The sequence below is a fragment of the Lagenorhynchus albirostris genome, chromosome 1 (genome assembly GCF_949774975.1).
Source record: "Lagenorhynchus albirostris chromosome 1, mLagAlb1.1, whole genome shotgun sequence".
In the NCBI taxonomy this organism is placed as follows: Eukaryota; Metazoa; Chordata; class Mammalia; order Artiodactyla; family Delphinidae; genus Lagenorhynchus; species Lagenorhynchus albirostris.
Genome location: NC_083095.1, coordinates 135,084,066 through 135,315,368, shown reverse-complemented (window position 1 = coordinate 135,315,368; position 231,303 = coordinate 135,084,066). Strand labels below are relative to the sequence as shown.

Sequence of the window (231,303 nt, the reverse complement as noted above, 5' to 3'; positions counted from 1 at the left end):
CTTATATAACAAAGGGAGGAAAATAAGAATATACATATTTACTTGAATATGCATAAAGAAACCCAGGAAGAACATTCAAGAAATGAATAACAGCGGTTCCTTGTGGGAAAGAGATGGAACTGGGTAGATGGGGGTTAATGCCTAGAAGGAGAACACTTTTACTTATACCTTTTTTACACTTTTTATTTTTAAAAACCATGTGGATGTATCACGAATTTGAATGACAATTTAAAATATACCAGGACTTCCCTGGTGGTCCAGTGGTTAGAACTCCACCTTCCAGTGCAGGGTACCAGTTCGATCCCTGGTCGGGGATCTAAGATCCCACATGCCTCACGACCAAAAAACCAAAACATAAAACAGAAGCAATATTGTAACAAATTCAATAAAGACTAACAAAAAATGGTCCACATCAAAAAAATAAAATAAAATAAAATATACCTATTGAGCATCTAACTGTGCCAAGCACTATTCTAGGGACAGAATACAGTGGAGAATAAGGCAGACAATCTGAGAAAAAAGAAATAGGATCATTCATTCTCCACTCACTACTATTGTGGAACAAATTCTAATGGAATAACTAACTAAGGGGCACGAAAATGCAATGTTCATAAACTAAAATGAACATATGACTAGAATTTACTGAAAAGCCCACTTTGGCATTCTACCCAGGAGGCTGGCTGCCAGCAGCACTTGGCCGTGTACTATGTTCCCACTGCACAGGCTCAAGAAAGAAGGAATGGCAGCGTTAGTGCTGGGGTTCTGGCCATACTCAGTGGGTTTCCATCAAAACAGCTGGAAAGACACTGACCCTGAGCATCTTTCTGGAGAAATCTGAGTGCTCTCCTCCTGAGAAGGTATGCCAGACTGAGCATCCTCGGGAGAGAGTAATTTAATGGATAATCCATTACCATCTATTGGTCCTACAGGAGAAGCATGACCTTGATGGAGAACCTAGGACAAGGAAATTTCGATGAGACAGACAGAGACTTAGAATTCTGGGGACTTCCCAGCAGGGGGATTGACTTGGAGCTGGGGCTGATGTTTATTGCATGTGCACCATGCCTCCCCACCGCTCCCTTGCATCGGATCAGCTCACTGGATCCCCAAACCCTACCAGGTGCACACTTTTTCTCCCTTTCATTTTTACAGATGAGAAATTGAGACACAGCAAAGTGAAGTACCTCCTCCAAACTCACAAAGCTGGCAAAGGGGGAGCCAGTATTCTTAAGTCGCTTAGTCTGACTGCAGAGCCTGAAACCTCTTAGTTCCTCTCTGGACACCTCTGGGCACCCAGGGTTGGAGAAGGAGGACGGGGCTGCTCCAGGGTCCTCTCTCTGTCCCAAGACCCAGCCCTTAGTAGTTGAGCACAGGTGATGAACTGAACAGTGGGATGTGGAACACTGTCAGAGAAAACCCATCCCCAGTCTTTCACAGAGTTCTCTTGATGCCTGCAAAGCTGACTTCAACCCCTCCTCACCCCCATTTCCTCTGAGTATAAATATAGACTCTCCTTTATTTGCCTGACCTTGGAATCTTCACATCTGTCCTGCAGCCATCCTGGGCTCCCCGTTCCAGTACACAAAACCTTTGTCTTCTTATGCAAATGGCCAGGTTCTGCTCATAAAAGTGCCCCACCTAAAAAGGAGGTGGAGAGAGAACACCTCATGGAAAATTGTAGAAACACATTTCTTTGTATTTGGATACCTCCACGACCTCATGTTGGCAGCAAACCAACTCTCGGTCAGACCCCAGCTTCCTTGGCCTTTTTTGGGCCATGGACCTCTTTGGTATCTGGTAAGGCTCATGAACTTTTTCTCAGAATAATATTTTTAAATGCACGAAATAAAGTACATAGAATTACTGTGGAAATCAATCATATTGAAATAAGGTTATCTAAATATCTGTGACGTAGTAATACGATGTGCTTCTTGATTAGCATGTTAAATATCAAGATCCAGCTTTGGGTCTAATTATTATAATTTTGGGGTAATGAGCAAAATCAATATCTCAGGATGTCTGCAGCAGCTGTAATGTGATATGAAAATATCTGTGATTTCCTTTGGTGACAAAGTCACAGGTGTTACGAACACTAATAAGATTTGTTCTCTGCACTCGCCATGGAAGGAAATGCTGAATTTCAGTTAGAGATTGGGGAAGATAAAGATGTAATCCACTCCTACGCCTCCCCCACCCCATATTAGGAAATTCCAGTCCTTTCTAGTTTGGCCCTGGGATTTCCATTATGACCCCAGTATATCCCTGGCTTACATCTGTGACAGGAAGACCATTTCGCAAGTATGTGAATCCTTCTCGGTGTCCCCTGGCTGGAGTTGATTCCTCTCTGTCAAGGCTGGAAATTTTTATAAAAGTGATGTTCCCGGTAGCTGACCCTCGGGAACACTTGCTATGTGCCCGTGGGCCTGTCCTGTAGTATTTCACTCCATCGACAGGTGAGGCAAGTGGATGCCCTGCAATCCTTTTTACAGAGGTGGAAAATGAGTCTCAAAGACAGGGAATGAGCTGTCCAGGTTGAGGTTGCAGGTATGCCTCATGCCCTGACCTTTCCTCTAAATCATATGTATCACACATTTGCCATTGGTATTTTGATTTTGATTTGAGAATGACCATGATGAAATTATAATAATAATAGTAATAACAAAAATAGTTACCAATAGGGGAGGACCCACTGTATTTCAGAGTCATTACATCATCATCATCATCATCATAAGTAATAGCTAATGCTGATAGCTTACGTTCCAAACTCTGTTCTGAAAACTTAACGCATTTTACCTTCCAAACAACAGATCGTGTTCTTCCTCCCTGTTTCAAAGATGATGACACTGAAGACCAGAAAAATTAAGCCATTTGCTCAAGGTCCCATAGCTGGTGAGCTGGAACTGGAACCAAAGAAATATGTCTGTAGCATCCTCATTTTTTACAAATGAGCTGTTTTGTTGAAGTAGAACATATACATAGAAAAATGCATAGATCATGAGCACAGAGCTCATTGAATTTTCACAAAGTGAACACACTCATCAACACACCACCCAGATCAGGAAATAGAACATGATCAGCACCTAGCAGCTCCTCACCCTTTCCTGGTCGTCATACACTCCCCAAGGTAAACACTGTCCTAACTGCTATTGGTATTGGTCAGTTCTGCCTGTTTTGGAATTTATATATATGTTCCCTCATTCTTAACCATTATGCTGTCTCGTTTACTTGTCACAATGACCCTAGAGTCTAGAAAGTAGCTTTTTAAAAATTATTCCCATTCTACAGATGAAGAAATTGAGCTATCTGCAACCACTTAGAAACCGCCTTGAGGCCTGTGTCAGTGTGATGGAAGCGGAATTCTAACCCAGATCCTTGGGGTTGACTGTTTGCAACATCCCCTGCCTCACTGTCAACCGAGCCTGGATTTCTGCTGTGAAACTCGGGAACACATTAGAGATTCAGGGATGTTTGCATGAACAAATATCCTGGGCCCTCACTGGTGCAGTGCTTCCTCTCAAAAGCCTTATGGCAGCCCTTCTAGGGGACCCGTCTACTCCAGAGGGCTCTTCCTCCAGCCACATGAGCTTCTGGGTTGCTTTTCAGGATCTCCAGCAGAGTCCCACCTCATAGGCTTTGTACTTGCTCTTCTCTCTGCTGGGAGCAGCATCTCTTCCCCCAGGTACCTGCCTGGCATTCTCTTTCACTGTTCCAGTGGCACCTCCTGAGCAAGGCTTCCCCCACCCCTGACTCCCTACCTGACCCCCTATCTAAATAACACAATCCGTGCTCTCTTCTTCCACTCCCTTTTCCTTGGAGTGCTTATCACCCTTGACCCCATATTCTATATATGTATTTGTCTATTATCCGTCTCCTTCCACTAGAACATACGTGCCATGAGGCAAAATGCCGTTTTGGTTGCTGCTTTTTTCCCAGGGCCCAGATGTACGTGGCACACAGTAGACAATAAATCTTGAGTGGAAAGAGGAATTAATCAGCACGGAACTTCACCAAGATACAAGTGGCCGCCATGAAGGAAGGATAAGTAGAATTTAAATTCACACTTTGCTAACAGTGGCAGTGCCTGGACTTTAGCCAGAGTCTGGTCTTTAGCTGAGACAAAGACCGGAGGTTGGGCGAAGGGGCCAAACCCAGTGGGGCAGCTCATCTGTTAGCCAGGAAGTCAGGGATCCCTCTCCTGCCCCTCTCTGACTGCTAATGTGACCCTCCCCCAATGTCCCCAGACAGCCAAGGTGCCCCGCCTCAGAGCATCAGAGAGGAGAACCAGCCGCATATTGTCAGAGGTGACAATAGGGCTCCTGTGTGCCGCGGGTGGTTGGAGAGGGCATGGACTCAGGCAAATGAGCCGGGGTGCCCACAGATATAGAGGCATACGGGTGGTCGGGGCTCTGCTTCCACATCAGTGCTCGCTAGAATGGAGGGCCACCTGAGGCAGTTCAGCCTGGTCAGGGGGCCCGAGGGGGCCGGGGACAGCCAGGCCCTGGCTAAGCTGCAGGAGCTGGCCCTGATGTGGTTCACGGAGACGCAGGCCCCCCTCATTTTGCAGAATGGAGCCCTGCCCCCCTGGTTTCACGGATTCATCACCCGCAAGTAAGGCTGCCCCTATCCATGTGCCCAGCGTGGCTCCTAGCCCCCCAGGGCCGAGGGGCTAGCCCCTTTCCCTGGGCTAGGCGGGGACCCCAGAAAGCAGTGGGTGGGGGAACAGACTGAGGAATGCCGAGTTCTCTGACAGCCGCTTCTGTGGGCAAGGTGGGCGAAGGCACTGGCCCCAGCTCTGAGTGTAGGGCTGGGATGGCTGGGGCTGTCAGGCAGCCAGAGAAACAGAGAGGAGCGGGCTGGAGAAGGATGCATTCAGAACAGCTCCGGATAACCCGATGAATTACTAGGGGGACTGTTTCATTCATCATCCAAACCAGAGCACTGTTAGTAAGAGGACTTAACTAGGAGAACTGTTCTAAGTGGGGACTCTCCCAGGCGAACCTGGATATACAGTTACTCTAGGAATACGGGCCAAGATGTGGAGGCTGGCTTTCTGATTGGGCTGGATCTCCAAGCTGCCAAAGCACTAGCTGAAGGAATGACAAATGCAGCCACTCATTAGGTCCTCCTGGCCCAGCACCTGGCATTGAAGCAGGCAGATTCATGGGCGTTGACGTGTACTGTAACACAGGGCCCTCTGCTCTGTTGAAATTCTTACTTTTTGAGTAAGGGGCTCCAGGTTTTCATGTAGTACTGACCCCTGCAAAATTTGTAGCTGGTCCCGCATAGAGCAGGCACTCAGCAAGTATTTGGTGAATAAGTGGGTGAGGAAATATCTGGTCTATGTACTGCCAAATCAGAAGAAAGCTGGAATTTCCACCATGCCTCCAAAATCCATGGCATCATTTAGAACTATCCGTAGCTGCCTGAGGCTGAAGGGGACATGCCAGGGAAGGGGATGAGAACCTATGAGTTGCCATTGTGGTCAGGCTCCAGACATACCAACGCCTTCTCCCTGCAGAAACTACTGTGTAGTACACATCCTGCACAACTGTACACAGCAGTCCTGAGGCAAGGATCCCACAAACCTAAAAATCTCCAGCTCTATGGATTCCTTCTTGCTGCAGGGACATTCAGGTGGGGAGGGTCAGTGGCTGCTGTGCCTGATGGCGAGGCAGTAGTGGCGGGGGTGTGTGTATGTGACCTCGGGCTTCCAACCCAGCCAGCCCCAGACTGAGTCTTCCACAGAACCAGACGAAAGTCTGAGGGAGTCCTCTATAAAGGGTTGGAGATCGGTGCACTGGGTCTGGGGCATGGCTGGCAGGGACTCTGAGGCTGGTCTAAGTCAGGCTGCTCCTGCTGTTGTGGGGACCCAGCCCCAGCTAATGGCATGTCCTCTGCCCAGGCAGACAGAGCAGCTGCTCAGGGACAAAGCTCTTGGCTCCTTCCTCATCCGCCTCAGCGACCGGGCCACCGGCTACATCTTGTCCTACAGGTAAGAAAGGAAGCCCTCTGCAAAGGGCAGGCGGGCTCTGGCTCCACAAGCCAGACTTGCAGATAAGCTTGGAATCTCCACCAGCCCACACTGCTGGGCTTTCCCTGGGCCCTGACTCCCTCACTCCCTCAGTCATCCGTCCGTGTCCATCAGACATTTTCTAACCAGCAGCAGCCATACACTAGGATGAAGCACCCACCTTCAAGGGGGTGAGTTGGTGGGGGGCAGGGGAGAACCTCCTCCTGATGGGAGGCTGGGGAAGGCTTCACAGAGGTGGATTTTGAGTACAGGATAGAAGGAAGAACAGCAACTTGCTGGGCAGAAAAAGAGGTGTGATTGGGGTTTAGGAAGGCCTTTCCAGTAGATTGAACTGCATATGCAAAAGAACAGAGACAGGGCAGACTAAGGTGTTGGGAGCCACAAGTTGCCAGGTGCAGAAGGACACATGGTTCCAGTGGAGCAATACCTGGAGAGGAAGGCCGGGGGCAGCTCAGGACGGCCTTGGATGTCTGGCTATGTCTGTAGACAATGAAGGGTCATCTGGTCAGACTTAGGTTTTGCAAGGATACTTCAGGCAGCCTATGGAAGGAGGACTCAAGACAGGTGCTGGAGGTGTGGGGGCAGTGGGGACCACTGAGGGGTGAGGTCTGGGCTAGATGAGGAAGCTTGGGCTAGGGTAAGGCAGTGGGCATGGAGAAGAGGAGACAAGATGGCCAGGATGAAGTCAGAGGTGGCGACGTCAGAGCCTGTAGGTTGGGTGGGGGGAGGCAGAAAAAGGAAGAAGTTCCCTCCCCCACCCCTAGTTAGGGAGGGAGGGAGGCTGGGGCTCCAGGGCAAATCTCAAGGGCCTCAGATTCAGATTCAAAATTATCATCTGTTCAGATTGCCCCAGTTCTAATTCTGATCTTGAGCATGTCACTTTGCCTCTCCGCACCTACATTTCCTCATCTCTAAAATGGGTATATTGCATAGGATTGTTGAATGGGTTTGATGAGTTTATACCTTTAAAAGTGCTTGGTACGGTGTCCGGAACATAGTAAATAAATAAATGTTAGTCATTATTAAAATAGTTATTGTTATTCTATGTGCCAGGTATGGTCCTCAGCACTTTGAAATACACAAACTCAGCAGTTTTCAAATGTCTTTTCAGCATCAGGGCTTTTTTTTTTCAAACATGATCTTAGGTGGAGTGCCAGCTTATTAAAGAGATCAAAGTGGGGCTGCACAAAGATATACAAATAGCCCAGTGGAATCCAGAAACAGTCCCCCACATTTGGTTACCTGATTTGCAACAGAGGTGCCACTGCAATTCAGCGAGGGGGAGGGCGGGGGTCGCGGCGGGGGGAGGAGTATGGGGAGGCTGGTTTTTTCAATAAGTGGTACAGGAGCAATTGGATATCCAAATGGAAAAAAATGACCCCCACCTCACACCATACATAAAAATTAATTCTAGATGGTTCACAGACCCAAGTGAGAAAAGCACAAGAAAACATAGGAAAAGAAAACATAGGAAATATTCTTCATGACTTCGAGACAGGCAAAGATTTCTTAAACGAGACACAAGAGTACTGACCATAAAAGAGAAGGTTAACAAATTGGATTTCTTTAAAATTAAGAACTTTTGTGAATCAGAAGATACCATTCAGTGAATAAAAGGACAAGCCGCAGTGCTGGAGAGGTTTTGTATTGTAATACATACACCTAATAAAAGACTCATGTCCAGACTATATGAAGAACTCCTGCAAATCAGCAAGACAAAGATGACACAGGCAAAATAAAGGCACTTCCTAAAAGAGGGTCCAAAAGGACAGTGAGCTGGTGTTCAGCAGCGTTAGCAATTCGGGAAATAGAAACTAAAACCACAATGAATGGCTACAGTGGAAAGACAGAGGCCACCTAATAGTTGGTGAAGATGCAGAGCAGCTGTAACTCTCATACTTGGCAATGATTTTAGAAAACAATTCGGCATAATCTACTAAAGCTAAACATACATGTATCCCTCACCCAGTTCTCCTTCCTGGGATATTCTCAATAGCAATGAATACATATATTCAGCAAAAGCCATGTACGAGAATGTCCAGAGCAGCTTTATTTATCATTGCCCAGATGTGGCTATAATCTAAATGTCCATCAGCAGAATGGATAAATTGTGGATTTAATTAAATGGAATACTACCTATCAATGGGGGGAAAAAAGGAAGCTAATTCTACATAGACATGAATCAATCTCAAAGATATAATGTTGCGTGAAAGAAGCCAGACACAGAGAAGAAATACTGTATGATTCCATTTAGGTGAAATTCCATAACAAGCAAAACTGATCTATGGTGATGGGGGTCAGAGTGGTGGCTACGTTTGACTGGAAGGGGCCACGAAGGAGTCTTCTGGGGAGCCGGAAAATGTTTTGTTCTGCTCTAAGCGGTGGTTACCTGGGAATGTTCATATGTGGAAGTTCATCGAGCTGCACACTTACGACGTGTGCACTTCACTGTGTTTACGTTACCCTTCCATAAAAAAGGAAAATGAAGAGGGTGGGACTTTACAGGCTGGAGTGGAGATGGGAGCTGGAACTCCATCTTTTCGGCCTGGGTGGGATTTGGGTGAGATGAGGAAGGCTGAGTTGTGCAAGCGTGGGCTCGGACCTCATCTTTTAAGCCTTAGATATTTTGCTCATCATGGATATTTTGGTATTAATTTTGATTTTCTAAAATATTGCATTATTAGTTATCTTGATTACTGAGTTTTGTGGCATCCCTTTAAATTTGCATCCATGCTCCAAGCTGAGTGCCTCACTCCCCCTTAACCCCGGCCCTGGCCCTTTCCTCCCTGACTGACATGCGGGGGTGGGGGTAGGGTGCGCGTTGAAAAACCGCTCCCTATCACCTGCAAGGCTGTGTTTGCTGGATGTCAACTTCCACTTTATAGAGGAGCACGTCAAGGCCCAAGTGGGCAGCATGGCCCCGGGTCAGCTCCGGCCCTGGGCCAAGGCAGGGCTGCCAGTTGTCAGCAGCCCCAGGCCACAAGTGCTTGTGTTGCAGGGGCAGTGACTGCTGCCGGCATTTTGTCATCAACCAGCTCCAAAACCGGCGCTACCTCATCTCAGGGGGCACCCAGAGCCACGGCACCCTGGCTGAGCTCGTGCGCCATTACCAGGAGGTACAGTTTGAGCCCTTCGGGGAGACCCTGGCTGCTGCCTGCCCCCGGGTAGGTACCTCTCTTCCCCGGGGGGCGTGGGGTGGGGCAGGGTGCCCGGGCCAGGGGTGTCCACCACTCGACCACATGTCTTTCCTTGCCTGCCCTATTTCCTGCCACCCAGGGGCACTCAGTGCAGGGTCATGATCCCTATTTGAGAAGGGGAGATGGAGGAAGCATTCTACCTGAGGTCAGGGACCTGGTGGGAATGTTTCAATCTCTGGCCAGCAGTCTCTGGCAGGAGGCTAGAGGCTGGCCAGGGGTGTATGACCACACACCTGCTGTGTCCCCACCACCTCCAGCTAGAGAACAGTGATCTATATGACGCCATCACCCTGGGCCTCCATCAGACCAATCTGGGCCTGGAAAACCCGCCTGCTGCAGTGTCCCCCACGGTGGTCCCAGACAAGGCTGCCAGCTCCCGCCCCTCTCCAAAGCCCCAGGTCTCCTTCCTCTACAAAAAGAAGAGCCTGGATGCAAGTCCCTGGAACCTCCCCAAGGAAGAAAGCATGGAGGTGAGGAGGATTCTGGGCTACCCAGAATCAGGGTTGCTAGACCAGGAATGTGGGTGCCACGTCCACCATCAGGCCCAGAGAGGCCACACTGGCCATCCCCTCAGGCTGCGGAGGGTGAGTGCCAGGCCCAGAGAGGAGCAGCCCAGCTTGGAATTACCCAGTGGTTCACCCATGCTGTGGCCTGCCTCTGGCTGGTGGATTTGGTTCAAACCTTGGCTTGGCCTTTCTAGCTGAGTGACTTTGGACACGTCACATAACCTCTCTGAGCCTCAGTTTACCAATCTTGAGGTTCCTGTGAGGCTTGAATGAGGGAATGGATATGAAATGTCAGAAAAATCCCTCTGTAAACTGTAGAGTGGGATGCTTGTGAGTCAATACTTTATTTTCCTCCACAGCCACTCACAGGAAGGACTCACAGAGATTTTTCTTAATATATATCAGATCACAGCGAGGGCTTCTCCTCATGTTTAAAATAAAATCTGAAATCTTCACCAGGGTCTACAAGAGCCTCACCAGGTGCCCTGCTACCTGTCCCCCTTCTTTACTTTTCTCTAACCTCATTGGCCTTTGGATCTCCCTGGAACACATCAACCTCGTTCCCACCTCAGGGCCCTTGCTCTTGCTGTACCCACTGCCTGGAATGCTCTTCCCACCAGACATCTGCATGGCTTCTACTCTCACTGCATTCCATTCTCTGCTTAAATGTCATTTCCTCAGAGAGGACCACCTAAACTATAGAAAATATCCCCTCTCCTACCAGCCTTTCTCCCTATCCCATTACTCTGCTTTGTTCTTCTTCATAGTACTGATCGTGAGCTGACAGTATATTATCTTGTGATATATTATTGTATCATATATTACATCAACCACATTAAACTATACAACAGAGCAGTATGTTGCCCATCTCCAGGTTAGAATGTAAACTCCCAAGAGTTTTGGGAGTCTTGCTCATCACTGAGCCCTTGGCACCTAGGACGGTGTCTACACAGTGCTTACTAAATATTTGTTGAATAAATACACAATTGATGGACTTGGGGGTGGACCATTCTGAAGGAGAAGGGAGCAGTGAGTGGGTGGGCTCAGGGGGCTCTGAGGGACCACCACTCTTGGGGGGAGAGGAGCAGGGCAGGATGATCTTGGGTGGGAGGTAGATTTCGTGACCCCTGGCCTTGAATGCCAACATAAGGACCATACTCAGAGTCCTAGAGCATGAAGCTGGCAGGGACCCCGAATGTCAACCAACCCCTGCACATAACCGTCAGGTAAACTGAGCCCAAGACAAGGGGCCTCAGCTTCTCTGAGAAACCTGCAGTTTACCAGAAGGCAACTTAGTGACAGGCTAACCTCTAAGAGGTTCTGTCGTTCTCTCCCCAGGCCCCCGTCAAGGTGCCTCCCCTCCCGGACAGGAGTGCTTCCCTTCTGGACGAGTCTTTTGGAGGCCCCCACAACATCATCTATGCAGACCTGAGAAGGATGAACCAGGCACGGCTAGGCCGGGGCACAGATGTGTCTGGCAGGCAGGGGCCAGTCCCAGCCAGCAGCCAGGCCTTCTCCCCAGGCAAGGAGGCCCTGAGGAGACTCTCAGATGGAAGCCGGAACAAGCCTGATGGCCCGGGACCTGCCCTCTCTGGGGTGAGCCCAGACCAGGGCCCTAGAGTGTCTCCCACTTCTTGGGGCCTTCTCCTGCCCCCCCATTCTGAGGCTCTAGGATCCTCAGCTGCTACCTGGAGTCAGGGGTCTCCAAAACTGAGCCGTTCTGCAGACATCTATGAGCTCATCTGGGCAGAAGGCCTCCTAGAGGAGGCCAGGGATGTGCGAGACCAAGAAGGCAGCAGTACCTACGAGCAGATCACAGTCTGCTGGGGTGGCCCAGCCAGGCCCCCCTAGCCTGGAGCAAGTCCCACATATAGCAAGCTTTCAGGGTCCACAGACTGTGGCTATGAGAGGATATTGGGGGCCCCGGAGCTCCCAGAGCCCAGGAACACCTATGAACAAATCCCGGCAGCCAGGAGCAAGGAGACTGGACGGACATGTAAGGGGGGCTCCATGGGTGGGGTGATAGGAGGGACCTGTGGCCCTCAGGCATGGGCAGGTCAGGTCACTGCCACTGCCCAGAACTTTCCAGCCCTAACTTCTGCTTAGAGATGGTGGGAGAGGCAGATGTTAGGTTTGGATGTAAGATGGAGGCTTCCAGGCCCTTCTGATGTCTTTCTCTGTGGCAGACTAGGACTCCTGTCCCTCCCTCTTGGCCACTGCAAGCGTCTCAGAGCCTCAGAGAGGTGGACAAGGGCCCTGGCTCCAGGTCTGACTTGCCTTGGCCCTTTTCATGGCTCAGCCGCTCCCTAGCCACGTGGCTTTGGGCAAGATAGTTTCCCCCACAACTAAGATCGACAGGTTTAGCAAGATAAAATACAAGACGCCCAGTTAATTTGAATTTCAGATAAACAATGAGTAATTTTTTAAGCATAACTATGTCCCCAGTAGTGCAATTATTCCTCATTTATCTGAAGTTCAAATTTAAGCGGGCATCCTGTATTCTTATTTAGCGTCTACCCAGGATCTCCATTTCCTCATCTGTAAAATGGGCTGGTCCTATGGATGTGTCCAGGGGTGGCTGCCCAGGAGGTGAAGCTAGACATCCTTATGTGCTCAGGACACAGCCCAGAGATGGCTGTCAGTGAGCAGCTGTTATTCCTGGGGATCTCTGATAAGAAAGGAGAAAAGGGGAAGCAGGGATCAGGAGGGCAGAGGGAGGTGGTCAGGATTCCCAGAGAGGCAGAGGAACCCTCCTGGACCCTCAGCCCCAGCGTATTTGCCTACACCTGGAGCCAATGAGCTGGGAGAGCCCACTCCCCGAGGGCACAGCCTCAGGCCTCGGGCACGTGCAGACCTCCTCTTCCGCTTGAACAGCAAAACCCCGAGCTCCCAGCTGAAAGGCCTTCACCAGAAGCTCTGCCAGCTCCTCCCGCAGGGAAGGGCTGTGCCCACGCACCCCAGGACAGGGAGCTCGCCTGGTGCAAGGCTGCCTCTGAGGTCCTGACGCCCGGGACCACAGATCCTGCCTGCAGACAGCCCTTCTAAGAACCACAGAAGCCACAACCCATGTCTGCTCTTCCTCTAGCTGCAAAGTCCTTCCGGTCCCTGGTGGCGCCATGTACATCCCCACCCCCATTCTACCTAGGGCACGGCTGGGGCAGACAGCGCTGGGGTTGGGGACCCCAGGGGACCCAGTGAGGGAAGGGGGGACTTGGCCTTTCTTCTCCACTTTCCCCTAGCCTCCTTAGCCAGAGAGGGCGAATCCTTCATCCAAACCAGAGGACTGGAGTGGAATTTCTGGCACTGAGAGGGGTGGTGGAACAACTATCAATATTCCAACCTGGCCTTTCTCCAGCCTTGAGCCCCAGCCCCCAGTTGCTGCCAAGGGATGCTCTGAGCCTGGCTCTCCCCTCCCTGTCCAGGGACCCAGGCTCTAGCATCTTCTCCCTCCTTGCAGCCTGACAAGCTCCGGAGGCTCTTCTTCACAGACAAGAAGCACAAATCCTTCACAGACAAGAAGCACAAATCTGACCAGGTCACCCTCATCTGCCCTCTGCCTCCAGCCAGCCTTGGCCTTTAGGGGTGGCTCTCAGACCCCTCCCATGAGACCCAGACCCCACCTGGTGGCCCTTAGGCCTTGCCCAGGCATCAGCTCTACACATGGGGCCCTCAGGCCTCTCACTACAGCCATTCCCTCAGGCCAGCCTGGCTCCTCTGTCCCCTTCCCTTGGGATCCCACTCCCCCTCATACCCATGTGTCCCCACCTCCATAAGGGTGAGCAATTGGGCTGCTGCCCCCTGCCCACTGCCCCCAGGCAACTAACCCTCCCCAGAGAGAACACCGCAGCCCACCTCGGGCCCCCTCCCTGGGCAGAGTTGGCTCAGTTCACATTTGTGGGGAAAACCTACCCACAGTGGCCTCTTGGCTATGCAGCGTCTCGCTCTCAGAAACGGGGCTCTAAGAGTCCCTACCTCCCAGGGGGGTTGTAGGGACAGAGTAAATGAGCAGCCTGCTCAAGGCTGCACAGTTGGTCACCCCTCCTAAGGCAGGCCCAAGCCTGGCTGGCCACCTGGGTCAGCCTGGGCGCTGCTGGGCCGTTTGGGGAGCCAGCCAGTGGGCGCTTGCTGGCCAGCCCTATGTGATCTGGTCACCCTGTACCTGATACATGGTTCGTACTCCATAAATCCTCACCGGAATGACTATCACTATGAGGGAAATGGAAACGCTTTTCACCCAACATCTCTTCACGGTGCTCACTCGAAGATTTGGGGCACAGATGTGTCTTCCCCTCAAGGACCTAAGCACTGAAATAAAAGTTGGTGCCTAAAGTGGGAAGGCAAGGCTTAGCGACGTGAATTGCTAATGGTGGAATTTCAAGGAGAAAAGGGACCAGTGAATATTCCCTAACCTTGGCAGACACAGAGAACACGGGGACATGAAAGTGTTTTACTGTACGAGGAGTTCACAAATCTGTGGACAGCACACACCAGTGAGGATTCCACATCACTGGGGAAGGCAGATGGGGTGGTGTTCAGGTCCTGGACAGAGACAGGGACAGAGCCCTTGGACCCACTGTTCACACAGCTTCACATTGGGAAGGGTCAGGGGAGAAGGAACAGGCGGGGTCGGGTGTAGCCCAGCTGTGGGTTTTGGAGAAAGATTGCATAGCTCGTTAAACCTTGTCCTTTTTTTTTTCACTTTGCCCTGGGCAACCAGGGTGCCTGCCCAGCACTTGGACAAGTCAGCACCCCTGCCCTATTAGGGGTTCTGTCTTCCCCTCCCAGTAGGGCCATTTCTGATGGGGAGAGGACCAGGGTGTGGGGAAGGTTGGGGGGATAGAAGGAAGACCTGTGGAGGGACCACAGGGGGACTGGGAAAGGCCCTGCCCCTCACATCCCCCCTTCCCTGGTTAAGGATTTTTTGCTGAAAGGGCCAAGGAAATGTGCGGGGGTGTAAACCCCAGAGGCCACAGCTCCTCTCCTGAGGAGCCTGGAGGTCACACTCGTGTAGGCAGCAGAGCTGGGTGGTCGGCTTCTGGCCCCTGTAACCTCGGCACTGTCCTCAGATCCGGACATGGAAAGTGCTGGAAAGAGAAAGAGCAAGAGGGGCTGAGAGGCTCTGGACTGGGTGGGTAAAGGTCCTCAGCAGAAAGCCAACCAGGCCCTGCACCCAACCCTGGACAGTTCCTCCAGGAGGGTGCAGAGGGAAGGAAGGCCTGGAGGACCAGCTGTGCCCAGGGCATCCAACCCCCGACATAACCAAAGGGCCCCCAGTCTCTATCCCTCACCAGAGACTGGCCCTGCTGGGGACAGAGGACTTCCCAGTCACACACTGAGGGCAGCTCGGCCTGGAACGTGACCTGCCTCCTGGCCCACACAGAGCCTGCCGGGACCACTGCTCTCGGGAGCAGTAACGGTGCCTCAGCCCCAAGGGGTCTCCTGGCTGCGGCCCCATTCAGGCCTGCCCTGCCCACGCCAGCCCCTTGGGAGGGCACCTGAGGAAGTCGGGGGCCTTGGCGATCATGTCCTCGAAGTCGGAGAAGCCCAGCTTGCCGTCACCGTCCAGATCGGCCTCCTCAATGACCTTGTCGCACACGAGCACCACCTCGTCCTCATCCAGCTCCGACTTGGTGAGCCGGGCCAGCGTCAGCTCCAGGTCCTCCTTGCAGATGAAGTTGTCGGTGTTGAAGTCTGTGGGGTGGGGTCAGGGACACTCAGGCCACTCTCCTCTGAGCTGGTCACACCAGATACCTCCCTGGCCCCTCTGTGCACACTCTGGGGACACTGGATCCTTGCCCTCAGCCGACAGGGACCAGGGGTCTCACTCACGAGGCACCTCTTGACACCACATTCAACACATCCACATTCACAATCTGCACCAACCCCCACCATGACGGCGAGCCCAGCCTCGGCCTGAGACACTTCGAACGTCCAGATCTGAGGCCTCCTGGGAACTCTGGGCCCAGGCTAAAAGGCTCTCCTGGCCTCGTCCCATGGTGGACCCTGTGTTCCCTCTAAAGCTAAGGGAACCAAGGCCTGGCAAGGCCGAGTGACTGAATCAAGGTCTGTTGATTCAGATGGCTGTTGGAGGGGAAGCTGGGATGCTGACCGGGGCCTGTTCGATGCTAAGACCCGTGTTTTCTAAACTGCACCACGTTGCCTCTGGTCCCAAGCCAGACATGGAGGTCAGAAGACTCAGAAGCCCCCCCCAGAGAGAGGCCCTGTGGTTGCCTTTTGTGCACAAAGAACAGGGAACAGGGTTTGATTCTGCTCGGCAAAAGGCACTACCACTGTCCACAGCTCAGCAAGATGTTCAGAGGGCCGAGCCACACACAGGCTCATCACAGGGAACTCGAACACCCTTCTGACTGCCTTTCAACCCAACTATCAGATCTCTGCAAGTGCTACTTCTTCTGTCTGGAGCGCCCTTCCCATTTATCTGTCCAGCAGACTCCATTCATTCTTCAGGGAAACTAAGGTCAAGGAAGTGGGTGATCCTTGCTAGAGGTCAGGCCCCAGTTCCCCCCAGCACCAAACTCCAGGTCCCAGTTGCCTTTCTCCATTCTACCCGCCAGTCCAGGGTGGTAGGGGAGCCCTGGTTCTCCCTTCACTTGTCCCCACACCTGCTTGGCTGTGTGCCCTGCACTTCCCCTCTCTGGCAGACTACAGTCTTCCCAGAAGCACCGCCATGGGGTCCAACATTAGGGGGATGACGGTTGGAATTCGAGAAGTTTTTTACTTGAACCTTGTGGGCGTAGTTTGTTAAGGGTAGACAAGGAGGGTACCATGCCTCTGACGTGCAAACACAATGTGGGTGCAGAGATATATGTAGACCAAAGTCCCCTGAAATAAACGGGACAACTACAAAATGAAAAAACAGCCCAATGGGCCCCATTGCCTTGGGATCCCCTGGCTGATGAAAGATGCTGGGCACAGGAGGTTTGTCTGTGGCTCCTCTGGTCCAGGACGGACCTTCCCTGGGCCTCAAAGTTTCCATCCGAGCACTGTCTGAGGGTTTGACACCAGTCCCAGCTGCTGTCAGGCTCAGAGCTTACGAGCTCTGCAGCGTGAAGTTCTCTCCTATCGCCACAGGAGAAACCAAAAGCTTCGCAGGTACTCGGCGCCCTCTGGTGGCCAGTGGGACAGTGGGTCCTGGGCTGGGCTGGGGTGAAATGAGGCCACCCTACCCCTGGCAGCAATTACAGAGGTGGGAGGGGGTACCTAGGAGCCTACCTCTCAGCCCAGCCTCACCACCTAGCAGAGGCCTCCTCTCCAGAACCCTGGCGTCTGCCACTCTAGCTCCTCCAGGATGCCGAGTGATCTTTAGAACACAGGGCTTCCTGGCCTCACCTGAAACCCTGCAGTGGCCCCCAAACTCCTTGGCTGGCTCCTCACAGCCCAGCCCCAGTGACCTCTCCAGAATCACACCGCCCTCATCTCACCACATTCGTCTCCCCACCTTCTCACCACGCCCTGTGCCTTGTGGTGCTCCCTCTACCAGGTATGCCCACCCCCATTCTCCTGTTGACAAATCTCCTCTTGTCCTCCGAGGCCATGCTGAAATGTCACCACGTGTGAATTCTCCTCACGCTAACCACCCGCCCTAGGTGGAGTGGGTCCCTCCCTCCTCTGCTCTCAGGACCCTGCAGATGTCCCTTATGCACTAGTTGTGCCCACTGGCCACTGTGCTGGACACGCACTCTTCAGAGTGTTCTTGGTGTCCCCAGCGTCCCCACGGCGGGAACCAGCAGTAACTAGATGGCCTATGGAATGCCACCACCCTCACGCAGCATCACAGCCCCTCCTCCAGGCCCTCGTTACCGTAGATCTTGAAGGCGTAGTTTGCTTTGAGGTCGCGGGGAGCCGACTCACAGAGCACAGAAAACATGTCGACAAAGTCGTTGAAGGTGAGGTTCCCGTCGCCATCCTCAGAAAAAGACTCCACAATCCTTTCCTTGAAGGGATTCTCCTGAAGAAAACCACAGCAGTCACCATAGATGAAGGTTCACTGGGAGGAACCCAGAGCCCAACAGCTATGGCCTATGTGACCTTGAACGAGTGACCTAAATCCCCCTGGGCCTCAGTTTCCCCATCGGTAAAATGGGGATAATAATTGCACTTACTTAATTGGGTTGGGAGATGGTTGAATAAGTTAAAGTATGTAAGGTGTTGGTACGAAGCCTGGCACCAGTGAGAGCTCTGCAAGCATCATGTCTTGTTATATTGTTCAGATCAGCACGGAGGGCTCAGCAGAACCAAGGTGTGCCCACTGGAGGCATCACCTCTTCTGAGGCAGGAGCAGGGATTAGTCCCATTGCCCAGGGAGTTCATGGAGGCTCCTGCCTTGACATGCAAGGGAAGACAATGTTACTGAGTCCACGTTCATACTGCTCACCACACGAGAGGCCAAAACGTAGAGAAACGAGTTGTTTGGGCAAGGAATAGTGATGTTATTTGGAAAGCCAGCTAACCGAGAAGATGGTGGGCTCCTGCCCCCAAAGAACCACCTTGCCTGAGTTAGAATTCAGGCTTCTTTTATACTAAAAGGGGAGGGCGTAAAGTCAAACACTTCCTGTTTCCCATCAGCCTCTGGAGGGGAGGTGTTAATTTCTTCCGCCTTGCAGTCATTCACAGGTGGGTCTGGTCAGGATGTTTCCTGTGAGCTAAACAGAGGTATTTTAGCTTAACGCTCATTACCTGGGAGGTAGGGTTCCCAGAGATGGGCCATTATGTATAATTTAAGCTTAGAGGAAACATCCCTTTAGTGAGTAACTTGGAATAGAATACAAAAGGTTCTTCCCTATTACAAGAGCCCAGGGCCTGGGCAGCTCTCAGCTCAGACCAAGATCACAGGGGGCAGAAGTGGGGCCCCAGAGGTGGGAGAACTGGGCCGGGACCAGCCCACAGGTAGGTGGGGAATTATACCAATGACTCCTTCCTCTGATCCCAACTCCCTCAGGGCCCACCTCTCCTGGAGCCCTCCACCCCAGCTGGGCCAGCACTGGACCACTCCATTCTGTGCCCAGCCCAGGCCAGCACAGGGGGCTGAGAGACGATCCCATGGTTCCTGCCGAAGTGCTTCACACCCTCTAGTGATCCTCTGAACCTGGAATCAAGCCCCTCTCTAGGCCAGGCTAGACGCTTGTCAGGGCTGAGCCTCTGGCTCACTGTCCCCCAGGACTGAGGTCATGACCAGGATACAGGCCCCAAGTGGATGCCACGTGGACCCCAAGTGGACACCCTGACGCCAGAGTCACACACCTGAGGTCTGGCAAGGGGCTCTTTGCAAAGACCCACGGCAATGTGCCCTAAAAACCCAAATGCTTTCTTACCGTTGGAGTGTATTTTGTGTGTAAGGAACTCGGGAAATGAAACTCTTATGTCAAAGGATATATATGGTTTGAGGGCTAGCAGCATCAGCCTCACCTGGGAGCCTGCTAGAAAAACAGGATCTTGGACCCCAGACCTATTGAACCTGAATCGGCATTTTGACAAGATCCCTAGGTGACTCCTGGGCACGTTGAAGTCTGAGAGGAGATGCTGTGCATGACCGTGCTGTGAGAGACAACAGCCATGCGAGGACGAGGCTAAAAAAATTACCTTAAAAAGAAGATACAAACAAGATCTGCCAAGGACAGCAGACGGGCCACTGAACACAGGGGCAAGCAGGTGAGCACAGGTCCACAGCCCTGCAGACTACAGGGCAGCACCAATCACGGCACCCTTACCGAGTAAGCTCATTTACTGACACACGTAGCTCATTTATCCACAGGGTGCAGATGAGGAAACTGAGGCACAGCTGGGGTTCAACTCAGGTCTGGGTGCCCCTGCTGCCCTGCCCATCCAGAGGGGCATATTCCCCGCACTCCCAGCCCCCCTGCCCGGCCTTCTCTAGCTGATCCCCCCGGCTCTGCCGAGCAGCAGCCTCTCACGTACCCGGAGCTCCGGCATCTGGATGATGACGCTCATGGGCACGTGGACGATGGGGCTCTTCCTGTAGTCCATCGGGACGATGTTGGGAGCCAGCTCATAGAAGCGCGCGTGGAGCCTGCGAGGGAAGCAGAGAAAGAGTGCTGGAGGGGATGCAGTCCCCGGGCCCTCAGAGGCTCAGCGCCACCCTGCCTGCACCCTGGCCCCTCACGCTGGAGACCCACTTTGGCCAGGGGCCTGGGGAGACCATCTGCTCTGCCCACAGGATGGGGGATTTGTAAGGGAGGCAAGTTCTGCCCAGACCCCTATGCTGATGACTAGATTGCGTCCTGGCCATTCCCATGACCACCAACACCACGGCCACTGCTGCCACTGCCCATCCCCCCACCTGCAAGGGCTTGCCCATCTGATCTTATTTTTTTCCTCTTTGGACTCTCTTAAGAGTCTTCTATGCGCCAGGCATGTCACCTCTTACAGCTCAGCAAACTGAGGCCTGAAGAGGTTAAAAGAGTGACTTGTCTAACACCACACAACTAGGAAGTCTCAGGGACCACGGCTGGAACCCGAAACCGGAAATCCAGAGCAGAGGCTCTTAACCCCTCCTCCCCATGCCGCCCCTGCCGCTCCCCACCACTGACCTCGCTGAAGTCCTGGCCCAGTTTGCTACCCCTGCCCCCAGGCTGGGCCCTGAGGGTTGGGTCTCTGGAAGAGCTTCCGGAAGCCCTCACATCCTGTGAAGCCCCTGAGAACGGCCATCCACAACCTCTCTCCAGCTGGGGGTGGTCGGGATGGAGCCCACTGCCCTGGGCCTGGCCCTCCTCGCTGACGCGTCAGGTCCCCAGCTCCCTCTCACCCTCCCACCTTGCTCGGGGGGCCCTGGGACACAAGCCCACCTACATGCTGCGTGGACCCTCCAGGGTGTGAGACATCCTGACCCTGTCTCAGTTGGAAGCCCCTCCTCCATTATTCCTCTGCGGCCCTGTGTCCTGTTGTCCAGGTCCCTGATATCCCGAAGAACAGCCCTCCCCTCCTAACCCCAGGCAGGTACAAATTAGGTTCAGATGAAATTGTGTCCAGGAAGTGCTGCCAGACAGGGGGACAGGTGTCAGGGGTATTGACGGGGGGCTGTGGTGAGGCCCAGGGCTGCTGGGGCCTGGATGGACGGGTGATCCCATATCTCCGGGGCCCACCTTCCCTGCTACCCCCAAAGCTGGATCAACCCTGGTCTTCTTCTAAGTGGCCTGGCCCAGTGACATGCTCCTAGGCCCATCCTCAGTAGGCCCTTCAGCATAGCCACCTAATCCCCCATCAGGGTCCACCCAACTCTTGCCACCCTGCTGCCCAGCCCTCTCCAGTGGAGCAGGTCACTGCTTGCCCAGCTCACACACAAAATGTCAGCCACTGTTTAGCAAATGCTCACTCTGTGCTGGGCTTTGGGTTAACCCCGTGTGCACTGCTTTACTCAATTTAATCCCTAATCACCCCGAGAGGCAGCTATTAGCACCCCCACCCCTGTTTTTCCGGTGAGGAAGCTGAGGCTAAGGGGTTAAGCGTCTGCCCCAGCTTCCAGAGCCAACAGCGGCAGGTCCAGGCCCTCCCTGTAAGTCAGGCCACCCAGGCCAGCACATCAGCACCTGGTTCAGAGCACCTGTACAGTAAACGCAAAGCAAATGCCATGAGCACACTTGGCCACTCACATGCTCCTATAAAAGGGCCTGAAATCACAAGGAAGGTCCAAGGCTTGGAAACACAGACCTGGAGGGGAAAACCCAAACCCTGTCCTTTGGGTCAAAGGGGGGGCAACGGATAACAGAGTGACAGGATCAAGCTGGGACCCTCCACGAGGGGGCATCCGAGGGCTTTCTTTGCTCTTACTCTCGGCATTGAGGAAAAATTTGCCCTTTTTTTATATTGTCCCCAAACATGGAACCTGGACTATATATCACACTTTATGCATCTGGTTTCCTGCGCTTTTGCCAGGACCATAGTATTTGCAACGGTTACGTTTCCCCCTTGACCTTGACATTTGGGATGTGATGTTGGGGTGTTTGAGGGTTGGCTTACACCTTCAAAGTTTTGTGGGGTGGCTGCAGCAGGGACGTGAGTCAGACTGAGGTTGGAGCCCTGCCTACACCTCTCACTAGCTGCGTGGCCTTGGGCAAGTGGGTTAACCCACTGGAGAACAGATTTCCCCATCAGTTAAATGCGGATTGTCCTACCCTCCTCACACTTGTGAGGATTAAAAAGGATGGCGTTAGTATTTAAAACCACCTGGCCTCAACTGGTAGCTATTAGCGTTTTGCCTGCCATGTCAGGGCCTCCCTGCAAGGGACGAGGATTTGGGAGAAGGCCTGTGGGTATTAGTGGAATTGAAGAGGTGTCTTCTGGGGTACGAAGGCCAGCTTCTGCCCTGGGACAGAGATGTGTTCTGACTCTATGCCTATAGTGATATTGGAATTTGTTTTTTAAGGAAAACTCAAGGAGAATTTGGAAAGATGAATCACTTTGGGAAAAACTCCAAAAACTGTCACAGAACTGCATTCCTGTACCCCTCCTCCCTTAAAGGGCACTACTGAATTCACGAAGATGTACATATTAGTCCTATCATAAGTTCCAGGGGCAGAAACAATACCTATGCTACTTGAACTGTTCCAGAGCATGGGGCAAAAAAGTGAAAGCCTCCCAGTTTATTTTAGGAAGTTAATAAGAACCCTGCTACCAGAACCTAGTAGGTAGCATCCAAAATGGACCAATGGTACTTACACATACAGATGCAAAAATCTTATAAAATAACATATTAGTCATTTCAGGTCCAACAGCATTTTAAAGAGTAAATCATTGGGACCAAGTAGGATTTACTCCAGGAATGCATGGGTGGATCAATGTTTGGGAATCTGTGACTATAAATCACATTAATAGGCAGCAAAAAATATTTTGATCAACTTGATAGCTGCACTTATGACCATATGGTTGTATGTACACAGAAAAACATCTGAAAAGTGTACACCACGGGTTTACACTGATGGTCTCTGTGAGGCAGGAGTGGAGAGGAGTGATAAGAGAAGGCCAACTTTCACTTATTACTTTACCTACTTCTGAACTGAGTTTTTAGAGTATTTATTAATAAAAATAAAAAGATTTTTAAGGTATATATTAATTTTTTCAACAAAAAACTTAAAATCCTTATTCAAACATAAACAAAAGGATGCTCTCTACCTGAAATCAACACCTAACATTATACTTAAATGATAAAAGTACTACAGACATTCCCATAAAAGTGAGACTCCTACCGTCACCATCATTATATAACATTTCCCCTGTGAGTGCCAGTCAATGTAATTAGTCAGAAAAATAAAAGAGTATATCTAAATATTGGAAAGGAGGATGCAAATTATTATTTGCTGGAAAACCAAAAATAATCAGTTTAAAAACTATTTGAATGAGGACTTCCCTGGCAGTCCAGTGGTTTGGACTCTGTGCTTCCACTGCAGGGGGCACAGGTTCGATCCCTGGTTGGGGAACTAGGATACCACATGCTGCGCAGCACAGCCAAAAAAAAAAAAAGTTAGTAAAAAATATATATATATATTTGAATGAGAAAGAGCTCAGTAGCTCTTCTACACAATAGTTTTTCTACCAGCATTCACCTATTCAAAAATATTATATAATAGAAGATCTAATTCACAATACAAAATCCGCCTCCAAAAACCCCCAAACAACTAAGTATAAAATAAATATGAAATGTGCACAAAGAAAACCATGAAGCTTTACCAAAGGATGTAAAATATTTAGGGAGTTAGATAACTTTCCTGATTGGAAAGGCTTACTACTGTAATGATGGCAACCTTCTCTTCATTTTCCTGTAAAATGAATACACTCTTAATTGAAATCTGCAAAAGATTTATTTGAGATCTTGCCAACCTGATTCAAAAGTTTGTTTGGAAGAATAAACATTGGAGAGTTGGGGAAAAACCCTGAAAAGAGAGTCACCGGGGAGATGTTTGTCCCGTCAGATGTTAAAACATAGTTTAAAGCTATTATAAGTAAAACCACATGGAATAGACATTGGTGTAGAAGAGGCAGACCCAAATATAAATGAGAATTAGTCCAAGACAAACAGCATTTGAAATCAGTGGGGAGAAGATGGATTCTTCTGGAAGTCACAGACTGGTTGGTGGTCCACATTCATGTCTAGCTTTCATGTAAAATAATGATTTAAAACTTAGCTGCCAACATTTACAAATTAAACAATTTTACATGAAAAACCTGGATTTCCCCAAGGCCACAACCAGTTGGGGCTCAGGAACAGCAATTTCTGCAGATCCTTGTCCTAAAACATTCCCGTCGGGTTACACGGCTTCATTTATTTGCAGTGCATGTTGGCCCCTACAAACAGCTGAGTTTGAGACCCTTGGGAAAGTCAATAAATGATCTGGGGACAGAAGACAAAAGAGATGTAACAGCCAGTGTGATTGAGGAAGCAGGGAAATGGAGACTCATGCATGGCTGCTGGAGGACAATCTAGCAATAAAAATCAAAAGCCTTAAAAATGTCCATGGCTTTTGGTCCAGAAATCTCTGTTAGAAATGTATCCTAAGGAAATAATCCCAGACATGTGGGCTATAGGTCATGGTGTCCCAAGGATGTGCACTGCAGTGCTAATTATAATGGTGAAAAGCTGAAAATCTAAATGTCCAACCAAATGAAAAGGTGGTGAGATCTTTTTTTTATCTTATCTATTTTTACAAGTTGCCTAAGGAAAAGCAATTTAAAGCATATTACAGAACAACCTGATCCAAATTTCCGATAAACACACACAAAGGGAAAATAGTTAAACATTATTTACCCAGAGGTTAAAAATACCGAAAGATTAATAGCCATTATTTCTGGGTGGCAGGATTACAGACAATTTTTGTTCTCTTTTGACTGGCTTTATTTTCTAATTTTTTTACGGTCATCATGTATCACAGGTGAAATAAAAAATTAAAAGTAATTAAAATAGATTATACAGAGTTTTTAAATGGTTGAGAAAATAAAATAGATGATAAAGTAACAAATAGGCAAACACCCCGGGGTGCTAGCTGGGCCTCGTGCTTAGGAGCATAGGCTAACTGGGGGCAGGGGAGTTACCTATAGCAAAGAAGGTGGCTGAACGGGGGGCTGCCCACTCAGGCTCAGCGTCGGGCTGGAAGAGCTGTGCCCTGGGGAGCAACTGGATCCACCCAGGTTTGTGTGTGTGTATGTGAGTACAGAGGAAGGAGGGGAGCGCGGGAGGGGAGGGGAGGGGAGGGGAAAACTGCCCAGATGGGTATCTGTGACTCAGTATCATTGACCCAAGGCTACCAGAGAGCTGGGCCCCAAGCTGCAAAGAAGAACCTGCTGCTCACGTTTCCTCCTCACCATCTGGTCAGTTCTCAGGATGCAGCCCACCCAGAAAACCATCCGGGTGGGGGTGGGGTAACAGCGCTGGAAGGCCCCTGGGAGGAGGGCCCTGGGCCTCGGGCCTGGCTCTGCCATTGACCTGCTCTGTGTTGCCGGCCGGGTCCTCGCTCCTGGCCCTCTCTGGGCTCAGGGCCTCGGCCGTCCCGCCTGGACCTGAGATGTGAACAGCGTGGAGAGGGCTCGCCTGGCAGGGGTGATCAGTCACACTGGCTCTTGCTGGGGCCCAGAGAGAAGGTTGGAGAAAATCGAGGGGGCTGAAACTGGAATCGAGCCACCGAGGCCACGCCTGGTCCCCCAGGGACATGTAATCCCGCACGCTGCCTGGCCTCACGACCCTTCCTGAGGGTGGACGGGTGGGCAACAAAACTCCAAGCAGCCTGTGCTGAACAACACTGTCACCCCTGCCCTCCCAGCCATTGGAGTCTGTGGAATAACAGCCCCAGGGGGCACTGTCATCCGTGCTGCAGAGGTGGCAACTGAGACATGGCAGGCGCTACACAGTGGGGACCAGATCCCAGGGCCCCTGCTCCCAGTGGGGCTTTACCCCCTCCCCCTCCCCACATGACCACTCTGCAGAAAAAGCCCCGGGTCTGGTCCCCAGTGAGTGCTAACACAGAGGTGGGGCCTGAAGGAACCAGAGCAGGCAGCGGGGGACTCAGAAAGCGTGTCCAGCTGCCAGAAGGGGTCCTTTCGCCGCTTTGTGGACTCCGGGCCTGGGTTGAACTACAGAGGCCGGCATTGAAAGATGCAGAGCTGGGCAGGCCAGGGCTGTGGGGAGCCAGGAGACCCCCTACCCCTGCTCAGACCACCCACCTGCCCGGGGCTGATCATTTGCCAAGAGACCAGGGTCACCCTCAAAGGCCCCTCAGGTTGAATCCAATTCCTGGCCTGGCCTTTGAACCACTCTCCTCCCCCACGGGCAACTGGGGATGGGGCAGGGTGAAGCAGGTCTGTGCCCTTGACCCCGCTGCTCCTAGCCTGCAATGTTCTCCCCTTGGCCAACCCTACCCATCCTTCACCCACACACTCTTCAAGCGCTTACTGGTGCCGTGCCCAGTGCCAGGCATGGGGAGCCTGTGTCCTGCCTGACTACAAGTCCGGGGGGAGCTGGGCACCTGAGCCATGAGCCCACAGAGCCCCCCAAAAAGGCTGCAGAAGAGGCTGTGTGAGAGCTGGGGAACAGGGAGTTGGGGGCTCACAGAGTAGATGACTCTGGAGTGGGTCTTAAAGGACATGCAGGAATGCAGCGGGAAGATGAGAAAGGCAGTGGGGCAGCCAGTGCCAAGGCCTGGGGACGAGCTTTTGCTGCCAGAACAGAAGTGGTAGCGGGCCTCCCAGGACAAGCAGTCTGGGCCCGGCGTCTACAAAGGTGGGAAGTCAGGATGGCGGGAGCTCCCTGTTACAGAGGACAAATGTGGTGAGGCTTAAACGAGGATTTGGGCCAAGAACTCTGAAAGGTAAGAGGTGCCACGGGAATGCCAGGGTGACCGCTGTGTTATTACAGTTCTGAGGACCATCTGTCCAAATGGGAAGCGCACCCCACACCTCACTCAAGCTACAGACCAAATGCAATTTATCAAACACCACACTCTGGCGTTCCTGCCTCTCGGCAACGGGGGAGGTATCATTATCCCCGTTTTATAAAAGAAACAGAGGCTCAGCGAGGCTCAAAGCTTGTCCAAGGTCAGAGCTGGGAAGGAGAGCCCAGGTCTGCTGATGCCAAGGCCTGGGGGCTTTGCCCCCCACCCTGCTTCTCCAAGGTGGTAGGAGTGGGCATCCCTGCCCACCCAGGGGACAGGCTGGAAAAGCAGCCTGGGCAGAAAGGAAGGACCGAGGGACACCATCTGAGCAGACTGGTCATGGCAGTGACAGACCACAGCTCCCTTGGGAAGTGTAACAGGCTCTAGCCCCAGCCTGCCTATCGACCTCCAGGGAAAGTGATCCTGAGACCTTGCTGGCTTTTAGTGCCACCTGATAGCCCAGAGAGGGGGGCCTGGCAAGGCCTGTGGGGCCAGGTTTCCTGGCATTCTGTGAGTCCTACCCACCATCTGGTCCTGGGGCTCTGAGTCTGCCAACCCCCTTCATTTCTCCTGTCTAGGCCCACCCCACCCCCAAAGAAAGGGAAGAGACCCCTGGTGGACAGCTCAGGGGCGGTGGTGGCATTGCCTGCCATGCCCCTGCCTTTAGGACCTCCCAGGAGTGGCAGGACATCAGAGCCAGAAGGCTCTTAGGGATCCCTAGTCTAACAGACAGGGTCCCCCCCCTTAGTCTGACAGGTCCCAGGGTGCAATGAAATAACGAGGACCCTGGAGTCAGAGGCCAGGTCTTCAGTCCCTGGCTGGGTGACTTTGGCCAAGTTGCTAAGCCCCACATGTAAAGTGAGGATAAAAGGATTCTCCTGTTACAAGGGCACAGTGAGGATTAAATGAGAATGTTCCTGAAACCGCCCACCACGGAGCCTGGCATGCAGTAAGCAGACGTTCGATTCTTGGCAGAAGGATGTGAGCCGGGGGGTGGGACGTCTCGAGTTCCCACAGCAGCCTGCGCTCGGCTGCCGATGGGGGTGGAAAAGCTAGTCCTCAGCTGGTGCAGCACCCCCCCACCCCCCTGCCTCGGCCCCCAGGATCCCCGGCCCTACCCCTGCCCCTGCCCCAGCTCCAGAGGGTCGAACAAGAGCCACACTTACTTGAGGATGTCCTTCTTATTGAAGAAGGTGCAGTCCTGTGGAAGGAAAACGCACATTTAGTTGGTTGTCCTTCCTCCCTCAGAGCCACACAGGAACAGCCAGCCCTGGACTGGGGGCAGCAGAGTCACTACCACCCCTCCCTGCCCCAGCCCATTGCGGGGAGCAGTCTAGTGGGTCAAGCTGCCTTCTGAAGCTTTTGACCTGAGCCAGGGAAGTGAGTGTGTGGCGTGGGGGGCTGGGAGGCATGCGTAGGGGAGGGCATTTGGGAGGCAGATGGAGAGGTCAGAGGTGGATGCGATTGATTCGAGGGGCCAGGAGATACCCTGTGGGACACCCGGGGGAAGTGGGTGGGAGACAACTTGGGAGACAAGACAGGAGTGAGGACTGACAGGGTCACCGCATTGCCCAGCGGCAGGGGGCACGGTCCATGCTGCAGGCCCTAAGAATGGTGCCTCGTGGCGTCATGGGTGGTGTGTCCTGAGTGGTCGCAGGCAGAAGCCCCATGGTCAGAGGCTGAGAGTTCCAGGCACACAGACTGGGGATGGGGCAGGGTGAAGCATCTAACTGGTATCTGAAGCCACAGGAATAGATGAGGTTAGAGAAGGCAGTGAAGAGGCTGGGGTGTGGGGAAAGAAGGGGCCGAGGAGGAGAGGGGGAGGAGGAAGGTGGGCAGGAAGGAACCGGCAGCATCTGCACAGAGGCCAGGGTGGAGGCTGCTGGGGACCCCCAGGTAGGCATGACTCAGGGCTGGAGCAGCACTCGGATCCTGAGTTCACCCAGATTATAAACTCATCTTGGGGATTCTGCCTTGGTCTGGATAACCCACCTCCTACAGTCACGCCTCTGTCCACAGCTCTGCCTGCCTGGTGATGATGCTACTATGCCAGGCCTTGTGGGAAGTATGGGGGTGAAAAGGACCCAGCACTTCATAAAATGCCCAACCGTAAAGGGCTTTTGTGCTTCTCCCCTGCCATTTGGCCCCTCCACCTTGGCCTGTTGTTGAAGCGTGAGGGAGCCCAGAGCTGGTGGGGCCTCCTGGGGCGGTATGCTGACCACAGCTGGCTCCGACGAGGGACTAATCGCCACGGTACAGGCTTGCAGCAGCCCGGCTCACACTGGATGAGACCTGGAGCCCCTGGCCCCGGGGCAATTGCACTGCACATTGAGGAGGACCCAAGAAAGCAGGCCCACAGGATGCATATCTAGGGTTTCCAGTGGGCACCTGAAGGAGAGCCAAAGAGGGGAGAGTTGGTGGCAATTTCCAGGCCCCAGTTAGCCCCACAAGTCTGTCCTGAGCCACCTGCTGCTCGGCGGGAGTTAGACTAAGGACCCGCATAGTCTGGCCCTTCTTGGAAACATAGGGGCTTCTCCTGGGGGGCTAGACTTTGCTTTCGGTGATAGCTCCTCTGTAGGGGCCAGGAGAGGCTCAGGCTGGGGAAGCAGTGCCCCCTCCCCACCCAGAATGGGCAAAGAACTCCATGCCCCACAGGCCTAAGACTCAGACAGGCTGAAGACCGTGTGGGCTGATTTCTCAGCAGACCCCAGAAACCTGGAGCAGGCAGCAAAGGCCGCCCAGCTGGGCCTTCCAGGCACAGACCTCTCTCAGTCCCACAGCTGGTTCTACAGCCTGAAGCTGCCAGTGAGAAGGGCCAGAGCGCTTCCAACCAGCATGGTGGGGGTGTCGGCATAATGGGATGGGGAGAGGTCCTGGCTTCTGCTCTCTTTCCCCCTGGCCTATCCTCTTCCCCCTCCCCTCTCTTCTCTCCTCTCTCCTATCCCCTGGGTTGGAAAGGAAGTATCTGGGTCCTGACCTGAGGGTTTTATTGGCATTAAATGTGAAAGCTTCTCACATGACTCCAGTCCCTTATCACAACTACTTACATCTGTCCACATCAATGGTCCTCAAGGTGTGGTTCCTGGACCAGCAGCATCACCATCACCTGGGGACTTAGTGGAACTTTAGATTCTCAGGCTTCTCTCCAGAAGTACAATCAGAAACTCTGGGGATGAGGCCCAGCAATCTGCATTTTAAAAAGTCCTTCTAGAGATGCTGATGCTTGCTGAAGTGTGAGGGCCTCTGCTCTAGAGCAGAATCACCTGGGGAGCTGTTTAAACTCCTTGTGTCCCCTCCCATCACCACCAATGGACCCCAGATCAATTACATCAGAATCCCTGAGGGTGGATCCAGGCATCAGCAGTTTTCAGAGCCATCAGGTGATTGCAATGTGCAGCCCAGCCTGAGAACCACACCACAACCAGTCCATAATTACCATGGGCTAGTCCGTGGGGGCTCTGAATATCCAATTTTGTTTAATCCTCATCACTAGCCTATGGGCGGGGACGGGGGGCACGGGTGGGGCAGGCACTACCTCCCCATTTTATAGATGGGAAAACCGAGGTTCAACAAAGTTGAACAGCTTGCCCTAAATTGCACACGCAGATCTGGGCTGGGCTGGAACTCAGGCCTATGGGCTTCTTTTTTTTTTAATTAATTAATTAATTTTATTTTTGGCTGCATTGGGTCTTCGTTGCTGCACATGGGCTTTCTCTGGTTGCGGCAAGTGGGGGCTACTCTTTGTTGTGGTGCGCAGGCTTCTCACTGCAGTGGCTTCTCTTGTTGCGAAGCACGGGCTCTAGGTGCATGGGCTTCAGTAGTTGTGGCACGTGGACTCACTAGTTGTGGGACACGAGCTCTAGAGCACAGGCTCAGTAGTTGTGGCGCACGGGCTTCGTTGCTCCGTAGCATGTGGGATCTTCCTGAGCCAGGGCTTGAACCCATGTCCCCTGCATTGGCAGGCAGATTCTTAACCACTGCGCCACCAGGGAAGCCCCCTATGTGCTTCTTGACCACTGCCCACTGAGTGGAAACAGAGCCACAGTCCACTCAGCACCGTCGTACAGCAACCGCTCCACGTCCTGCTTCCACTGTGTATTCCCGTATCTGGTACATGGTGCATGCTCAATAGAGACTGGTGGAATGAATGGCCAGACTTTTCCATATAAACCTTCCACAGCAGCTAACATTATTTCACTGGCTGGGGAATATCTCACTGCAGGCATTGGCCCTGCTTAACCTAAACTTTCTCATCTTTCTGAACATTTAGCCACAGCCATTTCTAGGTGTTCAACATTACCAATAAAGCTACCATGAACCTCGTCGACTGATGTTTTGCTTGTTCTTCTGCTGACTTACTTCCCTGGAACTCATCCCAGGGAGGCAGCTCATAAGGGAGGAACATGGCAGATGCCTTAAAAGCTTCTCAGGGGGGCTTCCCTGGTGGCGCAGTGGTTGAGAGTCCGCCTGCCGATGCAGGGGACACGGGTTCGTGCCCCGGTCCGGGAGGATCCCACATGCCGCGGAGCGGCTGGGCCCGTGAGCCATGGTCACTGAGCCTGCGTGTCCGGAGCCTGTGCTCCGCAACGGGAGAGGCCACAAGGTGAGAGGCCCACGTAACGCAAAAATAAAGACAGAAAACAAACAAACAAAACAAAACAAAAAAAAGCTTCTCAGGGCTCTGAGTAGCCTGGCAGCGTGGCAGAGGAAAAGGTTTAGTAGTCAGATGCAAATTCTCGTCTTGCTTTGGACCCTTAGGCAAGTTCAGTCTCCTGTTGGAACCTCAGTTTCTGCATCCGTAAGATGGGGATACTGCCTCTTGGAAAGGGGCAGTGAGAGGAGCAAATGAGATAAGATGCAGGAAGCCTATAGGCCACAGCTTACCCCGTTTTGTGCAACAGCTCCACCCAGTACCCCATGTCCCAAAGGCATCCCTTCAGAGCCCGCAGCTCTGTGTCTGTTCCCACCCTGAAGACACCAAACAAAAACCCTGCCCCCCTCCGTCTACTCAGCTGCCCAGGGAGCTACAGCCATAGGTCTGCAGGAACTCTTCCCTTTACTCCACTGAGAACAAATGTCCGGTCACTGCTTGGCCCCTGAGAGTTCACAGGGATAGGTCTTCAGGGAAGAGTCCCAGCTCAAGTTAAGGTTATGAGGGGTGGGAGGGAGGGAGGGGACCTAGCCCAGGAGAGATGGGCCCTCACGACTCTGGCAGCAGAAGACAGGGCAGGCTGGGCTTTTATAATAGAAGCTCCGATGTTATGCCAGTTAAGGCTACAGTTCCACCTCTAAGCTTATATTCATCCTGTTCTCCCACCTGGAGTGCCTTCCCCACCTTGTCCAGCTTGTCCAAATCCTTTCCATGCTCCAAAGCTCAACTCAAGGGTACTTTGTCCAGGTAGCCTCCCTGCTCCCCATCTCCCACATGCCTGGTCTGCCTGTGCCAGTGGTCCTGAGCCAAGCCATAGCCAGTCCCAGCTGGAGTGGACTCTCCATCCAGCTCTGCCAGCTCAAGCCTCAGCACCGCCCAGTGGACCATCACACAGCTCAGCTGATCCCTGCAAGAGCCCTGTGACATGAGCACAGCAGGGCTAGTGATCATTCCCATTTTAGAGGTGGGGACACTGAGACCCAGAAGGGGCCTACAGCATCTATGGCCCAGCCATGACTTGAACCCAGGACTTCAGGACCCCTGGAGTTCTTTCCCCTCCTTAGAGCCGTGCTTTAACAAGTATTCATTCATTCAGACAACATTCTCCACTGCCTCTTCTGTGCCTGAGCAGGGGACACACAGGAAGTGGGATGGAGGGGAAACAGACAGTGATGACTGGGTATAAACCATTCTGTGGCCAAAAGAAGGATTGGGGGAGGGCATCAGGGAGCCTGTCCAAAAGAGGTGAGGCCTGCCATGGACAGAAAGATAGGCCAGACGGCACTGATGAAGAAGTGAGGGGAGGGCGCCAGGAGAACAAGGCCAGAGGTGAGGCCATGCTTGGCTAGAAGCCCTTCAGTGTGCCTGGAACTTGGGGTGCCAGGGGAGGGACTAAAAATGAGGCTGGAGGCTGGCTGAGCTCAGACCAGGCCAGGGTGAGGTCTGCTCTGCACCCCGCTCAGGCTATTATCCCAAGACACTGTGGAATTCCAGGGAGAGGAGAGGGTCACACCCATGTTTTAGAAAGATCCTTCACATCTTTGACCCTGTACTTCTGCTCCAAGGTGTTCATGACCTATATATGGACAACTCCCTAGGGTCTCCCACCGCAGTGGGGGATTAGTTAATACACATACGATGCAACTCTTGGTCCAGAGATTCTTTTTAAAGAAAAAATTGTTTTACATTGGTGATGCACATGGTGTCTGTCGAAAGAAAATGGGAAGGAGTGAGAAGGGGATGGAGTGAGAAACTGAGAGACTGTGGTAGCAGCACGCGGGTGGCTGGCGGGTGCAGAAACGGGGGGGGGCGGTTACACGACACTGAGAGGCCTCACCCAGGGCCCTGGCTATGGAGATCGAGGATGGGGTCCCCAGGTGAGCCCCCAAAGAGGATGAGAGTTACAGGACCTGTCCTTGACTGAAAACATAGGCCATAGTAGAGCAAAGAGCAGTGGAGGGTCCTGGGGAAGGCGATGAGCTCTTGGTTGTTTGAGGGGTCTAGGGGCTGGATCTGGAAGGCAGAGAATTGGTCTGGGAAGAAATCTGAACTTTGGGAAGCACTGGCACCTGGGGACTGGGGAAGAGGGCAGGAAACCCTGGAGATCAGTTGGGGGAGGGGGTGGCTGTTACTCGAGGTCACCCCCAGCTTGGCCTTCGCTGGCCCTGGCCAGCTGGAGAGTCTCAGGGAGGGAGACGTGGGGCTCTCAGGTTTCACAGCTCTCGTTTCTCCCACCAGGCCCAGCCTTTGGCAAAGGATCAGAACCCAGTACTGGGCCTGACTCCGAATGGTAACTCAACGCCAGGCTGGACTGAGTGGGAACCCAGGCTCCCCATGCCCACGAGGCTACTCTTCTGAGCATGGTCTACCTGCCTGCCTGTACCCACCTCCAAGTCTTTACCCAAGCTGTCCCCTCTGCCTGGAATGCCTCCTTCGGGGCTCTGATGGGCAAAATCCTACTGACCTTTCAAGGGTCTGCAAGCGCTGCATTATTTCTGAACCTACCAGTCGAAGCAAAGACCCCCTTCCCTCCAGGTCTCCCACTGCCCCCTAGTGCCCTCCCCTAGAGCACACTCACCGCCTGCCTCGCACTGGAGGCGAGGGGCCGTCTCTGCAGACAGTGAGGGCCTTGAGGACATAGAGCACACACAGCCCCCAGCCGCAACGAAGGGAGTGAGTCTTGGATTCACAATTCAAATTCTTGTGTGAACCTTCACTGTGCAGGGTACCGAAGGCCTCCTCAGCCTTTGTTTACTCTACTGTAAAATGGGGCTAAATAACCCACCTCCCTGTGATGATCAAATGAGTTGATGCATAGAGAGCCTCCCATTATAGTGCTGGGTACACAGAAGGCGCCTCCACGTGAGGCCCTGAGAAAGCAGTGTTATTGACAACCAGCACTTCCAGGAGGAAAAGGGCCTTTATTTTACTTGTGCCCACATCAGAGGACCCACACTTCAAGCTCGATGCCAAAATAAATATTCACGAAGGCAACAGGCAGCTGTGGAGACCCTGCTGGTGTTCATCTCCCCCAACCACACTCCACACAGGCCACAACACAGTCCAGCCCCCTCTGCCTGGCAGAGTCAGGAATGAAGCATCAGAGTTGGGCCTGGGAGGGTAAGTGAAATCATTTGGAGACCCGGGAGCGGCATCCCCGAGCACGGGCAAAGAGAGGGAGGAAAGAGCCCGGCGTGTCAAGGGAACGCGGATAGTTCTGGGGCAGCTGCAGTGCTCAGGGCAGGGAAGAGGCCTGGGCAGGCTGGCCAGGGCTCTGGGCAAGCCAGGAAGCTGGGCTCCTCCATCCTGCAACCACAGAAAAGTTTGTACATGAGTGGGAGGGCGTTGGGATCTGATCTGGACAGCTCCCGGGCTCTGGAGGCAGAGGAACTCAGGAGGGTCTAAGGGGGTGGCTGCTGGGGGACTTAGGAAGCTTGGAGAGGTGACCATGTAAGACTGGTACCTCGCTTGCCTTCTTGCTCCAATTATTTCCATACTGGGGCCATACGGAGAGACCCCAACCTAGAATGGCATTGGGGTGCTGATGCACTTCACTCCCTACCCAGCTAACAGCTAATTTCTACTTTACAAAGACTCACTCTCCTGGGCTGCTTCCCAGGTTTTCGGGGGTAGTGGGGGTGGGAGGGTCCTCCCTCCAGCCTACTTTTAAGGACTCCATCTCTGCGCCAAGGTGGGCGATGGGAGGAGTAGTCGGGGAAGGGTTCGGGTCCAGCCTGGGGCCAAGAGCAAGAAGTCTGAATGAGAGAGAGAGGAGGGGGGAAGCTGGAAAGAGGGACGCCTGCGAGAATCTTTTAAGTGGAAAGCGCTCTCATTCCTCGGGTAGGTAAACTGAGGCTCGGAGAAGTCACCAGCCCAAGGTCAAGCGTCGAGCTGAAAGCAGAAGCAAGGTTTGAACCCGGGGAAACGGCTGTCGGGAGGCCTCGGCAAGCGACGGGAAAAAGAAGGGAGGAGCCGAGGGGCGCCGCTTCGGGGGCCGGGCGGCGCGCTCACCTGGTAGTTGTCCAGCTGCTCTTCGGTGAAGATGGTCTGCTTGTTCCCCATGGTGGCTGCGGCGCCGTCGCTTGCTCTCCCGGAGGCCGCCTCCCATCAGCGGCCGCCGGAGCCCCGCGCCCGCGGCCCTCGTCAGCCCCTCGGCGGGCAGCTTCCGACGGCCGCCGGACCCGCCGCCCGGTCTCAAGGCGCCGCGCCCCGCAACCCACCCGGCGGGGACGGGGCGGGAGCCTGGGAGGAGGGGAACGGACCCCAAGCGTGGCGACTCCGCCCCACGGCGGGGAGAGGGCGGGCACCCGGCTCCCAGCTGCCGAGCGCCCCGGGCCCGCCAGGGGGCGGCCTGGCCGCGGGAGGCGCTGCCTGGCCCGTCTGGCGCCCGCGCCCGCGTCGGCTGGATGGACCCAGGAACTTCCGGCCGCCGGGAGCCCAGGTGGCGCGGGTGTGAGGGTGCGGGGCCTGAGCAGATCCATTCGAGGGGTGCAGTGGGGGCGACTGGGTGATCTTGGCTCCCCTTGAGCTGGGGCGCGGGGCGTCAGTGAGGAGCAGGGGGAGAGCCCTGAACTGTGAGCGCGGGGATCCAGCCTGGGGCCCAGCTCTGCCAGCGTCTCACCGCGCGACCTTGGGCCCCGTTCCTCCGCGGAAAAGCAGGGGGTCGATCGAGATGACTTCTAAGGCCCCTCCCGGGCCAGGCCCGAGGAGGCTGATCTGGTCTTTGACCACGGCCTGGTCAGAGTATCTCAGACCCCCTGGGTCCCTCAGGGAGGAGGACGGGACTTGCTTGCCTTTCTTTGAGCCCTTGGATACGTGAGACTTGAGAGGATTTAAAAGACTTACTGTGTCCAGAGACTTACTGTGACAAATGCCAGGAAGTTTTGCGGGGCTTTTAAACAGATGCCATCCATTGCAGCAAATGGAGCCACCGCTAACTACCTTTGAAGGGTCCAGCTCACACATTTGTTATTTATCACCCCAGGACCGCTGATGCTATAGGTATTACCTCCATTTTACAGGTGAAGAAACTGAGGCTGAGAGCGGTTTACTAACTTGCCCAGAGTTCCACAGCGGGGAGGTAGCAGAACCTGAGCTGGACTCCAGCACTGGCTCAGCTCACACCTGGACTCTGATGAGAAGACCAAGACTTTATGCTTTAAAATAGGTGATTTGTTTCTTTAACCACTGAGAGCAGTGCATCAGAATCACTTGGTAGGCTCCACCCCCAGAGCTTCCGGTTTAAGTCTGGGTGGCCAAGCATGTGGGGGGCCAACAGGTTCCCAGGTGATGCTGATGCTGCTGGAACCAGGACCATGCTTTGAGAATCGTTGCTTTGGCTGAAGGTTGGGGGTTCCAAGAGGAGCAGGGGTCCAAGTTTGGCAGATGATCCCTGGTGTTTTTACATTTTCCTTTTATACCTGAGGTTCCTGGTTGGGGTTTTCCGACATTATTTTGCCACCCTCTGGTGAGAATAGCAGCCATCAGCTAAACAGACAAGGCTCCCTGATGATATTGCAAGAGTCATCAGAGGCATAATCAATTGCTATCAGACGGGCAGGAAACAATTCAGAAGCCCAGGGGATTGCTGACCAGCCTTCAGAGACTGCCTCACCATCCTTCATTTATATTGGACATTTATAGCGGACAGCTGTGGGAAACAAGGCAGATTCAGAGAATGTGGAATTTTAGAGCAGAGACAGGCCTTTATAAGATTCCATCTGCAATTCGTCTTTCTCCCATTATTAGAGTTGGGGAAACTGAAACCTTCTCCAAACCACACAATCACTATTAACAAACATCTTAGATTCCCCATTGCCTGTGAATTGGCCAGAATTCTGTGTACTCATATCCTGCTCTGTTACATTCCTTTACAGTTGCTAACATGCTACTCATTTGTATGTCAGGTGTTCCTGGCAGAAAAGCCAGAACTTCTACAAAGAGGGCTGTATTTTCAGTTCTGGGAGTCCCTCCTCTCACAGATGATAAACAGAAGCAACAACCTGGCTAGAGTATTCCCTTAGCAAATCCTTTGTGATAGCTATTGCCATTGCCCTAAGTGAGGCCCTGTCTCTCTTGAGCTATTACAACAATGCTGTGAAGAGGGCATGGCATACAAGTTACAGATGAGAAACCCCCAGCTCAGAGAGGCAAAGTGACCTGCCCAATGCCATCCAGCTGGGAAGGGGCAAAGCGTGACTCTCACCTCCTTCTCTGATTCCAAATCGTGCTTCTGCTGCTTCCAGCTGTTGAGTGTGAAAAAGACAGTGTATGTGTTTGTTGAGGGGAGAGTGGACAGAGGGAGAAGAAAGAAGCATTGATTACCTACTCTGCGCCCAGGATTGTGTTGGATGCTTTACATTTACTGAATATAATTATTCCATGAACACCTCTTAAGTCTGTAGAGTTTAGCATTATTATCCCATTTCACAGATGAAGAAATAATCTCAGAAAAGGTGACTTGCCCAAGGGCATGCAGCTGGTGATTTAAATCTGGGTCCTGGCTGTCTTGTTTTTGTTTTTGTGGTACGCGGGCCTCTCACTGCTGTGGCCTCTCCTGTTGCGGAGCACAGGCTCTGGACGCGCAGGCTCAGCGTCCACGGCTCACGGGCCCAGCTGCTCCGCGGCATGTGGTATCTTCCCGGACCGGGGCACGAACACGTGTCCCCTGCATCGGCAGGCGGACTCTCAACCACTGCGCCACCAGGGAAGGCCGGTCCTGGCTGTCTTGATCACACTGTCTAGGGGCAGGGGAACATATGGTTACCGCTGTTTAAAGGGGGCCAACTCCTAGGCAGTTGCAGTCTTTGTAAATGATGTAACATCAGAAGGTAGCAACAAGGGGTAGTTTGGGGATTCCTGGCACTTTGCAAAATTTGGAAGAAAAACAGGAGGGATAAATACTACAAAATGCCCAAGGAGTAAACTTGATAGGAGTTAAAGGGTCGGTAAATATAATAAAACATTGATTTCTTTCCTTCTTTTCAAGGTCCTTCCTCATTGACTAGCTATTCTTTGTGTTGAAATGTCATTGATCTGCAAGTTGTTAGTCTAGGACTTAGAATCTAAGTGGATCTTGATGGCAGAGATAAGGTGTTCTGGGCCCAAGGCCTGGGCGGGAATATCTACAGTAAATCTTCCCTCTAGCAGCCCCATGTGCCCAGTGAGTCACTCTCTTGTCCTACACTCATATCTTTTGCTAACCTACCTCTAACTTTATATCAGCTTCACACCACCTCCTAGTAGGACCTGCTAGCTATCTTGGCTCATCTGAGTCTTCTCTATCTTAGGGGCAATTTAAACCTCATTCCTCCTGAAGTCTTATCTTTGCTTAGAGAGCACTCATCTTGGCCGCTCCCCTGATACAGCTGCTGTTTATATTCTGTGAGCTGTTCCTTGGTCAACCTCATCGCATACACACAAGACACCTCACAACCCCTTTTTTAAATCTGGCCTATATTCTAGCACTGAACAGCTTGTCTTGTAACTTTCCTGTATCTCCAGCACTTTACATGTAGTAGATTCTTCATGAATATTTGGTGGATGAATGAATACATAGCCTGGGGCTATCTTTTTTGAAGGAGGGAAATTATTTCCTCTTGAATACTAAGATTCAGGAGGGCTGGCACCACGTTTTAATTGGTTCTATCCCCAGGCTCTAGGACAAGGTCTTAGTAAATATTGAATCAACATTCTTTAAAAGAATACATTTTCTGGACCTGTTTACACATTGATTCAAGTAGCTCCCCAAATGTTCTGACTTGGAATAGATTTTCCTCCTGGAGGACTGAGTGACCAAGCCCTTTCTTTTTTTTTTTTTTTTTTTTTTGTGGCCGCATTGCATGGCATGCGGGATCTTAGTTCCTGGACCAGGGATTGAACCTGTTACCCCCTGCAGTGGAAGCACAGAGTCCTAACCACCGGACCACCAGGGGATTTCTGACCAAGCCCTTTCATACAGAGCAAACAGAATGAACCCACCTTCTCCCTTCATGAACCACCTCTTTTGACCTGTTCTAGACCCTTCCCCAGAAGCTACTCTGGATGTGGGAAGTTCCCGGATGGCCTAGAATGAGACCCCAACCTGATGGTGACTGTCCGGTTGAGGGGGGGAGGGGTCAGTCTCCCTCACAAACCTGTTTCTCCTGCAGGCTGCCCCATCCATCCTTTCAAGTGCCTTTAAAATCCTTGGAGGCATCCTCGGTTCCTCTCTTCTCCTCACACTCCACACTTGGTTCATTAGCACAGCCTGTTATGTCTAGAATCCAACCACTCTGTAGCACTCTATCACTATCTTGTGGTCCAAGTCCCCCTCACCTCTCTCCTGGATTACTGTGGTAGATTACATCATGACACGACTAAGCTAGTTCATCGCAACTGGGTTCAGTGTTGCTGTAGATCTCAGTAATCTCCAGTAATGAGTGGTAGATGAGCGTACCTTGCTACTAGCAGGGGGCGCTGAGGCAATGCAAGCCAGTTTTAGCCTGAATTCTGTGCCACGGACCATCACTGATTAGCAAGCAGGTCCTCGAGTTATATGACCTCCTCTGTGAGCTCAATGAAGGCCCAGATATATGTCCTGGGTGTTCCAAAAAGTTTCCTTCTTGAAAAGATTAAGTCCAAGGCAGAAGCAACAATATTTGAGGAACAAGCTTCAATTCAGGGTCAGGCGATGGCATCCTCACTCAGCAGCTTGAACCCCAGACCAGACGGATTCCTAAGACCTAGAGCCCATTGGAGCTCACTAGATTCTTATGCCTTGCGGAGCAAGAGCAGAGGCACATGGACAGCACATCGCACATCTGGAACACTGCCTGTTTGACTGATGGACAATTATTTTGGCCATCAGGTTGCTAATGAACAGACCCTCTGCTGAAATGGCATTAAGACAATTTAAGCACTTGCAGAAGTGCCTCTGGAGTGTGGCTTCCGGGTAAAGTCCCTGCTGCCTCCACGGGAGCAGCTCTCAAAGTGTGGTCCCTGGGACCTTTTCAGAGGGTCTGTGAGATCAGCACTATTATTATTTTCATAATAATACTAGGACATTATTTTTGTTTTTCACTCTCATTTTCTCCCAAGCACAGAGGGGAGTTTTCCGGGAGTTTTCCAGAATTTACATGTGTAGTATTGCCACAGGTTGAAGGAAGAATCAGATATGAGAATGCAGCTGTCTTCTGTTAAGCCAGACTTTTTTTAAAAATACTTATAAGTAACTTTTCTTTTTTTAAAATTAATTAGTTTATTTTTTGGCTGCATTGGGTCTTTGTTGCTGCGCACGGGCTCTCTCCAGTTGCAGGGAGCGGGGGGCTACTCTTCGTTGCGGTGCGCAGGCTTCTCATTGAGGCAGCTTCTCTTGTTGCGGAGCACAGGCTCTAGGCGCGCGGGCTTCAGTAGTTGTGGCACATGGGCTCAGTAGTTGTGACTCACGGGCTCTAGAGCACAGGCTCAGTAGTTGTGGCGCATAGGCTTAGTTGCTCTGTGGCATGTGGGATCTTCCCGGAGCAGGGCTCAAACGCATGTCCCCTGCATTGGCAGGCGGATTCTTAACCACTGCACCACCAGGGAAGTCCAAGCCAGACTTTAAAGATATTTACAAACATGTACAGTGGTTTCTCAGGATCTGTGGAAGATTGCTTCCAGGACCTGCCCTCATACCAAAATCTGAGTCCCATAGTCGGCCCTCCATATCCACGGGTTCCGCAGAGGAGGGCTGACTGTAAAACAATGCCACTTTTCTCACTAAATATTTTTTGTTTTCAAATATATCATTTTTTCAGGACTTGTCCCTGTTGCATCTACTCACCTCTGCTGTGAAAGCATCTATACACACAAATGGGCCTGGAAGTGTTCCAGTAAAACTTTACTTATGGACACTGAAATTTGAATTTCATATGATTTTCATGTCTCACAAAGTATTATTCTTCTGATTTTAAAAAAATGTAAAAGCAATTCTTAGTTCACAGGCTGTCCAAAAATAGATGGTGGGCCAGATTTGACCCCCGGGTTGCAATTTGCCAACCCCTCCCTGTTCTAGGGGGTTCAAACCAATAACACACACATATACATCATGTTAGTTCAACTGAAATGTTCAGACAATATAACAGCTTTCTCATTGTTTCTGCAAATGACCCCTGAAGGCTATTCTCAACACGGCAGCCACACTGATCCCTCTTTGCTCTAAAGCCACCAGTGACTTATCTTATTCAGCAGAGAAGCCAAAGTCCTTCCCATGGCTTGGAAGACCCTACATGATCTGCTGCCCCATCCCTCTGACTCAACTCCTTCTTCTCTCCCTCTCATTCTGCTCTAGCCTGTTCCTTGAAAAAGCCTGCTCTTTCCTCAGGGCCTTTGCACTTGCTGTTCCCTCTGCCTGGAATGTCCTTCCCGCAAATAGCCAATTAATTCACTCAAATGTCTGCTCAAATATCACTTCTCAGTGAAGTCTTTGTTTTCTTTTTTTTAATAACAGTTTTATTAATATAATTCATATGCCATGCAATTCACCCATTACAATTCAGTATACAAATTCAGTGGGTTTTAGCGTATTTACAGAGTTGTGCAACCTTCACCATGATCAGCTACAGAACATTTTTCATCACTCCAAGCAGAAACCCCAGACCTATTAGCAGGCACTCCCCATTTCTCCCCAGTTTGCTCAACCCTCCCACCAATCTACTTTCTGTCTTCATGTATTTGCTTATTATGGACATTTCAAGGAATTAGAATTCCATTAAATGGAATCAGACATATGCTCTATTGTGATTGAATTCCTTCACTAAGCTTAATGTTTTCAAGATTCATCCATGTTGTAGCATGTTTCTGTACCTCATTCCTTTTTAGGGTTGAATAATATTCCATTGTATGGAGACACTACAATTTATATATCCACTCATCAATTAGTGAACATTTGGGCTGTTTCACTTTTTGGCTATTAGGAATAATGCTCCTATGAACATGCATGTACAAGTTTTTGTGTGGACATGTGTTTTCATTTCTCTTGGGTAGATACCTAGGAGGGAATTGCTGGGTCATATGGTAACTCTGTTTAACCTTCTAAGAAAATGCCAGACTGTTTTCCAAAGTGGCTGCACCATTTTACATTCCCACCAGCAGTGTTATCGGGATTCCAATTTCCCACATCTTCTCCAACACTTGTTATTACCTGTCTTTGTGATTACAGACATCCTAGAGGGGGGTGATGAAGTGGTACCTCATGGTTTTGATTTGCATTTTCCTGAAGGCTAATGTAAAGGAAGCCTTTTCTTGATCATCCTATTTTAAATGTCAACCCCTCCTCCCTTCTCTACCCCTCCCCCACTTCCCTGCTTCATTTTTCTATAGCACTTATTTCACTTATTCATTTGTTGTCTCTCTCCTCCCTCAGGGGATAAACTCCAGGAGGGCATGATTTTTGTCTGTTCTGTGCTCTGCTATATCCTCAATGCCTGTAGAAGCTCTGTCCAATGGAAATAGAGTGCGATCCATGTACGTAATGTTAAACTTTCTAGTAGCCAAAAAAAAGTGAAAAAAGAAGGAGGAAACAGATGAAGTTCATTTTAATAATATTTTTATTTAACCAGATATATCTAAAACATTGTTATTTCAACAAGTAATCAATATAACAAATTACTAAGGGGATATTTTACATTCTTTTGTTCAGTCTAAGCCTTTGGAACCAGGTGTGCATTTCACACCCTTCTCAGTTTGAACTTGCCACATTTCAAGTGCTTAATAGCCACACATGGTCAGTGGCTTCAGCACTGAACGTGGGCCTAGAACATTCATTTTGTGAGTGTATGAACAACTCCCTCTTAGAGACGGTTTGATTAGTCACTGCCCTGGGAAGGAGGACTTTCATAAACATATTTACGTGAGGTCTTGCATGTAAGTGGTAAGCCTGGGCTTGGGTTTCCAATCCCTGCTTGCTCACTGTGACCTTGGGCAAGTCATTGTCCCTCTCCGAGCATCAATTTCTTCAGCTGTGAAATAAACTTTATGGTCCCTTCCAAGCTTTCAGCATCAGAGAGGGAGGTGAGAGTGTTGCCTGTGGGGTAAAAATGATGCTCAAATGCCTTAGATTCCATACTTTTTGAAGTCAGGTGGCTTTCACCGTCACTGGGAGGAGGGCTAAATCACACAGAAAGATGGTTCTGGAAGACCTCTTGGAGAGCCCTGGTGAGCTGGGGGTTTTTGTGACCGTAAAGAGGCCCTGGGATCATGATTTACACAAAAAGAACAAAGGAATCTGTCTGGGAACACCTCACCCCCCGCCAAGCCCCATCACCCTAACATAAACTGTCTCCTAGAACTATCTGTACAGCTCCCCAGCTGCCTGTGCATTCCTCAAAGGCAGGCCCTGAATCATTGAATATTCATTTCTGTGTTTGGAGGATTATTTGGAAGTCTGTGTAGGGAGGATTCTGATTTAGTTCATTTCCCTGCATCTTTTTGATTAATCCAGAAAAATGGGGGATTCAACAGGTGTTTTGCCAATATGTTAGCTTCTGCTTGCTCAAGCATTTTTTAAGATGTTATAAGGTGTCATATTAATCATAAAATCTTCAGAACCCTCTGTGGGGTGAGACTGGGGACCAGGTTTGCCTGGGGATCGTTCCTTTCAGCTCCTCTGTCCACTGTGGGGACTGTGGGAATTGGCTTTCAAAAGCCCATGCCATTAACTGCGCAGCCCACAGGCTGGATTTCTCTAGGGGAAGGGCTGTGCTGGGAGTCATGATCTGCTTTCAGGGAAGGCTTGTCACTGTTTATGTAGCTTCTCTGAACTTAACCTATAGACTTGGGCAGATCGAGCAAAGCCAGGCCCCACAGTGTAAGCAAATAGGAATAGATCAGGTCAATTTGATTCGATCAGCATCCCTGGTTTGCATTTCCAGGCTTTACTTCTGGAGAAGTAAGATACTACTCCCAAAACAGGCCTCAGGGGGACAAATCTTTTGAGCAGAGTCCCTTAAAAAAATAATGCACTTATGAGTAAATGCATCGTATGTGAGATGGTTCCCCATTACCTCCCAGGACAGAGTCCATGCTGCTTCCTGTGATAGGTGTGGGAGGGTCTGGACCCTGCCTCTTCCTCCAGCCTCTCACCACCTGGCCCTTTGGGCTCTAACCCTTGCATTTCCCACATACCTCATGGATTGTCATTCATCTCCAGGCCTTGGCTTATGGTGTCCCTTCTGCCTGGCACCCCTTTGCCTTCCCTTCTTTCTGTCTAAAAATTGGCCTCCCTTAGGTCTTGTCTGCTTATAGTGATCTGTCCACTTTGAACCCCCAGTTCCTGAGATACCCCAGGTTTGGAGCACCCACAGACCCTGGAATCTGTATTGCCGCACGTGTTACACTGGGTTGGGATCAACTGTTTGAATATTGACCCTCTAGACCAATGTTCTTCATGGAAGGGATAATGCTTCCCAAGGGATGCTTTGAACTGTATGGGATATTTCAGTGGATGCAGTGACAGGAGGGTGCTATTTCCATGTGGTGGACAGGGGCCTGGGGATGCTGGCTCTCCTGCAATGTAGCGACAGTCCTGCCCAGCGGAGAATGTTTCTTGTCCCACAGGACTTTAAGACGTCCAACCAAATGCTCCTGTAGGTAACACACCCTGTAATTAACCGAGCTTGGAAACTAGTAATTTTACAAATAAACTCAATTTTTTTTTGGCGTGGTTTTAACATATGCTGACTTTTCCAGGAACGCAACTACTGTGTAAATCAAGGGAAGACCAAGTTTTGCTTTGCTCAAGAGCTTTAGCAAGGACTTATCACCATTTTGGAAAATCACACCTGTAATGGCAACATGACTCATGATAGAGAAAGAAGAAATTCACCCAGATACCTGCTGGCAAATCTAATTGTTTGAGGATTTTGCTTGACCATGGGATGAGTCCCCATACGACACACCTGGATCCGTCTGCATGTGTTGATGTCGCGGTCGCCGTGTTTCATGGTATACAAAAGTCTACTTTTTTTTTTTTTTTTTTTGCGGTACGCGGGCCTCTCACTGCTGTGGCCTCTCCCGTTGCGGAGCACAGGCTCTGGATGCGCAGGCTCAGCAGCCATGGCTCACGGGCCTAGCCGCTCCGCGGCATGTGGGATCTTCCCGGACCGGGGCACGAACCCGTGTCCCCTGCATTGGCAGGTGGACTCTCAACCACTGCTCCACCAGGGAAGCCCAAAACTCTACTTTTGAAGCTCTTACTTTCAAATGCCAAAAATAAAGTATTGCCTGAATATCGTCTTACATCCCTTAAATCCAGATTTCTTTGTCCTAAGTAGGTGCAAGCACGTGACTACTTTATTACGTCTCTGGTGTATTAGGCCTAAGCATTTAGAGATTGAAACACATTTTATTCTAATGCTCCTTTTATTTCCCTTTTATATTCATTATATTATATTGATTTTGTCTTTTCATTACATGTATAAGTAGGTTATAATATCCATGAATTTAAAGCGGAGGATATTCAAAATATTTATTAAAGGGCGTGGGGGGATCCTAGCTGACAGTGTTGAGAACCATGCTGAAGTCTTAGAGGGCAGGGACTTCACCTCCCCTGTGTCACTGCTTCCTCCCTTGTGCCTAGCACAGGCCTGGAATACAGTAGCTGCACAGAGAATCTTTTCTGAATGATGAAGGGGTTGAGGGTGACCCCTTGGCTGAGATGGGGAATGGAGGAGGGAGGGAAGTTTAGTGGGGAGAGTGATGAGTTCAGTTTTCAGTGTAGAAGCTTGGCGAGCCCTGGAACTTCGAGGGGCAGTGGCTGTGCAGAATTGCTCTCCAAATGCCACTGAAGAGGGGGACGTACAGTCAGAGTGTCAGTCAGTTCATCTGTTTGGTCAGTAAACATTGTGAGTGGCTCTGTGTGGGATGGACAGATCAGCAGGGGCTGAGAGGCTCACTGTACAGGTGTGTGTCTCCTCTTGTGGAGGAGACACACACCTATACTTTCTATTTCCTAGATGGGATTTCCTAGATGGGATGCTGCCTGATTCACGAATCATTGAATAGAGTCAATTAGATTTTCAAATTTCCCCAGTTGAATTTTGTATTTTGGCACCATGATTAGAGCTTGGAATTTTCAGCCCTGCTCCCCATTCTCTCGGGAAGAGAGAAGGGCTGGAAATGGAATCAATGATCCATCATGCCTATGTGAGGACGCCTCCATACAAAACTCCATACAAGAGTTTCCAGGTTGGTGAACACATCTGTGTACTGGGAGGATGATGCACCCCAAATCCACAGGGTCAGAAGCTCCTGTGCTCGGGACCCCCCCAGACCTTACCCTATGTGTCTCTTCATCTGGCTGTTCATCTGTATCCTTTATCATATCCTTTAATAAACTAGTAGATGCATGTAAATATATTCCAGATTTCTGTGAAGCCACTCCAGAAAATTAATCAAAACTGAGGAGAAGGTCATAGTAGCTTCACATTTAAAGCCCATGGGTCAGAAGCACAGGTGACAACCTGGACTTGCGACTCTCATCTGAAGTGGGGTGGGAGCAATCTTGTAGGACTGAGCCCTTAACTTGTGGGATCTGACACTGTCTCGAGGTATATAGTGTCAGAATTGAGTTAAATTGTAGGACACCCAGCTGGTTTCACAGAGAATTGCTTGGTGGGGAACGCCCTCCCACACACATTCGGTGACTGGAAGTGTCAGAAGTGTTGTGAGTGTGGCAGTAGTGTAAGAGTTAGGAAAGACACAGGAGGAAAAGAACCAAGGTTTTTCCAATACACATGGATAAATCTTGAAAACATTATTTAATTTCTAAGTGAAAGAAGCCAATCACAAGAGAGCACAAATTGTATGATTCCATTTATATGAAATGCCCAGTGTAGGCAAAGACATAGAGACATAAAGTAGATTGGTGGTTGCCAGGGTCTGGGGTAGTAGGGGGATGAAGAGTAGCCAAGGGAGCAAGCCATGAGGAAGAGCATTCCAGGCACTGGGAACAGCAAGTGCAAAGGCCCTGAGCTGGGACAAAGTGTGGTCTGATCAAAGAACAGCAAGGAGGCACGTATCTAAAAGAGAGTGATGAAGGGGAAAGTGGTGGGAGATGAGAAAAGAGAGGGGGCAGTGAAACTGAGCAGGACCCTGTGGGGCTCCTGGGCACGGAAGACTTTCTGCGTCCCCCATTGCTTATTTGTACAGAACAGACTCCAGCCTCCATGACCTTCCCTGAGTTCCAAAGGGCAGATTCAGACAGTTGCTAATCAGGGAAGGAAGGGGATGCAGTGACAAGGGAGGAGGAGCCAAGAAACAATAGTGCAGCCTTGGGGCAGGTCCTGGTTCTGCCTCAAGGGATACACATAACAACATGTTTGAGCTCTTCATAGAACTAAAACACAACAAATGGAAGATGTCAGCATTCTTCATACCAGAGAAGACCACCTGAGTCCAGAGTAAAGGAACCAGAGAAACTCATCAAAAGATTACCTGAGGGACTTCTCTGGTGGTCCAGTGGTTAAGACTCCAGGCTTCTACTGCAGGGGGCGTGGGCTTGATCTCTGGTTGGGGAACTAAGATCCCGCATGCTGCATGGCCAAAAAAAAAAAATTGCCTGAGACCAGATTAAAGGAATGCAGGCCCTGCACACACCCTAATCTTATCAGCAACCCCACCCTTGAACCATTGCTTATAAAACTCCTCACCAAATCTTCCCAGGTTGGGACACAGTTTTCAAGGACAGGAACATGCTGTGTTGCCCTTTGCCTGGCAAACCAATAAAGATATTCTTTTCTACTTCACCCAAAACTCTGTCTCTGAGATTCTATTTGGCACCAGTGAACAGAGGCTGAGTTGTTGGCATCAGTAGTAAGACCAGACTGTGTAGGGCCTTGTGGGCCACTGTCAGAGTGTTGGCTTTTACTTGGATGGAGACGAGATAACACTGGCTATTCTGAGCCAGTGGAGGATGTATTTGTCTTATGTTTTAACAGAATCCCTAAGGCAGGAGATGGACTGTAAGAAGGCAAGGGTGGAAGCAGGGAGATGGGTTTGGAGGCTACTGTGTTGATTCAGGCAAGAGATGATTTTGGCTTGGACCAGGATGGGAGCAGTGGAGGTGGGAAGAAGTGTCCAATTCTGGATCTATCTGGAAAATAGAGCTCACCTTCAAGTCTTGTGGTCTGAGCAACTGGGAGATCGCAGCTGGATTTTATCAAGTGAGGGAAGACTGTGGGAGGAAGTAGTTTCCCTGCTAGTCTCTGCTCACGTATAGCAAGAAGTTATAGCAGAGCAAACATTTTAAATTTGATATTTTTTTTCCTGAACACTAAACCATAGACACCGAGACCCTAAAGAGTGTTCATAATGATCACTTTTGAGGGCTGTGTGGTGTTCCATTCAATTCATTTACCCTAAATTACATAACCATTTCCTTGTAATTATCTAGACTGTTTCTGTTTTAATTTAAAAAATTATAGATAACCCTATAATGAATATCTTTGTGCTGATAGCTTTGTCTTTGTGGATCTTTCTTAGGAGATTTCTCAAGGGATTGATTCTCAGGAATGGATTTACTAAGTGAAAGAGTAAAAACACTTAATAGCTCTTGAGACACATTGCTAAACTGTTTTCCACCAAGACTGTGGCAGTTTATAAGGCCAGCCAAAACTTAGAGTGCGGCAGTTTCACCATAAATTAGATAGTAGAGGACATTAGCATTTCATTTACACTTTCTAATAAAAGGGGTAAAAGCTTCAAATTTAAAATATCTTTGCATGTACTTGATTATGGTTAAGGTTGGACATTTAAAAAGTTTATTTGTGTTTCTTTGACTGTGAACTGATTATTCAGGTCCTTTGCCCATTTATTTACTAAAGTTTTAATAGTTAGGAAAATAAACTAGGGAAATTCTGTGTAATTAAATTTGTGTTCCTTTTGTAAAAATTTTTTAAAAGCCTTTGGTATGTGAATAATTATATTCCTATTTTGCTGACTGATTGATTTAAAAATTGCTATGTTGATTACAAAAACATTTCTTAGAGTGAAGCACACCTGGATTGGGTAGTGCTGTAGTCACAAATAAGGGCACACCTTCTAGATCCTTCTCCTGAGTGGCAAAGTTTTCCCACCGTCTAGTTCAAACGTACCTCGCTGATGGGACCTCTGGCACTACAAAGTGCAAGGGACAGGGCAAAGGGGCTTGTCCAGAGAAGAGTGACCTGCATGTTGGAGGAACTCTGGAACATGTATGAGGAGTAGCGGCTGGCAGTTCTGGACTCAGGGAATGGGTCCCAGCTGAGGGGGAGGTAGCGTCTGTCCTCCTGGCGTCCCTCCAGCTGCTCCAGAGTCAGGAAACACCTTCTTATGGGAGTTAGACTGGGAAACCTCTGAGGTCCTTTCAGTACTGAGAACCCGAGCTTCTGAGAATGACACTTTTCTGCCTCAAAGTCTTTGCTGGCCTTGGTCCCTCCTTATTGCCCCATCTTAGGCTGCTGACCACTTTGACTTCTTCAAGGACTGATTCAAATGCCATCTCCATAGTGGAATCTTCCCTAATCAACACCCCTCTCCTGCCCAGCCCCACCCCCCAAACTGTTAGAGCACCTGTCACTGGCTGAATTTCTTCTGTGTTTCTCCCTCACTAGACTCCGAGGGCAGGGCTGGGGCTTATTCATTTCCTTGTCCTCACAGTGCACCTGAGAGGGACTCCGCTTAGGAAGCCTTTGTTGAGTTGAATGACCCCCCCTCCCCAGGGGAAGCTTAGCAGTTAGGAGAACTGCCATAGTAATTAGGAGGCATCCTAGTACAATGTCGGCATCATCACTTACTAGCTGTACCTCAGTTTCCCCATGAAGCTGTTGTGAATTAAATGGACCTCTTGGAGAAAGTTATTTCGCATTTGTTTTGTAATCACTGAGCAGCAAGTACTCTGAGAGTCTATATTCCAGACACAAAGGCATAACAGATGGTCTCTGGGCTTGAGGAGGATCTCAGTGGTACACAGCAGGGTAGAATGTGATAAGGTTCCTGGGAGAGGTGGGAACCAAGTGCTAGGGGGCTCTGAGTAGGGAGAAGGAACACATGGATGAGTCTGGGGAGCTTCCCAAAGGAACCAACATCTGAGTTGAGTCTTGACAAGTGGCTGGAATTTCAACAGGTGGAAATGGTGCAAAAGGGCATTCTGGCAGAGGGAATGGCATGAGCATAGGGTGGGTAAAATATGGGAAGCATTTGGGGGCTGGCCAGGAGCCCTACTTGGCTGGCACTCCAGGACTTTGGGGCTCGAAGGAGTGACAGGAAATATGGCTGAAAAAGACAGTGGTGAGAGATGAATGCAAGAGAGAGCCAGGAGGTTTTAGGGCCCGGATAGGCCCTGGTCAGAGCTGTGAGTGAAGGAGAGGATTGTGTGGAGAAAGGACTGGGTTGTCTGGGCATCAGATGGTCAGTCCTGCAGGAAGGCAGGGGTGGCAGTGGGGATGGAGTGGAGGGGGACTGGGGAGAACACCCCTGGGTGGGACTGCCAGGGCCTGATGAGAGGAAAGGCCAAGGAGAAGAGACTGATGAGATCCCTGTATCCTGATGAGGCCACAGACTTAGCTGTACTTTATTATCTCATGAAAGTCACTGGCATCACTTCTGCACCTAATTCACCACCTTTCTGGGTAGATGGGTAGCTCTTCTCTGGAAACAACCTCTTCCAGGGTGGGGTGGGGGGAGACTTAGTCTAAATCACCGCGGCACCCAACTAGGGGACCCGTGATCAGTAGAGCTTCAGGACTCTGGTTGCTGAGAAGAGGATGAGGAGGAAGGGGAGTATGGGTGTTATTTCCTCAGAAAGGCCTTCTCTGTCCTCTCTGTTAGATTTGAATCAGGTCCCCTGATTTTATCTTCTCATTGCTCCTTGCACTTTCCCTTCCTGACACTCATCACAGTTTTAATTTACATATTTGTGTGTAATTGATTGGTGCCTGTCTTTTCTACTGGATTGTAAAACCCAGCGCTTAGAACAGTGTCTGGTATCTAGTTGGCACTCAGAAATATTTGTAGAGCTTTAAAGACAGAAAGCAGATCAGTAGTTGCTGGGACCTGGGATTGGAGCTGGGACTGACTGCAAATGGGCACAAGGAGTATTTCCATAGATTCGAAAACTGGATTGTGGTGATGGCTGTGCAAACTGTTTATATTTAATGAAAATCATCGCGAAATTACAGTGAGTGAATTGTTTTTTTTTTTTTTTTTTGCGCTACGCGGGCCTCTCACTGTTGTGGCCTCTCCCGTTGCGGAGCACAGGCTCCGGACGCGCAGGCTCAGCGGCCGTGGCTCACGGGCCCAGCCGCTCCGCGGTATGTGGGATCTTCCCGGACTGGGGCACGAACCCGTGTCCCCTGCATCGGCAGGCGGACTCTCAACCACTGCGCCACCAGGGAAGCGCCACAGTGAGTGAATTTTAAGGTATATAAGTTACACCTCAATAGAGCTGTTAAAAAATAAAAATAAATATTTGTGGAACGAGTAAATGATCTTTCTCCCTCTCTGAGGCTGTAAACTCCGTAAGAGAAACTAAATCCCCCAAATCTAGAAGGGTGACTGTCATCTAGCAGGCGCGGAACAAACATCCCATCTGAACAGTGACTTTATGAATGAATGAGGAGAGGAAGGACTCTTACCGGAGATCATTGACTGCAGCTTCCGGGTCGCTGCTCCGCACGTCGCCGCGAGACTAGCCCGGCGATTGGCCAGCGGAGCCAGGTTGTCCAGGACCGGGACCAGGAGCGTGCTCAGAGAATCCCCTAGGCGGGTCCGTGGGGGCGGGGCTTCCAGGGGCGGGGCTTCCAGGGGCGGGCTCCCGGCGCGGGCTGCCGGGCTGCGCGGCTGCGCAGTACTGCCGCCGCTGTCGCCGTGGTGAGAGTGGAAACGATGGCCGGGCCCGCGTGGATATCCAAGGTGAGCGCCTGGCAGGCCGGCTTGTGACTGGCGGGCGGGTCGCGTGCTGGGCGGGGGCAGGCGCGCGGCCCCCGATGGGGAGGCGGCGGCGCGCGGCCCCCGATGGGGAGGCGGCGGCGCGCGGCCGGCTGGGGACAGTTAGAAAGCCTGTCCTGGCCGCCTGTGCGCCTCGCTCCGTGGCCCGCGTGCGGTGTGTAGGCAGCCTCGCTCTCGGAAGGTAGCGCCTGGGGCGGGGACGGCATCAAGGTCAAGGCAGGGGGCGCAGTTCCTGCCCCGGGCAGCATCCCGGTTCCACCTCCGGCATCTGCCCCGTCCGGAGCCCAGGCCGCGCGCGCAGCCCGGGAAGGTCACCGGAGCCGCCGCCCTGGCTCCGCCATTCCGGCGGTTTCCGAGGCTGCGGCCCTGCAGCCTGCTGATCGCGTGGAGAGTCCCCTCCAGCACGGCCCAGGCCTCCCCCAGGTGTCTGCTCCGGCCCGGGCCGGGTAACCTCCCAGGTGAGGGAATCCCGAAGTCATTTTCCTGCCAGACTTTTTCTCCCTTAGAGCTCTTACCAATCTGATCGTATAGCTATTTCCCCTTCAAAGGACACAGGGTACCTTGCACCTTGGAATTGCTATCTGAACACTGGGAGACTGAGAGAGGGAGACCAGCAACACCTTTCTTTCACCTTTTATTTGTGAGCATCCTGCGTTCTCACCTTGACAGCTCAGATGCCTGCCGCAGCTGGATAGGGTTTCCGACCATCTCTGCAATTCTTTGGTTCCTCAGTGGAACTAACTGTGCCTGAAAACGTAATTGCTCAAGATCACACAGAAAGTCCGTGTCAGAACTGAAAGAGGAACCCAGATGTCTCGGGATTCCCAGTTCTAAGTCCCATTCTGCCTACTCTGTGACCAAGGTCACACAACGAATTATAGGCAGAGGGAAAAATGGGCCCTCAGGTCTCCTGTTGCTCTTAAGAATGATCCCCTAGAAACCTACCATAAGCAACTTAATTTTTTTCTATAAAATTTGATACTGCATTTCTCCTTTGTTTTAAGTTTAAAGCGAGGTCCGCATGCACTGTTATTTAGTGAAAAGCAGTCTACACTGGAGTTTAGGAGTCTTAGGTTTAAGTATTGTTAGTACCATTGATTGGCTGCGTGACCCTGAGCAAATTACTTAACATCTCTGAGCCTTAATAAGCCATCTGTAAAATAGTTGTACTTGCTTCACAGAGTTGTTTGAGGATTGAAAAAAATAATGTGAGAGCACCTAATACATGCAGAAGGAACACAAAAACCTGAAGCTTTCCTAGCTGTCAATATACTTATCTTACAGTCTTCAAGCAGACAATTGGGCATCAGTAGCTAGGTTTTATTTAGTAACTGGGTTCTGCTTTGTTACCCTCTTCAGACCTGGATTTGTGTATGATGGTAATTTATTTCACATTGGCTCCTGAAGGTAAAGCAACTTCTGTGTCATTGTCTAACAGAAGTCAATCCTTTAATCAGTGAACTTACACTTAACACCTAGTCATCTTTGGTAGGTATATTAAGCTTCAGAATGAGGGACTAAATAAAACAGCTAGTAAATTTCTTTTGCCTTTAGCGTGGTCTACAAGAAAAAAGCCACATAGTAGGAATCCAGAAAGTGTCAGAGGATGAGGTTCTCCTCTGACATGGAATGGACTCCCCGTGTGACCTTTGGCAGTCATTTGACCTCTGTGGGCCAGTTTCTCCCTTTAGGGACTGGGATAGACAGTGTCTCGGAAGCTGATGTCCCAGAATTATGAGAAAGCTGAGCTGGATGGGAGTTTCAATCAGAACAATCCTCTATTAGAGTTCCATTTAAGGTTTTATTTGGAAAAAAGAGATCTGCAGCTTAAATTTATTTTTTTCTAAAAAAGCTTTATTTAGAAAAAATAGTGAGTTTCTAAAGGCCTTTCAGGCTCTAAAATACTATAATTATAACAAGGCAGTTCCCCCATCAGGAAGCTTTTATTGAGTGAGTACCTGCCATACATTCTACACTGTATTTATATGTTTTTAAGTTGGAGGATGAAGGTAGAAAAGGAAATGAGGTGCTATGGATGAAGATGGCCCAGGAAGTCAGAAGTTCAGTCCATATTCTGTGAGCCTGGCCTTAGTCTCCTTATCTGAAAAGGGCTACTAATACAATCTCTCCAGGTTTTATTAAAATAAAATGATGTAGTATATGTACAAGTATACTATAAAGTAGAAGTCAGCCTGTGCTTTGAAAAATCTTGTCTTAAAAGTTCCGGGTCATTCTAATGATTTAGATGCAATACTACCTTATTCTAAGATCACGAAGGAGAGATGACAAAGAAGACTGGTTGTTAGAGAAAATCATTGCAAGTATTAAAGCCATTTGCTGGAGTGGGAACTCATCAAATAGAGAGATGCTTGAGGCTGGCTTCAGTTTTTCCAAAAGTATTCTGAGCACCTACTGTGAGCTAGGCACCGTTCTAGGTACTAGAGATAGAACAGTGAACAAAACATGAAAATCTTTGCCTCATGGATTTACATTTTAAATCAGTTATTTTGGTTGGGTCTTTTATCACAAAGACATGGGCCGTTTTTTTTTTTTATTGGAATGTAGTTGATTTACAGTGTTGTGTTAGTTTCAGGTGTACAGCAAAGTGAATCAGTTATACATATAGCCCCCCCTTTTTGTTTTAGATTCTTTTCCCATGTAGGCCCTTACAGAGTATTGAGTAGGGTTCCCTGTGCTATACAGCAGGTTCTTATTTATCTATTTTATATATAGTAGTGTATATATGTCAGTCCCAATCTTGACATGGGCCTGTTTTTTTTTTAAATTAGTTTATTTATTTTGGCTGCACCAGGTCTTAGTTGCAGCACACGGGATCTTCGTTCAGGCACGCGGACTTCTTAGTTGTGGCATGCAGACTCTTAGTTGTGGCATGCATGCGTTATCTAGTTCCTGACCAGGGATCAAACCCAGGCCCCTTGCATTGGGAGCATGGAGTGTTATTCACTGGACCACCAGGGGAGTCCTGACATGGGCCTGTGTTTTTTTTTTGTTTTTTTTTTTTGCGGTACGTGGGCCTCTCACTGTTGTGGCCTCTCCCATTGCGGAGCACAGGCTCCGGACGCGCAGGCCCAGCGGCCATGGCTCACGGGCCCAGCCTCTCTGCGGCATGTGGGATCTTCCCAGACCGGGTCACGACCCCGTGTCCCCTGCATCGGCAGGCGGACTCTCAATCACTGCGCCACCAGGGAAGCCCATGGGCCTGTTTTGAGTGAATGTTTTTTCTTTCTTTCTGGGGAGTGGGGAGAAGGACTCATGCAAATTTTATAACATACCTTTAAATGGTCTCCCTTCCAATAGCCCATTTGCTGGTGGATGAATCATGTCCTAGGATTAAGTGTTTGGCCAGTGGTTTTGGCATAGCATATTCTTTTGGATCTCACCCTGTCTTTTATTGTCAGTCCAGAGAGATGACTGTAGATGCCAGGTTAGAGGATACAATTCGTTCACAGCTCCTTGGCTCTTGGTTGGTGTCTCTTTAGTGGGTGCTGATATTACAGCAAAGGTTCAGGACTTACAAGAACTGTCCCCCAAAAGGAAGACTAAGGATATAACAAATGTATCTTTGCTCATGTATCTAGCATGAAAAAAAGTTAACATTTAGAATTTTTAATGAATTATTATTTATTTATTAAATAATTTTATTTATTTTTGGTTGTGTTGGGTCTTCATTGTTGCGTATGGGCTTTCTCTAGTTGCGGCGAGTGGGGCTTAGTTGCAGTGCGCGGGCTTCTCATTACGGTGGGCTTCTCTCTAGGTGTGCGGGCTTCAGTAGTTGTGGCACGCAGGCTCTAGAGCGCAGGCTCAGTAGTTGTGGTGCATGGGCTTAGTTGCTCCGCAGCATGTGGGATCTTTCCGGACCAGGGATCGGACCTGTGTCTCCTGCATTGGCAGGTGGATTCTTATCCACTGCACCACCAGGAAAGTCACTAAAACTTTTAATGAATTTTAATACCTTTGGTTTTTGTACCCAATTTCTTTGATTATATTCTGTTTATTATAATGTAATATGACTTTGTACCAGTTTTCAAGGACTGAATTATTAAAGTTCAAAATAACCTTTCAAAATTTATATTTCTGGTGTGTCATAGTGTTAAGCGAAAAAAAAATGTACCGGTGGTAACGTCTTGGGGTAGTGGGATTAGTAGGTCACATTCCTTTTATTTTTCTGTATCTTTCCCCTCTCCCAGCAATTAACAATAATGACCATGTCACTTACATTATCAGAAGAAGTAGATAATTTATTTAAAATCTTCACTCTGTATGACACAGGTGTCAAAATAGTATTAAATAAATTTTGTTAGATTTTTATTATACCGTGTAATTTCTTAATATTCATGGGAGAAGAACAGGCATAATGTATAATTGGAGGAGCCCTGAACTAAGAGTCAGGAGACCCAGATTGTGGTCTCTTTGTGGTCACTCTGTGACCTTAGGCAAATCCCTACTCTTTGGACCCACTGTCTCCACTGTATAATGAGTGAGTTGGGCTCTGGGATTTATAAGGACCCTGCTGGCTCTTAAAATTAGTGATAGTTTTCTTAGACTGTGTGTTACCCCCAAATTGACCCAGTGGTCAAGAATGTTGACATTAAACCATCCAGATCATCTGAGAAAAATCCAGTGTTTGAGCTAAGAAAGTAGAGTTTCATTCTAGCTTCAATGTCTTTTGACAACTTTTCATAAAATTGACTGTAAAAGTACATATGTCGTACTTACATTCTCAAAGTAAAGGTAAACTGAATATTTCAGTTTTCAAATCCAAAAGAGCTTGCTACATTGAACTAATACATGAGAAAAATAATCCTCGGAAATTCCTGAATATATCTGTGCAAAGTTGCAGCATTATCAGCTGCAGAGATGGTTCCATCTCTACCTTTTAACTATATGTGGTTTAATTCTGTACGTAACATTTCTTTGTTGATATTAAATGTAGGTCTCTCGGCTGCTGGGGGCATTCCACAACCAAAAACAGGTGACCAGAGGTTTTGCTGGTGGTGTGAGTATAATTACGTCTTTTATTTTTTCCTTTTAGAAGTTTCTCAAGAAAGATGCTTAGACATGTTATGTAGCATTTAATCTTCACTTATTTAAAATTAGGGAAAATTGGCCATACTTATATTGTATATTTAAATTATTGGTGAACATGCATAAATCTATTAGGTCACTTGCACATTAAAAAAAATTGTATTATAGCTGGTGCTGTAAGCCTATCACATTAATATCTTGAAGGAGGCTTGTTAAAAATAGTTATAAAATAGATTATAAAAAAACAGATATTATCTAAAGATAACAACTACCCTTGAGCCTGTTACTTTATTTCACAACCTCATTTGGATAAGACAGTTTTTTTCCAAACTAGTACAGGTTGAGACAAAATTGTTGAGAAGCTTCAAAACCTGCTTTGCATTTTTATTTTGTGAGCTTCCCTGAAAACAGTAGATTGATCGCCAATCAGGAATGCCTCAAACATCTATAAGCCCTGTAGGCTCAGATGTATCGATACTTTGCTTACGTAGTCTTCATAGGCTCTCGTGTTAGCGGATCATCTATTTCTCATTAAATCTGCTGCTTTTAGAATTCCCAGCGTTAGAGTTCTGTGCTTTAAAAACTGATACCACATTTTTAGAGCATTCTAAGACTGTGGGTCAGTGACTTCCTGTATGTTTTTATTTTGCCTCCTTCTTACAGAATCTGATTTGGATTTCATAATTCCTATACTCCCGTATAACATCTTACCCTGTGAGGGATTTATAAGACCATAGTATATCTTTTTTCATTTACTTTCTGAACTGTGGAAGTAAAGTAGTTTTTTCTGGTGGCCTGATGACGTTTGTTATTACATGTTGGGAGAACAGGAAGAAGAAGCCAAAGGGGTTCTTTCGGCTCTGCTTTTGCTGCAAAAGATGCAGAAGGAGGCTTGCGCTTTAGCTAAGCTAGCATTTAGCTAGCTAGCATTTCAAATGCATTCTGAAAGCTGATGAGATGATCATTGTTCTCTGCTATTATTTAATTTCCAGGCTGTCCATTAAAAAATATATATTGGCCTGGTGGGGAGGGGGTTATATTTGAAAGAAATAAAAGAAACTAATTTTTAAAAAAGATTTCTTCAGTTGTACAGAAAAATTCAGAAATAATTAGTCCACCTGCTTTGGGAGCATCACTGGAAGGTAAAAGACCAGGGAAATGTAAATCAGTGATTTTTTAAAAATGTAGCACAGGGAGCTGGCACTGAAAAAGGCCAGGGACCGTTGTCTGAACCAAACTTCTAGGTAGGGGAAATACCCAAATAATGACATATATAGTTTCCAAATGGTAATCCTCATTTAAATCCTCTCATCATTTCCCTTTACACATTTTTTTTCTGTGTTTGAAATGCTGGCTGTATTTTGTTTGAAGCCTTTGAACTAAATCGTTGCTGTTACATTACAAATACACTTGTCATTCTAAGTGTAATTCAGACATTGCAGGTATGATCACATACCCTATTCTTGTTGGTTCCAAGTAAACTTTGCTGAGCTCATTTGGATTACTTTTGTCATTAGGAGCCAACTTTATAAAGGAAATCAGGAAAATGGAGACCCTCTCTTGATGTGAAATCTGATTTTCCGAGTGCCAAAACAGACCTCAGTGGTACTCTGGAAGTGTCTGGGAGTGTTTCGTAAGACTGCACGAGTTGCATGAGAAACCGAACTTTCTAGGCTCCCGGTGGAGAGGAAAGCCCTTGCCTTCCTGGGAAGCCCTCTAAATTTTACTGAGAGAACATTGTTGAAATGTTTTGCTCTCCTTGGTTTTACAGACTTGAATTAATTGGTCTCTTTGTAGTTTGTCTGAAACGAAACATCAATTGGGAAGTTTACCAGGGAGTTTATTTTTGTTTTATCTGGAGAGCATCACTTAAGTTCTTTTTAAAACCTCTGGGCTCAGCTACAGGGAGTAGAGTTGTGGAGTCTCTTGATTCTTGACTCCACTTTGATAAGCCGTTGGAAGGTAGGTCTGTTTTCTTAAAGGCATTTCTTATGAGTTAAGAAAACCCATAAACTGGATTTCTTTGTCAATGATGTTCCTTTTTAAACCTTCAAAAATCAATTCTGACTGTCTTCTTTGATGATTTCTTATATTCAGGTTAAGACGGTAACTTTAATTCCAGGAGATGGAATTGGCCCAGAAATTTCAGCCGCAGTTATGAAGATTTTTGATGCTGCCAAAGTAAGTGGGCTTAAAAAATACTTTTGATAATAGTTTGTAGAAAAGTTTTCTTAGCCAGTTGGAGACAGTGAACTCTTAGGATGAATTGTTCACGTTTGTATGAACTTGGTGAGGTCTGTTAAATTTCACAGATTCTGACTTTAAGAGTGTTGTTTGCTGCCGTCATTGTCAATAGTTTAAGCTACTGCACTGGCATCAGTTATATATAAAGTAATCCAAGTAGTACTGTAATTTTTGTGGACTTTTGAACACTGCCTGGGTTTAAAGTCTTTAAGCCCCTCCAAGTCACCTAATGTCTATCTCATTTTTCCTTCCTGCCATAAAAAAGAGAATAGAATTGATATTTCAGAAAACTATATAGGGCATTTTGAAAGATTCTTTTTTTTTTTTCCCCTGGTGTGGAAATATCAAGTATGAGGTATTATTATCCAACAGCCTAGCCTTCAATGCAGGTAGATATTTAAAAATCTAGAGAATTTAGGAAACTTGGACTTCGTTTGACCTGATGCTTTATTCTTGCTATTTATAGCTGCTAGGCGAAATAATGTGTAAGATTAAATCAGGGTTGTTATGATACCAACAGCTATAAGTCAAGGAATTCAATTTATTTATACTAAACATACATTGTTTTTCTATATGAGTTTTTAATTAAAACTCCTACAGAGGAAATGATGCTTATACAATAGCATTCCCCAAGGGAACTGAAATAGGATGGCTGTCAGCTGTAAGCTCCGTGTGAACAAGGAGCACAAGTCTTGCTCTGTGTTCCTATTCCTAGTGCATGCCCAGTTGGCTGTCAGATGTGTGTGTACACACTGAAGGGTGTGGGTGAAGAGAAAGGATAACGCTGGTTTATTCCTTAAAACTTCTTTCATAGGTTATATAATATGTCTTTTTTTTCTTAACAGCTTTATTGAGATTTAATTCATGTATCGTTCAATTCATCATGTAAAGTACACAGTTCATTCATGGAGTTGTGCAACCATCACCATAGTCTAATTTTAGAACATTTTCGTTACCCAGAAAGAAACCCCATATTCATCAGCAGTCACTCCCCATCACCCTTATCTCTCCCACCCTGCCCCCTCCCATCACCAGCCCTAGGCGACCACTAATCTACTTTCTCTCTCTGTAGATTTGCCAATTCTGGACATTTCATATAAATAGAGTCTTAAAATTACATGGTTTTTGTGTGATGAATTGGGAGATTGGGATTGACATATATATACTAATATGTATAAAATAGATAACTAATAAGAACCTGCTGTATAAAAAAGTAAATAAAATTCAAAACTTCAAAAAAAATTACATGGTTTTTGTGATTGGCTCTTAGCATAATACTTTCAAGATTCATCCATGTATCAGTACTATGTGATATTTCTGTGAATCATGTTTCTCTGCTCCTTATGATATTATAATTATAGCCACGTTAACAGTGATTGTGAAAAAAAGAAGTAGGCAAGTGGCAGCTAGGAGTGATGACTGGACAAGGGTAATGTGGAGAATCCATCTGGACATGCTAGGGAATGACATCTCTTCTTGCATGCCAGGAACTTTCCGGGCCTTTATTGTATGTGTTTTCACCAGCTGCATCCAAAGTGAGGAAGCTTGTGTATAAATGTAGTGTGAATGTCAGTCACATGTAGGTCTTTCCAGTTCACTGTGCTCTGTGGTGTGGCATCTAGGCACCTATTCAGTGGGAGGAGCGGAATGTCACCGCCATTCAAGGACCGGGAGGAAAGTGGATGATCCCTCCAGAAGCCAAAGAGTCCATGGATAAGAACAAGATGGGCTTGAAAGGTAGCACTGAAGTGAATATGATGCTTATTATTGATTTCTGCTCCAGGTGTTATATTTATCTTTACCTAGATTTATCTTTTGTATAATTTTTACATTTTTATTTTAATTCATACATGCTCAAGGTCATGATTCAAAATATTAGCATGTGACAGATTGGAATTCAGCATAGGCTTTAAATCCAGACAGATCCACTGTGAATCTCATCCCTGCTGCTTACTGGCTGGGAGGCTTGGGCAAATTTCTTACTCTTTTTTTCCCCTTTACCTTTAAATGACAGCAATAGGGAATTCCCTGGCAGTCCAGTGGTTAGGACTCAGTGCTTTCCCTGCCTAGGGCCCGGACTCGATCCCTGATCAGGGAACTAAGATCCCGAAGACTGGCACAGTGCAGCCAAAAAAAAAAAAATGACAGCAATAGAGTTGATACCTCATAGGGAGGTGGTGTCATAGGATTAGCTAATGTCAAGGACCTGATACCGTGCTTGGTCCTCAGTCAGTAGATGCTCGATGCAGTTGATATTCCAGAAAGCTTCATTGAGGAAATTTCTTCCTTCATCTGAATCTGGGGGAGAGGGTAAAGTTAGAGGCAGAACATATTTTACAAGGTAGCCCAGGTGGGTCTGTAGATGACACAGGGAGTAGGCACTGAATGTTGCCTGAGAGTGACCAGCTGTAGATGGACTCATTTACGATGAAGAGAACATCTGACTCAGAAACAGAGCACCTGTCTGCCCTTTTAAATGACGCTTGTAGAGGCTTCCCTGGTGGCGCAGTGGTTAAGGGTGCGCCTGCCGATGCGGGGGACGCGGGTTCGTGACCCAGTCTGGGAGGATCCCGTGTGCCGTGGGGCGGCTGGGCCCGTGAGCCGTGGCCGCTGGGCCTATGCATCCAGAGCCTGTGCTCTGCAACGGGAGAGGCCACGGCAGTGAGAGGCCCGCGTACCGCAAAAAAAAAAAAAAAATGACGCTTACTTTGTTGTAAAAGTGTCCCTTGATTCATGAAGCATGCACGTTAGATGTGTCACAAAGCTACTTCACGTCCAAACAAAGGATCCTAAATACATCTCTGATGGAATACTGGAAAAAATAAAAATTGGAATTTCAAATACAGTTGGCCCTCCATACCCACATGTGCATCCATGGATTTGCAATCATGTATGGAAAATATTAAAAAAAAAAATTCTGGGCTGGGACATCCCAGTCCCGGTTGGTCCTCCTTGCCTGCCACCGGTGCGACCAGTCCGTGCAGCCAGCCCAGTTAGCCCGGTCTGCACTGCCCACCGGCCAGCTGGTCTCCCACCACAACCATGGATGCCATCAAGAAGTTGCAGATGCTAAAGCTGGACAAGGAGAATGCCATCGACTGCGCTGAGCTGAGGACCGCAGCAAGCAGTTGGAGGAGGTGCAGCAGGCCCTCCAGAAGAAGCTGAAAGGGACGGAGGACGAGGTGGAAAAGTATTCTGAATCAGTGAAGGATGCCCAGGAGAAACTGGAGCAGGCTGAGAAGAGAGCCACCAATGCCAGGGCAGATGTGGCCTCCCTGAACTGCTGCATTCAGCTGGTAGAGGAGGAGGTGGACCAGGCGCAGGAGCGCCTGGCTACAGCCCTGCAAGAGCCGGAGGAGGCTGACGAGGCAGCTGATGAGAGTGAGAGAGAAATGAAGGTCATGGAAAGCCGAGCTATGAAGGATGAGGAAAAGACGGAGATGCAGCTGAAGGAGGCCAAGCACATCGCTGAGGATTCAGACCGCAAATATGAGGAGGTGGCCAGGAAGCTAGTGATCCTGGAAGGAGAGCTGGAGCACTCAGAAGAGACCGCTGAGGTGGCGGAGAGCTGGGAGGAGGATCTTCGGACCAGGGACCAGGCCCTCAGGTCCCTGATGGCCTCAGAGGAGGAGTATTCCACCAAAGAAGATAAATATATATGAAGAGGAGATCAAACTGCTGGAGGAGAAGCTAAAGGAGGCTGAGACCCGAGCAGAGTTTGCCAAAAGGTCGGTGGCAAAGTTGGAGAAAACCATTGATGACCTGGAAGAGACCTTGGCCAGCACCAAGGAGAACGTGGAGATTCACCAGGCCCTCGACCAGACCCTGCTGGAGCTCAACCACCTGTGAGGGCTGGCCCTGCCCCCAGCCAGGCTATAGTTGACACCCCAACGAATAAAACTGGTGTTACCAGCAAAAAAAAAAAAAAAAATCCACAAAGTTCCAAAAAGCAAAACTTGAATTTTTTCACTGGCAACTATTTACATAGTGTTTATATTATATTAGGTATCATAAGTAGTCTAGAGATGATTTAGTTTACAGGAGGATGTGTGTAGGTTATATGAAAATACTATGTCATTTTATAATAAGGGGCTTGAACATCCATGGATTTTGGTATCTGCTGGGTTGCTGGGTCCTGGATCAATCCCTCCCCCCAAACCCCCATGCCGAGGGACAAGTGTCAACACTATGTACTTGTGTTTATAAAGGAAAAGAAAAGACCAGACTGTATCCTCTTGTCATCTGGGTATTCTTCTTTATTACAGGCCCTTTAAAAACCCCCATAGCCGCGGGTCACCCATCCATGAATTTATTGCTGCGTAAAACATTTGACCTTTATGCAAATGTCCGACCATGTGTCTCAATCGAAGGCTATAAAACCCCTTACAGCGACGTAAATATTGTCACCATTCGAGAGAACACGGAAGGAGAATACAGTGGAATTGAGCATGTGGTATGTTCATTTGGATACTTTTTCATTCTTAGTTGGGTTGCTTTCTGTGCACTTGGGACCTTTGTTCAAATTCCCAGTTGAAAATATTTCCCAAAGACAGTTCTCTTGCATTCTGTGAGGAGTTGTGGGTGTTTGTCTTGTCCTGGGTCTCTGGCTGACAGTACTCAAATGGATGCCTGGGCGAGGGGTTGTGGTGCTTCAGGGTATGGGCTTGGGAACTTGTCCTGTTTGAATTTTGAATCCTCAACTTCATACGTAACCACCTCTGCACCTTGGTTTTCCTCATCTGTGCCGTGAGGCTTATAATACCTGGCTCCTAGGACTGGAGTGAACATGATTAACCTCACTGACATACCATATGCATGATGCTTGCCTTGGCAGCGGGTGCCACGCAAGCCTGCCACAGATGGTGTTGTCTGCACACTGCCAGCAGTCCAGGACCGGGTTGTTGCCATGCCCTTTCAGCGAGGCAGGACTTCCTCTGTTTCAGATTGTGGATGGAGTTGTGCAGAGTATCAAGCTCATTACTGAGGGGGCGAGCAAGCGCATCGCGGAGTTCGCCTTTGAGTATGCGCGGAACAACCTCCGGAGCAACGTCACGGCCGTGCACAAAGCCAACATCATGTGAGTCCCTGTGGGTGGCGCTCCGTCTGGCTTTGTGGGCGAGGAGCAGTGACAGGGCTTTCCTTTCCTCTCTCCAGCTTGCTCATTGACTCCTGATAGCTCTGGAAAATGGCCTTGTAGCCAGTCAGAGGGTCAGGCATTTCTCTTGTGTCAGAATATCCTATTTAATGTGCTTCATTGGGTGGATGACTGGAGCGGGTTTGGAGGGAGCAAGAATTCAGGTCCCGGAAGTTTAAGGAGGGCCTGAGAACCATCGGGGAAGGAAGCCGGAGAGTCTGGATCCCCAGGTGCGGCGGGCAGTTAGCTAAGGCCACGTCTGCAAAAGGGCAATCGTTTCTGTGTTAGGAGGGAATAGCAGGAATGTTTCTGAGATGGCCCCCTGCTCAGGGGCTTAAAATATTTCTCATAGTGCTAATACTATCTGATGTATTACTCTAGCAGTTTGAATTCTTCTCAGCCCTAGTGTATTAAAGCCCAACTCAGTGTATTAGGAAGCAGGTTTCCTAACCTAAGGAAAGTGTTGAGCATGTAAAATAGTAAAACCATTTAAATAATTGAATAAGTTAACCTTTTAAGGCATTTTTAATGTTTTCTTATTAATAGATATTGCTGGATAACACTATAAAAATATAGTCTTCTTTATTATGATCAAACTATATTACATTTTTTACCCTTTTGTGCTTCCAGAAGTATCCTAAAACATTGAAATTTGCATTTTACTGATTGCCAAAAAAAATAATTTTACTGTAATTGAAATCAGATATCTGCAACTTAAATTTCTTGAACTTACTTTACTTCTCTGATTTGATCTTTTTCTCTCTGCAAGTCTTTGCTTTCAACAATTTTTATTTGATTAAATACAGGCGAATGTCAGATGGGCTTTTTCTGAAAAAATGCAGGGAAGTTGCAGAAAACTGTAAAGATATTAAATTTAATGAGATGTACCTTGATACAGTATGTTTGAATGTAAGTATATATTCACACTTACCTGCCACTTTTTGTGGTGTATAGTGTGTCCGTGTGGTGCACAGTTTTTGATTGCTAAACGCACAAATGCATTTTTTGTAGATGGTCCAGGATCCGTCCCAGTTTGATGTCCTTGTTATGCCAAATTTGTATGGAGACATCCTTAGGTGAGTCTGGCTATACCTTTTAGCCTACAGTTTATTTATAAATGTCATAAAATAAATTGTGGCTTACAAATTTTAATCAAATATTATAAAATACAGCATTTGTTACAAGCTGCAAGTTGAATTCTGACAATTCAGGTGGTGATGTCAATGGTGGTATGCTGGATGGGTTATTCATTCATTTGCCAAATCAGCTCTGGGCTCTTGCCCCCTGACCATTAGTTCCCGCTTCCCATTTTACAGATATTTTATTGGTTGGTTGATTGATTGATTTCAGTGTTTCATCATGTATAGCTAGGTAGGTGGGTGTTCATTTTTATAAATTTTTTGTAACTTTTGGCATAATTTCAGACTTACAGAAAAGTTGCAAGAATGGTACAAAGAATTCCTGTGTACTCAGCACCCACATTCACCAAATGTTAACATTTTACCAGACTTACTTTATTACTCTCTCTCTCTCTCTCTCTCTCTCTCTCTCTCTCTCTCTCTCTCTCTCTCTTCTTCTCTCCTTTCCCCTCCCTTCATCCTCCTCCTCCTTCTTCTTTTTTCTCTCTTTGTCTCTACACACATACACGTGATGGTGGTCAAATGGTGCTTTTGTAAGTCCATCATTCCTTCTACATGTATCAGTTGGCATTCTACTGTAAGGATAAGCTTTTCTTTCTCTCTTATTTGTTTACTTATTTGCCTATATCAATTTGGACTCCTGGTTTCTATTTTATTTAGTGGTTATATCCATCACTATCATCTTTTATATTGATGCATATGTTGTGCAGACTTGGCCAGTGGGAGTCCCTTTGAACTGTCTCTGTGTCCTTTTGACACAGCCCATCATTTGCTTTCTGGCACAATAAGGTGCTTCAGGCTCATCCTATATTTTCCTAACTGTAGTCCTGGAATCAGTCATTTCTCTAAGTAGCCCAGGTTCCTTTTAGTGGAGAATGGTATTTAAAGATGAAAGTCTGGGTGCTAGGTGAGACATTTTATTTTTCAAAATATCCTTTGAAATGCTTTTCTGCCCCCAGTGACCTGTGTGCAGGACTGATTGGAGGTCTTGGTGTGACACCAAGTGGCAACATTGGAGCCAATGGAGTTGCAATCTTCGAGTCGGTAAGGACCCTGGTGACACCTGAAGCAGAATTCAAGTCAGAATGACATGAGAACCCAGGAGGGCTTATCTGCATAAATATATTTTAACTCTTGAGTTTTTCCAATTGTCAGAAGAAAATGAAGCTTGGTTTATTCATTTGTTTTCCTCTTACTTCTTTTTCATCCTTATTATTTATTATGTATCCTTCCTCAGTTAAAATATTTTACTGAAAGTTGGACTGGATAAGATTGTTAGTCCATGTTTTTGCACTTATAAAAGAATTTCTTTAGCTCTTATTTTTCTGAGGTTTTATTTCTAAGACATATGTCTGAGCAGCTATTTTTCATCGGTGAGGAAAGCTGATTAAGAGCCCAGCTTCCCTGGAAGAGGGCTGTTTGCTCCTGTCTCCCTCCTGACTGCACTCTTTTCCCCCCCTACCCGGGCAGGTTCACGGGACCGCCCCAGACATCGCAGGGAAGGACATGGCCAACCCCACGGCCCTCCTGCTCAGTGCCGTGATGATGCTGCGTCACATGGGGCTTTTTGACCACGCTGCAAAGATTGAGACAGCATGTTTTGCTACAATTAAGGATGGGAAGGTATTGGTAATCTTGCCACACTTCTGCTGGGTAAAATGCATTTCCTCTTTGGGTTGTTTTTTTTTTTTTGTGGTATGCAGGCCTCTCACTGTTGTGGCCTCTCCCGTTGCGGAGCACAGGCTCCGGACGCGCAGGCTCAGCGGCCATGGCTCACGGGCCCAGCCGCTCCACAGCATGTGGGATCTTCCCGGACCAGGGCACGAACCCGTGTCCCCTGCATTGGCAGGCGGACTCCCAACCACTGCGCCACCAGGGAAACCCCCTCCTTGGGTTTTATGTGCGTGAAGGACCGATGATGGTTCTTCTCAAGAGGGCCAAAGGATTGGATGTCGAACAGGCATTCTTAATGTGGGCTCCCTGAGTGAACTCGGGCAGTCTACACACTTGTGTGCATTTTCTGAAGAGAGGATTAACGTATTTCATCAGGGAAGGGCTGAGAAGCACTGTGGTGGGGCACCAGGGTGCAGTGGAAAGAGCAGTGGTGTGGGCGTCAGAGCAGTGCAGGCCCAGTTACCCTGTTGTTACCTGTGGGATCTTGGCCGAGTCCATTAATTTTTCTTGGCAGCTTTCTCCTCTTCCCAGCAAACATCTATTGCGTACGTGATAAGGTACGGAGAATATAATAAAATGAGGAATAAGGGGTGGTCTCAGGCCTCAGGGAGCTTGGAATCTAGCAGTGGTACAGATGCAGATGTGTCTGTAACACAGTGGAGCTATACGTTATACTATGTGCATCTGTGATATAAAAGTAATGTAGAAGTTTTATAGAAGTAATAATGGCTGATATTAATTGAATACTTTCGTGATTATATTCATTATATATATCTCAGCAAATCTCTACTCCTATGTGACATAGATACTGTAATTAAGCCCATTTTTTAGATGAGGAAACCGAGGCACAGAGAGATTAAGTAAGTTTGTCCAAGGTCTCACAGCTCCTAACTGGCCAAGTTGGGGTTCACACCCAGTCTGGCTCTTACCCAACAAGCTTCACTGTTTCCATAAGCAGTTGTGACTCATAGGAGGGTTGTGATCAATTATTCTGAAAGTGGGAGGAGAACAGAGGAGGTCATGGCTTTACAAGGCTGGGCCTGAAAGGCTGATCCCTAGTCCGAGGTCTCTTCCTTTTTTTAAAAAACTAACATGTTAAAAAAGGATAAAATATACATAGTATAAAATCGACCATTTTAATAATTTTTGAGGCACACAGTCTATTGGTATTAAATATTAATACTTTTCATATTGTGCGACCTTCACCACCATCCATCTCCAGACTTCTTCATTTTCCTAAACTGAAACTGTCCCAATTAAACAGTAATTTACCTAGTTTCTGCCATTCCCCCAGCCCCTGGCAACCACCATCTACTTTCTGTCTCTGTGAATTTGACTACTCTAGGTGCCTCATGTAAGTGGAATCATACACTGTTTGTAACATTGTGACCGGCTTATTTCACTTAGCATAATATCTTCAAGGTTTGCTTCTTCTTTTTAAAAAATTCTATAATTTGAAATTCTTACGGCCAAAATATAAGAAACCCAAGCTTGTTTTTAACAGCCTGATATGGTCATATTAAAGGGCATGTGATTATATATGTTTTTTATTCTGACGCTGTATTTGAGAAGCTACTCATAGAGCCCAGCAGAGAGATGCCTAAATTACACAGTAGGCCCTTTAAATTGTTTAGGATGCGATGGGACAAGAGAATTAAATATATTGAGTTGGGAGTAAAGAGAGTATAAGCTGGTAGAAAACAGAGAATATGGGAGGATTTCTTTCTTAAAGAGGGGAATTTAACAGTTAAGTGATTTAAATATTTCCTTAGTATTTGTTTCTTAGCCTCCAAAAATAGGTCAAAATGTGTCTTTAAAAAAAAAAATTTAAAAATCCTCAAGGAATTTATGCAACCTCTTGTTTCAGATTTGCTGTCATTTAAGTGTCCGTAATCAAATGCTTCCTTAGGGTCTATTGTATGGACAAAGGGAAAATTTTTGGAAAGCCTCCCTGCTTCCCTTTGTAGTGAGAGCATCTTGTTCTTCCAGAGTGTTTCTGTGTACACTATCGAATTAGCTTTTCTAAGTCCTTGGGTAGGTGGATGGCGGTGGAGTGGGTCTCACTTTGAAATGAGGAACTAAATGAAAGAGTAGTCAGGTAACTCACTCATCTGGTATCTCACTGAGAGCTTTAAATAAAAACATCCTTGCTTTGGTTTAATGTGTGGATACATTTTTTATCTTTGCTTTTTCCTTTTCTCAGAGCTTAACAAAAGATTTGGGAGGCAATGCAAAATGCTCAGACTTCACAGAAGAAATCTGCCGCCGAGTAAAAGATTTAGATTAAGGCTTCTACAAATGCTTTTGCCTCATTCACTCCTAACGGACTCCATGTCAGCCTGTATTAGAATACCTGCCATTATGTATGCATTTGTTGCTTGTTTCTTGACAGAGTACATTTTTAGACCTGGCCTTTTCTTAACAAAGTCTGTGCAGAGGATGCAGGTGATGTCCCTGGGCCTGCTTTCAAAGGACTTTATCCAAGTGCTTGTTTTATTTATTAAATGTCTATCTGGTACACATTTTTTGAAAACTCTAAGTGGACTGTACTGTATCATTTGCCATTGTTAACCATTTTACGCTTCAGTTACAACAGTTTTTCTTTAACTGTAAATATCCTGATACAGAATTAATATGAGAAAACATATAACTTTTTCAAGAAAAACAATGATTTCCTTGGTTTATGAAAAATATAATGAAAATAAAATAGAATGTTGACATATTAGCACAAGATGATATTCTTATAAAACTAAATGGGCACAAGAGAAATTTCCTGGGAAAGTTTACATCAAAAACAGTGAATATGGTATATTTCTTAGTGATATGGAAAGTAAAGACTGATTTGTGCTTTAAATGAATTACTGAGTATGAATAAAGACTTCAGATCCGAGAAATATATAATGAGAGATGTAGTTTTTGTTAATAAGATATGGGTAATATATCAGGTACAAAGACACAAATGCATTGTGTGTTCAGTTATTTTTATCTTAAGATGATTGACTATTCCTGGCGAGAGCTTTTAATGAAGGAGTGATCCTTCCTTTTCATTGGACATACATCAAGCATCGTGTGTAACGCAGCCCTTGATCCCCTGTGCAGACCCTGAGTCAGACATGGGAGCCGACCATTGTGTGCGGTCACTCTTCCCCAGCATGTCTGTCTCTGTCTGGAAGTGGACCACACTCCCACTGATACTGCTAAAAGGCCTGACCATATAAAATTTGACTGCGGTTGAGGACCCTGGGGTGCTGGCTACTAACTTTATATTTCACTGGCTACCCCTTCCCCAAAACACCAAATTACCACCCTGTGCCTCAGCGCCACCAGTTGCAGACTCAGCCTGAGATGAGTCACAGAATCGTGCCATCCTGGGGCTTGCCTTAGCTTTTGACCTTCAGGCACTTCCCCATCCCTCCTCCATTCCCCATCCTTAGCATGATTTTTCTTTAATCTTCAGACACTCACTATTTTCATGAACCCTTTGGTCCCACACCAACGGCAACTCATGTCCTCCTTGGCCCTTGTGTGACATTGCAAACCTGTGGCTTTGCGTTGTGTACCCTGGTCACAAGGGGATTTCTTTTTTGTTTTTTTTGTTTTTGCGATATGCGGGCCTCTCACTGTTGTGGCCTCTCCTGTTGCGGAGCACAGGCTCCGGACGTGCAGGCTCAGCGGCCATGGCTCACAGGCCCAGCCGCTCCACGGCATGTGGGATCTTCCCGGACCGGGGCACGAACCCGCGTCCCCTGCATCGGCAGGTGGACTCTCAACCACTGCGCCACCAAGGGAACCCACAAGGGGATTTCTTAACAACAACCAATACCCCTGTCTGGGTCCTTTTTTAGGCTGGTAACCAGACTCACAACCTTATATGTATTTCACTTTGTTTAAACTGCTGCTTCTGTTTTATTGAATTGTGCTAATTATCAGTGATCCTTGGGTTTACACTAATAAAGAATTCCCAAACGAACTGAGGTGTATGCTTTCTCTACCGATTCCCCATTTAGATGCCTTAGGTCATTTTGGCTCAGTTTGCTACTAAGAATGGCCTCTTCAAGTATTCAGAGTAGGCAGGGTGAGGGGACACGGGTTCGATCTCTGGTTGGGGAACTAAGATTCCACAAGCTGTATGGCTCAGCCAAAACAAACAAAACAGCAGAGTGGGCAGGGTGGCAGGTGGCAGGGTGGCAGGGTGACGACAGACTAGCCCCTAATTGACTTTCCCTAGAATGCTCCACTTGACCTCCTCCCACACCTTTGCTTATTCCAGGGCACTAGAGGTCATTGGTAATACCTACTGCTCAGTGTCCTGTGGGTTAAATAACCACTACTCTGGACTGATCTGCTGCTCTATTGACCAAAAAATCAGGTACTTGTTGACAGTTCTGTTAAAAAGTTTAATTTCAAATTACACATTAAATACAACCAAATAGGCAGCAGCAGTTTTATTAAGCATCAAAGTCAGTGGGTGTGTGTATGGTGGAGTGCCTGGTAATGGGATGATGGGGTCGGCAATGTCCAACAAGATTCCAGAGTAAGTTGGGTGTTAGGTGCGTTACAACTGAGCGCTTTCCCTGCGGCACACTGGTTAGCCGAGCCATCTTCCCCCTCCTCCCTCCCCCAACACCCAGCCTCCTGTTAAGTGAGCTAGCAGCCTGTTAAATCTACCTGGAACTAAGGCCAAAAAGTCAGCCCTTTAGTTCTGGAAAGAGAGTTGATCTCACTTGTCACCCAAACAAAAAGCAATACTTCTTTTAAAACTATCCACACATGAAGCCTCTCGGCATAAGACCTGGCAAATGTAGATGCCAGGACCGTACCTGACCCAGAGAACCTAACAGACTTGCCAGAAGTGCATGTGCCCAGACTGAAGAGGACCTGGGGGGGGGTCAGGAAAATACTCAGCCTGCCACCTTCAGGAGAAACCCGGGAAGGACGACCCCTGATTACTTTTTTTGCTCTTGGTAAAAGGAGTCGATGATATCTTTGTACTTCTCTAGGACTGTGAGCCGTTTCAGCTTCATTGTGGGACCTAAAAGAGAAATTGGAAGAAATGAGTGAGGGCTGGGCTCTGAGGTGTCTGAGAAGGTGTGTGGTAAACATCCAGACTCAGTGAGTCCCAGAACTCTGGAATTAAGCCAGACCAACAAGTAGCCATCCTCCAAGATGGCCCATGGTGATCCCTGCTCCGTGGTCACACCGTTGTGTGGCTCCTTCCCACACTGTACCAGGGTTGGTCTAAGTGGCCAGTAGAATGCAGAGGAAGTGGGGTAATTTACATGACAACAACTGATAGGCAAATCATCTCTGCATTTCAGTGAAAGTTCATACGATGTTGGATGTAATGCTTTGATTGCTTGTGATGGGGTAGGGGAAAGCCCTGGCCAGGGAGGGCCTCTGGCATCACTTTTCTTGGCCTTGGTTCTCTCCTCTAATGCAAGGTCAAAAGGGCTCTGATTTGGGTAGCTTCAACTCCATTTCGTGCTAACTCATACTTGGCTGTGTGTAACTGGAGACTTCAAAATCAAAGCCATTTATATAAACTGCTTAGACAGGACACCTATCTGGTTGACCTTGCATTCAATTTGCTGGCACAAGACAACCAGATAAGCTCAGGGTCTCTGATAGCAGCTCAGCATTACTGTGGATAGTTGCATCTGGGTTCAGCCTTGATGGGTCAGAGGGAATCTCATTGAAGGAGCCATTTGCATACCCACCCCGCCATGCCATGAACACCCCAAGATGCTATAACCAAGAGCGACTTCATCATCCAACTGAGGCCACACCAGAGGCCTTTTCTGGTTCTGTGGACCATGGCCCAGAAGGGCTTCCACCCTTTACCTGTTGCATGAGCTGACTTTACAAAAGATTATGGTGGTCTCACTCCCTAGAGCCAGATGACTCCAGCCCAAACACTAACAGGAACTTGGTGTCTGCCTGGTGGTCCCATTGTGATTTCAGGGGAAAATGGTTCCTTAGTCAAAACAAAGTTAAATGTTATAGGTTCAAATTAATGAATTCCAGCACATATCTTATATACTGAACAGGCCCTACCTAACCACAAGCCCAGGCACTGAGCAATCAATGTCCTCCCACAGGAAGGAGGTGGGTGTCATCCAAAGTGCTGTCAGGGACCTTCTGTTTGCCATGGCTGCTTCCTAGTGGGCACCTCCCAGGCTCTGCCATGGCCTCTGCCCTCCTGCACAGCCCCTGCAATAGTGTAAGGAAAGCACCTACCCAACTCTCCACCCGAAATGGAGAAGTCCCTCTCAAGAACGGCCCACTTCTGGATGTGGTAGGGTCGGGCAGCTGCATTCATGTTGACTCTCTGGATCCCCTCTTCAATGGCCTGATACACGGCCTCATCCTTCTTCCCCACGACCTCCGATACCGTGGCAGCTTTGCTGCCCACCCTCTGGCAGAACTCCACAGCTTGCTCGGTCAGATTATCAGTTGGGTCAGAGGTATCAGGATCCAGAGTGCACTGAAAAGCCAGAGATAGATCAAAACCAAGCCTCACTCCACAAGATGTGTGCCCTGGTCTTGGAGTAGGTCACACTGCTGATCGTCAAGGACGTGGATCACCGTGAGCTCTGTTTCAAAGAGACAGTTCTAGAATGAGTAGGATGCTACTCGGACTGCGTTGAGCCCCGTGGTGGGGTGGAAGGAAGGGAGGCCTGAGATTGAGATGACCTCAGCCAGTGAGATCATCTTTTCAAACAGGGACCATAATTCTGGCCCCATCCAGTACCCTGGTATCAGATACCAGATTGGTTATCTGCTGAGGGGACTGAGGGCAGCAGCGCTGTGTAAACTGGACTGTACTGGAACACAGAAGATCATCGGGGCAGCATACTATTAACTGTATTACCAGGGGCAGAAGGGATTTCCATGCGCTACGGCTGCCCCTTAGGGCAGGCAGCACTGACTAGTTATTCCAGAATACAGTCATGAGATCCAGACATGTCCTGGTTGAACATGGCTACTGCTGGGGTCAGACCCACAGACCACCCACTGGCTGCTCCTCCAGAGCCAGACCCCAACCCCCCACCCCCGACACACCTTCAAGGTGAGCAGCATGGACAGGAACTTCCTCTGGTCCCCGATCAGCACGGCATTGCTGATGATGGGTAGCTCTGTCTTCACGGCCTCCTCAATGGGCACAGGGGGCACATTCTCCCCGCCAGCCGTGATGATCAATTCTGGGGAGGCAAGGCCAGGGCCCCAGCACAGGCTTCAGTCCAGGTGCTCAGACCAAGCACACCCAGACTCTGCCTGGAGAGCCGACCCTCTAAGCAGGACCCAGGCTCGATCACACATCTGCCTGCGTGATTTCCAGAAAGGTGTTTACCCATTCACCGAGCTTCAGTTTCCCCTGGGAAATTGGGGCATGGGATTCCCACAGGGATGCTGAGGGCACTGTATCCACTTGGGCAAAGTAAGCAAAGCACCTCTTCCATGGAGGTGTCCCCAACTTACTTCCCTGGGAGAGCCAAGCTGTTCATGGGAAATTTCTTTGAAATCTCATGCTCTATTTTAAATTTTATGTCCAATTTGTGTTCTACTCTGCCTCATATCCATGTTTGCATATAAAAATACATATTTATGTCCTCAAATTTTCTGGAAAGACTTGCCTTGTTTATCTAGGGACTTTGAATCTCAGCTCTGTCATTTACTAGCTGGGTGACCTTGGGCAAGTTACTTAACCTCTCTGGTTGTCCTCATTAATAAGTCGAGGTAATGATAGCATCTTTCCCATGGGAGACAATAGTAAGTAAAATGATGTCATTCAAGGTGTGTGGCACTTAATAAGGGCTCAACACTTGTAATGGGTATAAATTGTGGTGGCAGTATAATTCCTCCGACGTCCCAGCACAGCCTCGAACCCAGCCAGAGGCGCTCACCTTTGAGACGCCCAGTGATGTAGAGGAAGCCGTCAGCATCCAGGTGGCCTGAGTCGCCCGTGTGCAGCCAGCCGTCGGCATCAATGGCCTCACACGTCTTGTCCTCCATGTTCAGGTAGCCCATGAAGATCGTGCGGCCCCACAGGCAGATCTCTCCGATGCCCTCTGCATCCTCATTCACCAGCTTCACCCGGCAGCCCGGCACCACCTTGCCGGAGCTGGGGGGATGGAGGGGCCGGGAGGCATGGTCAGAGGGAGCAGTTTCCTCCAAGCCCTGAATCAGCCCCTAGTCTGATCCATCTAGTCTTCACCGATGGCTAGAATGTCCTTTCCCAGGGTTTTTGTAATTTAATAGGGTCCTCAGAGCTGAGACGTAGGGCCAGTTAAAGGTTTTTAGGTGAATGAATGAATCAGTGGGGGAAATCCTAATGGGACAACTTTAAGCACTGTGATGGGCAAGCAGGGAGGGGAGGTGTTTAAAGCACAACAGAGAATCCTTCAACTCACTCCCTAGAGCTGATTGCCCCCTACCCCATACCAGAGGACCAGCCCAGTCCCCCCAGCTCCCATCCCAGATGAAACCAGGGCTACCAGCAATGCTGGGACACCCTCTAACACACCCCACCCTACTGGAGGCAGAGGCCAAAGGGAAATTCCTCCATCAGAGCCCTGCTCAGGGAACCCCTGGGCTGCAAGGCTGTTTGCAACCACAGACCCAAGTGACACTGTCACAGAGACCATCCCCACGAGACTCGGGCCTGGTCAAGGGACTTGGCCCAAGATAGAGCTGTTGGCACTCAGGGACCCATAGTCCAGTGGCCTGGGCTCAGGGACCTAATCAGCAGGGGGCGGCACTGAAGGGTGTCAGCCAGGACGTGCAGGCTGGCATATGTGCTGAAACCTGGGCCACACCTGTAGAGCCGGTAGTTGTAGGGGCTGGACATGAAGTGAGGGCCCGAGGTCTCGCTGAGGCCATAGCCCGCATACAAGCGGATGTTGAGGCCCAGGAAGAAGTGCTGTGTCTCCGCGGTCATGGGGGCTCCTCCGTAGAAGTTTTTCTGACACTTGGCAAAGCCCAGTGCCTGGCGGACTTTGGCTAGCACCAGGTAATCTGCCAGCCGGGTTGTGAAGGGCTTCAGATCGCTGGTGGGAGAGGGAGAATGGCTCACGGAAGACAACACACGCGCACACACACACACACACACACACACACACTTGCATTAAAAGGGTGGGTGTTCAGTGGGTACCCGGAATGGCCGTTCCAATGATCTATTCTGATTGGTTAGTGGCGATGCTGAATCCACTGCTAAATATTTTTAATATTGGCCCTGCCTGTGAACATGCATGTACACCTAGGTGTGTACACGTAGTTATGTGCAAATACGTCTTGAGCTGGGAAGTTAGAAAATCAGATTCAGCTGTGTATGCTTGCACAGACAACACAGATGCACGCAAGTTCGCACACAGTAATACACACTTGCAGAGACTTGAAGTATATATGCACAGACACAAACATGTGTCTGATCCCATTTGAAGCTCTGGAATGGGTCATTCACGCATATTCACTTTTCATGTCTGTGCAAATGAAGCCCTAAGTGCATTGACACGTGTACATGTCTCATGAGACATGATACCGTTTCACAGACACACTAGTAATGGAAAATATTTCTAAACAGGAACAGGCCAGATTTATGCCATTGATCCTCCCACAGCACTGTTTGGGAATTTTAAAGCAATCGAAAGGCTGTGGGCGAGAGATGAGTGGTCACTTTGGATTATGGGAAGGCTGGAAAACCCCCATCACTGTGGCCCCTTCTCTATAGCCACCTACTGAAGTCAGGAGGAGACCCCTCAGGAGGCTGCCAGGAGCTGCTCCCAGGGAGGTAAATGCCACCCCAGAGGGAGCAAGTCAGTCCTTGCAGTCAGACCCAAAGATGGGGTGATGGTCTCCTGTGGGATCTGGCAAGAGAACAGGGGCTCAAGCCCAGCTACTGATGGGGCCTCTGTGCAGCGGTCTGGACAAGCCTGGCCAATGGGGCCTGGACAAACCTGGCCTATCAGATCCTAGGTTGTGTCCTGGGGTTATGACCCAGCCCTGCTGCCTCCCCAGGCCTCCTGCCCCCGGCCCTCTCTACCTGCTCGGGCAGGTGAGGTTCTGCTCCAAGGTCACTGACATGGCCCACAGCAGCATCTTGCGCCGGATGAAGCCAGACTGAGCCGCCACCTCCTGGATCCGCTCCATGATCTTCTCCCACACCCGCGGCACCCCCATGTGGGACGTGGGCTCCACTTCCCTCAGCGTGTTCACCAGGCTCCCCTGTTCGCAGCCAGCAAGAGACAGGGCTGTGGTTCAGAGCCGGCCAGGAGCCAGGAGGCCCCTGTCACCAGAGTCAGCGTGCACACACGCAGGCATCCTGTATACAGTAGCTCACACAGGTGTACGCACACACCGCATGCAACTCATGTCACATACCGTCGGCTACGACTCAACAGCCATCTACTCACTGCTCTTCTTTGCTAAAAGAACCTTGATGTAGCTCAGATACCAGGGTGGCCAGATGCTTCAGAGTACCTCAGTCCCCTCCCAGTCCTGGGGGCAGTGACTTTTTATTAGTCTAACTCAAACATGGTAATCCCATTCCCTTAAGCAGTGACTGGTTGATGAATGGACATGGGACAACATTTGAGCCAATGTAGGGGAGGGGGAAGTCTGCTAGGGGGCTCTGGGGACGTTCTCCTCATGGTTAAAAGAAGGATCCCAAGCACAGGTGTAGTTTATGAGGCTGGGATGCAGGGCAGGGCCGTGGCCATCTGTGACCATCCTGTGATCTTACTCTGAGTGTGGCCCGTCCTAGATGGCGCTGTGGACCCACACACCACTCTGACTCAACTTTCCTTTATGTAATATCATCAGTTTCCCTTCTTGTTTGATCATCTGAGTCAGGCTGTGCTAATTGCAGTTGAAAGGATTCTGACTGCTAAACACATGGGGAACCGGAGTGCTTATGGTACACACACAGGGCCCACAGACACAAGCACACACTCAGGCAGGCCCTTGCACACACACTTGGACACCCACTTAGGCAGAGAGGCAGACTGACCTTCAGGGCATCAGTCTCAGCAAAGCAGACCTGGGCCCCCCACTGGATGCCTGTCCACAGGTCATAGATCTGGGCAGCAATGTGGCTGAGGGGCAGGTAGCTGACCACCACCTCCTGTTGGACTTCTGCGGGTTGGATGTCACCAGCCTGGCTGCCGTAATGTGCTGTCCATGTGATCTGGCGGACAGGCAGATGGGGCCTGGCAGTGTCTACAAAGCCAGCCCTGGAAGTGTTCACATCTGTGGCCACCCTGTGGGCTTGGGCTACTTCTTTGGAGTGTTCTTTGAACACCCTAGAGGTTGTTCACCCTCCTGGGCATCTCTGCAGGAAACACCCTGGGACAGGCCTCCCCCTCCCAATCCCCACCATTTTGCTGGGCTCAGTCTGTACCACAGACTTAAGGGTTGTCCTACTTATCCCAGCTCCCTGAGCTGAGGGACTGAAGGAAACTCCCTGGGAGTTGTTAGGGCAGGGCCACTGCCCAGATCCACCCATAGCCCACCCCCACCCATCTGGGCATCTGTCCTACATTGTCTTGACTCAGCATCACGCCCTTGGGGTTCCCAGTGGTGCCTGACGTGTAGACCAACACGCAGCACTGGTTAGGCTGCTGGGCATTGATGATGGTGTCCAGGGCCTCCTCAGTCACCTCATTCCCCAGATCCATGAACTGCTCCATCTGCGGCCAGGTGGGAGAGTGCAGACAGGCCAGGTGAGCTGGGTAGGCTCACACAGACCCCACCTGCCCCACACGAGCCCTCTACCCATACCGTGTACACATTGGCCATCTTTGTCGGAGGAGGTTCTTGAAATATCACTACTGCCTTCAGGTGTGGCAGGTTTTTCCAGATCTGTATTGACAGGAAAAATAAATGGGGTTTCATTTTAAAAAGTCACCTCTTGAGAAGAGCCCCATCTCCAGGTGTTAGTCAGCCTGGCAGGCACCTTGTGGCAAAGGTTGTTGGTCCCCAGCTCTGACCTTTCACTCAGCAGGACACTTGCCACCCTTCATGCATGGTTCCCCATCATGAGAACTTTGAAGCAGCAAAGGTGGGATAAGCAGGGGGCAAGGAATGACTTCTATTAAAGGAAAACCAGACAACCTGGGGTCTGGCTGAGTGCAACAGGGGACTGTGTGACTGCAGAAGAGAGAAGAGAGGAAAGGGTAGAGGGAAACCAGAACTCAGTTATCTCACTGAGTTGAGGTGTCAGAGGTCAGAGTTCAGGAAAGCCGGGGTGCCTAGAATTTGTGGGACAGAATACCAGACAGGAGAGAACTATGCAGAGAAAGAGCTCTAGAAATTTCTTTAGGGGTCATCTTGATTCTTTGGCAGATTATCAACCTGCACAGGCATAGGTGAAACTCCGTGAAACTAGATGAAGAATAAATGCTGGAGGAAGATCAAGGACTGGGGCTAGAAGACAAACAAGAGCATGTACGGGGCCAGAACTGTTTGTGTCTCCATCAGCCAGAGTGGAGGGACCTCTGGAAATAGAGACCCCAGAAGGGTCAGGTCTTCGGTCTGGGGCTAAATTAGCCTTAGAGGAAAGGCTATCTAAACCTGCTGTGAAAGGCTTAATTAAACACAAGTCTCAAAATGAAATTGAAAGAGAGAAAAAAAATGGAAAAAATTAACCTGCAGGAGAAAACTAAGAAGCCTAACATATGTGTAATTGGAGTTCCAAGAAATATTTTTGTTAATTGAAAAAAGTCTGAGAAATTTCCAAATTTGATTAAAACTATAAATCCATCAATTCAAGACTCCCGGTGAACCCCAAGCAGGAAAATCACAAAGAAAAACCACACCAAGACACAACATAATCCAACTGTTGAAAACCAGTGACAAAGGAAAAAATCTTAAAAGCGGCCAGAAAAGCAAGATACACCATGTGGAAAGGAACATAGATAAGAAATTATAGACTTCTTATCAGAAGCTATGCAAAGTAGAAAACACTGGGATGAAGTCTTTAAAGAGCTGAAAGAAGAAAAAGGAAACCCTGTCAACCTAGGACTATAAACTAAATGAAAATATCTTTCAGAAAATGAAAGCAAAAATGAACAAGTTTTCAGACAAAGAGAAGCTGACAGAATGCATTGCCTTCAGACTTGTATTGCAAGAAATGTTGAAGATTAACATATATATGCTAATGTGTATAAAATAGATAGCTAATAAGAACATGCTGTATAGCACAGGGAACTCCACTTCGCTGTACAGTAGAAACTAACATAACATTGTAAAACAACTATACTCCAATAAAAAAAGTAAAATTAAAAAAAAGAAAGAAAATTCTTAAGGAGGAAGGAAGATGAACCAGATGAAAACTTGGGTTCGACATAAAGGGATGAAGAGTGCCAGAAATGGCAAATACGTGGGTAAATAAAAAGACATTTTTTTCCTTCCTTTAAAATTTCTTTGAATGATACTTGACGGTTTAAAATACTGCATTGCAGGAGTTATAACTCACATAGAATTTAAGTATAAATGACAATAGCACAAAGTATGGGAGAGAGAAGGAAGTACACTGCCGTAAGATTCCTACATTATATGTAAAGTAGTACAATATTATATTATAATATTATTTGAAAGTAGACTGTGATGAGTTAAAGTTGCATAGTGTAAGCCCTAGAGCAAACACTAGAGGGAGAGCTAGTAAACCAATGGATAGAATGGAATACTCAAAAACAAACCAAAATAAAAACAGAAAACTCCATCCAAAAGAAGTCATGAAAGGGGAGAAAAGGATCAAATAATGGATCGGACAAATGCGAAACAGCCAACTGGTAGTTTTATAGACAATTTTGTCAGACTGGATTAAAAGGCATGACCCAGCTATACGCTATCTATAAGAGTCTTGCTTTAAATATAAAGACACAGGTAGGTTAAAAGTGAAACAATGCAAACATATATACCATGCAAACGTCGATCATAAGAAATCTGGAGTGGCTATATTAATTTAAGACAAAGTAACTTTGGAGGAACAGTTGCCAGAGATAAAGAGGGACATTTCCTAATGATAAGGGGATTAATTCATCCAGAGGGCATAACAACCTAAATATGTGTATACATAACAGAGCTTCAAAATACACGAAGCAACGACAGAACCAAAAGGATAAATAGATAATCCTCAACAATAACTGGAGATTTCAACGTTCCCTTTCTCAGTATTTGTTAGTACAAGTAGACAGAAGATCAACAGGGATATAGATGACTTAAACAACATTAGAACACTATCAATCAAGTTGACATTATTAACATTTATAGAACATTCTACCCAACAACTGCAGAATGCACATTCTTTCAAATATGCGTGGAACAGTCACCAACATAGATCATTATTCTGTCTACCACACCTGCTGTGTACAAATGGGGTGCTTCAGGTAGCAAAGAGTCCCAGGTGATGAGAGAAAGTTCTTCCTTTGGAGAAGAAGCCCAGCTGATCAATTAGAAAACAAACATTTTCCCATGGCTCATGAAATAATTAATTCAGGCAAAGATCATCAGTGGAGAAAGGCTGATGGGGAATGTCACAGTGGATGAGCAGGTAGCCACCACAGGAATCCAGGGATGAAACTCAGAGTTCACTACGAGGTACCACCTGACATCACGTGCCTCTTGAGGCTGTGCCATGGGAAGTACACAGCGCCACCTATGGGTTGCTCCTGCCAATCACTGTCTAATCTGAAATGCATCAACACTTGCCATCTAACAGGAAGTGCAGAGGTTAGAGGGACAAGCTGAACAACAGCTCAGGACGGCTAACCTAGTTTCTGCAGCATGTCAGCGACAGAGGTTCTCACACTTGAGCCTGCGTCAGAATCACCAGGAGGCGTGGGCCCCATACCCCGAGTTTTGGAATCAGTAGGTCTGGGGGGGTTCTGAAACTAAGCTCCCGGGGGATGCTGTTGGTCCTGGACCACACTGGTGTATGGTACGGGAAACAAAAGGTGGGGCCTTTGTTTTGAATTAAAAGACTCTTAAGAGACACCACCAAATGCAACACATGGGCCTGGTTTAGATCTTGATTCAAATGAACCAACTGTAAAAAGACATTGCTGGTATTAGATGATATGAAAGAATTCTTTGACTTGTGTAAATAAAGGTGATAAAGTTACTTGTGATTAAGAAAAATGTCATATATGTTAGAGGTATTGAAATATTCGGGGGGTGAAATGCTGTGATGTCAGAGATTTGCCTTCAAATACTTCAGCAAAATAGGTAAACTGATGAAATGAGTGTGACAAAAAACAGTGATGATGATTAAATCTGGATGAGCACTCTATGAGGGTCCACTACACTCTTCTCCCTATTTTTGTTTATCTGGAAAGTTTCATAATATGAATTTTAAATAATTACCTAGGGTGGACTTTTCTGATTTAGTAGGTCTGGGCCTCGGTTTCTTCAGTGGTAAAATGGGGCAGGGGGAGGGCATTGGGATCAGATCAACCATCTATGCAGAGCGGTTGTCTCCCTGAGGGATGGGGCAAAACTATTTGGGGGCTTTTTAAAGCTCCACTGCCCTCCCCACTCTGGGGTTCTGACATGAGCGCCCACGCTGAGGAGTGTGTGACTCCCTCGGGTAAGGCTGTGGACGAGAGCTAACACCATTGCTACTTGGTAGCTGAGGCTCTCAAGGAATCTTAAACCGGTGGGGCTTCAAGCAAAGCTGGCCTGGGGGCACCTGGGTCAGAGGGCTCTGGCATCTATGAAGGCTCCAAACCTGAGGAAATCAGGGCCCCGATGAGTCCTAGGGGGCCTGGGACACCCCTGCTGTGCACTCTTCTCTAAATATTTGTCCCCTTTCTATGAAGTGAAGGGCCCAAGTGCTTGGGGAGGGGGAGGGCGAAAGGGGGTGCTGAGGACAGCTCGGGTTCACCTCAGTCTCTCAGAGCCGTTCACTTTGGGCCACTTTATCTGCACCCACATCTCCTCCCCCAATCTCAAGCATTTATCCAAATCAGACAGAATGGAGGCCCTCAGAATGAGGGAACCCTGACAACAGGATTCAAAAGGAGTGGAGACAGAAAAGGACTTCACGCAAGCTGAGGGAAGGCCCGTCCTGCGATCCAGATCCCACAGTCCTAGGAGACTGGAGACCACTTCTCCTGCCCTCAGGTTCAGGTGGGGAGCTGAGGTCCAGGTGATATCTCCAGAACTAGGGCCCAGCCAACAAGTCAACCCGGGAGCCTCCTTTGAGATGCAGGGAGCCTTGGAGGATCTCGCAGGCTACTGGGTGTAGCTGGGGCACAGAGGTGCCCTCAGGCCGCTGCATGCCAGCGTGGTGCCCATGGGGACAGAGCCAATCAGGGAGGGACCTTAAATGAATCAGGAGGCATCAATGCTCCAGAAAAGACCCAGCTGCCCCAAGAGGCACTGTTGAGCCCCTCCAGTGCCCTGCTGTCTTCAGAAGACCCTGCGGCACTTGCTGTGGCTTAGCCCAAGCCCCACCCTGTGGCAGCCCACACCCCCACTCCCCATCGACACTCAGACTTGTGTGCTCACGTGTCAGAGCCCTGAGCCACCCTCAGGGCACACAACTCTTCCCCGAAGGGAAAGCCATGGGGAACAGCAGGCTGGCTGGGGGATGTGGGGTATGTCCCTTGGACACTCTGGACCTCGATTTTCAGACCTGGCAAATGGGTCGGCGGCCATTGCCCTGCCTGTGTGCATGTGGTGGGGCGGGTTGCTGTTGAGAATGATGGAGGATTCTGGCAGGGAGGGTGGAAAAGCCCTTTGTAAGCTGGAGGTCTGTGAGGAGGCCCAGCCTGACCCCCATGGCCCTGGTCCCTTTCCCCCAAACCTTCAGGATCTTTTCCAGCTGCTTCTGCGTGTCGACCACGATGATGTTGGCACGGCAGTCATGGGCGATGTACCGGCAGGCTTCAGGGGAGCTGGTTGTGTAGATGCCAGTGACGATGCCACTGCAGGAGACCCAGGAGGATGCGTGTCTGGGCAGGTGCAGTGGGCCACCCCCTTGGCCCAGCCCCCTGCCCGACACACCCACAGCCCCCAGGCCCAGAGAGCTCCCGTGGCCCAGACAGGCAGCTCAGCACAGTCGCCCTAGGCAGAGCAGGGACAAAGGTGGTGCTGGGGAGGGCCCCGGGGAAGAGATGGGATGCTGGGGACGGGGTTGGGGGCCCCTAAAAAGAGATAACGACCCTCTCTCCGCTCTCTGCCCACCTCCAACCCACTGGAGACCCGGCCCCTCCCTCAGCCACTCACCCTGCGAATACTGTGCCCACTGCCGAGAAGAACCACTCCGGGGAGTTGAAGCCGAGGATGGCCACGCTGTGGGCCCGCTCCAGGCCGAGCTCCAGGCCAAAGGCAGACAGGCCGGGTCAGCCTCCCATTCTCACCAAGCCCCCCTTCCAAACTGCAGGGACCCTGCCGCCCACCTGAGGGACCACCCTCCCAGGCTCCCTCATTAGAGAGTGCCCTGGGGGACGAGTCACTCAACAGCCCTTGCTGCCCCTCCCAGGGCCTTCCCGGGGAGCCCAGACCTCAACCCAGTGCACCAGGCTTCTCAGGCCCCTTGAATGGGACAAAAAACGAGAAGCTCGTGTCCACGGCAAGGGCCCAGTGAACGTAAACCCTCAGCACCAGGCCAGAGTGGACAACTAGCTCAATAAATGGGCTGGTTTTTACTGTTATCCTTTCTAAGGGCTTGCCCAGTGGGGCGTCGGAAAGAGGCCTGTGAGGGCCAGAGCTGGAAGGCAGGGCTGGGGAGGGGAGAGGCTGTGCCTGGAGGGGCTCCCTCACCTTTAGGAAGCCCTTGGCGGCTTTGCGGGCCAGCAGGTAGTATTGGTTGTAGGAGATGTGCTCCCACATGCCCTGTCGCTTGAAGCCCAGAGCGCTGAGGTCCCCGTACTTGTCCAGAGCCTCGCAGAACATCCGATGCACAGTGTAGGGAGTCTGTGGGCAGCTGGGGTCTATGCGCAGGTGGACGCGCCCATCGGCCCGAGTTGTCCACAGCGCCTCCTCTGCAGGGTCCGGGAGACCACAGCTTGGATCGTGCCAGCCCAGGGTTGTCCCCAGGGGACCCTTGGTCCTACCTTAAGCAGAGCTCCCAGGCCTCTGTTCCCAACAATGCCTTGGGCACTGGGCCAAGGGGGCTGGCAGACACACCAGGAGGCTCCCTGGAGGGGGAGGTCTGACAGCCTTGAAGGATGGGCAAGGCTCTAGGGATGCAGCAAGGAAAGAGGAGAGAGAATAGCTGGAGGGGAGGAGGAGGGCTTGGGGACCCTAGAGACATTTTCCTGCCAGCTGGGATTTGCCCCCTGAGGGTGGGCAGTCTGCAGTGGATTTGCGGCTGCCCCAGAAGAGTGGGACTGTCAGATCCTTGGGGTTTCTACCCTTCCTCTGCCTCCTGAGAATGGGTTGGGGACAGACCCAATTGACAGAAGGTCAAAGCATCAAAAATAGCCCCTTCCAAGGGGTTAGAGGAGACTGAAAACCAGCAGGCTCTGATCACTAGCCTGGAAAATTTCCCAGTCCCAGGAAATAATCTAACCATCTCTGCTCATTCTTGCCTAGTGCCAGGCCCCATGCGAACGCCTCACATGGGGATCTCATCTAGTCTGCACAACATGGGTCTGGTAGCCCCATTTTACAGATGGGGCAGCTGCAGCTCAGAGAGGTTCAGTCATTTCCCCAAGGTCACACAGTGGGAAAGGTATGCCTGAGGCCAATGCTCACACTTGGGACAGTGTCCCAGGCACACCCTAGCCTTTTTTACTGTGTGCGGTAGGTGGAAACAGAGCTTTAACATTTAGTATGTGAGATGTGAGGTGAGCCGTTGAACCTCTGAGTCTGTTTTCTCAGGGGAAAGGTAAGGGTTTAGTTCTCATGGATGATATGAGGGTCAAAAAAATGAAAAAGCCTTGGCATATAGTTGGGGCTCAATAAATGCACACTTCTGTTCTTCCTCCTTTTTCTAAGTTCTCCAGATCATTTGCAAAGGAGGCTTGGATGGGTGGTCTACATCCTTTTGTCCATGAGGCCACTTTTTGGGGCCATGGCGGTCATTCTAAAAAGGTGACCCAAGGGTGGGGGAGTGAGGGCTGACTAGGACCACAGGGGCTACCCTGCCACCTGCTAGCCAGACCCATGCTGAGATGGAGAGGTCCCACCTCCTTGGATGTCCATCTCGAGGTGGGACCAACAGGGGTCCTGTGACCAGCCCTTCCCCGAGGCAGCAGATGGACTGATGACCTTGTCTCTCCTGTTCAACACTCTAAGGTTTCATGTGGACCCTGAAGTTGGCAGAAAGAGGTAAAGATCCTGGGGCTGGGACAGGAGAGCCCATCCTTCCTCCCATGGAGGCCAAGGATGGGGGACAAGGAGACATATTCCGGCCCAAGCAGAAGAAGGGAATGTCTGAGGCAGGGGAATGTCAGCCTGGGAACGTGGGCTGGGGCAGAGAGGAGGTCACCCAGTGCCAGGCCTTGTGTACTGACAGAAGTCAGAACCATGCTGGCTGGCGTCCACCACCTCCCCAGGCTGAGACCCACATCCCCAGGTGGAGGCGTGAGCCAGGGCCGCTGAGGACCCCTCTCCAATCACTTCTCAGACATCTCTAAGCCCCTTTCCCATATCCTGGGACCCCAGCCTGGCAGATCCCAGTGATCAACCTCTTTAGGGTCTCCAGTCCCTGCACAAGGTGAAAGTCCATTCACATGAGCAGACCAGGGTAAAGACACAGGCTGTGGAGTCAGGTCGACCTGGGTTCTAATTCCGTTCTGCCACTCCCTGCTGTGTGACCTAGGAAAGTCTTTCTCCTCCTAGCTCCATTTTAATCATCGTCAAGCGCAAAGGGTTGGAGAGGTTATGGAGAGACTGTAACCCTCATACAGGTGGCGGGAATGTAAAAGGGTGCAGCCATATTGGAAGCCAGTTTAGCAGTTTCTTAAAAAAATTGAACATAAATCTACTATACAACCCAGCAATTCCACTCTTAGGTATCTACCCAAGAGAAACGAAAACACACATCCCCACAAAGACTTGTACATGAATGTTCATAGCAGCATTATTTATAGTAGTCAAAAAGCGGGAACAACCAAATGTCCATCAACTGGTAAGTGAAAACTAAATGTGGCCTCTCCACACAGTGGAATACTATTTAGCACTAAAAAGGAACAAAGTACTGATACAGGCAACACCATGGATGAAACTCAAAAACATGTTCGGTGAAAGAAGCCAAAAGCAAAGGACCATGTATCGTCTGATTCCGTTTACATGGAATGTCCAGAAAAGGCAGAAATGATAGAGAGCAGATAAGTGGTTGCCTGAGGCTTGGGGTGGGAATGGGGAGTGACTACAAGTGCACCAAGGATCTTTTTGGGGTGATGGAAAAGTTCTAAAATTGGATTGCTGTGATGTTTGTACAACAGAAAATTTGCTAAAGATCATAGAAAAAGTGACTTTTTTCAATGAAAAAGTGACAAATCGTTACACTTAAAATGGGCAAATTCGATGGCATATAAAGTACACTTCAATAAAACTGCTTTTAGAAATGGGAGGAAGGGGAATTCCCTGGTGGTGCAGTGGTTAGGACTCCGCAATTTCACTGCTGAGGGCCTGGGTTCGGTCCCTGTTCGGGGAATTAAGATCCCACAAGGTGCGTGGCACAGCCAAAAAAAAAAAAAGGGAGGAAGAATGGAACGCTGACACACAACCTCCTCACCCAAATTGGGACAAGAATTCCGTGAGGTAGCCCGGCCTGCGTGCCCAGAGCCTGGCAGAGTCACTTCCCAGTAGCTGGTAGCTCTCTTCCTTTCCCTGGTACAGATTCCTCTTCGTGCTTAGACCAGAAAAGGCAAATTTCTCCTGTGGGCACTGCTAGATGCTCATGCTGCGCTCCATTTACCTGTTCCCCCAGGCTTGCCAAGATCATCACAGGTAAGGCTTACGCTCTGCTGTGAAAGCTTCCCTCAGCCCAAAGTTTTAACTCTAACTTATCATCTTTTAAGTTATAACCTTTTTTAAAAAATCACAAAACAATACATATGTGTTCTAAGAAATAGAAAACAATTTAGAAGTACATGATATAAAATGGGATAGGGCTTTCTTAATGCTGCCTGTCTAAGTAACCACTGTTCACATTTGGTGTATGTCATACTTATACAGATATACATACAAGGAATTCATTTTAATTCTGTTGCTGTTGTTTTTTTATCCAAAGGGAAAAAAAAAGAATCGTGTTACTATTGTATTACTCAAGGGTAGCAAACCCAAAATGCCCATAGGGGATAGGTAGGTAATGTACCAGCATCATAATAAATAATATATAAGAGTAAACAATAAATGAATGAAGTGCCCCAGAATTTGCATGTGAAACAAGAGGCACAGTCTTCATTTTCACAAAGAAATAGGCTCCCTCTCATTTTCCTTGAGACACGTGGCCCTTGTAGTCCACCTTTTGTTTCTCTGTTTTTTGATAAAGACAGAGAAGAGTGCAACGTTTTACTAAGGAAAGCTGCAGTACAAGGGTAGTGATCACTGCCCCGACTCCAGCCTCAGTGTCAGGGAGGCAACATGGAGTGGTGGGGACTGTGGGGCGGGGGGAGCACACGCTTCATCTAAAGGGGTGGCTGCTCCTTGGCTCTAGGATTTGGTGCCCAGGAGGAAAGGAACCTGAGGGCTGCCTGAAATCTGGTGTTTATGTGTGATCATCTGATTTTTAAATGTTGGCTCCTACATTCAGACAGCCATTAGCCAAGTCATCCGTTTTTAACTTCCGTGACATTAATGTATCTCTCTCATTGTGTGTGTGTGTGTGTGTGTGTGTGTGTGTGTGTGTGTGTGGCTGTGTTGATACGGCTCCGTTGGCCGCATCATAATTTCGTATCATCATGTACATATCACAACCACTTCCCCATTGAAAGACACTCAGATGATTTCCAGGTTTTAGCCCTTAGGCTTTCCAAAGGACAGATTTCTAGAAGTGGGTTTACTGCATCTGAAGAAAAAAGCACGTAAAATTTTGTTGGACGTTTTGGACAGAGTTCCTTCACCTGATTTCTTCTCTCCCACTAACTACACGGTTCTGCCTTTCCCCCTGTGTTAGTTTTTTATCTCATGGTGCCTTCGCTTTGGGGTTAAGGCATCTCACGTCCTTCTCAGAAGGAGGAATGAAGGAATGGACAAGGGAAGGAAAGGCAGTTGGTCCATGAGATCAGTCTCCTCTTAGCCCAGCTGCTTTGTGACGGGGATGAGAGGCCTGGCCCCTGGTGGACCCACGCCCTTCGGGAAGGGTGACCGGGCAGTGCAGCTCTGGCCCAGCCCTTTCTCTCTACATTTACTGCACAGGCTCACCTGTCTGAACCCCAGACTAGCCAGAAGGGAAGACTTTGGTGGGAAGGGGCCTGCCCCTGCCCTTGGCCTCCCAGAGGCCCAGTCATTCTCCTTCCCTTGAAGGAATTAGAATGGGCACAGCTCCCATTTACTGAGCACCCTACTTGTGCCAGGAGGGCTGCGTGCCACCTTGTTCTATGACCTCGTGTTTAACAACCTTCCATCCTGTGAGACTCACAGAGGCTAAGTCACCGCTGGCAGAGCTGGGATCCCAACCCACAGTCTGACTCCCAAATCCACACAGTTCCAGTTGGCCATGCTGGGGTCATGGTGGGGGCCTTAGCGGAAGCACAAGTCAGTCTCTGTCCCATCCCAGTCCCAGAGGCTGGATTGAATGACGGTGTGTCCAGGGGACCTGGGCCTTTCCCTCTCTCCCCTCCTCCCTTCCCCCCAGGATGGATGAGGGTGGTGCAGGACACATTGCTGCCCAAGTACAGAGAGAGGTGGGCCCCCAGAGCAGATGCCTGCCCAAGTGGGCCACGGCGGGCTGAACCTCCGTCCTGCATGCTTGAGAGCCCCCAGGTAGGGCCTGGCAAGACCCAGCCCCGCTCAGTGCCCTCCTGACCTGAGTCCACCACAGCTCAGTGGCTTCAGGCTTAGGAACCGATGGAAGCAAAGATAGGTGAGCAGTGCCTGCAGTGCCTCGTCCTCTCCCGCTTCTCATGTCCATGTATCCCCACCTCTGGGCCTTTGCTCACACCATTCTCTCTCCTAATCTCATCTCTCTCGGAAGAGAAATCTCTGGACAGTGAGGTAGAAGACCTACCTATCAGCAAGGTGGGCAGAGCAGTCAGAAGGGGTCCTTTGCCCACAAAGCACTGGATATTGGCCCTGCTCCCCTGGCCACAGCAATGAGTCCAGAACCCCATGCCCTGCACAGGGGCCATGAGGTCACCGTGCTGGGCCTTGCCCCGAAGTGAGCGCTCCTTGTGGGCAGTGACTGATCCACTCAGAGCCTCTCTCTTGCAGAGTTGGACAGTGACTTGCAGAGATCATGACAGATCCACCGAGATCAAGGGGTGGTAGGAGTCTTAGCACAGTGTGGGGAGCAGAGAGAAGCAGGCAGTGGCAGTGCAGCAGAGAGGGGCTGGGTCTGAGCAACAGTGGTTGTCACCAGAGTGGGGAACCACAGAGGTCTCTTTCTTCCCATCCCCACTGGACACTTTCTAAACTTCCTTTCTTCCCTGCCTGTCCTCACGATAACCTCCATCAACTAAAGCCATCTGAACTCACCTATCTACCTATGTACCTACCTACTTACCTACCTTCCTACCTACATACCTACCTGGGTTTCTCCTAATATCAAAGAACATGAAGTAGCAAAGATGGAATTACACAAACAGACAACACCCACTGTTGGCAAGGGTGCTGTGCCGTTTGGAAGTGTGAATTGGTATGACTTTCCCGGGAGCGATTTAGCAATAAATATTAAAGGGATTAAAAAAGAAGTAACTTCTGACACAGCAATCACACTTCTAGAAAGTACCCATGGGAAACAATCAGAGACACACAGAGCGAGAACAGGGAGATGGATATCTTAGCAGCTCTGTTTCTATTAACAAAATCATTGGAAAAAATCCAGTGTCCAATAGGGGGACATGATAAATTCATTAGGGTACAGCCCTATCATGGATTCATAGGCAGTCATCAAAATAGTATTTAAAAAATATTTAATGACACAAGGAGATGTCCAGAGTATACCCTCAATAGAAAAAAAGGGAACAAACAAAAGTGCATATAAAAATGCAGAGAGAAAACTAAAAAGATCTGCATCAAAGTAATATTGTTAAAAAGCTTAGCACATGGTGGGTGCTCAAGAAATCTCTCTCCGTCCTTTCTGACTAGACTCTGAACTTCTGATGCAAGCCCTGGACTTGCAATAAATGTTTGCCAAAAGAATAAATAAAACTGAACATGTGATGCCCATCAGGGATATAGACCGAGACCTCAGTGGTGGGGGAGCGGTGGGGGGTAGGGCATCCTTGAGCAGTGGAGGCAGGGCATTCCTACACATAGTACCATCAGAGGGAGAAGAAACTGAGTCTCAGAGGGGGAAGGAATGGCCGAGGTCACAGCAAGTTAGGGGCAGAGCTGGGACTGACTAGGACAAGACCTCTGACTGGCAGCTGCCTTGCATCCAGTGGCTAGGGGGCTGGTCAGTGAATGAGGTTTAGGCTCGGGGGTCCATGGTCTATTCCTTTGGGGATGGTGTTGGCGGAAGAGGAGAGTGGTACCTGAGTCCCCTGACCCTCTGCCACAAAGTAGGCTGCTCAGAACCGAGCAGGAGGGAGGCATCACGAGTGGGTCCAGGGCTGCTCTGGTACGTCTCAGCCTGCCTACCTGCAGGTGATTCCTTGGAGGATGGCAGAAATGTAAGAAATCGGGATGGGTTGCTAGACCCTTAAATTTGTCCCCATCCCCTCACCTCGAAACTCAACAGGGGCGTAAGTCTATCCCATGCCCAGCCATCTCACTGCTGCGATAACAGCCCAAACATGCCCAGGACCCAATCAAGGTCCCTATCACCCAGCAAGACACCCCACATCCAAACCAGCCCTGATTCCAAACGGCATCCGAGGGTTAGATCTATGGGGAGATCTACAGAGAACCCAGCTAGCAGGCAGCCTGCAGCCAACAGCCCCAAGCACACACACCAGAGAATATCCGCTGAGCGCTGGGGGCGGGCTGTCCCAAGGCCCCGCTTGCACTTTGTCCTGCCTCTGTCTCGTCTCCCGCTCTCTCTCTCATGTTGCCCCACCTCGTCTTGGCCTGACCCCGGCCTGTGTCTTACAATCACCCATTGTGCTGGGAGTGGTGAGGCAGGCAGGGAGCTGTGTTCTCTGGGGCTCTGGAATAAAGGCTCCTGAACAGCAGAGGAAGTCACTCTCAATTAGCTGGGAAAGGGAGAAACACGGAGAGCAGAGAGGAGAAGCCCGGGGTGTTTCCTGCAGCCTGTGGGAATGGCCTCGGAATGAAGCTGATTAAGAAGAAGGAGGGAGACACTGATCCTGGGTAAATGTGGTTCTAGGGCCGGGACAGATGTCTCTCTTCAGGGCACGGCATCCTGCAGCCCCTGCTGCAAAGGCTCTTCTGGGACGAGCACCAGGGTGTCCCTCTTAATACAGGGACCCTTTGCTAAGGGTCTTTGGAACCTGCTTAGCCCCATGCCAGGCACTCTGGGGATATATGAGGGGAAGAGCCCACAGTGGCTTCAGGACGTGATGAGAGATTAGGGTCAAGGCCTGCCTGGGCCAGAACAGTTTGTCCAGTCCTTGGCACACCTGTGGCTTGACAGAACTGGACATTTTGATGAGGGAAGAGTTTTTACAAGGATCCCCAGAGGCTCTGCTTTTTTCAGCTAGTGTGGCTGAGATTACCACCTGTTCCCATTTCCTCTGACCTCTGGGAAGTCGTTCTACCTTCCCCTACCCCCACTCCCACCAGAAGCTGAAATGACAGCGATCCTCTGCCTCACACTGTGCCCAGGGCCCCTCCCTGCCCCTCAGCTGCAGGCTCTGAGCTCCCTGAGGACAAGGGTAGTACCTGTCTCCTTCCAGACGAAACACCACGCATGCCCTTGAAACATCTGGGAAAGGGTAGGAGCGTGGGACAGAGGGAGGCCTGGTGAACAAGCTGGGCTGAGCTCCCAGCCTCCTGACCTCCAGCTCAAAACTCCCCAGTGGGTGTGAGAGTTTCCTAGGGAGAGTGAGTGCAGGGAACAGGTCTGGCCAGCACCTCCACCAGCCCCATCACCGGCAGCTGCTTGCCTTAGATCCCCTCCTCTCCCCTGTGGTCTTGACATTGCCTTGATCCAGCTGGGGTTCACGCTCAACCCAGAAAGGGCTAGAAAAAAATGTACGTCTAGGCCCAGCACAAGGCTGCCTTTGTGTGGAGGTCAGATCCCAGCTGCTCTGTGGCCCAACTCAGTGGAGCTGTCCCCGGGAGAACAGCCATCTGGGCAGCTCAGAGCCCAGCCTGGGGACCAGAGCTTGAGGACCCTCCAGCTTCTTGGGAACTCAGGGAGACCCAGGTGAACTCTGATTCCTGCAGGCAAGCCTCTAAGAGCTCTCCAGAGGGACTGCAGCTTGGCAGTTAGGAGGCAGGGGCTGGCCAGGGCATGCAGGAGGGGAGGGGACCACACCTAAACGGTCCCAAAGAGGCAGTATGCCAGTTAAGACTTCCACATCCTACTAGCTGTGTCATTCTGAGAACTCACTGAACTTGTCTGAGCTCAGTTTGCCCTACCACATGAGAATGATAACAGTGCCTACCCCACTGCTGCCATGAAGAGAAGATGAAAGATGAAAGTTTATCCCTGAGCACAGAGCCTAGCAGACGGTAAATGTTCAGTAAAAGTTGCTCTTATTAAGGTTCAGATGTGTGGGGAAGAACGATTTAACCCACTGTAATCCGCTGAAGACCCTCTCCCCAAACAGTCTTTGGTACAGATAGTTGCCTTTCCTCAATTTTATGGAAATGGCAGCTTCGAGGCCCCTTCCCACACGTGGCTGCGCCAATATCCTCTCCCATACAGAGTCTGGAGCCAGGACTCTTGGAGCTGCTGGGGAATCGTGCAAATAAGCCCCAGGGCCAGGCCAGCACACAGGGGGCACTCCAGCCATGGTGAATCTGGATCTTACTGCAGCTGCATTCCAGAGCTCCCCCCACTCCGCCCTTCAAAACCCTGGAGGCTACACGAGTTGGGGTTCGGAGGAGTGTGACCCACAGGGAAGGCTTGTGGGAGCCAATGAGGTCTGGCACTGCCCTGGGAAGTGCCTGGGGTCCCTTGGGCAATGGTGCTGAGAAACCTCCTCAGCCCCTCCCAGATTGTCCCCTTCTTCTTATCACCAGCCCTAGATGCTAAACTCCCAAGGGCAGACCACTCAGCTCAGGCCCAGGCCCAGAGGGAGCTTAAACGTCTGAGGCCAGCTAGAGGTCCTCCTCATCCAGGAAGCACCCTGATCACCCAGTTCCCAGGTAGCAGGCCTTCCTTCCTCAGCCTCTGTGTGCCCTTCACCCAGAGCCTGTCTGCCCTCAGACTAGGAGCGCTCTGAGGGCAGGATACTGTCCATCTCAGTATCCCCAGCAGCCTAGCCCTGCGCAGAGGATGGAGAGTCCAGGTTCGCCCCCAGCCTGGCTGTCCCTACCAGGTTCCCGAAGTCCTGATAAACCAGAATGGCTCTGCTGCCTCCCCTACAGTTGACTCCTCCTTCCCCACCCCTCCTTTAAAGTTGGTGGCCCCCCTTCCCACCCTCGGCCCTTGCCTGGCCCCTGGCTGCCAGCCCTCTCTGATGGGTCCCTCTCTGGGATTCCCTGCCCGCTTGTTTGAAACCTGTCTGTTCTCTGTGCCCCGCTGCTGCAGTGCTGCCGGATGCTAACTAAGATTAAGCAACTGAGGCCCAAGGGGCTCGGATTACTTGTTCCTCCTTGGAAACACTCCCGACACGGAATGCTCCACGGGACGCTGAACTTGCACCACATTGGCTCCCTTCCTGCCCCTTGAGTTGCAAAACACCAATGCCGTCACTCACAGTCAGGACTTCTGAGCTCCAGGGCTTTGCTGTGCACAGTCCCCGGGTGCTGACAGCTGCTCTATAAGCGCTGCAGAGAAGGAATTATCCAGTCCAAGGAAGGAAGCCTGAGCAAGCTGATGGGACCTGCCAGAGGTGACGCAGCAAGCTGCCCTGGCTCTCGGGAAGAGTGTGGCAGCTGCCTGGGCCCAGCTGGCCCCTCTCCTGGGCTCTCTCGGTGCCTTTCAAACCCTTCCCCTCAGAAATCAGTCAGTGCTTTCCTTGGTCCAGGTCCCTCTTCATCTCTCAGGAAGAGCAGAGAGGCAGAGTCCACTCCAGGATAGTGCACACCTCAGGCCAGATCCCTGCCGAGGCCACCCCAAGACACCCAGCCTGGGAGAGGGGCAGCTTGTCTGATGGCAGCAGCGAGCCCCGCCGCGGTGAGGGGATTGGCGTTTGATCTCCAAGGGACCAGGCAGCCTGGGGAGCAGGGTATCTGAAGCCCTGGTCTGGTGTCTCCCCTTGTTACACCTTTTACGTCTCAGCTTCCTCACAGACCATGGGCATGGTGACCTTCGCCCAGCTGTCTGCCCTCCAGCCCATGACAGAGCTTGTGACAGAGCAGAGAGGTCCCAACTCTGTTCCTGCCCTCACATCAGGCCTGCCCTCTGACCGGGAAAGCCAAGTCGGAAGAAACTCTGAGGGAAGAGTCTTCAGAACAAAGGCCCCAGTCCTCTCCGCCTTCACTGGCCTCTTTATTGCCCCATTTGGGGACCCTTGGAACTGGCCTCCCCAGCTAGTCCCACTTCGAATGCTACCACCCACTCCCCTAAACCCACAATCCCTGTTTAGCCACGAGGAAGACCCCGGATGTACCCACATCGAAGAACATTCTACGAAATACACAAGCAGGGCTTCCCTGGTGGCGCAGTGGTTGAGAGTTCGCCTGCCAATGCAGGGGACACGGGTTCGTGACCCGGTCCGGGAAGATCCCATATGCCGCGGAGCGGCTGGGCCCGTGAGCCATGGCCGCTGAGCCTGCGCATCCGGAGCCTGTGCTCCGCAACGGGAGAGGCCACAACAGTGAGAGGTCCGCGTACCGCAAAAGAAAAAAAAATAAAATACACAAGCAGTTCAACGGTCAGCTTGTCATCTCCCCTGACCAGCTCCCACCCAAACGAACGCCCAAGGGAGCTGGAGTGGCCTCGGGATCACCACCTGGCTTCTCTGAGGAGCCTGAAGCTGGGCAAATCACAACTGAGCAATTAGCACCTCAGAGGAAGCTCTTCACCCCTGAGACGTGACACAGACCAGCGACAAGACAGCAACAATGTACCATCCCAAGGACAGCACTGAACCCGGGAGGCAGTGACCCTCCGTGCCACGCACCGATTCCTTGCATTTTTTTTTTAAAACGTCTGTTGTTGCTACAATATTGTTGTACAGCCAATAAAAATGAACAAAAGCTGTGTTATTATCATTTTGTTGACTTGGCAGGGTAAATGATAACTCTGTTTCTCACAAGGTGCAATTATCTGGCAGTGAACGTCCTTGAAAGAGCATGTGGCCTCCCAAGCTTCCAGAAACATCTCTGCCAGCTCGGGCCGGCCAGCCTGCCCCTGGGCCCAGTCAACCCGCTTGGACTCTCCAAGGCCTTGCTTATCTGGGCCTCCTCCCATCCTTCAGCAACGGCTTGCCCCGGATGAGGCCCCAGCTGTCTTTCTACCTCTGACCTCTCTCCTTCCCAAGCTTCTTGAAGAAAAAAACTTCCTCCCTCTTCCTTCCATCAAGTTTGGCCCTGATGGCGGCAAAGAGGGTAGGGGCGTGGTGGGGTCCCTGTGGGCATGGAGATCAGGATTTCCGCCTTCCCAGTCCCCCAAAGTTCTGTCCTGCGTGGGTCCCCTGGCTTGCTTCGTTAGTGTCCCGTCAACCCCCTCCAGCACACCCAGTACAGCTCCATCCCTGCCCTGGACCACCCGGCTCTGCCCAGCAGCCTCCCACCTGGCTCACCTGGAGAATTCAACTGGGCATCTTTCACCTTCGCTGGGGACGAGAGCTTGAGAGCATGGCTTAGGGGCTCTTTGGAGAGTGTGTGCCCGTCAGTCAGGGAGCTGGCAGGGGAGAGGGAAAACAATTGTTAGAAGATGGCAGACTGGCCTGGGCTCCCGATGCTGGCCCAGAACACGTCTCAGCAGCCCCGGGGGTGATGATGGCATCTCTGCCTCCCGGCTGAGTCAGGGGACAAGACCTCAGTAGTTGCAGGAGTTAACCTCACCCCCATGCCACCCTCCCCCTTCAGGTTCTAAGGACTCAGTAGAAAGAAAAATCAAGTCCTGCTCTGCTTTAATTTGCTGTGAGACTCTGGGCAAATGCATGCCTCTCTCTGGGCTCAAGTGTCCCCATCTGGACAAAGAAAGGCTTGGGGTCTGGCACTGGAGGAAAACTTTGAGGGTTGGGAGGTGCCCCCACCCCCTTTCTCTCCACACCCACCAGCCCTCAGGCTTTGGGAATAGCCATGCTTAGGAACTCAGAGTGGAGCTGAGGACACTCCTACAGCTCTCACAAGTCCTAAGCAGGCCCCCAAGTGAGGCCCTCTCCCCTGCAACGGTGTCTGTGAGTGTGCCCTATGTCCATGACCTGATGGACAGAACAGGCATGGGACCAGGGAAATCTGGGGCTCTTGCCATCTGTCTTCACTCCTGGCCCAGATCCCCCTTGCCTCCCAGGCTTGGCGGCTCTGGACAATGAATCTCCTCTTCTGGTCAACACAGCCCACGGGGTTACTGGGCCTCCATTATCAACTCAGCCTCACTGTTCCTTGACATGATTCCTCCTCAGGGTTCACCTGGCCAGACCTCAATCTCCTGGGTGGATGAGCAGATGGGGTTCAGTATACACCTCAGGGTCAAGCAGGATTACTCAACTCCGGGGACACCTTTCACAGTCATCGGGTATGTAAACAGAGCCTACTGGAGTTGTGCAGTGTGCAACCTGTGCAGCTGGTCTTGGCAGCCCTGAGGGCAGGACCCTGGCTCCAGGGAATCCCACCTGTCTGTCAGGGTGGGGCTGGTCCCATCTCTACCTAGTCCCCAGGCAGCTTGCTCAGTTACCTGCTTCTCACATTCGTCCTTACTCCTTGCTGGTACCGCAGGTTCAAATTAAGTTTGAAAACACATGCAGGCCCACCTGGTGCCAGTCTGTTTAAGAACCTGAGATAGGTTTTAAAGCAAAAGACATCATGAGGTTATGAAGGGAGGGCAGTGAGGAGGAGGGGGATGAGTGGGGTGCCAAGCTGGTCCCCTTCTTGGGAACTTTGTGAACAAGGCTGGGCCACGGGGCTGAAGCAGCCCTTCTGTTGCTATGGTGACCTGCCCCAGGGAGGCTGCCGGAAGGACTGAAAAGATGACAAAGCATGCTTCTGGGGTGAGGCCTGCTGTGCCAGGCAGAGGGAAACAGAGGGTTCTGAACACCGTGGGACTTGTCCTGCTGACTTTGGATCATCGGTTACTGCCATTAATCTCTTGGGTTTTGAGTAAAAGTTGCCTCCACCTTGGGACAAAGAAGACTATAGTGTTATCAAATGACTCCTGCACTCTGGGCTCAGACAATTACAGGGCAAATGGGGGGACACGCACATAACTAGGCGGAGGGTCCCACACTGAGAGTCCGGGGGAGGACTGTGAACTTGGTGTAACATCCATGCTCTATCTCGGCCCCTGTCCTCCAAAGATAGGGCTGCCCACAGGGTAAACCAAGTGCTTAAAGCCAATCAGCTTTTGAAATCACCAGCTGTGGGCAGCCACCCCCAAATTAGCCAAGGCATCACTGGCTGTAATCTCCCACCATCTTAACTGCTTCCTCACAAACAAGCCTGTTTTTAAATCCTCACCATCAAAAGGTACAGGCAGCATTTCTGCCACCTAATAAAATTTGCATAAACTGGTTCTGGTTTTAAAATAGCTAAATGGGTTTCCCGGGTGGCGCAGTGGTTAAGAATCTGCCTGCCAATGCAGGGGACACGGGTTCGAGCCCTGATCCGGGAAGATCCCACATGCTGCGGAGCAACTAAGCCCATGCGCCACAACTACTGAGCCTGTGTTCTAGAGCCGCGAGCCACAACTACTGTGCTCACGTGCCACAACTACTGAAGCCCGCATGCCTAGAGCCCGTGCTCCGCAGCAAGAGAAGCCACCGCAATGAGAAGCCCGCGCACCGCAAGAAAGAGTAGCCCCTGATCGCCGCAACTAGAGAAAGCCCGTACAGCAACGAAGACCCAACACAGCCAAAACTAAAATAAATTAATTTTTTAAAAAACCACCTAATTATCCAAATGAGTAAAGTACGCTCTTCCTCTTGGTTTGAACCCTCAAGATTTAGTCCCCTTAGGGGGAGGGTATCCTTGTCCATCATCTGAAACAGAATTTGCTGGACCCCCCTATAACTTTTTCCTGCTCACTTCACTCAAGGTCATACTAGTAACAAACTCTACAGGTCTGGCTTGTAACACAAAAATGAGCGAAACTGCATCGCGTCGAGGGCCATCTGCCCCTTCCCAAGGTGGCTGCTGCCTCACACGTCTTTGTTGGCCATGGTCGTCTTTAGTTTTTAATTCTCATCTGCATTACTAGTGGTCACTTCTTGCCACTGTCACTGTGCCGGCCTCTAGCAACTCACCTCCCTCCTACTTTACAGGGTTTTTTTGGTAGCAGACTAGGAAATAAAATATCCAAGCTTGTTAGAATTGTCAGTTAACTCAGAGGAGATGGCTTCCAAAGTGAAATTTATAATGTTTTCCTCAAAGAAAAGAGATTTGGGGAGCAATCCCTTCAGTTTTGACTCCTTAAAAGCATTTTGGGCCCCTTCTAATTCTTGCTGCCATGCCAGAAGGAACACGTGGCTGGTAAATGACCCCAGCAAGTGAGGTACGACTATTATAGTCAACACGATGAGCCGGGCAAAGGTGATTGACACGGTATCCCCGTCATTCTGGAATCTTAGACTCCTCCTGGAATACAGCGCTCCAGAACTTGGCTCAGTCCCAGAGGCGGAAGTTCCTAAGCAGCAGAATGACAGTTATGGTGGGAGAATGGCCCAAGGAGGCTGACTTGCCCTGCTTTACTCATTCCTAGGAGGAAGAAGATCCAAAAAGTATCCCTGATGAGGACGGGAATTGCTCTCAACCCCAGCTCACACTACACACACACACACACACACACACACACACACACACACACACACACCATGAGCATCTTGCCTTTACTCACTTTCACAGAAGCAAAAACTTCTTCAGCACCTGCCCAGTAGCACAGGGAGCAAGAAAACACTTGAAGGGCATGTATGAGCAGACATATTGTGATGTGTGTGGGGCAGACAGAGGAGTCTGGGAAAGCCCGCACTCTCCTCTCTCTGAACTGGCTCTCCTTTCTCCTCCAATCTTGGCAGAAGAGCTGATGGGAACCATTTAAAGACACAGCCTACCAAAAGCTTCCTTCAGTTCCTCCAGGAAGTCCTCCCGGATTATCCCCAACACCTCTCACCCTTGTAGCCCTCAAACACTCAGGTTTGGGCTTTGAAGGCCACACGTGGCTTGGGAAGCTCCTTGAGAGTACGGGTCATGTCTGATTCAACCCTGACCTCTGTCCCTAAGTACTCTCTGGCATGCAGTTGGAGCTCAGTAAATGTTCGTTGGATCTAATTGTTCCCAAGTTGTCACTCTGTGTGTGACACGTAAGTCGAGGGGAGCCTTCGTTTTCCATGTGAACCCCTCATGGATGGGGATCCATCTCCTCTTTATTCCTGTGGCTCTTTCTTCCCAATCAACCCTCTGCTCTGTGTGCAGTAGGTGTTCAATAAATGCTTTCTTGAAATAATAGAGCGTTGAGATTTACCAGAGTCGGCCTGTTCAAGTCACTTTACTTGCCGTACAACCTTGGGCAAGTCACTGTACCTCTCTGAGCCTAGGTTTTCTGCCTAAATCCTATGGCTGTTGTGAGGATAAGAGGATACATGTAAAGTGCTTAGTAGATCAACAGCTCTCATCCTTACTGGTGAACTCTCATGGATCTTTTGGGGAATAAGTAGGAAGAAATTCTTTGGTGAGATTAGGATGGTGACTAAGAAGGGTGAAAAGACCCAATCCAAGTCTGGGGGTCGAGACACCCGGCCGAGCCTGGGTACTCGCTCTGGGAGGCAGCGTGGGGGCCAGGAGGTGGGAAGAGGGTGGGATCCTTGTTCCTTACATGGTCCTCAGGGTGGAGCTGGCAGACCTGAGCAGGAATGCCTCTGGCATGGTCCCTGAGGGGTGGCCACACCCTGCGAGCTCACTGGGGAGAGAGTGAGAACCTCAGAGAGCTTGTCCCAGCATTCCCCGGGAGAGCCGCATCAGCCCCAGAGAGGTCCAGCACCACAAAACCATCCTGCAATAGAGACACAGCGTGAGTCACCTCGTGGCCTGGCTGGGCTAAGGGGGCACCTGCCCTCCTTCCTGGACACGACTCACTGGCTCCCAGCCTCGGTACCGGACTGCAATTTACCGCCTCCTAAGCCCACATGCTCTAATCGCATCAGGAACAACGCAGCATTGCAGGAGGTGGCTGCCTTCGGCCTCCGGGCTCTCTAGTCCCCAGGATCCATCGGTCACCAGGATGAGCAAATACATCAAATTCTTGGGCCTCCTGCTTTGCAAAGACTCTTGCCCACTATTGGCAACCGTCCAGCCCCACACCGCCGTTTCTTGTTCTGGTTCTCACCTCTCTCTGCTCTGGGGGCAAAGGGAGAACCCTACTCCTATACGCCACAGGACGTTTTCAGTGGAGGGCGTTGCCCAAATACTTTCCCAAATCCTAAAAACCCCAAGTAGGGAGAGGAGCAGTGCCTCCTCCAAATCCCACGGTCCTGGCCACACAGACTGGTCCCTCTGCACAGGCTGGAGCTCTCAACAGTGACCTAGTCTGCAGCGCTGCTTCCCACGGGTTTCCCCATTCCCCTGCACGGTGGACCCCACACCCCCCACTGCTCTTTAGTCTGCATGACCTGCCTGTCTCACCTCAAAGATCGGTGCCCCTGAAATCTCTCTTGTGATTCCTGACTCCCAACTGGAAGACCCCCACCGAGGACTTAGAGAGGACTGCAAGTTGCGAGGGTCTGGCTGCCGCAGGGCACTCACCTTCCTCCTTGGGGCTGGCAGGCACAGAGCTCAACATCCCCTGTGCTCCTTCAGCTAAAGCATCATGGGTGTCGGAGCCAGTGCTGCCGGGTCCCCTGGTTCCAGGTGATGATGCAGTGGGGCTGGGCGTCAGTGGGGACCCGCCCCATCCTGCCTTGGGCCTGCGGGTGAGGTGTGGCCCCAGATACCTTTGACCCACCTGGCTCAGGTTCTAGCTGCTCACCTGTGAGGCTTACATAAAGAGGGCAGGAGGCAGGGGAGGGGTCTAGATGCCAGTGCAGGTGGGTGTGTTGGCTGTCATCCTGGGTAGAGCCACACAACGACACTGTTCCTGCCACGGGGCCCTCCACCTGGAGCCAGCCCTGGGCCCCAGGGTCTGGGCAGGAGGTTTGACATTTTTTTTTTTTTTTAACTTTTCTTTACTAAATGCACACATTGTGCCAAGTGCTTTATGTGCGTTAGCTCTTTGCATCCTCCTAACAACCTAATATGGAATGTAGTAATAGTCTCATTTTGCAGGTGAGGTGAGAGGCCCAGAGAGTTTTAGACTTGTTCAGTGTCACACACCCAGCAAGAGGCAGAGATGGCATTTGAAATCCAGGTCTCCATAACTGGCCCTGAGACCAGGACACCACATAAGCTAGATCTAACCATTATTTGCATCATAAAATTCAGCCAGGGCTTCCCTGGTGGCGCAGTGGTTGAGAGTCCGCCTGCCGATGCAGGGGACACGGGTTCGTGCCCCGGTCCGGGAAGATCCCACATGCCGCAGAGCGGCTGGGCCCGTGAGCCATGGCCGCTAAGCCTGCGCGTCCGGAGCCTGTGCTCCACAGCGGGAGAGGCCACAATAGTGAGAGGCCTGTGTACCGGAGGAAAAAAAAAAAAAAAAAATTCAGACAACAGCTCCATCTCACATTGCCTCTGGCAAGCCCCTCTTCCACGGTAACAATATCTCTGCACGTTGCCCTCTTGTCCTCAAACGCCCCCTCCACTTGCACCTCATTCCAGAGACTCTCAGGTTTGTGGCAGTAAACCTGCATCTTCTAAAACCTGGGCCATGCTCTCTAGAAACGCCCCTCCCAACCACTGTGCTGTTTCGCCTCCCACTCCCATCACCCCAGAGTTACCTCCCCACCTTAGTTTTCACCTGCCAACTGCCTTGGGGTAAGTGGGGATTGGATGAAGTAAAAAAATGGAGGCAGTCCCACTGGGTGTTAGGGGGAACTTAAGTCCTAATTCGAAGGCTAAGAGTCAGGGCATAGCATCAGGATGGGGCGGGAGTTGTTCCAAGTTCCTCCACCCAGTCAGATGGCAGATGACTTCCAGATTGCTACACTAAGCTGGCCTGTCACTACCAGCACACCAGCTTCAAGAGAATTCTGCCCTTTCAAATTCAAGTTTGTTTTTTGGCTGCACTGCACGGCACGTGAGGTCTTAGTTCCGCAACCAGGGATTGAACCTGTGACCCCTGCATTGGAAATGCAGAGTCTTAACCACTGGACCACCAGGGAAGTCCCAAATTCCAGTTTCTTAATGGCCTTTTCCCCCAGTGATCCGTGCCCACTGCCACCTCAGGGCACCCTGACAATTTGGGTTCGGGGTGTTTGTCCTGAGCCTCCCATGAGTTATGAGCCCTTTGAGAAACTGCTGGAAGCCCTCCCCTGGCCCCACCATCAATGTTTGCAGATGGTCTCTTGCAGTTTCAGGGCACCCAGGGGGCTTGGGAAGCCCATGCTATATTAACAACCAACCCAGTGAACCCCAGAAGGGAATGCGGACTCCTCCTCTGTCCTGAAGAGAATACGGGCTGCCCCTCTTCTCCTCCTCCCGCTTTCCTAGTGAGGACAGAGCATTGTTGTTGATGATAGGAGTTGGCACTGGGGGTCGATGTGGGTGGGCATGGTGGGAGAAGTGTCCTCACTTCGGGGGTCCAGCAGGACGTGCCCAGATACCTCAGCCCCTCCCGGGCAGCTCGACAGCCACTCTGGATGTAGAGTTCCCAAACTGACGAGGAGGCTGGGCAAATGGGCTTATTCTAGGCAGGAGGGCTTGGGAAATGTGTCATCTTCCCTTTCTATCCCCTAGCACAGGGAGATCAGCTCGGTGCTTTGTGACCACCTAGAGGGGTGGGATAGGGAGGGTGGGAGGGAGGGAGATGCAAGAGGGAAGAGATGTGGGGACATATGTATATGTATAACTGATTCACTTTGTTATAAAGCAGAAACTAACACACCATTGTAAAGCAATTACACTCCAATAAAGATGTTAAAAAAAACAAAACAAAACAGAAAAGCCACAAGGTTGCCTCCCCCTGGCAGAAGCTTCCAACTGTTCTTCAGACCCTTCCTCCTCCCGGAAGCCCTCTGGGAGGGGGCCCCCAGCTCTCATGTTTCTTCCTGGAGCTGTCCTGGCTGAGCCCATCCCAGAGCACTTAACATTGAGAGTCTGGGTGTTACTTTTTAAAACATAATTGTCTACCCTGAGATAAAAACCTTAAGTCCATATTCTCAGAGCTGGAAATGATCTCTCCCTGCCCCATGACGGACGGCTCCGCGACTCTCCTCCTTCCTACTCTGATTATTGACTGAGTGCCTCCTCTGCAGACATACAGGGGGCCTGGGGGCAGAGGTGAGCCCAGTGAGCCTGGTCCCTGCCTGGAAGGCTTGGAGATGATGGGACTGACAGTCAAAAAACAAAGATGCATTCAAGGTCACTGTGGGGTCACCAGACCCAGGCTGGGGTAGGGGGTACAGCAAAATTAAAGGGAGAAAGTTGGATAGGGGTGAAGGTTTATTTTATGAGAGGCAGAGGGTAAGCGTCCCAGGCAATGGTGCAGCAGGGGATGCTGGTGCAGACAGAAGAGGATACAGGGCCCTGGTCATAGACTCAGGTTGTGGACCGTCCCCGGCCTTGGTCCCCCAGCTCACAGGGGGACATTGGCCAATGCAGAGATCTTTTGGGGATCCATGGTCTCTTGGAAAGGGTGAGGACGGGGCAAGGGTGGTCTAAGACATATCCCCCCAGATCCACCAGAAGGAACATATTTGGGGCAGGCACTCAGGGGCCCTTGACTGTGACTGAGGGCCCAACAGCAGAGTGTTTGCTGAGAGGCCAAAGGCTAGTCCCAGCTTCACCTTGGCTCCCACCATCCATGGTGGTGGGGCCGTCCCGCCAGCCAGCTGACTTCTAACCCAGTTGGCAGTGGCTCAGTGTTTAACCCTGTCTAGCTAATCACACAGTCTGCACGGTCACACTGAACTCCCCTGCAAAGCCTGGAAGGAGTCTGGTCATGCCCAAGACAGGTCCCTGGGCACTGGGACATCTGGATTCTAGCCCAGGTTCTGCCTTAGTTGGGTAAACTTGGGCAAGTTCCTGGTCCTCTCTGGGACTCAGTTTCCTCAGGTAAGTCACAGACAGAGGGCCTTCCAGTTTTCTGTCTATGACTGGTGATCTGGGGGCCTGAGCTGGAATTCTGCTGCACCAGGCAGAGACAAGGCTACGAGGTTGGGTGTTACTAGGCTCCCAGGCCTGAGGAGCCGGGGGAAAACAAGGCAAGAATAACGATAGTAATGGCTAATAGCTAACAGGTATGCAGCACTAACTGTGCGCCAGGCAATGTTCTGTGCACCCTACACATATATTAACTCATTTAATCCTCACAACAGCCCCGTAAGGTAATTCCTATCACTATCCCCACTTTACAGATGAGGAAACTGAAGTACAAGGAGATTATGTAACTTGCTCAAGGTCTTTCAGTTAGCAGAGTAGGATGCAAATTCGCGCAAGTGGGCTTCAGTGTTTATGCTCTTAACCAACAGGCTATACCTCAATAGTCTCAGGTCTGCTGGGTGATTCGAGTGGGTGGGGCAGGGGCAAAAGGGCGGGAAGTGTAGAAAGGTGGGCATCCCATGGTCCTCTAAACTCCTGCTTCCAATCATTCATCATTAGACCCTTCTTTACACCCTTCCTCCAAAATTTTGAAAAATTTTGTATATAGCCAAGGTTTAAACCGTCAAACCATTTTCTTATGTTGCATTGATGACAGACACAGATAACTGTCAATTGGTGTCTTGAATCATCGTTGGGAGAGCAGTATGAAGCTTGGAGTTGACATAATTCCAACACAAAGCAAAGACTCCTAGAAAATTGCCATTTGTACGTGAAGTACCACGAGTTTGACTTTGGGCACATTTCTCCTGTTAGGACTTCAGTTACTCCATCTATAAAATGAAGGGGTGGAAGGGATAGTCTCTAAGTCCCAGCTCTGATGATAGGTGGTTTTCCATGTTTCTACTAAGGAGATGAGAGGAAGGAAGAATACTGCCCACTCCTCGGCCAGAGGAACTTCATGGTGTCAGGTTGGGGGCAGAGCTGGGAGTTAGACTTCTACCAACAGGGGTGTCGTGTCCCTGCAGCACATGAATGTTGGCTCCCAGACTTGGTCTCTGCCCTAGAGGAGCCCACAGTCTAAAGAGGAGGGTGAAGGAGAGAGGCACGTACATGGCCTGTATACAGGAGAGGTATCTGTGAGCATGGCAGGCAAGGGGGTCGCGAGGTGGAGGCACAGCGCTGTGGGAGGCTGGTCTTTTAGGGGAACATGGTTTCACTTTTTTAAAAGTGAGAACTAACATTTACTGAGCAATTAGTATGTGCCAGGTGCTGTTCCAATTGCCTTACATGTGTTATTTACTTATCTCAACGATCTTATAAAGTAGGTACTAAATTAGAATGCCCCATCTAATTGGAAATGGAAGGACAAAGAGACGAAGTAACTTGCTGGAGGTTATACAGCTTGTAATTGGAATAGTTGGGATTCAAATCCAGGCAATCTGATTCCAGATTTTATGTTCTGAACCACCATATGCTCCGCCTAAAATTGGGTGAGGCTCTCTGAAGCTCCTTATGCCTCTCCACACACTTCAGCAACATGGGTTTTCTTAGGAGCAACTGGCTCAGAAAGGCAGAGCATTGTGGCTGAGACGCTAGTTTAATGCACATGTATTTTTAAATTCTTCAAATCAGCATACTCCTGACATATCACAGCATCCAACATATAACAAAAAAATGATCAGACATCTGAAAAAGCAGGGAATGTGAGCCAAAATCAAGGGGAAGAAAACAGCCAATAGAAACAACTCAGGTATGACGCAGATGTTAGAATAAATATACAAAGGCTTTAAAACAGCTACTAACACATGTTTGATAATTTAAAGAAAAAATGATAACTGATGAACAGATGGAGAATTGCAACATAAAAATAGAAAGTATAAGAAAAGTACAATCTCTGAAATGAAAAATTCACCAGATGAGCTTAACAGCAGATTGGAAACTACCCCCCCCAAAAAAAGTTCATACACATGAAGACAGAATAATAGAAATTATTTAATCCAAATACTAGAGAGAAAAAAGATTTTTTAATTGAACAGAATGAAACATTGTTGAAAGAAATTAACAAAGAGCTAAGCAAATGCTAAGCTAAGCAAAGAGACTTAATATTGTTAAAATGGCAATAATAATATTGTTAAGATAGCCAAACTGGGTATTCCCTGATGGTACAGTCATTGGGAATCTGCCTGCCAATGCAGGGGACGCGAGTTTGAGCTCTAGTCTGGGAGGATCCCACATGCCGCAAAGCAGCTAAGCCTATGCACCACAACTACTAAGCCTGTGCTCTAGAGCCCGCAAACCACAACTACTGAGCCCACGCGCCACAACTACTGAAGCCCACGCGCCTAGAGACAGTGCTCTGCAACGAGAGCAGACACCGCAATGAGAGGCTCACGCACTGCAATGAAGAGTAGCCCCCGCTCACCGCAACTGGAGAAGGCCCACGCGCAGCAACGAAGACCCAGTGCAGCCAGGGATAAATAAATAAAATTAATTAATTAAAAAAAACTTTTTAAAAAAAAGATAGCCAAATTGATCTATCGGTCAACATAATCTCTATCAAAATCCTAGCTGGCATTTTGGCAGAAATTAACAAACTGGTCTAAAATTACTATGAAACTTCCAAAGACCCAGGATAGACGAAACAATCTTGAAAAAGACTGAAGTTGGAGGACCACACTTCTTGATTTCAAAACATACTATAAACCTACACTACAGTAATCAGGACAAAGTGATACTGGTATAGGATAGACATATAGATGAATGGAATAGAATATAGGATTCAGAAATCCACCTTCACATTTATAGTCAACTGATTTTCAACAAGGGTGCCATGCCAATTCAATGCGGAAGTATTCTTTTCAACAAATGGTACAAATCAAAAAATGGTGCTGGGACAACTCAATATCCACATGCAAAAGAATAAAGTTGGACCCTTTCCTCATACCATACACAAAAAATTAACTCAAAATATATCAAAGGCCGAAATGTAAGAGCTTAAACTGTAAAAATATTAGAAGAAAATCTATGTGGACTTAAGTTGTTATTTTTTTGTTTTTTGGGGGGGTTTTTGGCCACGCCACATGGCTTGTGGGATCTTAGTTGCCTGACCAGGGGTGGAACCCACACCCTAGGCAGTGAAAGCATGGAGGTGGACTTCAGTTAGGTAAAGCCTTCTTAGCTATGACACCAAAAGTACAAGCAACAAAACAAAAACAGGTAAATTGGACTACATCAAGATTAAACCTCTTTGTGCTTCAAAGGACACCATCAAGAAGGTGAAAAGATAACCCACAGAATGGAAGGAAATATCTTCAAATCATTTATCTGATAAGAGAATTGTATAGAATATATAAAGAACTCTAACAATTCAACAACAACAAGAAAGGAAAGAAAAAAAACCCAATTAAAACGGGGCAAGGATTTGAATAGACATTTCCCCAAAGAAGACATACAAATGGACAACAAGCACATTAAAGGATGTTCAACACCATCAGCTATCAGGAAATGCAAATCAAAACCAGAATGAGATAACACTTCATACCCACTGGAATGGCTGTTTATAAAATACAGATACTAACAGTGTTGGTGAGGATGTGGAGAAATTGGAGCTCTTGTACACTGCTGGTGGGAATGCAGCTGCTTTGGAAAACAGTGTGCTAGTTCCTCAAAAGGTTATACATAGAGTTATTATATGACCAAACAATTCCACTTCTAGCTTTATACCCAAAAGAAATTAAAACGTATGTCCATACAAAAACTTGTACATAAATGTTCATTGGAGCATTATTCATAATAGCCAGAAAATGACAACTCAAGTGTCCATCAACTGATGACTGGGTAAACAAAATGTGGCATGTCCATACACTGGAACATTATTTGGCCATAAAAGGAATGAAGTACTGATACATGATATGACACAGATGAATCATGAAAATATCATTCTAAGTGAAAGAAGCCATTCACAATAGATGATATATTATATCAGTTCCTTTAAGTGAGAGGTCTAGAATAAGCAGATCTATAGAGACAAAAAGCAGATTTGTGGTTGCCTAGGGCTGGAGGCTTGAGGGGAAATGGAGAGTGACTGCTAATGGGTCTAGGGTTTCTTCTGGGGTAATGAAAATATTTTTAAATGGACTGTGGGGAATTCCCTGGATGTCCAGTGATTAAGACTCCATGCTTCCACTGCAAGGGACAAGGGTTCATTCCTGGTCAGGGAACTAAGATCCCACATGCCTCACAGCACAGCCACACACAAAAAATAATAAAATAAAATGGACTGTGGTGATGTTTGCACAACTCTGAGAACATACTAAAACCCACTGGATTTTATACTTTAAATGGGTAAATTTTATGGCATGTAGTTTATATCTCAATAAAGCTGTTATATTAAAAAAAGTGAACAGAGCCTCAGTTACCTGTGAGACAAATCAAATATCTTTCAAAAAACATCTTTCAAAATGAAAGCAAATATAAAATGGATAACCAACAAGGACCTACTGTATAGCACAGGGAACTATACTCAATATCTTACAATAATCTCTAATGGAAAAGAATCTAAAACTATATATATATATATATATATATATATATGACTGAATCATTTTGCTGGACACCTGAAACTAACACAACATTGTAAATCAACTATATTTCAATTAAAAACAAAGTGAAATAATGACATTTCATTTAAATGCAGGATGGGAGGATTTTTCACCAGCGCACTTCTGTGATGGTTTGAAATCATGTCTGCAAATTCTTTACACTATTCCCATCAATAGGCTGAGTTTTATTCTCTTCTCCTTGAATATGGGATGGCCTTAATGACCAGCTTCTAACAAATACAATGTAGTAGAAGTGACACTATGTAATTTCCAAGGCTAGATCATAAAAGGTGATACGGTTTTCACCTGACTCTCTCAGGATACACGCTTTTTGGATCCCTGACCCACCATGTCAGAAATCTGGCTACCTTGAAGCCACCATGAAGGAGACCATGTGAAGAAGCTACATAGAAATAGAGATACTGAGGCTCCCCAGCTGTTCCCAATCCCAGCTTATTGAGTCTTACCACCTCAGGCATCAGACATATGAGTAAAGAAAACTTTGAGATGGCCCTGGGCCCAGCCACCAGCTGTCATGTCAAGAAGACACTTAAGCAGCCTATAGAGAGGTCCACTGGCAAAACTAAAGTCTCTGGACAACACCAATGTAGTAAGTTGAAAAATGCCCCACCCCCCTGCAAATATTCATCTCCTAATCTCTGGAAACTGAATATTATCTTACATGCCTTTACATGCCTCCCCTCCCCACCCCCTAAAAAAGGATTTTGCAGATGTGATTAAATTAAGGATCTTGAGGCAGGGACATTATCCTGGATTATCCAGGTGGGCATTAAATGCACTCACTTGTATCCTTACATGAGGGAGGCAGAAGGAGATTTGACACACACACAGAAGAGAAGGCAATGTGACCACAGAGGCAGAGATTGGAGTGGTGCGACCACAAGCCAAGGGTGGATGCGGGGAGCCTCCAGGAGACGGAAGAGGCCAAGAACGGATTCTCTCCTAGAGCCTCTGGAGGGAGCACAGCCCTGCTGACCCTTGATTTACGCCCTGTGAAACTGATTTCAGACTTCTGGCTTCCAGAACTATGAAAGAATAAAGTTCTGTCTTAAACCACCAAGCTTGTGGTAATTTGTTAAAGTGGCAACAGGAAACTAACACAGCCAGTGAGGAACAGAGGTCTACCAACGACCTTATAAGTGAGCTTGAAAGAGAGTCTTCCAATTCCAGATGAGTATTACCCTGGCTGACATCTTGGCTGTAACCTCATGAGAGACCCTGAGCCAGAACCACTTAACTAAGTTGCTCCTGAATTACTGACCCATATAAACGATGAGAGATAATAAATGATTGTTGTTGGTTTGAGGCACCACAGTTTTGAGTGATTTGTTAAGCAGCAAGAGATTAACTAGGACACCTTCACTACAAGAAATGCTATAGGGATTTATTCGGGCTGATAGGAATTACACCAGATGAAAACATGGATTTACAAGAAGGAATGAAGATCAGTGGAAATGCTAAATATATTAGAAACAAGACAAGGATGCCCACTCTTACTACCTCTATTCAGCATCATATTGGAGGTCCTAGCCTGTGCCGTAAGGCAAAAAAAAAAAAAAAAAAAAAATTTAAAAGGGAAAATGATTGGAAGTAAAAGAAGTAAAACTATCTTTTAAAATAGATAACAAAATTGTATATATAAAAAAATCCTAGGGGATCTATAAAAAGAAACACTAGGGCTTCCCTGGTGGCGCAGTTGTTGAGAGTCTGCCTGCCGATGCAGGGGACAAGGGTTCGTACCCCAGTTTGGGAAGATCCCACATACCGCGGAGCGGCTAAGTCCGTGAGCCATGGCCGCTGAGCCTGCGTGTCTGGAGCCTGTGCTCTGCAATGGGAGAGGCCACAACAGTGAGAGGTCTGCGTACCGCAAAAAAAAAAAAAAAAAAAGAAAGAAACACTAGAACTAATAAATTAATTTAGTAATATCACAGGATACAAGGTCAATTTTTTAAAATCAATTGTATTTTTATATAAATAACAAATTATTAGAAAATTAACTTTAAGATACAATTTACATAGTATCAAAACCCATACAATTCTTAGGAACAAATATAGGAAAAAAGGTGTAAGACATCTACAACTGAAAACTACAAATCATAGTTGAGAGAAATCAAAGACCTAAGTAAATGGAAATACATACCATGTTCATTGATCAGGATATTCTCCCCAACTTGAAATATAGATTCAATTCATTCTCAGTCAAAATTCCAGCAGTCTTTTTTGTTGCAACTGACAAGATAATTCTAAATTTTGCATGGAAATACAAAGGAGCTATTGTGTTAGTAACCTATTATTCCATAACAAGTATCCCAAAACGTGGTGACTTAAAAAACAAGCATTTATTATCTTACAGTTTCTGTGGGTTAGACATCTAGGTGTGGCTTAACTGAGTGCCTCTGGCTCAAAATCTCTTGTGATGTTGTCATCAAACTGTCACCAGGGCTGTGTTCTCATCTGAAGGTTCAACTGGGAGAGGATCTGCTTCCAAGCTCACTCATGGGGTTGTTGGCAGAATTAAGTTCCTTGCAGGTTGTTGGGCTGAGGGTCTCAAATCCTTAATGGTTGTTGACCAGAGGGTTCCCTCAGGCCCTTGCCACCTGGGCCTCTCCCTCAGAGCAAGCAAGTAAGAAAATGAGGGAGAGCAGTAAAAATGAAATCATGGTCTTCTTGTAACCAAATCTCTGAAATGAAATTCCATCACTTTTGCCATATTTTACTTCTTAGAAATGAGTTACTAGGTTGGCCCACATTCAAGGGTAGGGGATTACACAAGAATACAGAAGGTAAGACTCATTGAGGAGCATCTTAGAGGCGTCTACTGCTCCCAGGATAACCAAAACAATCTTGAAAAAAAAAAAAGAACAAAGTTGGAGGACCAACACTATCTGATTCAAGACTTAATATAAAGCTATAGTAATGAAGACAGTGTGTGTTGACATAAATATAGAAAAATCATTCAATGGAAGGAAATCCAGAAATAGGTCCCTACATATGGACAGTTGACTTTCTTTTTTTTTTCTTTTAAAACAAAGGAGCCACAGCAATTTAATACTGAAAAAAAAATCATTTTCAACAAATGGCACTTGAATAACTGGATAAAAATGTGGGAAAAAAGAAAATATTAATTTGAGATGGATCATAGGCCTAAATGTAAAGGCTAAAGCTTTTAGTAGAACACATAGAAAAAAGTATCTTTGTGACCTTAGTACAGGCCAAGATTTCTTAAGAGAGGATGCAAAAGCACTAACCATAAAAGAAATACTTAGATAAATTAGATTTATCAAATAAAAAGATGTTTGCTCATCAAAAGACAGCATTAAGGAAATGAAGATAAGCCACAAACTGGGAGATAATATTTTCCATACAAGTATCTAGTTAGGGACTGATATCCAGAATATACAGAGAAATCTCTGCAAATCAGTAATAAAAGGATTAAGAACACAATTATAAAATGGTCTAAAGATCTGGATAGACACTTCACAAAAGAAGATATAGAAATGGCCAATAAGCACATGAAAATAAGCTCAACATCATTATCAGAGAAATTAAAACCACAATGAGATACCACTATTCGACCACCAGAATAGGTAAAATTAAAAAGACTAACAATATTTAGTGTTGACAGAGATTTGGAGCAACAGAAACTGCTCTTGGTGATGGCATGACCACTTTGGAAAACTTCTGGTGGCTTCTTTAAACATATACCTATCTTCTGATACAACAGTTGTATTTCTAGGGTCTTCTCCAAGGAAATGAATATATATGTCCACAGAAAACCTTATACAAGAAAGTTCACAGCAGCTTTACTAATGAAATCCCCAAACTGGAAACAACTCAAATGCCCTCAACAGGAAAATGGACAAACAAATCGTGGTCTAGCCACTCGGCGGCATTCTACTCAATGATACAAAAGAATGAACTACTGAAACACTTCATACATGGAGGAATCGTGCAAACGTCATGATAAGTGAAAGGAGCCAGACATAGAAAAGTACATACTGTGTGATTCCATTTATATGATGTTCAAGAACCGCCAGAAAACAGTGGCTGTTCAAAACTGGTTTGCTTAAGGACAAATGGTGGTGAGAGCTGACTAGAACGGAGCAGAGAGGACATTCTGGGCTGATGAAAATGTCCTATATTTCTACTGAGTTGTTGATTACAGGGGTATATACTTTTTGTCAAAAGTCATCAAATTATACTCATATCTGTACATTTCACTATATGAAAATTTTGCTTACACACAACCTATTATATTTTGCAGATATAAATTCTTATTTTACAGCTGCTTGGGGCTAGAGTCCAAGCTAGGTCCTAGATGTCCTTCACATGGTGCAACCTTTGCAGTTTCCAAAGCACCTTCCCAGCCCTGACTTTAAATGTTCCTCACAGGCTCCTTTGCAAGGAGCCAGGGATGCCTGGGGAGGAGGGCTAGAGCCAGGACCCAGGGGGCACTCATAGAACCCAGGGTGATATAAGACTTTCTCTCACTATCACTGCCCATGTCTTTTGCAGGACAAAGAGATAAGTAGTGAGTTCGTCATCCCTGGAGGTATTCAAGTCAGGGTAGGTTGACAGTATGTGAATGTTGTGACAGAGTGGGTTAGACTCAGTGACCTAAAAAACCCCCACTGGCCTGAGAGCCTACCATTCAGGGACTTGCCTAGGGACAGAGTGAGTCAGCTTCTGGCCCAGCGTTCTGACTCCAGGCCAGCTTGGGCTCTACTGACCCCAGCCAGTGACTCTACAGCCCCTGCAGGAACTCAGTGCTGGCCTAGGCTCATCTGCATCCTGAAAGCGTCCAGACTTGTATTCAGATGTCTAGGACCGGGACTTCCCTGGTGGTCCAGTGGTTAAGAATCCACCTGCCAATGCAGGGGATGCGGGTTCTATTCCTGGTTGGGGAACTAAGTTCCCACATGCCACGGGGCAACTAAGTCCAGGTGCCGCAACTACTGAGCCCATGTGCTCTGGAGCCCATGTGCCACAACTAGAGAGAAGCCTGCCCACGCACTCCGGAGCCAGCCCTCCACAGCTAGAGAGCACGTGCACCACAACTACTGAGCTCGTGCACTCAGCACCACAACTAGAGAGAAGCCCGCGCACCGCAATGAGGAGTCGCTACAAAAGATCCCGCGTGCCACAGAGAAGATCCCACATGCCGCCGCTAAGACCCAATGTAGCCAAATAAGTAAAATAAATAAATAATCATTAAAAAAAAAAAGAAAAAGAGGTCTGTGCCCAGGGTTACTTTGCCCCAGGGATTCTGACTTCTGGGATGTGCCCTGCCCTTTATCCTGGGACTCTTGACCTTGCCTTCCTGTGGTACTTATAATATACTCCCACATCCTCTGTCCTGTGCCGACTGGTCTTTTAGTTTCTCAAACACTGCAAGCTCCTCAGGGCCTTTGCACGTGCTATGCCCTTTTCTTAGAAACATCTTTCCCTACCAACTCCTACTCCTCTTTCGGGTCTCAGCTTAAATGTTACTTTTCCCAAGGAAGACTTCACCAACCTCTGAGTCAGATATTAAGAAATTAAACATTTTCCATTTTAATAATTTTTAAGTATGCAATTCAGTGGCAATGACCACATTCCCTCCTTTTCCCCCTTAATTCTTTCATGGCACCTTTTGCACTTATAGTTTAATAAGTAATTGTATAATTATTGGGACTTCCCTGGTGGTGCAGTAGTTAAGAATCTGCCTGCCAATGCAGAGGACACGGGTACAAGCCCTGGTCTGGGAAGATCCCACATGCCGCGGAGCAACTAAGCCCATGAGCCACAACTACTGAGCCTGCTCTCTAGAACCTGCAAGCCACAACTACTGAGCCTGCGTGCCACAACTACTGAAGCCTGCACGCCTAGAGCCCATGCTCCACAACAAGAGAAGCCACCGCAATGAGAAGCCCGCGTACCACAATGAAGAGTAGCTCTCGCTCGATGCAACTAGAGAAAGCCCGTACTCAGCAATGAAGAATCAAAGCAGCCAAAAATAAATAAATTTACAAAAAAAAAAAGATAATTATATAATTATTTGTTCATGTCTGTCTTTGCTGCAAGTATGTTAATTCCTTAAGTTGGGGCTTGTTTTGTTTTCTATGATATTCTCTTAGCATAGTACCTGACATATTCAATAATAAATAATTTTGAATAGATGAATGTATACTTATGAAAACAGATAGATAATAAAGATACCAAAATAAGAGGGAAAAGGCAACTCTACGATAACCATTTCTCATATTATGGGGAAGTGAGGGGGAGGAAGTTGGGAAAACTAGAAGGCCCTGGATATTCCATATTCTTAAGGATGCCTGTATCATTTCCATAGCATTTGCATTAGGTTTGTTCCTCCCAGGCTTGCACACCCCAGAGATGGGGAGCTCACTCCCTACCATCCTTGGAAAGCTTTATCAGTGAGAACAGCCTTCTTCACTGGGCTTGCAGCAGCCTCCTGTGCCTGTCCCACACTCCTGGCTCTGAGGGAACTCCTCTCGGCACCCAGTCTTTGAGCAGGCAGGGCTGGGAGAGGCAGCTGGGAGCCCAGGGGGAATATGGTCAGTTCAGAGTTCACCATCCTTCCCTGGGCCAGACTCGACTCTGCAGGCTCCCTTCTCCTGGCGTCTGCCTCCCAACTCCAGCCTGTATTCACTGCTGCCAGAGTCACCTCCCCAAACTAGGCTCTCCTTCTGCTTCTACTGCTTCCACGCCTGCCAGGGCTCCTCTCTGCCTCTTCCTCTGGCTCTGGCAACCCTCATGCCTGGCTGCCCCTAGTCTGGCCACACCAGCCTATCCAGACCTAGGAGTTAGCTTAGGAGTTAACCTGACTGGTCTGGCGGCCACCTGTAATTCCTCCACAACCACTGCTTCTGTCCACAGGATGCCCCTGCCTACCACCAGGGCATCCACCACCCTTCAAACCCAGGATGAACTGTCTCCTTCTCTGGTTCTTCTGAAGCCCTTCCTCCAACCTGGGCTTCTTCAGGCTCAGGGAGGCTGGTGTCCCTCCCGCACTGAGAGTTTAACAGGGCTACTCCGATGGGTACTCCTGATGGATGGCATGGTCTACAGCCGCAGCCTCAAAGGACACAGAGCGCAAGGTGCCAGATCAGCGCCTGACCCGTCTTGGCTCCAACCCAGCAGACCCAGCCTCTCTTGGCCCTGGCCCGGCTCCCTCCCTCCAACCCTGCAAGTGGTGTGGCACAAAAGGGAATTCATGTGGGTCAGCCTGGTGTGCAAACCCTCCTCTTCCCAGTCTCCACCTCCCTGATCTCCGGCCTCCCCTCTGCAACCCTGGGAAGGGGAAGGGGGTAAGATAAGGCCCCTCTCAGGCTATTGGAGGAATGTAGGCCCACCCTCCCCCAGGAGCAGCAGCCAGCCCATGGCCACAAGGCCAGGACAGATAGGCAAGCCTGAGATAGAGCCCTTTGCTGCTGGGGCTGGCCTGAAGGGGCATCACAGCAGCTGTAACGGCCTCTGACTTGAGAACAATGTTAAACAGGGGTTCAAAGTTCTTTCCTCATGACTACTCTGCAAGGCCGACAGAGCAGGCGTTATCATCCCCATTTGACAGATGGAGAAACTGAGGCTCAGAGAGGGTGACTTGCCCAGAATCAGATTAGGTCCAGAGCAGAGCTGGATGGGAACCCAAGGCATGAGCACCCGCAGCCTGCTAAGAGAATTCCCAGGCATTGCTAGGAGGTTGACTATGCATTTGAGCGGTGGCCCTTGTGCCTTTGAAAGCATTTCATACACACCAGCTGATAGAATCTGTCCAAATTTTCTGCAGGGTTAACAGTGGTCAGGCGTTTTGTCTTCATTTGTACAGACGGTGATACTCAGGCTCAGAGAAGCTCAACAACTTACCCGAAGTCGCTAAGCAAGAAAGCAGGGGGCCTGACCTTCTGAGTTTTCAGCCCTCTCTTCCCCCACAGGGCTCCTCACCTACCTACCCTTAGCAGCCCTGCCCCAGCCTGGGGCTCTCTGCTGCTTCTCTTTTATGGAGTCTGCAAAGCAGGTCCAGGCCTCTGTGAGCCCATTCCCCAGGGTGAGGGAATTCCAGCCAGCCCACATTGAGGGCCCCACTGACCCTCCCAGGGAGGGGGCTGGACCTCATGCTCTTGGAGGTCTTGAAGGTAAGGAGCCCCTGCTTCTGGCAGGACAGGAGTCCATTCTCCGTTCTCGGCAGACCCAGGGCAGGGCCCAGGCCTCCAGCCCTGGGAGGGGCCTCTGCCCGTGAGGCACTTTCACATTTATTCCATTTGCTCCATCTTTCCTTCCTTGTAACCCCTCATTGAGAACAATGGCCATTCACTCTGTAGCTCAAACCCTGGCAACTTCTCCCCATAGGGCTCAGCCCCCGGCATTTCTCCCTTGTCCTTCTCCCCTGCCGCACTCCAGCCACCCAGGCCTCTCCCTTCCCTGAGTTCCCTGTCTTGCTTCGCATATTCTCACCCTGGCAGTGCTGGTCCCTTCTCCCGCATGGCCCTTCCTCTCTGACTGTTAGTGCCCTCCTGACCATCGAAGACCTGTCTCAAGAGTCTCCCGTGGGAAGCTTCCCTCCTCCTCCTGGCCTGTGTTCCTCCTGGGCACAGACCACAGGCATCTGGACCCTGGGGTTCCATGTGTCTGCCTTCTCCCTGCCTCCTGGTTGAGGGCTTCTTGGGCCAGGACTGGGTCTCAACTTCTCAGGATCTTACCACTCCTTGGATGGACAGGGCCTGGGCCAGAGTGGGCACTAGTGAATGGCTGACCAATTGAATCCGCTTCCTCTGAATCACAGATTAGCAGAACACATACAGCAGGAGGGCTTTGGGGAAAATTCAACCACCGCATTCATGTACAGACAGGGAAGCTGCAGTCCAGAGAGGCGCAGGGACCCACCAAGGTCACATAGCAAGCTGGAGCCGGATCCTCTGGCTCTCCCCTGTCCTTGTCTGTCATTGACCCCCACATGCCAAAGGCCCCCTTGAGGAGATGGGGAAATATTCCTATTGACTGAAAACTTCTTCCTCCATCCACCTGCAGCCCCCTACTCATGCCCTCATTCCTCGGTTGAGCCCCTCTTGGCCACACAGGGGAGTAGACAGTGTCAAGTGACACATGTCCCAGTCCAGGGCTTATTCCATTTAGAGATCATCCAGACCCTTCCCTTCATTTCCCAGATGAAGAAACTGAAGCTCAGAGAGTGAAGCAGCTTGCCCAGGTTCACACAGCAGAGTCAAGTCCAGAGCTCGGCCGGAGGCTCCATGGACAGAGACCGACCTCCAACTTACCTGGTTCCCAAGTGTCCTTGGGTGGTCCCCAGGCTCGCATCCAGCCGGCTCTCCTGCGGGGTCACTCTGCTGTCCGGCATGCTGGGGTCCTGGGGGGGACAGCTGTGTCCGGCTCCAGAAGTGCACGGCACCCGCCGCGGGCATCTGCTGGAGAGAGAGCTCTTTCCCACTGCATGAGAGGTTGGCCTTGACTGGGTGGTGGGGGTTGGCTGGGGAGGCAGTGACTAGAGTGGCCCAAAGAGACCCATTTCCTCTCTATTTTTAGAAGCTCAAAACACCCCTCAGCGGTGAAGTTGCTCAGGATTGAAACTTTCCTTTTCTTTGTGATTTTGTTTCACTCAAGATGAGGAGAATTTCAATGAAGCCAGTGTTCTTTTTCATGCAAATCCACTCTGGTTCTCCCAGGAAGTCTGGCCAATGGGCTCAGGGCTTCTGGGCCCCCAGAAAACCTCCTCACTGGCTTTAAAAGGCCACGTCGTAGCCCAAGAGGTTCTCAGCACCAATCTGGATTCAGATCCTGCAGTGGCTGCTAACCTCGACTGCCCACATCCTGCAACCTTGCCTCACCGTCGGCTGGACGCAGCCCCAGGAAGGGGTTTCACCCGCACAGCCCACCTCCCCCAGGCCCTGCACTGGAGGCTGGGGATCCGAGGAGGACCTGTGGCTCCTGCCCTCAAGGAACCCCAGTCCAGGGGAAGGAAAGAGACATTTCCAACACTGAGGACTATGATATAGTTGACAGAAGCATTTGCACTGAAGCAGACGTGATAGAGGACCTAGGAACGTGACCACCCAGGGGCACCAAAATAGAAGTGTCGATCTGTTCCATCAGCTAAAGGAAAGAAGAGTACTGATGGTGGGTCTGCAGCATCTGTAAACAGATGTGGAAAATTCACGTAGGGCACGGCGGGGGGCGGGGGGCTTTCTCTGAGTGCCAGAAATCTCCCCCTTAGACTGTACTAGTTCCTGCAGGAACGAAGTACCACGAACTGGGTGGCTTAAAACAGAAATGTGTTCTCTCACAGTTCTAGACGCCAGAAGTCTGAAATCAAGGGGTCATTAGGGCCATGCTGTCTCTAAAAGCTCTAGGGAAGAATCTTCCTTTGCCTCTTCTAGCTTCTGGTGGTTCCCAGAAATCCTTCTGTTCCTTGGCTGGTAGATGTGGCCCTCCAATCTCTGCCTCTGTCTCCACATGACTGTCTGCCCTCTGTGTCTAGGTCCCTATTTTCTCTTAAGGACAACAGTCATTGGACTAGGGCCTACCCTAATCCAGTATGATATCATCTTAACTAATTATATCTGTAAAGAGCTTATTTTCAAATAAGGTCACACTCCAAGGCTCTGGGTGTGCATGACTTTCGGGGGCACATGATCCAACTGAGTACATCCTGAATACAGGAGGCACTGGTGGAGATTCTACGAGATGTCCCCAAAAGGGGTCAGCAGGTTCAGCTGGGTCACAGGTCTTAACTGGTAGAGGCAGGTGGCTGAGAAAGAGCTTGCCTGAATCCATGAAAATTCAGAGCGTGGACCCTAGGACTGCCTCCCAATACACGGAAGGCACATTAGACAGGAGACCTGGAGGCTGGCTTTGACGCCCGAATCTTCCACTGACCCCTTCTCCCCATGACCTTGGGCAGGTCTCTGCCCCTCTCTGGGCGTTAATTTAACTGTTTGGATCATGAGGGTGGTGGCTGCCAGCTCCAACTGGACATGAGAAGGTGATGGGGAGAGCCGTGCTCATGGGCTGATTGAATGTGCCCAGTGGGACATCATTGTGAGTGATAAGTGGTGAGGCCCCACCCAAGGGGAAACTGAATCAGAGAAAAAAATGACATCAAGTTCTTAACTTTTAAGTTCAAAAGCTTTGGTTAAGATGAAAACCTGGAAAGGTTTGGAAAAATGTATAATGAGGCAGAGCAAGTTTCCCCTCCCCCAACCCCATCCCTCAGATTCTTAGGGACCCTGAGAGCTGGAAAAGGAAGAGAGTTCAAAAAGGAGGCCAGGACCTGGCAGGGGGGTGGAGGGTGGCTTGGAGAGGGGCTCCTGAGCCCTAAGGAGGGAGGGGGGTAGTGGGGTCTGAGGCTTCCCAAGAAAGTGACAAGGCCCTACAGTATGCAGTGCAGGCCACAGAGGAGGAGATGGTTCCAAGGCACCAGGGCCGAGAGGGCCTGGGCCGTCCCGCTCCTCAGTGCAGGCAGTGGGCCAAGGGTCCACGTGAGGAGAGGGTAGGGTTGGCAGGCTGGCAACAAGGCTGATGGGAGCATGGGTACTCAGTGGTCCTGGCGTGGAGGGTTGACCCCACCTGAGGACCAGGACCACAGATACATCTCACACATAGGGTTGATGCTGGGACGTGGTGCTAAGGGGAAGGACAGGGAACCGCTGAGTCTGATTTAGCTGAGCTTTAAAAATAGTTAACGGGGCTTCCCTGGTGGCGCAGTGGTTGAGAGTCCGCCTGCCGATGCAGGGTACGCGGGTTCGTGCCCCGGTCTGGGAAGATCCCACATGCCACGGAGTGGCTGGGCCCGTGAGCCATGGCCTCTGAGCCTGTGCGTCCAGAGCCTGTGCTCCACAACGGGAGAGGCCACAACGGTGAGAGGCCTGTGTACCGCAAAGAAAAAAAAAAAAAGTTAACAAACTTGATTTGGAAAAGTGTCTATAACCATGTGCTGGTTATTCTGCCTTTGCCCCCCAGATTCCCTCTCCACCGGCTTGGTCCCCCAAAGCTCACCTGTGTGGGTATCACCAGGGCCTCTGGCCTCTGGCTGAGTTAAGCCAATACAGATGGCAGCTGGAGAACAGAGGACAGACAGAAAGAGGTTGTGAGTTTGATTCCTCTCACTCCCTCCCTGATGGCTGCCCTTTGGGCAGCAGCTTTATCCTTGTCCTGACAGCTGAAGGTCCTATCCGACATCCCGCCCAGATGGCTTGGGGCCAGAGGAGTGTCCAGCTCCCTGCTGTTGCTTCGCCATCCTTCGTGGCTCCCTTAACCCTGCCCTCCCCTCTCTAACTGCCCCTCTGAGTGGGCCATTTCTTTCTTGTCGGGACCCTTGCTGATATAGCAGGAACATGTAAAATGTATGAAGGGGTATGATTGTTTAAGAGGTACAGGGTTTCCTTTTTGGGGTGATGAAATGTTTTAGAAGTAGATAGTGTTGGTGGATGCACAACATTGTGGATGTCCTAAATGCCACTGAATTGTGAACTTTAAAATTGTAATGTTGTGTGAATTTCACCTCAATAAAATTTTTTTCTTAAAAACTGCACAGAGAACTTCAGTGAAAAGTAAATTTTTCACCCCTCTTCTCTCTCCTTCCCTCACCCATGTCTTCTCCCAGAGCCAGCACTGTTAAAAGCTGCTTTTGCATCATTCTAGAAATATTCTGGATATATACAAATGGTAACACGGTATACACGATTTTATACCTGTTTCTCATACTTGACAGTGTTGGCTGGAGAGCTTTTCCTATCGTTGTGTTGAGAGCTTCCTAGCCCTCTTTTCGGGATGTACGGCATTCCACGGAAGGGCTGGCCAGGATGCACTTAACCCGTCCTGTACAACGAACATCAAGGTTGTTTTCAGTTTTTTGCTGAAACAGCCTTATTCCTGCACCATAGGCACTCGAGTTGGTCTAGCTCTAGGATAAGTTCCTAGAAGTGGAACTGCTGGGACTTAATTTAAACTTGAAAATGGTAATTAATGTGCCCATTTCACAAAAACTATTTTGCCATAGGAGGAAGGGAGGAGAGACTTTTAAAATTCATGGAGTTACAGTTTTGCCCACGTGAGTTTGTTGACTGGGAAGATCTGTTCTGCAGAGTGTGTGAGGCCACATGTTTTCTGCACCAGCAGGAGGGCTCTCCTGTTGCTCCAGCTGCAGTGGGTAGAGTGGGGAGGGGTTACTGGCTGGGAAAAGGCCTCTCTAGGATGATCGGGGGCATAGTACGTTGCGGCAAGGACGGCCCTGCCGTGCAGGGCCCTCCAGAGAGACAGCCACAGATGGTATAGGTCTGCGGTCCCCAACATTTTTGGTACCAGGGACCAGTTTCGTGGAAGACGATATTTCCGTAGATGGGGGCGGGGGGTGGGGGTGCGTTTCAGGCGGTAATGCAAGCGCTGGGGGAGCGGCAGATGAAGCTTCATTTGCTTGCCCCCCGCTCACTTCCTGCTGCGTGGCCCGGTTCCTAACAGGCCGCGGACTGGCTAGTATAGGTGTTCTTACCTGGACTCGGGGAACCCCCTGAAGTCACAGGCAATGTTGTGTGTGTGTGTCCGTTTGTTTGCATTTTTCTAGGAGAGGGCTCCTAGCTCTTTGTAGATCCTTGAGCTCTGTATCTAACAGTAAGGAGCCGCAGGAAGTGGGAAACCCCAAGCTTTGGATCGACACGGACCTGGGTTCAAATCCTGCTTGTGAGCTGAGTGACCTTGGGCAAGGGGCCCCATCCCTCTGAGTCTGAGCTTTGTCATAGTGAGGGGGGCTAGTAATCACTGCTTCTTGGAGTTGTAGGCTGTGGATTGAACTAGAAGATTGGGGAGAGGGGGCCAGTCGGGGCTTCCTTGTGGCACTGCTGTATCTCTGGTAATAACCTGGTTTTCTGTGTACCTCTCTGCCTCCTTCTCTCTGCCCTGTGGGGACCACATTCTCTCCACTGGTCCACACTAAGGCAGAAACAAAGGTTCCCAGAAACATCTGACCTAGAACGTGATGATGCAAACACGCGCCCAGAGCCAATTTTTCCTCCCCCTGAGATTAGATAAAACGGGGCTTGGAAAGGAGAGAGAGGTGAAGTGAGAGTTGAAAGAGACAGTGAAGGGCACGTGGGGAGGGGGAGAGTGAGGACTTGGGAAGGGAAGAGGCTGGAGGGACTCAGGACAGCATGTGCTGAGGCGGGAGCCCCCGTCCCCATCGGATGTGGATGACTGGCCTTCCCGGTCCTGGGCCCCAGTGAGCCACATCGGCCTCTGTGCTCTCCCTCCTGCCCCACAGCCTCTGTATGGCTGTTCCCTCTGCCTGGGACACTCTGTCCCCATACATCCACCGACCCTCTCTTCACTCCTTCCGTCTTTACTCAGACATCACCTTCTCAGTAAGGCCTTCCCCAACCAATGCAGCTAAAACCACACACCCACCCAGCACTCCCCACCCTCTTTCTGTTTATTGTCTCCATGCTCTCACCATCATCTAATTCCAGGATACTCTGTGTTATCATCTATCTGTCCTTTAAGATGCAGGCTCCTGGAAGGCAGGGGTTCTGTTTCTTTAGTTCCTTCCTCAAAAACAGTGCCTGGCATTACTGTATATAAGATAGATAACTAATAAGAACCTACTGTATAGTACAGGGAACTCTGCTCAATACTCTGTAATTATTTATATGGGAGTAGAGGCTACAAAAGAGTGGATATATGTATAAATGATTCGCTTTGCTGTACAGCAGAAACACAACATTGTAAATCAACTATACTCCAATAAAAAAATAATACAACTGCTTAAAAGTGAGTTCCCAAAAAGAAGTCCTATGGGGTCATTTTGGAAAACAAAGTGTAACCCTTTGCATTAAAAAAAACAACAACAACAGTGCCTGGAAGAGAGTAGGTTCTCAATAAATACTGATCAAATGAACGAATTCCGACCTGTGAGTGTAGATGTGGAATAGCTGTGGACCCCAATCACCACAGCATAATCAACAGTTCCTGGGTGTCTCCAGGCAAAAAGGGGCCCTCCATGCAACAGGTGGGATGACTGAGAGGATGATTCAACCTGAAGATATGCTGTTTGGTTAATGAGGGGAAAAAAAAAGATGATTAGGAATACCAAGATAAACAACTTGCAAAAACAAATCATAGTACAAGGATGAACGTGGAACGATTGTAAACAATTAATTGGAAGAAGACAGAGTCTACATGTGGGTTGGGCTGCACCCCACAGGCCTGCAAGCCTGGTAGTTGTCCAGCCTTGAGACCGAAGAAAGAGCCCGAGGACAGAACAGAGACAACGCTGATCTACTGGACAAGGGATCTTACATGTCTGAAACAAAGGGTCCTGGGGCGACACCCCTCCGTGCACGGCAGCTGGCAAGACATGGCAGCTGGCAAGCAGGACGTGGCAACCATCTTCACTACTCAGGGGAGAAACAGGCTACCATTTATAGGGGAGATTTGACTCAGGTGGGCTCATCAGTTACCAGGGACTAATTAACCCCTATAATTAAGAGGATTGGATAGTCATGTGAATGAAGCAGGGACTGGTCTAGAAGGGGATGTACGAGCAACAGAACAGCCGTCTTGAATGGCCTGACCGTACAATGTCCTCAATGCCGGCACGTTGCTTCCTGTGTAGCTCAGGCTCTGGGGCACCGGCCTACGGAAGGAAACATCTCAGCTTGCAGCCAGGCTCAGCAGTGGAGGATAAGTATTCTCACAGCAAAGCAATTGCTGTGCTTGCTGGTTTTCGACTTTGAGAATCAAAACCAGTTTTCCAATCAATCTCTTAGCTCCCGTCATGATTTTTACCATATCTGCATGCCTCGGGTATTGGACAGCATTTAATATTTTTCTTCACCTTGACTCAGTTTTAACTTTTAGGAATTCACTCTAGCTTCATCCTAAGCAATTAGATTTGTGAAATCACACATTGAAGGACTCATTGTATACATGCATACCTGTATTTCCCGATGCATATTAAGATAATTATAAAACTATTTTGTAAAATGCTTGTCCATGTACCACCTATAATATTTGATCATAGGACATTTTTGGAATCTGCTATAGAAAAAGCTGGGATGTTTCAAGTTTGTTTCATTAAAAGAATGTAAATGTTGTTCATCTGAACAACACCAGAGTTAAGTGCCGGCTGACAGAAGACGCAGGGTAAACAGGAGTAGGGGTCCCTCAGACCCTCATCTTACACTGAGGGCTTTGAGACACCGTGAAAAGTGGATGGAACAAGAGGTAGAGGGATAAGATGCTGTTTAAAGGTACAGAAACAAATAGTAGAACCAAAAATTGGAGTAAATGTTCAAGCATTGGAAGAAGGCGGGGAGGGGAGCTAAGTGGTGTCGTTTGTGGTGATAAATCAAGATCTAGAGATATAAGCACATGCTTTAAACCTGTGGAACCCTCTCAAGAGACAGGTTATAGATAAACACAGAAATGGTTATAGATAAACAACAAGGATTTACTGTATAGCACAGGGAACTATATTTAATATCTTGTATTAAAAAGAATCTGAAAAAGAATACATATATGTATAACTGAATCATTATGCTGTATGCCTGAAACTAACACAACATTGTAAATCAACTGTAATTCAATTTTTAAAAAAGCAAAATAAAGAATAGAAACAGTTAAAAAAAAGGTGGTTTGTACCTGTTAATCCCATGCCCCTAATTTGTCCCTCTCTACCCGCCCCTCTCCCCTTTGGTAACCATAACTTTGTTTTCTATGTTTGTGAGTCTGTTTCTATTTTGTGTATACATTCATTTGTATTGTTTTTTCGATTCCACATATGAGTGATATCATATAGTACTAACACGATATGGTAAATCAACTTCAATATAAATAAATAAATACAATACAAAACAAACACCCCTGCCCTGCCCCTACCCTGTGCCTCTGGGGCTTGGGCAGGGGGAGCATTGCTGTATATTTTCAGTATCAGCTCCTCTGGGCTACTTTTTTGTTACCATGTGTATGTATTACTAGGATGTAATTTTTTTTTTTTCTGAAATGCTGCATCCTGGGGCTCTGGCTTGAGGCTTCATGGGCCCAGGCCTCAGAAGAGCAGGAGAACTTTGGGCCTCCACTGGCCCCTGCTGGCCACACCGCCTCCCACCTTCTCCTTTCCCAAGAACCATGGATCTTGCCATCACCACCGCTACCCACAGAAAACGCCTTTCTCCAACCCCCACAGGATGGCTGCGTCAGCCACCACAGCGTGCCCTGGACATTGGGTCCCAAGGCTCAGCTGCAAGACCCCCGTGCACCTGAGGGTGCCGTGGCCCTGGGCTGCAGCCGTGTCCTCTCGGGTCCCTTTCTATGATGAATGGGGGGAGTTCAGGTCCCAGGATCACAGCTGAGTTTCCTCCAGCTGTAGACAGAAGCCAGGGATTTCTGAGGCTCAACCTCTTCTCCAGGGACTCAGATTCTGAGAGGCCACCAGGGTAGAACTTTCCTGAGAGCAGGGGTAGAGGAATGTGCATGCATAGAGGATTCTGACAAGTGGGGGAAGTCTGGAATGGGGCAAAGGTGCCACCTAGGACCAAGTCGTTTGGTAGTGCAAGTTAGGGCAGAGGAGAAGGAAGGGAGCAAACCCAGATGCCTGCCCCATGTCTGCAGAGGAGACCCCTTCTTCCTTCACTGGGATCTTCCCTCACCTGGAGAGGCCTGGATAGAGGGCCGTGTGACCTGCGTGCCCAGGATCTGCATGGGACAGGCCGAGGTGGAGCACACCGGTTTTTGGATTAGCTGTGTGACCCCGGCCAAGTCATCTTACCTCTCTAAGACTCAGTTTCCTCATCTGTAAAACAGGGACTCTTGGTTGCAAGGGGCAGAAACCCTAACTGAGACCAGCTTAGGCAAAAAGGACAACAAAAATGACTCGTACAATCCAAGACGAGGTTTGTGGGAAGCAGTCAGCCGTGAGAGCAGGCTGCGGACGCGGCAGGCACGCCGCCGCTGCTCGAAGGGACTGTGCCTACTTGTTCCCCTCCTTGTTCCAGTCCATGGGAGATAAATCAGCAGGGCCCAGAGATCAGAAGGAATGTGAAATGAGACAAGCAAAGCTGTGTCCCCCCTGCACGTGCAGGTTATTTTTGATGATTCTGGGTTTATGGGTTTCCTCCCAGGGAAGTTAACCTTGAGCCAAGATAGTCTTTACGTAATGTAAACCACCGTCTGGCAACCTTCCATTTTTCTAGTCTATATCATCTGCAACTGTAGCACAATAAAATTTGCCTTGCAACCATCAGTTGTCTTGGTCCTTCTGACCCCATTCGTCGGTGCTGTTTCAGTTCCTTACCCCTTCCCTTCTGGCTCCGGTCGGTTTGGTCTTCTTCGTCCGGCTGGTCCACGGCAGAGGTTAACAACTAAATATGGGAGGATGAGGGTGGCGGGCTGGGACCTGGATCTGGTCTGCCGCCAGGGCGGTTCTCACCTCTCTGGTCCTCTCTTCTTCCTGCTCACCACACTCCTCACTCTGCACGGGCTCCCTCTTGTGGACACAACAGGAGAGGGGATGCAGTAAGGTCCTTCCCTTCCTCCCCTCAATGAAATGGTCCAAAGTGCAGGGCACAGGGCCTGTCCAGATGTCCTCCATGATGTAGCAAAGAGCTATGTTTTCCTGTGGGATGCTGGCCAGCTCAGAAATGCTTGCACTACCTTGTGCTTGCTTTCCTCCCTTTTCTGCCTTCCTTCCTCCCCACCCCCTCACTTTTGTGCCCTAGGATGCACTCCCAGCAAAGTCTTAGAGCAAAAGCTCTTGGTAACCTGGGATGAGATAGTTGCTTACAAGCTGTGCGACCTTGGGCACATTGCTTAACCTCTCTGTGCTTCAAAGTTCTCATCTGTAAAATGGAGTCATAATAATTTACTAACTCATAGGGTTATAGTGAGTTAATACACAGAAAGCACTTAGAGCAGAGTGGAAGCTTTCAATAAGAGGCAGTGTTTATTATTTTTGTTACCCTGAAGCCGGCAAAGCTCTCTAAATTGGGACAGAGGCAGGTCATCTTGAGAAGAACAGAGGTTTGGACCTCCAGGACTCTTGTCAGCGACAGAACCTCAGGGCTGAGGGTGCTTGTTGCTGCCCGGGCCGCACCCTCCTGGGCTGGCTGCCCCTGAAGTTGGGGGAGTGGGCTGGGGTGGGGAAGGGGCACTGGACTGAGAGCTAGCATGACCTGGTTTCAGCCTTCATGACTCTGGACGCGGCCTTCACGTCTCAGAGCCTCCATTTCCTCACCCAAAAGTGACATTGACATACACACCTGTCTCTGAGGGCCCTCACCTGGGCAGGGGCCAAGGGTGCTCCAAAAATTTAATTATTCAAAAACCCCGTGAGTGCTCCCTCAGGTGAGGTCTGTGAATCTCAGACCTGAAAGGCCTGGAGCCCACGTCCTTCAGTCCTCTGCCTCCATTATACAGATGAGGAAACTGAGGCCCAGAGAGAGGAAATAAGCTGGTTGATGTGAGAGAGAGGGCCTATGGCATTGAACAGGGACAGATGGGTGCCCTGGGGGGGGGCACACAAGTCCCCCTCTCTGAGCCTAGGGGCTGGCCTGGGAATACCTTCCTCTGCTACAGACCCCAACATCAGGGAGTGGGGGGTGGGGTCTCTTCTGAGTCTGGGGACCTCTCCAGCATCTGCCTGGGCTGCTTGACCTCCCCAGGGGATGGCCAGGAATGGGGAGCAGAGACAATCAACCAAGGCCTCAGTGTCCTGGCAAGTGGCCCAGGCAGCCGGAGCCGGAGCCAGGCCCAGGCAGGCTGGGGCAGGTCGGCGCTGCTCCCCAGGGGGGCTGAACACCCAAGCGTGGAGAATCTGCTCTCCGCTCAGACCCAGTGTCCAGCTTAATGACAAACCTCCAAGGCCAGGTAGTGGGGGGTACAGAGGGAGCATCTTTAGCTGAGTCAGGTGGGGGCCCTCTCAGGTTCAAGCTGACCCTTTTCTCTCCCAGACCCTGCTCCTCGACGTCCAGAGGGCATGAGCTGTGCCCAGAGATGTTCATACTCAGCTGTGAGTGGTGGCTTCCTAACGGCGCTGGGAGCCTGGCCTCCCAAAACAAGGGCGGGAGGGAGGCTACACTGGTGCCACGGTGCCCAGAGCGGTGCCAGGCAGCCACATGCAAGGTTCGTGTGTGCTTCATGACAGCCCTGCCCGGAGGCACTATTATAACCCCCGTCCTACACTCTGAGGGGTGGGACAGGCCGAGGTCCCAAAGCTAGCCATCGTGGACGTGGGGCCGGTACCCAGATAGTCTGACCTCTGACCCAGGGCTCGGTCTCCAGCACCAAGGGCCGGCCCGGCTGTGGGTGGGAGCTCAGATGAGGCCTTCGCAGCCACAGGATGAGGAGGGGGTGCAGTGACCCGGGGAATGGGGTCTTCCCTGCTTGTCCTCCAGACGCCCAGTGGAACTCACAGTGCAGGGCACAGTTACAGCTGAATAAGCTGGAACTCTTTCCTGTAATCTTGCCAAAGTGTCTAAAAAATGATTTTTTCTTTTCCCAAATAGGGATCTGATCACTCCAATAGACCACTCTAGACCGGTAGGACTTTAGGAGGTCTGTTCTTTTTCTTTTTTTTGGCCGTGCAGTGCAGCTTGCAGGATCCTAGTTCCCCGACCAGGGATTGAACCCACGCCCTCGGCGGTAAGAGCACAGAGTCCTAACCACTGGGCAGCCAGGGAATTCCTGGAGCTCCATTCATTATGGAGGTGTTCCTAAGGCAGGACCGAGACAGACCTTGACCCACCCACCCCCAAGAAGCCCTGCGGGAAAGAGCCCCTCACCCTGGCTGAGTGGGGACAGGTGAGTCAGCCTTGATCAGCCCTTTTGTGGAGCCCTGGTCACAGAAGAGCCATCTCAACCCCAGGAACCTTCTCAGCACCTACAACTGACTTCTCTTGGGTTTTGCCACCGTTTGGAAGAACATTCACGCTGCAGAGCCTGGGAGGCTGAAGAAGGGGAGGTAAAGAGGCAGAGGAGTGGGGGTGGGCCCAGGTAGAGGGGCCGGCCGTCCCCATGCCTCTCCTCACTCCAGGCTTCCCACACTCGCCTTCCCTGGGAAGCCTCCCAGATACCCCTACCTTCTCCACCTTTCTTTGGTATGTTCCATGGAGACGTTCCCCCCCCACTGACAGCTAACTGCCACTTCTGCTCGGCCTGGAGCCATGGGAGCCTGCTTTTCCTGCTGGCTCCAAGGGTCTGATAACTCGCTCAGCTAGATGACTGCAAATAAATGTGGCCATGCATCCGTCCCTCCATCCCTTTGATGCAGATCAACAAGCATCTGTGGTTGTGCCATGTGGACCCCTTGGGGGCACAGGGTTGAGTAACACAGATTTACTTATGAGTTATAGCCCAGCTAGGAAGGGAGCCTTGCACATCAGTAACAATGGAAACAGGACCATTTTTTAAATCAAGCTTTTATTGCATACCAGGCTCTGTGCTGAAAACATTTTATGTACGTTGTCTCATTTAATCCTCATACAATCTTATAAAACCACCATTATTATTCTAAAAACTTTTAAAAATTATTATTTTATAGATGTGGACACTGAGACACACAGACGTTAACTTGCCTAAGGTCACACTGGCAGCGAATGACAGAGCCAGGCTTTGAGGCCCTGCAGTGCCACCTGTCAGGTGTGTCTTCGTGTGTGTGAGTCAGGAGAGGAGGCCACGCTCATCCGGGGGTCAGGAATGGCTTCCTGTGAAGCTGACTTTTCAGTGGGGCCTTGAAGGAGAGACTGGATTAGAGGTACTGGGTTTTGGGCTGTGAACATTCTAGGAACAAAGGTGACAGACGTGTAGGGTGACCGAGGAGGAGCACATGGGCCAGGAGAGGGGGATGTGGGTGTGGACAGACCAGAAGGAAACGCAAGTTCATAGGTTTGAGGCCCTGACTGCCAGGTTAAGGGTTTGGGGCTTGTGGCTGGCAGCAAGATGGCCCCTGAAGACGTGCATGTCCTAACACCAAAAACTTACAAATATATTACATGTCAAAAGGCACTTTGCAGATGTGATTAAGTGAAGGGTTTTGAGATAGGAAGATTATTCTGGATTATGTAGGTAAGCCCACTGTAATCACAAGCGTCCTCAAAGAGGGAGGCAGGAGGGTCAGAGTGAGAGGAGGAGACGTGACGATGGACGAAAAATCAGAGAGAGAGATTTGAAGATGCTGTGCTGCTGGCTTTGAAGATGGAGGGAGGGGCCAGGAGCCAAGGAATGTAGGCAGCTTCTAGAAACTGGAAAAGACGAAGAAATGGATCCTTTCCCTAGAGCCTCTAGGAGGATGCAGCCCTGCCCATACTGTAATTTATCCCAGTGAAACCCAGTTTGGATTTCTGACCTCCAAAACTGGAAAAGAAGAAACATGTATTGTTTTAAGCCACTCAGTTTGTGACAATTTGTTACAGCCGCAGTAGGAAATGAATACAGGGCTGTAGGCTGAGCACTGCGTGGGGTTCCAGGACCTTCATCAACATTGTCTCACTGCCATTTTGGAAAGCTGGATTCAACCCCACAAATATTAACGGAGCACCTCCCACGTAGAGGCACTGCGCTTAGCCATGGGGAGATAATGGCAAAAGAATCTAGGCAGCCCCTGCCCTGGGTGGAGCTACAGTTTCATCTGAAGTTGCTCTAGCCCCCGCATCAGGGTAGAGGCTGGTGCAAGATGAGCAGATTATCACTCACTTGCAGGCTGAACCAGTTCCCAACTGGCAGTTGCAGGGCCTATGTTTGAAGGGAGTCATCTGAAGAGCTCTAAGGAGAAGCACTTCTCAGCAGATGTGCCAGAGCCAGCCAGGGCGGCCACCTGGTACAGCAAGCTTGTGCCCACTGCTGCCCACCACCCTGTCTCCACAGTGCAGCCAGAGAGTCTCATGGGCAATGCGGGGTGTGTGTGTGGGAGGTTCCCACAGGGGATTTCTCAAAGCACCAAGTAGGAGTCTCTATGGTAGGGGAAGTGTGCTGGGGGAAGGCAAGAGGGGCCAGCCACCCCCAGCTCATCAGCAATTTCACTCCTAGGGGTGTACCCAACACAAGTGTGAACATACATGCACCAAAACACATACACCAGAATGCTCATGTCAGCGCTGCAATGGCCCCTGGCAACAACCTAAATGTCCATCAGGCTAAAGTGGGCTTTAGTCACACACTGGAACACTACACAGCAATGAGAATGAATGAACTATTGTTAAACCCAGCAACACTGATAATTCCCACCAACTTAATATTGAGCAAAAGAAGCCGGACACAAAAGAATACCTATTACGTGACTCCATTAATAAAATATTCACAGAGAGGCAAAAGTGGATCTCTTCTAGAAGTCAGATCAGGGGTTCCCCTGGGGTTGGGGGGAGGGTGGGAGCTCACAGTGATTGGGAGGCAGCACAGGGGGCTTCTGGAGTGCTGGCAATGTTCTAATTCTGGACAGGGGTAAAACAGGAGTGTTCACTTTGTGATAATGCATTGGACTGTACACTTGTGATTTCTGTATTGTCTTTGGGAGTATTAGATTGCAATGAGAAGTTTATTTTTAAAATTATCAATGAGCATAGTACAGCGATTGGTGTATTTTGGTGGCTGTGTGATGAGGAGGACATTGGTTGGGAGTTACAAGGCACAGGTTCTAGACTTTACCTGCCTGGACGAAGATGCCATGTGACCCTGTGGCCCCTTTTTGGGTCTCAGTTTCCTCATGCAAAAATTAGAAGGGTGTGTGTGTGAATCATATGATTTTTTCAGAAACTCGGCATAATGCTTAAACTGTGGCTAACCTGACTCCTTATTTAAAAAAAAGAAAAAAGAACCTAAGACTTGGTCAGAGCTGGAGCTATTTTCCTGTTTCCTTGTTAAAGTGGTCAGGTGAAGATTTGGCTCCATTACTAACGGCCCAGCTATCTGACCTTGGCCACAGAAGCAGGTGTGAGGTGGACTGGAAAGAACATGGTGGGCTTGGGGATCATTCAGTCTGGGTTACAATTCTGGCAGGGTCCCTGTCTTAGTTGTGTGTGAACTTGGGCAAGCTACTTAACCTCTGAGTCTCAGTTTCCTCACTGGTAAAATGAGGGTGAGTGTGCCCTCTCTGCTGGGCAGGTGTGAAGGTTAAGTAAAAAGTACCCAGGGACTTCCCTGGTGGTCAGTGGTTAGGACCCCACACTTGCACTGCAGGAGGCACAGGTATGATCTCTGGTGGGGGAACAAAGATCCTGCATTGCCTCGCGGTGCAGCCAAAAAAAAAAAAGTGCCCAGCCCTTGGTAGGTGTAGCTGCTTTCCCTATATTCCATGAGGTCCCAAAGTTAGGTGGGTGTCCTGCTGGGACCAGGCCAAAGAAGACATCTATCTGACCGTTCTGACACTTTGCTGATCCAAGCTAAACAAAGCAAGTAGAGATGGCTGGGGAGCCCTTGGGGAGCAGGGCCCTCCTTTACACGTGGTACAGAGACTGTGTCATGGAGGCCCCCCTACCCAGGCACCTGCCCGTGAGGCCTTGGGAAGCTGGGGCTTGGAGAGGGATCAGAGTAGAGGGAGGGGTACAGGCCAGTGTTCTGGGGCCTGTCTTCACTCCTTGTGTGGCCTTCCCAGTGCCTTGTGGATGTGCTAACAGCAGGTGCTCGGAGGTCCAACCTTTCATAATGTGCTCAACTCTGGGCCCCTCTATGAGGGGCTGTTGACAAACAGGACTCCAATGAAGAGTCCCGGGGAATGGGGAAGGATCTTGACACACGAGGGACAGCTGGAGAAACTGCTGGGGTGGGGGCAGTGTAGCTCAGGGAAGACTCTAGAGGGCCTAGGGTCATCGCTTTTGCTAATCTAATGGGCTCTCTGAATTTCCTGGCCTCCTGTGTGGAGGCTAGTATTTTCCCAGCCCCAACTCTCTCAGAGAATCCAAATCTCTGAGAGAGTTTTATTTTTTAATGACTTATTTTTTAATTATACACACACACATAAACACACACACAATATATGTTCAGGCAAAAAAAGAAAAATGGAAACACATAGGAAAGCAAGATAAGAAAATAAAAATCACCCATAATTTCATCATCAGAGATAGCTGATTTCTGTGTATATCCTTCAGATTTAGATAATAATAACCAGATATATTTTATCAGTCAGAGTTTTTGGTGGCAGGCAACAGAAACTGGCTCTGGTGATTGCTATTAGATAAGGTATAATTAGCTGCTGTATTAGGAAAACTCCTCAAATTACAATAGCTTTACGCAGCATAGATTTACTTCTTGCTCACATAAAGCCCCAAATAGTTATTCCTGAGGGGTGTGGGCATGTGGGGGGGAAGCTCTGCTTCACACAGATGTACAGATACCCAGGCTGAAGCTGGCTCCATCACTCAATACATGGCTTCCAAGGCCAGCAGCCAATATGCAGCCAGCGGACAGAGGAAGACAGAGTGGAGGATTATGCAGGAGGATTTTGTGGGTCTGAAGTGGTGTCCATACTTTCCCTTTACATTCCATTAGCCAGGATTCAGTCATGTGGCCCCACCTAAATGGGAAGGCTGTAGGAGGGCTTGTGGAATTGACAGGATGCTGGGCGCCCCGCCTTGAGACTGGGAGGTGTTTCAAGATGCTCCAGGGAGCAAAGAAGCAGGAAGCAATAAACATGGCGACCACCTCATAGCCAGGCAGGCTGGCCACTGCTGCCTCTACCAGGGCTGCCAAGAATTGCCTCCAATTCTTCTCAACTCCTGGGGTGAGCCCATACAAGCAAAAGGGATAGGAAAGAAAAAGCCTACAATGTAAATTTTACCTCCCACCCCCCAATTTGGAGGTGTTTTGTCCTCAGGGGATCTCACTCCATGATTTCCTGGGTCCTTGACCTACCCCAATAAGTTTTGAAACAGTAAGTACATAAAAAGATGCTCAGCATTGTTGGTTCTCGGCAAAGTGCAAATTAAAACCATGAGGTATGACTACTCATTCACCAGAAAGGATTAAAATAAAAAACACTGACAAAACCTAGAGCTGACAAAGATATAGGGCAACTGGAACTCATACACATTGCTGGTGTATACAATGGGAGTAACTGGAGAAAATTGTTTAGCAGTTAAACATACACCATTCTATGACTGAGTAAGCCCACACCTGGGTATTTACTGATGAGAAATGAAGCCATATGTTTACACAAAGATTCATACAGCAGCTTTATTCATGATAGACTAAAATAGGAAACAATGTAAAAGTCCATCATTGGGGGGGGTGGAGTCAAGATGGCAGAGTAGGAGGATGTGGAGGCCTGCTGGTGACCCAGGCCTGTCCCTCCTCACAACCAGGGCACCTACCAGGCACTGGTGGGCAACCTGGGACACCTAAGGGGATGGGAGGAATCCCCGTGCAGCCAGGTAGGAAATGGTGGGGAAGGAGGGGGGGAGGAAAAGTGGAGGTGGGATGGGACCGGTGCCCCTGAGGGGTGGCTGGAGGAGAAGAGGGGTTCCCACATTCAGAGGGGCCCATTCACAGTGAGGGGATTAGCAGGGACAGGGAGAGACCTTCGGGGGATCAGGGGATTGGAGGGGAATGTGGCCAGCATCTCCCCTGCTCGCTTGGGTCCCAGCAAGCCTGCTGGTGTCCCAGGCCTGAACTTTCACCCTCCAGGGCCCCCTCCAGCCATACAGGTCCTGAGCCTAAGCCCCCCACTCTGCCTCCCGCCACCTGGGCCTTTATTTTTGCTGTTGTGGTTCTGTTTTGCTTTGCTGTTTCATTTTTATTTTTTATTTTTCTAATTTTATTTTATTTTTTATTCTTTGTTATTGTTCTGCTCCTTTTTGTCTGTTGCCTTTTTTTTTTTTTTTTTTTGCCATGCCATGAGACTTGTGGGGTCTTGGTTCCCAGGCCAGGGGTTGGGCCTGAGCTCCTGTGGTACAAGTGTTGAGTCCAAACCACTGGACTAACAGAAAACCTCAGACCCCAGGGAATATTAATCAGTGTGAGCTCTCCTGGAGGTCCTCATCTCGGCACCAAGAGCCGGCTCCACCCAAGTGCCTGCAAACTCCAGTGCTGGATGCCTCAGGCCAAACAACCAGCAAGGCAGGAACACAGCCCCCCCCATCAAAAAAATGAGATGACAAAAAAATGTGTTACAGATGAAGGAGCAAGGTAAAAACCTACAAGATCAAATAAATGAAGAGGAAATAGGCAACCTACCTGAAAAAGAATTCAGAGTAATGATAGTAAAGATGATCCAAAATCTTGGAAATAGAATGGAGGCAACAGATTGAGAAAATACAAGAAACGTTTAACAAGGACCTAGAAGAACTAAAGAACAAACAAACAGTGATGAACAACACAATAACTGAAATGAAAAAATAAACTAGAAGGAATCAATAGCAGAATAACTAATGCGAAGAACAAATAAGTAAGCTGGAAGATAGAATGGTGGAAATAACTGCTGAGGAACAGAATAAAGAAAAAAGAATGAAAAGAAATGAGGACAGTCTCAGCGACCTCTGGGACAACATTAAACACACAACATTTGAATTATAAGGGTCCCAGAAGAAGAAGAGAAAGAGAAAGGGTCTGAAAAAATATTTGAAGAGATTATAGTTGAAAACTTCCCTAACATGGGAAAGGAAATAGCCACCTAAGTCCAGAAAGCACAGAGAGTCCCATACAGGACAAACCCAAGGAGAAGCATGCCAAGGCACATATTAATCAAACGAACAAAAATTAAATTCAAAAAAAATATTAAAAACATCAAGGGAAAAGCAACAAATAACATACAAGGGAATCCCCATAAGGTTATCTGCTGATTTTTCAGCAGAAACTCTGCAGGCCCGAAGGGAGTGGCAGGATATATTTAAAGTTATGAAAGGGAAAAACCTACAACCAAGATTACTCTACCCAGCAAGGATCTCATTCATATTCGATGGAGAAATCAAAAGCTTTATAGACGAGCAAAAGCTAAGAGAATTCAGCACCACCAAACCAGCTTTACAACAAATGCTAAAGGAACTTCTCTAGGCAGGAAAAACAAGAGAAGAAAAACACCTACAAAAACAATTAAGAAAATGGTAATAGGAACATACATATTGATAGTTACATTGAATGTAGATGGATTAAATGCTCCAACGAAAAGACACAGACTGGCTGAATGGATACAAAAACAAAACCCATATATATGCTGTCTACAACAAACCCACTTCAGACCTAGGGACACATACAGACTGAAAGTGAGGGGATGGAAGAAGGTATTCCATGCAAATGGAAATCAAAATAAAGTTGGAGTAGCAATACTCATATCAGATAGAATAGACTTTAAAATAAAGACAATTACAAGAGACAAGGAAGGACACTGCATAATGATTAAGGGATCAATCCAAGAAGAAGATATAACAATTATAAATATTTATGCACCCAACATAGGAGAACCTCAATACATAAGGCAAATACTAACAACCATAAAAGGGAAAATCAACACAATAATAGTGGGGGACTTTAACACCCCACTTACACCAATGGACAGATCATCCAGACAATATAAATAAGGAAACAAAAACTTTAAATGACACAGTAGACTAGATAGACTTAATTCATATTTATAAGACATTCCACCTGAAAGCGGCAGAATACACTTTCTTCTCAAGTGCACACAGAACATTCTGCAGGATAGATCACATCTTGGGTCACAAATAAAATTAAATTTAAGAAAATTGAAATCGTATCAAGCATCTTTTCTGACCACAACACTGTGAGCTTGGAACTCAATTACAGGAAAATAAAACTGTAAAAAACACAAACACATGGAGGTTAAACAATTCACTACTAAATAACCAAGAGATCACTAAGGAAATCAAAGGGGAAATCAAAAAATACATAGAAACATATGACACTGAAAACACGATGACACAAAACCTATGGGATGCAGTAAAAGCAGTTCTAAGAGGGAAGTTTACAGCAATTCAATCTCACCTCAAGAAATGAGTAAAATCTCAAATAAACAATCTAACCTTGCACCTAAAGGAACTAGAGGAAGAAGAACAAACAAAACCCAAAGTTAGTAGAAGGAAAGAAATCATAAAGATCAGAGCAGACATAAATGAAATAGAAACAAAGAAAACAATAGAAAAGATCAATAAAACTAAAAGTTGGTTCTTTGAGAAGATTAAAAAAAATTGATAAAGCTTTAGCCAGTCTCATCAAGAAAAAAAGGGAAAGGATTTAAATCAATAAAATTAGAAGTGGAAAAGGAGAAATTACAACTGACACCACAGAAATACAAAGGATCATAAGAGACCACTACAAGCAACTATATGCCAATAAAATGGACAACCTAGAAGAAATGGACAAATTCTTAGAAAGGTATAAGTTTCCAAGACTGAACCAGGAAGAAATAGAAAATATAAACAGACCAATCACAGTAATGATGTTAAATGTAATTAAAAATCTTCCAACAAGCAAAAGTCCAGGACCAGATGGCTTCGCAGGCAAATTCTATCAATATTTAGAGAAATGCTAACACCCATCCTTCTCAAACTCTTCCAAAATATAGCAGAGACAGGAAATCTCCCAAACTCGTTCAACGAGGCCACCATCACTCTGACAACAAAACCAGACAAAGATACCACAAAAAAAGAAAATTACAGAACAGTATCACTGATGAACATAGACACAAAATCCTCAACAAAATACTAGCAAACAGAACCCAACAACACATTAAAAGGATCATAAACCATGATCAAGTGGGATTTACCCCAGGGATATAGGGATTCTTCAGTATATGCAAATCAATCAATGTGATACACCATATTAACAAGTTAAAGAATAAAAACCATATGATCATCTTAATAGATGCAGAAAAAGCTTTTGACAAAATTCAACACCCATTTATCATAAAAACTCTCCAGAGAGTGGGCATAGAGGGAAACTACCTCAACATAATAAAGGCCATATATGACAAACCCACAGCCATGGAGTTTTCTGTATGCATAAAACTATAAGACACTGATGAAAGAAATTAAAGATGATACCAACAGATGGAGAGGTATACCATGTTCTTGGATTGGAAGGATCAATATTTTGAAAATGGGCTTCCCTGATGGCACAGTGCTTGAGATTCCGCCTGCCGATGCAGGGGACATGGGTTCGTGCCCTGGTCCAGGAAGATCCCACATGCCATGGAGCGGCTAGGCCTGTGAGACATGGCCGCTGAGCCTGCGCATCCGGAGCCTGTGCTCTGCAATGGGAGAGGCCACAACAGTGAGAGACCCACGTACCGAAAAAAAAAAAAATTTGAAAATGACTATACTACCCAAAGCAATCTACAGATTCAATGCAATCCCTATCAAATTACCAATGGCATTTTTCACAGAATTAGAAGTAAAAATCTTACAATTTGTATGGAAACACAAAAGACCCCAAATAGCCAAAGAAATCTTGAGAAAGAAAGATGGAGCTGGAGGAATCAGGCTCCCCAACTTCAGACTATACCACAAAGCTACACTAATCAAGACAGTATGGTACTGGCACAAAAATAGAAATACAGATCAATGGTATAGGATAGAAAGCCCAGAGATAAACCCACACACTTATGGTCACCTAATCTATGACAAAGGAGGCAAGAATATACGATGGAGAAAAGACAGTCTCTTCAATGAGTGGTGCTGGGAAAACTGGACAGCTACATGTAAAAGAATGAAATTAGAACACTCCCTAACACGATACACAAAAATAAACTCAGAACTGATTAAAGACCTAAATGTAAGACCAAACACTATAAAACTCTTAGAGGAAAACATAGGAAAAACGCCCTTTGACATAAATCACAGCAAGATCTTTTTTGACCCACCTCCTAGAGCAATGAAAATAAAAACAAAAATAAACAAATGGAACCTAATTAAACTTACAAGCTTTTGCACAGCAAAGGAAACCATAAACAAGATGAAAAGACAACCCTCAGAATGGGAGAAAATATTTGTAAATGAAGCAACTGACAAAGAACTAATCTCCAAAATCTACAAACAGCTCAGGCAGCTCAATATCAAAAAAACAACCCAATCAAAAAATGGGCAGAAGACCTAAATAGACATTTCTCCAGAGAAAACATACAGATGGCCAAGAGGCACATGAAAAGATGCTCAACATCACTAATTAGAGAAATGCAAATCAAAACTACAATGAGGTATCACTTCACACCTGTCAGAATGGCCATCATCAAAAATCTACAAACAGTAAATGCTGGAGAGGGTGTAGAGAAAGGGGAACCCTCTTGCACTGCTGGTGGGAATGTAAATTGATACAGCCACTACGGAGAACAGTATGGAGGTTCCTTAAAAAACTACAAATAGAACTACCATATGACCCAGCAATCCCACTGCTGGGCATATACTCTGAGAAAACCATAATTCAAAAAGACACATGTACCCCAATGTCCATAGAAGCACTATTTACAACAGCCAGGACATGGAAACAACCTAAATGTCCATCGACAGATAAACGGATAAAGAAGATGTGGTACATACATACACTGGAATATTACTCAGCCATAAAAAGGAACAAAACTGGGTCATTTGTAGAGTTGTGGATGGACCTAGAGTCTGTCATACAGAGTGAAGTCAGTCAGAAAGAGAAAAACAAATATTGTATATTAACGCATACATGTGGAATCTACAAAAATAGTACACATGAACCTATTTGCAGGGCAGGAATACAGACACAGACGTAGAGAACGGAAGGGTGGATACTGGGGTGGGGGAAGGGGAGGGTGGGATGGATTGAGAGATTAGGACTGACATATATACACTGCCATGTGTAAAATAGATAGCTAGCGGGAACCTGCTGTATAGCACAGGGAGTTCAGCTTGGGAGGGGATATATGTATATATATAGCTGATTCACTTCGTTGTACAGCAGAAACTAACAGAACATTGTAAAGCAATTATACTCCAATAAAATAAAAAAAATAAGGAAAAGAAGTCCATCATCAGGATAATGGATAAACAAATTGTTGTCTGTCCATACAACAGAATTCTTCTCATCAATGCAAATGAACTACTGATACACATACAGCCATGGATAAATCTCAAAAAAATATATAATGAGCAAAAACAAGCAGACCAAAAAATATACATCCCATATGGTCCCATGGATGTGGAGTTCAACAGCAGGCAGACTCAATCTGTGGTGACAGCTCAGGATCCCGTGGTCACCTCTTATCCACAGGGGATACGTTCCAAGACCCCCAGTGAATGCTTGAAACCACAGATAGTACTGAGCCCTATATAGACTATGTTTTTTCTTATGCATACATACCTATGATAAAGTTTAATTTATAAACTAGGCACAGTAAGAGATTAATAACAATAACTAATAATAAAATAGAACAATTATACCAATATACTGTAATAAAAGTTATGTGCGTGTGGCCTCTGTCTCTCAAAATTTCTTATTGTACAAACTTCATGCCTTTTCCACCTTCACTAAGCACTTACCAGGCACTGTGGCCATAACTCTTTTAGTTTGAGGTGTGACAGCAAAACTTGCTCGAATTTCTTTTTCCTTCTTCACCATTTCACAGATAGAAGATTTGTTCTTACCAAAGATCTTAGCAACCTCAGCATACAATTTTTCTTTCCTTATTAAGTCAAGAACTTCCACCTTTTCACTTAAAGGAGGCACTTTACGGCTTCTCTTTGGCACGTATGAACTGTCAGCATCACTACTCTTGCACTTTGGGGCCATTATTGAATAAAATAAGGGTTACCTGAACACAAGCACTGAGATAATGTGACAGTCGGTCTGATTATGGAGACGGCCACTAAGTGACTAGCAGGTGGGATACGCAGGATGGCGCGAGATTTCATCATGCTACTCAGAATGGCACGCAATTTAAAATTTATGAGTTATTTCTGGAATTTTCTATTTAATATTCTTGGACTTCGGTTGACCACAGGTAACTGAAACCATGGAAATCGAAACCATGGATAAGCGGGACTACTGTAATGAGGAAACTTTCTGGGGTGATGGAAATACTCTCCATCTCTTGATCTGGGTGGTGGTCACATGGGTATACACGTGTGTAAAGTCACTGATCGGTCCACCGGAGTTTTGTGTATTTTACTATGTGTAATTTATACTTTAATAAAGTACTATGAAAACCTAAACATGATCAAGGTTGGCCTCTTTGGGGGTTACAATGGTCCCTCTCAGGTTCACGCTGGGATTTTCTGAATTCTGCCCCCCGCCTCTGGGTGTGTAGAGGGACGTGCTCTCTGCAGCTGCTGGGAGTGGGACTTGGACCCAAGTTTGGGACACTTGTCGTCTGGTCTCTAGGAGGCCTGAAGCAGGGGGACATGGTGCTCTCTCTCCCCACTGTACAGCGACCAGAGGTTTCTGTAAAGACCTAGACTCTCTTGGTCCTCACTGGCAAACGGTACATATACCTCGCTGCTGTTTTAATTTGCAGTCCTTTGACGAGCAGTGAGGTTGAACTTTTACAATATGGTTACTGGCCATTTTCAGTTTTTTTGTTCAGAGCCTGATGTTTTCCAGGGCCCTCTTCCGCAAACCACTCATCCACTAACCAGAAAGGAAAGATATATTTCGGACAAGCAAGCATTTCTAGTTCCAGTTTTTTTTTTTTTTTTGCGATATCTGGGCCTCTCACTGCTGTGGCCTCTTCCGTTGTGGAGCACAGGCTCCGGACGCACAGGCTCAGCAGCCATGGCTCACGGGCCCAGCCGCTCCGCGGCATGTGGGATCTTCCCGGACCAGGGCACGAACCCATGTCCCCTGTATCGGCAGGCGGACTCTCAACCACTGCGCCACCAGGGAAGCCCTAGCAAGCATTTCTAAAGGATCTCTGTTTTGCAGCAAAATTCTGTTCTTTCTTCTGTGTTTCTCCCAGGAGGGAGTATCTTTTTAGAGGGTTTTTTTTGGTAATGACAATAGTAATAATTATAAATGGAAGCAGATGATCATTAAAGTAGGTAAAATCGGCTCAAATCCCCCAAACTTGACAGCCGGTAGCATTCCAGAACTCTCCCCACAACTTCGATGCCTTCCCAGAGGCTGAAGGTCCTGCGGCCTTCTCTGTATAATATGCTCAACCCCTCCTTCTAGATCTACTCTACCCTACAAACACACACGCACACACCCCGTCACACACATGCACGTGTGCACGTACACTCACTCACACCCACCCCCACCAAATGTTTGAGAGTTTAGCAGACTAAAGATGGGCTAGGATGGAGGTGAGGAGACAGAGGAGGAGCTGACAGCCCCCTTCATCCAAGATGCTCTTCATCTTGCCAGCTCTCCTCCCTCCTCTCTTCTCATTCGCCTCCACCTTCCTTCCCCAGGACATAAATTCCTCCTCTGTGTCATGCCAGGAAACTTGCCATCATCTTTTAAGGCCCTGCCCAGAGAATCTCAAATTCCTCTCTAATGTGTTTACTAACATTTTTTCCAAAGATGGTTTCTATTCTGAGAACTCAAAGTCATCTACTTAGATGTCCGTGTTTCTTTAAATGTTACTTCCTGTCATCACAATAGAATTGCGGTGTCTCTGCTTCTGAACAGATTCCAGGCTTGTCCTCCTAAGTCCTGAGCTAGTGAACAGCACTGCGCTATTCTGACAGTGCAAATAAGGGTTCTGAGTGGGACTTGGAGCCAAGAAGGGTGAGCCGGGTTCAGACCATGGAGAAACTTCAATGCCAAGGGAAAGAATTTGGATTTGATTATTCCGTTCAGGGATCCATCAAAGGCTTTAGAGCTGGACTGTGACTGGAACAGAGCTGGGCTTCTGGAAATTTCACCATCTGGCTGCTGCACAAGTAGCTGGCATTGAAGGAGAGTGATTAGAGGGGGCTAGGCAAGGAGGATGAGGGCTCGTCTTAAGGCAGAGGGCAGATCTGGGAGGCTTTTCTGAGGAGTAGCCAGAGCCTCCGGTGACGAGGAAGGAGGGAGAGAGGAATTGATGACAGCCTGAGTGTCTAAGGGGGACACCAACTCCTCCCTCCTGGGCTGGGATAGTCTGTAATTTGCTAAGAACCATACTTAATATGAGACAGGACTGGTCAAGGACATGGACAGATCTGAAGAAACTATTAAATAAGTATGGCATTAACTAGACACACAGGGCATCCTGTAACAGTGGCATCATTAAGGTGAGTGTCTCAGCTCAGTTCTCCTGGAGAAGGGAGAGAGATTTCAGCCTTCCATCCCACTGGGCTTTTTGTATTTCCCAATGTGATACTTCTAGGCAAATGCATTTACAGAGCTCTTTGCATCAAATAACAGCAGCCAACGTTTATTGCATGTTGTGCCGAGTACTGTCCTAAGACCTTTTTACTGGGTAATTTATATATACGTGTGTGTGTATAATCATATATATAATCTTATATATGCCCCACAGCCCTATGAGGTAGGTACTCTTTCATAGATGACAAACTGAGGCAGCCAAGTGAAGTAACCCTTGGCCAAAGTCACACAGCTAGGGAGTGGTAGAGCCAGCATCACACCCAAGGGCGCTGATGGGTTTATTTCCTGGAAAGAACCAAATTAGGAGACAGCAGAATAGGCTTCTGGGCTCAGCTCAGCAGCTGACCAGGGCAAGGTGGGGCAGGTCGTCTTTTAAGTGCACACTCTCTCATGAGGGTGAGGAGTGATGGATGTTTGCGACCTTAAGGTGATAGTTTCATAGCTATATACATATACCAAACTGTATCAAATGGTACATTTCATTATGTGCAAGTCACTGTAGGTCAATTATACCTCAAGAAAGCTGTTTTAAAGAATTGATAACAATTATATGATGAAATTAAAATATCTGTAATATTTCTACAGGAACTCTTATCTTATGTGACTCCATTGCAATGTTCGAGCATGATGCATAAAATTCATGATTCACTTCTGAATCTAAGTGTTGCTTTGAGAATTTTGCTCTGCCTCAGAAGAGCAAAGCGTCTCCAGATTAAAACTAAGAGCCACAATGACTCAAGAAATGTTTTGTCATCTGGCATTACTGAAAACAGAACACAAAGTATGCAATGAGGCTGTTTATAATAATATAGCGATTTTGCTGAAATAAAGGAAAACAATAAATATTACTGAATAAATATACAACAATTTCTTAAAGTGCACCACTTCAAGCCCTTTGGGGGCTTCAACTCTTAGAATCCAACTCTGCCCAGTGGTCCACACCCCACTCCATCTCTGTTCCAGAAACACTGGTTCTTTGAAGAGGTCAAGGTCTTACACGTATCAGGGCCTTCACCTGTGCTGCTGCCTGGGCCTGGAACTCTACCACAGGCCCTGCAGAGAAGCCTCCTTCTCAACCTCTAGGTCTCAACGTGAACATCACAACACACACACACACACACACGACCTCCCTGACCACCCAGAACTCAAGAGAATGAACACTCTTCCTTCGTGGCGCTCATCAAAATGCGGAGTTAGAGGTTTATTTCCCCGCTGGCCCGTGTAGGCTCTGTCGGTTCCCAGATGTGCTCCCAAGCCTCCCACAGTGCTGGGATGCAGAAGGTGCTTTCCTGACATGCTGAAAGGACGGATCCATGTCCTATCTCTGGACTCTGTGACCTCATGAGAGGGGTGCCCTGATGGGAACTTTGTCTGTAAAGTACAGATATGCAGCAGGATGACCACTCCCTCACTTTCTTAGTTCTTTCTCCCCCCATGAGAGGCACCCCCGACCTCTGGGGGCAGCCGCTCTGGATGAAGGCTGAGCTCCAGGGGGGAAGTGGGCTCTCAGAGACCATGCCCTCACCCACAGAAACATCACAGAACCTTGGGTTTTGTCAAAGCAAGGTGGCTGTGGATAACTATTTCAGTACAAGTTCTTGGAAAAACTCCAGGGGCTGGAGTGCTGGCAAAATGGGCCCACGCTGGGGGTTCCCCAGAGTGCCGAGATTCAGGTGCTCAAGCCTGGCCAGACTGTGAGCTCCTCCAGGGCAGGCTCGGCCTGCACGCAGCACTGTACTGCCAGTGCCCAGCACAGAGCCAGCACTCAGCACGTGCACACCGACCCTTTGCGGTGGTGCAACCAAGTATTTCCATCTGAGAGCACTGGCTCTCTGCCAGGCACAGGTTAACACTGTCCCCATTAATCTGTACAACAAGCCCATGAAGTCGGTGTTCTTATCCCCGTTTTACAGAGGTGGGAACTGAGGTTCAGGGAGAGGTAATTTGCCCAAAGTTGCACAGCCAGTGAGAGGCAGGGCCTCTCCAAGCAGAAGTCCTTAGGAATAGTCAAACAGTGGCCTGGAGTGACATCTGCTATTTTAGGGGCCAACAAATTAACATCCTCCTATTGGAGAAACCCTGTGACAACCCCCTGCACCCCGCAAGCACCAGCTCCACCGTTCCCGGCCTGGGTGCCGCCTGGGCACTGGCCCTCTGCTCCTTTCACCACCCTAGCCTCTCATGGTTTGGGCTCCTCTCTACATTCCTGCTTCTCTTGCCTCTCTGATGGCTGTCCTTTCTCCTCCCACTTCCTAAAGGCAGGTGTTCCCCGTAGCTTCTCCTTGCTACCTTCTTCCTCTCTCTACACTCTCCCTCTAGGCCAGCCTGTCAACCCCTTGGCCCCTCTTTGGAGGGGGCTCTCACATCTGCACGCCCAGCTCAGACCTCTCCCAGTCCCTGGTTATTCCTCCCAGAAGGCTGCTCCTGCTCTGAGACCTTCAGTGGCTCCCAGGGGCCATCAGAGGAGGAACAAACTCCTCCCTGAGGCATTCTGGGCTCTGCTGTACCTATCTCCACTTCTCTCCCAATTCAGAGCCTTCATCCATGCCAGCACTGTGCTCTCTGCCTTTATTCTGCTGTCCCTTCAAGCAGGACCCCCCTCCCTCCCACCTCTGCCCCAGGTAGCTCTCACTGCCTGGTTTAGGGAACATATCCTCCCCCTGGAAGTCCTTCCAGACCCCTTCCCCAATCACAGGCGGCTCTCCCTCTTCAGTAGACTCCATGGAGAACCTGTCCCAGGCTGCCTTTGCAAGAGCTATTTCTGTGCTTGCTTTGACTCTCCTTCCACCCAGGGTCACACGGGGAGTCTGGTACTGGGATTCAGGGAAAATGTCCAACCTATGACTTTTAGTTTTGCCTCTTTGTGTAGAAGTCTCCTCAGCTGTAAAGTGAGGGGTGTGGAATTGGATCAGCATTTCCCTAATTCCCAAGTACCGTCATTTTTGCTTTATCCTTGTGTCACCTGTACTATCATATACTTATATTGCTTACCGTACATATTTATCTACTTATTTTTTAAACTTTATTTTTGGCTGCACTGGGTCTGCGTTGCTGCGCGCAGTCTTTCCCTAGTTGCGGCGAGCGGGGGCTACTCTTCGTTGCGGTGCGTGGGCTTCTCATCGCGGTGGCTTCTCTTGTTCCGGAGCACGGGCTCTAGGCGCACGGGCTTCAGTAGTTGTGGCACGTGGGCTCAGTAGTTGTGGTTCGTGGGCTCTACAGCTCAGGCTCAGTAGTTGCGGCACACGGGCTTAGCTGCTCCGCAGCGTGTGGAATCTTCCCAGACCAGGGCTCGAACCTGCGTCCCCTGCATTGGCAGGCAGATTTTTTTTTTCCATCTTTAAAATATAACATTTATTGCTTAGATGGTTTGATACAGAACAGCTTTTTCTTCTCATTTTGAACTTGGAAGTACTATACAACTGAACGCAAAACAGAACGAAAAGTACCCAAACCGAACTTGGGATTCTGTGTTCATGTGGCATAAACCAGTTTTGTACATAACGCAGCGTAAGTTTTTAAGTTCCCTTTAGAAAAATATGAATTCTACACGTTTATTATTGTTTCCTGCTTAACGCATGGGCTGAAATCACTAGGATCAACTTCCTTCTGGAGGAGAGAGAGGAACAGAGGGTGGAAAGAATGGTGAAACTTTCTGAAACCGGCCTCCGACCGTCACATAGCTTCCCCAGGGCTGGTGGAAAAAACAGCCCTTTGGGTTTTTTGTTTTGTTTTCACAGCTGGGAGTTTCATGTAGTGATTGAATCTCAGCATCGTGTCCATAAATCAAGAGAAAAACAAAAGAGAGAAATGTGCACCTCAAAAACCTTCTCAGAAGATCCATATATATATATTTGTAAAGGCCCTGAGAGAAGGAGAAAGAGAATCAAACAAACATATAGAAACAAATTAGTGGACATGCAAACTAAGCTATGATTCACCCAAAGTTTAAACAAATCACAAATTTCAGTTTAATACTGGGGGAGGGGACAGAACAAACAACAAATGATACATCTCTCAACCTCACTAGTAAAATGTGGCAAAACCTTATCCACTAGGAGGGTGCAGATGAAGGCTAAATAAAGCTTTCAATCAATAGTGATTATTAAAAAAAAAAAATAGTGATTACTGCGAGCGGCAGCCCCGGCTGTGCTGCGGCCTGGTTGGCAGGATTCTTAACCACTGCGCCACCAGGGAAGTGCCTATACACATACCTTTTGTTCATTTGTTTTTATTTTTTATACAGCAGGTTCTTATTAGTTATCTATTTTAAACATATTAGTGTATATATGTCAACCCCAATCTCCCAGTTCATCCCACCCCCACCCCCTAACTTTCCCCCCTTGGTGTCCATATGTTTGTTCTCTACATCTGTGTCGCTATTTCTGCCTTGCAAACTGGTTCATCTGTACCATTTTTCTAGATTCCACACATATACATTAATAAACAATATTTGTTTTTCTCTGACTTACTTCACTCTGTATGACAGTCTCTAGGTCCATCCATGTCTCTACAAATGACCCAACTTCGTTCCTTTATATGGCTGAGTAATATTCCATTGTATATATGTACCGTATCTTCTTTATCTATTCGTCTGTCGATGGGCATTTAGGTTGCTTCCATGACCTGGCTATTGTAAATAGTGCTGCAATGAACACTGGGGTGCATGTGTCTGGTTTTTTTTGGCTGCGTTGGGTCTTCGTTGCTGCACGTGGGCTTTCTCTAGTTGTGGTGAGCGGGGGCTACTCTTCGTTGCGGTGCGCAGGCTTCTCATTGCTGTGGCTTGTCTTGTTCCAGAGCACGGGCTCTAGGTGCACAGGCTTTAGTAGTTGTGGCACGTGGGCTCAGTAGTTGTGGCTTGCGGGCTCTAGAGCGCAGGCTCAGTGGCTGCGGTGCACAGGCTTAGTTGCTCCACGGCATGTGGGATCTTCCCAGACCAGGGCTCGAACCTGTGTCCCCTGCATTGGCAGGCAGATTCTTAACCAGTGCACAACCAGGGAAGCCCGCATGTGTCTTTTTGAATTATGGTTTTCTCTGGGTATGTGCCCAGTAGCAGGATTGCTGGGTCATATGGTAGTTCTATTTTTAGTTTTTTGCTTCTTTTTTAGTTTTGGTTTTTTGGCTGTGAGGCATGTGGATCTTAGCTCCCCAACCAGGGATTGAACCCGCACCCCCTGCCTTCCAATGAAGGTGAAGTCTTAACCACTGGATCCAGGGAAGTCCCCATCTACTTTTTTTAACCTAAATAAAAATGAAACTTTACCTTGCCTTCTGTGACTCGAAAACCAATGTCACTTGCAATAAAGGTTGCAATACAGAAAAAGTGAACCATGAAAACAAACACATAACTGATAAAGTAAGAAACGTCTGTGCACAGCCTCAAATCTTCCCATGCATAATTCGAGGAAACAATGTCCTAGAACATCAGAGCTTTGTCAAACGTAAACAAATCTGGATGCTGGCTGAAGTGGTAAAGAGAGATTTTCATCAGTAGTAACTATTGCAATAGGGAAAAGAGACCAGCATGAACTGAACTCAACTTTAATTTGGACAGAAATAGCTGGGTATTTTAAAGTGAAAATGAAGAAGGGAGGGAGGCACCTGGGGGCTCAGTAGAGTCAGAGAAATGAAAACTTACCAAAGGTCAAGTGTAAATGCAACTAGGCCAGTGGTGTCTGCTAGCTGGTATTATTGAAGTTAGAATTCTACTTTCTCACAGAGACTGGGAGACAGAGGCTCTGTCCTCAGGTGTCCTCAGGTGTTGGCTGGAACAAACAGTAAAAATTTTTGGCAGCCTTTTCTCAGGCAGGCACTTTGGGGGGGCGGTGTTAGAGCCACCTTAGGGAGGCAGCCTTGAGCTATTAGAAACTATGCTAGGGGTTGTTCAAGTCTTTACAGACCAAGGCTGAGGCCTAGTTGAGAAGAGGGTTCACAGGAGCCTGGCTAGAATTTCATAAAGGAGAGAATCTTTGTCAGCTTCTTCAGCTTAGATAAAAGTGAAAAGAACATAATGCATCATCATGTGATGAGACTATGAGCCAGGTGCTTCAGGCGCTTATGAGGTAGATACTCTTAATATTTTCCCCATAAAAAGGTTGAGGAATCTAAGGCTCAGAAAGGTTATATCACCTGCCCAAGGTCAGGCAGCCAGAGGTAGCAACTGGAACCTAGGTCTCACTGGTTCCAGAGTTCATAGGCCCATTCTGTGCCTATAGGCTCTGACCACCCACAAATGCCCTTCCTGCCAGTGTCACTGGTCCAGACTATTGAGTCTGGATAAATGTGTGGTGCAGGGCAGTGGTTCTCAGCTCTGGCTGCTCAGTGGAATCACCTGGGGACCTTTAAAAGTACTGATGCTTGGGTTCCACCCCCAGAAGTGCTGGTGCAATTGGACTGGGGTGCAGCCTGGACACTGGGATTTTTAGAAGCTCCCAGGTGATTCCTATGAACAGCCAGGTTCGAGATTTGGATGATCACTGTGTGCTAGAAGCGTTCACAGTGATCATCCCATGTGATCCTTGCAAGAGCCCTGTGAGGAAGGCAGGCAGGCAGGCGGCAATGACCGTGTCCTGCTGATGAGGAAACAAGCTCAGAGAGGCTAAGGCTCATATAGTTAATAACGTCTGGGGATGGAACCAAGTTTGTTGACCTCTAGCTCTGAGTTCTCTGCCAAAGGTTACTGCTCTTCAGAGGTCTAATTGAGAGGGAAAAAGCAATGTCTCCAAGAACAGAAATGAGCAGCTTACTTTCTCTTGCAAGTTAAAAGTCATTTCTCACCCCCACTGAACACGTGGAGGAGGGGATAGTACTTGCCTCAGCCACAGGACCCAAAACGAGGCCAAGGGATCCCAGACAGGTGAGCAGTGGCCAACCCTCCCTGGCAGTGTACCATCGGCAGAAGTCAAGGCTGGGCTGGAGCAAGAAGGCCTGCAGTTCTCTGATAGTGCTGCTTCCCACGCCCACGTTCCTGCAGTGGGTGGTGATCCTTGTTACCAGGCACCTGCTGGGAGCTGGGCACAGCAAAAGGAAGTCAGGGACCCATTACTGTACCAGGCAGTGAGGGTCCTGCTGCAGTCTCCAGAACCGCTCCCCCACCCCAGCCCCACGCCCACTGCGCCCACGAGCCTGCTCTGGAGGGGAGCGGGCACTGCCCACCTTTGGGAGACCTGGGGGACGTCACTGCTCACATCTAACGGGCGTCACTCCCCACATCTGGGGGACGTCAAGGGTTCCCAGTTGTGGGCAGTTGAGAGAGCACCGTCCACAGCTGGAGCCAGCAAAGCACCACTGTACGTATCTGGAAGGCTTAGGCTCACCTCAGCCTTGATGATGCCCCGGGGGGCGCCAGCAGCTTCAGGAAATGGCCTCAGGAAATGCGACTCCAGCACAGTAGAGGGCCCCTACCCACTCCAAACCCCTCAAAAACGCAACAATCCGAGGCATGCCTCAGGGCGCATCCGGGACATAACCAAACAGAGGGCGGCCACACCCCCAGGGAGAGGCCGGGTGGGGACAGCAGGGCGCAGCCCTCCCAGTCCAACCCCTCGGGGCAGGGTTCCCGCCGACGCTGCCCTCCAGGCCACCTGATCTTTGAGCCAGCCGGACCCACGGACCCACGCAAGGGAAAAGGGACGGCCCCGGGGTGGCGGGGCGGCCGTCGGAAGGCGCCCTCCACTCCGAAGCCGTCTTCCAAGACCCCCAACATGGCCCGGGGCGGCAGTCAGAACTGGAGCTCCGGGTACTCAGACTGCAGGCCGGAGGAACAGGCGACCGGGTGAGCCGGGAGGTCGCGCCGGGCCGGGGCGTCGGGGGTCCGGGCCGCTAACCCACCGCAGCGCCCCAGCCAGTCAGCTCCAGGCGCCGCCGGAACCTCCGCGAAGGTTCTGGGCCTTTGTGGCGTCACTGTCTCCTTGCGGAACCTTCCGCCGGCGCCGAATAAAACCCGCCGCGGAGGAGCCGGCGGCTCGAGTGCGGCGGAGCTGAGAGAGGAGGGTATCCCGGCGCAGGCGGGAGGGAGCCCCGGGCGGCGGCGGCGGCAACGGCAGCAGCCGTGACCGTGACCGTGACCGTGACCCGCGGGCGGGCGGCGGGGGCGCGGGCCAGGGGCCCGGCTGGGGCGTCCGGGGCGCGCTGACCGTCCTGCCCGCCCCGCCCCGCAGAGAAAAGATGGTGAAGGAGACCCAGTACTATGACATCCTGGGGGTGAAGCCCAGCGCCTCCCCGGAGGAGATCAAGAAGGCCTATCGGAAGCTGGCGCTCAAGTACCACCCGGACAAGAACCCGGATGAGGGCGAGAAGGTGCGGGCCGGGCTCGCGCGGGGCCCGCCGTCAATTATTCAGCCCGGAGCTCGGGGGCTGTGAATTATTGAAGGCTGCGGGGAATCCGAGCCGCGTTTGTTGGAGAGGCGGTCGCCAGGTGCCGCGCACCACGCCGCGGGGCCGGGGCTGGGGGTGGTCCGAGGCGGAGGGGGCGCGGCGCGGTCAGTTGGAGGGCGCTTCGCCGAGCCCCAGCCTCGCCGGGCTGGGCATCTGGGCTGGTGCCGGGGCCCGAGGCGCCGGGACCCCTCGTGAGCCCCCGCGCAGCCCATTCATTCCTCCCTTCGCTCCACAAGGGCCCCTCCGAACGCCGGGGAGGGCCGGGACTGAAACGTGGGGGCCCAGTTCTCCTAGGGTTTGCGGGCATTCCTGTCGGAAAGGCAGCCAGCAAGCCGGGAAACTGAGGCACACGCGACCAGAAGAAGTTGTGTACTTGCTGGGGACGACCGGGGTTGAATTATTTTTTGCTCATATTCCCTGTTGATGCATAAGCCCTAGAGGTGAGTTTCTTTAATCTGAGTTAGCACCTTGGACAAACCCGGTGTCCTTCTTGAGAATGGCCGACTGGATTTGTTCTGTGTGCCTGTCTCCTGCCTGATCACGGTTGTCAGACATTGAATAATCACCTTTTCTTTATTAAACAGGGACATGGAGATCTTTAACCTGACACATCATTTTATATGAACATTACAGGTTTCCTGTGACAAATGACCCGCAGTGGATCCTAAGTACCAATAATAATAGGCTGAAAAATGCTCTGCATCATAGAGGCCTAAATTAAACTTTTTCATCCAGTTCACAGAGAAAGAGTCAACCTGTTTTTTATGCCCAAGGAAGCTCATTACCCACCAGAATAGGTGATTAGAAAGATCAGGCATTGATCCTTGGGAAAGCTTGTTGGCCTTCCCACTCCTCCTCTGACTTCTTGCCATTTTCTTATAAAACTTGGGGTATCCTAGATGGCTTTTGGGAGGTGGGGCTTTTGTGGTAGCTGATAGCAGTGACACCTGGGCCACTTTTGAAGCCATAGATTACCTGTCTAGCATTAGACTCGTGGAAACGACTGTAGTATCAAAATACCTGTCTGTGTTAGCTTTTCCAAGCTGGAGAAACCTGCCTAAAGAAGGTTGGCTGGGTGGCAACAGTGATAGGATATTTATATTTAGCCACAGGTGCCGAGTGTCGCTGTCACAAGTTTAAAATGCTTTCCTGGAAGACCATTTGTCTGTTACTCGTGTTCTTTCTCATCTATATTTAGGTGGCTTACTGTAGCTTTTAAAGTCACTGGCTTTCTACGTGGTGTTGGTGATTCATAGATGTGCTCCCTAAATTCACTGTAGGCTGTTTCTGTGAGTAGCCTTTAAGGAGAGCGCACCCAGGCTTCTAATTTCACGTTTCAGAGGCGGCACATGGGAAAGCCTTCTGACCCTGGTTCAGGTCAGATCTCTCCAAGAGTGAGTTCAGGCACTCTCCAAGAGTAAGTCATGGCTGTGTGCCATTGGAGTGAGTCTGCTCTTGGTGTTCTGAAGCTTTTTTTTAAATTGGACTTAACCTGTACTACATTTCTGTAGGTGTTGCCCTGCATATACCTGCCTGGGCAGAGGTGGTTGATTTGTTTTAAACTAATATTTATTTATAGCCAGATACTGAATTAGTGTCACTTAAGTGAGGCTCCTGAAGTGTCTGGCGGGTCCCTTTCAGCTTAGAGGTGGGGGGTTCTGTGATGTTCCAGGAATACTTTTCCCTTCCCACCTTCCATGAAGGGGATAAAACCCTTTAATTTAGTTCTCAGCTAAAACTTCTTCCGACCTCTGACCATAGGCTGAACCACTGGTCTAGTCCTCATCCTCATTTAATTATGATTCCTTGTTTGCTACCTGTATTCCCTAGAAACGAAAGGGTTTGAGGAGACTGGGGACACAATTTATAGAAACTGCTGTAAAGTTCCCTAGAGAGGACTCATTCATTCATTCACTCACCAGATACCTCCTTTTTGGTCCTGCTGTGGGCTGGGCACACTGTGTAGGCCTTTTCTTTTTTGTGCAAGTTTGTGTGTAGTTCTTGTCCACTTTGTCTGTTCATAGGTGGAACCTTTTAATTTTTTTCCCCCAAGTTTGTCACTTTATTAATGTCTCTTCAAAAACAGACTGAGCCAGTCCGTTCCGCCTTGCTCCAGGGCAACTGAGAAGGCTATTATGGTGTTGGTCTTTGTTTTGTGGCCTGTTGTCCTGTGTTGCTAAGCATTGGGCAGCCGGTGTTTGTTGTCAGGTGTTCTGTATGGAGTCTCTACTTTTCTGCAGCTGGTTTTCTGAAAGACACACGGGCAGCGGGTTAGTAAGCGAGTCCCTTTCAGGGGTCGTGATAGGGGGCATGTTCTTGGCTATTAACCCCAGCCAGCTTTTGAGATGAGTTTGGTCTTTTGGCCAATTTTACTGTAACTTTTTTTTTTTTTTTTTTTTTTTTTTTTTGCGATACACGGGCCTCTTACTGTTGTGGCCTCTCCCGTTGCAGAGCACAGGCTCTGGACGCGTAGGCCCAGCGGCCATGGCTCACGGGCCCAGCCGCTGCGCGGCATGTGGGATCCTCCCAGATCAGGGCAAGAACCCATGTTCCCTGCATCGGCAGGCGGACTCTCAACCACTGCGCCACCAGGGAAGCCCTACTGTAACTTTTAGTTTGAATAATATATTTTTAAGTTAAAAAATCATAAAAGAGAGCATAACAGTGCAGAAAATTTCAGAATATTGAGAAAAACCCACCAAGTACACATCACTCTAACTGCTGTCCTTGTGTTTCTTTCCAGGCTTTCTCCAGGGTGATTGTACATGGTCATCCTGGCACACAGGGTTTTTTTTTTCCTCACCACTGAATATTTTATAGTAAATACTTTCCCCAGTTGCTACATAGTCTCCAAAGCCATTTTTCCAGCTGCGTAATGATCTTATTAAAGGAACTGTGGCACATTATTACAGTCTGAAAGGTGAGCTGGTCAGAGGACTAGTCTCCAACTGTGAGATGGGTGAGGGTCAGGCAGGGACTGAATTAGACTCTGGAGTGCTGAGACCCCACCCCCACCCCCAGGGTAGTGGGAGTCCCGCCCCTTTGTGAGGTCTGGCCTCTGGTTGAATGCCCCAAGTGACGGGGCATTACTTTTCCTTTTTAGAGTAATCATCCGTTCTGTTAAGTGCAAAAGTCTTTCAATTATCCAGAGTGTTTCTAATGGACATTCTCTTGAAGCATGTTTACCTAGTACAGACAGGCCCAGAGACTCCCTGGGGGCAGCCTGGCCTGGTTGTTTTCTGATCTTCCTTACCCGGCACCTAATCCCTACACCTTATTTTCCTTCTGTGGAAAGGAGTGGTGGTGAACGATACCTACTTCTTTACAGAAATGGTGGGAGAATCAACGCACCAAAAGACCTAACTACCTTGAGTATGATTCTGATGTCTCTAAGACAGTTTTTTAAATTACCCAGTTGTTAGCTATTATTTATTAGCTATCACTTATTATTTATTAGTTACTTATTAGATCTCTATCGGGGATCTGTAGTACAAGAGAAAACCTAGTGTCTGTCAGTTTCCATATTTGTATATTCAAAGTACTTTTTTTTTTCCTGTATGTTCTGTATTTTTTTTTTCTTCCTAAACCATTCCCCTGGAGGGCGAAGACCCTATCTCACTTATTCATTTCTCAATTCCCAGAATTGAGCCATTCATATAACAAGTATTTACCAGGTACCTTCTACAGGCCAGACAGTGTTCTAGGTTTGGGGATATGGCAGTGGACAAAGCTGACCTAACCACCTGTCCTCATGGAGCTGACACTGCAGTGGGGACACCATGCCAGCAGTAAGTGCTCTGGTATTGGGGAACAGCAAGGAGGCCAATGGCGCACGAGCAGAATTGCGGGGAGCTGGAGTCAAAGGTGTCAGTTTGGGCTTGTAGACCAGAATAAGAACTGGCTTTTACTCCAAGTGAGCCAGGCCCCTTGGGGGCTTGGGGCAGAGGACTGACGTGATTGGCTGGCAAGTTCTGGCTGCTGTGCAGAGAACAGACTGAAAGCTGAGGTGAAGGCGGAAGATGGGAGTCCAGTGAGGAGGTCACTGTGGCTATCCAGGCCAAGGAGGGTGTCCTCCGCCAGGGCGGGCGTGGTGGTGGTAGTGGTGAGAAGGGATGGATTTTGGATATTTTATGTGGTGTTTTGATTTTATGTTAAAAACTTCCATATATCTGCAGAAAAGGTGAGAGTGGTACAATGAACACCTGCCTTTCTTTCACGTACCTTCACTGATTGTAAACAGGTCGTCACATTTGCTTTCCCTATATTATTATTATTTGCTAAAGCTTTTGAGGGTAAGTTGCATACATCATAACCTTTCAGCCCTAAATGTTTATCCTTGGGAAAACAACATCCTTGTACATAACCACAGTACATTTATCAAATTTAAGAAGTTGAACATTGAGAAAAAAATTCCCATTTTTCCAGTTGTTCCAGTGTCCTTTGTAGCAATTTTTTCCCCAGTGCAAGATCCAGTCCAGGATCCAATCCAGGGTCACACACTGCATTTAGTTTTCCTGTCTTTTAGTTTTGCAGAATATACCTCAGTTTGGGTTTTCTGATTCTTTTCTTACAGTTGGATTCCAGGATACATTTTTGGCAGGCATGTGACACATGGGGTGTTCTGTCTTAGGGTACTGGAGATGGACATTTGAAGGTAGCACCAGAAGGACTTGTTGACAGATAAGATGTGAGGGAGAGGAAATGAGGTTTTGGAATTGCCAATAAGTGAGCTATGGGGGAGACTATGGGAGGGGCAGGACTTTGGAGGGAGATCAGGACAGATTTGCTCACAGTGTCTGCAGCCCGCATGCGGATGGATGCTCACAGGATGTCTGTAGTTGCATTTTATGCTAGTAACCTAGGAAAGCAGCCCTCCTGAGCTGGAAAGCAGCCCTCATGGGCTTTATCCATTTGTAGGTTAAGCCCTGGCCTGGTCTCACTGTATCTTAGCTCCATTCTACTTCTTCCTGTCTGGTGCAGCCTGAGGAGGGAGAAACTCCTCCTTACTGCTCTGTATCCTTATTCTCTGCAGTGGCCCTGCCTCTCATCCCTTAGTCATGTTTGCCCTATGTATCCCACTCTACAAAGGGATTAAATGGAAAAGTCAGGTTTCAGATAACATATAGACCTGCTAGTTTGGGGGTTGGGTGTAGAATCCCTCTGTCATTGCATTTATATGGTGGGTTTGCTTCATGAACAACTCAAACCTTCTCTTTTTAATCTCTCTTTTTTTCTTTTGAAGTTTAAGCTCATATCCCAGGCATATGAAGTGCTTTCAGATCCAAAGAAAAGGGACATTTATGACCAGGGCGGCGAGCAGGCAATTAAGGAAGGAGGCTCAGGCAGCCCCAGCTTCTCTTCCCCCATGGACATCTTTGACATGTTCTTTGGTGGCGGAGGACGGATGGCTAGAGAGAGAAGAGGTAACTGCTTTGAAAGACGTTAAGCAAGTTTTATAGTTTCCAAATTGTACGTGTTGCTGGAATCAGGACAGATCATGCCTTAAAAGGGTGTAGCTGTCATGTTTGGGGATCATTAGCTTTAGTTCATCACTTGTTTAGTCTACCTGGAATCTCTTAGTGCATTTAGCAATTAATTGCCTGACACCTTCCCAACACCACATATAAAGGAGCAAATGGGGAATTCCCTGGTGATCCAGGGGTTAGGACTCGGTGCTTTCACTGCTGGGGCCTGTGTTCAGTCCCTGGTCAGGGAACTAAGATCCTGCAAATGGTGTGCCCCGCCCCCCCGCAAAAAAAAGGAGCAAATGGCGGTGAGGAGAAAGGAGGAAGTTCAAGTTCATCTTGCCCTCTTTTTCTCTTTTGTTGGGGTCAGGTTCCATTTATGTTCCTAAGGGACATAAATGGCACCTCCTGTGGTTATTAGTGATACCTCTGCCGAGAGGCTCTTCTCCCCTCCTGCACACTTCCTCCCGTGCCTCCTGACTTGGGCCGGGGCCCGCGGGCTCTATTTCCGGCTGGTGCTCTGCCATGTGCAGTGTGGCCTCATTTTCTCAGCCTGCTCAGGAGATTTTCTAGGTAACAAAATTTACCCTTTGATGTTTGAACATCTTTGTAAAAGAAACTACGTTGCCTGTCTCTTCAGAATGCATTAGGACTAGCAGCTTCATCCCCAGAGGTGAATTGAGAGACTTAGCTATTGGTGAAATGGCCCCAGGCCCCCGTTTTTGAGTTCTGGGTTTGTTCTTCCTAATTTTTCTATACCTCTTACCTCCTGCCAGGCTCTGGACTGTCACCTCTGTTACCAGTGGTCTCTAATAGCCCCCTTCCCCTGTCCTGCTTACGGTTGATACTCTGCTTTGGACCTCAAAACCAGATAGATAACCAAGCTTATTAAAATCCTGGGTGAAATCAAGATAAGCTCTGCATTGAGGTTTAAGAAGGGTGGTTTGAGGTCAACAAGAGGCCCCTGGATAAATAAGGCTGTACTTGCTCTCACATTATAATTGACTTTGAGCTTTGAAAAGCTTGGCTGTCAATTCTGTGAATACAGTGTGCTGAAAATCACAAAGGGTTTATTAGGGAAAAATCCTTACCCAGTTTTCTGGGTATGTTGCCTGCTCATATAATTGACAGTGTGGATGTGATTAAAACCTTGGGTATCCTCTTGCCTAGCTCTCTCACTGTCTCGAGATGAACAACCTCACGCCCTTAATTAAGTCATCTCTCAAAGTTGACAGCCAATAAACAAGGACAGCATCTCAGTGACTTCAAGAGCCCTATGGGCAGCAGAGAGGGACCTGATGCTGTGGGTCCTGGCAGGCTGGTGTGGTGCCGGAGCAGACAGACTCCCACCCTGAAGATGAAAGGCCCACTGGCCTGGATGCACAGACGAGATTTCCACAGCTGAAAGCGTTCCCACTTGGCCACAAGACACAGAAGGGCTCAAAAATTAAAGGACGTTATGTTCAAGGAAGAGTTTCAGTTAAAGGTCCAGAGACTGACTTCGTGCATCATCTATAAGGAGAGGGCTCCTTTCATGGGGAGAACCTAGTTAACCAATCTCATTGGTTAACATTGCCTTGGGTTTCCTCATTGATCTCTCATTCTCAGATTTGTTTTAGCAAATAAAGATGAAAGTCTTTGACATCTATAAATGATTGAATAATTAGCTCATAGCTAGAAAGGGTATTAGTTCTCATACTGGCAAAGGGCCAGAGGATGGGCCAGGTGTGACAGAAGCAAGCATTGCTTCCCACAGGGAAGGGAATGAATGACACAGGCACAGTTTGAGACTTCATACCACTAAAGGTCATATGGGTAGTATTTAATACAGTGGTATATTTAATACAGTATTACTAATTGGTCTTTTTTTTCCCTCGGTAAGGCAAGAATGTTGTACATCAGTTGTCTGTAACTCTTGAAGATTTATATAATGGAGTCACAAAGAAATTGGCTCTCCAGAAAAATGTAATTTGTGAGAAATGTGAAGGTAAGAATTTCTGAATGAGTCTCATAGTTCTGGTCCCTTAGATCTGGAAACAATTCTTACTGTTTTACAATTCAGAGAAAAATAATTTATCTTTTTAAATGTGAAGGTCAGAGATTGCAAACAGGTAGCCTGAGGGGCAAATCCATTTCATTTGGCCCTGTACATTTTTTATTTGGACTGCACATTTAATATGTTGACAATTATTTTAAAAATATAAAAATCAAGAATGGTTGACCCAACCTAGGGGTCGGCAGACTTTTGCTGTAAAGGGCCAGATGATAGGTATTTCTGGGCTTCGTGAGCCATGCAGTCCCTGTCATAACTATTCAACTCTTATCGCAAAAGGAGCGATTGGGCTTCCCTGGTGGCGCAGTGGTTGAGAGTCCGCCTGCCGATGCAGGGGACATGGGTTCGTGCCCCGGTCTGGGAAGATCCCACGTGCCACGGAGCGGCTGGGCCCGTGAGCCATGGCCGCTGAGCCTGCGCTCCGCAACGGGAGAGGCCACAACAGTAAGAGGCCCGCGTACCGCAAAAAAAAAAAAAGGAGCCATAGACCGTAAACAAGCAGATGACATACCTGTCCTTCCAATAAAGCTTTATTTACAAAACCAGTCAGCTGGCCATAGTTTGCTGTCCTTGATTTAAATGTAAATGTAATTAACGTAATTTTTAAAAATCTGACTTTTCAAGAAAAGTCAGATCTGGTGACTTGGTCACACATTGTCCCGCAGAGAAGTGGCTGGGCTGGGTAGCCACCCTCGTGGACAGGGCTGTTTTCTCCAGTCTCCACTGGTCACACGTAGGCATTCACATTTGGTGAAGTTAAAGCAATGAATTTATCTTGGTATAGCCAAACGCACAAATGTTTGCGCTTACATGTTAACATCTGGATATTGTCTGCTTGGCTAGAATCATCCAGCCTCTTCCACATGGCTTTTCATGATTGTAAATAGTCAGAATTCAAACCCCAGTGTCCAATTTCATGGCTCATGATCCTTCTCTGGTGGCGCCCAGCAGAGACGCTTCTAAGGGAACAGCACAGCCTTGTTCCTGTCTCCCCACAGGCGTTGGTGGGAAGAAGGGATCTGTGGAGAAGTGCCCAGTGTGCAAGGGGCGAGGGATGCAGATTCACATCCAGCAGATCGGGCCGGGCATGGTGCAGCAGATCCAGACCGTGTGCATCGAGTGCAAGGGCCAGGGCGAGCGCATCAACCCCAAGGACCGCTGTGAAAGCTGCAGTGGTGCCAAGGTCATCCGAGAGAAGAAGATTATCGAGGTGCATGTGGAGAAAGGTGAGTCTGTGCAGCAGTAGCGCCCCACGCTGGTGGACGTGCATCTGAGGTGCTGATTGTGGGGCACAAGGGTTAGGTATCGGGGAAATGAGACACAGCACAAGTGGTATTTAAATGCCGTTAGAGTGTGCCGTCAGTTCTTCCAATTCCCAGGGCATCTTCCATTGACTCTCCCTGGCTTTATTTCCATCCATGTCACCTGCCAAAGTTTTCTTGCTTACAAAACTTCTTTGTAAGGTTTTCCAATGCCCTGGAAGTCACTTAACCTTGATTTTGGTTAATTGCCCTCTCTTGCCCTTCTCAAACTATTACTTTAGAGTCACTGGGAGTGTTAATTCCTAATGGCTTTTGTCGCTCATTGGCCGTAAAAGCTTATCTAAGTCTTCATAGCTGTATGTCCCTTTTCTCCACACATTTCCCCTCGGTTGCAGCAGATTCTCCCAAATCTAGCACCTTCCTCCTGCTGTTCATTTTGCCTGGGGCCATCATTTTAGGGTCTTTTTCCCTCTTAGTTGTTCCCCCTGATCATTCTGTGGCTTCCTAATCCAGCAAATGTATTTAGGTGAGAGACCAAAGTACACAAATCAACACCCAAACCAGCACACACGTGGAGGGACTGAACACTGTGCCTCTGTGCACAGAGACTTAGTAGAAGGCCCCCAGAGCCCAGTGCTGCTTGTGCGTCAAGAAGCAGGCGGTGACCTTCTGCTCACAGTGCACTGTCAGCTGTGGCATCGCATGGCCAGGAGGGCGGGGAGTGCGCGGGGAACTTGCGATGTGGCGGCCTCGTTTCCCACTCTCCCTGCTGCACACTTGGCTGAGGAACCTCGTTATGCCGAGGAGAGTGAGGCCTCTTGGTCAGTGGTAATCCCAGCCCCAGGCCTGCACGAGGTTGGGAGGTTTGATGAATAAAGAACCCCCAGAGGGCTCTCTGTGAGCCTTCTTCAAAAGCTTTGTCGGAAGTATGGTTTTAAAGAGAAGTGGCTAATCAGAAAGGGATGATGTTTCATAGGTATGAAAGATGGGCAAAAGATACTGTTTCATGGAGAAGGCGATCAGGAGCCTGAGCTGGAGCCTGGTGATGTCATAATTGTGCTTGATCAGAAGGATCATAGTGTCTTTCAGAGACGAGGCCATGACTTGATCATGAAAATGAAAATTCAGCTTTCTGAAGCCCTTTGTGGCTTCAAGAAGATGATAGAAACACTGGATGATCGAGTCCTTATTATTACATCCAAATCAGGTAATGTTTCAAATGTGTTTCCTTGTAGTTCTTCTGTATGTTTGGCATAATGATGCTGGCAGCTTAGCCTGGTTTCACATTCAAGGTTGACTTCTGTTGCACAAGTTAGTGTGACTTGATTTTCTCTAAGTTTAAAGTCATCACTAGGGACTTTTGAGAATTTTATGAATTTCTTTTATAATCTCCACGAAAAAAATTCAGTTTTGGGGAAAGAGCCTCAAAACAGGAATCTTGGGGATCTAAACTTCTACCTGGAACCTTCCAATTTAACTTAAATTTTTTTAAAAATTAACTTTTTTTTTTTTGTTGCGGTACGCGGGCCTCTCACTGTCGTGGCCTCTCCCGCTGCAGAGCACAGGCTCTGGACACGCAGGCTCAATGGCCATGGCTCACGGGCCTAGCTGCTCCACGGCATGTGGGATCCTCCCAGACCGGGGCACGAACCCGTGTCCCCTGCATCGGCAGGCGGACTCTCAACCACTGCACCACCAGGGAAGCCCTAAAAATTAACTTTTGTATAATAATACACACCTGATAATAGGTGGTGTTTTTCTATCAAATGGTGATCTGTGCTGATTCATCCATGTTTCTCTAGCCTCTGTGTTGTCGATTACATGTGAGAGACATTTTAAAATAGAATTTTCCTGAAAAAAAAAAATACATCGCCTGCCAGCTTATCCTTGGCGGCTTCTAGAGAACCGCCCGTCTGCACACAGGCACAGGAGCTTAAGGGAGCTGCCTCTGGACCCAAAGGGTTCTCAAAGGCCTGAGAGCTCAGCCTGCCAGCATGTGTGTAGATGCCAGGCTCCCAGCTCCCAGGAGGGCTAGTGTTCACTGCAGTTGAGTCCATGCCTGGAAGGGGCTGTGAGGAGGCCAGGCAAATTAAGGGAGAGAGGCCAGGCTGGGGCCCTCAACTTGAAGCTGCCTCCGAATAGCACTTCAGGTCAGTTGTCCATGTCAAAGAATGTCTGGACAGGTGCGGTGGTGGCTGAGCCACCCAGACATCCGTGACCCCATCACTGGCCGTGAGCAGTGCCGCTCTGGTCCCCTCGCTGGCCACAGGGTTAGGGAGTGACTTCTCCTGTGGGTATCTGAGGCTTAGGCTAGAGGGATAGGCTCAGAGCTGGGATGGGAGGTAACCAGCCAATAAGCCTGTCCGAGGGCAGTGTAATTAAGACCCTAAGTCCAGTAGGGTGAGCCACCTTGCCTCCCCAGCCTCCATCCAGGGCTTTCCTGCCTCTGTGTCCATTTCTCTCTTCCCCTTTCTGGCCTCTTCTCTTTCTCTGCCACTTTCCTCTTTGGCTTTTTCTGTTTCCTCTTTTCTGGGTATAAGTGAAATGGAATTATATATCCAAGTCTTGATCAGAGGTTTGTTTTGGGTTTTTTTGCTTTTGTTTTTTACTTTTTATTTGGAAACAATTTCAGACTAACAAAAAGTTGTAAAAATAAAAACAGTATGAAGACCACGCATGTATGATTTGCCTATTGTTAAAATTTTACTGTTTGATTTTTCATTTCTGTGTTTGTGTATAAATATACTTAAGGATTGTGGAAAAGCACTGCAGTATAATGAAAATATGCATGAAAATTTAAAATACAGCACCTTCCTTTAGATTCCATTCTGTAAGCCTCCCAAGGTACCCAATTCCTCCCCTCACTTCTGTAGGAGAGTTTGGGGATCATAGTTCACACAAAGCCCTAGGCCACAGGCTGTGAGAGGGTGTGTGCCCAAGACCCCTGGTATCATGTCCAAGACCCCCAACATTGTCTCAGACCTGATTCCAGTCCTTCGGGGAGCATGAGCTGGGCAGCATCTTTGGGGTGCTCTGTAACTTCTTTGCGAAAGCTTGTCCTTGGCCAAGCTCCCTGGAGCAGGGGCCCCTGCCATGGGATTGGAACCCAGTGTTCCTTGCTGCCTCCCAGCTGATCCCAGCCACAGGGAAACTGGGAGCCAAGGACAAAAGAGAGGAAGTGAGCCCCAGAGGGAAGGAAGTCGTAAACCCCGAGAAACCCATTTCCTTGCTTAGTTATAAGGAAGGGCAGGGTGTCCAGAAAACCTTCTGCTGGAGATTTCTCTTGTGCTTTTTCTTTTTGCTCATTTATCTTGTTTTGAGTCCTTTTCTTTCACCTCTTTTCTTGTTTTGGCTTATTTCTCTTTCCTTCATTTCCTCTTCTCTCTTCTGCTACTGAAGTGCCTTCCTCGCCAGAGGCCTTTAGGCTGTCTTGAGCATGGCTGAGAATCAGGAGATTAAAGAAAAAAGTGCCTTAAGAGCTTCACCAGGGTGTGATCCCCCTGAAGGCAGATTTGTACCTCACGGAAGAGCTGGCTCATCATCTCCTTCCTTCTCTTACATGTGGTTGCCCATGCTTGGTCCCACAGTTTCCCTGCCCCGCGGTGAGTTAGAAGCAGAAGGCTGAGGAGTTGTGCTGAGAGCAACAAGAAGTGTGACACCTGACAGGAGCAAAGAGACAGAAAAGCTATTAAAAACAAAGCAAAGACCATAACAAGCCCAGCAGCCTGGGGCCATTTAGCTAATGGGCTCCTCCTGCAATCAGCAGCTCTGAGGGCCACATGTGAGTCACAGCCCTGCACTGAATGACCCCCAAGGAGAGAGTCCTCCACACCCTTTATTTTAAAAACTCCCATGAGATACTTTAAAAGATTTCCTCTTGGGGCTTCCCTGGTGGTGCAGTGGTTGAGAGTCCGCCTGCCGATGCAGGGGACGCGACTTTGTGCCCGGGTCTGGGAAGATCCCACATGCCGCGGAGCCTGCGCGTCCGGAGCCTGTGCTCCGCAACTGGAGAGACCACAACAGTGAGAGCCCCGCCTACCGCAAAAAAAAAAAAGATTTCCTCTTGAGAGAGTTCATCCAGGGGAGTGGGATGCTGAATAAATGAGTGTTTGGGCTCCCCCCAACCATTTTTTCTGAACATTTGTTTATTTGTCCATTTTCTACTGAGCTGAAGAACATACTTTTTAAAGAGACCCTTTTATCCCTTTTCTTTTCATGTTTGGAAGGAAATGATATTTTTAGATTTGGGGGCGAACCAAGAGCTCTGGGGGGACTAAACTCCCACGATGCCTTTTGAAAAAGTGTAGAATTAAGATCCAGCCCACCAGCTCCTGGAGACTGCCTGTGGCCGGAGCCACCTTGTGAGCCCCCCACCCAGAAGGCTGGCTCTCCTGCCAGGTGGGGTCTGGCTGGACTCTGAGGCCCATTCCTGCTCCAAGCTCTGCTTGAGTCTGTGAGGAGCACACTCTCCTCCCACTCATGGGAAGGTTGTAGTGACAGCCTGACGCAAGAGGCAGGCTGACAGGTATCGCCCCTGTTTACCCGGACTGAGTGTTGACTCCCAGTTCACTGTTTTAAACCAACCTTATGATGGAGGCTTCAGCCCGCTCCTCCTTGGGTACACTGCAGGAGCCCCATGCGTGGGTCAGAGAGGGTTCCACTCCCGCCCCCCTCCCTCTCATCCCCCTCACCCAGCCGGTTCCTCTGACAGGCATCCTTCTGGTCGGGACCAGCTTTTTAGTCAGATGCCCTGTGACCCCTGCCTTTGCCTGCTGCTGTGGGGGTGATGGTGTCTGCGCCAGGCTCTCCCAACACGGGGACTGACCTCTCCAGGCTGCCCTCCATCTTCCTGTTTCATAAGTAAACCTTCTCTGCGGCAGGTGAGGTGGTAAAGCACGGGGACCTGAAATGTGTGCGTAATGAAGGAATGCCAATCTACAAAGCACCCCTGGAGAAAGGGGCTCTGATCATACAGTTTTTAGTAAGTGCATGTGTTTTATTCTCATGGGACATATAATTAAATGCCTTAATTGGGAAGGGAAGAAACAACTGCTCTTTCCCACCTCACCCTTTACAGGTTATTTTTCCTGAAAAACACTGGCTGTCTCAAGAGAACCTTCTCCAGCTGGAAGCTCTGCTCCCTCCTCGACAGGAAGTCAGGATTACAGATGACATGGATCAGGTGGAGCTGAAGGAGTTTAATCCCAATGAGCAGAACTGGCGCCAGCACAGGGAGGCCTACGAGGAGGATGATGACGGGCCCCGGGCCGGAGTGCAGTGCCAGACGGCATGATGTGGCCTGGTGCAGCGTGGCCCGGCCGGACTAGCACGTGATGAATGTATAAAGTTGGCACAATGAAAATGGCGTCGCTTTAATGGCCTCGTGTTTGGGGTGTCCTGTGTATGTGTTCAGCATTCTCAACTGCTGAGTGTCTTTTTGGTTTTTCTTTTTTTTTTCTTTTGGTTGTAACTTAAGTTATAGCTTAATTTATATTTAAATGTTTTAAGTGTAAATCACTCTAGTCTGCATATGGAATCTGTTTATTTACATTTTCAGGATATTTTTGAGATGCCAGTGACCGCACTGACACTTTGTGCTTCTAGTGGCTTTGCCATAGTTCAGTTCCACCAATAAAGCACAGCCCAGACGACAGCACTCAGCCCCCTACAAACCTCCAGGCATGAAGTGGGCGACCTGGCCCAAGTCTAGCTCTGCGGTTTCTTCCCCTCCCCACCTCCCGCATAATGGCAAAGTTACTGAGGGCATGATCTCAGGGCTGCTCATGTGACATTTCTGAATCTAGATTCTAGATGCTTCTCCTCAAGAATAAAAGCACATCTGTGGGTTGGGCTTGGCTGCAGTGCCTGGTTCATGCTGAGTGGGCTTCAGGGCCAACTTGGTTCCCACTGTCCTGTGCCCTTGAATGCTTGGAACGGGGTGTGTGTCTGATCATCTCTCTTGGAAGCTTCCTGAACCTTCCAGGCCTTGCGGTGAGGACAAACCAGTGTTTTAAATGAAACGCTGATAAAACTGTTTGCCTGCGCCCCCCGCACCTTGTTTTTTGTTGTTTTATTTTCTGTTGACAGCATTTGCAGTGCTCTCCCACCAAAGTGCTTACTTGTAAAGATAACGAAACCATCCATGTCTGCAGCAGCCTCAGTGCAACGGAATCCACGGGAGATGCTGGTGGTTCAGCCCTGTGGCACAGCCAGCTTCCCTGTCTGACCAGTGATCCTGGATGACTTGAGGGTCTGGAAAGGCACCACCTCATTCTCCCAGATTGAACTCCCTTCCAAAGGATGGTTCCTCTCCTTGCACAGCCATATCACAAAGGGCTTCCTGCTCAAGGGATAATGTTTTAGTGAGAACTGAAGTTCTACTCTGGACCGCAGTCTGTATGGACTACCACTGTAAATGATAACTTGTTGGGAGGGATATTATTCATTAACTCCTCGCAGGCAGACTACAATTTAAATTTAGGGTTACCTCAACCTTTAGCCATTACTGCTCCTTTCCTTCCCACAACAGTCATGAAGAAAAACTCCTGCCTTCTAAGCTGCTGGGTTAAAGCAGAGGCCACTTTTCAGATCCACCCTTATTGGTTATACAGTATCTGAGAGTTTGACTCAGACCAGGGACCTCCCCAGGAGGGCCAAAGGGTAGATGAGACCCATGGCAGGTAGGTCCAGCGGATGGACCAGGCTCCAGCTGGCTAGTGGGTGGGCATAATTTGCTCAAAATAGGTATAGAAAGAGCCCACCTGTCCCACTTTGACCATCAGTCAGGAAAGACATAAAACCTATTCTTCCAACTAAGCCTATATGAAAATCAATTGACGAATGGACCACAACTCCAGGGTGTTGTTTCTGTGCTGCAACTTCCTAATAAATTATTGCTAGAAAACTGTCTAGTTGATGATGAGGCAAAATTACATTCAGCTCCTTGTCATGTAGAGAATTTGGAGGGTGTTGCTTAAAATTTATTCCACCTGTATATTTGTCACTTTAAAATTAAAATTGAGCTGGTATGAGAGACAGATGGTTTTGTTTGCTTGTTTTTTAATTTTCTCGAGCTCCAATGACCAGTGCTAAGTGCCAGTTTGCCTCATATTGGTTGACATAACGGAATGAAGTTTCCACTCTCACGGAGCTTATATTTTGGGGGTGGGGATAAATACAAACATCACGCAGTGATGACTGCAGTGAAGAAAGAGTAATGGGAAAGGGGCCAGGGGAAGGCCTCTACTGGGAGCTGACCCCTGAGCGGCTACCTGAAAGCAGTGAGACCTCTGAAGGTCTAGGCAGAGGAAGTGGCCAGGGCTATGTGGGTACAGGAAGGTGAACAAGGCAGAGGCAGGAGAGAGAAGCGAGGGGCTACCTGAAGAGCATGGGCTTGATGCTAAGGGTCATGGGGAGTTTGGAAGAAAAGCACAGGACCTGACATGAATCACATGAAGTTATGATCAGTAAAAAGCAACAAACTTTGGAGGGTTAGCTACTTACACCTTTCCTATTACACGCAGACCATGTCTCAGGTGGGCCGCTGAGGAGAAAACTGAGGTACACGTACCTCCAGGCAAGAGGTCGACCAGAGTAAGTACAGGTTTGAGCCTGTAGACACTGTTAAGGCAGTAATACCCACCCAGCAAGTTACAGCTTCTCTAAAATTAATAGGGTGAAAAAGAGTGTGACAGGGGACATTTTTTAATCTATCAAACAGAAGAATGCCCAGATAGGACTACAGAATGTTCCCACCCAGTCACATATCCTGTTTCCTTCAGGATCCCATTCTGAAATAGATTAGCTTTTCTCTTACAGCTTCTGCATGACTCATTCCTTGGAAGAGTGAGCCTGAATTTCTGTACTGGAAAGTTCAGTAAGTGCCTGGATGTATTCATTTCTGAGGCAGATACTCGGTTTCACATAAGGATGCTGATTCCTCTCACTGTTCTACCAGTAACAGGGCAAATGAAAACGAAGCATGTTCAAGAACATGGGTGTTTGCATTAAGAACACTTTATGTTACAGTATGAATGGCGTTTCCAATAAAACATGAAAAGATTTATACTGTATCTACAAAATTTAAGTGTTTGCTACAATAAATGCTATATTTCTTTTAAACAAGCTAGAAAGGTAAGGAATGTCATGATCAATCTATACATTCTTTCTGCAGCATTAGCCTGGAAGATTGATGTTTAAATTGGACAATCGTAGATGTGAATTTCCTGATCATCTCCGACAGACACAATCTTTGAGCCATTTCCATTGTATTTTACTCCCCAGACCTGTAAATAAAAAGAAAAAAAAATTCCACTAACACCTTTATTCTTTATGAATGAACATCCTTACTCTATTCTCATTATACTGAATCTAGAAAAACACTGAGATGAGGATGTTCTCGTGCTTTCTGCCTTTCCTCTAACCAGGGATCTTCTATTACTACTGTTTGATTATCATTCCACTCGCCTCCCAACTCAAGAAAATTTCATTTCTAAACACAAATCAAGATATCTACAAACCTTTCAAAGATTCACAATCTATTCAAAGATTCACAATCTAGGAAGTGACCTAATGCTGTGAAGATGGAACCCACAAGGGACCAGCATGTGGTCTCATTTATGCTTCCAGGAAGGAAAAGGCCCAACCACCCTGAGGTCGCTGCCTACGGGGATCATTGCAAACTGTGCTCCTCACCTACCTCCTCGGGCTCGCCCCCACCACGGTCAGTACTTCTCACTCTCTTATTAGAAGCCTATGAAACCTGCCTGTCCCTAGGAGCTAGATAACTTGGCGTCACACGTCATTGCTTTCATTTGCTATGTACTGAATTAACAGATTCACACCTCCTTCCCAGACAGAACTGATGGGGCAGGAGTTTTATCAGGTCAGCCTGTCACCCTACCCCTTAGCTGGGTGTTCTAGCCCTGATTTCAGTGCTGTGATTGGGCCAGGTGATGGCCTCATTTCCACTCCAAACGTCTTCCTCTGAGGAAAGCACCACACGCTGACCTTCACCTGCCAAGCAACACAGCCAGCCAGGTCTTACTCCCTGAGTTAAATGTTTAAATCCAGTAGTGGAATGTCAAAATTAAACCCCCTCAACTTTGTTGGCAACAATTTAAGATTAAATGTAAAAAAGCATGAACAACGGTTAACTTTAAGCTGCATTCCGAAGAGATTCTATGAGATTGCCATAAGAGTATTTAAAGTATCTTAAAAGACAACTTTATACTGCCATGGGTATTTTATTTTATTTTATTTTATTTTATTTGCGGTATGCGGGCCTCTCACTGTTGTGGCCTCTCCCGTTCCGGAGCACAGGCTCTGGACGCACAGGCTCAGCGGCCATGGCTCACAGGCCTAGCCGCTCCGCGGCATGTGGGATCTTCCCAGACTGGGGCACGAACCCGTGTCCCCTGCATCGGCAGGCGGATGCTCAACCACTGCGCCACCAGGGAAGCGCCGGGTATTTTATTTTTTATACTACTTCCCCAAGACCCTTGCTATTCAAAGTGGTTAGAACCAGCAATGCTAGCCTCACCTGGAGCTTGTGACAAACACAAAAACTCAGGCCCAGGCCAGACCCACTGAATCAGCATCTGCATTGCTACCAGATCCCCAGGGGATTCCTGTGCACATTAAAGACGGAGAAGCCCTGCACTAGAATGCCTTTATCATTTCACATTCATCTTGGAAAGATAAGACTCCTATGAAAACAAAGCCTCTTCTCCCTAATTTAAAGACTGAAACAAAAGTTGGTAATATCACTAACTTCAAACAACCTGTAAGAATTTCTGGCTTCAAGTATATTCAAAGAAAAAAAAAATCACTTCACTTCTTTGGGCCGCTCCAAAAGAGAAAAGTGATGGCTGTGGAATGGAATGGAAGCTTCTGAGGAAGCACGTTCTTCTTGAGCCAGCCATGGCCCAGCTGTACCCAGAAAAGGGCCCAGGCACACCCCAGGCACCAGCTGCAGCATGTTTCAAAGAAGGCATTTAAAAGCTGTTGGCTAGTACCCGTTTTCTGGCCTACACAGGGACATATCATGCCTCGTGGGATGTTAGGCTGACAGCACGTCCTGAGCCTCTGCACCCCAGAGTGCGCACAGGAACACGGGCTGGATGGACATCCAAGCAATCAGAGTAGCTCAGCCCTAAGGGTCGGCTGGTCTTGACAACCCAAGCAGCAAGGTTAGGAAAAGGAATGAGTTTTGGCACAGTGGTCAGACAATGCTAGCAATCCAAAGGAATTTGAATGTTAATTATGCCATACCTGATCCTGGTGGTCAAAGAAGGTGTGAACACAAGTCCTCGTTCCAACATCCCAAACTTTTACACTTTTGTCAGATGAGCTATTTTAAAAAAGGGAACATTAGTATCAGAAAAGTTCTCAGACTGGTTTGAAGTTGGAAAGAACCTGATCAAAAATCCCACACTCCTTCACTCAGCCTACCTAGAGGCCCCCTTGGTGCCTGGGTACACAAGTGGCCATCCAGGGCCCCAGGAGGTGGCCAGCGATGTTGGCATCACTGGTTGGCTTTCCCCTCTCACAGAGCAGCTATTTCCCTGAACTTCTGATCTGCCTGGACTTCGTATTAAATGTTCTCATCAGGAGTCTTGGATGAGAGTCCTATATCCGGATGGGAGGGAGGCCCATGAAAGCTTCAAAATAAAGGTTCTCAGAGGCTTCTGTAAACCTCTGTGCAATGCTATTAAGCCATCCATCTCCTGTTTTTCAACTGTCTTGGCCATCCTGGGCCTAAACAACATTGGGGTCTCAAAGCACAACATTTTAAGAACAGATTTTCATATCTGAAGTTACTACTGTAACACAGGTATCCCTTAAGTAACTGTAGGTAGAAGCCCAGATTTATAAGGCAGAACTAAGAGCTGAACTGTTCAAAAGAATCCACTTTTGTTCCAGCTAAGGACAATTAACTTCACAATTTAAAAAACACTGCAGAAAACAAAGCCTATCTGAATTAAAAAAGGGTCTTCAAATTTTAAGGCAATTCATACAAGATGACCATCTTCATCTTCCTAACATTTTAGAAACTGATAAGAATCATAAGTACCTGGAAACAAAGTGTGTGTCATCAGGACAAAATGCAACGTTCAGCACCCAGGATGCATGGCCACTCAATGTGCCAGCCAAGTTAGCGTGCTGTCTGAAATGGGAGTTTCAAATAAAATGGAGAGGTTAACTTTTGGAATACAATCACTGAAATGGAAGGTATACTCTTAATTGCCCGTTTAATTGGACCAAATCTGCTATCCTTATAATCACCACAGTATTAGTTTAAAAATTCCCTTTTCAATGAAGTAGCATCACACACTGCAGAAACAAAATTTTCAACAGCATTAACCCCAAATATGTCAATGTCACCAAGAGCCAAAAATAAAATCCTGAACAAGCAGAGCTTAAAAAGCTCAAAATAAAGAAGGCTCAGCAAGCCAACTCCTAAGATGAGGAAACACAACCAGCAGGGGCAAGTAGGCCATCTCAGGGCAGTTGCAGGTTCTGACCCCTGCCCACCCAGTACCCTTTCCATATAGGGCCAGTGCCTTGTGTCTAAGGAATGTATCAAGATGTACTCTTTACAACAGATGTGGCTTGGATAGACCATTTTTAAGCTAACCAAGAACAAGACAGATCTAATTACTACAGTCATTTTCACTTTTTAAAAAAGTGAAATGAAATCACTTATGGCTGGAAAACAATCCTAAGACCCGACTGAGGCCAGCAGTTTCACCTCTAAACCCGGAAGAGTAGAGCAAACCTCAGTTAGGTACGAGGAGGAGAGGTGGCCTCAGTGGAAAGCAGTGGGATCACAAGAAGGTAAAAGTCCTAGGTGTTCATTCAGTAACAGCACCTTAGCCAAACCACCACCTCAGCCTGGGCTTCTCGCCTGCATTATGGGGACGCTAATCCGCGCTACCTCACCGGTTGTTGGGAGGATGATGAAATTGTAGCACTGAAAGCCTTATTAAAGAAAACTGCATACTTAAGGAATTGCTGCTATTTATATTGGCTCTGCTACTGACAGGCAAGCACAGTTTGAGAGAGGCATCTTCCCCCCAGACCCTAACACCCTCATTCAGCTCTAATTCCAGAAGCTGCAGTTCTCATTCCATGTCTCTTTGACAACTTTTCGTCCTCCAAAAGCCCCCAAGTTTAAACTCCCGAAAAACTCTCACAGGCCCATAAAAGGACATGCACGTGGATGATCATGGTTGTGGCACCCGTCGTTGGGAAGAAGTGTAACATACGCATCCAGTGGATTAGAATGCTACCTTTGGAAGCCAGGAACCAGAGGCACACGGATTGCAGTACTGAGTCAAAGCATCACACACACGTCAAACACCGTATAGGGGAGACCTCAGGGGTGAAAAGGAGTGGGGACTGAGAAAGACAGGGGGGAACAACAAGAGAAAGGGCCCTTGCACAGGCTTCCAATGAAACAGAGCCGTGAACTGAAGATTAACTCACTTCTATACCTGTGGTCAAAAACCAACAACAAAAAAGCTCCCTCATCTAGACCTGCTGCAAGCTGGCTTATGAACTGACAGTTCCCTAACTAGGGCAGAGAAGTACCTTCTAGAATACCCCTAGAAAACGGATGTTCTAATTGTTTACCATCACTCCAAGCCAGCTACAGCCCATGGCTCCATCTCCTCAACTGTACACTACTTACCTACCCAAAAGAATTTAAAATCACAACAGACAGGATGCCTGAAAAAAAGTAGCAAGTATGTGATCCTAGTAGGTAACCCATGCACGTCTTCCTCCATAACATTCTAAGCTCAAAGCAGGGACGCTGACAGGGGAGGAATGACTGGGGAGACTGAGCGTCTGACAGGACCTGAACACAAGTCTTTCCTAGACCCAGAGAGGGAGCAGCACACTTGCTAGGGCTCCTCCTAATGATAAGAGGCAAAACAGGCATTGGTATTAAGTGAGAAGCCTTGAATCCCAACAGGTAACTTACACATCGTAGATCTTGATGTAGCCATCATCTGAAGCAGTGACAAGGAGCTGCGAATCCGGGGAAAAAGTCAAGGAGCGAATGGGCATAGCGTGGCCTGAAATTCACAAAGACGCTTATTAACTAATACAGTGTCCACTAACTATGTCACTTTTAATGACTGTAAGTCACTGGGTTGCACTGCCCAGCTGCTTCAGTCGGAGAGGGTACTGACTGGACCCTTCCTTCTAATGCTCTAGAAACATGCACATAACCCAGGCCCCTCCTGCTGGAGCCATTTCTCCTCAGATCCCTTCCTTGACCAACTGGACCTCAGCACACATTGCTTAGAAGAAACTCCTCTGCCACAGATATGGCCAAACATAGAAATATGCATCGTTTCTGATTTGCAAGGTTGAACAAATAGGATGCTATTTCCCTACCAAATCCTTTGTTGTAGGGTAAAGGATACACTGAAGAGGTAATATATTCTCTTGGTTAGAATTCAGAATAGTACAAAAGAATACAGAGAAGTCGCCCTCCAGCCCTTCCCCTGTTCTAGTACCCAGTTCTCCTGCCCAGAGGTCATCAGTGCAAAGGGTAGGCACAGCACTTTCATCTACCTTCAAATTACTGACAAAAAGCAGTTATTTTCTAATCACAAAGTTCTTTAGAATCAAACATGACAGAAATAAGACACTCATATAGCTAGGATATATTAACACATAAATAAAAAGGCCTGTTCACCAAAAAAAGCATTTAACACTGGTACAAGAGCTAATATGCCTATGTTATAACTAGTGACAAAACTGAACCTTAGAGGCATTTGAGATCTCCAACTGAGATTGATGTTTTGCAAATCTAATGCTCATTTGCCATTTAGCAGCATTTTAATGAAAGAATACGTCTTCCTTTGTGATCTGATAACTCAGTTTGCACAAAATAAACGATGAACCACACCTTCCAGCGTGTGCAGAAGTTTCCCGGTTGCAATATCAAAAATATTGATGATTCCGTCTATGGCTCCACTGGCCAGATACTTCCCATCAGGACTCTGCGCAGAGAACATATTGAGATCATTTGAAACTCCATATTGTTAAGCCATCCCCACCAAACACAAGCAATCTGCTGGCTGCAGGTCTAACTGGCTGACTGGCAAACCATGCCAGTAGCTGCCTGACAAGACCAATGCAGAACGCTTACCAAGGAATACAATGGGCTAGAAGAGTAAACTGAAAGAATCAGAGAGAGAAAAAATGAGCAACGTTTCCTTACATATGCAATACTAAGAATGAATTTTCCTCTTGTGTCCAAAGAATATTCCTTTTTCCCACTTTCCACACCAAAAATGTTCACTTTCCCCACATGAGTTCCTGTGGCCAGATACTGGGAATCAGGAGAAAAGGCCAAAGTCCAGGCATCCACTGAACAGAAAAAAGAAGGGAAAAAACTATAGTGAGAAAAGACGTGACTTTAATTTTAAAAACGTTGTGAAGATATTAATTCTATACCAATTTAGTTTAAGGGCGTCTTAAATTTTTACTAAAAATGTAGATAGACAGGACAATACCAAGTGTTAGCAAGGATGTGGAGAAACCAAAATCCTCATACACTGGTGGGAAAATAAAATGGTACAGCTACTTTGAAAAACAGTTTGACACTTTAAGTAAAAACACTTACCATAATACCCAGCAGTTCCACTCAGAAATGAAAACACATGTCCACGCACAGACTTGTACCTGAATGCTCATAGAAGCATTACTCAGAATATTAAAAAACTGGAGAGAATCGAAATGTCCATCAACTGGTAAATGGATGAACAAAACGTGGAATATCCCATAATGGAATACTCACTGCTCAGCAGTAAAAAGGAACCAACTACTGATACATGCTACAACACGGATGAACCTCAAAAACATTACGCTAAAGAAAGAATGAAGATGTATAAGACAATACGATTTCACTTATGTGAAATTTTTCAAAAAGGCAAAACTATAGGCACAGAAAGCGGATCAGTGGTTGCCTGAGGCTGAGGGTGGGAGCACAGATTAACTATAAATGGGCATGAGGGAACTTTTGTGGGGCACGGCAGTGTTCTAAAACCGAATTAGAGTGGTGGCTGCACAACTGTGGAAATTTACTAAAACCTGTTAAACTGTATACTTACAATGGGTTAATTACAGAGTGCAATTATAGAGGTGAAAGTCTACCTCAATAAAACTGTAAATAAATGAAAAGGTACCAGAAATACTCTTATATAAAACTGTAATATGACAAAGTATTTACCACAAATTAACAGAGAATAAGGACTGGAAAGAGGCACTGCTTGTTTAAAAAAAAATCAGCTAGTTTTTAAGTTATACCACACAGCCTAATTTCAAGCGTTCTATTCAAATGTTATTTGTGTATCACAGTGCTTCTGTGTAAAAGTCTCCAGACTCATGGGCAGCCTGGGTAAACACATGTGCTTTATATTTCCATCTGGACCACTGATAATATTTTAGCATTTCTTTTCTCAGCTACATGGGAACCTCTTCATAGGCAACCCCAAAGAGCTTTGGGAGCTTTCGGGGGCAGAGCCTAGAGGCCAAGGAATAATCTAGTTGTCCAGTGCTAGTCTAGGTCCCTTTGCCCATACCCACTCTTATATGGGAATGTACCCTAAGTCCTGCCCCTCCTGCACCTGCCCAGAAACAGTGCTTGTTAGATCAAAGGGAGAGGAGAGAAAGGTTCCTTCCCATGTCACTCTCCTTATTCCTGGGGCAGGGCTCAAAGAGGTCATGCCCTTCTCAGCCCAGGGGAGAGTGAAGGCCTCTCTGAGCTTAACTCATGGTAGACAGGGGCTCCTAGCACAGATGCGTCAGCACCATGTTCCAGGATGAGTTTTAAAATAAAAAATCTCTCACAATTTTTTTTTTTTTTGCGGTATGCGGGCCTCTCACTGTTGTGGCCTCTCCCGTTGCGGAGCACAGGCTCCGGACGCGCAGGCTCAGTGGCCATGGCTCACGGGCCCAGCCGCTCCGCAGCATGTGGGATCCTCCCTGACCGGGGCACGAACCCGTGTCCCCTGCATCGGCAGGCGGACTCGCAACCACTGTGCCACCAGGGAAGCCCTCTCACAAATTTTAACACACATATTCAAAGTAATAATAAATAATTTAGCTCTATCACTTTTTTTATGAAATATTTGTTTTAAAAAGGAAATTAACTTCAAAAGTGCTCAATTAACCAAATAGATCTGAAAAAGCTTTTATAATCAATCTCTCAAATAACTGCTCTTTAATATCTATCTTTACTCCTAAATGAGTAAAGCATTATTCTAACAGGATTGTTTTCTTATTCCTATCATAATTAACTGTTTACAGTAATAACAGTTACTAGAAAATCTGATTTTTATTCCTTGAAGTTTAATAAAATCACACTTTTGAATTATTTTTACATTTGCCTATTAACTGTTTGATAATATAGAACTTTTAGTGGCAAATATCCTTATACTCGAAATTGAAGGAATTTTTTTTTTAGGGATTTTTATTCCTCAATTAAAATGTGCAGTCTAAAATTTATTTTAACATTTGCATAATAAATCACTAAGTTCCACCTCATCAGCAAAAGAGTAGCTTTTCTTTACATTGGGACATCTTGAACCATCTGACGTTGAGAGGCCCCTATGCTTCCGCCTTTGTTCTTCTTCAATGTCCGTTTGCTGGAGCTACAGGATGGGTGAGGTGCCCAATGGAGGATCTTCCCCTTCATCTTCCCTTTCTTTTACTTCCTCACTTTCTTCTTCAGGATCTGAGATTTTCTTTCTTGTCTTTTTCTCCTTCTTCTGTTCCTTCTTTCACACTCTCCAGGCATATTTTCAAGATAGGTATAATGTAAATGCCCATTTCCCTACATTCATTAGACCTAGACTTATTAGTTTTACCTTCAGATGAATTCAATTCAGCCGCTCCTTAGTTGTCAATAGCAATGCTTGCTTTTATTATGCACCCAAATAACTGTTGTTTAATGGTCTGGTATAGTTTAGGAATATTCCTATCCAAAAAGAAAATAAACCCAACCCTCTACTCATCTCAGTATCTTTTTTCTTTCCTAACAGTAATCTTTCAATGATCATTTGCCACACGTGGAACCAGTATGTAGTTTAAGGTACTATTTGTCAGGGAAGGCAAGGTGGATACAGACACCATCCTTTTCCTTGGAACTAATCCAGTAATCATTTCTTCAGCTGTGGTGTGCCCGGGGGGGCGGGGCACAAAACCACGCAGTGACCTTGGCGTCATGGGAGGGCTTAGGTGTCCAATATGAAAAGGCAGCAACAGATCTGCCTCTTCCTCCTCTCAGCTATAAAGCAAAGTCTTAACAGATTTTGTGGGCTAGTTTGGGGACCCAAGTCCTCTGTAAGAGATGTCAACAGGGCAAGGACACATGCAAAAACAATCATCTGGGGAGTCAGAGTGTCTGGGTAGCTTTTTTCAAATACATATCCCAGCCCACACCCCCCAAATACTGTGATTCAGTGGATCTAAATAGGGATTGGACATATGCATTCTTTAAAAAGCTGCAATAGTTAAGAATCAGAGACATGGAACATTGCCACTGAGGGGAAATGAACTCAGTTTCCAGACAACCCAGAGTCCTTAAAACCCTGGGACCATCATTCTTTCCAGAATAAGTACAGCCTATAGGGTCTACTGAACATAACCAGTGGGAGACAAATCCACCTGGGTCTCCAATCAAGGGAATTAAGTTAAGGAAATCCCTGAGCAGCTCTTCTGTAGTCAACCCACAGAGGGGTGTGCCAGAGAGGGACCAGACTCTCTGTACTCTCTACCGGGCATCACCTATTCTGGTAGAACAGGCTCTGCTCATGAATGCTGTGCAGTCATTTACAAGTAAATATAAGGTACAAGGAATCCTGAAATGTCATGTTGCTTGTTCCACATTAATCCAACCTACTGAAATCATTAACTTCCATTACCTCAGATATTTATCAAGGCTAATGGACAAGATTATGCTGTCCTATAGAACTTAAAAAAACAAACAAACAATGGATTTGTTTCTTTAGAAGTTTCATATATCTATCATATACTAGAAACAGGCACTTTAATCATAATTAGTAGAGATTACCATGATACAGATCTATGAGGACACAGTGCTTTATGTTCTAGACCTCTATAAGGCAGTGAATGTATCAATTCAGAATATAGCAAACAGAGGACCTCTGGACCATTCAAACACAAGTCCACAATCCCAAATCAGCAATTCTGAAACCCAAAGGCAATGAAAACTGTAAGTTTAAAAAAATAATTTTAGTACCAAAATTCATTTGGTAATAAAACCTGACCTGAACTGATGTAAGGCTATTTATAGCTTGTATATACCTCTCTTAGTGTAAATACTCATGTTTAGTCGCTGAGGTATCAGTATTTGATTAGAGTGCTGTCCCCAGCCCCACTGAAGGTATTATATGACATACAGTTCATGCACCCATATTATCAGTCCCAAATCCAAAAAAATTCTGAACTGTAAAATACATCTATCCCTAAAGGTTTCAAAAAGGGATTGTAAACCTCTAGTATCTTCTCTAAGAGTAAAACTCTTACCAGGTCCTGCATCTATAGACTTTATCTGTTTGCCGTTTTCCAAGTCCCAGAGACGAATATGAGCATCAAGAGAACTGGACGCAGCAATGGGCAGGGTGTGGCTGATGTCCACAGACACCACACCCAGCTGATGGCCCTCCAGACTCCACTGTAGGTCCAGCTTCTCATCACGCCTTCAATGGGGGACAGAGAAATGGATTTCTTCACACACAACACATTGTACCTGGCATCTGAAATTCTGGGCCCCTGTAAGTATGCATTACCAATGGTCTGTGAAAAGCAGAATCAGAGAGGAAATCAAGAGCCACAGAACACCAAATGCAGCCAACTTTTAGCCATGAGACTTTTTTTTTTCTTAAACTACAGGGCCTGAACAGCGAATAACAGGAAAACGAGTGAGAGAAAAATAATCTGCCTTTGTATACCACCACGCTACTATTGCTTTCTTGCTCAGAAAACAGTTAATACTTCTCTGATTGCAATTTGGGAGCCCAGAAGTAAAAACCCCAATTTCCAAGGCTGCATGTTAGAGGAGAGGGCACTCACCATTTCCAGACCTTCACCAGGTCATCCAGGGATCCTGTGACCACCGTCTCAGAGTTTTCTTTCTTGTTTGTCCCCCAGGCAACTGACCAAATGGCATCATCATGGGCTAGAATGGAAAGCGCTTCATTTTAAAAGTCTTCATGCAACTTCTAAACTGAATGTGCTAAGATGAAGCTGAAATACTGTTACAACAACTCTGAGGTAATATCTACCTGTATCACTTTATTGTTTTGCAAACTGCTTTCTCATACAGCTTTTATTATAACTGTGGAGGCAGATATGAAAACTGGAGGTTCTGAAGAAGCTACTTGCCCCAAATCACAGGTTACCAGGTAGGGCAGCAGTACCATAGTAATCCAATGTCCTTTCTACTTTAGCATGCTGTCCAACATGCATTAGTTTGGAATGGCTCTCACTTAGCTAAAGTGAAACCCACCCCAAAAAGAGATCTAAAGTTGATAAGAGTTATTTCTTAGAGATCCTTGGAAACCAGTAGGCAGGTCTGAAAATAAATAACTAAAGCAGCCTCCACGCATGAGTTGCCTTTTGCCACAATGTCTATTATGTTTAATGGGCCAGTTATTACTTTAATCCTTTCATAAGTATTACCTCAGCCACAACAACCCTATGAAATAGGTACTGTGAATAGTATTTTCATTTTACAGATAAGGAATCAGAGGCTTAGAGAAGCCTAGTAGCTCACCCGAAGTCAAAATCTAAGAAGAGGCAGAACTGGGATTCAAACCCAACCTCTCTATTAACTAACGTCCACTTTAAATTCTAAGTCTTTAAGTTGCATATCTGGCAGGCCATGCCGGTGGGTCTGCAGACCTGGTGCAGGAATATAAATGTGACAAGTGCACAAGGTGGCTTTCTTCATACCTGGCAGCATTTCTCCAGGAACACCTTTTCAAGATATGAATACAAGGGCATTCAACTTAAACAGCTGTGAGTTACATACATGGCTTCCGTTACAATCCCCACGCGACCCAAGCCTGCTAGCTTGCCAGCCAGATGGCATTCGCTGCATACAAGGTAGCTGACTGGCATGCCTGACTAGCTACTAGTTACCTATGCTAGCTAACCTGAAAGAATGCTTTTGGCTTAAACTTTAGACTACCTAAATGTCACCTACTTAAAGTGGAAGAGCTTTTATTAGGCATTCCACAAATTCCTCCAGGCTTTACCTAACTCATCCAGGCTGTGGTGGAGAAATGGGATACATGTGAATAGTCCAGGCACATACTCCTTTTGAGGTATGAAGTCCGGTATCACTGGCCAGTTACCTTTCTAGACTGAACTCTGACCTGCCTCCTGCTCCCATTCCCACCACTGCCTCCAATGCACAGCCCCCAGCCCACCCCCCACACTCAGTAGTCTCGACAGAAATTCACCTCGCTGTTACTATATCCTTCACTTTCATTGAGGGTCAAAGGTCCTCTGCACTTGTTGTAAATGAAGGAGCCCGATAAAAACCCCCAAGAGAACTTCTGAGTTCAGGGCCAGGCTCAAGTTTACCTCCCCAGATGAGCTGTGGCATTAACAGATTTCTGAGACTCAAAGCGTTTCCCTCTTTCACTTTGATAGCTGGGAAGCTCAGAGTTCCTCAGGTGGGAAAGCTTTCCTCAGCCTGGAGTTCTCCGGTCTGTCATTTGACTCCTGCTTTTCCTTTTAAGTTAGTGGCTTGGTTTTTGCTGTTGTTGTTGTTTGTTTTTAAGTGTATTTGTTTTCAGCTGCTTCTGCCAATGTTTCTGCAGAGTACAGTTGGAAACTGCATGTCTGGTCAGTATGACAAAAGCCTTACGCCAGGGACAACAGTTTTTCATAGGTAAATTTGCTTGAACAGGCAAGCTGCTTACCTTGCTCTTGTTTGAAGAGAATACTGTACTAAAAAAGAACAGAAGACACATTAAACCAATGGTCAGATTTCAGATGTGTCCCATCCCTTCCCTAAAACACCCCCTGGCACCCAACTCACCGCCCTGCCCCCGGTAGATATAGTCACCACAGTGTTAGCTGCTTCCCCTGCCTGATCTCTTAGGAGCTCCTTGATTCCTGCTCATGCAAGGTTTGTAGAGTCATACCAGAAAAAAATTAGTTCTTTAATTTTAGACAAACTATTGTCTCTTCTCCCTAACCACTATTACCAACCCAAAAAGGAGAGCAGTAAATTACGTGTTTTTTCCTGCTCTGATCACCAGGAAGCTCAGAGTCCAGTTTGCAGCTTAATTTTTGCAGCTGTATAAAACCACACAGTCTGCATAACCTGTTAACTCTGTCCCTAATTTATTACAAAGATATGTTTCTCTTTTTCTGATCTTTGTTTCTTTCTCGTTTTTGTGTACAAATTCTTTTAAGCTTCCTCAATCCCTTTGTAAACTGTGGTATAGACTTAGATAAAATAATCCTCCTCTTAGTGTTGTGCATTTTACTAGTGCCACCTACCCGCTGGTGACTAGGTGCCCAGGGTCACCCTACTCTTCAGGAGAAGAGCAGGAATCAGATGCTAGTTTTCTGACTACACACCCAGACAACGTACTGGGCTCGAACCTGCCGAAGAGACCAACTGATATTCTTTCTCTCCATAGGCCTTACCTGGTTGGTCATTTCCTTAACCAAGGATGAAGGGCTAAAGGCCAGACAGCTCTGTGGAAACAATACCAGGGTTTCAGTAAGGGGGTGTCATCAGGACAGAGGGGGCTACAGAAGGTTCCCCTTGATCAAGAAAATAAGGCAACTCTTTGGCAGAGTTGCCCGGACACTTTTCTGTGGATCAGTCCCAGGGGCCCCCTTCACAAGCCCTACCAGGTGGCACGGACTTCTTTCTCAACTAGTATCTATCACCTCTCATGTTTTCTTCTCCTCAAGTTGACTACAGAGAGGGACCAGTCTCCCTCCTTTGCTGCTCTTCAGAGAGATAAAAACCACAGGACCTTTTAATTTAAAATTTTATTTATTCAAAACTCAACAAGCAAATATGGGGGAGCAAAGTTCTTAGAGTTCATGCGGGGATCTCAGCCAAAAATGCCTATAAGAGCCAGTAGGCATGTAAATGAGGACATGAGCTAGAGGGAGACACATGTCTCCCAAAAGGTGCTGAAGTCCTTAAGGACTTAGCTCAGCTAAACACAAACTTAACCATAGGAATAGATTTAATTTCTCATGCTATAGTAAGAGTTCTCAATCTTTTTTGTGTGTGCTATAGACCCTCTAGCAGCCTTGTAAAGCCTATAAACCCCTTCTCAGGATGTTTTTAAATACATAAAATAAAATACATAGGATTAGAAAGGAAACCAAGTATGGGCCATTCTTGTTATTCCAGGCAGTTATGTTCTATAACATCACTGAACACCGAATTAGTGAACACTGACTGATCCACTGCTCCTAAGGGAGACACTGCATTAGGTTCCTGCAAGACTCTGATAATATTTTTGGTAACCAAACAATATGTAACTTTGTTTTATGCATGTTTCTCAAAACTACAATGAGGTATCACCTCACGACGGTCAGAATAGATATTATCAAAACATCTAGAAACAATAACTGCTGGAAAGGGTGTGGTGAAAAGGGAACCCTCCTGTACTGTTGGTGGGAATGTAAACTGACACCACCATTATGGAAAACAGTATGGAGGTTCCTTAAAAAATTAAAAACAGAACTACCATATGACGCAGCAATCCCACTACTGGGCATATACCCTGAGAAAACCATAATTCAAAAAGAGACATGTACCACAATGTTCACTGCAGCACTATTTACAATAGCCAGGACATGGAAGCAACCTAAGTGTCCATCGACACTTGATGATGATGAATGGATAAAGAAGATGTGGCACATATATACAATGGAATATTACTCAGCCATAAAAAGAAATGAAACTGAGTTATTTGTAGTGAGGTGGATGGACCTAGAGTCTGTCATACAGAATGAAGTAAGTCATAAAGAGAAAAACAAATACCATATGCTAACACATATATATGGAATCTAAGAAAAAAAAAGGTACTGATGAACCTAGTTGCAGGGCAGGAATAAAGATGTCGACACAGAGAATGGACTTGAGGACACGGGGTGGGAGGGGGAAGCTGGGGCAAAGTGAGAGTAGCATCGAAATATATACACTACTGAATGTAAAATAGCTAGTGGGAAGCAGCAGCATAGCACAGGGAGATCAGCTCAGCGCTTTGCGATGACCTAGAGGGGTGGGATAGGGAGGGTGGGAGGGAGGCTCAAGAGGGAGGGGATATGGGGACACATGTACGCATATGGCTGATTCACTCTGGTGTACAACAGAAACTAACACAATATTGTGAAGCAATTATACTCCAATAAAGGTCTATTAAAATAATAAAGACACCTTATTTTACGTTGGTAATTCATTAATACTGAACTTATGGCTAACAGCACCAAAATGCTTGCCTATATGAAGTTTATCTACACGTGTGTTTTCTCCATAAGGCACATCACAGTCTTCCTGCACTTAGGAACACTAAGAGTACTTTAGCACTGTGCTTGGGGGGGCCATTTTAAACACTGAAATTACCAATAAAAGCACAAAAATCCAAAAATCATGGCACTAACAGACTGAAAACAAGACACTTGTTTACAGCATGAGAACTGAAGCAAGAAGGCAGAATGTTTCCTTGTTCAACTGCAGCTGAGAATGTGTGTCAGTTGACTCAAAATTTTCACCACCTCACACATGTCCAAGAAAGACCGCAAAAGCACTGCAAGTACTGACTTGGGGCCTACAAATAAATTTTAACATGTAGATGAATTTGCAAATACAGAAGCTGAGAATAAAGATCAACTGTATACCGAAATAAAATTTTACCAAATACAAAAAAAAAAAATTTTACCAAATACAAAAATTAAATTTGTGATAGCATAACATGTGATTCTTAATTTACACATTACATAACAAGATCTAGCAGCAAGTCTAATAACTACCGTAATTTCAAAGTTGTCATGAGCTTACACAGTATGCTAAGATATGAAAATATCTGTAATTTCTATTGGTGACAAAGTCAACCTGTCAATACTGTGGTTTGTTGACAACATTCATAATCGAAAGAAACGCTAAATTTCAGTTAGAGGTTAGAGAACATAAGGATGCAATTTTTCTTCTCATCCAAGTTCATGGCTCCCTCAATTCTATCCATCGACAGAGGAGACCATACAGCTAAGGCATCCAGGTTCAGGTTACTTGCTTTAAATTTGTAAACCCAAAAAGGCTACCGTGAAGGTTTTCCAAGGATAACAGAAAAAACAAACAAACGATTTGTAAATAATCTTTGCCTGTGAAGATCTCAATCAAGTTGGTAGTGCTTAATTTGTGACCCAAGAACAGGATCTTGGCCAGGGTAGGAAAGACAGGCAGGAGCTCAAGCCAGTTTTGCTGAAATGAACAGTATTACAACTCTGCTTGGGCACCAGCCCTCTGCCCAGTGAAGCAGAGGCCTACCCTCTCCCCTTCCAAATCCTGCCTCACATCCCTGCAACAGAGAGAAACAAAGAGTAGGAAGGTTTGCAGGAAGCCAACTCCATGAAGCCAGCCTCCTCAAGACAGAGGTGTGCTTCTATCAATGAATGCACGTTTGAGGATATACCATGAGTCAGGCTCTGTTTTACGTTCTACACATAGGTTAGCTCACTGAACCCTCTCACCCCACTTAGTAGATATTCTTATTATCACCTCTACCTTCCTGATAAGGAAAGTGAGACTCAAGAGAGGTTAAGGAAGCTTCCTAAGGTTAGTCTGACAGTAGAAGGTGGAGACAAGCTATAGTATAGGCCACCAAGCTACACTACCTCTTACATCAGTTTCTTATCCTCTAATAATTTAAGAGCTAAGAGGACCCCAAAGCCCTCTCTTGCTACCTTCTCTCTTAAGAGAACTTTCCTCCCAACTTCCTAGGCAGAATTCATTGCTCCCTCCTCAGTGTTTCTAAAGAACTTTACACATGTCCCTATTAAAGTACTCAGGCAGGTCAGCAACCCATAACACTACATGGTACTTGAAATAAAGATAACTCAGCCTGTGCTTGTACCTGTCCAGCTCGCTACCTAAGAAGACAGCGTGGCCCACCACTGGAAAACTTCGGTTAAGACAGTCGTTCCGTCTACGGACACTGAGACCTTTACTGCAGAGAAAGCAGCCCTAATCTCGAGGCTGCAGAGAACACCCTCAGGATGCAAGATGAAGCAATCTACCCTCTCCCCTTAGGCCCCGCACGTCGAGAGGCAGCCAGGATAAATGGAGTCACGGAAGCCACTACCCTCGGGCCCCGCAGCCTAGAGCATTCCTGAGCAAACCGTCTTAGAGGCAGCCTCGGGCCCACCCTCGCTCACCCGCCCTCCAGCCTGGGCGGTTAGCGACTGCCATCCTCACCGGCTGCGCGGACCAACTCACCGCTTCACTGCCCGGCTGCACGGCCCTGCGGCTCGTCTGACGCCAGTCTCCGCGCGACCGCGACGCGCGGCGATGAGCTCACGAAGGGGCGGGGCATCTCGCTGGTCCCCAGGGCGCCGGCGCATGCCGCAGCGGCGCATGCCGCAGCGGCCCCTGCCGTCGCTACGCCGCGCACGGGGCGGACGAGGATGAGGGTAGGAGGGTAGGAGGGTAGGAGGGTAGAGGGGGAAAGAGGCTACGCCCCGGTCACGCTGGTTTCCCCCGGGGGGCGGGGCCCCTGGGAACATGCTTCCGGAAGCGCAGTTTTAGGTTTCAGCAGCTGACCTCTTGGCCGTTTGGGTTCCAGTCTCTTCATTTGTAGTTTGAGATTAAACTACACATGATGACTGCAAGAGTTCTGTTGCTTCAAAAATTTTTCAGTGAAATACAGCTTTGTTTTTCAAACTGCAAGTCACAACCTGTTACTGTGACGGATATCAGTTTATTAGGTCGCGACCAGCATTTTAAAACAAGGCGATGGAAGGGTGGAGGCACGCACCCTATCCTCGCAAAGCTGCCCGGCTGCTCCTGGCTGCTGGTCACTGCCCAAGGCTCTCTGGGCAGGAGGGAACAGATGTTTGGGGGAGCGGAATGTCTGGGGGCGGCCCCTGAAGGGTTAAGCCTTCTTTCAGCTAGTCGTGGGAGAGAGTACAGTCTCTCCTGATTAAAACTGGTTTAGAAGTCCAAAAAGATTCTAGTAGGACGTGATGATAGTATAGTCACGGTGAATGCAAACCTCTGAAGTATCCACGTACTCTTACCCTATCTCCACCCCCACCCCAAGTTAGAGTTTCCCAGTATCTAGTTTATTAGGACCATCTTGAGTTCTATGATGATTTCAGGAAACTGTTAAACCGTATATCTGTTGTCCATACAACTGGATAAAGTTCATCTTTGAGGTCTTTCTGAGGAGGCTGTGTGGCCCAGAAATTTGCTGAATACACTCACGAGTCTCCCAGGGCCCATTCTCTGGTCCTCAGTCATCCCTTCAGTGACACCTCTGTCCATGGAAACTTCATCCAGCCCCAGTGGATCCTCTGCATGTCATGGGTTTAGTAAATTTGGGTCAAAGTGAGCAGGCTTCAAGACTTACCTTGAATTGTCAAAAGTCTTACATGGCGTCTCGTAAAAGTCAAGTTATCCCTGCAACCATTCTGGATCTATTTGACCACAGGGCATTTGCCTCTGAAGCTAAGGAAGAATGTACAAATTATATCCTCAGACCAGGAAGCTTGTCTTGAAACCGGAGGTAATTCCTATCACATTGACCTAAGTGCTGAGTGGACCCCAGTGTTCAGGCAAATTCCACAGAACTTGGTTCACAGAAATCGGGCCCTGTAATGGCTGGCATCCAAGTTCCTAAAGTGTAGAAAGGACTTAACGTCGGTCCCCAGTGCAATGGCTTTTAGCAGTGAAGTGAAGAGTGATCCACTGCCTCCCTGTGCAACTGATTGCCAGTTTTGGCCAGTCTTAGTTTTTACCCCTTTATTTTTGTTGGCAGAGTTTGTGGGTTTCTCTGGATTTTGAATATAGACTGATTATTATGTGATCTCTCCCTAACCAGGATAATCGGGCCATCTTTACTTTTAGCTTATATAAAGAAGTATTCTTGAATACTCCTACTTTAAGAATGGTGAAATTTTGTCTAAAAAAATGCTTACAACTATATAGTTAAATGAATTTTAATTTGTGTGATTTGGGCTTATGTGGGTTATTTTTTTCCCTGCACATTAACTGTAAATATTCCACCTCTAAATTATTCTGAGAGCACACTGATCACTTTTATGCCTTTTATCTGTTGTCAGAATACTAAGGCTTTCTGCCTCTGTTTGCTTGCTTCCAAATCTGCTACTATTAATTTCCAATTGAAGCAAATTGTTCTGGGTATTAATTCAATTTTTGTCAGCCATTATAGTTGTTCTGAATGAAAATTCAATCATCTCTCAAAAGAGAAATATAATAGATTAAAAAAATAGAAGTTGTAAGAGTGTATCGTGCACTTAAAGATACGTCATATTTTATTAAAAAACTTGTTTCACATAGGCAGGTAATTGATCACAAAGGAAAATGTATTTCCTGCTGTGGGTTGTGACCAAGAAGTTTGAAAATCATTGCAGTAAAGACTTTCTAAAGACTTTCCAGCTCTATAGTTCTATAATTGTGATAGGAACTCCAAATCATTCATTCAAAAAGGATGTATTGTGCACCTGCTTTCACCTCTAAAGCACCCCTAGAGTGCCAGGCACATGAGGTCATTGGCCTTAGTATCAGGACTGTGAAGCAAGGATAACTGGCCTTTTTTGTGCCGTGAACATCTTTGGCATCGCATGAAGTCTCAGCATAATGTTTTTAAATGCATCAAAACAAAACACATAGGATTACAGAGGAAGCCAATTATATCAAAATAGTTATCAAAATATTTGTGAAATAGTAGTATATGTGCTTCTTTATGAATGCAGCAGGTCTAATAACTTCTGTAATTTCAAAGTGGCAATATGCATAAACAATATTTCAAGTGATCTGCAACAGCTGTAATGTGATAGGAAAATATCTGTGATTTGTCTTGGCGACAAAGCCACTGCTACTGCTTATACTTTCAGGGTTTATTGCCTACATTCATTATTAAAGGAAATATTAAATTCTAGTTAGAGGTTAAAGAAAATAAAGATATAATTATTTTCTACCAAAAATCACAGATCCCTCAAAAGCCTGTTGCAAAGCAAATCTAGAGAGAATTGCCAATGCAACTGCATGGCATTTAAATATCTGTAAGTTGTGATCCTACAGATTAGGAGGGATGGAAAGAATTTTAGCATAAAATCAAGTGAAAAATCCAAGCTCACTGTGAAATAACTCAGGTGTATAGCCTGCCCTGAAAAGCTCTGCAGAGCACAAGGAGGCCCACCCTGCAGGGCAGCAGCCCTGCAGGGATAGAGCTGTTCCCAGAGAGTGGCTCACTGTTTTTCCAGCCAGTCAGACCCAGAGAGAGGCTGAGATAAGTAGAGTGATACAAGATCACAGTGTCCAAGGACTTACCCTTGACTCCTCTCCTCTCCACTCTATACCTCTTCCCTTCACTCAGAGTCACAGGTCTGAGCATTTCAGAAGGGAAGGAGCCTTTAGGGTCTACCCCACACCTATCTTCCTCTAGAAAACCCATCATGGAGTCATCCGGCCTCTGGTTGCACACTTCCAAAGACAGGGAGCTCACCATCTCCTTGAGAGGAAGGGCTACTTCTGCTCCAGTTCCAGGAAGCCTTCGTTGACTTCCTAGAAAACACGAGAGTCAGTGGGTGTGGAGTGGGGCGCAGGTGTAGGTCCTGCTTTCTCCTCAGCACAGGCAGAGGGGTAGGCGTCTGCGGGCTGTGTCTGCCCCGTGTGGGGCTCTCAAGGAACTCCACATGGGCTCCCTGCGGTCCTCCTCTGAACCCCGTCTGGCAAAGCCTGATGTCAGGACCCCCACCCCACCTTTCTGCGGTTCATCCCAGGCTCCCCACTGGCTCCCACAGCTGACCCCAACTCTCCCCCTTGCTGTTTTCTCTTCTCCTGTGCATTCTGCAGGCTGCAGCTCGTCACATGGTGCCCTCTCCGTCTATGGCCACTCCCCTCACTCCAACCCCAAAGACTCTGCCACTCTAGGATCAACTTGCACCTCCTTCTGTCTTCCTTGCTCCCACCAACAGTCTCCCTGGCCCTTCTTGTTTTCAGGTTGGGCACATAGGGGTTAAACAACTCAGGCTCTAGGGTCAGAATGCCTGGGTTCAATCTTGTCTGCTCCACTCTGCAGCTCTGGGTAAATTATGTAACCTCACTGGGCTTCATTCCTTTATCTCTAAATTGGGGATAATCATGGTACCTTCCTTTTAGGTTGATAATGATGATTAAAAGAGTTAACATATGTAAAGTGCTTAGAACAGTGCCTGGCACATAGTAAACACTCAATAAATGTCCGCTATTATTACTCTTACAATTATTTTCTGCAAAGTCATAAACACACAGTTCACCTTTAGGAAGGCCCTGAAAGTCCCAAGGTCTCCTTCCTTCACTGGTTCCCTGGACAGCTAAGGGCATTTGCATCTCTGAAGCTAATAGCCAGGGCAACCCCTAGACATCACCCAGAAATGATCTACTCTGTGCATTTCCTCACAAGGAAACTTCTAGAAAGCTATGGGAACCTTTCCTCCTCTAAAGCAGTGTCCTCACATACTCACCATTTAAAAACTTTTACCATGCACCCCCCCATATGTGTATATTATTTATAAATGATGTGTATGTACTACTCTGCTAATACATTTGCATATCTTATGGACCAAATACAAAAATAGAATTTTAAAAAGATGAAAAAATATATAGTCAGAAGGTCTAATATTTTCTTCCCATATCCCAGTGGATGGTCTTGCCCACTATCTGGGGTGCACAAATCCCACTTTGGAGATCCTAACATCTCCAAATTTTTGTTTTGGTTTCAAACATTTGGAGAGCTGCACTGGTGAGTGTATGGATGGAGCCACGCACTGAGAAACACAACTGCACAGGATACTTGTGATCATGCTGCATAGGGATTATACAGAGAAGGAAACTGACCCTAAGAAAGGTAAAGTGACTTCTCCAGGGTCACTCAGCTGGCAAATTGCAGAGTAAGGTTGAAACCCAGGTCGAATTGGGAGATGGTTATTTCTTTTTTTATTCCCAATTCCACAGTTTTAGGAGAGGGAAAGTTGGGGCACAGGAGGTCACAAGAAGGACAGGGGTGGCTGAGAGGGTGGGGACAGAGTTCTTATCTGGCCAGAGGCAGGAGTCTCGCTTCATATCCAAACCCATAGGGAACTCATTGCTCCTTCTCCAGGTGGTCTGGGGAGGCTGAGCCAGGGAACCTCCTGGAACTGGCTTCCTACTCTGCAACCAGGGTCCCTGGGTAGGCCCCACCCAGTCTGCTGAACACAGTCCAAAGCTGCAGGCCACCAGCTCGGGGCATTACCGACGTTGGCCACAGGGTGGCAGTCACTGCCTGCCCATGGTAACGTGACCGGTTCTGCGGACAGGGATGGAGCAGCTGATATCTGCTCTCTTGGGCTCCTCCAGACCCCAGAGGCAGAAACTGCCTACTGTTCGGTCACTATGGGACCCCAAGCAAAGGGGCCTCTTAGGCCTCAAATTCCTTACCTACATAATGGAAGTCATAATACCATGGCCTAAACTGCTAGTGGTTTTCAAAGTGTGGTTCCCAGACCAGTCGCATCAGCATCACCTGGAAACTTGTTCAAAATGCAAAATTCTCAGGCTCCAGACCAGACCTGGAGCTGGGCCTCGCCATCTGTTTAAAGAAGCCCTCCAAGGTGACTATGATGCAGGCTAACATGTGAGAACCACCGATCTCAACCAAATGAGAAGATGGAAGAGGAAGCTGGGTACCAAGGATTATTGTTAAGCTCCTTGGAATGGCGCAGTGGTTCCCACAAAACCTGGGGTGAGGAGGATGGAAACGCCATATCCTTTGGAGGCCTGGAGACCGAGCTATGGGATTCCCCTTGGTAAATCCCTGCAGGTGCTGGCTAGGGAGATTCCCCCAAGCGAGTGAGAGCAGATGGTAGAAGCAGGGGAGAGAGAGCCTGGGGAGAGGCAGCTGAGGCCCTCTCACCCTCCACACACACCTGACCTAAGGGCTGCAGCCTGTGGGCACAGCCTGGGAACTGAATGGCCTTGTGCCCAAGCACTGATCAGGGTGGTTCTGTTCAGTTTGATTCACCAGCTGCTGGCCAGGTGTTGACTCTCATTTCTTGCCCAGGGCTTCTATACCAGTGTCACCATCTTGGCTTGTGTGGGGTCAGGTTGGGAACATACAAAGGCATCAGATGGCGCTCCTGCTGCCAAGGAGCTCCCAGTGATCCTTGCCAGGCCTCTAAACCATCCTCAACAGGGATCAGCCTTCGAATCAGAAAAGCTGTAGCCCGCCGGCTTCTCCCTACACCAGATGTCTAGGAATTACATATCCCCATTTTATAGAAGAGAAAAGTTGGCACAGAGAACAAGGTTAATCTAGAGCACCTGAAAAGCCGTGGCAAAATGGGAACTAGAACCCAGGCTCCCTGAGGCCCTGTGCAGGCTGCCTCTCCGACCTTGAGGGCTGGAGCCCCACCTCTAACTGCCTGCAGTGCCCACACCCCTCAAGAAGGGGCAGAAGCCAGGAGTGGACTCACCCTAGACTGGGAGACTGGGTCACACACCCAGGGGAGTGCAGTTGTGCTGGGGGAGGGGCAGGGGCCGGGCAAGCCCAGCAGGACATAGAATTCTGCCCCCACACCGCGACCTTCCGGGCATTGTTGGCATCTACCGACGGACACAGAAAGCAGCAAAGTCAGGCTGTAGAAACAGGCTGCTGAAGAAATGGAGAGTGTTGGAAAGTGAGCCAGGGAGGCCAGAGTGGTGGGCCTGCCAGGAGGAGGCTGCGTGCCCCCAGAGGGTGGTGGGAGTTGGGTGGGGAAGCTGTGAGCCACAGCCTGCAGAGAATGAGACGGGACAGGTTGGTAGGTGAGGGTGAGGAGGAAGGTGGAGAGGGGTCTACCTGGATGATGAGAGCTTCAGAGCAGCAGAAGGAGGAGGACCCGTGGTGTGCTGGTCAACGTTTAACAACAGGGTCGGGCTTCCCTGGTGGCGCAGTGGTTGAGAGTCTGCCTGCTAATGCAGGGGACACGGGTTCGAGCCCTGGTCTGGGAAGATCCCACGTGCTGTGGAGCAACTAGGCCCGTGAGCCACAACTACTGAGCCTGCGCGTCTGGAGCCTGTGCCCCGCAACAAGAGAGGCCGCGATAGTGAGAGGCCCGCGTACTGCGATGAAGAGTAGCCCCCGCTTGCCATAACTAGAGAAAGCCCTCGCACAGAAACGAAGACCCAACACAGCAAAATAAATCAATTAATTAATAAACTCCTACCCCCAACATCTTCTTTTAAAAAACAACAACAACAACAGGGTCTTCGGGGAAGGAATCTAAACCTGGTTCATAGCATAGGCCAATTGCTGTGGTGTAAATATAGCTCCTGCGGACGATTTCAGTGACAGACCTGATGTCACCGACCAATGCACAGAATCTGCTGCAGTAAGCTGGTATGCGTGGCTCCAGCACACCCCTAGCGATTCGTGACCCAGGGTGTGCAAGGGGTGCGAATACCTTACGGTGTCCGCTTCAGAGGCTGCCGGGAAGGAGTATCCTCTGGGAAAAGCAGGGTTGGAGTAAGGGACTGTGAAAGAGTTGAAAATATGGAGACTTGTATTTGCAAATTTAGGGGGAATAAGGATTGAGAGCAGGGTGGGAAAGGCAGGATTGCAAGGCAATGCTGAGCAGAGGGGCCTGGACTTGGGAGCCAAGGGGGCAAACCAAGCCCTGGGAAGAGAGCTCACTGCCAGTAGAACTTGAGAATCCCTTCCCCTCCTCAGCTTAAGCCCAAAGTCTCTTGCCAGGACAGAAGGGTGTCAGCACTAAGGCGGAAAGCTTGGGAAAGCACCAGGTATCCTGTATTGAATGCACTTCTGAAGGACAAAGAGAATTGAAAAACAAAGGGAACTTTAGAACAGCCTCACCACAAAGCTCCTCCCTCCTAGAGCCCTAACTCGGAGAGGCAGCTAAGGTCCAAGCCGCACACCTGGAGAAGAGTTTCAAGTGCATTCCTGTGATGCTGCATTTCCAGCTGAAAGCACCAACTTTTTTCCTTGTCTGCCACTGAACCAAAATTAAGAGCAGAAGCCTTAAAGCATGTGGAGAACTTGCTGTGCGGTTATGTCAAAAGTGCCCCAAGAGGCTGTGTGGCGTGGCAGCCAGAACACGGAACCTCACATTAGGAACTGTTATTATTATTGCCCTTGTTATTGTTATAATTCCTATTTCTGAGCACTTACTGCGTGACAGGCAGGAAGCTGGCATTTCACCCAAATTGTCTCCTTAACCACTGGAGGTTCTGGAAGGGAAAGTTTCTGGCTGGCCTCTGCCAGAGCCCTCTCTGGGCCTTAGTTTCCTCATCTGTCTGTCCAGGGAGACCATAGGCTCTGGGGCACCTTCCAGTCTTAACGTTTGGTTCCACCTCAGCTGTCCTAATTGAGGTGTTCTGCCCATTGGTTTGCCATGCTGGCTGTGAGCTGCCTGTGTTGCACACAATTAAACTGTATTCTTTACTGTGCTGGATGCTTTCTGCACAGCCCGCCCAGGTCCTATTAACCCCAGGTTTCAACCAGCTCGGCCTCTGTGTAAGCTGATGGCACCTCCCCTCCCCCTGACTCTCCACCTCTACCCTCCTGCCTGGGGGCGCTGCTCCACATTCACCAGGAAGGGTGGGGGAATTATGGTTGGTGGGGCAGCCCTGACCAATGGGGGGTGGAAGCTGAGGGGTAAATGTTCTCCCATTTTCCCCTGAGGGAAAGTTCTGAGACACCTGTTACATGGTTCTTCAGAAGGCCCCAGGGGTCAAACGCCAGCCGCACTGGGGGCCCGACTCAATAATGCATCCTCGATTTGGCATTTTCTTCTTCCCCATTTCACCTGTCTCTCCCTCCTGCTCCCAGGGATCACGTTCCTAAATCAGCTCCCCAGTTGGGAGTCTGCCTCAGGCTCTGCTCTGGGGGGAATCCAGGCTGAGTTTCCAAAGGTCCATAGCTGAGAATAATCTACTGCTTTGATAAAGCGGAGTAACTCCTGTGTGAAGTTCTCACTCCCCTGCATTCAGAGATGCTTTCTGGAGGGGTAAGAAGGCCTGTGGAGGGACTTCCCTGGTGGCGCAGTGGATAAGACTCTGCGCTCCCAATGCAGGGGTCCAGGTTCGATCCCTGGTCAGGGAACTAGATCCCACATGCATGCCGCAACTAAGGAGCCCATGTGCTACAACTAAGGAGCCGGCAAGCTGCAACTAAGGAGCTCGCCTGCCGCAACTAAGACCTGACACAACGAAATAAATCAAAATAAATATTTTTTTGAAAAGAAGAAGAAGGCCTGTGGAATGGGGGAAGCTCTGAGGAGCCTTGCTCAGCCCCAGGGAGGAGGTGTTAGAAGAAGGTCTGTAGCTGGGGGAGATAAGTGAGAAGCCTGTGCTGGTAGGTGGGGGTGTCGACCAAAACCCATCACACTGGTGCGGGGGTGTGGGTAGTTGCTCCTGGGGGTGTCCTGTGCCTGCAGAGCTGAGTTCTTCTCTGCACAAAGGCCTAGATGGAGAGGAATTGACCCAGGTCCTCCATGGACCTCAATTCCAGAATCAGGGAGACCAAGTCTGGGGAAGGGGCTCAGGTAAACGAGGCCCCCAGCCAGTAGATATCAGCTGTGAGCCCTCAGTCACGAGAGCACAGGTCCTGCCCAGCTGAGGTCTCCAGGGGAGAGGCAGTGTTCAGGTGGGGTGAGGAGGCTGTACTCCCTGGAATAGCTAAAAGATAATGGCATCTTTGACCTGCGGAGAGCCGGGATGGGGGTGGCAGGGGTGGGTGCCCGAGCCTCCTCCGCAGACTTCTGCAGGGCAGTGCTGGTCAGAGGAGTGAATGCGGGCTCTGACCTCGAGGTGGGGCCCCGAAGACGTGTCTGGACCCACAGCCAGAAGGCTCTTTGTCACAAGCACAACGATTCCGCAGGACAGGTACTGCCTAGGAGGGGTGAGCCTCCTGTTCCGGGGGATGTATAAGCCGTCGTAGCGAACTGCCAGATGCAGGGCTGGCAGCGCAGACCCCAGGATCACAGTGTAGCCTCCAGGCTCTCCCTGCTCTCTATGTACTGCCCCTCCTCCGCAGTCACTCTGGAATTGCTCCCGTTTCTGAGCTGCTGACAGCAGCCCCGCAGAAGGCTGAAAGAACGTTAGAACCAGGACAGGCTCTAAGCCTGGCACTCCTCCATCCCCCGTAGATCATCAAATCCACACCAGGATCTCCCCGGGCACCCCATCCAAGTAGGCACCCAGATCTTGGGGCCTTTTGCTGTGCAGACCTGTAAGGTCCAGGCAAAGTCCCCACCCACTGCGTTTGGGGCCCTCAGTCTGGGCCGTGGCCTACCTCTCTGGCCTCAGTGCTGGCTCCCCTTACAATCAGACCCCTCTCTCTTCGCTCACTGGCTCCTCCTGTCCCACTCTCCAAATCCAGCTGGCCACTCAATGCCCTGCCCGGCCCATGCAGGAATCCTTCTCTGAGGCCCCCGCAGGGGCTCTTTTTGTGTCTTTTCCTGCAGGCCAAGGAGTGAAGAGAGACAAAGCCACTCTGAGGGGAAGGTGGAGGGAGGGCAGTAGTAGGATTAGATGTGCTCAGGTGATGGACCAGTGGGGTTTCTGGGTGCTGGGGGAGCTCTGCCCCACGAGGTGACCTCGCTCCATGACCTAGCCTCAGGACAGGGAACCAGAAAGGTAGAGTGGGGAGCAGGGTTCAGGCCTGGGGCTGTTGAAGTCTCCGTGACAACCAGGCTGAGACTACCAGGGTGTGGCTAACCCTGTGGAGGGGGACGGGTAAGGGATCCCTGCGGTGGGAAAGGGGGCTGGAGGCAGAGGTTCAGCAGGGGAACGGAAGGGCTTCAGCAAGTCCTGCTGGGAGGTGGGCCGGGCAGCTCAGAATGGTGAAGCCACACTGTTCCCCTCTGCACTGTGCCTCTCTCCGGGGCCCAGGGCCTCCCCACTCTGGAACCCACGCTGACCTGCCCTGCTGGCTGGAGCTGGGCCTCTAGAAATCCATCCCTCCCTGTTTCCTGGCCCCTCTCTGTCCCTAAGCCAGAGGAGCGTCCCCAGGCAGCCCGATGTCATGACACGCACTGTGGTGTCAGACTGGGTTCTAACCTGGGCTTGGCCACTACTGGGAGAAGTGCCTTCAGCTATTTACGTCTCAGTTTTCTCATCTGTAAAAGAGATGAGAACTTCTTGGGGTTGTTACGAAGATTCAGTTAATGAGATAACCATGCCACACTTAGCACAGTGCTTGGTTCCCAGAAAGTGCTCCATACATAGGAGCTATTAGTGGTTGAGTCATTAGTTTTTGTTATAATCTTTCATTTTGCTGAAAGGCAAACTGAGGTCTAAAGAGAGGGCAGGACTGACTGAGATGAGCGGGATGAGAGCTGAGCCCCTGATGCCTACTCCGTTTGCAGACCTCTGTCCCTCTAGGGCAAGTCCTATGGCTTCAAGGTTGCTGGCACTCCCTCCACCCTGTCTCCCATCCTCCCCATCTGCTCTGTATCTGCTTTTAAGAAGGACCTGGCCTTCGGGGGCTTCACCAGGGAGGGAGGTCAGGCCCTGGGCTTTAGGGAGGGTCCAGGTCCTTTGCTGGCTCTGTGGGAGGGTGATGCTGGCCCTGCCCTTCAGAGGATGGGGAAGCCCAACTGTGCCCCAGAACCCTACACAGCCTCCTCTGGGACTTGTCCAAGGAGTGAGGGGAAGGGTTTGGGAGGGTGGTCAGGAGATCTGGGTTCTGACCTCAGCTCTGCCACCAACCTGCTGTGTGCTTGGAGCACATCACAGCTCTCCCTGAGATCCAGTTTTCTTAGTCACACAAACATGGGCCCTCTGCAGTGGCCAAGGTCTTAGTCAGCCCAGAAGGGTACTGAGCTCTGGACTGGCAGGGGATAATTCTGTCCTCACAGAAAGTGATGGCTCCTTGGGCGCCAGACCTTTGGGGACGGGGTTCCTGCTCTGTAGTGGCTGCCTCCGCAGACCCCTTGTCAATTAATCTGGCAGCTCACTGTCCAGGAGCAAGTGGTCTTTGAGAGGCATAATGTACCCGTGTCAGAATGAGCTATGGGATTTACCATGGGGCCACGATCACTCCTCCCCGCTCCACTCCCTCCCCCGACAGGCTTGCTTTGTCATCCGGTCCCTGGATTTGCACGCATCATTGCCCAGCCACACTTCGGTCAGCTGGTGGCCACAGGGGCCTCGTTGGAGGCCCATTATCGGCAGTTGGTTGTGAGGGATGATGGAGGGCAGGCCCATCTGCACACACATTCGGCCCTTTGTCTCTGGATGTGGTGGGGAAGATGAATGAGGCCTGTCGCCAAGCCTCTGCTGCCTGGGGGACATCAGGGACCTGGGACAGACCTTGGGCTGGGTACTAAGGGGAAAGTGGCCTGTGCTCACCTCCGCGGACAGAACCAGATCGATCAGGCTTGAACAGAGACAGCTGGAAGGAGGCAATAGTGAAGAGGGGCCCCAGAAAAGCCATCCGAGTCAGGTGGGGTTTCTGCTTGACCTATGTCAGAGCTTCCTCCATTACAGCTGATGCTCGATCTGATGGAGCTGGGGTTCCATTTGCATCATGTTAATTAAGTCCAGGCTGACAAAGTTCTCAGACCAGTTGATTCAAACTCCCCACTCTATGGTGGGGGAACTGAGGCCTGAGAAAGCCAGGGACTTGCCCAGGGTCACTTCAGGAATCAGCAGCAGGACCAAGACAAGAACTAGTGTGATGAACTTCCATAGATACCCCCACCCCATTTGGCACCAATCCAGCTCAACACACCCTTGATGACCCTGAGACAAGTTCACGTTCCCAAGGGCAACAGAGGGCAGAATGGAGCTTTTGTGCATTTGGGGGCTTTTAGGGGTTGAGCCTGAGGCTGGGCTGGCCTCTGGCTGTAGGAGGCTGTCTTGTTTCAGAGGTTTAGGCAGGGCCAGCAGACCAGCAGAGATGGGAATGGAGGACCTGAAGCCGGGGGAGCTGCTTCTAGGCTGCCTCCGTCAGCATGCTCCAACTTATCCATCTCCCATGGCTCCCGATGAACCCAGGGCACAGTCCTAACTCCTCGGCCTGGCACTGAAGGCCCTCTGTGATCTACCTCTGCCCACCTCCTGTGCCCATCTCAGGAAGGCATCCAGTCTCAATGCCACTGGCCCTGAAGAACCTTCCTCTAGACTCACAGTGCTCTGCTCCAAGCGCTGACATACTGCCTGGTTTGGAAGATCGTTTCCATGCCTCTCCTTCAGCTGAATTATATATATTCTGTGCCTGGCCTGGGTCCCCAGTTCCCAAAATCAGCACAGGAGCTCAATGAATGAGGAAGGAATGAAGCGACAAAAGGCCCAACCCTTCGGGAAAGCATTTCAGGGATACTTGCCAAGAGCCTTCGCATGGCCCTACCTCTGCCTCAGCAATCCCACTCCTGGAACAGTTTCTTAAGGAAATAATCCGAAAACAGAAGGGAAAAAAACCTTCAGGGACACAGATGTTCATTGCAGTGCTCCTCGTGGTGTTAAAAAATGGGCAAGTCCTAATTGTCCAATAGAAGGGGATTTGATTGTTAAGTAAATTAATGTAAGTCCATATGATGGAATTATCCACACTGGAGATTCTGAAACTGGGAGGAAAAGGGAGGAGGAGACAGGTATTTCATTCTGGACCGTTTGAATATTGTATAAGTGCGTTATGTTTGAAGTGCCGCCTTTTAATCTATGGCTTTTCTACACATGCACGGATGATACTTTTCTGGATTATCAATTCTGTTCTACTGATCTGTTTGTTTACTCCCATGCCAATTCCTAGGGTTTTAAAATACTAAAGCTTTAAGATAATATTTTATGTCTGGTGAGATAAGTTCCTCCTCTTTGCTCTTCCTTTTCAAAGCTATTTTGGTGATCCTCATATATTTATTCTTTCACAGAAATTTTAGAGCCAGCCTGCCAAATATAAAAAATCCTATTAGGGCTTCCCTGGTGGCGCAGTGGTTGAGAGTCCGCCTGCCGATGCAGGGGACACGGGTTCGTGCCCCGGTCCGGGAAGATCCCGCATGCCGCGGAGCGGCTGGGCCCGTGAGCCATGGCTGCTGAGCCTGCGCGTCCGGAGCCTGTGCTCCGCAACGGGAGAGGCCACAACAGTGAGAGGCCCGCGTACCGCAAAAAAAAAAAAAAAATACTATTAGTATTTTGTTTAGACTTGAATTTATAGAATATCTTGGGATAGAAAGCTTTATAATATTGAGTCATCCCATTGTAGTATTTTTGAAAATTAAAAAAAAAGTAAAGCGAACACCATACTGCAACATGGAAACTGTTTATGCTATACAAGTAAGAAAACAAATATGGTTCATAATTGTATGTACTATGTGATCACACCGTAACAGATGTGAGGGAGAAACTGGAAGGAAATACAAAAATGCAAACAGCAGGTTATTTTTTTCTTTTCTCCATTTTCTAATTTTTCTATAAAATATTTTAATTTTTAAAATATGTGCACATATTTTTTAGAAAAAGGATGTTGACAAAGTAGAACATATCCCCAAAAGGAAGACCAGGGTGAGGAAGAAACTCAAATGCATACCATCAGAAGATGTTGCAGGTGCTGGGGACAGAAATCTTGGGGAGGAGATGGCATGGTCCAGTCACAGCCTCTGGCTGAAATTTCTGCATTGCTCCCATGGGCTGAGGCCCAAGGCCACCAAAGGCAGAGCCAGCTGAACAGGGAAAGGTGGATGAGCAGGGGCATCTCACAGGCTGTGCCATTGACCCTCAGTGGCTTGGGCTGCCTTGTGGGGACACCCCTAGATGCAGGCAAAATGCACATGTAATGGGGAGGATCTGCCTTAGGTGCCTGAGGCCTAGTCCAGCCTGGGGATCTGTGAGGCTCCAGACGTGGAGCTGAGAAGCCCCTCTGTGCCCACGCCACTTCATACCTGGGAGTGGACTTGCCCATTGGAGGGTCTCTGGTGAGCAGTGCTAAGGGCTGCTGTGGGTTGGGGAGAAGAGGTCCAGGGCAAGTAAACTCAGAAAACAGCTCGACAAACCAAAGCCACATCTACACAAGGGCCAGCAGAATCCCATCCCAGTGACTGAACCACAATACAACTGGGCAACATGAAACAGCCCATCAATTACTGATTGCATCTGTCGCCCTCCAAAAAGTTGGCAATGCCTAGACGCGGTTTCCAAAGGCTCTTCATAAGTTATGCACAAGGACTTGCTTCCCAGGATGTGAACCTGTCAGGGCAGGCTAGCCTGACCTGCTTTTCAAAGTGAGCCCAGCATGTGAACAGCAGGACGGTGTTGTCATTTTCAGGTTAACAATCCAGTCTAAAAAGTGGGCAGTGCCCGTGTTCCCATCCATTGTCTTACCTAACTTTACAAACAACCCATCGAGGGATGGGTTGGTCGCCAAATTTTATAGAGGAGGATGCTAAGGTTCCTTGAGAGGGGAAGTGACTTGCCCCAAGCCCCATGGCAAGAGAGGGATACAGCCTACATCAAACCCGAGTCTGCCGCACAAGTCCACCCACAGGCTTCCCACTGACCCCACAGAATTCTAAGGTTTTGAAGTGGTTGAAACAATAAACTTCCCAAGCAGACTTTTTATTCTCCCGCTCAACAACCCCGTCCCCCATCCCCACACAGAGGGTGATGCCTCCAGGGCAGTCGTGTCAGCTGTCAGGGGCAATGGATGTGTCAGGGCAGAGAAAGAAGATGTATGGGCCATTGTTAATGAGTTAGTGCGTCTGATACTCCCTTCATGGGCTGGGCGGATGGCTCTAATGAGTGCTGGCCCTGGCCTCTCTGAAGACCAGTAGCCCAATCACTGCTATCCTTCATCTGTGCCCCCCAAAATGCCTGTGGCAGGGAGCCACAGGCATTTGGCTGTGGCTAAGAGAGGGGGCTCTTGTAAGATCCACTCTCCCCATCTCTGAGGCATCCATGCCAAATAGGAACAGAGGCATCTGGAGGGGGAAGGGCAGGAGGCAGGTACCAGCCTAGGTACCAGGTCACCTGGGCCCAGAAGAACCTCCAGTTTGGGTGAAAGCAGGAGCTCCATCCCAAGGGTCTCACTCACCTCGTAAAGCCAGGTACTGCCCTGCTTCCTGGGATCGTATCAATATTTTTGCTTCTCTCTACCATGGGGAAAGTAGGACACAGAGACTGATCAAAGGGCTCAGACAAAAGCCCCTGACCACCACTACCACCTGCCCCACCTCCAAGGGGACGGACATAGATTACGAGCCTGATAAGCTCTTCAGATCCCAGGGCCTCCCACCGGATGCCCAAGAAGTGGCATTGATTGGAACCGGGCCCCAGATGCATGGGGCTCCAGCCTCCCCCTCTCTCTTCTCCTCCTCTGTCCTATCCAATCCCTTCTCCAGGGCCTCTTGACTCCTGGCCCTGAGGAGCAGGGCAGACAAAGGCCTGGGAAGGGAGGGAAGTATGCACACCCCGAACAGTTGCTATATGTGCATGACGTGTATACTTGTGGAGTCAGCTGAGAACCAAGCTAGAAAAATCCTCTCATTCAAACACCATGTTATCTACTCATTGGGCATCACCAAAGTCCACTCTGTACCGTGCCCTGGGCTGGGCACTGGACCGGAGCTGCTCTCAGACCGGGGGAGAAGACAGGTGTATAAATATATAGGACAGCGCTCTGAGAGTGGTATGATGGGGGCTGCCGGTTCCAGAGGCAAGGGTCTGGGAAGCTTCCAGAGTTGGGGAGATGTGAGCTGCGTTTTGAATTGTGAGAAGGGAGTCTTGCCAGGCAGATAGAAGGGAGAGCAGTGCAAAGCAAACTAAGTGAAAAGGGGGAGGCCATGGGGGAAATGAGGCAAAGTGGGATGGAGGGACCCAGATCACAAAAGCCATTGAGGCCAGGCCGAGGACTCGATTTGGAAGATGGGGACTACTGCAGAAGGGTTTCAGGCAGGGGAGGCCACAGTCAAATCTGTGAGCTGCTGAGTGAAGACTGACTTGAAGACTGGGAGATGCTGGAGACTGCTCCTAGAGAACGGGGACAAGGCCCGGCAGGGGCAGCGGCTGAGGTCACACAGGGAGGTGTGAGGACAGGAAAGGCCCGTCCACAGCAGTGTCCCCAGGGCATGTTCCCATGTGTTGGATGGATACCCCACAAGGTCAGCCCTGTCTGGGTTCTAAGGGAGGTGAAAGGGCAGCTTGAGACAGTCCTCCACGATAGACCCCCAAACTGAGGATGTGCCCAGACAGCCAGCTGCCTTTGGTCCCCACCATGTGACCACCAACCCCCAGGCTGCAATGCCCCACCCCCACCCCGGGCAAACCCACTGATGTTTCCCGGCCTGCACTGTGTCTTAAGAGAAGTGCCCTTCCTTGGTCCCCTAGGGTGATAACTACTGAGCAAATCTGCGAACTGAGGTGAAAGAATGAAATTGTTCATTTCTAAACTCTGTTCCAAAAAAACCCTCTAGCTGAGAGTCAGCAGATCCACAGTTAGTCCCAGCTTTGACTGTGTTCTAGGCAAGTCCCTTTCCCTCTCGGGGCCTCAGTTTCCTCATCTGTATGGTGAGAAGGTGAGCTCTCCCAGCCCTGACTGTGTTGCATTCCTCAAATGCACACAGAACTGTATGGTTTCCCCAGCATCCCATTATCTGGTGAGTTTAATAGAATAGGTATTAATGAATGCACAATGTGTATGTTTAGACTGAGGCCTGATGACCTACCGAAAGTCAGGAAGCGCATGGTGGCAGAACCCACAAAAGAACCCTGGTCTGCTGCTCTCCCATCTGACGCCTTCCCCTCAAAGCAATGCCATCTGCCTCGTTCACACTAGTGGGAAGATGTCTGCTAACTGTCGTCCAGTTTTCTTGTGTGTGTTTGCTTCTGAGTGGGGCTGGGGAGCAGGCGTGCCTCCCCTTGGGGTCATCCCCGGCTCCCTAGAATAACTGGCCTGAGTCAGGCCTCTGCTCCCGGGGGGCCCTCCTCAAAATCCCATTAACTAACTGCGGTCCAGACGCCACGTGAATCGTGGCCTCTGATTTCCACCCTGCGTTTTGTGGAAGGGAAGGCTGGCTGCATGCAGCCCTGGGGCCCCCAGATGCTGCTGAATCCTGCAGGGGCACAGGGCGTGGGCAGCCCCGGGGGTACATGGGAAGAGTTAAGCTGCCAGGCGCCTGGCTTTGCCCGAGAAATGCTGCAGGCGGAGGGGCGATTCAGCTGAGGTAACAATAAGGCCATGAATCATATTTACAAACGCTCCAGTGAGCGGGGGAGGGACATTAATTAAATATTCGCATCCTGCAGGGCCCTGGGGAGCCCTGAGGATGAGGACAGGAAGTGTGGTGCTGCCGGAATGCGGGCAGCCATCAGTCTCCTTCAGCAGCCCAGCAGGTCTTATTATGATGATTAATTTTCAAGTTATCAGCAGTAATGCAATCACCCTCATACGCCAGGAAAACCCTCTTCATCACTCAAAGCCCAGGCTGGGGCAGACTCGGGAGGCAAAGGGGGGGCACTGAGCTTGTCACCCGGGTGAAGAGAGAGAAGCAAGACAGTGCCCCAGCTCTCAGGCTCGAAGGCCTGATCCCTCGGTCCAGTGGAGGCCTGAGGCCCAAGGCCCCTCAGATGGGGCTCCCAGGGCTCGCCCAGCTGCCTCATTGTTGGGGAGAAGAGAATGGATTCTCCTGGACATCTGGGAAGGCTGAGGCAGCTGTCCTGCCCACCCGCTCCCAGGAGGAGCTGACTCAGGCTCCTGCAGGAGCCTAGGGGCCTCTATAGACCCACACACCCCACATCCGTCAATCTCCATCAAGGAGGGCCGCAGGGAGCTGGGAGCTGCTCCGGCTACTGCAGCATTGTCCTGGAGACGCCTGGCTGGGGGATGAGGGAGAAGGAGGTGGGTGTTGCTCTCATCTGAAAAACCATTAATCCCGCCATGGTGATTGAGCACCCGTGACGAGCAGGCTTTGTGCCGCGCCCGCACGTGCCGCGCAAGGGGCGGCAAGAGGTGATTGATCAGGGATGAACGGGTGTCTCTCTCTTTATGGACTTTCAAAGGCACCATTTGGCATCCTGAGCAGCGTGATCGATGAGAGGCAGCTGACCCCCCTGTGGCTACCTCCAGGCAGCAGGTGGATGGGCCCACATGGGGGATGGTTGGGGACCAGCTCTATCACCTGCTGCGCACACTGTTAGCCAGGATGGGGGCCCTTCCAGGTGCAGGGCTGTTAGCCATCAATTTACCTTCTCTTTGCACTGAAAGGGAAGCTGGGACAGTTGCTGTGTTTTCTGATAAATTATAGCCAAATTTTCCCCAGCCTTGCAGCCCAGAGGATCCCAGCACTTGTATAAATCAGACTAATGAAAGCTGAGGTTGTCATCTTCGAGAGCAGGCATTCATTCAGTAAACGTTTATGAAGTGCCCGCTGAGTGCCCGCGCCTGCACTGAATGCTGGGGCCACGGAGACAAATTGGACTTGGTCTCAGCCTACAAAAGGCCCACGGGCCAACGGGGCAGGCAGATGTACACCTGCATTTACAAATGTCATCGACAAGGTGGCCTGGTGGAAGGAGTCTGGACTTTGGGACCAGCTCCACCACCTCCTAGCTGTGTGGCTTTGGGCCAGTACCTCAGCCTCTCTGAGCTTTGGTTGCTGGACATGAAGAGCAGCCATAAGGACAGCTACCTCACAGGATGGTTGTAAGAATGAAATGACAATGTGGCAGGGGCCTAGCCTGGTCCCTGGCACCTGGGGGTGCTCAATAAATGGTGAGTTCCCTTCCTTTCTCCTCTGCTCCCTCCACCTGTGGGAAACTGACCCAGCTTCCTTCCTCTGCCTGTAAGAGGGCAGAGGAAGGAATGATTGACTCTGACTGGTATGGACAGGGAAGTATTCACAGAGCAGGAGGACACTGAGGTAAGACTTCAAGAAGAGGCATTAGGGGAAAGTGGAGGGTGTAGGGACATGGGGTATGGAGGAGAGACAGGGATACCAGGAAAGATCTCATGCAGGATGGAGGGTGCTGGAAAGAGCTGGGAAGTAGGCAGAAGACTGAGAGGTGCCTGAGAGACTGGCAGAGTCACAGCGGAACCTCGAATTTGCACCGGCAGCATGGAGAATGGAATGGGAGAGTGAATCATCTGTTGTGACGGTTCTGGGCTGGGCCCAGGCCTGAGGATGGAGAGGGGATGGATTGAAAGAGAGAATCATTGGGAAGTGGGGATGAGAGGAGAGGGCAGCTGAGCCACAGGAGGGGACATTTTGGCAACAGTCCCACAGCAGGGACACACATGACTGGACAGGGCCCCCCAGAGAGGGCCCAGTCTCACATGCCCCTCAGACACAGGCTTCCAGGCAGGGAGATTCACAGACATATACAGAGACAACCCACACAGAGAGAAACCCCCAGAGCATGCAGATACAAACTCGCAGAGACTGAGCACACAGAGTTGGACACACAGAGGTGTATCTGTTTGCAGACACACAGTCTGCAGACTCGCAGAGGAAGCGTACACATTAGCACAATCATGGAGCATGAATATCCAGATAGAACTCCACTGGAAATAGGGTGACCAACTCAGCCCGGCTTGTGCAAGAATTTCCCATTTTACCACTCAAAGTCCTATGTCTGGGCTTCCCTGGTGGCACAGTGGTTGAGAGTCTGCCTGCCGATGCAGGGGACACGGGTTCGTGCCCTGGTCCGGGAAGATCCCACATGCCGTGGAGCGGCTGGGCCCGTGAGCCATGGCCGCTGAGCCTGCGCGTCTGGAGCCTGTGCTCTGCAACGGGAGAGGCCACAACAGTAAGAGGCCCGTGTATCGCAAAAAAAAAAAAAAAAAAAAGTCCTATGTCCTGGAAACCCTCTCAGCCCCAGGCAAACCGGGACAGTTTGTCACCCTAACATGGAGACACGCAAGACACACAGGTGTCTGAACACATGGAGACATAGACACACCTGGGCAGGCACACCAAGTCACACACAGAGCAGAGAGACACAAGGCAGGCAGACACGCCCCAGCCCACCCCAGAGACCAAGTGCACACACACACCCAGATACAAACACACAAGGGCTGGCGCATGTGCACACGCACACACACACACACCTACAGAACAAAAGAAATGCCCAAACTTAAACCACTGAAGCAAAGGCCAAGAGAATTTAAGAAAGAACAAAAGCAACAATTGAATCAGTGGGCTAACAGGACATGGGCCTTGCTTTAGTGTTAAAGATATACTTTAGGGAACGGAGGAACAGGAGTGAGTGGACCATGGCAGGGCCCCATGCCAGGATGTCTTCCTAGCGAGGGCATCTTCTCCAACCTGACTCAACTGGCCGATGCGGCCATTCACAGCCAAGCCCATGGGGGAGTCCTGCACACAGCTCACCCCATGAAGCTGACAACACCTTCCATCCTCACAGGACATGGGCAGGATTAAGGAGAAAAAGTGTGTGAAGCACCAGGCATAGTGCCAGGCACACGAGACATTATGCGCAATACATCACAGCTGTTGTGACACAGGTCTGCAAGCCCTTTTTCGAAATTCTGAAACCCCAAACATTCTGAAAACAGAACACTTCTTCCTAACTTATTAGGAGGCATAACCAGATCCAAACTGACATGGGGTCGTTTATTCTTTATCCAATTTCGTGAGACTATGCATGTTTCTCTGTGGTAATTTTAAGGTGCTTGATTATGGGGAATCATATTAATTTTGAAAATCTGCATAGTTCAACATCTGAAACCCATCCGGTCCCAAGGGATTCAAATAAGGGATCTTGGACCTGTGCATATATGTATACATTCGAATACAGATAGATGGCTTGTCATTACGTGTGCATGCATGCACTGCCTAGCATAGTCATCACCCTTAACAGTGTACAAAGCACGGGCATCTGTCTAACAGGCATTGCCCTTAACAGTATATGTTCACATACATTATCTCATGTGATCCTCCCAGAACCAGGGGAGGTCTACGAGTATCAGCATTATTACACCTCCAGTTCACAGACACGAACCAACCTCAGAGAGGTTGAGTGACTGGCCCAAGTTCACACAGCTAGTTAAAGAGGCACGGGTCTCAAACCTTGGTCCTCAGGACTCCAGACCCCATGTTCTTTCCCTTATACTCTCTTACCCCCAACTGTCTCAGCTACTTAGTGAAAAACATTGATGGGCATGAATGGAAGCAAATGAAAAGTAATTTCAACCTCAAGTCCAATATTTGCACCCTGAAAGCCCCAGCTGCCTATCACATTGACTAATGTCCACAGTACAGGGGGTGGACTGGGACCCCCTGCAAATTTGGGAGCAGGGTCCTGCCTCCATTACCTCTGCTGGTCCCTTGATGGTTTCCAAGAAGAAATGGTTTCCCTTCTACCTTCATTAGAACCATCTGGTCTTCAGAGTCAGCTGCAGCCTGTTTTCCTTTCCTGAAGTTCATCAGAGTTGGACATATCTTGGATTTCACAGCAGGGGCCCAGAGTTGACCCAGTGCTTCAGGCCATGACCCTTTTATGACAGCACACACGACAGTGGTTTCCAGGTCCCAGGGGAGAGACTATACCACTGACTTTGAGCAACAAAGTTTTCCAACAGGGACTCAGACACCCACCCGCAGGTCCCAGCTCTACCAAGAATAGTCATGGGATCTTGGGTAAATCACTTAACATCTTTGGGCTTTAGACAATATTTCCAAGTCCCTCCCAGGACTTAAATGCTACAGTCCAAGGACTAGAGCCTTCTCAACTCACCCAAACGGTGCCCTGAGCAGGCCTTTCACTGGTCAGGGGGCCATCTGCAGGGACCCCTCCCCAGACAGCCAGGGTCATCTTTGGGTTCTCTAGCTGGACCTCCCAGCTCTAGTTTTGTTACTTGCTATAAAAGTTTTTGAATGGGAAGGGGAGTTGGTGTAAATACCTACAATAGGGACTTCCCTGGTGGTCCAGTGGTAAAGAATCCACCATCCAATGCAGGGGACGCGGGTTCAAACCCTGGTTGGGGAACTAAGATCCCACATGCCACAGGGCAACTAAGCACACGCGCCACAACTACTGAGCTCGTGTGACTCAACCAGAGCCTGAGTGCTGCAAACTGCAGAGCCCATGCACCCTGGAGTCCACGTGCCACAACTAGAGAAAGAAAATCCGCACACCACAGTTAGAGAGAAGCCAGTGCATCACAACGAAAAGCCTGTGCCGCCATGAAAGATCCCAGATGCCTCCATGAAGATCCCACGTGCCGCAGCTAAGACCCGATGCAGCCAAAAAAATAAAATAAATAAATAAATATTTAAAATAAATAAAATAAAAATACCTACAATAGACCAGCAGTTCCCTAATTTGGCTGCACATTATAATAACCTGGGAAGCTATTAAAACTCTGATGTCACGCCACACCCTAGAATGATTGCGTCAGAGCCTCTGCGGGAGGCACTCGGGCATTTGTGGTCACTTGGAGACCCCAGTGATTGCCATGTGCAGCTAAGTTTTATTCATTCACTTAATAAATATTCATTTAATTCTTACAAACTGTATGTGGTACAGTTTCTCTTCCATTATAGGTGTAGAAATCATTCTCTTATTTACAGGTCCTTTTTAATTTGTTTTGCATGTGAGAGGCCCTCTGATCAATATGTTTTTCTTTTCTTTTAATTTTCTATTGTTACTTAATCTTTTTTACCCTAGCTGAGCTAGTTTATTTACTGTACTTTAAAAATGGCACTAGACAAACACATGATGAAATATCCCCAGAATATGTCCAGGAGGGCACTAAAGTTAGCACTTAAATAGAATCCCAGGACAGCTATGACAGGGGAAGGGAAGGCATCTGTATTAGGAAGAGCATCCTCTGAATGTTGGACAATAAAGAGGATGGAAGAAGTTTATTTGTGATGCCGGTGAGTTTGGTGAATAAAGAGCTAACAGTGAGAACTCAATATTTGTACTCAGTTCTCAGAACTTCTGTTATAGGCACTAGTAATATTTGCATGCCTTTACTTGCAGACAATAAACAAACAAACAAATAAATAAAAATATTAAAATCTGATGTCCAAACCACATCCTGAAACAATTATATCAGCATCTCTTGGGGAGGTACCCAGGCATCAGTGTTCACTTGGAGTCCCCAGTTTCCAATGCACAGCCAAGTTTAAGAACTAGGGCTTGTCAAATTTGAATATGATACCTGGGGATCTTGTTCAAATGCAGGATCTGCTTCAGCAGGTTATGCTGGGACCTGGGATTCTGCATTTCCCAAAAGCTCCCAGGTGACTCTGACGCTTGACCACAGAGCCCAGTCAATCAGGAAGTCCCTTGAAGCTCAGAGGATCTAAAGAGACTGTTCCCTTCCTTCCAAGTACTGACTGTGGTTCTCCTGAGTTCAAACCTCACAGACAAGATGGGCCGCTAGCCCACCGACCAGGCCCACCAAGTCCTTCCGTCCCTTCTGCTGCTCCTCAGTGAAGCAGGTTATGCTGGGGTGTCCTCAGAGACCCTGCATCACAGTGGGGCAGAGACATGGGGTGAAATGACAGAGTCTCCACCTCCACCACTGCATGGACCAGGCAGGGGCGGGGAATGGGGGCAGGGCCAAGGGGAGGCTCAGCTAGCCTTCACTCTCCGGCTGCTGTAACAATGTACTACAACCGGCGGGCTTCGACAACAGGAATTTGCTGTCCACGGTTCTGCAGGAGTCCAGAATCAGGTGTCGGCAGGGCTGGTTCCTTCTGAGGGCTGTGTGGGAGAATCTGTTCCAGGTCTCTCTCCTTGGCTGGTAGATGGCCATCCTCCCCCAGTGTCTCCTTGCATCATCTTCCCTCTATGTGTGTCTCTGTCCACATTTTCCCCTTTTATAAGAACACCAGTCATATCGGATCAGGGTCCACCCTAATGACCTCATTTTGGACTTCAACATATGATTTTGGGGGGACACAATGTAACCCATAACAGCTTCTTATACAGGAAGTCAGCCCCAAGTTACTCAATCATTTGAGTTTTCAAGAGGAGCCAGAAATCTGGAGTTACGTGTGAAATCTTCTGATTTTTAATGTTGGCAATGTCTTCCATTTTAGACTAACACTGTGGGGACCTCATGCTATACATCTGCATGCAACCTCTGTACCTGGGCTGCTCACCTTCCCTGTCCCGTAGCAGCAATGCCCCAGGACAGGCTGCAGCATCCTCCGGCAGGTGTGGCAGCCTCCCCCCAGCACCTCCCTGCTCCCCTCACAGTCTGTCTCCCAGCTCTCAGCTCCACCCGCTCCCCCGCCGCACCTGAGAGATCCCTTCCTCCGCTTACCTTCCTCTCCCTTCCTTTCCTTCGTTTCCCTGCCTTTCAAGCTACCAGATTTGTGCTCTTGCTGTTCCCTCTGTCTGAAAGGTTCACCTGGCAAATGAAGTTTCAAGCTTCAGCTCAAGGGTCGTCGTTTCTCTGAAGCCTTCCGGGACTGCCCTTGGCACCATCCATTCTTCCTCCTCCTAAACCTCTTAAAACCCCCTTCAGTTACTGTACCTGCTACAGGGAAGTTATTAGGTTTGCTTTCTGCTCTGTCTTCCCCCTTCCCCGCTATTCTGTGGCACCATGGGAGTTGGGAACCAGCCTCACTCATCAGCTCCTAGGAGGCTCGGACAATCACGGATTCAATTCCTGGCTCTGCCTGACTTCTGTGACCTTGAACAAGTCACCCAACCTCTCACCTCAGTTTTTAAATCTATAAAATGGGTATAACAAAAGCCACAGAGTTATTTTGAGAATTTCAGAGCCTGGTACATAATAGGTGCTTAATAAATATTTGATGAATGAGTGAAACAATCACTTAAAGGAGAAACCAGAGCTCCCAGTTGGGAAGCCAGAGCTCCCAATAGGCTGTTGGTGAACAGGCTAGGAGTGAGTTGAGTATAGATTCTAATGGCTGACAACGGTTCGATCCTTTGTTTTCACATGTATTAATTCATTTTAGGTTTTAGGGCAGGCATGGTTGGTATTCTCATTTTTACTTTACAGAGGAGGACACACAGGTTCACAGCAGCTGCTGTGTTGCTCCATGTTGTACAGCCACTCAGTGGCAATCCAGGACTGAAGTCCTGGTCCACAGAGACATGGACCTGCCACACCTCTTTCTCCTGGTTCTGGTTTTGGGCAGAGTTGTCCTCATTAGCATTCATGTGATCAGACATCCCAGGCCCCAGAGACCTCCACAAGCCCAAGATCGCTGGGGCTGGCGGGCAAGGATGAGGGCTCCACCCTGCTCCACTGTTTGACCTGGGGCCAGGCACCCGTCTCTGTGCTTCTAGGTCCCCATCTGTACAATAAACCAGTGGAGTGGGGTGATAAGAGCCAGCCCACCTGGGTTCACCTCTTAAATCTCTCTTAGCTAGCTGAGTGACATTGAACTGGTGCTTCATCTCCTGTGTTTCAGTTCCCTCATCTATAAATGAGTACCACTCACAGGACAGTGGTAAGAAATGAATGGGGCTTCCCTGGTGGCGCAGTGGTTGGGAGTCCGCCTGCCGATGCAGGGGACACGGGTTCATGTCCCGGTCCGGGAAGATCCCACATGCCGCGGAGCGGCTGGGCCTGTGAGCCATGGCCGCTGAGCCTGCGCGTCCGGAGCCTGTGCTCCGCAACGGGAGAGGCCACAACAGTGAGAGGCCCATGTACAGCAAAAAAAAAAAAAAAAAAGAATGAATACTCATGAAACACTTACTACAGTGCCTGGCACATAGTAAAAGCTCAATAAATGTTAGCTACTTGCCTTAATTCTACTGTGGGTCTCCATGATCCCCAGGACCCCTTCAGCCCTGGTGCTGCCTCTGCTCCTTGACTCCCAGTCCAGTGCTCCTTCCACTCCATTAACCCAGAAGAAACCCACCCAGCGGGGCAAGTGCAGCTCCATCCCCAGCCTTCCCCGGGAATCCAGTTCTTCTTTGTCCTGTTCTGCTGACTTCCAGATTGTCCCGACTCAGTGTCCCCAGCCCCCACTACAGAGAGCTGTCCTGAAGACCCCCACTGGGACTCTCGTAGCCCCCAGCTTTTGGGACTGAACTCTGACCTCCATTCTTCCAGCATGAATTCCGCCCGCCTAAGGGCATGGGGCCAGGCCAGCAGGGCCCCTGGGAGGCTGAGGTCCTGGCGTGCCTCCAGGCAAAAGTAGCAAAGCTCAGCAGAAATACGCCGACAGGGATGCAGGTCAGTGGCCTGGGAGGAGCTGGCAACATGGGGTCTGCGAAGGCAAGAGCTGCCAGCCAGAGAACAAAGGGGTCTTGGAGAGACGACCCAGGCCCCTGAGAAATCTACGTCAGGGAGGAAATGCCAGGAATTGGCCACATCCCATAGGCAACTGCAGGCAGCTGATGACACCCACATTTGGCCTGGATTCCGGGATCCCTGGATCCTAAAGTGAGGCCATCTGATTCTGAGAGAGAGAGACCGGTTCCCTATTGGGGCTGTAAGGGGCCTCAGAGCCCTGCTTGGCTCCAGCCCTTTGCCTCTGCTGTTTCCTCTGTCCTTTCCCCTTTGTCTGCCTGTTGAAATCCTATTCACCCTTCAGAGCCCTGCTTAAGCTTAATGTCACCTTCTCTGGGAAGTTCAGATGCCCTGGAAGTGAGACGCCCTCCCCTGGGCTCCCAAAGTGCCTCCCCTTCCCCCTTCATAGCTCTTACCACATTATCTCAAACTTTATTTGGTGCTTCTGTCTTCCCCACCAGGCTGTGAGCTCTGGAACGATGTCCCTTCACCTCTTAACCCCGTGTCTGGCCCACAGTATCCCCTCCAAAAATGCTGAGTGGATGAATCTACCCATGCATCTTATGTTCCAAAAGAGTCTTTTTGCTCTAGAGATTCAAAGATCAACACAAAAAGAGGATCCTGACTGTAAGCACATGTGTGTGTGAGCATGCAACAAATACACAGGGCACCCTGGGAATGTGCTAGAGTCCCGTAGGTGTAGAATTGATTGACAGTGTATAGCTGTGTTCAGCGAAGAAGTCACCTTTGCCCACCTGCCAGTGCCAGTTGAATCTCCTTGGACTAAGGAGTAAGGGGCCAGAGTTTGACACCCTTTCTTGGCTGCCCAGGCAGGGCACTGCCCTGCTCCCAGACCATTTGTCACCAGAATTCCATTTGGAACTCTAGGCCCCTGTCACCCGGCCTCCCACTGCTCCAGCAGAGACCCACTCTGAAGCCTGAAATTCAAATGTTGTGATGCGTATTAACCCAGACCTTCATCCCAGACCAGGCTGTTTCTCTACCCCCAGAGCCCCACACTATGGCAGACTGAATTCCTCATCGCCGAGGCCTTCCCGAATGCTCCCTCCTGTTGTTTTATGGAATTTCACCTCCTAACAGTTCCATCTGTATGTCTCCCTGAACCTCAAAGCTATTATATCATCCAAGGTGGACCTCAACATTCTTCTCATGAAATTATCTATCTGGGTTGCGTCTCTCACCTTCCATGCCACCTCTAAGCTAGGACCCCCTAACACACACATATATAGTTTTCTCCTTCAGTCCCCTTGCCCTACTGATTTTACTTTCTAAATATTTCTCAATCTGCTCCTTTCTCAGGCTTGAGCCCTCTTTATCTCCTGCCTGGACTGTGGCAGTAAACTCCTCATTGGTTTCCATGCATTAGCGCTCAATCTCCTTCAATTCATCCTCCATACAGGTCACCAGAGGGATCTGTTTACAATGCAATCTGACGAAGTCACTTTTCTCCTTAAAAATCTTCCGCGGCCCCCGTTGTCTTTTAGTGGAATCGATCAAAGTGGGTTTGGTTCCACACCGGTCTTGCAGGATATTTCACAGGTATGAGATTCCGGAAATGCTGCATACCAAATGCCCTTCTTTAAGATTCATAACATACATCAGCATCTTAAAGATGGTTTCATAATCCTAAACTCCAGCATCTTGCTCTCTAACCACGCCCACCTTCCTGCCAGCCCCCAGGATACACGTTCTTCAACTTCACGGGACATCCGGAACTCGAGCCCCTCCATTTTCTCCCCGCCCCAGTCCTGGCAGACCTCCCTGGAACCTGCTTCATGCCCAGCATCCCTTCTGGGCAGCCTGACTCACCTCTCCCATTTCCAGAAGGGGCTATTCCAAGGCCAAGAGCCCAACCTTGCAACCTTCCTCTCACTTTTTACAGAAGACAATCTCCTACTTAATGGGGAAAGGAGAGAACTGAGGAGCTCCCTTCACTTCTAGCCCCCTTTCCTCTTGCCTCCCCCTGAAGGTACACACCTACACCTGCACTCTGGGTCTCATCTTCTCTCCCCTTTACCACCTGTATCCATCTTCTCTTTCTCCTGCATCTTCTACCTTTCCTTTAGTTTCTGCCTTCAGCCTATAAATATCAAATCTCCTCCACCCAAAATGCAAACACCCCCCAGTAGTCCTTTGGATGCCACCTCCTCTCATAACTGCTAATCTCTCTCTCTCTCCTCTCCCCCATATAGCCTTGCTTTTCTAAAGAAGAGTCTACGTTCTCTGCTTCCATTTCACTCTTTCCATTCCAAACTCAACCCGTTGCAGCCTGCTTTCAGACTCCACCACCTTCTGACACTGCTCTGGTTGCAGTCACCTGAGTCACCTGTTCCCTCCCCTGCCTCCATGAACCTCTCTGGAGCAGCTGGTACTGTTGGCCCATCCCTCCTTTTGTACAACGCTGTGCTCCTAGCTGGGAAGACATCCCCCTCTGCTTTTCCTCCTGCTTCCTTTGGCTCTCCCCTGCTCACCTGCCCCCTACACGCTGAGAGTTTCCAAGCTCCACCTCAGCCGTCTGCTCTTCCCTATCTGTGCCCTGTCCCGGGACATCTCACCCACACTCATGTCTTCAACTGTCCCCCGCATGCAACACCCACACCACTGTCTTCATCTCAGATCTCTCTCCAGAACTCTAGGACCACACTGCCCGCTGCCCGCTGCGTCCTGGATGCCCCAGACAACTCACACCCAACACATCCCAAACAGGACTGATCTCCTGCCCGTGTGCTCCCCTAGCAGCAAGTCAGACCACCAAGTGTACAATCCGGACACCAGGGAGTCACCCTGGTCCCTTCCATCTACTTCCCCTTCCCCTTCCCTGCCAGGCGTAGCTGGTCATACAATATGGTGAGGCCAACCTGGCTGTACAAGGAGAATCACCCTGAAGACTTGTCAAACAGAGCTCCCTGGGCCCTTCCCTGACTTACTGAATCCAAAGCTCCAGGGCCAGGCCTGGGAATCTGATTCCTAGAAAGCACCTCCAGGTTGCTGGGATGCCTGGCTCACGTCACAGACTGGCGATCAGGAACCACCATTCTCTAACCCGTCCCATTCCAGGCTCCACTGCCAATAGCACTTCTGCTCGCCCATGCAGGGCACAGCTTCCTCCCTGGGTGTCCGGCAATGTTTGCTCCATCTGACCGATCCTCCACAATGAAGCAGTGGCAAATTTACTTTCCCCAAAATGCCATGGGACCATGGCTCACCTCCGCTAAAACCCTTCTATGTGCCCCCCAGGAGCACTGCTTCGTGGCCGTGTGCACTTAGTGGAGTGACTTCTGCTCACCTATGTCACCTCCGGCCTCACGCCCTTCAGACAAGGCGCTCCAGCCACGCCAAAGGACACGTGGTCCCCAAACACGCAGCCCTGTTCTACAGCTCCTGGCTTTGCACATGTTCTTTCTGATCATACCCCCTCACTCCCTTAGCCTCTCTGGATAGAATATTCTTCTTCCTTTTTTTTTTTAGCTGTGTGTGCAGCTTGTGAGATCTTAGTTTCCCCACCAACGATCAAACCCAGGCCCCCTGCAGTGGAAGCGCGGAATCCTAACCACTGGACGGCCAGGGAATTCCCTTGATAGACTCTTAAGGCTCAAAACAGGCTGGGCTAAAAGCCTGCCTCATAGGCACTATTAGCCCATGTGGAGATTGCAGATTTTCTAGTTTTTTTCCCCCAGTTAAATGTTGGACCCTCAAGATAGGACCTGGATTTTGATTGGTCACTATTTCCAGGGCCCAACCCAGTTCCCAGCTCAGAAAGGGGGCTGGCAAGATTAATGAATGGAAGGGGGAAACGAGAGAAGGAATGAGAGAGGGCAGGGAGGCGCGGAGGATTTGGGGTGATTCTGCCGATCTGTCCTGAGTCCCAGGCCAAGAGTTAGATCTTTCCCCCCGGCAGGAGCCCTGCTCTGGATCCTCAGGCTGGGTCCGCAGAAATAACACAGTGGTCGGGTTTGTGCCGCCCTTTGGCTCTCGGGTTCCCCTAGTAGCCAGGCCAGTGATAGGAGCTGCCCTCGCCCACTCCATGTGACCATTCATAACGTTTGGGGCATCTGAGAAGTCTTAGCCCCTCCCGTCTGCCCTGGCCAGCTCTGAACTTCATTAACAAGGACAGTGGGTTCACAGGACCCCAGGACAATCTCACACTCTGATCTGGCCGTGCCCTCCCCTTCCTGGATCCTTCTCCCACCCTTGCTCTGTGCCTTGACAATGCACCAATGTCCTCCATCATACCAGCCCCAACCTGGGGGTGGGCCCCTTCATCTGACCCCTCTGGCCCCATCCTCTCTATTCCTTTACCATGAATTCCCCTCCTGCCTCTTTTCCTCTTTCCCCCTTTGCACACCTGCCAGTCACCCTTACAGCTTCCCCTATGGTCTTGACTCCCAGCGTTGCTGCCCTCCACTGTCCAGCTCCAGCCCCTCCCCAGCCTGGTCTGAAGATGGTGGAGGCCATGTTGCGGGGGAGAATTGGATGGGGGCAGAGGCTTGTGTTAGATGGATGGCACCCCTGTTTTGCCTCCTCACTGTACAGATACCAGACGCTCTCTAAAGTGGGTTGGATTCTGTGGCAGCCCTGTCCTCTGCCTCCCACACTCAGGACCAGGTACATAATCTGTGGATCCGGTGCAAAATGAAAATACAGGACCCCTTGCCCCCAAATGATTAAGAATTTCAAGATGGCAGTAGCAGATCATTGAACCAACCACTGGGCCCTTCCAAGTGCATGGCCCCGTGTGACTACATAGGTCTCACGTCCATAAAGCTGGCTCTGCCCACACCCCTTTCCAGCTGGTGATGGCTCCTCTCCCTTCTACTGTCCTCAGCTGCTTTCTAGGACAGCTCCTCAGGGCCTCAGGGCAGGAGCCCAGCCCCAGATACCTCCAAAGGTCCAGAGCCCTGTTCAGCAGGCACTCAGCACAGATTCCTACAGTCCCTCTGGAAATCTTCACACCTACACTACCTCTGGGCTGCAGGACACATACACCCTTCTCAAATCAGTGCTTATTGATTGAGCCCCACCTGGCTAAGCCTGTGGAAGAGAGGACAAGTTGATAAACGTTCAGTCCCTGCCCTCCAGGAGTTCAGTTTATAGCAGGATTAAAACTGAAAAAAGAGCAGGACCAAACACGGATTCTGTGGGTTCAGAGAAAAATAATCATATCTGATTAGGAAACGAATTTTCAAAAGAGACAGCATAAAGATGGACTTTCATGAGTGGGCAAGATTTTATTAATCCGAGGAGTAAAAGGGCATTCCAGGGAGAGGGCACAGCAGGGGCAAAGACTTGGAGGTGGGAAGATGCATGGCAGGTTCTAGAATCTTGAGTTATGTAGTTTGCCAAGGCATACTGATGGCCGAATAGTGGAAAGAGACTGGAAGGGAATTTTAGGGTCTGCTGTGGACAGCTCTAAGAGCTGCGGTGAAGTGTCTGTACTCCTGTACTTCCGTAGAGGAGACACTGAGGGGGCTTTAGCTATGGTGTGTATTTGGGATCAAAGGGAGAAGAGAGAAGACTTCCTCCACTTGGCCCTCCCAGCCTGCCTGCGGGCACAAAGTCTCACTTTTCTGCAAAACAGGCCGCTCCTACCCAGGGTTCTGGAGCTTATTCAGTCCACCCCTCTCGAACCGCAGTATGTCTGAGCTACCCGTAAGGGTACAGCAGCCTGGGCTCCCTCCCGCCCTACCAACGTGGAGGACCCACAATCTCGCGCGATGCTGGGTTCTGCGCAGCAGCGCCCAGACGGTGCTGGAGTGGTTTGAGGTTTTTTCGCCACTTGCTCCCATGGTCCTGTTTGTGGTGGTGGTGGTGGTGGTTGTGGTGGTGTTATGGAGGTTGGGGGGTTGGGGGGGTAAGAGGGGTGCGGAATAGGATCCCGGACTGGGAGTGGAGGCGACTGGGAGTGGGGAAAGGCTCTCAGCCCCTGGTGGACCCACTACCCACTTATTTTAACTTTATAGTGTGTATATTCTCAAACAAATGCAAAAGTAGAGGGAATGGTATAATGATTTTCCCAAGTCCCCTCCGCCTAGCTTCAACAATTTGCCCCTCTTGGCCAATCTTGTTTCAGCTAACCCTCTCCCACCACCCACTTTAAAGAAGGATGTGAGTAGCCTGGGGGTGGCAGAGGCGCCCCCCACCCACCCAGAGTTGTAGGAGAGCTGGTGCCAAGCCTGCACCACTGGAGACTGGAACGCCAAGGGGCAGAGTGGGGGCACGGTAGGGCTGGGAGCAGGGCTCACGCTGGGTAGGGGCCGCGGGGGGCGGGGGCGGTGCTGGCGGGGCGGTGCTTGGAGCAGCGCGGGGGTTGGGGGCGCTCTCCCGGAGACTCAAGGCGCGTGGGGCTGGGCGCAGAGCCGCAGTCTCCGCCTTGCAGCTTGGCGTGTGCCCGCTGCGCCGCAGCTGTCCGTGCCTGCCGCCACCTTCCCGCCGCCGCCGCCACTGCCAAGATGCCCAATTTCGCCGGCACCTGGAAGATGCGCAGCAGCGAGAATTTCGACGAGCTGCTCAAGGCTCTGGGTAAGCTGGCGCGGATGGCGTGCCCCGACGGGGAGTAGCAGCCGGCGGTGCCCCCGACCCGCAGAGGGTGGGCTTTAGGGACCAACACCAGGCAAGAGGGAGTCCCCGGTGCGATAGATTGGGGGCAAATTCCAAGGCACACCCCATCTAGAAGTGGCGAGTAGAGCCCGGGATCCGCGTATCCAGAGAGCGTTTGCTGGATGCTTGGCACTTTCCCCGACGGTTCGGCCTTTATCTCGTGCTAGCTAATCGCGAGGAGAGGTTATTACTGAAGTCCTAGGTGGGTCAGGGACTTTAAAACTGGCGACTCAGTTTGAGACCAGGCCCTACCACGAAATACACTGTGCTGCTCAGGGAAGGCCGCTTACCCTCTATGAGCCTCAGTTGCTCACCTCGGGGAAAAAAAAATCAGGGCGAGGGCAGGGGGAGGAATGAATCAGTTTTAAGGCCCCCATCTATATATAGCCAGAGGGTTTGAGAAGTGCCGGGCCAGTCCTGGGACGACTGGTGGGTGGCTAGTCCCCGTGAGTCGCACCCATTCTTCCCGGCGCAGGTGTGAACGCCATGCTGAGGAAAGTGGCCGTGGCGGCTGCATCCAAGCCGCACGTGGAGATCCGCCAGGACGGGGATCAGTTCTACATCAAGACATCCACCACGGTGCGCACGACTGAGATCAACTTCAAGGTCGGAGAAGGCTTTGAGGAGGAGACAGTGGACGGACGCAAGTGCAGGGTGAGGTCCCAGAGTCTGGGCAGCGTTCCCACGTCCCCGCTCCCTACCCGTGAACCGCTGCAGCCAGACGAACCCCCGGCTCCTTTTGCAGCCAGTGGCGCCCTTTCCTTGCGGGGCGTGTGCACCGGCTGTTTGAAGAGAGGATCTGTGCACCGCGTTGCCCTGGGCTCAAGAGAAAGGCCTACCCCAACCCCTCCCCAACCTCATCCCTAAGTCTCCTCCCGAGGTGCTAACAGCCGCGCCTAAAGCGCGGGCTCTGGGCTGCACCGCGTTCCTTGCAGGGGCTTCCGCAGCAGCGTTTTGCTGCGATCCTCAGCGCGAGCGCAGGAGGCGGGGAGCAGGAGGAGGTTTCAGGGCCACCAGGTTCCGTGGCCGCGAGGCTGCCACGTTTCCTGCCGCAGGTGGAGCGGCAGCTCTCGAGTCCCGCCCGCCCGGGTCCCTGGGCGCCCTGAGAATGCTCTGGATCCAGTTTCAGCAGTCTCGATGGCCCCGGGACCTCTCCCGCCCGCCCTCAGTTTGGTTTCTTAAAGGAAACGACGGAATCTTTCCAAAAGCAAGGCAGATTCTGCCTGGAAAATGGACTAAGTGCTCTCTCTTAGTCCTCAAGGGCAAGAATTCTGTATTTCTTTGTATATAGGTCCCAGGGTGGATGAACGGGTGGACTGAAGCAAGGGGTTGTAAATTCCTTTTTTAGATGGGCAAAAATTGCATTTGGTCGGTCTCTGGAGTAGAATGGAGGGTTGGCTCCTCATGGATTTTGAGGACAGATGGGAAAACAATTCGCTGCTGCTACCACTTAGTTTAAAAGTGACAAAATGTCTCCCTCCTCTCCCCAAGGTTTAAAGAAAGAACGAATAACATTCCAGAGAGTGAGAAATTGTTTTTCACCTTTCCTGAGTGGTGCCTGTCTGATCTAGAGTGGGACTCTCTGGGCATGGGGTTTGGGAGGACACAGAGTCACAGACCCCCAGGAGCACGCTGTCCCACAAAGCAATATTTGGCCCCCAGATTAGCACAGCCTGAAAATGATGTCCGGGCTCGGAGCTGGCAGGATTGGAGCCCCAGCCACTGCACCGTTTATAAAAACAAAAGAGCAGGACAGCTTAGAGGGAAGGTCTGGGAGTCTTAAGGTAGAAGCCCTGGCGATAGGCAGGACTCAATTTGGGGACATCCAATGGTGACTACTGCCAGAGACAGTAATTCTGGTTAAAAAAGAAAAATCAAAGGTTCACGCGACAGCCTGGAGAGTGGGGCTTTATCCCTGCCCTGCCTAGTGAATGTGTCCCATGTGTTAGTTAAAAAGCAAGTATGTGCACATTCAGTACAGCCTCGGAACCCAGCTGTTCAGCATTTTGCTTTGTGCAGACGCTGGGGAAAACTGCAGGGAATCCCTCCTTTTGCCTCCTACCTACAACAGAATGAAGACCCTTCAGACTTAAAAATTTTTTTTTCTAGAGACATGTAACCTGGAAAGTGGCTGTGTTTTTATCCTCAGAGTCAGAGACACTCAGGTTTATCAGAGCAGGCTGTGTGCTGCGTCTGATGAGTGCAAACAGAAAGGAAGGCATTATCCCCCAATCCATGCAAGGAACAGAGCTCCTGATCTGCTGACTACAGATGTGGTTACAAATATGGTGTCTTTACCATTCTAAAATTTTGTACTTCTGATATGAGGAGCTTCTTGCCTTGAATAGCCAAATTGCTTGAAGGGATCGTCCATTTTGACATAAATGAATCATTGCGTGCCCTCAGTTTTACTCCTGGAGGTGTAAAATGTGCCTGAGGCTTTGCTGCTTCGGTGAGTGTGTGTGTGTGTGTGTGTGTACTTGTGTAATACAAGGTATATTTATACCCCATAAAATCCGCGGTCAGCCCTCTGAATTTAGGCTCGATACAGCACAGCACAGAAGGTTCTGAGCCCTGCTGACAGGGACCATGTGTTGCTTCTCTGCACAGCAGTTATTCTCCCATGCTCATTGTTGTCTCTGCTCCCACTGCCAAGAGTGTAATTAACGTCACTAATGGTTTTCCTGCCTGCAGAGTTTAGCCACTTGGGAGAATGAGAACAAGATCCACTGCACACAAACTCTCCTCGAGGGGGACGGCCCCAAAACCTACTGGACCCGCGAGCTGGCCAACGACGAGCTCATCCTGGTGAGCGAGGCCCCTTGACCCTGAAACAAGCCCTCAGTTCTCCAGATGTTGCCTGTGGCGGGCCCCAAGATCATCATCTTCACTCATCCATTCAGGGAGAGACACTCTTTGCCCTGGGTTAAAATGTGAGCGGAAAGCTTGAGATGACAGTTTAGGTCAGAGGAAATCATTGTTAGATGGTTGGCAGGAGAGAGGAGTGGCTCAGAGGGCAGAGCAGGGCCTAGAGACAGGCTGCCTCGCCGGCCTCTGTACAAACCCATGCATCCCTGTGGTGACTCGCTGACTTGCTTAAGCCGGCCTCCCCTCCAGCCGGGCTCCGAATGCTTGGGCTCTGGGAGGTCCCAGCGTTCACTCTGCAGAAGGGATTCCCCCCACCGCCCCACCCCCTCCTCATTCCCCATTTTGCTGCCTGGGAAAGATTTCAGAAATTTTAGTATGCCTGCACTGAGAGCCTTAAAGAACATTTTTACCCCCGGACTTATAAACTCCAATGGCCTTCGGGAGCCAGACAAGTATAGTGATGCTAATTTGGGGCAGTCACAGTGTTAACACGATGTGGAGGGTGGGGCCTTTAGAACTGAGGAGGGTGGACTCTACCTTAAAGGTAATCAGATCGAAACATTTTAAACATCCCTGGCCACACAAAATATACCTGGTGAGGCCAAGTTAGAAACCCCTGTAGTTTAATCACACACCTCCTCCCCCTTTATTTAGGTACGGGGCAAAGAAGACAAAGGAAAGGACACCTCCCTGCCACTCTCCCTTTGTGTTTCAGAACAGACCAAGCTTTCCTTGTAATACCCTTCCCCGTCCCCGCAACGCCCCCACTAGAAAAGGGGAACGCTGTTGTAGGTAACCAGGAAATGATATCCTTTGTTCTCCATCAGACCTGTTGTTAACATCTCCACTCAAAGACTGCCTGCCTGCCCCACCCTAGCAAGTGTCACCCTGAAATGTCGGAAAAGGAGGTGGCAAGGAATGCTAGGACAGGACTCGCTGTGTGACCTGGGCATGGCCCTTCCCTCCCTGAGCTGTAAAATGAGGGGTTGGGCTAAAGTTTGATCCCTGAGGTCTCTCTCAGCCCTGAAATTACGTGTTTATTCTGCAAGAGGACCCTAAATTGAACTGTCTCTATTACTTTAACGGAGGCTGCTTGATCTCACTCGCTCTCTCCCCTTGTCCTTCCCTGAGATGATTTCACATACTTTCTTTCATGAGAAGGGACTGGCTTCATTTGCAATCTGGTTCATGTTGTTTCAAGGACAGGAATAGTTGATGGGGTTGGGGGAGCAATTTGAGGCTGAGACATGGAAATTTAGGAGGAAAAGGCACATATGGTTCATTGGTCCAGGGATAGAAAATAGGGAGATGATTTTAGAGCTCTTGAGTGTAGCTAAGGGTTAAGTAGGCTCCGTGTGGTCCGTGAGAAAGTGTGATTTTATTAATCTCAGTAGTATCTGAGCAGCCAGCGCATGGGCCCAATTCTGCTAGGAGAGCTCCACCACTTCCAAGTCTCCCACTACAGCTCCACCCGTGCATCCTTCCCTGGCTCAGCAGACGCACATATGAGCCTCAAAGGGCGGATTCATTCTTGGCATTTGGGTTCTAAAATGTGGGCTTTTGTTCCAAGGGTTATTATCATTAATAAATCCAAATGTAGGGAGATGCTGTCTCTGTATAACAAGAGGAAATTTATTCTAGTTCACTTAAATAAGCTCTCCCAGCACCCCCAGCTGTAAATTGCCTTCCTTTGAAAATTGAGTGTAGTCCCTTAAATGACTCGGGCACATTATATGAGAGTTTCTTTCAGGAACCTCTGAGCATAGTTTGCAGGCTGAGAAGGACATTTCAAATGTGATTGGAAATGTAGCGATTTCTTCTTGTTGCGTGAAGCCATTTGTTGGCCTGGGGGAGGTGTCGGTCATTCCAGCACAGGTATAGAGTCCAATCCCCAAACGCTGGCCTTCCACGTGACACTCCATGGCCATAGAGCTGGAAGAGCTTCAGAAAACTGACAAGGTTCTGAGCGGTCTGGACATCTGAGAGGTGAATTTCCAAGGGAACCCCTGCTTCACCCTGCCCCAGCACCCAGCATCATCTGCATTCCTCACTAATAAGGAAAGGGAATAGGGCAGAGAAGGTGTCCAGAGCAGGTACAGCTGTGCTGGTGTGATCAGAAGTTCCCTACTTAGAAAAGAGGCTGGTGATGGGCATTTGCTTCCTTCATAATCACTGATGACTAGTATTTCCCTAAAACACACATGTTTGAATAGCGTCCCAACTCATGTTCCCTGAGAGCATCTCATGGTCAACTGAGGGACCCAGGGGAAGATCCAAGTATATTCAAGCTCTGAGTTCAGGGCTCTTAACCTCAGGCCCCTTTGACAATCTGAAAGATAGGGACCCTCCCACAGAAAAATGTACGTCTGCAAACAAACATATCTACGTCAGTCTACAGAGTGGGGAAATTCTGTTTGGGTTTTTTTTTTTAATTTTGTGGGTTTTTTAACATACATATTGCTTTGTCTATTCCAATTGCCTGTGAGAGACCTCTGAGAGCAGGCCTATGAATAATTGCTAGTTTTTGGAAGAGTTGAGACAGCTTACTTACAGTGATATCATTTCAGAGGCCAGAAGAAAGCCGTGCTCCTCCATTCGTGGAATGATTTGTGTCCTCCCCACAGCAAACAAACAAACAGTCACAGAATAGTAGCTGGAAAGAGCTGTGGGATCTTGTTCAATTGCACCCCTCCCCTCAACTCCCTCCCCCCTCCATTCCCAAACTGTCCAAGAGACAAGAGCAGTGCCCCAGCTCACCCAGCTGTGAGTTGCAGAGCTGGGTCTGGATGCCAATGACACTGTGCTTTTGCAGTTGAGACCATGTTTCTAGCTTGCAGGTAACCTGAGTATTACTTATACATCACAGGTGTCTCCCAGGCTTGACAGTTGCTTCCTGGAAGGTACTTCTACACCCTCCCTGAAGCTATCCCACCTGGCTGGTCAGTGCTGAACTCCAGGGCTCCAGCTGCCCAAGCCCCTTGCTCTCTTGAAGTCACTTGAAAAGAGACAGAACCACTTCAGAAATGTCCAATATGGCATACTCCCCGCCACCCACTTCAGTTTAATTTAAAAAACCAAAGCCAGGAAACTTACATTTTTTATGTCAGCATTCCCAGGTTCCAGAAGTAGTGGAAAATTGCATACAACGTAATTCTATACCCCTGTTGCCTCTCTGCCAATACAGAGTGTAAGGGAGGGAAAAAAAAAAGAAAAGAAGAAAGAAAGAAAGAAAAAAAACCCTTAGGGCTGAACATGAGTGCACCGCACAGGAAATTGAATGTCTGTTACAGAGTTTTTAACAGGGCAGTAAGTGGCCTTATTAGCGATCTGCTTTAAACATTTTTGCACAGACATCTGCACTGATTGGTTTTCCTTCTCTGCAGACGTTCGGCGCCGATGATGTGGTCTGCACGAGGATTTATGTTCGGGAGTGAAGGCGGCTGGCTTGCTCCGGCTTTGGGGGTGGATTCATGTTCCCCCGAGGAATGTCATAGTTCTGAGCTGCCAGTGGACCTCCTCTTCCCCAGTATCAACATTAGGTGATCCTGTTTTCCCCACGATAATGCTGTAGTGTTTCCCCCCAAGGCTTCGTGCCTCTGTGTCCCTGGTGCTCCATAGTTTGGCATCTCTATGGTTTCATCAGCCATTAAACTGGTTGTACACACCTCAAGGCTTTCTCCTTCTTTGGACTGACTCTTCGGTTTCCACACAAGGTCATGGTGTACCTGTTGACCCCAGCACTGCATTGGTCTGTGTAGTGATTTCTGCTTCAGCCTGCTGCCCAGGTGCAGTGCTTGGAGCATACGGCAGGGGTTGTGAGCTGGGCTTCCTCTGACAGGATTCACACTGCAGATCCAGGTGTGTCTGGATCTCACAGTGTTGTTTTTTAATTGAATTAGCTGATATATTGGTGGTTCCCAGCAGGAAAGGGAGGGCATATTCAGAAGGGTTAACTGAGGAGAGCTCAGAATGAAGGGACTATTTGCACAGGCATTTACATGGACGGGATGAAGAGAACCAACAAAGGATGGTGAGACACTCAGAGACAAGCAGCAGGGAACCGGTACTCCCCTAGACAGAGGAATAGAGGGGTCACCAGACCACAAGAGCTATAGCCTGGGAAAGAGACCACCACCCTGTAGGAGCTGTGGCAGTACACAGAGGAATGTGATCACTGCCAAAACAATGGCCCCAGTATGTGGGTAGATGGAGGTTCAGAGGGTCGGGGGAGAGTCTCTGGCTTGCAACAAGGGCGTTAAATATCCTGACCTCCCAATTTTCAATCTCTGATCTATCTGTTCTAACCACTGGCCAAACCCATCTGGAATCTAGAGGGCAAGAGAGTGGGGAGGGGGAGGGAGGGCGAGGGTGCTGCCCACAAGAGTCACCCTCCCAGGACATAGCCAGGAGAAGAATGGATCCCAACATGCAACAGGACAATGATCCACAGTCGCCAACTTTAGCATTTGAAAATTAGATTTTACATGAAAATCTGGACTTCTCTTTCCTTAGGAGAAAAATTGGGAAAATCTGGCATCTCTCATGGGGCCACAGGTGGCTTGGCAGCGTCCCCCTTTTTAAGTGGAACTTACACCCTCTGCCTCCCCATGGGCCCCACCATGGCCCCTGCCCTCCTTTACATTGACTGCCCAGCTTCTTGGGCGTTTCTCCTTGCCATCCTAGGCACAAGGGTTCTTGGCAAAGCCAGGCCAGAGTTGGCTGATCAACAGTGTTTGGGCATGGATGAAGCCAGAAGACAGGGACCCTTAAAGAGCTCACACCTAAGCTGATGGAGCCGACACCTAAGGCCCAGGTGCCACCACCTGAGTGTAAATGAGGACACCTTTACCTGACTTCTCACACCTCTGCAGCCCAGAACCCTACTTTGCTCATGGGGGACCTCAGCCTCCTCTCAAAGACTCTATTGCTTACATCTAAGAGGAGTTGTCTGATGACTTCTTGGAGGAAAGGGGCTGGAGTAGGACCCCCTAAGGAAGGGGAGGACCTGGGCTGCCATGCAGCACCACTGGTTCACTTAGACTCAGAACATAGTCCGTAGCCTGTTTCTCTTGAATCCTGTTCCTTCTTCATTTTCCAGAGGAAAAGGCACAGTGTTTCTTATTCCCTCTTGGCACACTGCTCATGGGACCTTCACGTTCCATGGAACCCAGTATGGGAATCGCTGCTATAAACTTCAACCTTAAAATATTTGTGTGTACACACATTGCATATGATATATAATATACACATACATGTAGGATGAACACCTACACAAAATATCACTGTCATCAGAACAGTCTCACTAGAATGCTGCTCTAAACACGTCACTCCCCTGCTCAGTAATCCCCATGGTCGGAAACAGAAAGGTCAAACTCTGGCCTGGACTTCAAGCCCTCCAGGACTTGGCCTCACCAGGTAAAACAGAAAGAATGAGGGCTTTGGTGTCTGTCAGACCTGGCTCCAACTCCTGGCCGCACCTTTAGTTTACAAGCGCTAGAAACCCAGCCCCAACCAGCCCCAACAAAGAAGAACGTACGCTGCTACAACGGCTGGACCTTGGAAATATTGTGCTAAGTGTAAGAAGCCAGTCACAAAGGACCACATAGTGTATGATTCCATTTATATGAAATGTCCAGAACAGATAAATCCATAGAGACAGAAAGTAGATTGGTGGTTGCCTAAGGCTGGGGGTGTTGGGGGGAAAAGGGAGTAAAGAGTTTCTTTGGGGGGTGAAGAAAATGTTCTAAAATTGATGTGGTAATAGTTGCACAACTGTACAAATACACTAAAAACCACTGAATTATACATTTTAAATAGATGAATTGTGTGTAATGTGAATTATATCTTAATAAAGCTTTTTTTTTTTTTTTTTTTTAAGGAATGTGCTGACCTCCCTGGTTGTGAGGAATGCTAGGGAAGCTCTCAGGACTCAAGCAAAAGCTGCAGGAGCTGGGCCTTAGGGCCTAGAATCTGAGGCAGAGCCCCTTCCATACCTCTCCCTCCATCTCTTACTCCATTTTGATTTCCTTACAGAACTGGTTCAGGTCACATGACCACCCCTGGACCAATCACAACTGAGGGGAATAGGTTACAATGATTGGTCAGGCCTGAGTCATATGACCTCTCCTGGGCTAGTGGGCAAAACTGTTAGAAAAGGGAGAATAGGGGAAAATGAACTGGTAGGCAGGAACTGTGATTAAGCTATCCTCCATGCTGGCTAGCAAACCTTGGGTAAATTATTCAACCACTTTGAGCCTTGGCCCCTTGCTATTGTAAAATGAGGACAATAAAATCCACTTGGCCTGGTTGGTGTGGAGATGAAAGGAGTTAAGGTTTGTAAAGTACCAAGAGCTTTATAGAGTCCTACATAATCCTTGCCATCCAGCCGCATGGGTCCAGACCCTGATCCCACTCCTCTGAGCCTCTCAAATCTTTTTTATTTTGAAGGCCAGCACCCACCTCCTTTAGGGCATCTTCTCTCCCTGTC

The 231,303-nt window shown here is 48.8% G+C and overlaps 7 protein-coding genes, 2 long non-coding RNA genes and 1 pseudogene across 15 annotated transcripts; 6 read left to right on the top strand and 4 right to left on the bottom strand.

Moving 5' to 3' along the window:
• Nucleotides 1-4,432: 4,432 nt before the first annotated feature.
• On the top strand, nt 4,433-13,314 carry SH2D7 (SH2 domain containing 7). Its single transcript, XM_060164576.1, is given in 6 exon segments — nt 4,433-4,608; nt 5,903-5,992; nt 9,030-9,199; nt 9,490-9,698; nt 11,073-11,753; nt 13,192-13,314. Coding segments are annotated over 6 exon segments (1,449 nt in total).
• An 853-nt stretch (nt 13,315-14,167) lies between these two features.
• CIB2 (calcium and integrin binding family member 2) lies at nt 14,168-35,523 on the bottom strand. Of its 3 annotated transcripts, none has more exons than XM_060170291.1 (6): nt 35,289-35,523; nt 28,182-28,363; nt 27,793-27,827; nt 19,671-19,782; nt 17,556-17,703; nt 14,168-15,425 (listed from the first exon to the last, which is right to left on the bottom strand). In XM_060170291.1, the coding sequence occupies exons 4-6, from the start codon at nt 19,737-19,739 to the stop codon at nt 15,190-15,192; spliced, it is 453 nt and encodes a 150-aa protein (XP_060026274.1). In that variant the 5' UTR covers nt 19,740-19,782; nt 27,793-27,827; nt 28,182-28,363; nt 35,289-35,523; the 3' UTR covers nt 14,168-15,189. The 3 variants fall into 3 exon arrangements, with proteins under 3 accessions (XP_060026274.1, XP_060026264.1, XP_060026255.1); XM_060170281.1 differs by lacking the exon at nt 28,182-28,363 and having other exon boundaries at nt 14,168-14,818; nt 15,230-15,425; XM_060170272.1 differs by lacking the exon at nt 28,182-28,363.
• A 95-nt stretch (nt 35,524-35,618) lies between these two features.
• Nucleotides 35,619-45,533, top strand: LOC132523653 (uncharacterized). The gene is made up of 3 exons (XR_009541603.1): nt 35,619-35,718; nt 42,661-42,761; nt 44,985-45,533. It is a non-coding gene; the product is annotated as an uncharacterized LOC132523653 (long non-coding RNA).
• A 6,555-nt stretch (nt 45,534-52,088) lies between these two features.
• IDH3A (isocitrate dehydrogenase (NAD(+)) 3 catalytic subunit alpha) lies at nt 52,089-71,427 on the top strand. Its single transcript, XM_060155084.1, has 11 exons — nt 52,089-52,184; nt 57,175-57,237; nt 59,364-59,447; nt 61,133-61,247; nt 63,776-63,963; nt 64,454-64,587; nt 65,451-65,553; nt 65,656-65,720; nt 66,743-66,827; nt 67,254-67,406; nt 69,661-71,427. The coding sequence occupies exons 1-11, from the start codon at nt 52,158-52,160 to the stop codon at nt 69,742-69,744; spliced, it is 1,101 nt and encodes a 366-aa protein (XP_060011067.1). The 5' UTR covers nt 52,089-52,157; the 3' UTR covers nt 69,745-71,427.
• Nucleotides 62,538-63,403, top strand: LOC132523648 (tropomyosin beta chain-like; annotated as a pseudogene).
• Nucleotides 71,428-72,015: 588 nt separating the features above from the next.
• Nucleotides 72,016-119,870, bottom strand: ACSBG1 (acyl-CoA synthetase bubblegum family member 1). Its single transcript, XM_060155074.1, has 14 exons — nt 119,776-119,870; nt 97,334-97,434; nt 85,221-85,441; nt 84,684-84,772; nt 84,262-84,382; nt 79,233-79,313; nt 78,992-79,141; nt 78,463-78,639; nt 77,497-77,678; nt 76,274-76,504; nt 75,362-75,579; nt 74,520-74,659; nt 73,695-73,941; nt 72,016-72,489 (listed from the first exon to the last, which is right to left on the bottom strand). Exons 1-14 carry the CDS (start codon nt 119,853-119,855, stop codon nt 72,404-72,406), a joined length of 2,124 nt encoding a protein of 707 aa, XP_060011057.1. The 5' UTR covers nt 119,856-119,870; the 3' UTR covers nt 72,016-72,403.
• A 29,212-nt stretch (nt 119,871-149,082) lies between these two features.
• Nucleotides 149,083-153,767, bottom strand: LOC132523692 (uncharacterized). Of its 3 annotated transcripts, none has more exons than XR_009541615.1 (4): nt 152,864-153,767; nt 151,347-152,718; nt 150,181-150,949; nt 149,083-149,573 (listed from the first exon to the last, which is right to left on the bottom strand). It is a non-coding gene; the product is annotated as an uncharacterized LOC132523692 (long non-coding RNA). The 3 variants fall into 3 exon arrangements; XR_009541617.1 differs by having other exon boundaries at nt 153,292-153,767; XR_009541616.1 differs by having other exon boundaries at nt 153,539-153,767.
• Nucleotides 153,270-169,901, top strand: DNAJA4 (DnaJ heat shock protein family (Hsp40) member A4). 2 transcript variants are annotated; one of them, XM_060155139.1, is made up of 8 exons: nt 153,281-153,482; nt 153,868-154,006; nt 159,327-159,507; nt 161,432-161,536; nt 162,601-162,828; nt 163,841-164,071; nt 167,745-167,845; nt 167,942-169,901. In XM_060155139.1, the coding sequence occupies exons 1-8, from the start codon at nt 153,412-153,414 to the stop codon at nt 168,155-168,157; spliced, it is 1,272 nt and encodes a 423-aa protein (XP_060011122.1). In that variant the 5' UTR covers nt 153,281-153,411; the 3' UTR covers nt 168,158-169,901. The 2 variants fall into 2 exon arrangements, with proteins under 2 accessions (XP_060011129.1, XP_060011122.1); XM_060155146.1 differs by lacking the exons at nt 167,745-167,845; nt 167,942-169,901 and adding an exon at nt 166,264-167,002 and having other exon boundaries at nt 153,270-153,482.
• Nucleotides 169,902-170,862: 961 nt separating this feature from the next.
• On the bottom strand, nt 170,863-188,432 carry SKIC8 (SKI8 subunit of superkiller complex). Of its 2 annotated transcripts, XM_060155160.1 has the most exons (11): nt 188,390-188,432; nt 184,576-184,626; nt 183,840-183,867; nt 181,981-182,086; nt 181,435-181,607; nt 177,104-177,252; nt 176,789-176,882; nt 175,853-175,946; nt 173,939-174,031; nt 173,137-173,215; nt 170,863-171,149 (listed from the first exon to the last, which is right to left on the bottom strand). In XM_060155160.1, the coding sequence occupies exons 2-11, from the start codon at nt 184,585-184,587 to the stop codon at nt 171,060-171,062; spliced, it is 918 nt and encodes a 305-aa protein (XP_060011143.1). In that variant the 5' UTR covers nt 184,588-184,626; nt 188,390-188,432; the 3' UTR covers nt 170,863-171,059. The 2 variants fall into 2 exon arrangements, with proteins under 2 accessions (XP_060011143.1, XP_060011151.1); XM_060155168.1 differs by lacking the exons at nt 183,840-183,867; nt 184,576-184,626; nt 188,390-188,432 and adding an exon at nt 183,499-183,807.
• A 33,302-nt stretch (nt 188,433-221,734) lies between these two features.
• Nucleotides 221,735-228,466, top strand: CRABP1 (cellular retinoic acid binding protein 1). The gene is made up of 4 exons (XM_060170257.1): nt 221,735-221,870; nt 222,424-222,602; nt 224,643-224,756; nt 228,200-228,466. The coding sequence occupies exons 1-4, from the start codon at nt 221,801-221,803 to the stop codon at nt 228,248-228,250; spliced, it is 414 nt and encodes a 137-aa protein (XP_060026240.1). The 5' UTR covers nt 221,735-221,800; the 3' UTR covers nt 228,251-228,466.
• Nucleotides 228,467-231,303: the final 2,837 nt, after the last annotated feature.

Excerpts from the sequence above, each read along its gene's own strand:
- IDH3A (XM_060155084.1), top strand. The coding sequence starts at position 52,158 with ATGGCCGGGCCCGCGTGGATATCCAAG. Across the intron at positions 61,248-63,775 it reads GAACAAGATGGGCTTGAAAG|GCCCTTTAAAAACCCCCATA; the intron begins GTAGCACTGAAG and ends TCTTTATTACAG. Across the intron at positions 66,828-67,253 it reads GAGTTGCAATCTTCGAGTCG|GTTCACGGGACCGCCCCAGA; the intron begins GTAAGGACCCTG and ends CTACCCGGGCAG.
- ACSBG1 (XM_060155074.1), bottom strand. The coding sequence starts at position 119,855 with ATGCCGGACAGCAGAGTGACCCCGCAGGAGAGCCGGCTGGATGCGAGC. Across the intron at positions 84,383-84,683 it reads GTGGGCACAGTATTCGCAGG|TGGCATCGTCACTGGCATCT; the intron begins GTGAGTGGCTGA and ends GGTCTCCTGCAG. Across the intron at positions 77,679-78,462 it reads CTGAGACTGATGCCCTGAAG|GGGAGCCTGGTGAACACGCT; the intron begins GTCAGTCTGCCT and ends GGCTGCGAACAG.
- CRABP1 (XM_060170257.1), top strand. The coding sequence starts at position 221,801 with ATGCCCAATTTCGCCGGCACCTGGAAGATGCGCAGCAGCGAGAATTTC. Across the intron at positions 221,871-222,423 it reads CGAGCTGCTCAAGGCTCTGG|GTGTGAACGCCATGCTGAGG; the intron begins GTAAGCTGGCGC and ends TTCCCGGCGCAG. Across the intron at positions 222,603-224,642 it reads TGGACGGACGCAAGTGCAGG|AGTTTAGCCACTTGGGAGAA; the intron begins GTGAGGTCCCAG and ends TCCTGCCTGCAG.
- SKIC8 (XM_060155160.1), bottom strand. Across the intron at positions 176,883-177,103 it reads TCATTCTTAGTATTGCATAT|AGTCCTGATGGGAAGTATCT; the intron begins GTAAGGAAACGT and ends TTCTCTGCGCAG. Across the intron at positions 174,032-175,852 it reads TACATCAAGATCTACGATGT|ACAGCACGCTAACTTGGCTG; the intron begins GTAAGTTACCTG and ends CTCCCATTTCAG.
- DNAJA4 (XM_060155139.1), top strand. The coding sequence starts at position 153,412 with ATGGCCCGGGGCGGCAGTCAGAACTGGAGCTCCGGGTACTCAGACTGC. Across the intron at positions 154,007-159,326 it reads ACCCGGATGAGGGCGAGAAG|TTTAAGCTCATATCCCAGGC; the intron begins GTGCGGGCCGGG and ends TTTCTTTTGAAG. Across the intron at positions 162,829-163,840 it reads CGAGGTGCATGTGGAGAAAG|GTATGAAAGATGGGCAAAAG; the intron begins GTGAGTCTGTGC and ends GATGTTTCATAG.
- CIB2 (XM_060170272.1), bottom strand. The coding sequence starts at position 35,339 with ATGGGGAACAAGCAGACCATCTTCACCGAAGAGCAGCTGGACAACTAC. Across the intron at positions 27,828-35,288 it reads AGCAGCTGGACAACTACCAG|GACTGCACCTTCTTCAATAA; the intron begins GTGAGCGCGCCG and ends TTCCTTCCACAG. Across the intron at positions 17,704-19,670 it reads TCCAGATGCCGGAGCTCCGG|GAGAATCCCTTCAAGGAAAG; the intron begins GTACGTGAGAGG and ends GGTTTTCTTCAG.